The sequence below is a fragment of the Monodelphis domestica genome, chromosome 6 (genome assembly GCF_027887165.1).
Source record: "Monodelphis domestica isolate mMonDom1 chromosome 6, mMonDom1.pri, whole genome shotgun sequence".
Taxonomy (NCBI): Eukaryota; Metazoa; Chordata; class Mammalia; order Didelphimorphia; family Didelphidae; genus Monodelphis; species Monodelphis domestica.
The window spans coordinates 233,020,622-233,263,189 of NC_077232.1; the positions used below are offsets into that span (position 1 = coordinate 233,020,622).

Below are 242,568 nucleotides of genomic sequence, written 5' to 3' on the forward strand. Positions count from 1 at the left end.
GTGCCTCACTTTACCTTATTTTCAATTATGATGCAGATAAAGTGGAGTTTGAATAGATGGCCTCTAAAGTCTGTTCTGTTTCTTCATCTCTGATTCTATGAAGAGAGAATATTTTAAGATATTTGAAAACTACAATCATGTATCACCTAAAATCTTTTTGACCCTAGGCTATATATTCTTAGTTCCTTTAAGGATTCCTCCTATGGCATGATCTCCATTGTCCTTTCCATCCTAATTATCTTTCTCTGTAGGCTCTCTAATTTATCAATCCCCTCACAAAATATGGGGCCCACAATAGGAAACAATAGTCTAAATTTGGGTTTGGCAAGACATTTCAACTAAGTTATCTTAATCACTATTGTGCTTCTATTATTGCTGTTTAAGCTGGAATGAGATTGAGTTTTTTTGTTTGTTTGTTTTTAGGTTACAAACTCATACTTTTTATTTCATTTGGGATTTAGTAATGATCTGATTAGGAAGTAGCAGTAAATTTTTACTTTGATTTTATAAACCCTTAATTTCCTCAACTGTCAAATGGAGTATTAATAATAGAACTAAATCCTAGAGGGTTTTTTGAGGATCAAAAGAGGTAATATTTGTAAAGTGCTTAGACTACCTTAAAGTACTATGTAGTTGCTGGTTATTATTGCTATTAATGCTCTCATTCTTTATCATATAAACTACTGTCCAGTTTCTTCCTCCTACACTTGTGCAATTGGCTTTATTATTCTGTTTTCATTTCTATTATTAGTAATAGTTCATTTGTATAGAGTTATTTAAGATTTATAAAACACTTAAAGATTACTTCCTTTACAACAACTCTGCAAGGTATGCAGTGTGGGATTTGTCATCTTCATTTTTTTTAAGTTGAGGAAATGCTAAGCCTAAGTGACTGGCTCATGAAAGCTAGAAAAGGTCAGAGTTAGGCTTCAAATTCCAAGTTTTTGGTCCCCAAATCTAGGACTTTTTTCACTGCCTTTCAATTCAAAGGGGTAAGGAAAGTATTTATTACTAGCACATACTATAGGCTAAGTGATTTACAGATATTATCTTATTTGATCCTCACAGCAAACTTGGGGGGTAAGGGCTATTTTCCCCATTTTATATTTGAGGAAATGCAGGCAGACTGAGGTTCAATGATTTACTCAAAGTCCATATCTAGTAATCTTTAAAGAAAAAAACAAACAGTTCTTGCCCCAAAGGAACTTATATTTTAAAGGGGTGGGGCATGACATAAAATATACTGTATACATGCAAGTGGAGAGTACATTTGAGGTAGAGGCTGCTAGGTGATGCTGTGGATAGAGCACTGAGCCTGGAATTAGAAAAACCTGAGTTCCTCAGACGCTAGCTATGATAAAATTAATCAGGATGAGTTAATCTCAATTTCTTAGGTAAAAATTAGGATAATAACAACACCTTCCTCACAGATTTGGGGCAACTAGGTGGTGAAGTGAGCCTTGGAGTCAAGAAGACTCACTTTTGTGAGTTCAAATCTGGTCTCCCATTCATCCTAGTCCGGTGATCCTGGACAAGTCATTTCACCTTGTTTGCCTGAGTTTCCTCATCTGTAAAACGAGCTGGAGAAGAAAATGGCAAACCACTTCAGTGTCTTTGCCACGAAAACTCCTAATGGGGCCATGAAGAGTCAAATGCAACTTAAGAACACCACTTTACAGGGTTCAATATTAGTATATGCTTATTCCACATCCACTGAAAGTCATTTTTAAGACAAGTGTCAAGGCCAATATGTACACCTTTATGCAGATTCTGTTGCATGGCTGTGTCCCATTTCTGTGCTAAGGCTTCGTTAAGAGATGAGAAAAATGCGTACTTAAAATTTCTTTGTCCTAATGCCTCTTTGCTTTGGTAAAAAAGCATTTGCGCTGGATAGCTGCCACAGAAAACAGAAACATTAGTGAGGACAGGAAACGGAAGCCAAAGTGGTAATCGCAGCTGTGGCCACCCTCTGGCACCAATCTTGCTTCCTTGGACTATTCTAAACTGGTACATTCTGCCCATTTGCTCTCTAAGGAAAGAAGGGAGAGGGCAGGAAGGGTAATGTTTAAAAACACAAAGTGCCTCAAAAGTGGAGCTTGGAAATGAGGACATTTACTGTGTTTTTTATAAAGAATTACCTAATTACATCAACCTATGAGAAGATGGCAAATACCGAAAAGTGTAAATTCTGTGCATTTGGAGGAAGAAAAGGACGAAGAAACAAGGATCCTGAGTTGGGATTTTAGCTGTCTGCGTCGACCCTCTAAATAGGAGCCAACGCCGCTGCTTGAGAAATGCGTAAACGCATCCAGGGAGTCACAGACTAAGGCACTGAGTGACCGGCTAAGTGGCATGGAGGGGAAATTACGAATACCTTAGTCAAAATTTTCCATTGGGCATTGGGGAGAAGGATCGCTCAAGTTCTCTTGGGGGTGGCAGGGGTGTGAAAAAGTCAATTTGTGCCTCGGCTTGCCTCACACCTTTAAGATACGTAGGCAAGACCTCCCCGCCCCCCCTCCCGCCCCCGTGATCCTCCTCCCATCCTCCCGCCTCCGGGCCAAGTCCGAGGGAAGAAGAAAAACAAGTCTTTAACCGTAACCGAACCAGAAGCCAGAGTCATCTTGGAAGGCTCGGAGGTGGGAGCCTGGCCTTTGAGCCGGCTCTCTCCCGGGCTACCCCGCAAATCACGGACTTGGCGGCAAAGGCAACTCGCTCTTCGTAGCTGTCACTCACCCACCGGCCACTGCCTGCACTCCACCCCCTCGGCTTGGCACGCACGTCGGGGCCGCCTCCTCCTCTTCCTCCTCCTCCTACGTCTCCACCTCCTTCTTCGCTGGTGTGCTCTGCTCCACCCGGTGCATTGACATATTAATAATCTCCCCGCCACCCGGGCATCTGTGCTTCCATCCTTGAGGGCTACCTGAGTGGGCTCGGGCATAGCGCGGGCTCTGGGGGCCAGGCGTGGCGAGGGAGGCGCGGTCCAGCCCCGCCTGGAGACTCTGCGCTTGGGCCGGTGTCTCCCGAAGGCTGCCGGGGAGCGGGGTATGAACTGGGACTGCCAGTGGTTCTCGTGCAGCGGCGGCTGGAGCCGCGGGAGCAGCCCGAGGAGGAACTGGGGAGCGGCCGCCTTCCGACCGAGCTCTGGGGGACAGCAGGGCGGGAGATGTGCCTGTCCCCAGCGGCACAAGGAGCAGCATGCACCCTGATGCCACTGACCGCGGCACGCCCGGCCTCAGCCCCAGCCGGCAGCCTGAGCCCGCGGCTGCCGCAGTCGCTGAGCGGAGCGTGCCCTCTGCCCCGCGCCGAGGCGCAGCTGGAGCCCGCGAGCTGCAGCCGGCCGCCCCGGCCGTCGCCGCGCTCGGGTTCGTGGCGCTGGCTCTGGCGCTGTTCTGGCTGGGGCCCGGAGGAGGCGGGGGCTGGGAGCCCGGCGAGAGCGGGCTTTGCTTGGTCCTGCTCCGGCTCTGCCTCTACCTGGGCTGCGCGGCGGCCGCCTTCCTCCTTGGCACCTTACTCGCACTCCTGGGCCACAGCCGCAGCGCCCAGAAGCCCCACTTCCCTGGTCTCTGGAACCGACTGACTGGCGGCGGCACCTGGCCTGGTGCTGCGGCTTCGGCCGCCCGACTGCTCCCCGGGGTGAGTAAGGAGTCTCCTCTCTCCTTACTATGTGTGTATGTATGTATGTGTGGGTGAATGGGGGGGGGGGGGTCATTCCTTCTCTTTCTCCACTTTCTGGGGCCGCAGGCTGTCTCCTTGGAATAGTCCAGGTGATATCTGTGCCCTCTAGTACCCTGAGAATGACCACCCACATTATTCTGCCCCCCCCCCCCCCCATTCCAGCTAAGAACGCCGGGCCGGTGTCTTGGAAATTGGGAGGTGTTCTGTCTCCCTCACCTCCAACTCCTACCTGATCGGCCGGCACTAGGGTATAAGCCCTGTGGTTCGGCTTTGGGATTCTGTCCAAATACAAATGGTCAGGAAGGGTGGGCTTCAGCAAATGGGGAGACAAACGGCCCCAGTCAGAACCTTCCCTGTGAGGCATGGAACTGCAGCATTGTCCCAAGACTTAAGGATTTCTTGGTTTCTCTCCTATTAGTAACATTACAGTCTACTCTGTGGTTACCAAGACCTGCCAGTTTCTGATACTTTTAAAGGACGTGCCAGAAATTCACGTTTTGTAATAAAAGGAAAGCTATTTCCATCGAGGACAGGCACTCCTAAACTGGAGGCTGAGGATTTAGGAAAGTCCTCTCTTTTCACACCTTCCTCCTTCGGCTCTCAATCCACTCCTCTGTCCCCTCTCCTAGTCTGTATTTTTTTGGAAATGGTTACAAAGGATTTACATTTATATATAGGATGTCCCCAAAGCCTCAGTAAAGCTTTGAGCTTTCCTGGAGTTTGATGATCATCTCCTTAGTTATTTCTTATGGCATAGTAGTATTTTATACATTTCAATCAATTGTTCAACCAGTCCCCAACTGATGTATATCCCTTCAGTTTCCAGTTCTTTGCTGCCACAAAAAGCTGCTATAAATATTTTCTTACAGATACATGCTTTTGTCCTATCTTTAATATCTTTGGGATACAGACTTGGTAATGTTATTGCTGGGTCAAAGGGTATGTACAGTTTTGTGGCCCTTTGGGCATGGTTCCAGATTGCTCTCCAGAATGGTTATATCATAGAGTTTAAATACCTTTAAAGCTATTAAAGCCATGCTAAGACTTTTGGGACCTCCTGCATACACTCTGATGTATGAGTTTCATGATTTAAATGTATTCTGGAGTCCCAAAAGACTATCATTTTAAGGTGAAGTAGCAAAATTGGAAATACCTGCTGTAAAAAGGGTTATTAGGGCTATGTGAAGTGGCAACCACTGAGCATTATGAAAAATCCTTGGTAATTTGTTCATTTCCTTGATGTTCCTTTCTTTGTAGTCAGTATCATACCACCTCAGAATCTCAATGATGGAAGGGCCATCTAGTCACCCATTCTGAAGCACTAATCCCTTCTTTGATATCCTAGACAAGAGGTGGCCCAGCCTTTACTTGAAGACTGATGAGAAGAATAATAGGAATCTCAGGACCTCCTAAGGCATCCTACTCTAGGCTGGGACAGTGCTGTTGGGAAAATGTCCCTTCTATTGCCCTGAGGTCTGCACTCCTGTAACTTGCACCCAGTCTGCTTTCTGGGGCCTTGCAGTATAAGCCTCATTCCTCTTCTCTTATGTTGACCCTGGCTTAAGACATGCCATGCCTAAGTCTGCTCTTCTTCAGGCTAACTATTTCCAGTTGCTTCATGTGTTCCTTGGATGATGTGGTCCAAGTCCCCTCCCTCTTCTGATTTCCCTCCCCTTTCTGAATTCCAGCTTGTCTATTTCTTTCCTAAAATGTGCAGTTTATAATTAAGCAGAGTCCTCCAGATGTGTTCTGACTAGAACTAAGCAGAGAGGGACTCTCATCTGCCTTATTCAGGATACTTTGATTTGAAAGAACCCAGAATGGCATAATTCCACTAAAGAGAGCTTTTTGAGAGTGGGAGCTGTCTTTAGTCTTTCTTTGTATACTCAGTGCTAAGCCTATTCCCTAGCACATAGTAGGTGCTTAACAAATGCTGACTAAAGTCTTGTTCTGAAGTCTCTTTTATAACTTGGAACAGATACTTGGATTCTGGCAAGCTTCAGCAGTGGAGAGCAAACTTGACTATTCTGGTCAGATCAAAACAGAAGGCCTCAGGTACAAACCAAATAATAGACTATATATCACCCGAGGACTATTCTGGTTAAATTTAGAGTAACTCACCAGGTTGTCTGCAGGATGATAGCTATTTTGTCGCAGGCAACTCTCAAAGATCATCTGAGTTATGTCAGAGGGTTGTAATCTGTGACCACAGAGAGAGTACTGACAGAATTGTAGCTTCCTGAAGTAAGTCTAGTGTCATTTGACCCTCTTGACTCATATTGAGCCAACATACAGCTTGGTATAGTCTAAAGAGGATCAGACTAGGAATTTGGGGAGGCCTGAGTTTGAAATTGGGATCTCTCACACTTGATCTTGGGAAATCTTTTAACTTTCTTGAGCTTGTTTCTTTACTTATAAAATGATGATGATCATTTTTGTACTGCTTGTTTCTCAGGGTTATTGTGTGGCATCTGCCTTAAATTATGATTGTGAGCCTTTGTGGTAAAATTTTAAGATGCTTTTCTTAAGAAATGTGGGGTTTAGCCATGTTTCCCCCCTCTCAGACCTTTCCTGTGCCTCCATAAAATTTCTCCTGATTAAATATCATATATCATTTTGCATCTGTTCTTCCAGACTGTCAGGATATTTTAGGATACCACTTTTGATATCCAATAAATTAATTATCCCTCCCAACTTTGTGTCAGTTACAAATCTGATAAGATTCCTATCTATGCCTTCATCTAAGTCATTGACAAAAATGTTAACTGGAGCCCTGAAGCTCCCTTCTTAAAACCACCTTTCTTCCAAAGTGACTTTTGGGTTTGTTGAATCTAACTATGTATCCTGCTGGCACCATCCCATTTTCCCCACAATAATATAATTAAGGTGGTGGTGATGATGATGATGTGATGATAACTAGTACACATGGCACTTTAAGATTGGCAAAATACTTTACAAATATTCTTATTTAATTGGTGTAATTCTTGTAGGTAGGTGCTGTTATTGCCCCTATTTTAACAGATGAGACTATCTGGTGCCTCACTAAAGACCCCAATACTCTGTATCATTCCTTGGCTATCAGTCTACTAAGTCTATCTAAAAAGGAACAAACTCATGCTGGCTGGTAGTGGTACTTTTATCCCTTTCCAAACTTTCATAAAACCTTCTTGTAATAATACATTCCAGAAGCAAGAAGGTGGCTAAGTAGATAGAGAATCAGGCCTATAGACAGGAGGTACTGGATTCAAATTTGGCCTCAGAATTTGGTCCTGGCTGTTTGATCCTGGGCAAGTCACTTAATCCCAATTGCCTTGGAACCAATACTTAATATGGTCAAGTCCCTTAATCCCAATCGCCTTGGAACCAATACTTAATATCAATTCTGATACAGAAGGTAAGGGTTTTAAAATTTCATTCTCTAAATTTATTAAGATTCCTAGCATGTAGTTTGAAGATTCTATTTTTTACTTTTGGAAAATTGGCCATTGCTCTTCCGTCCTCTGGTGCCTTTCCTGTTCTCTGTGATTTTTCAAAGATCACCAACATCAGTTCTATAATTATGATTCCTAGTTCTTTCAGCACTCTGTAATATACTTTATCTGACCATTTTTATTATTCACTAATTTTACTCATGTCTGACTCTTCATGACCCAATTTGTAGTTGTCTTGGCAGAGGTAACTGGTGTGGTTTGCCATTCCCTTCTCCAGCTCCTTTTACAGATGAGGCACACAGGTTTAAATGACTTTTCCAGGGTCATCCAGCTAATAAGTATCTGAGATTTGATTCAAACTCAGGAAGATGAGTATTCCTGGCTGCAGGGCATATGGCTGGCCATACCTTCCAATTTTCCTGCCAATTTGGCACAAGTTACTACTCTGAGAAAGCTAAAATGTTATCTGTGTCCCCAAAGTATCCCTTTCTCAGCCTATCATGATTCCAAGTGAGTGGTCCATCACAAAAATGTCTCACATAATGGATTGAAAAGTGGTATATAAGGCATGGATCCAGGTCAGTACAAATGCCTCTAGAATTTAGTGTGCAGTGCTGTACTACCATATTCTTTTCGATGCCTTGCTTGTGGGAATGAATAAAAAAAAAACCCTGAACAGATAGAATTTTCATAACTAATTCAGTGTCTACTTCAGCTTTATATATGAATCTGAGAGTAGAAAGTGTGATGTAGCTTGTTTGCTAGTATCTCCTTTCCCTTTTTTGGAATTATCAGCTAATCATCAATATTACCATAGAAGAAAATGGTACCTCTAAGGCAGACACTGCTTCTTTAGAGTGGTGGAAGAAATTATAACCAGTGCATTCCAGTCTGCTAAACAGATCAACCCATTTTCTGGCTGTGTGCCCAGAAACTTTATGTTATGGGTAATTACTCTGTTGCCTGGAAAGTCAGATTCCAAAAAAAAAAGTCCCCAAATAAACAATAACAAAAAACTTAGGGCAAGCTCACTCATGCCTTTGGGGCAGATGGAACTGGACAGCTGTCCAGAAATAGAATTTTTAAGGAATTGAAAGAAAACATATTTCTAGGTGAAGATTAAATGGAAAGAACTCTGAACTTGGAGCCAAAAAATCCAAGTTCCAGGCTTAGCTCTTCCCTTTACCAGTTAGTTATGTGATGGGTATGACCTGCTGGGAGATCTTGGAGCCTCAGTTTTCTTTTTGGTACTGTGTACATCAAGAATGTTGTAAAAGTCTCAAATCACAAAGCTGTAGAGAAATACACCCATTTCTCCTATCAAGAAGAGGGAAAATAAGGCAGAATATGTGCATTTTCAAAGTAGTCTAGAAAAATTTGAGATGTGAGGAAATGCTTTCAGCAAGGAGAGAGATGCTTCAAAAAAGGGAAAGGGAGCAGGCATTTATTTGGCACCTACTTTGTGCCAGGCAAAGTGCTAAGCACTTTACATATAATCTCTTTAAATTCTCACAACAGCTCTGAGAAGACAGTGCTATTATGATCCCCATTTTATAGTTGAGGAAACTGAAGCAGATGAGATTAGGCGAAGTGCCCAGGGTAACATAGCTAACTTGCTTGATTTAAATATTTTTGAGTGTAATCATTGAATCTGCCCTCAGACACTTCCTAGGTATGTGGCTGTGGGTAAGTCACTTAACCCCCATTGCCTAGCCCTTGCCATTCTTTTACTTTAGAACTGATGCTAAGAAGGTTAGGTTTCTTCCCCCCTCCCCCCCCCTTTTTTTTAAGATTATCATTTAAAGGTGAAGTAGCAAAATTGGAAATACTTGCTGTAAAAAGGGTCATAGGGATCGTGTAAATCAAGTGCCAACTGCCTGGCTTTTGTGAGTTATATTATGTTAGTAATGCTTACCGCAGAAATTTGTACATTGCTTCTGTGTTATTTTCTCTCTAAGCAAGATCTCAGCATCCCAGAATCCCAAAGGTGAGAGGACCATCTGTTTCAATCCCTTCTGAAACTAGAATTCCCTCTAGAGTGTCCTGGACAAGTAGTCACCCAGTTTACTTAAAGACTTCCATGATGGGAATCTCATTACCTCCTATGGCAGCAAGTGTCCAAAGTCACATTTGAATTCAAATCTTCCTGACTATGGCTAGTGCTTTATCCATTGTACCCATTATAAGAAAGTTTCTTAATTTCTCCTCTGTACAATGGGAATAATGATTAATAAAAATAATAGCATCTTCCTTATAAGGTTGTGATGAGTATCAAGTGATTTAACATATTAAACCCCTTAAAGTCTATTATTTTATTTTTTATTTATTTTTATTATTTTCATTATTTTTCATCCCCCCAAATTAATTTATTTTTATTTTATTTCTTATTTATAGTAATTTATTATTAATATTACCATATTAATAAATTCTATTACTATTATTGTTATTATTATTTTCTTTATTATTGTTATTTTTTAAAACTCTTACCTTCCATCTTAGAATCAATACTGTGTATTGGTTCCAAGGCAGAAGAGTGGTAAGGGCTAGGCAATGGGGGTCAAATGACTTATTTGAACCTAGGACCTCCCATCTCTAGGCCTGGCTCTCAATCCACTGAGCTACCCAGCTGCACCTCTTATTTTCTTTTTGAGATCATTGGTTGGCATTTTTTTGGCTTTGTATTCCCAACATCTAATATGGTATCCTCTACACCAAAAAACAAAACAAAACAAAACTACTTAGCATGTAGTTATTGTTCAGTCATTCAGTTGTGTCTGACTCTTCTTGACCCCATAGGACACCAGTTGTATTCATGGTTTTTTTTTTTTTCTGGAAAAGATACTAGAGTAGTTTGCCATACTTCTTCAGTGGATTAAGAAAAACAGAGGTTAAGTGACTTGTTCAAGATCATACAGCTAGTAAATATCTGAGGCCATACTTGAACCTTGGTCTTCCTGATTCTAGACCCAGTGCTCTATCCACTGAGCCACTTAGCTGTCTCTTTCCATAAATGTTTGCTGAGTAGTTTTTCATAAAGCAATTGGAAGCTACTCAAGGAAGAAAGCTCCTAGTCAGGTGAGGAGGTATGGAGCTCAAAAGTGGGGAATGGTGCAATTAGACTGATCTGGTAGCTCAAAGGAGAGACCTTATCTGAATACAAGTTAACTGCCAAACTTTAGATCTATGACCCTTGGCAGGTTATTTTTCTCATTGGTAAACTGAGAATATTGGATTAGAACAGGATTTCTGGACCCTTTTTAAGGCATGGACCACTTTGGCAGTCTGATAAAACCCATTCCCTCTGTCTTGGGAATTTTTTTTTTTCAAATTTCAGAATAAAGTAATAAATAGGATCCCAAAGGAAATCAATGTTTAGTGAAAATCAAGATGTATTTTGTTTTCCCATCCAAGTTCATAGACTCCTTGAGATCTCACCAAGCAAAGGGTTAATGTCCCCGAGATTAATAACCCCTGGATTAGTGATCTTTCAGGTTCCTTCTCTGATTCTGTGAATGCTTACTGAGTGGAATTGCATATTGGATTTAGTAGACAATGGGGAGCTATTGAAATGTGTTGAGCAGAGTGATAGCATGCTTATAATTATTAATATTATTGGCATTTTGATCATTCTCTGTGTATAAGGAAGATTAATTTGGCAGCCATGAAGAATGGTGTTAGAGGGGGAAGAAATGGGAAGAGAGGATTTTAAGGAGAGGACTCTTGGACTCAGGAGCCCCAGACTTCTGCCAAAATTCTGTAGTCTTTGAGAGAAGAGGGAAGGGCTTGGAAGGGATCATCAATGATGCAGCTGTTGGACGACTTGCAAGACAGATTCAACAGTGTCCTATGCTTGATAACCCAAATCAAATTGCTTACAATCTCCAGTAAGGGGGAGGTAAAGGAGGCAGGGAGATCATTTGGATCTTATAATTTCAGAAAACTGAAATGGAAAATTGTTATTACGTGTAATTGGCAAAATAAGATCTCTTTCCAAAAAATAATAAAATGACTACTGCAAATATAAGAGAGAAAAAAAAAACAAAAAACAAAAGCAGTGCCCTCTGCTCTTTGTGCCCAAGACCTCAGGAAGTCAGTCTTGCTCATGATTTTCCCTGGGACATACATGATACAGGAGATCCCAGACACATACGTTGTTATCCATCCCAATCCCCAAACCGTACTGTACCACCACAAAGAGATCTCATCACACTCACGATGTCTCCATTATTCTAAGAGAGTCCACTGAGAGAAGTCATTCAGGCCAGACATATAAATACCAGCCCAGAGATCTGCTTTATCTGCTTACTTGCAGGAAATATTGGAGTATTAGGGGAAGGGAATGAAGTCTTAAGTGCTCTTATCCAGAGCTGCTGCTAGCTCAGCTGCCCTGCTTCTTTAATGTGGCTTTGATCGAGTCATTCTGGCAATTGACAGTGAAGACTTCTATTTTGACAAGTTCTGGGCAGTGGAACTACATGGAGAGCCTAGATGCAAGATGTATCACAAAAGGAGTCAACAAGACATAATAACTTATCCAAGGAGAAAGAGAACATCAGGAATTGAACAACAAAAATAAATCCCGCAAATATTTGTTTTCGAAGTGCTTCTAATCTGTTTAAAGTATCATAATGGGGGGGGGCAGCTGGGTGGCTCAGTGGATTGAAAGTCAGACCTAGAGACAGGAGGTCCTGGGTTCAAATCTGACCTCAGACACTTCCCAGCTGTGTGACCCTGGGCAAGTCACTTAACCCCCTTTGCCTAGCCCTTACCACTCTTCTGCCTTGGATCCAATACACAGTATTGACTCCAAGACAGAAGGTAAGGGTTTTAAAAAAAAAAACAATAAAGTACTATAATGGGCAGTGGTAGAATTATGAAGATTAAAAACAACATGTAATCTCTGCCTGTGGTATAGTGCATAGAATGTTGGAATTGGAGTCAGGAATACCTGAGTTCAAATGCCACCTCAAACTTTTACTAGCTTTGTGACTTTCATCAGGAAGCTAGGTGGTACAGTGGATAGAGCCCTGGGCTCTATCAGGAAAACCTTAGATACTTACTGGCTTTGTGATCTTAGGCAAATCCCTTAAATACCTGGCCTCAATTTACTCAACTGTAAAATGGGGGTAATAATAGCACTTACCTCCTGGGGTGGTTGTGAGGATTAAATGAGATAATATTTGTAATATTTGCTTAGCACAATGATTGGCACAAAGAAAGTGCTTAGTAAATGTTACTATTATTGTTGTTATTATTGACTCAAGAGCAATCTATGTGTGCCTCAGTTTACTTATCTATAGATTGAGGATAATAATAGCACCCCTCCCCCTTCAAGTTTTGTGAGACTCAAAGAAGATAATATTTGTAAAGTCTTAGTACAGTGTCTGGCACATAGATGTTTAATAGATGCTAGTTAATATTATTATTATTTGGCATCTGTCTCCCAGGGTTGCTGTGAGGCTCAAAGAAGATAACAGTAAAGCATTTAGCAAATATTTAAGTGCTATATAAATGCTAGTTGATTAGCTTAAAGCCTTTTAGAGAGAGATGACACATATACAAATAAGATCAATAGGTCAGAATTCGCTCTGCCTTCTAACCCCGGGAGCCAGGATTTAACAGGGGTTCAGCCGGTGTTTTGGGACTTGAAGGACCTCCACCTACCACTCTAGACCTGGGCCAACACTGGAGCTGGAGGCAAGGAGGCAGGGAAGCAAGAGGTAAACTTTATCTAGTACAGCCTAACCTGTGCTGTTGAGTGGTGGTCTAGCCTCTGATTGGTTGGTGCTTTCTGAATCTGGAGATGGAGACAGTTGCAGGTTGACCCATGTCTTGAGGTACCATTGCCAGAGACAAATGGTGGTTGTTCAGCAAGCCAAGAGATGAGGGAGGGGTTTGGATGGAGGAAGCTTCCTACTAGGACCAGGAGATGAGAGACATGCCTAAATCATCTCAGGCAAGACTCTTATCCACAAACTTTTATTAAGGCATCCTATATGCCAGTCGTGATGCCGGGTGCTGAGGATACAAAGAAAGCAGTCTGGTTTCAAGGAGCTCACATTTTAACTGGGGAGACACCATGAAAAAATTGTATATGGAATATACATAGAGTGTAAATTGAAGGTAATCTTGGAGGGAAGGCACTCGCAAGAGGGATAATGCTGGGCAGTGGTGGGGGCATCCTATAGGAGGTGGCCACATAGTCATCTGCTGGAACTTAAGGGTAAAATGAAATGATCCCTAAGGGGTCTTCCTGCTATGACTTTCAGTACCTTTATGATACAGGGTGTAACCCTTAGAGTTAGATAACCTCCTTGATTATTTTTTTCTTTGTATAATTAGCTCAATGACTTAGTTTTATCTCTAGAATTCTGGCCCAATGGGACACTCAGGATGCTAATAATAGTTAGCATTTAGATAGTGCTTTCAAGTGTGCAAAGTTCTTTACAGATATTATCTCACTTGATCTTTATAGCATTTCTGGAAGGTGAGTGTTAATAGTATTCCCAAAATTTTACAGATGAGTAAACTGAGAAATTAAGTGGCTTGAATCAATAATTAATAATAATAGTGTAACAGTTAAAATTTAGGAGAGACTGAGGCATCTGAAATTAGTTTCTCTCTGCAAGGAGTGTTATATTTTTTAGAGGTTTATTGAAGATTAAGGATTAAAGAAAAGACAGGATAAGAAACACGTGCCTAGGCCAGAGTGGCCTAGACAAGATAATCTCACATCATGGAAGAGATGCCTCTGCTCCAAAACGGAAGTCCAAAAGCCACTCAAAAGCCTTTGCAATCAGCTTAAATCCTTCCTCGATCTTGGCCCACCTCAGAATTGCGTGAGATTACAAAGCATTTTGGGGAAGTGGAGCAAGGGCTTGTGGGGATTGTAGTCCTGTATTCGAGTCTATTTTTTTACATTCCTCTGTTTGATCGTTGTTGGGGAGCAAAGTTTCCCCAAAAAGGATCATGAGAACATAATCAACTTAAACATTACAATAATTTGAGGATAAGAGAAAGAGAAAAAAAAAAGAATAAAACCAATAATTGCTGAACGCATTGACAAAAAGCCAGTTAGGGGGCAGTCCCCTTTGGCATAAAAGTATACATACAAATAAATGTTCATTCAACTACACCCAAAGTTCATTTTTGTGCAGCTTGTGGTCTGGAGGCTTCTTCAGGGTGGCTTCTCCAACAGCTCAGTTCTGGATTCAGAGAGGTAGCTTCTTTTTTACCTAAAATTCTTCTCAAAAGGAATTTAATGTTGTTGTTGTTGTTGTTTTAATGGAATCTATGGTTAAAAATGGAATCTTTCTGCCATTGTTCTTCCAGGACTATCTTTCTTCTGGCTTAGACTTAGACCTGAAGTTGTACAACTGTGCAATATGATATAGTTTCAATTGTTCAAGGATTTAATGGGTCAATGACTTTCCTGTGATTTAAACAAATTTTAATAAACAGAGTTAGTCTTGTATATTTCATAAAAAAAAGAAGTTTGATCACTTAAAAAAAAAGGAATTTAAACTTTGAAATTTAAATAATGATATATATTTTTTTACATTCCCCCAGTTAAGAGGGTGATTGACAAATATAGAATCACTTAGGGATGCATGGCTGAGGTATGAGGTATATGAATCAATTGGCAAGAGATATTAAAAAGACATCAGAAAAATCAAAAAGAAAAGAAAAATTTCTGGATGAAAATACAGACTATCAAAGTCTTATGTGTAAAATTCCAAGTAAAAAGAAAAATAAATCTATAACAGATCCTTGAATCAGGGCCCAATCAAAATGTTCTAAGCAATGATGCATTTACCCAGTCAGTAGCCAGGACTACAGAAAGGTACCACACTATGAGAGGCAGAAAAGGGGACCAGATTATAGGAGCCAAGGTTTTGAGTATTTTCAGAGTGAGTGTGGACACAAAGAAAGCCTATGTCTTAACACATGTTAAACATAGTAACCTCGAGTCTTCACACTAAGTTCAAGACCTTTGAATTGGTCTAGACGTGCATCAATCCATCCTGGATTGGCTTTTCTTTGGCTCTGTGCAATGGCTCTTGTGTGTATATCTTGTCTTGGAATCAGACAGAATCATTAAGCAAAGTCCCATAATTTTTTAAATAATTAGTGGCATCGTTTTTATAGTCACAAGCTTTTAGCAAATGTATTTCAAACTTGTAGTACTACAAAATCAAAAAGTTAAAGAAAATCTTAGTGCTGGTGACATGTGCTTGAAATATAAAAAAGGAGAGAAAAATTAAAAAAACACTGAAATAGTATATTGCACATGCAAGAAAATATAATAAAAGTCTTTTAAAAAATTCAAAAATGTAGCTTATAATCATTGACACTCTGTGTCAGCTAAGAAAATATAAAATGCAAGGCTTTCTCACCAAAAATGAGATCCATTTCCTCTTAATATCTGGCCATGATCACTGTGAGAAGAAGGCAAATGAATTGAACAGTAGTACCAATATGTAGGTATCAAAATCCCCAAAATTCTCAATAGCCCAATTAATTACAATAACAAGCAAACACACTTTCATATTTCACAAATGTTGTATGACATTTTAAAAAGCCTATGAATTGATGGATATTTGTCACAAGTTTTTATAATCATAGCAAATCTTTCAACCTTGGTATTTAAACACATTTTTTTTAAACAAAGTAAAACTCATCTTGGGTTAAGAACATAATCAAGAAATCTAGATATCATTCTGGTGCAAGTAAAATAGTGAGCTGAAGAGTATAAATAAAGGGATGCTCCTTTTTCTTGGAGGCTTATAGGGATACAAATGCCCTGAGATTAATTGCCCCAACTTCCATTCACATATTTAGAAATGCAGGAAGGTTGGGGGTTATAAAATGTATTTCACTTCAGCTACTAGAATGAGCCTTACCTCGTGGTAGGGGCAGGCAAAATAACCAGAGATTTTTAAAAAAAAATTTCAAAAATCATATTTAAAAAAACCCTTAAAATCATTTGAGATATTTAGCACATTAATTTTTCCAAAGGTTTTATACAATTGTAACCAATTCTGCAGTCCATCCATCCTCTATGTGACAAAGGCAAAAATAGAAAAGCTGTTTTTTCATATGTGGGCTTAATCACTAATATTTTTTCAGCACAGTTATAGGGGAAAAACAACAGAATTTTAAAACTCAGTACATTAAAAATAAATTCAATCAACCTTCAGTGTTAAGAGAATAATATTGAATCCAGTAATATGTGAATTTAAAATCACAAAGTTATATCTTAAACCAATCAGGAAAAATGCAATAGAGATACAGAGATTTTTTATAAACCATTGGAGTCTGAAATGCCTTAGAATATAGCCTTTAGTCTCTTCAAAGTTCCTTGGGTGGGTTTTTTTTTTTAATTATTAATTATCCATTTAAATGCCTATTGTCCGAAGGCAGAGTGGTAAGGGCTAAGCAATTGGGTCTGAGCGATCTGCTCGGGGCCACACAGCTGGGCAGTATCTGAGGCCAGATTTTAACCCTGGACCGCATGTCTGTAGGCCTGGCTATCAGTTCCCTGAGCCACCCATTTGCCCCTCCAAAGTTGAATCTTTGGGCTGAATCTGCTCCCTGACAGACAGGTGAAGTCAATGCTATTACCAGAACAGTCAAAAGGTATCCTTTTAAACAGCCCATTGCTATGAAGTTTCTGTTTGAAAAGTCTGTTTCTTCTCTTTCTCCTGCTATGAACCCCCTGTGGTCAATACCCCCATCCACTCGGAGGCTTAGCCTAAGGGAAAATTACCTGTTCTCCTTTCCCTCTTGTCTCTCCCCTCTGCCCACGTGGCCAATACTGTTACCAGCTGGTCGCAATGAGTCCTGAGCGATCTGCTCCAAGGATCTGGGTGATGAGCCGGCTGGGGTCACACTGTGGGTCTGGGGCTGGGGTGATGAGCCGTCTGCGTCGGAGGCCAGATGGGTGAGAGACAAACCACTGGGGTGGGTAGGGCTGGGAGCCGGAGCACAGACAAGCAGGGCCGGGAGCTCGGGCACCAGGTGAGAGGCCAGGAGAAGAAGCAGGAGCCAGAGAGGGCCGCAGGCAGGAGCTGATCAAGATGGTTTTCTAAAGAGCATCTTGGAGAAACATGGCTTTAAAAAAATCATTATCTAGGCTAAAAAATTTGAGAAGTTCTCATCCAATCTAGTGGTCACCAAAAACTGTAACAGTTAAAATTTAGGAGAGACTGAGGCATCTGAAATTAGTTTCTCTCTGCAAGGAGTGTTACATTTTTTAGAGGTTTATTGAAGATTAAGGATTAAAGAAAAGACAGGATAAGAAACACATGCCTAGGCCAGAGTGGCCTAAACAAGATAATCTCACATCATGGAAGAGATGCCTCTGCTCCAAAACGGAAGTCCAAAAAAAGAGACCCAAAAGCCTTTGCAATCAGCTTAAATCCTTCCTCGATCTAGGCCCACCTCAGAATTGCGTGAGATTACAAAGCATTTTGGGGAAGTGGAGCAAGGGCTTGTGGGGATTGTAGTCCTATATTCGAGTCTATTTTTTTACAATAGCTAGTCTTTTGTATAGGGCTTTAAGGTTTGCAAAGCTTTGTAACTATTATTTCATTTGATCCTCACAACAGCCCAGGGAAGTAGGTGCAATTATTATTTCAATTTTACAGATGAAGAAATTGAGGCTGACTGAGGGTAAGTGACTTGCCCAGGGTCACATAGCAAAGTAAACATCTGAGGCAGATTTGAACTCAGATTTTCCTGGCTCCAGTGAAGGTGCAAAGATAACAGCCTTACACAGGAGCCTGCCTTTTTGCTCAGTCCTACTACATAGCCCATAGCAAGGGCTCTTAGTCTGGAGCCCATAATCTCCCCAAGGGTCTGTAGACAGATTTTAGGGGGTCTGATAACTTGGATGGGGAAAAAAGATGCATCTTTCATTTCACTAACCTACCTCCAAGTGAGATTTAACATTTCCTTCAGTTATAAATGTAGGCAACATAATCTTATAGACCCGTCTTCCTAAGACTAGTGAAAGGCCTATGGTACAAAAAAGTGTAGGGACCTTGCCCTACAAGCTTCTCCGATCACTAGAAAACATATTGGTATGTTTAAGATGTAAAAATTGCAGGCTCTGCCCACACATTGATTTTGTTCCCCAAATTACTGTAGTGACATTTGGTACTGAGCAGGTAGGGACAGACTGTACTTTGCAGAGTATCTGGATGGCTGTTCAGTTGACCCTCCAGCCTAGATTTCATCATGGTTGATAAGATGAATTGCTGAATTTGCTTATAGAAAGTGACACTGTGAAAAGAAAACTTAATTTTGTAGTGTTAAAAGAAAGTTGGCTGTCTGTTATATAAGAAGTTCACCAAGGACTCAAGTAAAATGATGGATAAAATCAGAAGAGGAAAAGATCAGTTCCAGCTGGGAGAATCAGAAAAGGCTGCCTGGAGGAGTTAGCATGGGAATTGGCTTCTAAAGGATGGGTGGCCAGATGGATGCTGGTGCCACTGACAAAATTGGGGAAACCAGGAGTAGGGGATAGTTTGCTAGAGTTGGAGTTCGGAAGATCTGAATTAAAATCCTACCTTGGACACTTATCAACTGGAAAAATCATTTAACCTCTGTCTCCCTCATTTTTCTCATCTGTAAAATGGGGTTAGTAATATCATCTGGGCCACTAGGTGACACAATAGAAAGAGTACTGTGTCAGAAGTTGGGAAGACTCATCTTCCTGAGTTCAAATCTGGCCTCAGATACTTCTTAACTGTGTGACCCTGGGCAAACCACTTAACCCTGTTTGCCTCAATTTCCTCATCCATAAAATGAGAAGGAAATGGCAAACTACTCTATTATCTCTGACAATAAAACCCCAAATAGAGTCATAAAGAGACAGACACAACTCAAAAATGACTTAATAAGATCTAGACATATAAGAGACCTCACTGATTATCCACCCCAGCCCCTCAATATACATATGAGGAATGTGAGACCCATAAAGGTTAAGTGACTTTTCCCAAGATGGAAGTGGTGCATTGGCTCCTTCACAGATTCTAATGGTTGAAGATTTTTATTTAGCTCTGCCCTGGTGTAAACTGGACAATTAGATGCTGGTTATTATTTTTATAAATTTTCTTCTTATTTCTTTCCTCAGAATTTATTTGTAATTAAGGTTGAGCTCCCAGAAGCACATTTGATTTCTCTTGCTTGTGTCTTGTTTTGAAAATTTGTAGGTTACCCCTACAGCTGGTGGTTGGATAAGACATCTAACCACACTTGGATTCTTTCCCTACTGTTCACTTTACAGAGAGGTACATAGATCTTATCTTGATAAGAGCAATAGATCACCCCATCAGTGACTGTCAAATTAAGACTTGACCTTTTTTGTGGGTCTTTGAAAAACAAGTCATGGGCAATCCAATTCTAATGCCTAACCCAACAGAAAATCTACCCCCAAACCCCTCAGAAAATCTAACCCCCAAAGCACCCTCAAATCTAACAGAAAAATGCACATGGTGGCTTAGATAAAATTCTTTATTGCTCTTGAGAAAAACAATTTAGTGTGTGTCTTTTTTAGTTGTAGAAAAACTATACTTTTCTGCAAAGGACACCACGTATACTATTGCTATATTTTGACAAGTCTGATGAAAAGATAAGAAAGACTGTGTTCTTTTGGTCTTAAACTATTAGCCTTCTGGGACCATTCTAAGACCTGCTTTACTTACCACTCTATAATAACTTGTACATATCAGTGTCATGAGTACAAAAGTCAAATGAGTAAAAAATATAGGAGATTTGGGAGAAGAACCCTAAGAAGGTTATAGCCTTGGCTTCGGGAAAACTGAAGGTGAGCCTCATTGCAGTAGGACATTTAGGAATGTGGAAGGTTTAGGTTCAGCCAAAGTTCAGCTCAGGCAGTTCCTTGGGTCATTTAATGAAATAAGTATTTCTTGAACCCCAACTCTTTGCCCAAGAATTGTGATCTTGATAGATAATTGCATTCTCTTCATTTCTCAAAATAGTGTTGTGGTAGCAGATGAGTGCCCCTTGAGAAGGAAACAAATCCAAGTCTCCAGTTGATTTCCTCAGGCCTTCAGTTTCAAGTATAGTCCATAAGATAAAGACGGGTCAGATCTTTCCATTCCTGTAATGAATTAGCAGCCAGCATGAGAAACAGATGACCCAGATAATGTGCTAATCTCCTTTTAGAATGACAATCTGGATAAGATGGTTGATATTTACAGACAGAAAAAAATGAATGAATAAAGAGAATAAGAATCAAATATCATACTTGAATTAAATCAGACTTCAGAGACTCAGGAGTTTTTTTTTTTTTAATGCAGAACTTAACAGGGTAAAATAGACTGGGTCTAGTAACATGGAGACTAGAGGAAAGAAAGAGGAAAGAGAGATGGCATGTAAAAATTACATGAAATGATTATAAATGATTTGCTTTTATCTATGCCCTTCTCCTGGTTTTTGCTAGCACCACAAGCTAATCTCTGATAATCTGAGCATAAATATGGTATAATTAGAAATAAATATGAGCTATTGTTTGTCCTTTGATTTTGAAGAGGACCAGTGACATCACAATGTGATATCTTGACTTGGATTTAAGTGAGATAAAGGTATATGAAGTCATTGGCCTCACATTCTTTCCCAGTTATCCAAGTCTATTTGGAGGACAAAAGGCAAGATGACTGGCAGTGGTCTGGGATGCTGCTTCAGTTTTTAGCCAGGTTCTAAGTATTCCACAGCACTTTCATTTTCTGCCTTCATGGTAGTTGGAACAGGTTATTTTCAAGTTCTCGTTCCTCCTGGGGAAGTCTTTATTTGCTTGGGGAAAACCCTCTCTAACTCACTGGCAGGTTGAAGCTTGTTGCTTACCTGTAACGTGGTTTAGCCTGCCTGCCAAGATGGTTTACCTGGGTATGGCCACTGTGTATTATACAGCTTCTTGGAACCACAGGTGAGAGAGGTGGATGGCAAGTGGACCCCCAAAAAGGAAAGCAGCCCTAAAAAGGGCTTCATAGGCTCTTTTGTTGGAGATACTAGTCTTTCCTAAATACCTTCTATGCCCCATATGAGCTATTATTAATTATTAACAACATAATTAATAGTCTATAGGTTATTTGCCTTTTAACAAGGGCTTTCTCAGGGGGTAGCTAGGTAGGTCAGCGAGTCAGGAGTTCAAATGTGGCCTCCCACAATTACTAGCTGTGTGACTCTGGGCAAGTCACTTAACCTCACTTGCCTAGCTCTTAACCACTTTTATGCCTTGGAACCAATACTTATTATCAATTCTAAGACAGAAAGGATGGGGTTTAAAAAACAAAAGCCAAAACATAAGGGCTTTCTTCTAGAACAGCAAATGGGAAAAATGGTTTTGGTCTGCATGGACTTTTGAGATTGCACTAATTTCACCACCATCGACTTAGCCTTGGATTTCTCCATTGCTCTTCATGGGTATTTGGGGGTTGGTTTAGCTTAAATATTCTTACTTACCTGACTTAGTTTTTGAACATCTCAGATAGAGTGAAATTTCTTGAAATCCCTTATATCTTGATAGAATTGTGTCTAGTAGTGTCGTTTAAAGGATGGTCATTCATCCTCTCTCTCCTTCCACCAAAGAACCATACCATATAGCAAAAAAAAAAAAATTACAGAAAAAAGTAAGAGGAAAAAGCATTAGCAAAATTGTTCAGAGCATAGAAAAAAAATCTGATAGCATATGAAATAGCACATCTTATGTTTACTAAAGTCTTGAATATTTTTAATGATAGCAACCAAATCAAAATAGCAAGGAACAACTTACTATAAATGCATAAAGAACTTATAAATAAAACAATTATGGTAAACACAGGAAATGTAGCACAATTTATGAGGGAGAACTTGGGGCTGGCTTTGGCAGTACATTTTTTTCCCAGCGGAAGGCACACATGTATACAAATCTGTCTCTGAAGCTTTGTTTCTGCTCTCTCAGATTTCCCCTTCCCTCTTAGTTTTTGGGGCATTATTTTTATCTTGAGAAGACAATAAGTACTGCTGAATTTTGACTTTTATTTTGTTTAGCAGCCACATTGTTTAAAAGGGGCCCACATTCTCCCCGTGTTCTAGCCAAACCCAAATTAAGTTGTTCCTAGAACCAAACAGGCTTTAGACCTGAAGGCAATAACTTTCACACTAATGAAACCTTTGCATTAGCAAGGGCTTGGCTGCATCGTACAGAAATGATGCCTATTCTGGGCTGCAGGGGACATTCTATTGCTGGGCTGATAAGAAGGGAATCTTCTGTATTTCTAACACCACACAGGCCTGGATACCAGGAAGGAGAGGAAATGAGCAAAGAAGGAACAAGTTAGATACGCAATATTGTGTATCCTTCCAACTTCCAATTCAAAATTCACTTTCTACAAGAATGAGGTTTTGGTTTTTTTTTTAAACCCTTACCTTCCATCTTTGAGTCAATACTGTGTATTGGTTCCAAGACAGAAGAGTGGTAAAGCCTAGGCAATGGGGGTCAAGTGACTTGCCCAGGGTCACACAGCTGGGAAGTATCTGAGGTCAGATTTGAATCCAGGACCTCCTATCTAGATCTGGCTCTCAATCCACTGAGCTAACCAGCTGCCCCCCAAAATGATATTTTTAAGTGTTGGCTAGCCATCTAGGCTGGCCCCCAAGCACATATTTAATGTATATTGTATCAGAAATGGTTCCCAGCCCTCAGTAGCTGACAGAGTAGGATTGACTGAAGGTCAATTTTGCCTGTCTGCCAACTATTCCATCAATTTGGGAAACTGGAAGTGCAAGCTTTTCCTAACCATGGTCCATAGCACTCAATTCCCTAAGGCTAGGCAGAAGCTAATCTCCGACCTTTGAAGCTATAACCTGTTCATGATGATGATGTTAACTTGTTTGTATCTGATTCTGCTCCCAGCCTGGTCTGTCTTCTTCCACTTGGTCTAGAACACTTCACTTGTCCATGACTTTGAACTTTGATTCAGAATCTTATAAGAACATTTAGATCTGGAAAGAATAATAAGAGGTCCTCTCAGTTAACCAACACCTTCATTTTTCAGATGAGGAAACAAAGTCTCAGAAATTAAGCAACTCTTACTTTCGGATTTGAATTTAGATCTTTCAACTTGTTACTTTTTAAAATTGTGCTATGATAGTTATTTTTTTTAAAGAATTTAAGTTTATTTCTTTAATTAATTTGGAATATTTTTCCATGGTTACACAATTCATGTTCTTTCCCTCCCCTCTCCCCCCCCAGACAAAGAGCAGTTCCACTGAGTTTTACCTGTGTCAATGATTAAGACCTATTTCCATATTATTGATATTTGCACTAGGGTGATTGTTTAGAGTCTACATCCTCAATCATATCCCCTTGACCCATGTATTCAAGCAGTTGTTTTTGTTCTGTGTTTCTACTCCCACAGTTTTTCCTCTGAATGTGGATAGTGTTCTTTCTCATAAGTCCTTCAGAATTGTCCTGGATCATTGCATTGCTACTAGTAGAGAAATCTATTATATTTGACTGTGCCACAGTGTATCAGTCTCTGTGTACAGTGTTCTCCTTGTTCTGCTCCTTTTGCTCTGCATCAGTTCCTGGAGGTTGTTCCAGTTCCCATGGAATTCCTCCAGTTCATCATTCCTTTCAGCACAATAATATTCCATCAGCATCAAACACTACAACTTGTTCAGCCATTTCCCAATCTAAGGGCATCCCCTCACTTTGCAATTTTTCACCACCACAAAGAGCATGACTAAAAATGTTTTTGTACACATATTTTCCCTTATTATCTCTTTGGGGTACAGACCCAGCAGTGCTATGGCTGGATCAAAGGGCAGACAGTCTTTTATCACCCTTTGGGCATAGTTCCAAATTGCCCTCCAGAATGGTTGGATCAATTCACAACTCCACCAGCAATGCATTAATGTCCCTACTTTGCCACATCCCCTCCAGCATTCATTACTTTCCTTTGCTGTTATGTTAGCCAATCTTCTAGGTGTGAGGTGATACCTCAGAGTTGTTTTGATTGTGCTATGGTAATTATTATGGTAGCCAACTGAAAGTTATTGTGGACTGATAGTTTCAAGGAAATCACCAGTCTTTCCAGGTATTAGATATCAAAGAAATATTGGATATCAAATAAATCAACCACAATATGTTAACATCATTAATAAGAAAAGTAGTTTTCTGGTAGAGTGGATACAGCATTAGACCTGAAGTTAGGAAGATCCAAGTTCAAATCTAGACTCAATTACTTTAGAGGTGTAATATTGGGCAAATTTTATAATGTAGGCTTGCCTCTGTTTCTTCATCTGTAAAATGTAGATAAAAACATGCTTTATCAATATTAGAGTACTACATAAATGTTAGATACTGTGATTAATAAGGCATTCTAATATCACTCTACCTGAGAGTTAAACACAAAGACAAATACTTCCAAACTTAAATGTGTCCTGTAAGAAGCAGCCCTAATTCTGATCCCAAACATTCATTTCTTCCTCTTTCTCTCACTCTGTGTCCCTTCCTTCCTTCCTTCCTTCCTTCCTTCCTTCCTTCCTTCCTTCCTTCCTTCCTTCCTTCCTTCCTTCCTTCCTTCCTTCCTTCCTTCCTTCCTTCCTTCCTTCCTTCCTTCCTTCCTTCCTTCCTTCCTTCCTTCCTTCCCCCTCCCTCCTTCCTTTGATGTCTATTATCTAAATGTATGGAAATAAAAAGATGAATCAGCTAGTTTCAATGAACAGTATCAAAGATGTGTATTTTCAAGAAATGGATTCAATGAAATTATTAACACTTTTTTTTTTGCCAATGTCCTGAGCTTTATTCTCTCATTCCTTCATCTCCCCAGATTTATTTTGTTTCAAAATCTCTTAAAGTATGTGAAGAATTGTCACTTAATTTTTTTTAACCATCACGAGTCCAAACTCTTAATTGGCCTGGTTAGAGGTAGGAGTTTAGCATTTGTTAACCACCAGTAAGTACCATGCTAAGTGCTGGATCAATGTAGGTGAGGACCAACTCAGTCCTTGTTCTTTGTCATAGCCTGCTATGAAATCATATTATTCTATTCCCTCAACCTATTCAAATTTCTTCCAGAATAGAAACTCAGGATCTCAGAAGCTTGAGTTTAAAACAGTCTGTACAAGAAAGAACCCGATCCTAGGGTGATTTTTGGGTCCCAGCTTGCTCTATTATACCTTAGCCTGCTCAGAATGAGCCATCAGCTCCCATTCCTATATTCTACAGTCTTTCTCACACCCACATCCAATGCAGAGCAAGGAGTTCCAAGGTTCATTTTTTTTCTAAAAGGATAACACCTCTCATATGTAGCCTTTGAAACCATCCTCCCTCTGAACTCTGTTCAGTCTTACTCATCAAATTCAGTGCCTCTCAAGATTAGATCATGCTTTCATTAAAACTGTTTACTTTTCCCTCTTTCCTCAATCACCATTCCCAGGTCTCCAAACTGATGAATACTAGGCTGGTTTTTTAATGCCTTTAAATAATGCTGTGTAACCTTAGGCACCTTTTTATATGGCCAGGACTTACCTGTTTCTCTTTTCCTTCTCAGTCCCACAATACCCCAACATTTCTCAAAGGATGGTTCAATCTAATAGACATAATTTGATATATGTGTCCAGATAAGTATAATACAAGGTAGTACAAAACTGAAAGTTGATTTTATTTTATTTCATTTTTAGAACAAGAAGCCACTTTATTATTTTAATTTTTTGTTTTTTTTTTAAAACAAATTGATTGATTGATTAGAATATTTTTCCGTGGTTACATGATTCATGTTCTCTCCTTCCCCTCTTCCCTCCCCCCTCCTGGAGCTGACAAGCAATTCCACTGGGTTGTACATGTATAATTGCTCAAAACTTTTGAAAATTCATTTTAATGCTATTTTTAAGACTTACTCAAGATGGCTTCGGTTTATATTCTCCCAGGAAGTATGACTAACCTCCTTACCCTTGTGAATTCACCCTTCACCTGTGTTCTGGAGGAACTTGCCTAAAGGCCAAGCATTTGTCTTGTAATTATTTCCTTTCAGGACTCATTTCTATTGTGAATTGAATTTCTACCCCTGTATTGTCTACCTTTGTACATTTGTGGTGTATGGAGTTTGCAGGGATGGCCAGCACTTCTGCTGTGAGTGCTTGCCAAGCCCTTTTCAGAGCTAGTCATCTCCTTTTGGTGTCTATCTGTCACCTAGCTCTCACCTGTGGCTTTGGGACATTGAAGCATGTGAAGCGGCCATATCCCAGTAAATCTGGCTTGGTAGATGATCTGAACCAAGTTGAGGATAACCAATGGGCCATAAATATCTACCCAAGCATGTGAAGATTTCCTCTGAGGAAATGAGTAGATGAGAACAATTTGTTCTAACAGCTATGAAGGCAGCTGAAGCAGGTGCAGTGGAGCACTTAGGGCTTGGTAAGACGTCAAAGACCCCAAGATTATCCACTGCATCCCAGACCATCACCAGTTGCCCTGACTTTTGTCTTGCCACTGGACTTGGATGGCTCCAAAAGAAAGAGAGAGACTGACAGCTTCATGCAATGCTTCTGCCCTTTAAATCCAATTCATGTCCAAGTCAAGACATCACCCCGTGATGTCTTTGATTCTCTTTGAAGGGCAACAGCACCATTGTAACTTCACCCCTATCCACTTACCATGAAAACTTCATGCTTGTCTGGCAAATTAATCTTATCACCCGAGGATTACTCCCATCTCCCAAAGATGAAGTAATGAGGAGCAGAGATGACTTTTAATGTATTTCCTGTTTAAAATGTCTACCAATCATTATTGTCTTCCCTTTGCCATGGGAGGTCCAAATGATGCACTGTCAAGCCAATCAGAAGGAAGACACACTTGGGTTTAAAAGATTATATCTGCCCTCACTCAGGTTCTTTGGTCATTGAGAAAAGTCTTTAAACCAATTCTTTGGTTTCTGCTAGCCTAACTAATAACTGATCATGCTCAGAATCTTGCCTCTCAATTTACCTTAATTTTCTAAAGCAGTAGGAAATTGTAGTGACCAAGAGGGTTAAAGAAGTATCTTAGATATATAATACCTTAGGAAAATTCAAGGAAGGAGGCCAGTATTAGGCAGTTGAAGCAGGGAAGGATTTATATGAAGGAGATAGCACCCAAGATGAACCTAGAAAGATAAGAAAAAGGATTTCAAGTGGAGATGTGGAGGAAGGGAGGTGCAGAGTGGACAGACATTCTGAGAAAATGCATGGATAAACAGGGGAGTTCAGAATAAGATGAGAAGAGAAGCTTGCAGTCTGTTAGCCAGGAGCAGAGTAATGAAGAATAGGACTAATCAGGACATTTTTCATCTGAGGCTTCAAGAGGACAAAGGTACCTTCAGTTAGGGTGAGGATGGGGAGACAAATACCACTGGATCATGGAGGAAAGGGACCATATGGTAATTTCTTATTTTTATTTTAAATTATTAATTTTTGCTAATTAGGTGCTAATCAGGCCTTGAATCGATGCCCCAGGGGATAGAGGGCATAGTGGTGGGGAAAGTCAACATTTTTCTCTATCTCCCTCATTCCACCAACACTCTCCTAGTTTGCAACCTAACTTGGATACCCCTTTCTCTTCTTTTTAGTGGATGAACCTTGGCTGTAAGCAAGGGGGTAGACAGGACATGTTGTTGTATGTGTTTATATGTCCATGGATCCTTTTAATTCTGCTTCCCTACCCTTCCCATGTGTGTAGTGATGTCATGAGCTGAAAGGATGCTTGAAAAGTTGACTGTCATTCATACTTTTAAGGAATCAAGGTCCTGGTGAAAATATAAACGTGATTAGAGAAGAGGTGGCAGATTAATTTTTTACCACTTATTGTCACATTGCTAAGGAGAGAAAGAGAGGGAGAAAATAAGAGACGATGGGAGTGTTGTTTTGTACAGGGCTAGCCCTGACCAAAGTCACTGAGACTTTCATCTCCCAGAATTTATTTTATGAAACCAGTATGGTATGTACCATGAACAATTCTGCTGATACATGGAGTGGGAGGAGGCAAAAACTTAAGTTAAAAACTCTTTTATTGTTGTTTTCTGCAATAAAGTATATTTTCTTCACCATATGAAATACTTCAAGAATCAATCAGCATGTAGCTACACATAGCAGGGACCTTAAAATTATACACACCTTGAAAAAATTTAGCACTATGTTCAAAATTGTGTGACTCCTTGATTTAGAAGAAATCTGTCATTTTTAAAAGACATCTATGATTTGTTAATAACACTGTGGAATAGAAATCCTACAGAGGAAGCCTGATGATGTATATTAATACAACATACTTTTATTTGAGAAAAAGGCACAAATAAAATATAATTATGCTATTTTTTAAAGCATCTCACTGTCTCCAGGATGATTGTTGAACCATTTGGCTCTCCTCATTGCCTGTCCTCTCTTTCTCTTTTATATTCATGGTGGGGGAAGGAAATGGAAAAGAATATGAACATAAAATTATTATGTGTGGTTCTGCTTTTCCTCCCCCAAAATCATCCATTGTTTTTGCCTGTAATTCTGGAATCATGTTTTTTTCTCCTTGGAGAACTTGGTGGATTCTGACCACTGATGATGTGGACAGTACTCTTTATTCAAGGAAGTACTTTTAGAATCCCCTATACACAGCCCAGTGGAAGGATGGGCAGTATGGAACAGTGGGAAAGAGCCTTGGATTTGAATTCTCCTGAGTTTGAGGCTTGGCTTTGTTACTTACTATATGTGAGTGTTTGAATATTTTGGCTATCTTGGGCAGAGATGGTCTTAACTTTGCCTTGGGTGGGTGGGTGGGAAGAGAAAGAGTCAGAAGCAGACAATACAGACAGACAGGCAGACTCATTCTGTCTCTCCCTTTCCCGTCTGGACTGGCAGGTAGCAACCAGTCAAGATATAGGTTTTTGGGGAAAGATGTTGCCAACTCTCCTAGAAGAGATATCCTGGGATATATATATATATTATATTATACACTCATATATATCCCTCTGATACATACATATACACAGTATTGGGACTAATTCAAGGGTTTTTTCCTTTCTTTAAATTTATTTTATTTTTTAAAAGTAAGCTGTAGAATATTACTATCAATGACTTTTATACAAAAAAATAGTGTAAAAGATACCCAAGAAATGTGATTGGAAAAGGGGATAGTCAGGTAATATGGCAGGAGAAAGGAATGACCAATGGCTAGCTAGAGGTCTTTGTTGGTATCAATGGGATGTTAAAAGACCTAGGAAGAAGGTCTTGTTCATATTGTGTAAATTCTCTATGGAGGATGTTGTCTGGGAGGACCCTAGATTTAGAACTAAAAGGGGACTTTGGAACTAACCCCTTTATATTACAGATAAGGAAACTTAGATTCAAAGAGGTTAAATAACTTGCCCAAGGTCACCAGGGAGCAGAGCCAGTATTTGAACCTGTCTTCTGGCTACACATAGAACTGTTTTCCTTACACTGCATAGCCTTCCAAGAATTGAATGGGTGAGGAAGCAAAAGTGGATCCAGATCTGTACCCCTGAAAGTAGGAATCACATTAATGGTATCCTGGATACAATGAAGTTTTGAAGTACACGGTGTCTCCAAAGTGTTATGGCAATGCTTAAACTTTAGTATAGTTAGGTTCTGAAGAGTGTAGATAATGAATTCCCCTGATGTGATCCTATGTATTCAAATTCCTTTTTCTGCACTGACCCAGACCTAGGGGTATTTAAAATGGCATCAAGAGTTTTGGGACACCTAGAATACACATAGTCTTAGGAGTGACACAATTACAAGAAAATAGAGAAGATTAGAAATGATTTTTTTTTATCTACACTAAGGACAGAAAAGGAAATATGTTTAAATTTCAATCTACAGGAGTCAAAGCTTTAAATTCTCCTTCTCTTAACATCTTTGCAAAAAAAATCGCATAAATACGATTTTTCCTGGTATGGAAAGAAGGGTATATAATAGGCTCTTATTTTTTCCATCAGTTCTCTGTTTATATGCCTTAAATTTGATCAAGGGAATAAATCACTGTTCATTGAAGTTCCTAGGATTATAATTTTAGATATAGAAGAGACTTTAGTATTCATCCCTCTAACTCACTCATCTTTTTTTCTTTAAATCTACCTTCTGTCTTAGAATCAATAGTGAGTATTGGTACCAAGGCAGAAGTAGGATAATGGTTGGTAGCTGGGGTTAAATGAACTTGCCCAGGGTCACACAACTAGTGAGGCTAGATTAGAAACCAGAACCTCCCATCTTCTGGTCTGACTCTATCCATTGAGTCATCTAGCTGCCTCTCCTTCATCTCCCCCATAAGGAAACAGAGGTTCAGGAAGGTTCAATGACTTCCTGTCATCTGTGACATGGGCACCCAGATTTGTCAATCTCAATCAATCTCAATTTCCAACTTGGGTCCTCTGATTTCACATCCATAATGTTCTCCCTCCACCATGATTCATCTCCCCTCCAAATTGTCTTTAAAAGAAAATATTATGTTCTATGGGAATAGCTTTCCCCCTTATCCTTATTTTCTCATTTCTGCTAACATTATTGTCATAAACTTTTATTTATTAGCAGTGAAGAATAATAGTGTATAGAGTGCAAGGTCTGAAGTCCGGGAGATCTGAGTTCAAACTTGGCCCCAGATACTTACTAGTTATGTGACCCTGAGCAAATCATGTACCCCTATTTGTATCATTAGTTCCTCACCTGAAAAATGTGCTGGAGAAGGATCTTTGCCAAGAAAATCCAAATAGGGTCACAAAGATTCTAACATGACTTAACAACAGCTCAAATAACCCGAGTTGAAGCATCTCAGCTATTATTATTTTAGTTGTTATTGTCACTATGTTTATGCTTCTTTCTTCTCATTCTCTGCTTCCTTCTTCCTTTTTTCACAGGCAAGCATAATAATGTCATGGTTCTCCCTCTCATAGCTACTGTGCAGTCAAGTCAGCTGGAAATTGCTAGGGAGTAAGCAGTTGTGATGGTGCCTTTCCATCTCCTAGGTCTTCCCCCCACCATAACCACAGTTCCTCTCTTGCTGCAATTTGGCCTTTATCAATATCCTAGGAGCTTAGATTTTGAAAGCTAATCACACTGGAATTCTACATAGAGCTTGGGAACAAGATTTCCCTTTTATAGGTTCTGGAATTTTGCCAAGAATTCAAGTCCATCTCAGGGACCTACAGTCTGAAAACTGCACCTCCTTTTTTGCATTTGAAAACTGGAGCATTTGTCCATTTATAATTCTATTGCCCATTTCCCAATTCTTCATAATTTTTCTTTTTCAGAAAAAGTGATTTAATAATTATATTCTAAGATCTTTCAGTATCTTGGTATGAAATTTGTATGATTTGAAATTATTCAGCGTAGTTATATACTCCTTTATTAGCTGAGGAATTAGATATTAAAATCATGCCATTGCACTTGAAAGCTCACCATTTGTCCAGATTAGCAGCTATTTAGGTGAGACTTCAAATTCCTATTAATTGGCTTTTAAAAATTTTTTCTTATTCTGAAGATCCTTCCTATTGTGGGGGATGAGGAGAAAAATAGAAATTTGAATAGTTTTATCTTTTCTTTCTGTTCTCTGTTCATTCTATAGCTCCAGGCACCCTAAGAATCGATCTTATTCTTTCTTTGAAATTTCTTTTGTTCTTTCAATATTCAGGATTCTCTTTCCATATCCTCCCTCTCATTCATCTAAGTCCTACCGAGACATGGTCTTTATCTTCTACAAGTTGGATATTCTACTGGTGCTCTCTATGATCCTTCCTTCTATTGTTAACATATGTGTCTCCATCCTCCATCTCTTCCTCTTTCCATTATTCCTATCCCCAACAGTCCCCCCTTTAGGAGAATTTGTTGACTTGTTTTTCAGTTCTGACTCTTTGTGACCTCATTTAGGGTTTTCTTGGCAGAGATGCTGGAATGGTCTACCATTTCCTTCTCCAACTCGTATAACTGAGGAAACTGAGGCAAACAGGGTTAAGTGACTTGCCCAAGATCAAATGGTTAATAAGTGTTTGAGGCCAGATTTGAACTCATGGACTAGGCCTGAAGCTTTATCCACTGTGCCATCCAACAATCCTTCAAGAGAATAGCTAGCTTTTATGTAGTGCTTTAAAGTCCACTAAGAGCTTTACAAATATTATCTCCTTTGATCCTCATGACAACCCAGGGAGGAAGATGCTGCAATTATACCCATTTTACAGATGGATTACCCAGACATGGAGAGTTTAAATAACTTCCTGAGGGTCACACAGCCAGTAGGTCTCTGAGGCAAGATTTGATCTCATGTCTCCCTGCCTAGATCCAGCCCTCTATTCACTGTGCCATCTAACTGCCTCTCAGAGAGGACCTTATCTCCTTTCTTAAGGAGAACATTCCTTCTGATCCCTTTCAAGTCATCCCTTGATAATGCCCTTATTTCCCTCCCTACAACTTCAAAATCCCTTTATTATCTCATCCTTCTTCTGATCTCAGAGGATGAGACATGGCATTCTTTACTGACAAGGCTTGTTACCAAACCTTCCTTGTGCTTGATTCCATTCCCTTCCATCTCTCAGCCTTCATTCGTTGATCTTTCCTTTTCTCTCATACATAATCTCTTTCCTAGAGCCTCTCCTTCTGCCTTACATATACCTGCCCAAGTCACTGAGCCATCAAAAATCAAACAAGATAAAATAACTTAATAAAAATAACCTTCCTTTGACCTTGTTACTTCCTCAAGTTATCAACTTCTCCTTTTTTTTCCCATTTGTTATTCAGTTTCTTGAAAGAGTCTTCTCACTCCAGGAGTGGGGAGGGAAGAAAGAAGGGAGATAATATAGATCATATAATTTTGGAAAACTTTTGTGAAAATTTGTTATTAAAATAAAAAAATCCAAATTAAAAAAAAAGAGTCTTCTCTCTTCTTCCCTGGATTCCTTCACCTATCCAATCTTCACTTCTTCATAACCTAGCTTCCATCCACACATTCTCCACTGCTGAACATTGTGACTTAGACCTAAGCCATAAAAATAGCATCTACTTACTATTAGAGAGGCTGTACAGGCAATTCTCTCTTTGGGCATCATTTTTTTACATTAATGAATTTCTGGCACTTAAAATTGATGGCAGTGAATCTGCCTATCTGTCTGGATGTTTCAAGGATGTGCATGATCAAGGCAAGGACTTTGGCTTCAAAGTAACTACAAAAACATTTTCAAAGTCGGCCAAGTTAATCAACATTTCAAATATTTCCCTAGACAGGCAATATGTACTCAATTACCTCTCTGTTGGCAATCAGTGTGAACAGAAATTTAATGAGGAAAACTGATAGATGGGGATTGGTGGGACAATCAAAGTTTTAAGAACAAGGATTCTTTTCCTTGTCCAAGGTCCCTCTAAAAAAAAATCTTTGAGTGGTTTCTCAAGATCATGAATTAGTGGGGCAGCTAGGTGACTGAGGGGATTGAAAACCAAGCCTAGAGATGGGAGGTCCTGGGTTCAAATGTGGCCCCAGACCCTTCCTAGCTGTGTGACCCTGGGCAAGTCACTTAACCCCCATTGCCTTGCCTTTACCATTCTTTTGCCTTAGAACCAATACACAGTATTAGTATTGGTTCTAAAATGAAAGGTAGCAGTTAAAAAAAAAGAATAATTTGTTTTTAAAACATACAAACAAAACACTAGCATCTTTTTTCTTGCATAACATCCTTTCTCCTCCCAAATGCTCTCTTTCTACATTCATTATATGCAGCAGTTCTTATAGTACAGAGATATTCTGTTACCTTCAAAATAAAATCTATTACTGATTTAACCTTCCCCAAACAAGGGGCAACTTCTTTTTTCCTAGTTCTTTGCTACTACCAATAATGCTACTATAAATCTTTTGGCATATATAAGACTTTTTTTTTTTTTGTGGCCTAATTGGGACCAATGGGATCTCTGCATTCCCAAATTGATTTCCAGAATAGTTGAACATTTTCATATTTCCACCAATGGCTCATTAGTGTGTTTGACTTTCCACAACCTCTACAACATTAAATATTTCCATCTTTTGTGACCTTTGCCAATTAGTTGAGTTTAAGGTGAAACCTGAGCTGAATTGATTTGCATTTCTCTTATTAGTAGTGATTTGGGACACAGTGAGTTCTCCTGAATATCGAAAGCAGTAACAGAGTCTGGTTCCTTAGATCCAAGGAGAACTCTGAATGAAATGAGACTCTACAGTTATGCCTAGGGTACTGGAATTAGACCTGTCATCACTTTAAGTTAGATCAGTAGTTTTCAGACTTTTTGGTCTTAGCATCCCTTTACATTTTTAACAATTATTGAGGATTTCAATAGGCTTTTGTTTATGTGGGTTATATCTATTTATATTTACCATTTTAGAAAATAAATCTGATAAATTTAAATTTTTTCATTTCTTAATGCATTAAAATAATAAGCCCATTACAAACTAACATAACATTTTAGGGAAAATGTTATTTTTCAAAACAAAAATAGATCCGTGATATTGTTTTACTTATTTTTGCAAATCTCTTTACCTCCAGCTTAATAGAAAATGTGGGTAGATGAGAATAATTTGTTCCACTGGCCATTAAGGTGGCTGAAGCAGGTTCTATGGAGCAGTTAGAGGTTGGTTGGACATTGAAGAAGCCAGAGTTATCTATTGCATCCCAGGCCATCATCAATCATCCTGATTTTTGTCTCTCCACTGGACTTGATTCTTGAAGAGAGGGAGGATGATGACTTTGTGTAACTCTGCCTCACACAAATCAAATTCATGCCCAAGTCAAGATATCACCCCATGATGTTATTAGTCCTCCTTAAAAATGGACAAATGATAACAATTGAAAACATCTCATATTCTCTTCAGAATTCAATATCTTGTTTGAAATGCTGGAAGAAAATCTAGTCTTACACAAATATGTAGTTGGAAAAAGGAGGAGTATTTTAATAATGTTTTAGTATTTTTAGGATAATAGTTTGTGATCTTGAGGAACCCCAGAGTTAAGTGAACCATAGTTTGAGAACCACCTGTGTAAGAAGATTTCTAGGTAATGAAATTACCCCTGGAAATGCAGGACAGCACCTACAAAATTATAACAGGGGACAAAATGTTAGCTCAAGAGGTAGTGTATATAGTGAATATAAAGACTTGGTGTGTATTGACAGGAGGCAAAAGATCCAAGTTTAACATTGACTAGCTATTTGTCCCTAGGCAACATGTTGTGTTCTAATGATTCCATCTTCAAAATAGAGATGATCATCATCCTTAGGTCAAGTTCCCACCTCTCAAGGTCGCTTTGGGGTAGATATTTTGAAAAGCTTGAAGTACTTTAGGAAAGTCAGTTGTTATGGTGAAAACTGGCTGCAGACTTGCCTTTTCAAGGGTAAATACAAGGCATTAAGCTAATGATGTGCTATCTGATTACTCCTCTTGTGTCCATTTGCCTTCTCTGCATCCCTTTATCCCATTTGTACTTTCTGCTGCACTTACAAAATATATGCTTTCAAGTGCTATGATTTTAGTGTCCCAATTCCCTTCTGATTTGAAATCTGGTCACATTAGATAATTACACTTAGGAAATTGAAGTTCTTTTCCTAACAAACAGTTTCTAGACTTGAAATTTCTCAAACTGAATTAAAATATTCCCTTATTTTTTAAGACCAAAAAAAAAAGAAACTTAAAATTTTAAACCCTTGGAACATCATATTATTGTTTACCTTAAAAAGTTACAGATTTAGAACAGTATTGAAATGTAGCTTTCATTCCATCTAAGCTATTTATTTTCCAAATGTTAAAACAGAGGCCCACAGAGTTAGAACTGAGACTGGAATACAATTGTTTACAATTTTCTGCTATACTCTATTTCCTCATCTATTTCTGATAGGAAAATCTGGAAGCTTGTAAGGCCCCATAAGGAATTCCCTGTAATGCAATAAACATCATTCTTGTAGAAAGTTTTAACTGATTTCAAATTTAGAAGGTGATTTATAACATCATCATAGGGGAATGTTTTCTCTCAAACGGAATAAACAACTAAATTTATTAAGTTTACTGTTACTAATTTGATTATAAAACTTAACATTAAGTACTTCCCAGACATCTCCAATCATGCTGTCTCCTTGTCCTAGATGTCTCTAGTCATGCCATCTCCACATGGGCTATCATCTCTATTCCCTCCCCCACAGAAAACTGGACTTTCTCTGATCCAACTACCCTGGGCTTTGATAGACGAGCTTTGGTCTCATCATGCTCAGTTCATGCCTCCACAGCACTTTCTGGACTCCTTTCTGAACTCATCCAACCAAGCTTCCATGTGTGAACCTTTATGTGTTTTCTTCTCATTAGAATGTCAGCTCTTTGAAGGCAGGGACTATCTAGCATACTTTTGTTTCTATTTTAGGGCACATGCTCTCTCTCTCTTTCTCTATGCCTCTCTGTGACTCTGTCTCTCTCTAAATTGTTTAAAAAAAAAAAAGAGGATTATTTAATTGGAGGAAAGTACCACAAACTGTTATTGGAGGAAGTCAGGGAAGAAGTTTCTCCAAAACCTACCATTTCGTAACTTCCTATTTTTAACCAATTATTCTTGCTAACTAGGTACCAACTTATTGGGTTGTTTTTTTTTCCTGTGCTTCTACTATTCATTCTTTTAAAATTCAGCACCCTGAGAAAAAGTCCCTAGTTTCAGTTCTATTTGTTTTCATTAAAACTGCTATTATCTGGGAGTAAACTTCGAAAGTCGAAATGACTTTTTTCCTTTTAGAAGAGACTCAGTGGATCACTAAATATACACAGTGACATCTAGCAAGGGGGTTCTATACCATGAGGTCTAACATGATTATTTTGCATAGTTTCCCTAACTGCAGAATCTGGTAATGATTCTTTCTTGCTGTAGCTACTATTGGACTGTTGGGCATTATCCCTAACATAGCACAACATTTATTAACAGATTAATAGATTAGATGATATACTGATGCTCTTACCTACTGATCATCCCTTTCCATGAATATAGATGTTTAAATAAATTGACATATTTAAAAAGTTTTATCAATGGCAGTTGCTTTTATATCATTTCCCCATATGCTATGCTATTCTACTTTATCCCTTAATCATTTCTTGTAAATAAAGAAAAGCAGTCAAATAAAACCAACTAATACAATAATTATGCTGTTATACCTGTTCAATATTTAGCATCTGCAGTCTCTTTATTCTTTTACAAAAAGTGAGCAGATATGTTTAATCATCTATTTCCTATGGCCATTACTAATGAGTATAATTTAATGAGTTTTCTTAGAGTTATTTTCATTCACATTATTGAGGTCTCTCTATTATTCTCCTGGTTCTGATTTCTTCACTTTGCATCAGTTCATGCAAGTCTTCCCATGTTTCTCAGAACTGCTCATGTTAATAATTGCTTATGGTGTAATAATATTCCATTATATTGATAAATCACAGTTTGTACAGCCATTTCTAAAATGATAAATGCCAATTTTGTCTCTGGATCTTTGTTATCATAAAAAAATGCTGCTATGAATACTATAGTATATATGAGCCTTTTTGCCTTTGCCCTCCTTGAGGTATATATGTAAAAGTAGTATCACAGGGTCAAAAAGGGTATAAGCAGTTTAGTAACTTTTCTAGAATAATTTCACATGAATTTCCAGATGGTTTGGCACATTTCATAACCTCATCAACAGTGTATTAGTGTGACTAACTTCCCACAGTCCTTCTGTTAGGTATATTATTTTGAGATGGTATTTATACTTCTTGCCAAACAGTTGGATTTATTGCTGTCTGGGTGTATCTTAAGATAAGAAAGGATAGGAAAGTCTCAATTCACTTGCTTTGTATGTCTACTATTTCCACTCTATCTTTCTCACCTCACTGATCCCTCCCAAGCACATCAATACATTCCCACAGAGCCATTTGATGATTTATTATCTCACCTTGGAAAGTTGATTGTTCCTCTGACATAATTCAAGGAGATAGATTTCAATTTTGTCTTGAAATTTGATTTCTTGCTGCTAGATTTATGTCATGCCTAGGAAGTTGTTAACAATGGGGACAGTGATTTAATGTTTTTATATAGAAGAACAAATTCCATATTTGCAACCAAAGGATTTGGGTTCAGATTCTGGTTCTGTTATTTGTTATTTGTGTGATGTTGGGGAATTCACTTAGCCTTTCATGTGACTGAGTTATGAAACTGTAAAATAGAAAAGGGGTGGGAAGAGATGTATGAGTTGAGAGAAAATGATCTCTCTCAAGACCCTTTCTGCTATAAGTATTAGGATAAGAGACCTTATGTTTTAAGGCATATAACTTCTGTATGTATAAATCCAAAACTCAGCAGCTTCTTTCAAAATAACTTACAGTTAAGCCTCAAAGTATATGGTATTAGTCTCCATTGAATGCAATTGTACACTTGAATTCCAAGAAAATAACTCCTTCAGAGAAATTGTTGGTTTAAATTACAAAGGGCAGCTTTTCTCATTTTCTGATCTAAAAATAGGTAAGTTAAAAAAATAACAACATGGCTTCTTCTTAATAGTATCTCTCTGCATGAAGAAATTTCAGCCTATGGATACTTGTCATTTACAGTTAAAAACAAAAAAACACAAACCAAGTATCTGGTTTTTCCAAATCTTGATTTAGTCATGGGGCTTGGAGTCATTGTTGTAGAAGGAAGTCTCCATTGTGGAAAAGAATAAAAGAGATCAGGACAGTAGAACATATCTAGGAGATCTAGGCCAACTTTTCTTTAAGGCAAGAATAATCTCAAGAAATATATTTGTCCTGTGTGTTTATTCCTTCACTAGTTGCTTTGCCCTTCATTTTCTTCATTGTATTTTTATATCTCTAGTACCTAGAGATATCTGCTGTAAGTATTTGTGGAGGGAGGCTGGTCTAGACTTTTGTGATTTTATCAATAGAGAAAATTTTCAATATAGAAATTCCTTTTGCTAGGGAAATTAGCAATTTGGCTTTCATGTCTAGTTTTAGAGAGCTGCCTGGAGCAACAATTGAGAGATTAGGGGATTTGATTATGCTCCCATAGCTAGTATGTGTCAGAGAAGGTCATAAACCCAGGTTTTCCTGGCTCCAAGTTCATGTATCTTTACTTAAACGTTCTACCCATAATTAAGGATTTATCATTGTGTATTGGTTGGAATTGAAATATATTCCCACCCTACTCCCCAAATGATTTCATTTATAAAAATGTAGGAAAGAGGCATGTCATTTTTTTATGGATTAGAGCACATGACATATTTGAAAAATAATTTTTTTCAGTTATCAAGCATTAAAATTATTTCATTTTAATTCTAAATTTAATAAATACTTAAAATGAGCATTTCCATATACAAAGTAGAACTAAAAATCTCTATTACATGGGTAGTTAGGTGGCACAGTGGATAGGGTGCTAGGCCTGGATTCAGGAAGACTCATTGTCCTAAGTTCAAATCTGACCCCAAACAAGTCATTTTGCCCTATTGGCCTCAGTTTCCTCATCTGTCAAATGAGCTGGAGAAGGAAATGGCAAACTACTTTAGTATCTGTGCAAAGAAATCCTAGAGTCAAACATGACTGAAAATGCCAAAAAACAAACAAACAAACAAACCCATCAAACACTAAAAAAAAGTAAAAGATAAAACTTTTTTATTATTTTTATTCTGAATTTCATAAACACCTCAAAATGAGCATCTCCATATACAAATTTAACTACAAATTTCTATTACCTACTGCTTGCTTTTCTCTCAAGTATATAATAAATTCAGCATGTAATTTTCAAAGCTGTCTTGCTTATCTGTATGAAATAGTAATTTTTTAAGACTTACTCTCAATGTGGAAAAAACTCAAGTTTGTCATCTTGTCCTTTATGACAGCTTATGACCCTGGTGGTTATATTATTAATCTTTTGGGGTTTTTTCCTGCTATCAAAATTCAAGTTCTTTATGTCTGAAGAGAATTAGTTGAGAGAAATGAGAGTGTTTATTTTGGAGAATAGAAAATACAGAGGGATATGATAGCTGTCTATGTCTGAAGAATGCTCTGTGGAAGACATTGTTTCAGAAATAGGACTAATGGTTGGTTGCTGTAGAGAGGAATGTTTCAGCTTATTATATAGTTGAACCTTCCATTATTTGTGTGCAATTGTTTTCAGTTGTGTCTGACTCTTCATGACCCTGGTTGGGGTTTTCTTGGCAAAGATACTGGACTAGTTTGCCATTTCCTTCTCCAGCTCATTTTATGGATCAGGAAACTGAGGCAAACAGAGTTAAGTGATTTGCCCATAGCTAGTGTCTGAAGCCAGATTTGAACTCATGAAGATGAGTCTTCCTAACTCCAGGCACTGCATTCTATGCATTATGTTGCCAATAACAGCTTCTGTTATTTTGAACAATCCCAAAGAGGAGTGAATTGCTCTGTGCCATGGTGAGATCTTAGATACTAGAAATATTCAAGCCAAGACTGTTTAACTGGCCAAAGACATTGTTGAGAAGGTTCAGTGATTCAGGAGGAGATTGGAATAGATCCTTTGTGATGCCATGATTTTATAAGTCTATCAAAACCCCCTTTTAAGTTTTCTTAGTGATGTTTTAATTTTCCAGAGAAGGGAAAGAAAAAAATGGTTTGTAACAGTTTCAGAAAAAGTTCTTCTCTTCTTATTGGTTATTAAGTTGCTTAGTTCATTTGCAAGGTACCATAGATAAAAAAAAAATTAAGAGACATTTAAAGAATCCTGAGAGGAGAATAAAAAAGGGATCTAGGTCATCTAATCCATATGCCTTATTTCACAGATAAGGAAACTAAGGCATAGGGTCTTGCATAAAAGACTTGCCTAACGTCACATGTGGAGTAAGTTGATGGCAGGTTCCTTGAAGGCAGGAATTATTTTTGCCTTTCTTTGTAATCCGAATGATTAGTACAATGTCTTATGCATCGTAGGAGCTTTATAACTATTTAGTCGATTGACTCTCAAAACCAGGATTTGACCCCAAAGTTTCGGGCTCCAAGTCCAAGATTCTTTGCACTTACACTAAGTTGCTTCCTTGTGTTTATTATATGCCCCAGTGGATGTTTAGATATTGATAGTGTTTTGAAATACAAAGTCAGGTGACAAAGACTTGCATCATTATTCATTTGTTAAAAGAAAAATATTTTGTGGCCTATTTTATTTTTTTAAATCAGAGAAAGGATTTTTTGTTAATGAATTGTGATATCAGGATAGAGCATGTAATTACCATGAAAAAGATGGCAGGCCCTGCCTCAAATTGATTGGCTGGTACTCAGAAAAAGTAGCACTGTCAGCAATTTCAGACTTAAACACAATGAACAGTGTTCTGCATGTGTATGTGGCTGGCTTCCAGGTAGTTCCTGGTTGCCCAGTTGCTAATGGCCCCAGAGTACTCAGGCTGTATGCATGCAATTTCTTTGGCTATTACCTCCCCAAGAGAGGATTTCTTCAGCTTGCTATTAGGCAAACAAAGTGGATCTTAATTTGACATGGCAGTAGATTCCAAGCTGACATTATTCACGAGGAGAACAGAAAGCTTCTAAGCACAAACCTTTTTCTTAATAAGTGATATATATTGCAGTAGAAGGGGACGCTTCTAAGTCTTGTCCTATATTTGGAAAGCCATGATTCCAAGGGGAACTCTCGTTTCCCCTCCCCACAAGTTCCCATTTAGCTTATATGTTAAATCCTTTATAGAATTTTTCTTCAGAGTTTCATAGGTTTTTGTAACAAAATGTTGATGACAGAATCAAGATGCAAAATTATCTGAATAGGTAAGAATTTGGGGCTGAAAGCAACAAGATGGATTTTATAGGAACGAATGGAAAATCTTTCATTTACTTTCAAGGCATCTGCTGAGCTAGGTACAGGATGAGGGGGGCTTGGAGTGGCTCCACCCAACAATGGGACTGTTCTCTGAAATAATGTGCAACCCTCTTCCCCCAAGTCTGTTCAATTTATAAACAAAGAGAGACATTTGGGTGAGGGCTTTGCCCTCCCCTAAAAATTTAGTGATATTTCTTCAAAATAAGGATTCTTTAGTGAGAAGATCCCTGGAAGATGGGGAGAGATAGGAGAAGGAAGAGGATTTAAGTTCAGGAGCCCAGATCCTCTCTGAAGATTCAGGGGCCAGAGGGAATAAAGAGATGGGGGACCCATAAAGAGATTATGGGAATGAGAACAGAGGCTAGGGGCCCCTTGTGGAGGGAGATGGGGCAGTATAGGGCTTCTGAAATCATTGTATATATCTATGGAAAGAGAAAGAGGTATAGCTTTGGTGAGGACAGAAGGCATCATTGGTCAGATGGAAAAAGGAGAGAGCTAGCTGATCCAAGTTCCCAAAGTGAGATTTTTTTTTTTGAGGGGAGTGGGTAATAGTGGAAGAAATTGGTAGGTGAGGTTTGGGGATGTTCAGGTTCCAGGATCCTAGGAGCCAAGCTTAGGTGCCATAGAGCAGGAACATGAAGACTATGTAGAAGAAGGTAAAATCCCCCAGCTGGGAGATGATCCAAAGGGCAGGAGGCCCTCCTGACCACCACACCATTACCTACCTTACTGAACTATCCCTAGGCTGCTGGGCCATTCCCTCTCTCCTCCAAATGAATTGATCACAGGCATAGAGCTGTAGTTGGTATGGTACAGAAAAAGAAAATGGATTTGGAGTCAAGACCTGGTATCAAGCCCTACTTATGCCACTTACTGTCTGTGATTAGGGTGGGTGGGGGTCACTTCAACCTTCCTGGCCTCAGTTTTCTTTGTAAGATGAGGGAGATGGATTAAACTACCTCTAAGGTTTCATCCAGCTCTCCATAAATGACTTTGTGATAGTAAAAGGAAGTGTGTTGAGGAGATAGCAGAGAGAGAAGAGAGAGACAGAGACAGAGACAGAAGAACAGAGAATGACTAAGCCTGGGAGACTGGAAGGATGGTAATGCTTCCAATAGAAATAGAGAAGTTCAGTTCAGCAAGTACTTATTAATTCCTAATTCCTTTAGGAATAACAAGCTGACTGCCATGCACAGGTACTGGCCTAATAACTGCATTACAGAGATTACAACCAAAATATTTCCTACCTTCAAGGAGTTTTAATTTATGGGTAGGAAACATCATGTACACAAATAATTGGATATAAAATTTTTACAAAGTAATCAGTCATCAAACATTTATTAATTATCTACTAGGGGCCAGGCACAGTTCTAGGTTTGGGATACAAATCGGGTAAATTAAATGAAACCTAATCACAGGGAGGCTAAATTCTAAAGGAGGAGATAACAAGAATGTGTAATTTCAGTGAAGGGGATGTGTGGAAGGGACCATGAAAACCTGAGAGAACCTAGTTCTCTAGAAGTAGAAATTAGATACAGCCTTTGCAAAGACACAGAGGTAGAAGATGGAATGTTATGCATAGGAAATATGTCAAAGGCTTTTTCTGCATCTTTTGAGATAGTCAGTCATGTGATTTCTGTTGGTTTGGTTCCTGATATGGTCAGTTATGTGGATGATTTTCCTAATACTGAGCCAGCATTGCATTCCTGGTATAAATTCTACCTAGTCATAATGAATAATCCTTGTAATAACTTGCTGTAGTCATTTTGCTAGTATTTTATTTAAGATTTTTGCATCTATGTTCATTAAGGAGATTATAGTTTTCATTCTCTGTATTTGGTCTTCCTGGCTTGGGAATCAGTCCTATATTTATGTCATAAAAAGAATTTGGTAAGACTCCTTCTTTGCTTATTTTGTCAAATAGTTTATATAGTATTGGAATTAGTTGTTCTTTAAATGTTTGATAGAATTCACTTGTGAATCCATCTGGCCCTGGAGATTTTTTCTTAGGGAGTTCCTTGATGGCTTGTTCAATTTCTTTTTCTGAGATGGGATTATTTAAATATTCTATTTCCTCTTTTGTTAATCTAGGCAATTTATATTTTTGTAAATATTCATCTTTTTCACTTAGATTATCATATTTATTGTCATATAATTGGGCAAAATAGCTCTTAATAAGTGCCTTAATTTCTTCATTAGAGGTGAGATCACCTTTTTCATTCATGATACTATTAACTTGGTTCTCTTCTTTCTTTTTCTTAATTAGATTAACCAATATTTTATTTTATTTGTTGTTTTTTTTCAAAATGCCAGCTCTTAGTTTTATTTATTAGTTCAATAGTTCTTTTACTTTCAATTTTATTAATTTCTCCTTTGATTTTTAGGATTTCCAGTTTGGCTTTTATCTGAAGATTTTTAGTTTGTTCTTTTTTCTAGTTGTTTTTTAGTTGCATGCTCAATTTGTTGATATCCACTTTCTTTTTTTGTTGATATAGGCACTCAGGGATATAAATTTCCCCTGAGTACTGCTTTACCTATATCCCATAAATTTTGATTTGTTGTCTCCTCATTGTCATTCTCTTCAATGAAATAAGAAATTGTTTCTATGATTTGTTCTTTAATCTACCAGTTTTGAAGAGTTAGATTATTTAATTTCCAATTAATTTTTGATTTGCCTTTCCATGAACTGTTACTAATTATAATTTTTTTTGCATTATGATCTGAAAAATTGCATTTCTTATTTCTGCTTCACTGCATTCCTTAATTAGTTTAAAAATTAATATAAGAGACTATATCCTTTGAGAAAGGAAGGATGGAGGTTATTTGGTAAGGATATTGGATTCTTGAGGAGAGAAGAAAAGTTGTGGAAAAGTCACTAAAGAGGTGAGAGAATGAGTCAATCAAGGAAGAATAAAAGGATTAATATGACCCAAACCAGATTAGAGAATATGAAGTTAGAGTGGAACTAGTCATCACAGTTATATGACTTTAACTGGGGGCTTATAGCATCATTGAAGTAGAAGAAGAGAAGGTAGATGTAAGGAGTGATCCAGCATGGAAGACTTGAACAGACATGGAAAGCAGCAGTTTTGTAAAGGGACAAGGGATTTAAGGGTAGAAGATGGTGTGTAGTTTACCCTTTCAACTATTGGGTTGAGACTGTTAAGAGAGGACAGAGATGGGGTAGTGGATTGGGAAAATGAGGAAAGATAGAGAAATTAGTGGCAATAGTGAGGATGAAATATAGATTTTGGAAGAATAAGGTAAATAGGTTGAAAAAGACAAATTATGACTGGAGAAGGGAGTTTCAGCGTTCAAGATGGTAGAGTTCACACAGTTATTCTTCAAGATAAGATTTAAGATATGATTACCCATTGAGTGGCTAAGGTAGAGTGAAGCTATCTTTTTAACTATCACTTAGTTGTCATGATCATCTTTGTGACTGGGAGTGAGTGAAGATATCTGCCATGGATGTTGAGGTTGGTGAACTGGGAGGTCAGGATGTTTTAGGAGATATACATATGACTATTGGAGTCCCCAAGCATGAGAGTGAGGATTGTAGAGAAGATAACAAATTATGGCATATTAATATAATAGGATACTATTATACTGTAAAAAATGGATGAAGGGAATATTTCTGGAGAATTTTGAGAAGACTTATACAAATTGATATAGAATAGAGTGCATATGAGAACATTTTATATAGTAACTTATTTAAAATGACAAACTTTGAAAGACCTTAGAAGTCTGATGCATAAAATGATCAACTATTATTCTTAAGGACTGATAATAAAAGATTTTACCCACTTCCTGAAAGAGGTAGTGGACTAAACATGAAGAATGAGACACATTTTTGTATATGGCCAGTGTAAGGATTAAAATTAGAATTTTTGACTGAATAAGAGAGTTATAAAGTAATATTGTTTGCCAATTTTAAAGTATTATAGCTTAAGTCAAAATGATTTTTAGCAGCAACTTGATAAAGAGACAGATTCTTACCAAGTCTACTAACTCTAAGAGCTTCTCCATTGAAGTGAAGTCTAGTTCAGCACTGGAGGAGGCTTCCTCTGGTCCCAATCCTGAGTGGAGTATTTAGCCAGAAGTCCACCAGCGCAGCCTCCTCTACAGCCTGAGCCACTCACCCAGCAAGCCAATGCAGGATCCAGGGAAAAAGTCTCCTCCAAAGTAAAGACAGGAATCTCCAGAACCAATCACTCCAAACTCCAGGAAAGGAATGGAAAAAGACCATTGCTGGTTTCTTCTCTTATGTTGCTTTTCCATGTCATTTCCTATCTCTCTCCCTTCTTCATAGAAACCAATTGCAGTCTTTCAGTTTGCTTAGTTCTACCCAGGGCTGGGCAGTCCCCTTTCCAGGTGAGAGTTTTTGACTTGTGAACTCTCTTACTTAAGTGTTAAGTAGGGATGCTTTGAGTTCTTGATTGATCGAGTTAAAGGTGGCTGATTGATTTCATTAAAATAGACAAAGAGAGATAATTCTATCTTCACACCAACATGGTAATTTCTTTTATTTTACTATGAATATTTGTTACAAGGGTCTTGTTTTTGCTTTTGTGTTTTTTTCAATGAGGGGAGAAGGTAGGAAGAGAAAATAAATTATTGTTAATTGGAAAGAAACTTTTTAAAAATAGAAATTATGAGCTACGTCTTCCTTGAAGAAGAGAAGTGCACAACCTCTATGTGGTTCAGAAGTAGGACCAGTAGGCAGAAGATGATTTGAATAGAGATGTGGACAGATTGATACAGAAGATGGAGTGAGGCTCCAAGGAAAATAAATTAACTGATGTATGGTAGGTAAGCATGGAAGACAAAGAATAGGAAGATTCTTCATCCTGAGTGTATTTCAGTATATCTAAGGAATGGAGCGGGTACATAAGTGAGCTACCTACACTGAAGAGAATAACTAGGGATGCCATCTCTTATGGAGTTATCCAGGTTGCTGTGAGTACCAGAAGGTAGAAGACAAGATGATTGGATCTAAAAAGGACATATGTTAACAATAGAGCAGTAGCTTTATAGAGTCAGCAGCATGGAGTAAGGATGATTTGAGAGTGATTTGGGGACTAACAAAAAATTTTTGTTGTTTTGTTTTCAGTCTTGACTGATAGCTACACTAAATAAGAAGACCTGGGTTTGAATTCCTGCTGTTTACTACTTGTTTGATCTTAGGCAAGTCATGTTAAAAATGAGTAAAATGAAAGATTTGTACTCATTTCTAAGGTCCTTCCTTTTTAGCTTCCCTTACTAGTCCTACAGAGTGACTGGGGAGACCTCACACTGATGTTGAGTTATCCATGGAATATTAATGGAAAATAGGGACAAAGCTCGAGTCATGTTCCACAGAAGCTCTTTCTCCATTTCCCCTAATGCTAGTAATCTTCCAGCCCAATTTTGCCTTGTATGTCCTTTGTATACATCTTATATATACCGATATATGTACATGCTGTCTTGGAATATAAACTCCTTGCATTCAGGGACTGTTTCACTTTCTTTTTACATCATTTGATCTCTCCAGTTTCAGTATAGGGTTAATAATGACTATAGTAATTAGTGTTAGAAGCTTAACTCAGCACTTGACCTATAGTAGGTGCTTGATAGATGGTTATCAACTGATTGAATATGGTTCTGTGTTGAGCTGGGTTCTCCTAGATTGCTGTCTGGAACTTGGAGGAGGAATTGTCTTTTATTCTCATATTCTAAATTTGTTCAAGTAGTTCCTGGGTATGGGCACAGGGATAGAAAGTTCAGACAGAACTGAGGCGTTCTTCATACCTTACTGATTTGGCAAGGAGGACAATTTCCAGGGTTCTGTTGCCACAACTGTAACTGTTTTCAATACAGGAAATGCTATATGCAGTGGGGAGCTGTCCAAAGCTGAAGTTTCTCTGGGAATGGGTGGGTGATTATTCAGGTATTGTAAAAACAGTGGAGGCACAACTTTGAGCAAGCTACTGTGCTCTAGTCTAGGCAATACTTGAAGACTATATTTTGCAGAAAGTGCATTTTGAGGGATAGTGTTTCCTCATCTGGAAGGTCCTTGTATCAATGAAAACTTAAGACTGGTACTTAATTTCATACCTCTCTAGTTCATTAGTCAGTCAACTAGCACTTACAGGCTCTTATTATGAGCCAGATCATATTCTCTTGTTTAACCTGATGGATTCTGGTGCTCCTTGGTTATCAACCCACCTTTCTGTACTTTGGACCTGCCTTTTCTCTCTGATCCCTACCTGTTTGCTTCTGTCTGCTTTAACTTCATATAACTTTCATCTTGTCTCTGGCCCTAATTTACATAACCCTGCCTAGTCCATGCTGCCTAGCTAGAGTCACAGTAAGTTCCATGTATGGTTTCCTGTTGTTGTCTCACTACTGAGAATTGTTCCATGGGGGAAAAATAAGCCTGGCACCCTAAAAGAGGAGGAGGATCTTCTTTAAAATGGGATGATAGGTGATCCACTGACTGCTTTTAGTTCTATGGGTTCTTCCTTTTTGCCCAAGGCTGGTCCAGCCTGCTACAATTAAATTTTACCTAAATCCTAGAAATTTCTTTTTCTTTTTTTAATATGGTATAAAAATGGCATATTCTGTCCACTTCTTAATAGAGAAGTGAATCACAACAAATATTTTTTCGACATGACCAGTATAGAAATTTTGTTTTGCTTAACTAGACATGTTTATAATAGAGGTTTTGTTTTTCTTTCATTCTCAGTTGTATGGGGATTAGGGTAGGAGGGAGAGAAGGCAAGATTCTTGCTGGTTGGAAACAAATATAATTGAAAAAAATAATTAGCCTGAAATGCTTATCTCATTGGGTCACTGGGAGATTCAAATTAAATAATATATGTAAAGCATTGTGCAGATGATCCAACAGCATATAAACTTCAGTTGTTGTTATTCTAATGATTTACCTCCTTTTTGTCTGCAAGCTGCTTTGCAAAGTATACCAAAGAGCAGCATTTCCCTTCATTGTTAAATGGACTCTCAAGAGATTAATCAGCTCTGTGAGAGCATCTTAAAGTATAAAAACATCTGGGCCTCAGAATCCCTTTTTAGCTGCCTCATGTCTGATTGGCCCTTACAAATTCTTTCTACTACCAAGTACTTTGTGCTTTCCTTTGCCTGACAGATTAAAAAAATCAGTTCTTTCTGTTGCTTAAAATAAACTTCATTAGTTAAAGGTTAGTTTGATATTATATGAACTTCTGATGAGAATTACTCCATGAATTAGCCAGGAAAGGAAGACTCCGGAACAGTCTGAAAATCCTAGACATAGGTTGGACAGGTTTCATCTTTGTATTCTCAGAACCTGGCTCAGTGACTGACATAAAGAATGTGTGTAAGTAATAAATGCTCATTGATTTGAATTGAATTGAGTAGGCTGCTGCCTGGAATATACAATTTCAGTCATATCTGATCTTTAAAAATATATATGTTCCCTCTTCCCTTTATTAAGAGATAGAACCTTTCATTCATTTTCCTTAATTGGACCTTAGTTTCCTCCTGTACATACAACCCAAAGATACATTGTGCTCAAGTACAATGGGCATTGAGTTAAAGAAAGTCAAAGTTCAAGTAACATTGTTTACATGAAGCCTTTCTTGATCACTCCTCCTGTTGCTAGTTCTCTCTCTTTCTCTCTCTCTCTCTCTCCCCCTTCCCTCCCTCCCTCCCTCCCTCCCTCCCCCTCTTTCTGCCTCCATTCTTCAATTGAGGATCTCTGCTGACCTTCAACATCATTTGTTGCAACTGCCTCTTGGATATCTCCCATCCAAAGGTACTATCTCTGTTGTACTTCTCTCATGGGTTATCCTTCTTCCCAGTTCTGGCATAGAAAATGCATAGGCAATTCCCCCCTCCCAGAGCAATCCCACCTGTGGGTTGCAATAGCCTCTAAGGCACCAATCTCCATCTCTTTTAGACACTGTTAAAGACATTCCTAATTCTGGTTCTTTCTAACATGTTGTATGAATGATCTCATTTCTTGGAATCAAACCCCCATGAAATACAGGTATTATTGTCCTCATTTTATAGATAAAGAAATGGAAGCTCTATAAAATTATGTGACTTGTCTCTGGACCCCTAGCTAATAATTATCATAATGAAGATTCAAATCTGGTTCTTCCTGTTTCCAAGTCCAGCACTGATTCCCAGCATACTGTGCTGTCTCTAAAAGTCATCCGTTTGGATCTGAAACCAGGTGTTGTTTTGCATACTGTACTTTCTTTTCCCATTAACATGTACCCTATTTCTATTTCAGAGTCCTTTATCTGGAAATTCACATGAGTCTATCCAGTCTAGAAGGGTAGTAATTTCTCATAACATGGATAAAGCTCTGAAAGAAGGTAAGGATTTCATATGTATTTATAGATATGTATTTATGGCTATAGGTAGGTAACTATACATAGTTACCCTTCTCTCTGTTCCCATACATGTTTTTGTATAAATCAGGCCATTGTGTTCTGGAATTCAGATAAGATTAAGGGTTTTGATGAAGGCTTCGAGCAGTGAGCACTTGTTCCTTATGGGCATATTGTTTTTAGACCACTTACAAATCACGGAGGTGTGAACTGAATCTCCAGGAGTTCTGTTGAGTTCCTGTTTATTTAACGAGAGAAATGGAAAAACAAAGACTGAAGTGTTATCAGTGTCTTCCTAGACTCCTGAACCAGATTGGTTTCAGTCTGTCAGAAGAAGCATTACATTTCAACTGTAATTCCCATGCCACGCTGAATTCTTAAATTAATAATGGCAAAATCAGGTTTAGAGATGGCAGCTGGGTATTGTGGTAAATGAGAAAATAATCCAGAGGTCTCCCCACCCCCATAACTGGCATATTTTACCATTCATCTGTTTTTAGGGTGGTTGTTTTACAGGTATTTTAAAATGTAACTTTCCTGGTGATTTTATAGTATACAGTATTAAAGTCTCTCCCTTTGGGAGAACTTAATTAAACTGCATATATGTGTGCATGTGTATTGTGATATACATGTATATACAGAAATCCAAGTATATCTATCTATCTAAAGTTACAAGTATATGTAGGTAATGTGTATGCATACATACATATATGTATATGTGTATGTATACATACATATATAAACATCAATGCAACTTATAGTTGCGTAGTACACATCAATCACATTTTATTCCATGGTTAATTTTTACTGGCTTAGACTCTTGAGAAGAGGTTGCCATAGAAGTTCTGACAATTGCATTTCATATCTATTTCTTGTCTTCCAATTTTAGTATAAATGCTCTGCTGTGATGGCTTTGTTGGGTATTATCATGCCAAGCTTTCTGGAGGTCTTTGTTTCTTCTTGACCCCTTTTTCTTGTTTTATGAGGTTATCCTGCTCCTGGTCATCCTTCTGATGCTTTGAGGACTCATTTTTTGAACATATTCTGATTTATTTTGAACATGCATTGACATATTGTTTTAACCTGTCAAGGAAATAGCATTGTGCTATGGAAAAAATTCTGGCTCTGGGATGAGAGAAGCTATGTTCAGATTCCTCCTCTGACACTGTGCTTGTGTGACTTTGGGAAAGTCATTGGAACCTTCTTAGGTGTTACTTTCCTAGTCTATGAGATGAAAGGTTCGTAGAAGATGTCTTCTGAGGTTCTTCCAGCTCTAGATCTGTGATTCTATCATCTCAATCCCTCTCTCTCTTTCTGCTGTCCCCAGTGAGCTTTGAATCTTACTGAAACAAGAGACTACATTCAAAATATCATGGTTTCTAATACCTTGAAAATTAGTTGAACTAAAAATATTTAATCTGTGTCTTAAATGAGCCTTTTGCATCATTTTCATGCTTAAAAAACCACACAGAGCTTCTGTCTTCACTTGGGCACATACCAAATGAAGATGCACACACACACACACACACACACACACACACACACACACACACACACAACTCTTTGAACACTGACAAGCCAAATTTTGGGCTTTGGGGATAAAAGTTAGTCAACTCTGTTTTTTTTTTAACTTAATTCTCAAAATATTTTTTCTTTGCTTATTTTTATTATAAAGAAAACTATAGAATCGATGATTAAAGCATTTGAATGAGAAAGAACCCTCCTTTGTTCCACTCTGTACAGCTTTGAGCACTGGATCATAAAGTGTTTACTTTAGATGTTAGTGGTATTGATGTACTCTTGGGAAATATTTCAGTTATATAGTGTTATTAAGGGGAACTTTTATGCCATTTAGTGTTAGAGTCAATAAAGTTGGGGTTTTTGAGAGGGAAAATATGTTTGGTGTATATAGCTATTAAAAAAGTCATATCCATTTAGCCTGATGGGTATTATCTTTTGTCCATATATTTGTTTTGAAAGTGTTTTTAAGTATTTAGAAATTTAAAATAGTGACTAAGTTTTATGTGAATATTTTATATACCCTACTTTTCTAAATCTCGACAACCAGGACATTCTATCGAATTAGACATTCAGAATACTATTACCTAACTCCATAAACTTCTGTTTATTTCTCCTAAAACTGGCATTTTATTTTTAGGTCAGTGATATGCAGACAAAAAAGGTAACACTGTAAAGGCTGCTGTGATTGAATTATATTGAATAGAAATGATCAGGCACGGCCTTATTTTTTGTACTCCAAAGGACCAAACAAGTCTAATACAGCTGAAATAAGTTGATTTTTATGATTTCCCTTATTGTCTCCCCTCCCATTTACAGCAAAAAAAAAATTTTAAGGGAACTTTCCCATTTCCGTTTCTTTGCCTTTCCCTCTAAATACTGATCATCAGGAAAGGTTCAGTCTGCTCCTTTTTCTTCTCCTTAGGCTGTCTATTGGGCCTCTGCCCCCAGTGACTCACCATCTTGGTGCCAGATTTAGCAGGCTCACCTGATTAGCTTCATTCCTGCTCCATCTCAGAACTCCAGAGCTCAAACCATTTGCAGCAGAACATGCAGGCATTTACCACTATTCCAAGCTAGATTTCAAAAAAAATTGGAATTTCAAGTTGTCTGTCGATAGGGTTTATTTTCTCAAATCTTAGCTGATTGAATCATAGAACATCAAAATGTTATTGAGTCAGAAATACCAAAAGAAATAATATATCTATGAATTCTATGGAAGTAATTAGAATACAAAGACTCCAGATTCTTCAAGGAAACACGTCTGTACGGAATGAGAAAAGATTATTGTTCAGTCATTTCTGCCATGTCTGATTCATCATGATCCCATTTGGGGTTATTACAGTTAAGTGTGGAGTGGCTTGTTATTTCCTTCTCTAGCTCATTTTATAGTTGCGAAAACTGACGAAAACATGATTAAGTGATTTGCCCAGGGGCCCAAGCTAGTAAGTGTCTGAAGCCAGATTTGAACTCAGAAAGTTAAGTCTTCTTGACTCTAGACCCAGCACTCTATCCACTGGGCATTTACCTAGTTGACCTAAGTAAAGACTGTACTTTTCTGTTATAGACCTTATTAGGGCTAATAATGTATTATAATTTTTAAATGTGGAGAACTGGGTATTATATACTCCAAATCATGAGATGTTTGTATGTGTATTCTTATTTCTCTCAGAGAAAAGTCAATAACCTCTCCCACCCACAACAATGGTGAAGGAAATGACAAATCATTCCAGCATCTTAGTAAAGATGGCAAACTACTCCAATGTCTTTGCCAAGAAAACCCCAAATAGAGTAACCAGGAATTGGACATGACTGAATCAACTGAACAATGATACAACCCTTAACAAACATTCTAAGTTTCTGTCCAGAATAGAATCCCAAGAACCTATCACACCTCCATTTCCATAGAAGAGATGTTAAATAATAAAAAGGAGCAGATGTTACAATTATATTAAATCTTCTACCAGATTTTCACCAGATCTGATCCCTAATTTTCATTTGGCTATTTGTTTATTTAGGTGTAGATCTATTATTTCATCTCTGTTATCTCACCAGTTTGGAAATTTCTCTCCACTGTAGGTAGAGAGCCATCTGGGGCTGCTGAGAAGTTTAAGTAACTCATCCAGGGTTGTGCAATTAGTCTGCATGTCCAAGACCAAGCCAAGGTTGTCCTCACTAGAAAGCTGGTTAGGATCTAGCAATTCATTTTTTTTTACTCAAACATTCGAAAGTAATCATAAGAATGAATTTTTAAATGTCAACCCTTCATAAGTTTTATCCTTTTGGAGTCATTTTGAATATTAACCAGTACTCAGCCAGTCAAAAATGTTCTCAGTGTCTAACAATCTATATCTTCTAGATAACTATCTAGAAACCTATCTGGTTGGCTTTTGGTTTCCTTGTTTTCTTTACTCTCAATGTTGACATTCATTTGGTTTGAAATGGCTTTTTTTTTGTTTTTTGTTTGTTTGTTTTTTGCCTTGGAGCATTTATAAAGGGTATCCCAAAGATCTTAGTGCAATTTAAAAATACTTGGCCTAAAATTAAAACCAAAAAAACCCCCTAAAATGTTAAAATATATTTTATATTGTAAAGTTTTCTGTAAGCCATCATGACAATGATCCTGATAATATCTTTTGATAGATTTTGTTGCTCTATAAGGAAATCTAATGATCGAAAACCCAGGGCTGAGGCTTCTACTGGGTACCCCCAAAATCTTAGTATAGTTATTAGTCTGATGAGATGATGAAAGGGAGCACAAGCTCTTGTTGATTATTCAAGAAAGTATTTGTTGATGTGGAATTCTGGACTATTTATGCCTATGAAGTTGAATCATGTGTCAGGCGACGATTTTTTCAGATGATGGATATAATAACTCAGACTATGGGAAGGTTTGGTTAGAATTTGCAGAGTCTGCTTTTGTTTGTATTTCTAGATTGCTTAAGGGTGAGCCTAGGAATACAATTCTGGGGGGGGGAATTTTATCTTTTTGGGTGGATCTAAGGAAAGTAGAATGAGCTGATTAGAATGGAGAAAAGTGAGCTAGATAAAATAGTGAAGTTAATTTGGAAACTTATTTTTTTTGGTGTTGGGAGGATCTTTTTAGATGATGACCTTTTGATTACTTGAAACCTACTATTTATATTTATGTAAGTTCTTCTTCCTTCTGGAAATAATTAGACTAGAAAAAGCATTTAGACAACACCAGTCATACACAGAGGAGATATGTATTGGGGGAAATACAATTTTGAGGATGTTGAATGGTATGTTCTCAAGATAGCTGAAAGAGGGAAAGATATAAGAAAGTGGAATAATCTCACAATTGAAAATGCATGAATGGGAAAATATAAATAATTCCTAAGGTATATGTCTATTTTTAAAATTTGTACTCATTTTATTATCCATGAATGATCTATGCACATATTAAGATATCCTTGATGAAAATATGAGAAAGGAAGAGACAGGTTTTTAAGATTGATTATACATTCATTTTAAAGTTTTCATTAGAAATGAAACCAGAACATAGGAAACAATGGCAATTAAATGAAAAATTGACAAATAAGGGAATTGGCAGATTAGTTTCAGTTTGTGTCTCAAAGCATCAAATACCATTTATTGGACCATCTGGCCATCATACCTCCGTACTCATGGAGCTTATAAAAAAAAAAAAATTAGTGCCTCTCTGGGTTTCTATACCCAATTCACATTGATGCCAACAGGGTGAGTCTCAAGAGGAGTAGATATTACTGCTTTCAAGCTTCAGTGGGTAATCCTGTGGATAACTATGCTACCAACCTTAGCTTTCTAGCCCCCACCTACTGTGTTTCCTCTTAGCTATCAGCCAATAGACTCAGTTCCTTAGTAAAGACATTTATTCAAATATCATAGCAAGAACAATAGTTACAAAATATTTCTCCCAATACTAATGGTATGCTTTCCTAAAAATGCCCTGAGAGTGGGTATAGGGGTAGAAGGAGAGTGGATAAGAACTCAAAAGCACAGTATTAATTAGACATATATGTAGAAAATACATATGGCTAGTCATCCTTATGTTTCTTTTTGGATGTAAGGATGATGGTTATGAATCATTCTGCTGTTCAGTAGGACTGGCTTTAAAAAAAATTTTTTTTAGAGTATTTTTCATGGTTACATGATTCATGATCCTTCCCCTTTCTGAATCCAACAAGCAGTTCCACTGGATTATATATGTATCATTGTTCAAAACCTATTTCATGTTATTTGTATCTGCAGTAGCACAATCCTTTAACATCAAAACCCCAGTCATATCCCTATCACATTACATGATGGATCATATATTTTTCTAATGCATTTCCATTTCCACAGTTCTTTCTCTGGATGTGGATCATGTTCTTTCTCACAAGTTCCTCTGAATTGTCTGGGGTCATTGCATTGCCACTAATGGAGAAGTCCATTACGTTCGATTATACCACAGTGTATCAGTCTCTGTGTACAATGTTTTCCTGGTTCTGCTCCTTTCGCTCTGCATCACTTCCTGGAGGTCGTTCCAGTCTCCATGGAATTCCTCCACTTTATTATTCCTTTTAGCACAATAGTATTCCATCCCCAACAGATACCACAATTTGTTCAGCCATTCCCCAATTGAAGGGCATCCCTTCATTTTCCGATCTTTTGCCACTATAAAGAACTCAGCTATAAATATTTTTATACAAGTATTTTTCCTTAATATCTCTTTGGGGTAAAAACCCAGCAGTATAATGGCTGGGCAGGCATTCTTTTAAAGCCCTTTGCTCACAATTGCAAATTGCCCTCCAGAATGGTTGGACCAATTCATAACCCCGCCAGCAGTGTATTAGTGTCCCTGTTTTGCCACATCCCCTCCAACATTTATCACTTTCTTTTGCTGCCATCCATATTGGCCAAGGACTGGCTTTTTTTCAGGCTGTTTCTGCTGCTGGGCAGTGGTTGCTTGGCTTTTGCAGGCAGCTTTCTTGGTCACTGGGCATTTTCAACGTGTGGCATTTCTGTTGGATAGGCCCTTTTAAGAGAAGTGCAAAAGAACTCTTTCAGCCATGGCAATAACACTTGATTTAGAGATCCCTCTTCCCTTTGACTCACTTGGAGCCTCAGTACTGTGACTGTCAACTCCAGAAAGGATACAGGAAAAAACCTTACCTACTCTACTTAATATCTTTTTGAGCTCAAAACCTTCTTCCTTCAGAAAGCCATGCCATGTTGCCTTAGGGTCTATTTCAGTTCTGTCATTTCTACTTCCCATATTCTTTTGGGAATTTTATATAGATAAGTGGCTAGAGACAAAAGTATGGATTGTAGTCTGTGTCTGGGAGGTAAATTTACCATCTTATTTATCTCTCCATAGTCTATTGAGATATTCAAACCTTTGAACCCTTTGTAGAGTAGATCTCTGTTTCACATCTGGAAGTTTTTCCTTTTACATTTTGTTATCTCTGTCTTTAGCATTTTCTAATGTTTCACTGGGGGAACCCCTCCTACAGATATAAGTGTATGAGAAATATAGTAGTAAAAGATCTATATTTGGAGTCAGGGGCAAATCCTGATTCTCCTATTTCATACCTTCATGATTTGGGGCAAATTGTTTAACCTCTCTGTTTCTTAATCTCTTTATCTATAAAATAAGAGGCTTGGGTTAGATAATTTTTAATATCTATTCAACTCTAAATGCTATCATCAATGAATTAATAGACCTACTTATTTTTTTGAAGTTTTTCTATTCTATAGAGGATAAAATAGAAAAATTCTGCAAAAGATTTTTGAAAATATCCTAAGCCATATCTATATATAACTTCATATGTGAGGACTTAAGTGTAACTGAAAGACATGGAGGAATGATATAGAAAAAATGGTTCAGGATTAAGAATGAAAGAAACTAAAGATTTTTACTTAATCCTGAACCATTTGTTCAAGCAAGTAGTGGCAACATAGAGGATTATTCAGAAGACTCATGTTTCTGTGTTACAAATGCTTTAATCAAGCAAAGAGTAAGAAGGCATTAGACATGAAGAATACCAAATACCATAATAAAAAAATATTTGCTTTTTCTTAAAAGAAAGAAATCATTAAAATAGTGCTCTAAGTTATTTCAGGTTATTTTCTCTTTCAAAACCCCATATTTTTCCCTGCAATGTTCTGAAATTATGATATACTTATGAGTCATGGATTTAGGGTTTCAGAAGAGCCAACATCATAAGCCCGCCAAAGGACAATGGAAAGATGCAATGATGAATGTTGGGAGTTGTTGTTCATAGTGTCTGAGCCTTCATGATCCTATTTGGGATTTTCTTGGCAAAGATATTGGAGTGGCTTGCCATTTCCTTCTCCAGCTTGTTTTATAGATGAGAAAACTGAGGCAAACAGGATTAAGGGACTTGCCCAGGGTCACACATATAACTAGTAAGTGTCTGAATCCAGATTTGAACTCATGAAGATGAATCTTTCTGATACAAGGCCTGACACTCTCTCCATTTCACCTAATAAATTACCAATGAAAATGTAGGTGCAAGAACTGGCATCAAATCATTAGACTTGTAGATTCAGAAACAGAGGAGAAGGTAGTCATGTACCAAGAACAATGGGTAATAAATGAACAAATGCATTGAAGTCCAAGAAATATTAAAAAGAAATACTAGAAAATACATAAAATACTGGAAAATAATATGCAAAACATATTTTTATAAGATAAAAATAGTCTACATGGTATTTGTAAATCAGAGTATTAAAATCCCTCTGGAGAACCTTACAGAGCTTCTTGGATGTAATAGATATTCAGAAACTATTTGTTGACTTGTTCATTTAGCTGGGTCCTGATTAGTACAAATTATGATTCCTCCTTGACTGAAGTGATCTGGTTATTTGAATTCATACTGCATATTCCTATTGATCTGGAATCGATTGCCATATTTTACATAATTATAATTTCAAATAGTTTGAATTCAAATACAGGTGAATAATTAATGGTTTTCATTATTTGGGCTAATCAGGATCTGGCTGCTCATAAGTGTTGAATAAGTTACTGCTAATCTTCCCCCCTCTGATTTATTTTCTGTCTACATATTTCAATAATTTTGTTGCAAGATTTTACTCTTTATGGTTGTAGCCAGTGCATTTGTTCTAATTTTGCTTCATCAACATTGGATCACTTCTCATGAATCATTCTGTACCTCTTTGTAATCTTCATAGTTATCATTTTAAATCTCACATAACATTATTGCAAGCACAATCTATTCAGCCATTATTTTGTTATTGGATGTCAAGATTGCACCTAGATTTTTTCTATTACTCCAAAGCAGGCAAAGTATTTTTATAAATAGGTCTCACTGTCCAATTAGTAACCCCTTTAGGTTAGAGTCCATATGAAAGAAATCGATCATGTTTGTGAACCTTAAGGTACATTAAAAGAGTGTCCTGGAGGAATTACATAGATCCCCAAACATGTCTTTTTTGACAAACTTACATTTTAAAGCTTTTGCTAGCGAATGGGTATAAGGCATTGTTTCAAAAATCATTTGACTTTGCACTTAATTATTAGAGTTTGAATACTATTTCCTGTAATTATTTATAATTGATGTTCCTTGTGAGAAAATTATTAGTTCTTTTCATTATTCATTTTGGGGGGAATGGGCCTTACTCTCTTAGATTTGTATCATTTCTTTATAGATTTTTGTATGTCAGACTTTTGTTAATTTTGTTAATCATGTCATTTTCCTCAACCTGCTTCTTTTCTTTTTCTTTTGCATATTCTATTTTTAGTTGTACAGAATCCTTTTATTTTTTTTAATAACCCTTACCTTCTGTCTTGGAGTCAATGCTGTGTATTGGCTCCAAGGCAGAAGAGTGGTAAGGGCTAGGCAATCCTTTTATTTTTATAACCTTCAGATCCTTCATTTTGTTGCCAACAATTTCTCATTTTCTGAATAAAAATTTTGCCTTTCTGCTATCAAGATAACTATATTGTCATAGAGATCCTAATTTTTTAAATTAATTAATTAACTTAGAATATTTTTCCATGGTTATGATTCATGTTCTTTCTGTCCCCTCTTCCCTGCCCCCTCCCTGAGCTGATGAGCAATTCCATTGTACATATATCATCGTTCAAAACCTATTTTTATATTATTAATATTTGCATTAGAGTGATCTTTTAAAGTCAACACCCCCCATCATATACCCATTGAACCATGTGATTGTTCATATGTTTTTCTTCTGTGTTTCTGCTCCCACAATTTTTTCTCTGGATGTGGATAGTGTTCTTTCTCATAAGTCCTTCAGAGTTGTCCTGGGTCATTGCATTGCTGCTAGTAGAGAAGTCCATTACATTTGATTGTACCACAGTGCATCAGTATCTGTGTACAATGTTCAACTGGTTCTGCTCCTCTCACTCTGCATCAGTTCCTGGAGGTCATTCCAGTTCACATGGAATTCCTCCAGTTCAATATTCCTTTGAGCACAATAGTATTCTATCACCCTCAGATACCCCAATTGGTTTAACCATTCCCCAATTGAAGGGCATCCCCTCATTTTCCAATTTTTGGCCACCACAAAGAGCGCAGCTATAAATATTTTTGTACAAGTATTTTTCCTTATTATCTCTTTGTGGTATAAAGCCAGCAGTACTATGGCTGGATCAGAGGACAGGCAGTCTTTTAAAACACTTTGGGCATAATTCCAAGTTGCCTTCCAGAATGTTTGGATCAATTCACAAGTCTACCAGCAGTGTATTGGTGTCCCAATTTTGCCATAACCCCCCAACATTTATTATTTTCCTTTACTGTTACATTGGCCAGTCTGCTAGGTATAAGATGGTACCTCAGAATTGTTTTGATTTTCATTTCTCTAATTATGAGAGATTTAGAGTACTTTTTCATGTATTTATTGATAGTTTTGATTTCTTTAGCTAAAAACTGCCTATTCATGTCCCTTGCCCATTTCTTAATTGGGGAATGGCTTGATTTTTTTGTACAATTGACTTAGCTCCTTATAAATTTGAGAAATTAGATCTTAGATGTTTTTGTTATAAAGATTTTTTCCCAGCGATTCTTATTTTTGTATGATTTAATTTTTTTTAGCACTTCTATCCAACTGGAATTTATTTTCAAATATGGTATGAACTGTGAAGTAAGTTCATTTCTATTAATACATTCTCCCTTATTTTAACTGAATAATGGTTTCTCTCCTAATCTGAGGTTTATCCAACATGATTTTGTACACATTCTGATTTTGAATTCTGTATTTTATGCCATTGATTTATTTTTCTACTTTAAATCCAGAATAAAATAATTTTGATAATTACCTCTTTGAACTATATTTTGAAAGCTGAAAGGTAACTTCTGCATCATATGTTTTTGGGAAAGTTCTCATTGATATTTTTGCCAATTTATTTTTCTTTATTTTATTAAATTTTATTTTATTTATTTATTTTAAATTTTTAAAATTTAAAATTTTATTTTAAAATTTATTTTATTTTATTTCATTTTCAAATAAAATTATCCTTTTCTTCATCACATACACCCCTCCCTACTATTAAGAAAGTAAGAAAAACAAAATCCCTATTATAAACATGTATAGTCAAACAAAAAATGTCCTGCATTAGCCATGCCCCCCAAATATGTTTCAATCTCTATACCTCTCTCATGTTTCATTGGGAGTTCTCCGGAAATGTATTTGGTCATTATGTTAATCAGAATTCTTAAGTTTTTGAAAATTGTCTGTACAATATTATTATCATTGTATACATTACTCTGCTAATTCTGCTTAACTCACTTTATATCAGTTCATACAAATTTTCTTAGATTTCTTTGAAACTGTCTTCATCATCGTTTCTTATAGTGCAACATTATTCCATCATATTTAAATGCCATGTTTTGTTTAATTATTCTCTGGTTAATGGATACCAACTCAATTTCTAGTTCTTTGTCACTACAAAAAGAGCTGCTATGAATATTTTTTGTATTTTTGGATCCTTTCCCCCTTCCCTTGATCTGATTGGAGTATTGACCTAATAGTAATGTCACTGGATCAATCTTATGCACAAATTAATAATTTTTTGATAATAGTTTCAAATTGCTTTCTAGAATGGCCAGATCAATTCAAAGCATGATCAATAGTGCAATAATGCACTTATTTTTCATAGCCCCTCTAGAATTTGTTATTTTCTCCTTTTGTCAACTTTACCAATCAGATGAATGTGAGATAAAACCTCAGAGTCATTTTAATTTGCATTTCATTAATTATTAGTGATTTAGAACATTAAAATGATTATAGATAACTTGAATTTCTCAGAAACCTGCTTGTTCATAACTTTTGATCATTGACCAATTGGAGAATGGCTCATATTCTTGTAAATTTGACTCAGTTTTCTCCATATATAATAAAAATGAGACCTTTATCAGAGACATTGTTGCAAAGATTGTTTTCTTCCATTTACCTGCTTCCCTTTTAATTTTAGTTGTGTTGGTTTTGTTTGTGAAGAAACTTTTTGATGTCATAAAACTGAAATTGTCCATTTCGCCCCTTGTGACCTCTCTATCAATTGTTTGTTTACAAACTTTTCCTTTATCCATAGATCTGACAAGTTTTTTTTTCCTTGCTCTTTTTATTTGTTTTTGATGGTACTCTTCATGTGTGTTAACTACCCTTTTGGAATTTATTTTGGTATATGGTGTAATATGTTGCTCTCTACCCAGTTTCCACTAGACTGCTTCCCAGTTTTCCCAAAATCTTTTGTCAATGAATCCTTGCTCCAAGATTGGGGATCTTTGAGTTTATTAAATAGTAAGTTACTGTGCTTCCTTATGCACTTTCTCATTCTAATTTTATAAAGCATTTTAGTTGAAATATGTCAACAAATCAATTTGGGAATTATTGACACTTTTACTATATTAAATTCTTATAATGACATATAGGCTGTATCCCTCTGGTCTTTACTTCTGTTAAAACCACTTAAAAGTTGTGTTTATAGAGGTCTCAGATGTTTAAATAGGTGAATGCCAAATATTTTGATACTTATTTTCATCACAACAGATGGCATTTCCCTTTATATAAAATTTCTTGTCTTTTTTTAGGTATATAAAAATGAAAATATTTTGTATTTCATTTTCAATATTTATTTTTAAATTTTTTTTCTTTCATGCTATTATAACATTAATCTGCCTTGAATAGAAGTCACCCAAAGTGGGCTATTGCTCATTTTGAACCACTTTTAATGTAATTTTTTGCTATTTTATATAGTTTCAGACCTTTACTTTCAAATATGTGCTTTTGTTATACTCAATAAAATTCTTGTTTTACTTTTACTTTTCATATTTGTGTATTTACTAACAAATAAGTGTTGCATTAATTTTTTTCTCTTTATCTTTTGTTATAATTGCAGCCCAGTGTAGTAGGAAGCCCTAGCCTTCAAAATAAGAAAATCTGGGTTCAAATTCCAGCTCTCACACTTTAAGCTTTATGAGCATGGACAGACTCTAAATAAAGGGTTTAAAAGATTTTAGTATGAATGTAGACCCTGCTTTAAGCAAGCTATTTAACATTCTGGGTCTCTATCAGTAAAAAAGAAAAGGGGGGGGGGGTGGAGATGATAGCTAATGCTTCTTCCAACTCTTAATCCAGTACCATTACTTTTACTACCTTCCTTACAGCTTATTTTCATCACAACAGATGGTATTTCCCCTTTACATAAATTTACATGAAAAACATGGCTCTAGGGAGAGAATGTTGCCAACTTTAAATCATATAAATATAATTTTTTATTTTTAAAAATGTGATTTATTATGTTGATTTTTTTTATAAAAATGTAAAACCATCTTTATGTTATACTTCTCTGGTATTAATGTAATGTGGTCAAGTTTGTGATATTTTCCTTTAGTGTTAGGATCATAGGCTTACAGAGTGAGAGAGGCCTCAGGGACTATTTACATAATATTTGTACCCCTCATTTATAGATGAGAAAACTGAGGGCCAAAGTCAAATTGTCTGTGGTCATACAGATTATAAGAAGCAGAGTCAGAATTTGAACCCAAATCCTCTAATTGTTGAACCAGTTGCCTCTTACCTATAACTAGTCCATTTGCAAACATTTTTTAAAATTTTTTTAGTTCTTCATTAATGACATTGACTTGTCATTTCCATTTTTTTGTTTTATCTTATACCTGAACTTGGCATAAAAGCCATATAGAAAATTAAATGTGGAGCACATCATCTTAGAAATTGTTTCAATAATAAAGGGGTTATTTGTCCTTTAAAGTATGGGGAAATTTACATTTTAGTATGGTCCTGGTCTATTATTATGGAGTAGCTAATTTTGCCTCTGAGATGAGTCTATTTAGCTTCTAATTTTTCATTTTTTATTCAGTTTATATGTTTTGCATTTTTTAATTCTATATTTACATTCTCAGATTTGTTAACTTATAGCTAAGTAATCTCTAATCATTTAAAAATTTTTCCATTCATTTCAAAACTCTTCAGAGAGTTCAGATCTTTCCTTTCACATTTATAAGCTTAATATTCTCAGTCTCCATTCTTTTTATTAGACTTTTAAATTTCTTATTAGTTTTATTAATAATTTAAAATGAATGATGATCTTATTGATCATTTTAATAATTTTTTCATATTATTCTGCCTTATTCACTTCCTTTTTTATGCTTTCTCTTGATATATTGCTTTATTTCCTTTACACCTTCAACTTGTTTAAATTTCCTGTTTCTATTACTAATATGACATTCAAAGGCTGTTTTTGCCTCTGAGTAGTACAGTGAATTCAACCTGTCAATTTTTATTTATTTATTTATTTGTTATTACAGATCCTTGTGAACCCTCCTTTGGTAAGCTCCCTTATTACATTATAAAAAAAACCTTACCTTCTGTCTTGGAACCAATCAAGGCAGAAGTGTGGTAAGGGCTAGGCAATGGGGGTTAAGTGACTTGCCCAGGGTTACATAGCTAATAAGTGTCTGAGGTCAGATTTGAACCCAGGACCTCTCATCTCTGGACCTGACTCTCAACCCACCGAGTTACCCAGCTGCCCCCAAAATGTAGACTTTTAGATGTATTTCTGTTGTCCATTGTTGAAGATAATTTTTTATTCTTTTGTTTAATTCTTCTATAACTCAGATGCCACTTTATAATGTAGAAAATATTGAAAGGTATAAAGCTGAACACTGCTGCTGCATAGTAGGCTGCTCAACTTTCCTTACCTTTATCTCTTCTCCATAGGAGGAGTTGGGAGGGTAATGAAAAAGTTGAGTTTTATTGCTTGTTGCCACAAGTTGGTAGGGGTGAGGGTCACGTAGAATTTCTGTCAGAGAGTCTATAGCAGTACCAAAAAGAATTTATTCCAGAATATAGGAAAATACAAAATATAAGAAAAAATTCATATTGTGTTGTCCTACTATGTCATGGAGGCTGGGGGAAGGGACTATCTAACAAGTGAGTTGGGGTTTAGGGATCTGCCTTTTCTGGTGTTAATTAACAGGTTTCTTAGTCCCTTGGTCTATAGTGACATGGAGTTACTTTATACCCCTTTGTATATAATTTTTATTTGGTAGAATTTTGAGAGTTTGGAAGGATTGGAGTCCTTACTTATTGTTCATGGGATCCAGACAATTACTTAAACGCTAAAGCAAATGCTGATAGCAAAATATTAGCCTCATCATCCTCAGGTGTATTCTTCCACAACTACCTGTAGAAAGAGACTTCTCTCTCTAAATTAACGTCTGGGCCATGGCTGTCAATCACTTGTTTGGTTTAGTTTTCTCTCATACACTCCTCACCTGGACCCACAGATGGATATTGTTCAAACTGAGACATGCTATCAATGGCAGATGGCTTGGGGTTCTCCATGTCATATTTTCCTGATCTATGGAGACTTTTCTTGACTTTGGATCATTTCACTCTTGACTCACCATTTTCTGCCTAGCCCCCAAAATGAATTTTCTTTGGAAACACCTGGCTTTTTGTTTACCTGCTTGGATCTCCTTCATACCTCCCACTGTCTTCCCCTTTCCACTTGAGTCCCCTCTCCTTCCTTGTCTCATGATTGCCACTGATCCCTGGCATTTATGGGTAGACCTTCATTCCCTTTTCAGATTGCATTTCTTCTTGTGGATTTCCTTCTGCATCTGAAAGTCACTCAGCATCCCAAGAGCAGATGAAAAGGGAATAGGATCTCAGGGCTGTAAAAATCCCTATCAACAAGGACAGAAATTCATTGAGATCTGCATATGAATAGCAATGTTTGGCTGGCATTTGCTTTTTCTGAGAGCAGATGTGAGATGTGAGTGTTTTCCAAAGGAGAAAGTGATTCAGCATTTCATACTGGGCTTCTTGTGGTTATGCCCTGGATGACCTCTCAGTATCTCTGGGAGCAGGACAGGAGAACAAGACTTGTTTGAGTGGAATCAGCACTTGGGTGTCCATTGACAGCCGGTTATTATGTCTTTAGAAGAAAGGTTCTTTGCTTCATTTGGATAAGCGCTCTTTTAATTTTAAGTCAAACTTTGGTGTTTGTGTGTGTGTGTGTGGTTATATGTTTTTCATTTAACAAGAATTCATTTGGGATTTTGAATTTTTATTGTAGTCTCTATTTGTTGACCCACAGGAGTTAGATTTTTGTTATTAGTTTCATATTCACTGACATATTTGTGTTTCTGGAATTATTTACATAATGCATCTTCAGAACTAAGACTTCATTCATTTTCCTTTTATTTTGATGCTATCAGAATGTGGCTTTCTTTGGAAGGGGAGGAGTGAGGAGAGGATGCTGAAGAGAGAATGATTGTCATTGAATTCAATCCATTTTGTTAGGGGGCTACTCTACGATATGAAGATAGAATGAAAAGCAGTCCCCATACAATATATAAGCAGATATACACATAGGTGTGTCTATCTTTCAAATTGAGAGGAACTTAAGGCAGACTCCATTAGTACCTGAACTCAGCCTTGAAGGAAACTAGGGTTTGTTGGCTTTTTTTTTTAATCTTAGAATCACTCTAAGGCAGAAGAGCAGTAACAGCTAGGCAATCTTGAGTTGACTGCCTGTCGCTTACTTAATTAACCAATACTCATAACAGTAATGGGGGTTAAGTGACTTGCCCAGGGTTACACAGCTAGCAAGTGTCTGAGGTCAGATTTGAACCTAGGACCTCCCATCTCTAGGTCTGGCACTCAATCCACTGAGCCACCCAGCTGCCCTGGAAACTAGGGGTATTTAAGAGGCAGAGTTGAGAAGGGAGTGAATTCCAGGTAAAGGGGCAGCCTGGGCAGAGATAGAGGTAAAAGATGGAGTGTAAGGCTTGGGAAGCAATTAAAGAAGTTATTCAAGGGAGAATGGAGAATGAAGGGGAGTAATATGCAGTGCAAGCAATTCCACTAAGTTTTACATGTGTCATTGATCAAGACCTATTTCCGTATTATTAATATTTGCACTAGAGTGATCATTTAAAGTTAAAATATCCAATAATATACCCCTCAAACTATGTGATCAATCATATTTTTCTTCTGGGTTTCTACTCCCACAGTTCTTTCTCTGGATGTGGATAGCTTCTTTCTCATAAACCCCTCAGAATTGTCCTGGATCATTGCATTGCCACTAATGGAGAAGTCCATTACATTCAATTGTACCACAGTGTATCAGTCTCTGTGTACAATGTTCTCCTAGTTCTGCTCCTCTCACTTTGCATCAATTCCTGAAGGTTGTTCCAGGTCACATAGAATTCCTCCAGCTCATTATTCCTTTGGGCACAATTGTATTCCATCACCAACATATACCACAATTTGTTCAGCCATTCCCCAATTGAAGGGCATCCCCTTATTTTCCAATTTTTGGCCACCACAAAGAGTGCAGCTATGAATATTCTTGTACAAGTCTTTTTCCTTATTATCTCTTTGGGGTACAAACCCAGCAGTGCTATGGCTGGATGAAGGACAGACAGTCTTTTATCGCCCTTTGGGCATAGTTCCAAGTTGACTTCCAGAATGTTTGGATCAATTCACAACTCCACCAGCAATGCATTAATGTCCCAACTTTGCTACATCCCCTCCAGCATTCATTACTCTCCTTTGCTGTCATGTTAGCCAAACTGCTAGGTATGAGGTGATACCTCAGAGTTGTTTTGATTTGCATCTCTCTGATTATAAGAGATTTAGAACACTTTTTCATGTGCTTATTAATAGTTTTGATTTCTTTAACTGAAAATTGCCTATTCATGACCCTTGACCTTTTATCAATTGGAGAATGGCTTGATTTTTTTATACAATTGAGTTAGCTCTTTATAAATTTGAGTAATTAGATCTTTGTCAGAGGTTTGTTATGAAGATTGTTTCCCAATTGGTTGCTTCCCTTCTAATTTGGTTGCATTGGTTTTGTTTGTACAAAATATTTTTAATTTGATGTAATCAAAATTATTGATTTTACATTTTGTGATTTTTTTCTAGCTCTTGCTTGATTTTAAAGTCTTTCCTTTCTCAGAGATCTGACATGTATACTATTCTGTGTTCACCTAATTTACTTATAGTTTCCTTCTTTATATTCAAGTCATTCACCCATTCTGAGTTTATCTTGGTGTAGGGTGTGAGATGTTGATCCACACTGTCTTCCAGTTTTCCCAGCAGTTTCTATCAAATAGTGGATTTTGGTCCAAAAATCTGGGATCTTTGGGATTCTTATAGACTGTCTTCCTGAGGACACTTATCCCAAGTTTATCCCACTGGTCCTCCTCTCTGTCTCTTAGTCATTACCAAATTGTTTTGATGACCACTGCTTTATAGTATGGTTTGAGATCTGGGACTGCAAGGCCTCCATCCTTTGCAATTTTTTTCCTGATTTCCCTGGATATCCTTGATCTTTTGTTCTTCCAAATGAACTTTGTTATGCTTTTTTCTAATTCAGTAAAAAGGTTTTTTGGTAGTTCAATGGGTATGGCACTAAATAAGTAAATTAATTTGGGTAGGATTGTCATTTTTATTATGTTAGCTCATCCCCCTCATGAGCAATCAATGTTTTTCCAATTATTTAGATCTAGTTTTAATTGTGTGGAGAGTGTTTTGTAGTTGTGTTCATATAGTTCCTGTGTTTGTCTTGGCAGATAGATTCCTAAGTATTTTATGTTGTCTAGGGTGATTTTAAATGGAATTTCTCTAATTCTTTCTGCTGAGATGTGTTGGAAATATATAGAAATGCTGATGGCTTATGTGGGTTTATTTTGTATCCTGCAACTTTTCTAAAGATGTTGATTATTATTCAAGCAGACCATCACATCATCTGCAAAGAGTGATAGCTTGATCTCCTCATTGGCTATTTTAATACCTTCAATTTCTTTTTCTTCTCTAATTGCTACAGCTAGTGTTTCTAGTATAATGTTAAATATAGAGGTGATAATGGGCATCCTTGTTTCACTCCTGATTTTATTGGGAAGGCTTCTAGTTTATCCCCATTGCAGATGATGTTTGCAGATGGTTTTAGATATATACTGTTCATTATTTTTAGGAAAGGCCCTTCTGTGTTTTCAATAGGACTGAGTGTTGTATTTTGTCAAAGGCTTTTTCTGCCTCTATTGAGATAATCATGTGATTTTTGTTGGTTTGATTGTTAATATGGTCAATTATGTGGATGGCTTTCCCAATATTGAACCATCCTTGCATTTCTGGTATGAATCCTATCTGGTCATAATGGATAACCCTCGTGATTACTTGCTGGAGTCTTTTTGCTAGTATCTTATTTAAGATTTTTGCATCTATATTCATTAAGGAGATTGGTCTGTAGTTTTCTTTCTCTGTTTTTGACCTGCCTGGCTTTGGAATCAGTACCACATTTGTGTCATAAAAGGAATTTGGTAGAACTCCTTCTTTGCTTATTCTGTCAAATAGTTTATATAATATTGGGATTAGTTGTTCTTTGAATGTTTGATAGAATTCATTTGTGAATCCATCTGGATGTGGGGATTTTTTCTTAGGGAGTTCTTTGATGGCTTGTTCAATTTCTTTTTTCTGATATGGGGTTGTTTAGGTATTTATCCATACTCTTTTAACAGAGTCCATGGTGCCCTGGATGCCAAAGTGACCATTTTTATTAATATATTGGCAAATTTGTTGCTAAAAACTTCTGGGGAGCAGGAGTTTTCCTTCAGATGACACTTACACTCCATTATTCTATTTTACTTTAAATTTTTGCTTCCATTTTCCCATTTCCTTGTCCTTATAGGAAAGGGGTAGATCAAAATATTCAGTAATTGTTATTGGCATCATTAATTCAGGTCCTTCTAAGGCTGCTAGTTTGGCTGTGATATCTGCTTGGTTATTTCCCCTGGAGATAGGGTCATTGCCACCTGTAAGTGCAGAGCAGTGAATGACAACTATGGCTTTGGGGAACTGGATGGCAGAAAGAAGTTCAGTAATAAGGTTTGCATTGGCAATACATTTTCCAGCTAATGCTAAGAATCCCCTTTGGAGCCATAGCATGCCAACAGCATGACATATGCCAAAGGTATAGCGGGAGTCTGTAAATTGTGACTCTTTTATCCTTTGCAATGATATAGCCATGTTTCAACACTATGAGTTCTGTACCTTGTGCTCTTACATGTGAAGGTAGGGAAGCTGACCAGAGAGTATCAAATTCAGTAACTACTACAGCTCCTGTATAGCACACTCCATTTCTCATAAATGAAGAACCATCTGTAAATAATAATAAATCCAAATTATCCAATGGGGTGTCCAGTAAATCATTACAAGGTTTATCATCAATGGACACTAAAGATGTACAATTGTGTTCTCCAGAAGTTTGCAAATCGGGGAGCAAGGTTGCAGGATTAAGTACTCCACAGCATTTTTGTGTGATATGTTCGTTGTTTAATAGGGTTATCTCATACCTAGTAATCCTTTGATCGGTGAATGCCTATGTCCTATGTTTTAATAATAATGCTTGGACCTCATGTGGGCACATTGGTCAGAGGGCATCCCAATACCAGATCAGCCACTTTGGTTACTAATAAAGCCATGGCAGCTACTCTTCTAAGGCATGGTGGTGCTTCAGCAGCTCCTGGGTCCAGCTTGGCCTAATAATAGGCTACAGGGCATTGAGCATGATTTATCATAATTTGGGATATCTAGATCAGGGGCAGAGAGGATAGCCTGTTTTAAGTTTGAAAGAACTGTTAGGTGTTCCATTTCTAATTTAAGTGGTTCAGAGACCAAGTTTTTTTGTAAGTTGTAGAAGGGGCTCCATAACAAGGGATCCACTGCCAACAAAATCCTGGTGCTCCAAGAATCGCCCTCAATTGCTTTTTTTGTGGCAGGAGAGCTTAATTTTTGGATATTTTCAATGTCTCCTTGTCCCAATAGGTATTTCAACTGAGCATGAATGAGGTATGGGATTCTTATTTCTGTACAGGCAGTACTTGATGCCACTGACATGTCTTCCAAGTTTGAGATGCTAGGATTTTAAGAAAGGACTTGTGATCTGCTGCCTGATCTTATAGCGTTTTATACACATGATAATATTTCACTATTGCTAATATAGGCATTATATGTGTCTATTTTCCAAGGGAACCCGATGTATCTTGGAGTACTTAACATATAGTCTGTTTCTCAATTACCCACAGAATATATTTGGCTAATTTAGAGAGCTTTTGCTGCCCATTGACATCTAAGTGCCCAGATTCAGTTCCCCAGTCATGAAGTTTTATCAGACAGAGGTAGTACTGGCATGTTTTTTGTCTTCAAGCATTTATTTGTACATATCGACAGTATTTGGACCTGCCACCAAAGATTTGGTGTGGGATGGGGATAGATTTTGAACTTGTTATTTCATTGTTTTAGGGAACTCTTTTGGATGAAGAAACTCCTACTAATGCAGATTAGCTCCTCCAATGCACTGTGTAATCTAAACTACCTGAGGGCATGGCGTGGTTCAGAGCCTTGCCCAGGTTTTTATAACCAGTATATGTAAAATGTGGAATTTGAACCTAGGTCTTCCTGGATCTTCTTTCAGTGTGTTTAGTTGTTTTAGTCCTGTTCAACTCTTTATGACCTTATTTTGGGGTTTTCTTGGCAAAGATACTGGGGTTATTTGCCATTTCCTTCTCTAGCTCATTTTCCTAAGGAGAAAACTGAGGCAAAGAGGGTTAAGTGACTTGCCCAGGGTCACATAGCTCTTGTTTGAGGCAACATTTGAACTTGGGTCTTCCTGATTCGAGCCCTGATCCTTTATCTACTATGCCACTTAGCTTCCCCCTATCGAGTATAACACATAGATTAATTAAGCAACATATATCTTTGTGTCAGAATATGGGATCAATGTGAGACCCATCTATATTTCATGAATTATTTTAAAGAGCATATTAGATGTATGTGTAAGGTATTTTAAAAAATATGCTGCTGCATCATTGCTGAATTTATATTATAATGATCAGTTCCTAAGTTGAAATAGATTTTTAAAAAGTAAACCTTTAGAAAGATAAAAATAAATGTACTGGCTAGGAACATAGGCCCCTAGATTTAGGGTCCTTAGAGATAATTTTATATGCTATGTATCAGACTTTCAGAATGCTCTTGTTTACTTTGTTAACCCTTTTTGTAGAATAAATAAATTCCTTGAGGCTGAGAACTGGTTCATTTTATTAGTGTTTCCAGCACCCAGTTCTATGACTTGGACTTGTAAGAAGAAATTTAATGAAATCATTTTTAGTCACTTATAAGAATTCCTCTATAATAGTTTGATAAGCTACAACTATATGGTTTAAATAAGATATACTAGGAACTGAAATAGTATTATTAGAAGCCTCTGCAATGAAGAAAGTGCCTATAAACTTCTCCTTTCTTTGCCACACACTTTGGAGGTTGTGACACGAGAAAACTGAGTCCCTAGCTTAGTCCTGCAGTGATAACCAAGTGACTCTAGAAGGGAAAGGAAAGGTGACGCATTTATAACCCTTCTTACTGGAATTTATTAACCACTGCAGCAAAATGTTCACAAATTTACTTTAAGAACATGTTCTGAATATTTTCTCTGTTCATTACCTCTGTTAAACAATCACCCAAAGCCTATAAAACCCATTGTCATTTCAAAGAAAACATCTTATGTCACAATAGACTAAGCATGTCTTATAGACCTCTGACTCCGTATTTTGTGCCCACAAAATAAAATCAGGCTCAGGATTATTGGCCCAATTCTTTTTATTTTTTAGGAACATAGTAGGTACTTTGAAAAATGCTTGAACCAAATTGAATTCTCCATCTCCTTCATTTTGTAGATGAGGAAACTGATGAGTTTCAGGAGCCTGAGAATTTCTAAGGTCACATTTGATATCCTAGCATTCTGAAAGAGTTATGGATTCTTTTTGTGTGTTTAACTTGCTGGTTATCAGAAGGAGGCTCAGATATTGGGATAAAAGATATATTTCAAAATATAATGTAATTCAGTTTTATTAAAGCCATTTGAAAAATAGTTTAAGGTGTCATAAATCCTAGAGCAGCCTAGTCCATCCAGATCTGAATTCTACATATCAAAGAATATCTTGTTTATTATTTATATTTGAAGCAATTTTCCTTACTGTGCTTATCTCAACAGAATACAGGAAGAGAAAATTCCTATTGCTCCCTATCATTCTTACAATCTATAACTTTTAACTTCTATCCAGATATCACATTCAGGGTTTGGCAAATGCTATACAAAACTTTGAAAATATAGATGTGCCATCCACATTGGGGTCTATATACAAACCATAATAAATCTATTGAATTAAATTCAAGGAACATTTATTAAGTCTCTATACTGAGCTAAGTATCTTTAAATTTATTCTTTTTATTTGTCACAGACAGTACTAAATCCACATATGTGGGGAAATTAAAGTTCCTTTAGAAATGCTCTGAACAAACTTCTTCATTAGAATAATTATCACTTTGGTATAGACATCCCAATGTCAGTCTTGATCATATGTAAAGGATAATTAGTGAGCTGTGAACATAGCCCAGAGAGCAGTGCCATTGGCAGAGGGGTATTTTGTCCCATTGGATATTAAGGCTGCTTCTAAATTAAATCTGCTTTATTTATTCTTAGAGGGTTGACAAAGTAGGAGTTATGGGAGCAGGGGGAAGACACATCATTCAAAAGATCATAGTTTTAGAGTTGGAAAAGACTTTGGGGATTGTTGGATATAGGCCCTTCTATGAATGAGGAAGCTCTGGCATTGATGGGCTTGGAATTAGGAAGTTTGAATTCAGTCTCAGACCCTTACGAGCTGTAGGACCCTTGGCAGGTATTTGAACTTTTAGCCTCAGTTTCCTTATAATAAATAATAAATCACAAGACTCTTGTGACATTCAAATGACATAACATATAAAGCATTTCACAAATGTTGAAATGCTACCTAAGGGCTAGCTGATGGTATTGTTGCTTCTGAGACTGGTGCTGTCATAGTATTGTTGTTGGTGCTGTTACGTTTGTGGTTACTGTTATAGTGGTTGTTGCTACTGCTATTGTAGTTGTTGCTGCCTTTGATGTTATCATGGTTATGTAAAATCTAAAATTAAATCTTAATAATGAAAATATTATATTTTAGGAGATTTATTAATGATAATTAGAAATCAAGGAATAAAGAGGATACAAAATAAAGACCATGTGCCCATGGCTGATTAGCCATTTTCAAAATCCCCTCACTGCCATCACTATGCTGACTAAAGGCCAAAAAAGCTGAGCAGGACTGCCCACTGAATATTTATTCCCTGACTACAGGAAGTATGTAATGACAGGAAGTCAGTGGGCTCCCGGGAAATGTAGTTCTTTTTTTAGGGTCACAGATTTTCAATTATACAGTTATTGCTTTTGTTGTAGTTATTACTATTGCTGTTGCAATTGTTGCTGCTTTGTTGTTGTAGCTGCTGTTGCAGTTGTTACTTTTGCTCTTGTTTTTGTTGTTGTTAAAGGAAGCTGGAGTTCCACAACACAAGAAATGTCTTGACAGAACACTCTACTCATGGCTTGATCTTAATTCTGTATTACTCCCCTTCTCTCAGGTGGGCATTTTTGCAAGACCCATATGGTGATACTGTCTTATAGAAAACTTCTCTTCTGACAATTTTAGAACTTATTTGAAAGTAGTTAGTCATAACAAGCCAAAAAATAGGTACTCACTATTCAGGAAAATAATAAAATAAACAGAATCCATGAAGGAAGTTCTATTAAAAAAGCATCTTTGGATAAAAGCTATGACAATAAAGAAAAGATTCTTGGTCAAGAGAATCAGTTTTGCATTTCAGAAATCATTGTAATAACTAAACAAAAGTTTGATCCTTCAACACTGGAAAAAATCGAATCAAGTACTAGCACACAATCAGCCTTGAATTTAGTAGACATAACTTATAATGTGGAAATGCTTGATAGGAGAGCAAAGTGTGAAATTGATGAAAAACTTGATTTTATTATTTTTAAATGTTCAGCTCTGTGTATGGTCAGTATTAAAATTTCTGAAATCACTGACAACATTAGTTATCCTCCCAAAGAAGAAACTGTTAAATTTAAAAACATACAAAGCATTGGCATAGGTCTGACAGAAGAAAATGTTTTGGATGATTTAAATTTAAAATTTAAATCTGCAGATTTAAAATGATAGTAGTAATGATTTATATCTTACAGTAATATGAATAAAGAAAAATATAGTTGAAATATCAGCTGTGTTCAGTTATCTTTGAATGTCTGGCTATTTAGCATCTTTGGTAGAAGATACTCTGAGCTAGCAAGGTCTGTTATTTTTCTTTATGTTTTTCCTGACAGTAAAGGTATTAATCCTTCCAGAATTCTGTATGTATATGATTATAAATTTGACAGTGGATATTTGTTTTAATCACCATGAGACGTTAATCTGTGAATGGATATTGAGAATGTATGTCACTTTGGAAATTCTAGGAAATTATATACTCCCTAGATTTACTTTGACGGTTAACTTGGGTGAGAGGAAAAAAACAACCAGGCAATATTAAGAATGATGCTTCTTTTGTTCTAGCGACATGTGAATTTTTCTTAGGTTTAAATTAAATCCTGAGAATTGGCTTCAAGCTTCTGATTCAGTGACTCAAAGACCAGTTTGGGGGAAAAACCCTTACATTGTTACATGTAATTGGTAAAATAAAATATCTTTTAAAAAAAGGAAAAAATTTAACTTTGTAGGTAGATATTTGCTTGTCTGTTAAATAAGGTTGTTGGATTAGATTGTCCCTCAGACTTTCTTGCTCCAAAATCCTTTGGTTCATTATCAACGAGTGGTTTTGAACCCATAGTTCAGTTGTGTTTTATCACTTAAAAATGCTATGTGTGTGTGGTAAAGATAGGCCTCTTTTTTTTTTTCAGTATTTTTAGAGACTAAAAAACTGCCTAGAAATAAAACCCAACTTGTAAATGCCAATTAGTTTTACTAGTAGGCAGTATTCAGTAATATTTCAGCCAAGTAGAAGTAAAGACAAGCATTTTTAGTAACAAATAAAGAGTCTTTAGGCATCAAGCATTGGGGGGAAAACACAAACTGAAATAACCTCAGTGAATAAACCTGATGCATTGTGTTTGGCTGGCTTTCTTCATTGATTTGGTAAAGGAAATAGAAGAAGCTAAAATGAGAAATGGGGCAATTGTACAAAGGAAGAAGTGATAGTGGCTCATAGAAACAGTGATTAGACAAGATAAGATCAGGAGTAGATCACACCAAAATATCACATAAAAACTTAACTAGAAACTAAGAGGATGTCCGGCAATGGAAGAATGACTAAATAATTTGTGGTCTATGAATGTGATAGACAGTAGTATTGTGCTGTAAGAATGAAGAAATATATATCAAAAGGACTGATTTGTATGAATTGATGTAGATTGAAGGCAACAGAAGAATAATTTATACCATATAAATTATATAGTATAAAGCTTACATATAGCATAACTATTAACTATATGGTATAAAGTTCACACATCACCCAACTATATATAAACTACATAGTATATATATTTCATAGCAATATTGTAGAAATGAACATATTTAAGGACTTCTATAAATCAATAGCAAATGAAATGAATGGAAGCAGGTGAAAATAATAAAAACAGTGTAAAAAGAAATAACTTTGAAAAATGTAAGAACAATAAAATGATCATTCATAATCCCAGAGAACCAATAATGAAATATGCCATCCATTAGAGAGATGTGATGGATTTTTAGGGTACAGAATGAGACGTGTATATGCATATACACATATGTAGACACATATACATATATAAACACTTACATTTATACAGCCATTAAAGTAAATTGTTTTGCTTGACCATGTAAATTTGTTTTCCTGTTTTTTCCAGGGGAGTGGGAAAGGTGAGGGAAAGAAATAGATTTCTGCTAATTTGTTTTTTAAATAGAGAGTTGAAGGGTGCTTTCAGATGTGAACTATTGGATGCACTTTCAAGATGAGGTCACTATTATTAGTTTTACATAAACATTTCACTTTGTTATGAGACCTCTTATATAAAGTGAGAGTACTCTGTAAATACTTGTAATAGAAATATAAAAATCATCAATAAAACTTAAAAACAAGTAGATAGGAGAAGAGAAACAGCTATGAAGAAATAGAACAGTAAATATATGGGAGCAAGAATAACCCTCTACAACTTTGTAGCCTTCATGTCAGCACTATCTTCCAAGGTTACACAACCACCTCTGAAGACACTGTTGAAGACATCTGGGAAAATACTAGACAAAGAATAGTCACCAAGTGATGGTGAAAGGGAAATAATGGGGGAAAGGAGGAGAAATTGTAATGATGGGGACAGATTCCTGTTTAACAATATCTAGTTTGGGGGTAATCATCACAAGTAGTTAGTAGGGATCTACTATATTGTTGGGGCAGCTAGGTGGCACAGTGTATATAGAGTGCCAGGTCTAGAGTCAGGAAGACGCATCTTTTTGAGTTCAAATTTGGTCTCAGATTTTTAGTAGCTGTGTGACCCTGGGCAAGTTACTTAACTCTGTTTGCCTCAGTTTCCTCATCTATAAATGACCTGGAGAATTAAATGGCAAACTACTTAAGTATCTTGGCTAAGAAAATACCCAAAAAGTGTCATGAAGAGTCAGACATGACTGAAAAATGACTGAACAACTATATTTCAGCCACTTCTCTAAATGCTAGGGATAAAGCTAAAGAATGAAATAATTTCTACTTCAAGGTGTTTACATTTTAAGTATGTATAAAAATATATACAGCATGAAATAAATAAAATATTTAAATTCACAATTATTTAGGAGAGAGGGCACTATTAGAGGAAATGAGGAAGACTTCATGTAGAAGATGGTATTTGAGATACTTCTTAAGAGAGAGGGATTTAAAAGGATCAGAGGAAAGGAAAAAGTACATTCTATTAATAAGTAAATATAATATCAAGGAATGTAGGTGAGGTAGATGTTGACACTTAAGTCTGAACTCAAGTTGCTTCCTGTGAGCTCTGGTGTTTTTGTTTCTGATCCTTATGCCTTGTCCCTGGTGGCCATACTGTCTTTTGCACTTTTAGGCTTCCACACTGAGTTCAGTGCTTATATAGTTTCCCTTTACTCTTTATTTTAAAACAAATAAACAGCTCCTCAGTTGGGAAATGGCTGAATAAATTGTGGTATATGTTGGTGATGGAATACTATTGTGCTCAAAGGAATAATAAAGTGGAGGAATTCCATGGGAACTGGAATGACCTCCAGGAATTGATGCAGAGAGAAGCAGGACCAGGAAAACATTGTAAACAGAGACTGATACACTGTGGTACAATTAAATGTAATGGACTTCTCCATTAGTGGCAATGCAGTGACCCTGAACAACTCGGAGGAACCTACGAGAAAAACCACTATCCATATCCAGAGGAAAAACTGTGGGAGTAAAAACACTGAAGAAAAACAACTGCTTGAATACAGGGGTCAAAGGGATATGGTTGGGGATGTAGACTCTAAATGAACATCCTAGTGTAAACAACAACATGGAAATAGGTTCTGATCAAGGCCAGAAGTAATACTCAATGAAATTGCACGTTGGCTGCGGGAAGAATGGGTGGAGGGAGGGAGGGAAACAATGTGATTATTGTACCAAGGAATAACGTTCTAAATTAACTAAATAAATTCATTCAAATGGAAAAAAAAATAAAGACAGGTCATCTGACTTAAAAAAAATAAAACAAACCAACCAACCCAACTTACAGGCAATAGTCTGAGGCTAGATTTGAACCCATGATGTCCAGTCTTTTGGCCCGGTTTTCAACCCATTGAGCCACCTAGATTCCCCCATCTTTGCTGTTTAGAAATTTTGCTGTGGGCATTGAGGTTGTGACCTGATATGATGATATTGGTGGAAGACCTCTATCAAATCTGAAGCATTTGTTGATTTCCGTGATCTTTCCTTGGGTCTATAACATTCCCAACCAATCCCAAAACAAATCGGAAAACCCAACTATCAGGTATTAGAAATAGCTGTAGTGCGTCTGAGAGTCAAGGATTCCTTAGACATGCCATTCTTCCTGTTTATTAACAGTGGTAGGTGTGGAGGTTAGTCTGAAGTGAGCCCATCTTAGCCAACAGCAGTGGACCATGGAGTAGACAGAGCAGTTTCATTGGGCACACCTTGGCACTGAGTGATGTGAAGGCAATCCGTTACTTTTAGATCTTAGTATTCAGGAAAGGCTCCTACTGCAAAAGTTTTTCCTAGGAAAGCTAGATCTGGTTTCTATATTCAAGAGTTCTGGTTGTGCCCTCCCTCCCACTCACCAATCCCACTCATATAACCTTTTGCCTGTTGATAAGGTTTGCTTCAATTCAGTCTGAGAGGTCTCCAACTCTTCAGGTTGATCACTGTCTATATATCAATAGTTCTTAACATGGGGTCCATGGGTCTGTGGACAGATTTCTGGGAAATTGTGAGGTTGGGGAGAGGGATTTCATCTTCATTTTCCCTGACCTTTCCCTGAAATTTGACATTCAACCACTATGGATATGATAATCACTCTTTTGATAAGGAGTCCAGAGGTTTCTCCAGACTTCCTTAGAGCTCCACAAAGACAAAAAACCTTAAGAAGTCATGAACCACTGGGATTTTAAAGTGTAGGAAAAGTGAGAGAAGAGGCACAAATGGAGACTATTGGGGTTTTTTTTAATAAGGTTATATTCTGATTGGAAAACAATTAGAGTAAAAGATTTTTTTTTACTGGGCAGTAAGGAAAGCCCAGGCATGCTGACAGTAGAAGGCTCAGCCATTGCAATAGATATTGTTTCAGGATTGGTTTGTGTGTTATCTCCTTAGAAATTGGGGGAGAGAGTGAGGAGTGATAAACCATGACATTGTAAATTAGTACTGGAAGCATTATGAGTAGAGCAGTCAATAAATGTGATATAAACTAAGGTTTCTGATTGGAGTTAGAGGAGATCAGAGACTATGGAGCTTGAAAATATCTTTCAGATATTATGGACTTCTGGTCCCAACTATTTGGGGAGGCCCAGTTCACAGGAATGGGAGAGTCATCTTGATTGAGTTTTATCCCTAGCAAAGGAAACAAACTGGTGAAGGAGCCTTATAGAACCATTTTTTGAAGGATGGGGTGGATTTGGCAAGAGTTTTCTAGCAAACCTTGGGTACTTGATCTAGGAACATCTTTTGTATCACTGGACATTCCAACATTCAATGTTTCAGAAGGATGGATGTTGGTCAAGTCTATGACCTGCTGCTGGTTTGCCATGGCAGGGGGGTATCAGTCATCTGAGCCTCATCAAGAGAAATGAATAGGTGAGAACAGAAGTACAGGAACTTGTCTAAGATTTCAAGAGTAGGCATTTGCTACAAAGAGTTGGACCTGAATTGAGGTATCCATCTCCTGCAGGTGAGCTTCATTTTAAGGTTTAATGGCTGTGATGTTTATAATCTATAGAAGGAACTGCTGGGGTGAGTGATTCCCCATGTGGCCAAACTGAAATCTATACAATAGTATATATGATTTCAAAGTCCAAGAATGTAGGGGGGGGGAATTGATGAAGTAACTACTCAAATATAAAGTTACGGGATCATAGGTGAGAGCATCAAAATAGTAGTGTTAAAAATTGCATGGAAATAATATGGCTGTTTTCCGTGGGAATAACTAGAATTGTTAGGACTTGATATTTCAAGGAAACATGTCTGAATGGGATTAGTACAGATTTTACTTTTATGTTATACAAAATATTAGGGTTACCTTAGAAACCATATACTTTGCCCCAATTTTAGAGATATGAAAATTGAGGTCCGAAGAGTTTCAATTATTTGTTCAAACACATGCAGGCGTAAGGCACAATGTACCACCTGCCTCACTTATCCACAGGAAAACCTTGGGATGCTTCAACCAACCAGTGAGGAACAGTGTCAAGGCAAAGAATCCTAGGATTGTGGAATAGGTAGCATATTTAAAATTGTGGAAAGCAGGTTTGGAGGAGTGGGAGGTTTCCAAGACTCAGGGAAATGATGAGGTCATGGGTCTGAATTGTGATATGATCTGAGTCTTTCCAAGTTGATTTCATCTTGCAGAATGATGAGTTTCTGGGGATGATCAAATCCAGGAAAGTGGCCAGTGGGGAAATGATGCAGAATGATTTCCTGGAAACCTGGAACACTGCTTTCAAATTCTGTGGAGGCAGAGATCTTTAGGAACTTTCTGTTTTGAACCTTGACAGACAAAAGGATTGCCATCAGTTATTTTAACTGGGATAGCATAGAAGCTTTTGGATACTCATTTGTCATCAGTACTAAGTTCATAAAATTTTCTGAGGCTCCTGAGTCAACTGCATCTAGGACATACCTCCTCATTTTTGTTGAATAAATAGATTTGATGCTTTCCTGAGGCAGCTGGAGTTCAGTGGTTAAGTATATTGATCCTGGAGTCAGGGAAGTCTGAGGTCAAATTCAGCCTCAGATACTTCATAGCCTTGTGACCATGGGAAAGTCCTCTTAATCTCTATATGCCTAGGAGGTAGCTAGTGGCTCAGGGATAGATTGCTGAGTTTGGAGTTCAAATGTGGCCTCAGATACTTCCTAGCTGTATGATCCTGGGCAAGTCATTTGACCTTTGATTATCTAGCAAAATGATCCACTGGAAGGAAGAAATGGCAAATCTTTACCAAGACAACCCCAAGGATAGTTATGGCCCCTGGGATCACAAAGAGTTGGACCCAATGGAACAACAAAGGGCAAGAAATCTGCTTTCTGAGAAGTAAATTAAGCCTTATAGTTGGCTTTACTTGAATTTCCTTCTATTTATGTCTCTGAGCTTTTGTGTGTTGTTTCCTTGGTTTGTTTTGTTTTGTCCAGCATCAACAGTTCATCAAGTATTCTTATACTCAGATACTCAAAAAGATTTGTGATCTCATTGATTTGAGCATTCTCTTCATAGAGGGAGAGGTAGCAAACATTTAAAAGTACCTACTGTTTGCTGGGCACTGTGCTCAGTGCTTTAAAATATTGTCTTATTTGATCCTCAAAACAACCCTGGGAAGCAGGTATTATCGTTAGTCTCATTTTACAGTTGAGGAAACTGAGACAACAGAGACTTAAGTGACTTGTGCAGGATCACAAGCTAGTGTTTGAAACTGGATTTGAAATCAGATCTTTCTGACTCTAGACCCAGCTCTCTATTCACTGTTTTTCACAACCCATCCTTGCCTTCCTTCATGAGCCTCTTACCCATATAAGTTCATCACAGAAAGTCTACTAAGCCTGGACCCATAAATATTCCTACATTTCCCCAAATTCCTTCTATATGGTGTGGTAAAGGCATGGGGAGAAACTGAGAGAACTTATAAACCAAGATGCAAGAAAATGGAGACCTGTCAATCAAAAGAAGGAGTTTCCAAAATGGAATGTTCCCAGGAGTTGGTAGTTTGAGCTGACAGGGGGAGGGGACTAAGAGTCACTCTCTCTCCTTGGAGGTTGGAAAACCTGGCTGAAAGACCCTGGTGGGGCTGACTTGGTTTTTGGGGTTTTCTCTGGCTTTGGTCAGTTGAAATTGACAAGAAGGAAAAACTTGGCTTTTGAGTTGGTGGTCTATATGAGAGTTGAGCTGGCCAGGAGAAACTGAGAGACTTTGAACTTTGTTTCTCTCTGGGGTTGAAGCTGAGAAAGAAGACAAGCCAGGCTGATTTTGTGAAGATGAAGAATGATGATTTTGAACTGCTGTTGTCCTCCATCTCCCTAACTGTCTTATAGTCACAGTTTGTGACTGGAATACTTCCTCAAACCCTCCTAAAATTATCCTTGTAGTTTAGGGAAATCCTCATCTCTCTCGCCTCAGTTTCCCATCCTGTTATCATAATAAACCCCTTACCTGAGAAAGAAACCTAGAGTATTTTATAGTTCACTCAGGGAGGAGGGAAGAATTGGGAGAAGGGTGGCAGGAGAAAGAGGGTTGGAGAAGGGAGAGCGTGAAAGGGAGGAGGAGGTTATAAAGATATACTAATTCATCAGCCATCAACAGGGATCAGTAGGCAGACCTCAGAGTACTCTCCAGAGCAGTCCCCTGTGTACCAGCATCTCTGTGTGGCAGCATCCCCCAGCATTTCTCATTTCTATCTCCATTACAAATAAGCAGCCTCAGGTCCCCTGTAGCAGCTTTCTCTAGTCAAAAGCCAGAGAACAGCAGTCATTGCAGAAGAAACAGTCTCTCCTCAGTTTACTTTCTCTATTTCAACAAGTAGTAGTTTCCAGTCAGCTTACCACTAATATTTCAATGGTTTAGTTTACAGCCCAATAATATTTCATGATGTAAATCACAATTTGATTGTCTATTCCCGAGTCAATATGCACATACGTATCTTCCTTACAATTCTATTTTGGGAATATGAAGTAGGCAGGCCATGGGACAGACAATGAGATAACACTAATCCAGGGGAGAATGAGGGACCTTGCAGTGCCCTTATCTGTGGTTGCAAATAGACTAGCTGTAAGAATAGACTTTAAAAGGTAAATTATTACAAACTCCTCACTTTAATAACTGTGGATAAGTCATTAAGCTTTCTGTGCCTCAGTTTATTCATTTGTAAAAGTGAAGAGGAAATTGAAGTAATACAGGGAGGAAATGGAAGCATGGAGAAGTTTAATGGCTTACTCCAAGTCACACAGCCATTAAGTAGCAGATCTGAAATTTGAACCTGCATTTCCTGGTGGGTTGGGAAAGTGCTGGAAAGGTCCATTAGGCTGGCTATGATCTGAGATGGGAGTTGAGGTGCTTCTCTTCTCAGTGTGAGAAGATTAGTATCATTGGACTGATTCATTCCAAATAGGTATGTGTAAACAACTCTTCCAAAAATGAATCTACCAGAACAAGTAGATTTCATGCCAGAAACAGAAGGAAGTGATTTGTTGTTGACACTTTCCCAAGCTGAAGCCCACTGATCTACTGGCTAATCATCTGGGTTCTGGGGAGGAGGCTGATAAAAGTCTTCTCAAGGTCTCAATAGGGACTGGGATCCATGAGGCATTGGCTTAATCTCTGGGGAATCCTGGTGGACAAAAAGCCATAAACAACTTATTGTGCCAAGAACCCTACGAAGGTTCCATTTGCCTGGAGAAAAAATCTGAGGCCCTCAGATGCCACCTGGGTTCTTATGCCACCCTTCCAAGGACTGTCTCATCCAGAAATTTGTGTCTTTCCATATTTTCCATGCTTCCTGTAGGATGGTTAGTTGTTTGAATGTATAAGCTAATGATTGCCACACCTCTGATCTCTGGAGCGTCCTGCTAGAGGGCAGGTAGAGCTGCTATGGCCATAGTAAGCCTTCTGTCTAGAGTTGGAACAATAAATGTGATGTGATAATGTAGAGCAGTAATGCAAAGCCAGTAATTAGGGAAACTCCTGGACAGGTGAATAGTGAGGCAAGCCTGGAGACAGATGAGAAAACAGCATCTAAAAGTCAGACCAGTCCATTATTAAATAGTCTGAAGTCTACCAATATCCAGCCAATGGCCACGAGGCTATGGCTAAGGTGAGAAGATTGGCCAGTTGCCAAGGAAATCTATTCAAGATTAGTGAATGAACTCTCTGGCTGAACTCCATCTGCTTTCCTGAGTATGTGAGGCAGGGGAAATGATCTCTAAAAACCAACTTGATAGTTTTGAACAAGGATCCTCCCTTCTTCTTTCCCCCACCTCCTTCCAGTAACCTCTCCCCCTACCTGTGTTGGACCCTATCCAGGCTCTGTTCATTGACAAGGTGAGCAGGGAACCTGACAGTTGTCCCAGTGGTACCTCTTCTTCACCCCATGGGATCCTCAGAGCACAGGAGGCTCAGTGACAGACATTGCTGACCTTGTTCAAATTAGTGTTGGGTTTAGGAAAATCTCAGTTCCCTTTTATGGTATGAGCTCTGAGAAGGTACATTTGGGACAGGCAGACAGCAACATTCACAGAATTCTGAATTACAAAGTTTTATTCATCATAGTTTCCTTTTCAGTGACTTCAATCAGTCCCTGGTGTCCCATAACTCCTTGGGCTAGAATACTAACCCAGATGGTTTATCATGTGCTTCATGCAGAAGTATGCCTAGATGTATTCTTGAGCCTTGACAGAATTACATACTTGAATCTTCAATCTTTTCACTCTTCCATTCCCTCCTGGTTTGCTCACCCACAGCTTCTTGGGTCAGCTACCAATAAAGCTGGTAGCCTTCAGAAGACAGCTTTTGGCATTGCCTTCAAATCCGATTTAAAATCCTACTCCCCACAGGAAACCTTTCCTCATCTCCCTGAATCTGAATGCCTTCCCTCTGCTGATCCTATCCAATTTAGCCTGCATATGTCTTATTTATACAGTTATTTGCCTGTTGTTTCCCCCATTCTATTGTGAATTCCTTGAGAATGAGGATTGCTATTTACTTTTCTTTGTATCTCCAGCACTTAGCACAATGCCTGGCACATAGAAGGTGCTTAATAAATGTTTGTTAATTGACTGACTGACTGATACTCTAGCAGAAAAGTTGACCAGAAACAGTGAGAAAGATATGAGGAAGTGGGGATCTGTTACCAGATTCAGTGTTATCCAAAGTCTGTGGTCTCTCCCAACTGCATCCCTCCTTAGGCAAGTCATACAGTATTGTAGCTAGAAGGGATTCATACCTGCATATGGCGCATTGTGTTAAGTTATTGTTTAAAAGGGCTAATCATACTGCTGTGTGACCCCACTGGGCTCAAGTAGCCCTGCCATGGCCACTGTAAGCCTTTTGCTGGAGCTGAAATAATAAATGTGATGAGGTAATTCCTAATTATTTTTGCCTTATAGCCTTTTTTCATTCTGTTTCCTCATCTATAAAATGAGGATATTAATAATACCTAGCTCCTTGGATTGTTGTGAGGATCGAATGAGATAATATCTTTAAAGCACTTAGCCCAGTGTCAAACACATAGTAGGCACCATATAATTACCAGCAATTTATTATTATCATTATCATGATGATTATAATGCAGTTGAAAAGGTGTAGAACTTAGAATCACTCACCTAGATTCATATCTCATCAATTCTTCTGCTTGCTAACTATGTAGCCTTGGGCGAGTGGCTTAGCCTCTCTGGGCTCCATTTCTCTCATTTGTAAAATAAGAAAATTACACAAGATGCCCTCCAAGGTTCCTTTCAGCTCTAAATCTATGAGCCCATGATCCTACAATCCAAATCCTTCATTTCCGAGACAGAGAAACCAAGGCTTAAAGTGAAGGGACTTCCCTAAAGCCATAGATGTGCTTCTGAGAGACCTTAGATCTCTTGACTTCCATTGCACCACAGATTTTCCCAATTCCTTTTATTTTCAAAGACTTGCTAGGGAACAACTTGGGTTCTTCCTCAGTATAGCTTTAGACCAGGGATTCTTAACCTGGGATTTTATATAAATATAAATATCAAAATACAAAATATAAAACAATATATATTATAAATATATAATGTAATATATAAATAAATATGAATACAATATAAAAATAAATATAAAATGTAAAAAAATAAAAAATATGTCTCATTATAATTGGCTTCTCTTGTATGGATTTTATTCGGCACATTTTTTTAAAAAAGTACTCTGAGGTCTGTTGAAAATTGTTATTATGTGCAATTGGGAAAATACTTTTAAAAATATTCTGAGAAGGGGTCCATGGCTTCACCAGGTTGCCTATGCACATTGGAGAAAAAGGTGAAGGATCATTGCTTTAGACTATCTCTGTGTTGTAAGCAGTGGATGTTCCATAGGAGATGACGGGACTCTTCTAGAAATGGTCATTATGATTCTACTGTGTCTGTATTGCCTTTGTCATCTATGTTTCATTTGTGACTCTTTATTTTTCCTTTGGTAGTGTTTGACTACAGTTATAGAGATTACATTCTGTCCTGGTATGGGAACCTCAGCAGAGATGAGGGGCAACTTTACCACCTGCTCTCAGAAGATTTCTGGGAAGTCGCCAAACAGCTGCGCCACAGATTGAGTCATGTGGATGTGGTGAAAGTTGTATGTAGTGATGTTGTCAAGACTTTGCTCACCCATTTCTGTGACCTCAAAGCTGCCCATGCCAGGTAATACCTTTGGGCTGGGGGAAAATATAATAACAGGGTTTTTGTTTTTTGTTTGTTCTTGTTGGGTTGGGAGCCAAAAGTTCCAATAGGTCATATGGCCTCTCATCTTTAGGAATTACATAGCTGAATTCCTTGGCGACCTTAAATTAATATATATCAGTCTTTTAAAGCGATTTCCTTGTCACAGTTCAGAATAAGAATGCATGTTGGGCTGGGGGTGGGAGAACCATTTTATGATGGTTCTCACAGTTAATTTTTAAAAATGGGTTGTGTTCAATAGCAGATGCCTTTCACATGAAAATATTCTCAGTACTATAGTTACTTATCAAGGAAAAAATCCATTTTTACAACTATCGAGCATTGTTGGACGCTTTGCAATTTTTAGTCAAATATAGTTCGTGTTTCTTCTTATAGACTACTGTATTAAGAACTGCTCAGCATTATAGCACCATGAAAACTAATTTAGAGAAACAGTGTTATATTTAGAAATGGTATTGGAATGTGAGAATGTAAAAAAAATAGCAAGAACCACTGTTTGGGCACATTGTAAAAAATTAGTTCTTTGCTAGTGTAACATCGAGAGCTTCTTTGGGTAGCTTTATGTCTCCATGTATGAATGTGCATTTTGAAGAAGGGAGCTTAATCTATCCCACTTACTATGGAGTTCATTCCTTCTTGGGTCTACTGCCAGTGTTTTCTACATATCAGAGTTTCTTGGACTTTTGCTTGTTGAGAAGATTTTGCTCCCTTATATGCAGGAGCACTGTAGAGACAATGGAAGGTCTCAGGAGGTGCTGTCCAGGAACAATGTAGTTTGTAACCTAGAGAGAAGACTGCATCTAGGGGACACATGAATCCTGGCATATAGGGTTAGCCACCCAAGAAATGTGGTTGTTCAACTATGAAGTAGCCTCACCCGGATCTCCCTTACTTTCCCTTCTTTGTGAAAAACCAGCTTCCAAAGGAGTGATGTAGTTCAGTCATTCAAGAACAGCAGGCTAAGATGTCTAGTTCTACCTGTCTACTTTTATGAACTTTACCGGCAGTTAGCCAGCTTTGGAATGGCACAGAGGTTAGTGCAGGCTCCAGGGCTAATAATACTATTGCTTGCTTCCCCCACAGTTGGGCTCTCCTGGCTTCAATTTAATCTAAGAAACATTCACTAAACTCCCATCACTAGCAGAACAGTGTCCTAGATACTGGCTGGGGATGATGCCAAGTTGTGATAGGCAGTATAATTAATGATGGGATTAGTAGGGGCTCATCCCACGGGGACAGATAACTGTTTTACAAAGCAATATAAAAATGTCCCAAGAATGTGGAAAACAGTGTTCTGAAGTATGATGCTAAGAGGAAAAGGTTGTTCCTAAGTTCAAGGTCTCAGGAAGGCTTCACAGAGAAAAGAAATTAGCATTTGAGTTGTTTTAAAGGATGAATAAAAATGTAATAGGCAAAGGATAACAGTTTGTAATTTGGTGAAATTGAACATTATGGATTTGTAGTCAGAGAACTATTCGAGGTCTATTTCTGTAATTATTCCACTCATGTAACTTGGACAAGTCATTAAAATTTTCAGGACCATAATTTCTTCATTTGTAAAATAAAGTTTGGGGATACAAAGTGGTACAGTGGAAAGGGCAATGAGTCATGGGTCTTGAGTTCAAATTCTGTCTTTGTTACTTATCACCTGTGTGACCATGGGGAAGTCACTTAATCTCTCTGGGCCTCAGTTTCTTAATCTATAAAATGAGAAGTATTGGACTAAGATGACCTCTAAGGTCTCTTCTAGTTGTAGACCTATGATCCTATAATCTTTATGGCACTGTGACTAGATGATTTCTAATATTCTTTCTCGTTCTAAATCTTTGCTACAATATAGAGCTCTGTGCATGGATTACAGTCACAGTTGGCCTTAGAATCATGAAGGCTCATCTTTATGAGTTCAAATCTGGTCTCAGACACTCACTAGCTGTGTGACTCTGGGCAAGTCACTTTACTCTGTTGGTCCCAGTTTTTTTCATCTGTAAAATGAGCTGCAGAAGGAAATGGCAACCAATCTAGTATCTGGACCCAAATGGAGTCATCAAGAGTTGGACATGATTAAAAATTATTGAAAAACAACAATTGCTCACATGTTTTAAGTTCTTTGATGTCATTAATCTCCCTGTAAGGGTAGGAAGTGTATTACTTTTCTTATTTTACAAATGAGGAAGCCAGGGTTCAGAGAAATTAAATCACGTAGTTAGGAAAGAGTTAGGATTTGAACCCAGCTTTCCTGACTCCAATTCATTGTTCTTTTTCAACTACACTATGCTGCTTATGAGAGGTCAGAATTTAAAAAATTTCTAAAATTTTAATGTGAACCAATCACAAATTTATAGACTTTTCCAGTATGTGTGTAATTAACTGACAATTTTATGATAATTAGAGAATGAACTTTGTTAAGTATATCTGAAGCAATTTGGTAAATGTTTTGCTTTGGCTCTTGATACATAACTACTTTTTTATTGATGAATCTGGCAAAATAATTCAGTGTAATTTTTTTTCTTTTCTTTTGGTTTCCATGGATTTTCAATTTGTAAAATGACTTTCAATTCGTTGTATTGCCAAGAAGTTTCATAAGCTTCTAAAGGGCATGGCACCTAGCATAGTGCATAGTGTGACTTAATAAACATTGCCTGCCAGTTGAATTGGCTTCCCGCAGGGCTGTTTTTCAGGTGTTCCAGGTACAGAGTGGGCCATGGAAATCCTTTTGGTGGTGTTTGCTCACTCACTCCCACTCAGAGGCATCCTACACAGACATGTGGTCCAACCCACTCATTTCAGATATGAAAAAGCTTTACTATTTGATATATTTTCAGGAAAAAAAACTTTATGGTTCTGTTGCCTTTGGAGCAGTGAAGTAAAGAGAAATGGAAGTTGAACAAATTAACCATTTTCTCCCTCATTCATTGAACTCCTGAGTCTTTTCCTCTAGAAATGAGAAGACTTTTTTTTTCTTTTTGAAAATCAAGACCATCCTGTACTGATTACTTGTCTGGTTATATGCATTCCAGCTGCATCATCTGGAGCAAATACTATTTGTCCAATTATTGTTAGAAGTCATCAATGCAAAGGGACGATATCTTGTGGGATTTTGAGATACTCAATTAATTTCCATTTTTGAAATGATTTTTCAACTTCCATTAGTAACATTTTCCAGTGCCCCATGGAGGTGTGGAGGTGACTGTGAGTAGTGGAGTGCAACCTTTCACATATTCTCCAAAACTCAAAATGCTTCTATTATCTGAGGACTGGCTTAGCTGAGGTTGGCTGAGTCTCATCACCAGAAGGTTAACCACCAGGTTTGGTCACAATAACTCAGGAAACCATCTGTTAAGACACAGCCGCATTATGACCTGCCTTAGTGGGAATAATACTCAACTTGATAAGATTATGTCTTTGGAAGGAAAAAGTACTCCTATCAACCTATAGCTTCAAATCTAAAATATAATTAATTGATTTTTAGCATTTAAGAATGCTCAAAATATATGGAGAAAAAGGAGATAAAATCTTTATAGGCTAAGAAGATGTTAAAATGTCTGTTAGAATATCAAAGAAGCACATAAAGAAATCAATATAATGTAGTAAGATCAAAGTATAAGATAAATCCACAAAAAACCCTTGGCATTTCTGTGAGAAAAAAACCCCAAGAAATGGATAAAGAGAAATCTAGTTTGACAAAAATGACAAAATGTACCAAACAACAATAATATCTAGTATTTGTATGGTGCTTCCTATGTGCCAGGCACTATGCTAAGTACTTTACAATTATTATCTCATTTGATCCTCACGCACAACAACCCTGGGAGGTAGATTCCATTAGTATTATCCTCATTTTATAATTGAGGAAACTGAGACAAACAGAGGTAAAATGACTTATCCAGAATCACCCAGCCAGTAAGTATCTGAGACTGTATTTAAATTCAGGTCTTTTTGACTCCACTACTAGCACTTAATCTACAAAGCCAATGAGCTGCTTCATCTAAATGTTTAGATGAATCCATTAAAATAACTTAGAGTACAAAATAACTTTACTAGAAATAAAAGAAAAACTGAATAATGGAGAAATATCAATGCACAAGAATATTTTAGCCAATATACAATGTCTTCTGAGACCAATTATTCTATTGATTTAATGCAATATCAATCAGAAAGTTACAGGGCAGATAGCAAGTTGTTTGCCCAGGATCTAGTTTCCCTGTGAGTGATTGTATGAGATTTCAAGTAGGATCTAGGGCAGTTCATAGATATAGTGGGTTGGATGAATTTACATTCACTCACTCACACCAATCAGGAGAGGTCAGCCCCAGGACAGAGGTCTGACTTCCAAAGTTGAGTGGAATGTGGAAACAAAGGGAGCTCTCTGGATGGTCAGTAGGGAGGTTTAGCGTTCCAGGTAGGGAAAAGAGGGCAGATGGAAAGATGCTCAGGTTAAGCCCTCATGTCCTGGCACTTAAGGATGAGCTATGAATGTGCTGTTCTCAAAAAGAAGAGACACAATTATCATTAGCCACCTGAAAAATGTTTACGCTAATTAATAATCAGAGGAATCCAAATAAAAACAACTTGAAGATTCTACTTTGTGCCCATTAAATTGTCAAAGATGGTTAATAATAGCATCCCATGTTTGGTAGGTCTATGAAGAAACAGGCGCTGTTGAGAGAAGGGGCTATAAATTGAGGCATTTTTTTGGATAGCAGCATAGCAAGGTGCAGGAGCTTCTAACTTAGAAGCTTAGAATCTAAGCTGTTTTACAAACTTTGACCTAGTTGTTCTCCTACTATACTCTAAGTATGTTATTGAAAGAAAAAGACCTAGCTTGATAAATATTCATACCAATAGTGTTGATGTTAACAAGCAATTTGAGACACATTCATGTGTCCACCAATTAGAGGAATAGCTGAATAAATTATGACATGTAAACATTACAGACTATCATTGTTCTATACAAAAATTAAAAGTAGGAAGACTTCAAAGAAATATGGAAAATATATTTGAAATGAAGCAAAATTAAGGAAGCAGAATTAAAGCAATACATACTCTCACCCCAACAATGTAAAAAATTATTGAACTAGTAGCAACAAAATCTGGGGAAAACATATACAATCAGGAGATATGGAAATAAGTATAAAGTTAATCATGTCAATATATGCCTTTTAAAAACAACTTACCAATAATAAAGTTTATGGAGTTCATGTTCCATTTTTTTATCTTTATGCTTTTCAATATTGGTTTTTGTTGAAAGTTACCAAATTTAAAACCAAAGGATATAAAAGGGAGGGAAAACACGAGGTAATAGTAGTGATGCTAACAGAAATAGGAACACAAAGAGGTGGAATGGTTTAGGAAGGAAAGTGAAGAGTTAAGTTTTTCGAATGTCATTTATTGCCCAATGTTTCAGTTATTCAAGGCTTTCTTGGTAAAAACAGTAGAATAGTTTGCCATTTCCTTCTCCAGCTTATTTTTCAGTTGAGGAAATGGAGATGTCCAGGGTCACCCAGTTAGTATGTGTCTGAGGCCAGATTTGAACTCATGAAGAAGAGTTTTCCTGTCTTCAGATCTATGCATATGGTGCTACCCAGCTCAAGTATTGTGTATCTTGAGTTTGAATTGCTGGCAGAAGGGCCAGATCTCTAGAGGTCTTTTGACAATGATCAGAAATGTGAGTGGGGAGCTAAGGAAGCAGATTAGGATTGGAGAGAGATCTCTGGGAATCATACATAGAGAGAGAAGAACTGAAGATATGGGAGTGATGGCATTACTAAAGGAAAAAAATGTAGAATTAAGAGAAAGAAATCCAGAGCCCAGCCTTGGCGACTGCCCAAATATTTGTGGGAAAAGAGGACAGAGAAGTAGGTGTCATGTCCCCAAAACTAAGGTAGCAGAGAATATCAAGAAGTCTTCCTTCTATAAGGACTGACTGAGAAAAGTCTTTGAATTTAGTAATTAAGCAAAGTCATTAGTAGTCTTTGAGATAATATTTCAATATAGTGTTGGGAAGGGATGTCAGATTGCAGAGGGTTTAAAGAGTGAGTGGTTGGTTAGAGATGATCTTCTATATTCTTCTTGGTGCTTTTAATGTTTCTTGTGAAAAAATGAGGCCAAACATCAGTGTTAAGAAAGAAGCAAGAATACTTAAAAGGAAAAAAAAGGAAAATCTAATCAAAGTAAAGCCTTTCTCCCTCACCCAGGATTTTCCTGCAGTTATCAAGGTGATTTTGAGTAGCAGAAAGTTAATCTATATTCCTACAATCTTTCTCCTGATCATTGTAGATCTAGGATTGGTCTTAGGATTGTAGGATTTCAGGCTGGGAAGAGGGGAGACTTTAAAGAATATCTTATTTAACACCCTATTTTAAAGGTGAAAACACTGAGGTCCCAATTAGGGGTATAATTTGCCCAAGGTTAGGCAGAGATAGTAAGTAGTGGAACAAGGATTTGGATCCAGAAAATCTGAAAATCCAGAATCCCATGCTTATATGCCACATTGTCTCAAAGATTGAGATATTTGAGGCTAATTCTGGAAAGCAATTTGGAACTATGCTTCAGAAGCTATTAAATTGGGCATATCCTTTGATTCATGGATATTGCTACTAGGACTATACCTCAAAGAGACCAAAGAAAGAAGGAAGGTGCCTACATGTACAAAAATATTTATAGGAGCTCTTTTTGTAGTAGAAAGAATTGGAAATTGAGAGAATGTCCATCAATCAGGAATTGACAGAACAAGTTATGGTATATAAATGGGCTGTTAGAAATGATGAAGGGGATGGTTTCAGAAAAACCCGGGAAGACTATATAAACTGATGCAAAATAAAATGTGAAGAACCAGAAGAACCAGAAGGACAATTTTTCACTTGTGTGTCTGTTTTGTTCATTTGGGCAACTTCTCTTTAATTATGTATAAATAACAAATTGTCCTTTTAGATGACTCACTTCTATCATTTATCCCACCCCACTCCCCCTTTCCTTCTAATTTTAGACAAGAAGAGCAGCCGAGGCCCTTTTTATTACATGCATGCTTGAGGAACTCGGATGAAGAAGTAAGGTTCCTACAAACATGTTCTCGGGTTCTGGTGTTTTGTCTCCTCCCCTCAAAGGATGTCCAATCTCTCAGCTTGCGCATAGTCCTTGCAGAAATTCTCACAACAAAAGGTAGACTTACAAAGTTGAGATTGCTTTTAGATGCCTAGATTTCTGTGCATACTAATGTGTTGATAACACTTTTTATGGCACATACACTCACCCTGTGCTCTGTTTTGAAAGTGTGAAAATCAAATTTCAAGAATATTTCATGTGGAAGTAGAGCAACAAAGAGAGCATCCTTTGGACATCCATGAGAAACATAAAAATAGATGGTGACAGATGGCCAATGAACAATTTATACTCGTTATTTTGAAATGAAAGAGCTGTTCCTTCTGCCCTCTACAAGGAAGCAGATGTTCATGATAGCCTTTGTGTCAGCTAGGGCATTGATTAGCACAGAATCATGGACTTAAGACTGGAAAGAACCTCAGAGGGCATCTAGTCTAACTCCTCCATTTTATAGAAGTGGAAACTGAGACCTAGAGAGGCATAAATATATAAATATCAGGGTAAGGAAATCTACTTGAGTCCAATCCTGATAGAGGATCTAAGTAGTGTAAGATTTAGAATTTCTCTGACTGTGGTATGGTCAAACTTCTTGATTTGTTTTTCATCATTCATACAAATCCAGGGTCATTTAAAAAGCATTATAGCCCTGTGAGTGTGTTCTAAAAGAAATGGAATGAATAGTTATGCCTAGCGAAATCCTTAGCCTGAAAGGGAAAAAAAACCAAACCGAACCTTGAAGAAACTGACTCAAGAAAAATAGATCCTGATCCAGAATTTTAGTACACAGCTAAATTATTTGCTTAAATATACTTTTAGGTGAGAAGTTTGTACTAAAAGGCTGAAGGCTTTGAGAAAAGAGATTCCAATCTATGGCCTTTTAGTATAACTACAAAAGGATCCAGTTATGGAATGATAGAAATTTAGAGGCAGAAAAGAGCATGTAGTCCTCTAATTTTACAAATAAGGAAACAGGCTCAGAGAGGAGAAATTATTGTGCTCAAGGTCTCACAACTAAAAGCAAAATCCTTTTTCTCTTTTTAAAAAATCCATGTTCTTTCTCTTTCAAATACATAAACATTATCAACCTTTCTCTACCCCCCAGAAGTACATCTAAGTAAAAGGAACCACTTCAGCAATCAGGTCTTTCATATATATCTATAGTTCTTCTGTGCCCTGAGAGAGGGAGTCATCCTTTGCCATCAGGCTTATGAAGTGTCATTTGGACAAGCCATTATTTTTTCATCCAGGGCTTTTCCCACCATATACACTGGTCTCTGCTAGTTTTGGTGACTCAGAGACAGGTGGTCATAAAAGCAGTTGGTGACCAACATGGAACTCTGCAGATGAAAGAAATGTTTAACGATGCATTTGCAGACTGTTTGGTTTGATGTGCATCATTATCTCTAGAGTGGCTGGCTTCTAGTAATTAACCAACAGCACCTGTAAAAAATTAGGGGACATTTTCAAATCTGAGATCAGTACAGAGAGCTTCTGCTGTCCCCAAGAATATTTTTTCTATTGTTCTATTGTTATAAAAATAAAACTAGCCTGGAGTCTCTGCTGGTCTATTGCAAGAGTGTTGGTTCCTCATATTTTGGCACACTAGAGTGGTTGAAACATCTGGAACTTCATTTAAGGTACAATCAAAGATTTCAGTGAGCAGATTTGAGATGATTTTGTTAGCAGAGGGGTGTGGGATCCTGGTGACTTATTTTCCTCAACCCCCCACCCTTATCTTTCTTTTTTAATGGAGAAAATGACATGTCAGTATTTGGCAACACATATAGAGATGGTGGGATCACCTTGGACCACTTCTTTGGATGCGTGAGAGCCCAAGTATGAGAATTTATTTATTTAAAACAGCATCAGTGGAACAAAGCGATTGCTTTGGCTATCTATGTTAGGTGAGGCAGCCTAGTGTAGGGGCTAGACTTCCTTATGAAGACGTGGGCTTGGGTTCTTCCTCTGACACATTTATATTGGCTGTGGGACCTTGGACAGATCATTTAAATTCTCAATGATCCACATAATGAAAAAAAATAGCCCAACTTGCACAGGTAAGGGGAGTTTCCTCTAAACCAGTGAAATCACAGGTCTGGTCCCTGCTAAAAAAATTATTGTTAGGTTATGCATGTGTCCAAAATGCAGCCTGAAATATGCATGTTGGTTTATATGTATATATAAAAAAGAAAGAAACCAAAAAAAAGGAATGGCTGCTCAGCAGCTTCTTCTGTCTCCTTCAGTCTTACAGCCTGTGGTGGAGTTGCTGAGTGACCCTGATTATATCAACCAGATGCTACTGGCCCAGCTGGAGTACAGAGAGCAGGTGAATGAACATCACAAGAAAGCCTACACATACGCTCCTTCTTACGAGGAGTTCATCAAACTCATTAACAGCAACTCTGACGTTGAATTCCTGAAGCAGCTAAGGTATCTGACGTTCACTCCTAGCGCGTCTGACGCTCAGCTTGCTCTTGACTGGGGCCCATTACCAACTTGGTTCCAGCTATGTGATGTGAGGGAAGCAGCGAGAAAGGAAGCCCATAAATCTTGTCATTTAATGAAGTCTAAATTAAATCAGCTCTTCCTTGAGGCAGCTGGAATGGTTAATTTTCCCATTGTATCTGATTAGTGAAGATTGAAAGCGACTTGGTTGTTCAGGGCACCCACTTATTTTCTCTGGTACCCAGAGGTTAGGGGGCTGTTGGAAGGGGGTCCTTTTCTTTCTCCATAAAATAAATTATTCAGCATGGCATAGTAGAAAGAGTGCAAGATTAGATGCTGGATCTGGCTTCAGATTTTAACTCTGCTCTTTTCTAATACCAGATGGATTTGGGGTAAGTCTCTGTCCTATTTTAGAGTTCCTTTTCTTCACTTATAAAATTAAGGTTATGGGCTCTCTGCCTTCTGAAGCTCCTTCTAGCTCTAAATAGTCAATACCTATGGTCTCATTTGAGAAGTAGTGCATTATAAGAATTATAGCTCTAACTCAAATATATAGTGCTTGGTTCAGCACTGGAAGTGATCAACTTAACTCCAAGTAGAGAAGAGGAAACAAATGCCAATTCCCTCATTCACACAATGGGGCCAGAGTGTGAGGAATGGATTCTAATACTTCTCCAAGAAAATTCCATTTCCCTTATCCATTATCCAGAAAATGTTTTTAGTTGGGCGGTAGCAGTGGTGGTTTGAGGTTGTCGTCTGAATATTGTGTTTACTTTCTGTTTTCAGAATGGATCCTTAGACCTCTTGCTTCTTTTCTCACCATCCAGTGCTTATTCTGATGGTTACCTCATTTCTTGTCATCACCTCTTTCAGAAGCATACATGGTAAAAATCATTTCACCCATTTAGAAGGCAGGTTTCCTTATTGTCAGCAACTTTGGTAAAGCAACTACCTTAAAAAAAACATTATGCATATATCAAATTGGGATTTCATTCAAGTAGAGAGAAAACTGGAGCTCCTGCCAGTGTAGACCTCATATATTTCTCTCTCCTTGTCTTATTCATGTCCAACCCTTCTTATCTCAAATGGACCACCAAGGTTGTGTTGTCTACTCACAAATCACCTATCTTTCCAGTGCTAAGTATAGTGCCTAGCACATAGTAGGTATTTAATAAATGTTTAATGACTGATGAACTCATATTTTCACCATGCTTTTTCTTCTCTCATGCCTGATTGTTATGAAAGATAAGGCTTCACAACTTCTCCCTTTCTTCTCCTTCACCTAAGCAAACATCCAGACCTCTCTGACATATTCCAAGGGTTTGCCACTACTAGAAATGGTAAATAAATGAACCTTGTCTCTTTCATATTTCTTCCATCCTCTTGTACTCCAAGAAGCCTGACTCTTCCTGGAAGACACTGCACCCAAGGTCTTTCATCTCCAATGGCAGATGCTTATTTCCTCAGATACCTTCAGGACTCCCTGGGATAGAAGGAGAAAGCAGGCTCTGTGATTCCATATCCAGACCTGTTCTCTGCTGCCATCACTCAGCAACCTCTCCTCCTGTGGGGTTTGTTTCAACTGTCTGTAAGATCACCTTTAATATAGTTTACTGACTATCGAGAAACTTCCCTTTCTTACTATGTTTATCTCATAGTCTTTCCTTGTACTCCCAGCCCTTATCCTCTTATTCAATAACTTCAGTGTATCTATTGATGTCTCTTTTATCACTCTTGGGTCCCATGGGGTTCAATGATCTCCTCTACTCCCATGACTAACATTTTTATCATACCTTAGCTAAGTGTTCCTACTGTAGATCTCACCACCATCCATAGCATTGATACTTTCCAGATTTTTAATTCTGTCTTTTCTCTCTTATCTTTCCCTCTCTATTAATTTTCCTAAACCTTTTCTTCATCCTCATTATAGACTCTAGTTTTCCCATTCTTCCTTGTTCTTTTAATTCATTATACTTCTTCTGACTTCCTTTCCATCTTTTTGACCCTATAGTTAATGAGTTCAGTTATACATTGTCCTCTGTCCTTGAATCCCTTGCTTCTCTATGCTCTTATCTTGCTAAATTGCAGTCCTCAAAGATTTTTCTTTTTCTATTCACTTCCCCTTTCACTCAGGATAACCTCCATTACTGTATTCCTTAAAAATTCTCCCAGTTCATTTCCATCCATCTAGCTTTCACTTGCCTTTATGCCCAGACTCAATTCCATCATCTGAAATTTGAATGATTCACTAACCAGCACCCTAGAATTCCTACCTACATCTAACTTCTCCCCACCCTACACACAGTTTTCTATTCCAGATTAGATAATTCTTAAATCAGTCCTCCATAATCTACCCTCGCCTATCTTTTCAGTATTTTTATTCCTTATTCTTTACCAGGTACCCTTCAATCTAATGACACGAATTTCTTGGCTGTTCCACAGACAAGACATTCCATCTCTCTCTGATGGGGACATTTCTCTATTCTTGGAATGTTCTTTTCTCCTCTCTGCCTACTGATCTTAGTCTTCTTCATACTAAAATCCCATCTTCTACAACAAACCTTTCCCAACTTCTCTTAATTCTAGTGTCTCCCCTCTCTTATTTATTTCTTGTTTATCATATAAATAGCTTGTCTGTACATACTTGTCTAGTTTTTGTCTCCCTCATTAGATTGTCAACTCCTTGAGTGCAGAAACTGTCTTTTGCCTCTCTTTGTATCCTCCCTTGACTATGCTTAATAAATATTTGCAGACTCATGGATGAAAATTTGAATAAGAATTATTCATGAAGAGGGTATTGTACTCTTCATTGGTAGACAAAATATCCATATCAGCCAGTAGAAGAATTGGCCATAGCAAGGAATCAGGATACCTCTTTTTCTAAGACTGAGAGGAAAGAGAAGAGAATGGATGATGATGCTTAACGATACAGGATGCTTTATGAAATACAGTCAAATGCCTTCAATTGACATAGTGAAGCAAACAGCCAAGAAATCAACTCTATGTGTTGGGGACTGGAAAGCAAGAGGCAGATGGAGCTGATGACTTGAGAGGAGTCTCTAAAAGTTGATTTTGTTTTTTGTTTTTTGATTACTGTGGGGAAGCAACAGGAATACAGTAGAAGAATTAATTGTTAAGTGAAACTGAGGGCCATTTGAGGTTACATGCTATGTAGGGGGTTTCTTGGGGTTAAATATTATCTTAGAAAACTACAATTTAACATTAATAACTTTTTATATTGTATTAGATTTTAATTTATTTTGTCTAGTAATTCCTAATTACAATTTAATCTATTTTGGTAGAAGCCTGTGGTCTAAGGACCATGGATTTGACATCTCTGAAGTCACCTTGATTTTTAAATTTGAAGAAATTGAAGTTCAGGGAAATTAAGTAACTTCCTTGCTTAGGGTCATATATGCAGTATATATCTGATGTGGGATTTAAATCTAGATTCTGAAGCTTCAGATGTTTCCCCTGTTTCATACTCCTACAAAGGGTATGTATATACAATATTAGGTACAGATTAATTTGAAGGGCACTAGTAATTTTGTGAAAGTGTCAGGGAGATCCTCCATGTAGGTAGTGATACATGAGCCAAACCTTAAAGGGGTCTAGAGATCCTTTGTGGGCTGCTGGATGGCTCAGCAGATAGAGTGCTAGGCTTGGAGTCAGAAAGACTCATTTTTCTGAGTTCAAATCTGACCTCTGACACTTATTAGCTGTACAGTCCTGGGTAAACCACTTAACCTATTTGCCTCAGTTTCCTAATCTGTAAAAATGAGCTAGTGAAGTCAATGGCAAACCACTCTAGTATCTCTACCAAGAAAATCCCAAAAGGGGTCAGAGAATCAGACACAACCAAAAAACAACTAAATAACAACAAGAGAGCTATTGGATTGTAAAGTTCTTGATATCAAGGACTGTCTTTTGCCTCTTATTTTTCCCCAGAGGTTAGCAACATGGCTAGCATATGATAGATGCTTTAAAATGTATTTATTTCTTTACTTATTTGCTATTCTTTGATCAGTTAATCAATCTATCCATAGATCTATATCTATCTGTCTGTCTGTCTGTCTATCTATCTATCTACCTACCTATCTATCTATCTATCAGCTATCTCTGTGTCTCTGTCTCTGTCTCTCTTGGAAGAGGCAGCCTGTACCAAAGCCTGCAGACAGGACTTGGAATGTTGTTTACAAGAAATAGCAATATTTTGGCTGGACCTTAGACTTGTGAAAGAGACAGATATGTAATGAAGCCAGAAAACGATGCAATAATCAGATTGCTGAGGGCTTTAAATGCCAGGGCTATAAAACTGATTATGTGCTCTTGCAGAAGTATCTTGAACACATGCTGTCTAATGGCTTTCTTTCTCTGCTCTGTTGGAGGCAGGATACTGAATCTGGGTGCTCCTGCTGCTGCTCTTTCTTAGCCTGCTGCCATTGAGATTCTGGGTCTCCACACTGTGGGAGCCATTCTGGCTTTGTGCTGAGGGTTTACATTGGATTCAGGAACCACAGAGCTCCTTATCTCTGGGTCACAGGGTCAAACATTGGGATTCATATTCGTGTCTGTTCCCTTCTTGAGGACTGCCCCCCTAATATTTCACAGAATCAACAAAGGAGCAGAACGGAAACTTAGAGATCAAATAGCTGTGGGGTTCTTCACCTTGTTTATGTCCTTGACCCATTGGATATTCTGGTAAAGCCTTTGGAAACTTTCTCAAGAGAATGTGTTTAAAAGCACAAAATACACAAGCTTACAAAACAAATTTGTATTGAAATGTAGTTAACAAAATATGTTTTTTTCAATCCATTTATATAAATCACAGTAAAATAGAAATCAGATAAAGTATACCAAGGAGAATATGTAGTAAACAATATATAGTGCACGAATGCTCCCAGTGTGAGAGAGAACTTAACTGAGAGAGTCTTAGATCCCACCCAAAATATGTTTTTAAAAAGAAATTTATGGACCCCAAGTTAGTTTTGATAATACAAACTCTTCATTTTATAGACAAGCAAATGAAGGCCAAGCAGGTAAAGTGAATTGACTAGAGAACAAAAAGTTATAGGTGAGGGCATGACGTAGGGCTCAAATCTGGATGATCTTATTTCAAGTCCAGTGTTCTTGCCATAATGCAGAATTATTTGTTAAGTGGTGGTTAAACTTTGCTGATTTTCTTAGGCTTAATCCAATAAATGCTAGGAAGCACTGTAGTAAGGGATTTTAGCAGGAGCAAGCTGACAGCAAGAGATCCTGCAAACCAACATTCCATACAAAACTCTCAGGAGCTGGGGAACTGAACACACAGGCAGTTTTTGGAGCAGAAACCATGGAAGAGAGAGGCTGTTGCTTTTCTCTAGCAGTCAGGAGAGCCAAGAGGGTTTCTGTTTAGTATTTCTGGGGTGGACCCAGAGAGCCAGTGGTTCCCTCTTCTTTGACTTTCTTGATATTCTTCCTGTCCTTGGTGCTGTTGGTGCTGCTGCTGCTGCTGTCAAGTGGATTTCAACAGAGCTATTACTGGGACTACTGTTTGACTCAAAGAGGACTCCTTCTTGTGAGATTCTTTGGCCCTTATTCTTGTTCCTACCAAAACCTCCTAACCTTAATTACTACTTTAAGAATTTAGTTTAGAATAATTATAGAAGGTATAAGGGTTTTAATCTCTGTTTTGGGTTAGAAGTTAGGTATTCCCTAATTCTCTTTTCCCCTCCTCCCTTTAGGTAAATAAACCTGTGAATTTATATATATATATATATGTAGTTTTGAACCTTTCTTTTAACCCACCTATTACATTTGGTGAGTCAGTAGAGCAAACTTACAGAAATTGACTTAGACCAGAGTAAAACAGAGAGATCAGTAGGTTGTCAGTTGAACCATCTTGCAACATTCCATTGTCCTTTCCAGCACTTGATTGCTCTCCAAGGTCCTGATTGACATGGAACTCTGACTCATGATTGACTCAGAAGGGGGTTTAAATTTTAAATAGCTCAAAGGTCAATAGCACATGTGGTAGGAAGACATTTTTGTTGGTTTTTTATTTTTGGTTCTGTTATTTGGTGTTTGTTCACAGTGGATAATAACAACACATATCCTGTATTTTATAGCAACTTCCTGTACACATTGAACATCATGTCAGGAGACATGGCAAATGTTATTTTGTATTTTTTCTGGGATTGTTTCCTACATATCCCTTATGGGGATTTCACCCACTTACAGAGCACTGTGTTAGGAATTGTGTAAGTTCCTAGCCAAGATGTGGTTTTTGATCCCTGCTTTCTTGTAGCCTTTAGTTGAGTAGAGGCATCTCTGTCTCCCTGTCCTTCTCTCCCTTTCTCCCTCTCTCTCTCTCTCTCTCTCTCTCTCTCTCTCTCTCTCTCTCTCTCTCTCTCTCTCTCTCTCTCTCTCTCTCTCTGTCTTTGTCTCTGTCTCTTTGCCTTTGTCTCTCTCTTCCTCTTCTCCTTCTCTCTGTCTTCTCTGTCTCTGTGTCTTTCTCTCTCTCTCTCTCTCTCTCTCTCTCTCTCTCTCTCTCTCTCTCTCTCTCTCTCTCTCTCTCTCTCACACACACACACACACACACACACACACATACAAATCTGCAGTATGACAAGTATCTTAATGTTGCCCAAGAGTTCTGTATCTATTTGATGGCCAAAGAACAAAAAGGTTTTTACTAACTGGGGAGATCAGGGAAAGGACCAAAGACAAACATTTATAAACATCTGTCGTGTGCCAGGTACTGTACTGAGCACTTTACAAAGATTATCTCATTTAATTAACCCTGGAAAGTAGGTGCCATTATTATCTCTATTTTACTATTGAGGCAATTGAGGCAGCCAGAGGTTATGACTCACCCACAGGTAGGAAATGTTGGAGGCTGGATTTGAAATTAGGTGGCCCTAATACCAGGTCCAGTACTATATTTACTGAATCACTTATGTTCTCAGAGGAAGTCTTTTCAATTGGGTTTTAATGTCAGGAGAAGAATCCTATAGGTGACAAAGGAGAGGCAAGGCATTTCAGGTGTAGGGAATGGGACAAGCAAAGTTCAAGGGGTGAGGGGAAGTATAGTGAATGAGACAGTAGACTTGTTAACTGTTAGAACTAGAAGGGAATTTAGAAATCGCAACCAGGTGGCTCATTTTAAAAGAAGGGGAAACTAAGTCCTGGAGGGCAGTAACTTGATGAAGGTTTCTTTCCAAACAGATGAGCTAGTGCTTGTCATCCTCTGACTTTGAAGCCCAAAGTATGATGCTTTTGGTCAAGACTGCTAGGACTTTCTCCAGGCTTCCGGCCCCTTGCCACCCTCCTCCTCTCCTTACCACCCCACACACTCCCATCCATTGTGACAGGTACCCTCCAAGGAGTGATACTACCCGCTCTCAGTGGTCTTTCTTCTTTCCTTTTGCCACTGCACAATTGTAAAGCCTTCTATTGGCCTTGAAACTGGGCTGACTTTCTCCAGGCACTGTTTCAATTCATCATCTCCTAGGGGACACTGGGGTCTTCTCTTGGGTTCCTCCTTGTTTCCAAAGAGGGTGTAGAAAGAAATCCAATGACCCACTTGGGCAATCACACAGATAGCTATCATGCTCGAAAAAGAAATAGATGATGGCGTATACAATTATTCTGTTGCCTGGCTACTTATTGTTCACCTGAAATTAGAAAAAAAAACCAACTCTTCTCAAGGGCCAGGGCTGATCAGTGCTATGAACAGACAAAATTACTTTTTATTAGATTCCTGTCTAAAGCCCAAATTGATATGAGGTTAAGCAGCCTCCTAGCACTAATGACACAGCTTGCTTCAGATACAATTGAATATGGCCTGGCTGGGCTTTTTTTCTTCTGTAATTGTTAGTGTACACCGTTGCCTGGCATTATTGATTCTCCGGATCTCTTTAAATTGCTGCCTATAAAATTAAGAGCACAGGCTGACTAGGCATGAGAAGGTGTGTTTCTTTTTAATTAAATTCATATGGTCATTTGGAGATGCTGAAACCATCCACTCTGTAGGCATACTGCCTCAGGAAATAAACGTGTCGTGAGCTAAAGCAAGGTCATTCAAGTTGGGGCTCGCCAGGGACCTCTGCAAAGAAGATCAAGGATCTAATACTTGTACTGTCAGATGGCATTCTCCTATCCTGAGTCATCATTAAGTGGTATGCTCTAAGGTGATGCTGCTTTTCCTGAGCAAGTTATTTTACCTCTGCTTTACTCAGTTTCTTCATTCGTGAAATGAGGATAATAATAGCACCTACCTCTCAAGGTTGTGTGAGGATCAAATGAAATAATTAAGACTTAGAGTAAAATCTCCCATGGGCAGGTAGGGGGCACAATAGATAGAATGCAGGGTCCAGAGTCAGGAAGACTCATCTTCCTGAGTTCAAATATAGCCTCAGACACTAGCTGTGAGACCCTGGGCAAAACATTTTCCAGTCTCTTTCCTTTTGCCACTGCACAATTGCAAAGCCTTCTATTGACCTCAAAACCGGGATGGCTCCCTAAGCACTGTCTCCATTCATCATATCCTATGGGATAATAGGGCCACCTCTTGGGTTTCTCTTTGTTTCCAAAGAAGGTATAGTAAGAAATCCAATGATCCACTCAAGCAATTACACAGATAGATATTGTTCTCTAAAAATAAATAAAACTTCCTGCCTCGGTTTCCTCGTCTGTAAAATGAGCAGGAAAAGGGAATGGCATACTGAGGCTGACAGTCTAATGAGGTGGGGGGGGTGGATGACAGACAAATAATTGTGTACAAATAAGATATATGCCAAATAAATTAGAGATAATTGACAGAGGGAAGACTCTAGTGTTAAAGGGAGTCAAGAAAGGCTTGTGGGATGTTAGCTGGGATACAATGTCTGTAACATTGCTTCTACAGTACTGCAAGATGCTGAAATGCCTCTTACTCATAAAGGGCCAGGGAGAGGGACTGTACCTGGGACTTCTTTCATATAGGAAACTCCCAGATGAAGAAACTTACTCTGCCAGTACAAGCTGGCATCTTCTCTGTGACATAGTCAAGAGCTGTCTGGGAACTGAGAGGGAAAGTGAATTGTCCAGACAGCAGGTAGCAGAATTCGGATCTTCTTGACTTCCAAGCCAGGTCTCCATTTACTATGTTGCACTGCCTCTTACTTACTCATGAAAGAAAACAATGGATTATATTCAATATAATTTTTGAGAAGCAGCATGATATAGTTGGAGTCACAGACTTAGGGTCAGATGTGGCCTCTGAAACATATCAGACCTCTGACACTTAACAGTGAGGAGGGGAGGGAATTTCCTTGCTGGGAGTTGGCCCACACAGATAGAATTACCAATGATTTAGACAAAAAATAAAGTTTTAATGTTGAATGTACTTTATTGTGTTCACCTTGAAAGACCAGGGATTTTATCAGTATGGATACTCTCCGCCAAAGCAAATTATAATTCCCCCTTCCTCATGTCATTTAATTAGATTCAACGCCACTTTGGCTTTGCGCCAACACCACTTTGGCTTCTGGGCACTGGGAGAGTTTAGATAAGATATGGCTCTGGACTTTGTGGTGTTACCTCCAGGGTTATATTCTCGGCTTTCCCACTTGGGAAAGTCCTACTAGACTTTGCCCTCTACTGATGTAGCCTTTGAGAGATCTCCAGGCTTCATTGAGGCACAGGATGCCATATCTGATGCCAGGGAATTCTGAGACAATGAGATTGTACAGTGGAGAGAGCACTGAGACTGGAGTCAGGAAGACTTGAGTTCAAATATGACCTCAAACACTTAGTAACTGTGTGACCCTGGGTATGTCACTTAACTCTATTTGCCTCAGTTTCCTCAATTGTAAAGTCAATATCAGAATATCATCAAACTGGTAAGGATTGTTTGTAAGGTCCCATGAGGTATTATTTACAATGTGGCTAGTAGAGTGACTACCAAATAGTTAGTGCCAATCTAAATGCTTTGTCCTTTCCTCTTCTCTTCTGGATGATTGGAAATTGTTAACCCATATCTGGTAGAAGAGATAGCTTTTCCATAAACCAGAATATTTGATGATTAGAACATCCCATTATTAGTATGGCAGATGAAAGATGAAATGACTGAAGAAGCAAAGATAGATAGTCTTAGCACATTGATTTATTAAGTGGCATGCCAGTTGTCCAACAAATCAGGACCAAGCCATTTTGTCAGCATAGGACTGGGCCCTGAATACAGGAGGAGGCAGACTTTTACATATTGAAAACAATTAAGTAAATTAAGCCATTTAATTAAAAGGAAACAATATAGCATTAAGCAATCTGATTTCTCATTAGATAAAAAATTAGGGACTTTCCAAGTTGGGAGGGAGAGAGCAAAACTATGTAAGTAATTGCCTGAAATCAGAAAAAGAGTGTCCAGCTCCTCCCAAGCATCTACAAAGAGTTAAAGGAACATAGAAACAATAATTGGTTGATCAACATAGGGCCAGTTTTCAGATAAGACATATGGATTGTTTGCGGTGTACAATTGTGAGAAAATATATTGCATTCATCTTAGGATCTGACTGTATTTCTGGTCATTGCAACCTGGATCTTTGATAAAGAGTCTCTACACAGCAGGTACAGCTAGTCCAGTTTCCCATCCACTCAAGGTGAGGTTCAAACAATGCAATAAGATTTTCTTCCCAATTCCCACAACTGATTCCCTAATCTTATTAATGTAGCTGTTCTCTCCATTGGTTTCAATTGAAACTCATTGAACCCAGGCCAGGCTTGGCATATAATAGACATTTAATAAATAAATACTTGTGGAATTGAATTCTCCTTTTTCCCTGTGATTTCTTTCCAGGTTCTCTCATAGAACCTTCCTGAAGAATTCACTCCGTATTCTAGAAGCCTTATTTTTTTAAGTCCACATTCAAGCTGCTTTCATAAATAGCACGGCTATTGCTGTAGCCTTTGTGTTTGCATATGCCTAGCTGACATACGTTTCTAGTTGCAGTTTTCAGCCCAGACGCCATCTTTCAGAAGTAACCTCTTCACCAGAAATCCCAAGTTGGCAGCCTAATATTTGAAGGTCAAGAAATAGAGGGAAGTGTCAGCTGGCCAGCTAGAGTGATGCTTGGCTTTTTGCTTTGGGTTTGGTGTACCCAAGCCCTGCTCTTGGATGGCCAGAGCATTGTTTTTTCCTCATCTCCTTCCTTTTCTTTCATTTTGTTATAGTCCCACCTCTTCTCTGGAAATGGCTCAGTGAAAATGATATCTAAAAGTTTTTCTTGGTGCATCCAGCCATCCCTTTCCATAGTTCATCTAATTGCCCATGCCTAACAAAGACAGGTAGGCTTTTAAAATTCCCACCCTTGCCTTCAAATGGTAAGATAATAGGGGAGAATGCCATTCGGGGAGACCCATGATTCAGCCAGCAAAAGAAGGGGACAATCAGGGTTCAAAAAGAGTATTCACCCTAATTGGAAGCCCAGACTAGGGAGTGGCATCTAAGAGGTTGGGAAACTATGTGCTGTGATGTGATCAAATTATATGTATTTTTTAAAAAACCCTTGGAATCAATACTATGTATTGGTTCCAAGGCAGAAGAGCAGTAAGGGCTAGGCAGTGGTGGTTAAGTGACTTGTCCAAGGGCACATAGCTAGGAAGTGTCTGAGGTCAGATTTGAATCTAGGACCTCCGGTCTCTAGGCCTGGCTCTCAATTCACTGAGCCACCCAGTTTCCCCCTTATGTATTTTTATTTATTTTGAAGGTTTTATACACATTATTTTTCCTCCTCACTATCTCCACAGTTAGACAAAAAAAATTTTAATGAATATGTATAATCTAAAGTATACCCCATATGCATTTTTAAGCAGACCTTAGGGAAAAGGTGGCTAAATTGGGTCTTTTTGCTTCCCTGTAGAAATTATTCTATTATGGAATTTTTCCCTGAGATAACTTATCTTTATATTAATGCTTTCAAAAGCTTACAAAGGGTAAGGTTTTTAAGAGACAAAGTAACTTATGATCATAAATGAAGAGAGAGAAAGTATCTCAGAGGCCATGTCTAACCCTCTTTATTATATAGATGAAGAAACCAAAAAAATGAACAAAGTCAGTTGCCCAAGGTCACACAAGTAGCAAATCAAACAAGCTGGATTTGAATTCAGGTTGTCTGGATTCCAAGTTAAGCACCTTGGACATGCTGCAGACATCTAAAAATCAGCATGTCCAAAACTCTATGTGTGTATATGTTTATTTTTTTAACCCTTACCTTCAGTCTTAGAACCAATACTAAATATTGGTTACAAGGCAGAAGAGCAGTAAGGGCTAGGCAATTGGTGTTAAGTGACTTGCCCAGGGTCACACAGTTAGAAAGTATTTGCATCCAAACTTGAACCCAGGACCCTCTTGTCTCCAACTCTGGCCACTGAGCCACCTAGATGCCCCTCAAATTATATTTGTTATCTCTGTACTCCCTACTCCTTGCTGAACTTAATTTCCCAATTACTATTAAGGGTATCGCTGTCCTCCCAGTCATCCAACTGGGTGATATCCTCTACATGTTATTCTCTTTCTCCTCCTATTCTCAATCTGTTTCCAAGTCCTTCTGATTATGTTGTCACATCTTGCCAAAGCCCTTCCTTCTGTCCTCTGACAATGCTGGTGCAGCTCTCCCATCACCTTATACTGGGACTAATACAATAAATAGCCTGATGGTTAGTCCAGCAACCACAGATCTCACCCTTTTCCAGTTTACCCTCCACTTAGCTGCCAAAATTACCTTAAAATACAGCCCGGAACATGTTACCACCCTAACTGGTAAACTCCAGTGGTTCCCCATCACCTCCAGGGTCTTATGTAAAGTCTTCTCCTACCTTCCCAGTTTTCTTACAGTTGTAACGTAAGGACAAAAGGAAACAAGGAGGATGGAGGGAGAGAGAAATGGAGAGAGAGGGTGAAGAGATTGTTCTTCCCTTCTCTTCCTTTTGGGAAGAGGTAGCCAAGTCCTGTCTCCTTGAGAGAGGGAGTATGTCTCCTCAGAGAATGGTTCTGGGAGATGGAGGACAAGCACTAGAGGGGAAAGCCTTAGTAAAATGACTCAATGTCCCCCGTGAGGTCCAAGCTATTCTTGAGACACAAGATGAATTCTTCTGCCTCTGGTTTCCTCAGGGACACCAACTGCCAATTCCCTTCAGGACCTTGGGGCTACTCCACAGTCAAGGAGAGATGTTTATTCCGTGGGTCTGGTAGTTTTGGATCACTGGGATCCCAAGGCTAACCCTCCTTTTTGGGGAGAGGTATGATCCTCCCCAAATCTTTAGTCCCCTTTACTATTGTTAGAAACTGACCCAGACCTAAATCTAAAGTAACAGATATTTATTTGGGTTCAAACAAGGAAGGAGTGGTAAAGATATCAAGTAGGGAAAATTGGGTGAAAAGGAAACCCTACAGCTTGCCCCCCTACAGCTTGCCCCCTCTGGCAAATTGGCCCTCCAAAGTCTTGGGGTTCAAGGCTTCTCAGCCTTGATCCCTCTTCTTGCCAGCTGCCAGTTGGTCCCTATACCTAAGCTAATTAACTTGGGAATAGGAGTCCAGGGACAGGTAAGGGAGGGAGAATGAAATCTTTGAAAGGGATCTCTGTGGATGGCTCTCTTCAAAGTCCTAGTTCACCATATCTACTGACGGCTTTTAATTGTAGCTATTTAGAGTTGAGTGAGAAGTATCTGGTGGTTCAGGAATGGACACAGTTGATCTTCAGAGAGAGACAAGCTTCAGATTCTCTCCTGGAACTTTCAGTTGTTTTTTTCTTGCTCCTCCCTCACTCTCTCTGCAGCTGATCTCTGTCAGAGACTGCTCTCTTACGCAACGTGGATTATCTCTCCTCCTATCTTACACAGTGCCTTGCTCCCCCTCTCCCACATATCCTGTGGTCCAGTGACTTTAGTCCTTTGGTTGATCTTTGCACAAGACAATCAATCTTCTGACTTGTTGAGCTTTCCCTGCCTCCCCCCATACCTAGAATCCTCTCCCTCCTCATCGCTGCCTCTTGGCTTTTTGCATTCCTTCAAGCCCTACGTAAAGCCCACCTTTCACAAGAAACCTCCCCCTCTTAATGCCTTACCTCTGAGGGCTGTTTTCTTGAATGAATTTTGTCTATAGTTTGTTTGTTGTATATAGTCATACTGTCTCTCCCTTTAGACTGGAGCTTCTTGTGAGCAGGGACTGAGTTTTATAGTACTAGCATTATTAGTTAATGTGATCTGAAGACTGGCCCAAAAAACCCCTAAAATATTCAAATGTAAGGTTTAATCAATCTAGGTGTCAGAATACTATGAGGAGAGCCTTTTCTAGGTCCATTAGTCTCATAGTGCTTAGCACAGGGATTAACACATAGTAGGTGCTTAGTAATTATGTGACTGACTATCCATTGCCTCATTAAAGATTATAACTTGATAAATGACCTGCAAAGATCTCAAAATTATGAATAGCTTAGAGGAGATGTTAGAAATGATGATGCCAGGGAGGTGAAAAATATCAGAAAAGAAAGACTCTTTAGGGTGGCCCTAATGGAGACAAAGTAAAATCAGTAAAGTCATCAGCTTTTTTTTTTTTTATAAATAGACATTGGTCCTTATTCCATGTATCTCGGGCTGGTTAAACTTTGTGTCTTTGGCATTCAGATTTTACTATAATATGAAGAAGATTCTCTTGGTGCTGAGGTATCAAACACATACCTGTATGTGGGCCACAGCACCCCTAATGCTGCTGAGCTAAATTAAAATGTAATTGGGTTGGAGAGGCAGCTGGGTGGCTCTGGATAGAAAGCCAGACATAGAGGTTGGAGGTCTTAGGTTCAATTCTGACCATAGATACTTCCTAGCTGTATGACCCTGGGTAAGCCACTTAACCCCCATTGCCTAACCATTTTGTTCTTCTGCCTTGGAACCAATGTACAGTATTGATTCTGATGAAAGATAAGAGTTTTTAAAAATGCAATTGGGAAAATTTCATAACAAAGTAAAAATTCAATAAAACATGGATAACATTGCATTTTAAAATTAAGCCACTATGTAGCCTACAGGAATCCTTATGTAGAATTAGAAATGTCCCTTTCTATTTGGGTTTAACCTTCCTGCACTGGTGGATCTAAATGTCTTGTTAATAATTTCCAATTCTCTCATCATTTTCAATTTCCGAGTTGACTGTCTATGGCAAAGTTGCTGTAAGTTAATTTGAAGCAGTTAATTGGTGTGATGGAGAGTATAGTCCTAGGAAGTTTGGGCCAGGAAGACCTGAATTCAAATCCAACCTCTGCTACTTACTAGCTGTGTGGCCTTGGGCAAATCACTTAGCTTCTGTCTGCATCTTTTTCATCTTCTATAAAATAGGAGTAATGAGAGCATCTACCCCTCAGGGTTGTTATTGTCAATTAGATATTTGTAAAATGGATGCTTTTTTCATTTCATTCTTCCTTCCTACTTTGCAAAGAAAGATCTAGCCTTTACCTCACAAACTTCTCATTTATTTCAATTCTGATAAATAGCAAAAAAAAAATCACCATTTGAGATGATATAGAATTGATCATATTGGGGTGATTTGGAGAATAGAAGCCTAGTCTCTTGATTCTTGGAGAGGTGTCATGTTTTTCTTACTAGGAGCTGACTTATTGAAAAGTAAAGTTCCCAGATTTCCTAACAGCTATATCACATAAGTATTGTGCCAGCTGCCGAATTGTCTGTCTTAGGCTGGTTCAAGACTACAACTTCCCTCAGATTCCATCTGGCTTTGTTTTCTTCCTTCCCCAAATCAGGAAACAAATGAACTGTGCCAAAGTATGCTATTTATCAATTTCATTGAAGTTATGTTGACACAACCATCTTTTATTATGTGGTAGGAGTCTTATGTGAGCCTAATGGATCTAGAAGAGGCTTTCATCAGAGTATCCTGACAGCTAGATTAAGCCTTACTTTGGAAGATTTTCGTTTTGGGGACTGACCTTCTGATGAGATTAATTGAATTAATGCTAGTACTGGAGAATATTTCTAGCCTTTTATCCTCCCTTTTTCCTCCATTTAGGCGAGCTGATTTTAAGATGTCTGCTTTCTTAGATGACCTATTCCTTTATATATCTCTATCTAGTCTGTCTGTATTTATCTATCTGTTTGCCTCTAGTCTGTCTATTTATCTGTCTATCTATATCTGTATCTATCCATCCATGCATCTGTCTGACTGACTATATATATATATATGTATGTTTATATATGTATCTACACTTGCATACACATGTAGATACATACATTATATTTATATATCTTTTGTTTTTACATTTCCTTCATATTAAGAAGTCTGCTTTCCTCAGATAACATATTCCTTTGTATCCATCCATCCATCCATCCATCTGTCTGTGTCTATCTGTCTGTCTGTCTATCTATCTATCTATCTATCTATCTATCTTTCTGTCTGTCTATCTATCTGTCTGTCTGTCTATCTGTCTATCTGTCTGTCTGTCTATCTATCTATCTATCCATCTATCCATCTATATATCCATCTATCTATCTATCTATCTATCTATCTATCTATCTATCTATCTATCTATCTATCTATCTATCTTTCTGTCTGTGTCTCTCTGTCTGTCTCTCCCTCTTTCTATCTATCTCTCCATCTCTATAATTTGTGTATATATGTATGTATATGTATATTTATATATGTATCTATACCTGCATGCATATATATATTATATTTATACATTTTTTCATTTTTATATTTCCTTTATTTTAAGAAGTCTGCTTTCCTGTTCCAACACACATACAGGTCTCTTTTTACTTCTCTTTATTTCCCAAAGGATATATTATTATACCTTCCATACCTACAAAGAATACAAAAGTAAGAAAAGAAGCAAAACGAATCAGCGTATCAATCCTATCTGATAGTACGTGCAATATTTTCTCTTTATAATCCCTCACCTTTACAAAGGAGAGAGGGAAGTTCATCTCTTCCTTAGGGCCATGCTTTGTCATGGTAATTATAGATCATTCATTTTCAGTTCTTTATTCTCTCCATTTATGTCCTTGTAGTGGTTGCCTATGGTATTTTCCCGATTCTGCTTTACTTTATATCAGTTCATTTAAGCCTTCCCTTAATGTTTCATATTTTTGTTATGGCACAGTAATATCCCATTCCATTCATGGACTCTAATTTTTTTAGCTATTCCTTGCTTGATGAGAACATTCTACCAAGCTTCATTCTGGCCCCAAGGTTCTTTTCTCATCCAATCAGATAACCAGATTTGTTCTGGTTGAGAGGTCAGAGTATTTTATCAAATGCTTGAGAGATGTGGGTAATAGTATCAGTGAGAACAGCATGAACCGGGACGTCTAAAAACTTGTCTTCAGGATTGCTAGATTCATGTATTGCTCAACTGCAAATAATCTTTAGTTGTTATGAGTCTGCCCATAATCCCAATCATTATAATTCCATTCAACTATAGATTTGACTGCAGAAATCCATTAAGAGTTTTGTTTATGTCTTAGTCTATTGGTCTGTTCTGGAGATGGTTTATTGATGGGATTTTTGTTTGTTTGTTTGTTTTTTTGGGGAGCTAGAATCTCAAGGGAACATTGCATTGTTCTCTGTCTAAAGTTATTACCTACTCTACAAACTAATAAATGGGCATTGCAAAGGACCTAAGGGGCTCTTCCTAAAGGAAAACGGACATTGTAAAGCTAGGCCAAGACTTTCTTTCTCTCTCTTGTGCTTTGCCATATTTGCCTGAAGAGATATACCCTAAATAACTAGAGATTTTTTAAAAATAATTTTTATTAATGTCTTCTGTTTCTTACATCACCATAGCACCTTCTTCTCCCTGCAAACCATCCCATATGACAGATGGGAGGGATTTTTAAAAAGAGAAGAGCAGCAAAACTGATCAATAAATTGAAAGTTTGAAAACATGTAACACCTGTCACAGAGTTGGAGGGACTTGTCCAAGTTTATGCAAACAATAAAGGTCTGTACTCACTTGAGTATAGGGTCTCTGTCTCCAAATCCAGGGACTGAGGCCACTGGACTTGGTAATTAGGAAGTCATTTCTTTCAAGAAATTGTTTCAGGTGGGTGGTTGGGAGGAAAGCCAAATTCCAAGGGGTTGAAAAAACTTGAAGTGTTTGGTATTGGCAACTTTTTCAAATGACTTAGCATTAAAGCAAAGAAGAGACAGTATCTGGATGGAGTCGATACATTATGGAAAAATCTTTTATGTAGAAAGACTTGTTTTTGACAGTAGATGGAAAGGAGTCAGTGGAGAGGGAATGATTGATGGGAGGGAATAATTTCTGAAACAAAGACCTAGTAGAGGGAATAGGATTAAGAACATAGGTAAAGAGAGAGTACTTTTAGCAAGAGCCAAGAAGTACCCCCTTTTCTCCAGGGAAAGGCAGAGAGAGTGGTTAATAATACAAAGCAGTTTTAAGGTTTAGCAGAGAGGAGTTGATAGAGCTCCCAACAGAAGGCTTCAGTTTACTTAGTGAGATAAGAAGCCTGTCTCTTGCTATAAATGTAAAAGTTGGAGTTCTGCTTGGAAGCTTCAGGCAAGAATAAAAGATACCATAGAGAATGGCATAAGGAGTCAAAAAGAACAGAAATTTTTCCTTGTAGCAGTGAGGACCCTCTTGAGGTTATAGATCATAAATTTATACTGGAATAAATGGTTAAGGTAATACCTCATGGTAAAAATAATTATCTTCCTTCTGCTTAGCAGAATTCCTGCCTTTAGCCGGGTCTGGCTAGCTACCAGGTTTACATTCTCTCATTGGCTTTTTCTAGGGATGCTTAGCAGCTTGGGAGGAGTAGAGGAAATGAATGTTATCCACAGGTGATAATTAGCAAATGTGGAATGGCATTTTCTCGACTATCCTTTATGCCTCCAACACTCTTTCCTCTTCTCTAACTATTGACTTCCCTGACTTCCTTTCAGTGTCTTCTATTAATTATTTCCTATATATCTTATATATGTAATTAATTTGCTTTGTAGATATCTGTTTGCATGTTGGCTCCCCCATTTGATTATAAACTTGAGGGCAGGATCTGTCTTCTTTTTGTATCCCTAGTACTTAACACAATGCCTGGCTCAAAGTATTTGCTTAATAGATGTTGATTGATTGAATAAGAGAAGTAGAGGAGAGGAAGGGGAAGGCAATCAATTCTATAGTATCATCTAGTGAATGATCACTGTGGAAGACCAGTTAATAGTCAACAAGAATTTCTCTCCCTCCCTGCCTCCCCCCCCTCCCCTTCTCCCTCTCTCTCTTTCTCTCTCTCTCTCCCCCCGCTCTTGCCCCCTCTCTCTCCATGTATAGCTGGGTCAGGACTGTTTATGGAAGCAAGTAAAGCCAGATTGGACTGTGAAATTTGACTGAGATATTAGAGGTCAAAAGAAAGCTTGTTATGAGTGAGAGAGCAAAAGAGAAAAATTTAGGAAACTGTGTGGAGATTGGACTTTTAAAGTTCAGAATCTTGGAAGTGGTTTGTGAGGCACTGAGGTGAAAACTCTGACCACCAAGAGATGAAGACAGTGCTGGGGAAGAGAGGATCAGAAGGAGATTTTGGGAGAAGAGGATATTGAAGAAATATTTGGTCAGTGGGAGAAGAGGAATATCAGTGTGAGTAATGAAGTCCTTGAAGTTCTGGGAAAGCGGAGATAAGATGGAGAATATGCCAGGTGCAAAAGTTGGGATGATTTAATTTGTAGATTAGAGTGAAGGTGATGTATTGCCAAGGGGATTTGTGGAGTCTTCTTCATATAAGATTAAAAAGATCATAGACTTTTATATGCAAAGGTTCAGGTGTAGTTCTGCCTGTAATTAGGGGGGATAAAATAGATAACATCTTAAGGTTTCTTAAAATCCTGTCAATTTTTTAAAAAAGAAAAGTGATCAGAAATGCCATTGTTATCAAGAGTGTTTCAGAAAAATCCACTGAACTGCCCCATGAGATGCACCAGAATTAAGAAGGAGGAGGAAACAACCAGTTCCAAGACAAGCTAGCACTCAATTTAGGATACCAGAAAGTACATGGAATCTTCTAAAGAGAAAGTTAGTGTGGGTGGACAAGGAGATGGGAAATCATGCAGCGTCAAACAAAGAGGAACCTGGCAAGGTTTTTATGAAAGAAATAAATGAATGTGCTCCAATGACTCAAAAGATTGATCATTTAGCCAGTGTGTGCATTCCATCCACACAAGGCAATCACAAGCACTTTGTGGCTTAGTAAACTCAGGTACAGATTTTTGTGTCCAAGAAATTCATTGAGGGAGCTGCCATTTTATTCCAAGCTAGCATAGCCTTGGAGAACTTAGTCATCTCCATGTAGAGATAATGTATTCAAGGAGGATTTTATGGAAGCAAAGAAATATTTGTGCCTGAAAAAGGCATCAAATGAGAAACCACCTCAAAGGTTAAAGCACATAAAAATGAAATCTCTGTTTTATGAGAAATGATACCATCTGATATTTTTGTCCAAGAATCAGCAGAGGAAATGAATAGATGAGTTGGAGATTACAGGGCAAACAAATTATTTTTGTTTGGTAGGAAAGATAATGGACTAATGGAAGAAACATAAGATGCATTTCCCAGAAGAGGAAAGATGTTAAAGAAATTTAAGAGCTCTCTGAAATACCATATGATTGTTTATTCTATCACAGAGGCCCCAAGACTAATAGTAATCCATGGCTCATTTAGAAATGACATAATCCAGGTGTGGGAAGACATTTGTAGAGCTATTCAACTCCTCCTCCCACCTCTTTCTCCATTTCCCCCACAAAAATATGTCAAAACCAGCAACTTGAAGTCATGATGAACCAATTCACTTGAATAAATTTGTGATCTCTGATTTGGTAATTGTCATCAACAATTCAGAGTTAAGTCATCCATGCTGCCCATGCCATGCAACTCTTGTTTATATTCTCCTCTTAGTTCACCTTAGGTGTTCCTACCAAATAAGCTTCCTTTTTTCTCCTAAAATAAGAGGAAACCTACTGGTAGGGCATCTGGCTACCCTTTAGTGATCCAGTTTTCTTGCCCCAAACCAGCAGTTCCACATGACTAGCCCATTTTCTGCCCTTATCATAATTTCTTGTTGATAATAAATGAAAAAACCTAAAAACAGACAGACAAACATGGCTTACTAGGAAACATGTCGCCAGTGTTTAAATGGAGATTGGTCCATGGAAAGAACACTGTGCTGAATCAGAAGGATTGAGTTCTTATCCTGATTTTGACACCAATTACTTGTGTATTTTTTTGAAAAGTCTCTTAACTTTCATGGGTCTCAGTCTTATCCATGAAATGAGAGATTGGACTGGGTGGCTTCTAAGATCTTTTCTAGCTCTGTATTCGATGTTTCTGTTGTAAAGATAAGCTAAAGGGTCAGCTAGCTGGTGCAGTCATTAGAATGTTGGAATCAGGAAGACCTGAATTCAAATCTAGCCTCAAATGTTGATAACCCTGGGCAAGTCACTTTACCTCTGTCTTACTATTTCCCCAGCTATAAGATAAGGATAACAGTAACACTTGTCTCCCAGGGTTATTTTGAGGAGCAAATGAGATGTTTGTAACACAGCTTAGCACAGTACCCAGCATTTAGCAGGCACTTTGTAAATGATGGTTCCTTCCTTCCTTCCTTCCTTCCTTCCTTCCTTCCTTCCTTCCTTCCTTCCTTCCTTCCTTCCTTCCTTCCTTCCTTCCTTCCTCCCTTCCTCCCTCCCTCCCTCCCTCCCTCCCTCCCTCCCTTCCTCCCTCCCTTCCTCCCTTCCTCCCTTCCTCCCTTCCTCCCTTCCTCCCTTCCTCCCTTCCTCCTTCCCTCCCTGGCATACAGATGTACCTGATGAACACATAGAAACCAGGCTGGAACTTGCTCAGTAGTAACTCACATTTTTGTAGCAGGAAAATATATTGAATGAGCACAGCCCAGTGAAGAGAGGGCTGGCCTTGGAGCCAGGAGAACTTTCTACATCAGTCAGTTAGCCAATGAACATTTATTAAGCACCTACCCAGTCTGGGCACTGTGTGGTCTTAAAATACTAAATAGTAAATTAACTTAAAACACTAAATAAATGCTAGCTACTCTCATTCTCGTGTCATTTTCCAATCTTTTTTTTTAAACCTTTATTTTCTGTCGTGGAGTCCAAACTAAGTATCCATTCCAAGACAGAAGAACATTAAACAGTAGGTAAGTGAGGTTAAAATGACTTGCCCAGGATCACACAGCTAGGAAGTATATGCAGCCAGACCTGAGGATCTTCTGTCTCCAAGCCTGGCTCTTTATCCACTGAACTGCCAACCTATTCCTCTTAACAAGCCTTATAAAACTGCTCATGTTCTGATGCTTCCACTGTTGCTCAGAACATTTTGGGAAGTCTCCTCTTTGAATTGAAGCCAACTTTGCCCACCTTCCTGGAAAGCCAGCTACTTCTGAGAGAGAATCTGAAATCTCTGCTTCTTTTTTAGTGCATAGAGTTGAAAGCTCCCATTGTACTATATACAATACAGTGTGCCAGGCCACTTGGCAACCTGGATGTGTCCACATGGTGCTCCTCTCTCTTCAAAGGGCCGCTGTCATGACTAACCCCACTCCATGAGACTTTGGGGACTTGCTCTCTATAGCTGATGTGTTTGATTTGTTTTTCTAGTTCTGTGATGAGGATTTTTATTATTCCTACCACCCACATTCTCTCCATCATCCTTCAGTCCTAATGGATGAAGAAAGGTATTTACTAAATGTTTATTCTCTGTGCATCCCTGTGCTAAGCTCTGAGATTGTTAAGACAGAAGCCCTTACCCTCCAGGAGCTTATCTTCTAATGAGGGAGACAACACAAAATAGGAAGTATCAACTAGAATGGAGCATCTAGGTAGCACAGTGGCTAGAGCACTAAGCCTGGAGTCAGGAGGACCAAATATGGCCTTTCTAGCTGTGTGACCCTGGCAAGTCACTTCATCCCAATTGCGTAGCCTGTGCGACTCTTCTATCTTAGAATTGATTCTAAGACAGAAAGTAAGGATTTTTTTAAAGTTAAAAAACAAATACAAAGTATCAGCTAGGGAAATCCAAGTTCCAAAGGAGGATAGTCCCAGAGACAGTCAGTGGAAGAGTTAAATGTCTATTAATATATAATTTCCAGAAGCAATGGGAACAGTGATTTGAATAAATGTTATCAAAGAAAATGGTGGAAAGCAGGGGAAGGCATAGGTGGTGGCAGGGCTGAAATGGCCAAAGTGGCTAGTGTGAAGATGAGGGCATGGGGCTAGAGGAAATGCCAAGCCAAATGTCCCATTGTGTCAGTCCTTCATTCAGAGGTGGCAAACTCTAAGGAGATCTGTGAAACTCTTCCATGTGCTAGGAACCAGAATGACTTGGCTTTGGGAAATGTTTACCCCAAAAAAGCAAAAATACAATATAACACAGATACTGTTAATTAGTGGTATTCTAAGTAAGTATGTAGCCAGCAGAGATTCCTTTTTATTTGAGTTTGACACTGCTCTATATGTCATCTTCCTCACCATAGCTAGCATTTATATAAAATTTAAAATTGGTTTTCATTAAATTTCATTTTTTAATTATATTAAACAATTTTTGACAGTCATTTTCTGGTATTTTGCAATTCAGATTCTCTCTCTTTTCCACCCCCTTTCTGAGGCAGTAAAGAGATATAGCTTACACCAATGCTTTCATACAATACAGATTTCCATATTCCTCGTGTTGTGACAGAAGACACAAATCATATATACAAGAAAAAAACTCACAAAGGAAATAAAGTGAACAATGAGATGCTTTGATTTACAATCAGATTCCTTCTTAGACACTGGATTTTTTTTTGTTTGTTTAGTTTCTTTTTTTTGTTTGTTTATCATGAATCCCTTGGGGTTATCTTGGAACCCTATTTTGCTGATAATAGTTTAGTCTTTAACAGTTGTATATCATACAATATTTCTACTCCTGCATACACTGTTTTCCTGGTTCTGATCACTTCACCTAGCTCCAGTTCATATAAATCTTTTCTAAACTCATCTTGTTCATAATTTCTTATGACACAAAAGTTTTCCATTCAACTATATATCACAGCTTGTTTGCCACAATCTCTTGGTTTCCAATTCTTTGCCCCTCCAAAAAGATTTAAACAAGTAGGCCTTTTCTCCCTATCTCAGATCTCTTTGTGATTATAGACCCAGTAGTGGTGATATTCCTGGATTAAAGGGTATGAACAATGTTATAGCCTTTGGCTATGGTTCCAAATTCTCTCCAGAATGGTGGCATCAGTTCAGAGTTCCATCCATGGTGTGCATTCATGTCCCAATTTTCTCATATTCTCTCCAACATTATTATCATTTTACTTTTTAATCAAATTAACTACTCTGACAGGTTTGAGATGGTGTCTCAGAGTTGTTTTAATTAATGTTTCTCTAATCAATAGTGATTTGGAGCATTTCTTCATATGACTAAAGATAGTTTTAGTTTCTTCATCTTAGAACTGCCTGTTCGTATCCTTTGACCATTTGCCAATTGGAGAATGTTTTGTATTCTTATACATTTGCCTCAGTTCTCTCTATATTTGAGAAATGAGACCTTTGTCAGAGACATTTGCTATAAATTTTACCACCAATTTGTTGTTTTTCTTCTAATGTGTGTTACATTGGTTTTGTTTGGACAGAAACTTTAATATAATCAAAATTATCTATTTCATTTTTCACAATGTTCTCTATGACTTTTATCACAAATTCTTCCCTTAGCAATAAATCTTACTGGCAAATGTTTCTCTGTTTCCTTAATTTGTTTATGGTATCCTCCTTTATTTCTAGATCAAGTTTCCATTTTGACTTTGTCTTGGTGTGTGGTGTGAGATGTTTGTCTATATCTAGTTTCTGCCCTATTGTTCTCTAGTTTTTTGCAGAAGTTTTTGCCAACTACTGTTCTTTCCCCCAAAATTTGGATCTTTGGGTTTATCAAACACTAGCTTACTATTGTCATTAACTACTGTATATTAATTTCCTAACATGTTCCATTGATCCACTACTCTATTTTGTAGCCAATACCATATTGTTTTGATAATCACCATAGTTTGAGATCTGGTGTGGTTAGGCCTCCTTCCTTCAATTTGTTTTTTATTAATTCCCTTGATATTCTTGACCTTTTGTTCTTCCAGTTGAACTTTTATTATTTTTTCCAGTTCTCTAAAATAATTTTTGGGTAATTTGATTGGTATGGCACTCAATAGTTAATTATTTTAGGTAAAATCATAATTTTTTATATTGACTCTGCCTATTGTAAAAATAAAATTGGCGAGTTATAAAAATAAAATATTTAGATGGAAAAACTGTTTAATATAGGTTCAAAACTTTTCGAAACTAATTCGCCAATCAGGTTCAAACTGTGGATACTTTCGGATACTTTTGATAGAGGTAATCAAAAGTGTCCTCAGTGATGAAGTAAAGCTTAAATGTGAACTTCCCTTCAGGGCCATGCACAAGGATGCTAAAGAGACTCTTATTATAAACATAAAATATTTATTGAAATATTTAAGGATAAATAAAGGATTTCTAATTCTAAGGGATTCTAAATCCACCCAAATAAATTCCCAGGTTCCGCAAGGAACCACTTCTCCTGTATTTCACAGGCTACACTACTCCTCCCTGATCTGACTAACCCACATTTATACTATCTAAATAAAAACTACCACTGTTATCCTTAGAAATCTTAACTTTACCTTCAAATTATAAAATAGCAAAGGCTAGCTGTTTGAGTCTCAACAAAAATCCAGACTCAGAGTCCAAACAAAAGACGAAATTTTTCTTTGGTCTTCTCAGAGATAAACAATTTATAAAAACCATAATAGATATTCAATAGTGTTTCCCAAGTTGGGAAAGGAAAACACTGAGCTCCTTCAGATCTTTCCCTCAGACACAGAGAGAGGCAAAGATGTTACCTCTTCCAGCTCTGAGAGTCTCTGAGAGTGTGTCTCTGCCAACTGCCAGAGAGACTAATTGACACAGAAAAATGGTTATAACCGTCAGCAGTTGAAATTAACATGCTCTCTCAGCTCTGCTTCAAAGTCCAGTTCTTTTCTCAAGCAGCCACTTTACTTCTTATCCCTAAACTAATAAAACAATACTTATTTTCTAACATCATCCTTACACTATCCATAAACAATATTTTTCCAATTTTTTAGGTCTGACTATTTGTGTGAAAAGTGTTTTGTAATCAGGTATACAAGGCTTTAAGGTTTACAGGGAGCTTTACCAGTATTATCTACTTTGATCCTCACAGTAATCATGGAGGGTAGGTACCATTTTATCATCATTTTGCAGTTGAAGAAACAGAGCTAGAGTTTAACCAGTGTCCCTCAGCTAATAAATGTCCAAGGGAAGATTTGAATGCAGATTTTCCTAACTCCAGGTCTATATACCTACACAATTACTCTAATTATTATTTATTCTTTAATAGTTGCTGAAAATCTTTGGTGATTCCTCATTGCCAGTTGAATGAGCTATAAAACTCTGATGTTTAAGGAAACACATTTTTTTAAAAACTGTTGCTATCTTTTGCTTTGTTATTTTTATTTCTAAAAATATGTCCCTGTCTCCTACCCAGAGATCCATTCCTGATAATAAAACAGAAAGAGAAAAATAAAGTAGTTTGATAAAATTAAATCAGCATATATCAGTGTGATTTTATAATCAGTGTTTTATATCCATAACTCCTTACTTTTGTAAATGAATTTAGGAAAGTGAGGTGAAATTCCTCGTTTCTTTTTCACAGACAGCCAGCTTTCCATTTTTGTTGTTGTTGTTGTTTTTTGCCATTTACAAGATAGTAGGAACCAGCTTATTCCTTTACTTAATATACAGGATTTTTTCCCCCGTTAGCCAAATTGGGCAATAATCATTACAAAACAAGATAATACACTGCCCCCATACTGTGATTTTCATGACTGCTACTTAAATAAAATTAAACCAATATGCACTATATGTTCTTTTTTAATTATTACTTCCTAAGTATTAGCAATTTTAGAGCAATGCATTGATATTTCTTCCCCTCAAAAAACTTGGCAATACTACAAACATTAAACCACATGTAAAACTTATGTTTCAAGCCTTCTCTCATGACTCCCCATTCACATGACCCAGTTTGTAACCCAGCACAATCTTGTGACAAATAGCGAGCTAGACTTGGATGCAGGATAATCTGAATTTAAAATCCTGCCATAAACATTTGTTAGCTGTGTGACCCTGGGTAAGTCACTTAATGGTTGTTTTTCCTCAGTTTTTATCATCACTAAAATAGGGAAGGATGTTAATAATGTCCACCTTCATTTGGGAAAAGATGGAATAATTAGAGGGCAGCTACAAGGAAAGTGCTTTAAAAACCTGCTATATTAGGAAAGATCAAAGGCAAAAGGAGAAAGAGAATAATTTCTTGGAAGCTTGGACAGACTTTGGGAAGAGAGTAGCATATAGAAGGACCCTGGTGTGCTGCAATCCATGGAGTCACAAAGAGTCAGATTCAACTGAATAACCGAAATGACAACAAAATAATAGTACCTACTTCCCAGGGCTATGGTGAGGAGAAAACAAGTTCAGATTTGTAAAGTGCTTTGTAAACTTTAAAGTGTTATCTATTGGGGACAATGAGGTGGCACAGACCTGGAAATGGGAAGTCCCTGGGTTCAAATTTGGCATCAAATACTTTCTAGCTGGCTAATTCTGGGCAAGTCACTTAACCTTCATGGCTGAGCCCTTGCCCTTCTATCTTAGAATGGATACATAAGACGGAAGGTGAGTGAAATAAAAAAACAAATAAAGCACTCAATATATGCCAGCTATTATTACCTTCATAATCTAAGTAGCAGACCCACGCTTTGAGCCCAGGACCCATGCATGACTCTTGGTCCAGCATTCTTTGTATTCATTTGTCCTGCCTTCAGAATGAGATTTGTTGTGTGGGTCTTCATAAGCCCTAGCACTTAGCCAAGGGCTTAGCTTTGGACTGGGGGCAAATCTTGGTGTATTTGTGACTTGCCAAAGTCTTCGCTGTTGCTGTATGAAAAAAGGAGGTAAACCTGTCCATATTTACCCAGCTGGTAAGTGTCAAGTGACATGAATTCCACCTTGGTTGGTTTAGGAGGGAGAATGCTATTTCTAGTTGATTGCATTACTCTTTCTCATTAAAAAAAAAAGAGCAAAAAAGGTCAGTAGGCTTGCCTGCAAGCTTTCCCATGGGCTGTCTACTCAACTCCGCTAAACAGATTAAAATATAAAATTAAAAATAAAAAACAGTTCATTCAACATCTATTCGTGTTTTTAGTAGGTTTTAATGTATGGTTTCATGGAGCCTCCTTTCTACTTCTCCCTGTTTGAAGAAGGTGCCATGATCCCCTATATCTTCTACCTAAAAATATCATCCTTTGTGGGATATAATTTTTTTCAGAGCACTCCGAGTGACATTCTGACACTGCTTCATTAATTTCCCCCATCTCTGGAGATGGCAAGGGGCAGGCATTTATATTCCCATGATACAAATGGGGGAAATGGAGAGAACAAAGCTGAGCGAAAGTTAGCTATGAATAGGCATCACTGTGATTAATTCTGCCCGTTGTTCCTCCTAAATACTGTACTCTCTTCTCATCATCTCTGGGTCTATTGTATAAGCTGAAAGACAAAAGGTTTCTGTGCCATGTCAGGCTCTCAAAATCCCCCGAAGCAGCTAACCAAGCCCATAATGAAGTTGTTTAAAAAAAAAAAAAAGAATTCAATCAGCAGATTGAGAGCAGTGGGAGAAAGGCCTAAAATCAAAGGTTCAGAATTTGAGCCCCAAAATTAATGTTAAAACATATTCCATTAAGGTGTCCTAAGCAAGTGATTAAATGGAGAAAAAAAACAGTCGTATGTTGTGTTGATCAAGGCAATATTGGTGTTCCCCCTTAGAAAATCATTGGTCATACTTTATGAATGTAACATTTACAAAGCCCTACCAAACACATTTATAAAAGCTTGTATTTCTATACAGCATTGAGGTTTTTAAAGCACTTTCCTTGTAGCTACCCTTTAAGTATAATTATTCTTCCTTCCTTCCTTCCCTCCTCTCTCTCTCTCTCTCTCTCTCTCTCTCTCTCTCTCTCTCTCTCTCATCCTCTCTCTCTCTCTCTCTCTCTCTCTTCTCTCCCTCTCCCTCTCCCTCTCTCCCTCTCCCTCCGTCCCTCTCCCTCATCCCTCTCTCCCTCTTCTCCCTCTCCCTCTCCTCCTCTCCCTCTCTCCTCTCCCTCTCCCCTCTCTCCCCTCTTCCCTCCTCCCTCTCCCTCTCCCTCTCCCTCTCTCCTCTCTCCCTCTCACCTCTCCCTCTCTCTCTCTCTCTCTCGTCTCTCTCTCTCTCTCTCTCTCTCTCTCTCTCTCATCTCTTCTCTCTCTCTCTCTCTCTCATCTCTCTCTCTCTGTCTCTCTGTCTCTGTCTCTCTCTCTCGCTCTGTCTCTCTCTCTCTCTCTGACGTTCTCTCTCTTTCTCTCTCTCATAAAGTGTGTCTATAGAGTTAATTCCAGCATTTGATAATCCTTACTGTTGAGAAGCCAATACTCGTATATAAACATGGGTTTTGTTGTTGTTTCTTTTCTGTGATTCAGTCTGTTGACTCTTGATTTCTCCTCAGAACTGAGATAATCATTTTGGTACAGTTTCCAGACCTAAGTTCCCTTTACTGCCCCAGGTTGCTCCACATTCACAGATGTAGGCAGTGATCTGAACTTTTATTTTCGAGACTGAAATGAAACTCCATTCTGAAAAGGCCCATGTGTGTTTGTCTAAGCCGTTTGGTTGGTATTTTGAACACATAAGAGTCTGTTTCTCAGAGGGAAGACTTATAAGGGAGATTTGAGCTTGTGGAATAAAAGTTTCATTTCACAAAGATCCATCTACTGTACTTAGGCTGAATATAGTATCCTCTCTCTTTAAACCCTCATGTGAGCCTCCTCTTGGAATCAGATCTGGTTTCAAATCATTGCACCAACTCTTTCTAAATGACGGGCCAGATCCCTTCACCTCCCTGAAGCTCTGTTTCCTTCTCTGTAAAATGGGCAGCCTGGACTGCTTCAGAGCCAGGACAATACAGGTTTTGGTCATTCATTGACACATGCTATGTGCAGAAGAACAGTTTCTGATTTTCCTTGGTGAAAGGAGTTTGCTCACCTGGAGCTCCTTATATTAATGAAAAGCAACCATTTTCCTTTACCTGGTTACTCAATTGAGCCAAGGAAAGTACTTTGGAAAATCTGAAGTGCCCCATAAATCTGAGTTACTATTAAGAATGTCCAGAACTCTATCCAGGATGATAACAATAATTACTCATATTAATATAGTCCCTTAAGATTTTCTAAGTCATTTGTATACATTCTCATTTAATTTAGCCTCATGGTTCTGCCTAGGCAAGATCCCTTTTAAGGTCCCATGCATCAGGATTCATGAACTGGAAAGGACCTTACAGTCATCAACTTCTCCTTTAACTCATGAGCACACTAGACATTAGGGCACAAAAAAAGTTTGTAGAATTTTCCTGACTTCAAACAGGTTGATAGCTATTGAACTAGAAAAAGAGCTCAAACATCTCCTGATTCCTTTCCTGGTACTATGCTTGTTTCATTGTTCTGCCTTGGCAAATTGTGTGTGTGTGTGTGTGTGTGTGTGTGTGTGTGTGTGTGTGTGTGTGTGTGTTGGGGATTAAAATCTGAAACCAACAACAACAACCTTTTCCCTGAAAGTTTGGAATTTGACCTGATAAATCCCAAGGCTAGGAAGGGAATGTGTCATTGATAAAAGGCTAGCTTTTTGATCATTGTTAACCAAGCAGTATCTTTTGACAGAGATGTGGGGTTTGGGATTTTTTTCCTTTGGCAATAACTATTACAATATAAGGTCATACACAGCCCACACAGAGTGCTAGTTCATGAGTGCCAGTTAAAGAAAGTTAAATCAGACATCCAAAATTATATATTTTATTCCACTGTGCCTTCCTAACAACTCTTTAGTACCTTTAGAGCAATGTAGTAATACTTTCCTTCTCTCCTCAAAAATATCAATATAATCGACAGCTGCAAATATTACACAAGATGAAAGTATTTTCTGCATATGTATGATTGAAAATCTGTTACCCTAAAAAAGAACTACATATCCCAAGAGCCCACTGACTTCCTGTCATTACGTACTTCCTGTAGACAGAGGATAAAGGGCGTGGGCTTTGGAGTCTCTGGCTCTCTGATGTAGAATCAGCATTGATGATGGTGAGTGGGGTTGACTAAAAAATGGCTAACCAGCCATAGGCACTTGGTCTTTATTTTGTATCTTCTTTATTCCTTGATTTCTAATGATCATTAATAAATCTCTTAAAATGTAATATAATTATTGAGATTTAATTTTAACTTTTATACATGGTAGTACTGGTTTTACCTTGGAACCAAATTATTTTTATTAAATGATGTATCTATACAAAGGATATTTGTCATCATGTACCATATTCATCCAATCATTCATTAACTCATTCATTAGATTTTTACTTGGTGCCTACTATGTGCAAGGCATCTTGGTAACTGCTATAAGAATTGTTTATGTGAATTGAGGAACTTTAAATTTATAAAGAGGAGTATGGCACAATGGAGAGGACACTAGATTGGAGTCAAGAAGACCTAGGTTCAAATCTTGCCTCAGACACTTAACTTGCTTTGTGATCTTGAGTATGTGATTGAATTGCTGTCACAATTATCTTTCAATAAAAGAGTTGAACTCAGTTGCCTCCAAGGACTCTCCTATGAGTCTACATAGTGAAGTTAGATGTGATAGAGAGAGGAAATTGTTCTGAAATGGGTATTGTGACAAGAAAACCCCAGATAGGGTCATGAAGAGTCAGACAGGACTGAAATGATATAATGGCAACAGTAATATCTAGCTAAAACCGAGTAACCAATATTGCTCTTATTGTAGCAGTTCTTATAGAATTCTTGGGTAAAATAAGACTTGATGTTTCTACATGTGTTATCTTTTTATAACACTGGACAATCAAAAGTTGAACCTAATGATATGGTATTATTGCCTTGTTTCCTCTCACTTCATTCAACTACATGGTTGAGGAATTGGGATCTACTTTAAGGAAATTAGAACAGAGAAAAGCGAAACCCCCCACTGTCACACTAGAGAAGAGATTTAGTAGTAGTTCCTTTCTTGCACTTTGTCTCTAGGCAGGGATAGAGGATTGGAGAGCCAGGTAGAGATGACATTGTTAGTGACATTTACACTGAGAGACAAGGTGGTCAATAAAAGAAAGGTCAAGAAGGGGAACAGATAGAGTTGCTATTAAAAGAGAAGAGCAGGAGTGACAAGTCTCTCTATTTCTGAGAAACCCTGGTAGGCTTGAAGTGCCCTCACTCTCAGATCAGAGCTTAATCTTCAAAAGCCCGAGAGAACTTACTTGGGAACTCTCCTATTAGAGAAATATTGCTTTGATAGCTTTGATATTAAACCTGAGAGGCTGGAGTATGAAACACTTAGGAGAGATTTGAGTACGTTTTTCTCAGGTTAATTTTTATTCTAATCAGAGCCCAGATATACAAAATACTAGAAAATCTGTTGCAGAATTGCTGATTAGTAAATGATGATAAATTTCTCTCTTCTCTCATCACACCATTTCCTTAGAAATTTCAATCTATTCTCAAGGTTTCAGCTATGTTACCTCTGTGTTGCTGATCTTTATCTCCTGTGCTGACTTCTGCTTGCAATTTATAGTTCCTTGGTGATATAGAGGGAATATAAAACTCAGTTTCAGGTCAGAGGATTTGGGTTCAAATTTTAGCTCTGTTACTTACTACTTGTACGTGTCCTTGGGCAAATCATATGACTTCCTGGCTTCAGTTTCCTTATTTGTGAAATGAGAAGCCATGAATAATTTTTCCTTTTGGAATTAAATCTAGGGTCCCATGACTTTCAGCTGCCTGCTGAACATTTCTGTTTGAATGTGCCCTCTTCTATTATGTCAAATGTAACATTCCTAAAAACCAAACTTACGTTACTCTTCACTAGTAATCCCCCTTCCCAGTCATTTCAATCATTTTTGACTCCTGATTCCTATTGGGATTTTTTTGGCAAAGATACTGGTTTGGTTTGCCATTTCCTTCTTCAGCTCATTTTCTGAACAAGGAAACTGAGGCAAAAAGTGTTAAGTGACTTCTCTAGAGTCACATAGCTACTGTCTGAGATTGGATTTAAATTCAGGTTTTCCTGAATTGAGACCTTCCCCTGCACCTCCCCCCTAAACAGCTTCTCTTCCTGACTTCTATATCTTTTATTTTTGCTACTTACCCAGACTCAAAATTTTCAAGTCATTGTTAATTCTTCCTTTCATTTATTCACCTTTTCCCTATCTCTTACCAAATCCTATTGATTTTTTCCTTCAAAATATTTTTCTTATCTATTTTTTCACTTTCCTTCCTTCCTTGACTTGTCTTATCTGCTTCTAACATTCTGTATATATTCTGCATATTCTCACGTACACTTCATTAGCATTCCTAAAACACAAGTTTCAAAGCTGTCTCTCCTTTACTACACCAGCTCTCTAATTCCTAGAGAATCACTAATTTTTTCAAAAACAATTTTTATTATTATCTTTTGCTTTTTACTAGCACCAGTGTTTTGCAAAACTGTTTTGGAAAAAAATCAGTAAAACTGAAAAATATTTTTAAAAAGACTGAATATTTATGCAATGATTCACATAGATGGACTTCTGTCCTTTGCTACAAAACAGGGTAACTGGAATATCACAGAACATTGAGCAAGAAAAAAACTTTGGAGATGATTTAATTTACTCCCATTTTACACATGAGGAAACTGAGGCCCAATGAAATTACAGAACTTGTTTTAATTTCACAAAGCTAGTAAGTGACTGCTCCAGCATCCTGTAACTCTATGACTTAAACCTAGGCTTTTGACTCCAAATTAATATTGTGTTAACCATACTACTAGGTTTTATCTGAACTATTCTTTCTGGCTCTCAAGACCCTCTATAATCATGTGCCCATTCTACCCAGACAACTTTATCCTAAATCAGGAATTTTTAACCTAGGGTCTGTAACTTGCTTTTTAAATATTTTGATTATATTTCAATATAGTTGGTTTCCTTAGTAATTCTGTGCAGTTTGCATATTTAGAAACATTCTTTTGAGAAGGGGTCTCTAGGTTCCCTCCCCCAGACTGCCAAAGAGATCCGTGATACCAGAAAACTCCACTCCCTAATATATATCCTCCATTCTAGTCAGGCTGCTTTCCCCAGATACCAGTGTTTTTACCATGCTAGCTTTCATGTCAGCCCCCCTCCTCACCCAAAATGCTCTGTTTTCTCCCCATTACCTCACCAAATCCAATCCAATTCCAGTTATATAGCTTTGAGGAAGTTTCTTTTTTGTCCCTCTCTCATAGTTCTGAATTCCAATAGCAATTATACCCATGCAATGGGGAAATTGAGATTGTAGAATTGAGCAAGTAATTGTATTTTGTCTCACATTGTATCCTGTTGTTTCCAGGATATTAGTTTTGATCCCTGATCTCATTATAAATGTTATGATGGCAGGATTCTTGCTTTTATCCTTTAGTATTTCCCATAATGTCAAGCACATAATACATGTCTGATCATTACTTCCAAATCTCTCTTATCCACCATTGGCTGATCAATATCTTCCTTTGGTTTCTATTGGGATATGTAAGAGATCAATGCTGCAGGAAACCTGGAAAAACCCAATACAGATACATATGCTGGTAAATGTTTAATAACCCACCAGTGGGAAGGAGTGAGGGGAGAAGGGAAGGGTGTTGTCACACTTTTAAGTTTAATTTGCATTATTTACATTTTCTCCATCACTTTCTTAAGGTTAGACAATCCACAAAACAATAAATCAAATTCTTATTTTTAGCACTTGCTGATTTTCAAAGTGAAAATGCTTATTAACAGTTTAACAAATTTTAGACTGGAGAAACACCAGGTAGGCAGCACACCTTGGGTGTTGCAAGGTGGTGAGAGGAGGGAGAGCTAAGGGCTAAGAAACCCATCATTTGTACGTGATAGGTGAAGAAACTACAGGTGAGAGCAGTGTGACCATTTAGAAATATACATCCTCTTTCCTAGGAATTTGCACTTGATGGCCAGAGTTTTATCATTCAGAGGCTGGCTACTTTCTACGTCCCTTTTTCCTCTGTCTGTTTGCCTTCTGACTCAAGTAACTCTGAGGTGTCTATCCAAGGTAATTCAAGTCAGATAACTTTGTCATTTATTACCTCCAGCTTCATCATGGAAGAGCTAGTCAATCTAAAAGTCTTAACCTAAATGGACCCACAGGGAATTGCAGGAATTACAAAGAGTTCTAAGCAATGGGTCCAGAATCATTGAATTGGGGGGGTGTCTGCCCCAAGCATATAAAATCTTCCCCTGGTGGAAGGGGAAAAGGAGAACATTTTGTCCCAACAGCCATGAAGATGGCTGAAGTGAGCACTGAGGAGTGCTTAGAGCTTGGTAAGACATTAAAGAAGCCAAGGTCATCCATTGTACCTCAGGTCATTGTCATTTTGATTTTTGACTTACCACTGGACTTTGATGAATGGAAGAGAGAGTGAGACTTATGATTTGTGCAACTCTGCCTCACTTAAATCCAGTTTATGCATGCATCAAAAGGCATCCCAAAGATATCATTCCAGTGAGATCAAAGACCAACTAACCAACCAAGCCCAGAGGGACATGCAAGTGAAGGGCAACAATCATTAACAAAACAATGATCATATGTAATGTCTCTACCCACGAGAGTGGTCTTTTGGAGCAACTGTGATACTTAAATTTTTTGTTGTTGTTGTTCTGGATTTGACAGATCCCAAATAGAATAAGCATGTTCACATACAAAGCAGAACAGAAAAAAGAGATTATACTTGCAATTGTGAATCTGCTTTTTTTCTCTCTTTAAATTGATAACAAATTTAGTATATCATTTTCATAACTGCCCTATTTGTCGACATTTTCTATTGAGCTTCTTTCCATTCTCTTTTGTGCATTTGAAAAAAAATACCCCAGTGCCCCTCTTTTCTTTTTTTTATTTCAATAACTATCATTAGTCATCTTCTTCCTCCCCAAGTCCTATCCCCTTACAATTTGAAAGGCAAAAAACATCCTTGCATGTAGTATACTAGTCAAGGAAAACAAATTCCCCATGTCTTACATGAGAAGTCCATTGGAGCTTAGAGAAGTTCAGTGACTTGACCAGGGCCACAAAGGGGGGAAGCACCAGGAGACAATTTCTCTGTGAGATACTTTTCTACCTTTTAAAAATTTTCCATTACTTTGTCTTGTTTTCAAAGTAGTACTCCAGTAAATCCTTTAAGTTGTTTTTTTTTTGTCCTTCTAATTGTATTTGGCCATTACTGCAGATTGTGACAGCTTGTTATGCAAGCAATTGTTGTAGAATTCATGGATAAAATGAAATTGGGTGCTTGGGAAGATTGTTCTTGTTTTTGTTTATCTGTTCTACTGTTCTCCCATAGGTTACTGGAGAATCAAGTGGTGGCTATAAACATTCATGATATTGTTGCCTATGTTTGTTTTATTTAATTTCACTATATAGTCAAGGACTTGAAAATCCAGTCATATAAGATCAGTCACCTCCATGGTATTAATTGGTGCCCAAAGATGTGTAATATAATAGAATGCTGGACTTGGATCCTGGGAAACTCGAATTCTAATTTCACCTCAGACTAGTGGTATAACTGGAAAAATCACCCAACTTCTCCGGGCCTTTCCTTGTCTATAAAATGAGGGAATTGGACCACCATGACTGCTAAGGTCTCCCTTCTACTTCAAAATTATGATCACATGATGGTCCCACAATGCAAAGATGTCAATCACTAAGTGTAAGAGATAGTATTGGGAAAAGTTTCATTTTTAGATTGATTTCTTTTTTGGCATTGTTGACATATAGAAATGAAAACCCCTTGAGAGTAGGGACTGTGCCATATCTAAATGTGTATCTTTTGGGGGGTTGCTGTGGGTACCGAGGCACTGAATTCTTTTCAATAAATGTATGCCCTGTGCTGGGGAACTAAAGGCAAAAAAAAAAATGAAAATAGTCCCTGCCCTCAAGGATTTTACCTTCTACTGGGGAGATAGAAGAACAAAAGTAAGGATAGTCAAAGTAATTTCAAGAGGGAGAAAGAGTGTTACTATATCAAGAAAGGCCATGTGCAAGAGATAATATTTGAGCTATGCTTTGAAGGAAGCTAGAGACATTAATGAATGCCTGTTGATATGATATGATTTTGTCTTTAGTTCCCATAACTATTCAGTTTATTGGAAGTGAGTACCTCTCTAAGAAAATGGAATTAGAGATCAGTATTTAGTTTTTGGATGATAGTTTAAGAATACAGAAAGAATGGTGGCTTTTGTTCAAGGACAGAGCACATCTAATGAAAGCTGTAAAGAATGCATTTTCCTGGAGTCTGGCTTATCTGATTAAAAGGACTTTTAACTAAAAGGATAGGAGGGAGAAAAATGTCCAGATCCCAGCTGGCAAACCAGATACCATAGAAGGCAACAGGTATGAAACAGGAAAGAAGAATAGAAGATATTCTCAGTCATTTCTGGGCAATAATAATGGAGAATCTGGGCAGAGTAGACAATAAAGGGTTTTAGACATTTATGTACCAATTCAGGGACTATTGGTGATAAAGTGGACTCATAAGAATGGCTGAGTCTTAGATGCATTAGATTTATAAAACATGGCAATGGGAGGAGATATGTTTTTCCTGAGAAATGAATTAGCTAAATGTATAGGCAGATACCAACATAATCAACCCCAAAAGCTAAATGGATCTAAGGTTGTTTTGATATGCTTTGTGTCCAAGATAAGGGTACTCCCAAGTCTTTCTATTCATCAGTCCCAATCAGTCAACAAGTATTTCTATTAAGTGTGTTTCAGTGTATGAGAAAATAGGTCAAGTTCTGGAAATGCAAATTCAAGCAGAAAGAATGACAAGGAGTTTCCATTCAACTGATGGAAGACACTCTTATTTCTTCTCCATTTGGAAGAGAAGCTATGAATTCATGGGTGATGCCTTGACTCCTATGTGAATTGGATTTAAGTGAGACAGAGTTGCATGAAGTTGTAAGTCTTGCACTCTCTTCCAGAGTCATACAAGTCCAGTGGCAAGACAAAAGTAAGGAAGACAGGTGATGGTCTAGGGTGCAGTAGATGACGTTGGCATCTCTGGTGTCTGACCAAGCTCTAAGCACTCCACAGCTTCCCTTATGGCCATTGGACATATTGTTCTCATCTACCCATTTTGCTGAAGGAAGTCTTCACATTTCGTGGGGTAGACACCCCCTAACTCACCAACAGGTTTTAGGTCTGTCAGTTACCCCCAATTTGGTTTATCTGTCTGTTGAGATAGTTTTATAGGGTTAGGTTATGGCAGGTTGGTCCACCCTCAAAAGGAAGATCTGGGAGGAACCATCGGACCAAGAGGAGAGGCTATGGGAGTAGAAAAGCTGGGGGGTTGTGCTGGACTCAGTTTCTATGAGCCCAGGAGAACGTTTACACTTAATACTACTTAGTATTGATTCTAAGACAGAAGGTAAGGGTTTAAAAAAATTAACTGCATTACACATAGGGATATTACCCACACATGTAAAGAATCATTTGAAAAGAAATAGTTTTATAATCTTATTCTTTACCTTTACTTCTAAAACAAGTAAGCAAATTATGTCTCGTTTAAAGGGGAATTAAAAACTTCTTTGTAAGAGAAACAACTTTTAACAGGAATATAAAATACTTGGATTGAGCAGAGAATAGATATAAACAGAAAGAAGAGGAATTGGAAGTCTTCAAGGGAAAGAGAAAAGCAGAGACAGAAGGAGATTAAGACCTAGAATGAATTATGCTTACTTTGGGCAGTCTCTGTGAAAGCAAAGCTCTCTCCCCCTGCTCACAAATCAAGAAATCCTTTCTTTACTTTTCATTTGCTATTTCTATTGATAGTTTCGATTTCTTTATCTGAAAATTGCCTACATTTGCTATTTCTAAAACTACCCAAAGTTTAGATGCAAAATGGGTTTGAGATAAGGCACCATCTTCCTTTATTTGTAGTTTTTGACATACCTTACTCTCCAAGAAACATTAGCAATGCTATTTATTCTTCTTGTTGTGCCTTTTATATGTTCATAGTGATCCAGGAAGCATTTTTTCTTTCCTGTGTAAGCAAGTTAGGTGGCTTTCAAAAGATAATGATCAAGTAATGACTTGATTATTTCCTTGTCTTCTTCAATGACTCGAAAAACTATCAGTGAAAAAGCTCAAGGAACATTGTGTGGGAGACATCATTTGGAGTTTGTTCTGCCAAGTCCTAGTCTGGGAATTACAGACTGACCAGACTTGGGTTGTTGTTGAGGAAACATAGATAGGTATATGTGCTGGGGATGATGGAAGGAGCTGGATGAGATGCTATAGGAGGGAGAACACATTCACCTGGGAAGGGGCGGGCAATGGGAGAAGAATGAGACCAGTTATCAAGGAGTTGATGGTATCTGAAGGGAGAGAAGTGTGACAATAGTCAGTCAATCAATAATGAAGTCTTACTGTATCCCAGCCACAGTGCTAAGTGCTGGGGATACAAAAAGAGACAAAAAACAGCCCCATGCCTTCAAGGAGCTTAAAGCCTAATGGGGAAAACAAGAAACAAAGAAATACGTACAAAGAAGCTATGTACAAGCTAAATCAGAATATAATTAAAAAAGGAAGATGCTAGAATGAAGAAGAATTGGAAAAGGATTCTTGTAGAAGATAGACCTTGATTTTGGGACTTAATGAAGGCCTGGAAGACAGGAGGGAGAAATGCCAAGAGAGTCTGTGAATGTTGAGTGTGTTGGAGATGGGCATCACTCTTAACTGAGATAGGTCAGAGCAGAATGAGATTGGGCACAACTAATCTGGTTTGTCTGTGACTTAGTCTACAGAAAGAGGAATAATGTGAAATCAAGCTGAAAAGGGAGGAGGGGCACAGGTAGGAAGGGTTTTATTTAATCTGACCTCACACTTAAATATTGCTTTAATATTTGCAAAATGCTTTCCCTATATTAATTCTGTGGTGACAAATATCAGATTAAAGAACTTGTATTGTGACCTATAGGTCACTGGGATACACAAAGATTTTTGAGTAGGGAAGTGACATGATCAATTCTGTGCCACAGGAAAATGAATCCAGAGTTCATTTAGCTACGTGTTTGAGGCTTTGTAAGCCACTTAACATCTCTATGCCTCGGTTTCCCCATATGAAAAACAAGGAGGCTAGACTTGATGGCTACTAAGGTCTTGAGAATCAGTTAGCTAAGTAACAAGTATCAATTCAGTGTTTACTACATGCCACCTATGTGTTAGATTGGCATACAAAGAAGAGCAAAAGTCATCCCTATTCTCAAGAAGCATGCATTCTGATAAACTAGGCAACATGAATGCAGCTAGGTAGATACAATGTCCATACAGAATAGATGGCATCCACCTTTTGTGGTATCTCTCATTATTATGAGCCCTGTTCCAGGAAAAGAATAGAAAGGATAGAATATTCAGTGAGTCAGCCAGTCAACAAACATTGACAAAGAAGAACACCAGAAAGAATGTTACCCATCTGCTGGAATTGGAACTCAAGTATATTAAGGTAGATTATACAGCCAAAGAATTTTTTGGCTGAATGACACTTTAGAGTTCATCATAGTCCAGTCCCCTCATTACCCCATTTTATTGATGGTATCACCCAAGCCTAGAAAAGTTAAGGAATTTGCTAGAGGCATTGCACAATTCATTATTGGCAGACCCCATCCCAACACTGGTCTGATTCCCAACCCTCTTTTTATTTTTCTGTAACACTGCCTCCAAAAACTTGCATCCTTGAAATTCTTACCTATGATCTGCAGGAAAGAGACAATGTGTTAGCTGATGACGATATTTGACTTGGGTTTTACTGTTCTTATTTCTCTTTATTTGAATCTCTTTGGTCTCTTATTCTGGTTTTATGAATAGTGGTGATTCCAAGGATCCTGTGGTGGTTTTGACAAGAATTTTGACAAGAATCTAGAGATGACATTTATACACTATCCAAATACCCAATGCCCATAATTCATGATTTGTGTAAATATCAATTAAAAGTGTTGCTGAAGAAGAGCCCTTTCCTTCCTACTCATTCTTTCTCTTTTTTCTCCCCTTAAATCAGGTATCAGATTGTAGTAGAAATAATTCAAGCCACGACAATTAGCAGCTTTCCCCAGCTGAAGAGGCACAAAGGTAAGAAGTTTCATTTTAATACAGATATCTTAATAAATGAACAGACTATTTTAGTACATTCTGTGTTTCAGGGCTCTGGTTTGAGCCATCAGTTTCCAGCCTCAAGCCCTGGTGGTGTGACAGTTCTGAGCTGCTGACAGTCCTGAAGGTCAGGTTCACACCCATCCAAAGCCCATTTCCAAGTCGAGCTTGCTTGATCTTAGGACCCGATCAATTAGAGGGCATCCACAACTAACTCCTGTGATCTCCCTTAACCTCGTGCTGTTTTCATTCTCTTCACTCATGATTCTGTTGGCTGAAAAGTCAGGGTGTTTATTAGGATGAATTATCACTTGAAAAGATCCATTTTATTATCAGTGCTTCCTTCCCCTCTCCAAATCAGGAAAGCTGTATGGGTGCTCAAGTGAACACACAGCTTGGCATGAATTGGCTTTCAACTGATGGAAACGTAGAGATTAGTTCTCACCTTGCTACCTGCACCTCACATACTCCTGCCCCAGTTTAGATCCTGCTGTTTCTTCGACCTATTATTTTCTGGAGTCTTTGGCCTTCTTCTATGACTAATTTGACTTATTTTTTGAATGCTGATTGACTTGATTCTTTCAGTTACTGTTGACTGAAATAAGGAAACTTCTGAAACATTTTTGATAGTTGGTGAGAAGGCTGGAACAGAATAATTTTCCCTTTCCTGGAATTTTCAATTATTCTGTTCCAGCCTTCTCACCAACTATCAAAAATGCTGTGGATTGTGAGCCAGAAGGTCCTGAGTTCAAATGTGGCCTCAGACCCTTCCAAGCTGGGTGACTCTGGGCAAATCACTTAACCCCCATTGCCTAGCCCTTACCACTCTTCTGCCTTGTAACCAATGCACAGTATTTATTACAAGATGGAAGTTAAGGGTTTTAATATTCAATATCTATATCTCTATATATAACTTGCCCAGGATCACCCAGCTAGGAAGTATCTGCTCCTCTGCTTTGGAACCAAATCACAGTATTGATTCAAAAATGGAAGATATGAGAGAGAGAGAGAGAGAGAGAGAGAGAGAGAGAGAGAGAGAGAGAGAGAGAGAGAGAGAGAGAGAGAGATCTAGGATGTGTGGTCACTGTTCATGTCCTACCAATGACACTTATGGTATGTAAAGGAAAGTTACCTAACCTCTCAGTGTTTAGGGTAACTCTAAGAGGGAACGTTGCAGAATAGGTGCTGACCTGAATTGACAGGAATTTTCCTCCTGAAGAGTTTCCTATATTAAATAAAGTATAAGTCTGGGAGGGGGGGGGAGGCCCCAAGAGGAATGGGATGAACTTAACTATAGTTATACAGATCATTAATTAAACAGGTGTCATCCTTTTTTAAGAAAAAAAATTCTCTCCTTCTGTAAAGGAATTAAGACTTGGGATCAGGAAGACCCAAGATCAAGTCCAGCCTTAGATATTTATTTGATGTGGAACTCTAGGGACATCACCTTTCTTGGACTTAGGTTTTTTTATATCTTTAAAATGGGAATAATAATAGCACCATTTCACAGAATTGTTGTGAGGATAAAATGACTATATCTAAATATGTGTGTATGCATAATTGTACATATATGAATACATGCAAACAGATACATGTAGATATATAGATACAAATGACAGTATTTTACAAACATTAAAGGACTATAAATTTATGTCTGTGATTCTATTTTTCTTATTTCTTCTCTTTTTGTCTCCTATCATTTTTTATTTTACTTATGGGCTATTATTCTTGTCATTCTTTTATACAGCTTTGGTGGGGGGAAAACTTACCTGTGACTATCTTTGGACCTTGATTATGGATGTACCTCTAAAATGAGCAAAGATGTAATCATGTTAGATTACCCTGGAGAGCTTTGGTAACCTGATTACCAGTATTAACTCACAGGAAATTTAGCCATACTTCAATTTCTCTGGTTTGCAAAAAAAAAGGAAAATTTTTCCCAGCCTGTGATTTTCAGAGTACAAATTGTACAAACTTAACTACTTTTAACAGTAAGGTTTTCGATTTTTCTAATGCCAGGCACAAGAGGTATTTGAATTGAATTGAGTTCTGGGGACTAGCTGGTCTTACTTTCAAGACATAATTTCTGCTTTCTTCTCTATATCCCCAGCTGGCATGGCTGGTCAAGGGACAAAAGGGGTGTTAACTGATGGGTAGTCCATATGCTCCCTTGGTATCTATATGATATCAAGAGAAAGGCCCCCATCCCTATAGTAGATTTACAGGAGGACTTGGATAGGACAGGAGGATGGATAGGCATGGCTGGATTGGATTTTCCTTCACTGGAAGAAGCTCACAGATCTATCAAAGCAGCCTACTTTTCTCCCAGCTGTAAGATGTCCTCAGAAATGTTCTTTGAAACTGGCCCCCTACTCTTTCAACCAACCCTTAATAAGGAAATTGCTAGGGAATAATTTTCCTGGCCTGGGATAGTGATTTTGAGCTAGAGAAGTGATGAGGGATGGTGTAAGGAGCCTCTACACTGCTAATTTTGTACAGTTGGCCTCTCCTATCTTCTTATCCCATTACTTTAAGTAGCCAATGTATTTTAAGTAAAATTTCTAATGTGAAGGGTGACAATGCATCTAAAATTAACCCTTGAAAGGTTGCTAGGTCTTCCTGAAGCTAGATTCAGTCCTGTTGATTATGTCAAGCTGTCTTGGACAGATCCTGACAAAATTCATTGAGGTTAATTTTATTTTAATTTACATACTTGAATAGTCCCTCTAGTTTAACATGGAAATTTATCTAAATAGTATGTGCTTTAGACATCCTCAGATTAGCTAAAAATAATGTATTTGCCTTACTAACACATTCTGCTTTTAAGTGTAGTTCAAGACTGTGCTCCAAAATACTACCTAGGTTTACAGTATTGCTTCGCCATTTTTAAAAGTAAAGGTCCTCCAAATTTCCACTCATGGTAGGTCATGTAAGTGCACTAAAAGTGACTGCATGACTTTTCCCAAAGCCAGTCTAATTTTGATACTGTTAGACTTTTCTTAAATTAATGCAGAGTAGAATTTAGAATGAGAGATAAAATTCCATCAAAATGGATGAGAAGCTGAAGCCATGTAATTAATTATAATTGAAGTGGTAGCCAAGAAACTGCCATGTACCAAGAGATGAATGATATTCATTCAACAAACCCTTACCAGGCTATAGATATTTATAATGCATTGTTCTAGGCATTGGAAAAATATCTCAATATTCTAATACTTTTCACTAAAAGGAACTAAAATTTCATCAGTGTGGACACTCATTCCGCCCATGCAAATGACTGTGTCTGCACTCACAGTGCTTACGTGTTACTGGAGGAGATACAGAGATGCATATGGCAGTGGGAATGTGTGGTTGGATGTGGTTAATCTATTAGGAAAACAAGCTGCTCCCTCATAGCTGGATCCCAAATTCCTACATGCTTTCTCAATTACTTTTTTGGGAGAGGGGTGACTTTTCCCAAGTCATCACCTGACTCAAGGTCTGAATGGAGCTGGTTACTTTCTTATGAGAGCACACTGAGGAGAGAAAACTTGGCTGAAGTACCTGTATCTTAGGGAATCTCCCTTTCTTTACACACCCTCTTCTTTTACCACTTAAATTTATTTACTCATGGCTCAGATTCTTGACAAGGCCAAAACCCAGGTTCAACTTTTGCCCAGTTTAGAGAGTTTATAAAATGCAATAATCCATGGAATCCTCTCTCAGGTAACTCAGGTACTCCCAGGCAGGATAGAATCCTGAAGATTCTAAACAGAGTTGGATCTCTGTTCCTTTGTCATCTCTAGCCACCATGCCTAGCTGTTGTTGCAACTCTCTACTCCCAAATGAAGTACCTAAACTCAGTGAAGTTATAATGAATCATGTCCTTATCTCAATTAGCTTCTACACTTATTAAAACAGGAAGCATATTCAAACAGGGAAGCTTGTGGGAATGATTTGCCCTCTAAGGGGTGGAGAAAGGAATTGGGGCTGGGGGGTGGAGAGAAATCACGGCACTATCCTTTATCAGGCTTAAGCCCATTCTAGCCTTGTTCTCTCTCAGGGTTTCAACAGGTAAAGGTGAAACTACTTCCTAATTGTGGGTATCCCTCAAGACTCTCTCAGACCCTCTTCTATCCCAGTACTCTCTCCTTTGGTGAAGTCTTCTGATCTCATTTTAATTTTTAGATTTTAATTAAATTAAAGTTAAGTTTAACTTTTTACCTAGATGGCAATGAACTTCAAATCTAACATCTGTTTGTCCATGTCCGTCTAACTTCAGTCTTTCCCTTATCTCCAGACCTACATCTTCAACTGCTTGCTATATCTCTCAAACTAGATTCTCCTGTAACTTCAAATTCAAAATGAACTAATGGTCCTCTCCTTTTTCAGCTCCCTTCTGGCCTCCTGATTTCTGTTCATTGTACTACTATCTTCCTAGGAAGACTGGAAGAAGGGAGACCCATTAGAAGGGTCCTATAAAAGTCCAGAAAAGATGGCAAGGGCTTGAAATAGACTGTCATAGTGGAACTCTCAAAGCAATCTTAGGCATAACCTTATCCCTGGACCCCTACATTTCCATCATTTTTAAGTCTTATATATTTTAACTCTAACATTCCATCATTTTCTCTGCTCACAATCTATTTCAGACCCTTGTCATTTTTCCTGGACGTTTATTAGATCTAATGGTTCTCCCTTCTCTAAGCCACCCTTCACACAGCTGCCAAAATGGTCTTCCTGATAAATACATTTGATTTCATACCCTCCCTCTCCCCCATTCCCTCTCTTTCCTTTCAAAAATCTTAGTTTAATTTTAAGAGCTGTGACTCTTAATTATTTTTTAGGTAACTAGATAGTCCAGTGAATAGAATACAGAACCTGGAGTCAGGAAGATCTGAGCTCAAATCCAACCTTAGACAATAGCTATGTGACCTGGGGCTAGTCTCTTACCTCTGCCTCAGTTTTCTTATCTGTAAAATAGGGAGATTAGTACCTATCTCATAGATTTGTGAGAACCAAATGAGATAATAATTTTATAGCCCTTAGCAAGTGCCTGCTTCATAAATTCTCTTCTCCTTTCTTACTCTTATCTCTCCTACCTAAAAATGTTTCCTCAGATCTCAGATGTTTTCTGGACTACTTCATCTGACTCTGTCCTCCTTCCCAATCCTGCTTCATCTTGTGTTTATCTGCATATAAGTCCTATCCCTTCCAGGAGGCTTTAGGCCCCTTGAGAGCAGAGACTCCCTAATTTTTCATTATTATATCACTAATGCAGTACCTTGAATGTGGAAGGAACTTAATAACTATTTGTTGAATTGGATGGAAATGAATTGCTGAAGTTTCATTAAAAGTGACAGGCCAATAATCAAATTTAATATTACTGTGTAGAATTTTTAATAAATACTCTGGATATGGTATTTCTGAAAATTATAAATTGGGCTTTTTAGACCCAAGGAACCACCCTTAGCATGACAAAAATTTTAAGCCATAAAATCCCATACAAACTAGGTTGAATCATAATTACATGCAGACCTAAGTAGAAATAGGAATAACTTTAAAAACAAAAGCATGAAACTATAAGTTAACTTGGCACAATTAGGGAAGACCTCTGGGAATGGGCAAGTGAGACAAAGGCCATTGGGGATTTTCTACCCAGTGCTAATTTTCCTGTGATGTTCAGATGCCTCTGACAGTCCAGCATATTCAGTGAGTGGATGCTTGGGGACGTACTTTTGGAGAGATGTGGATTGAGCATTTCTTCAAATCAGTACCCAGCCACATTGGTGCTTATTCATGGGTTTTAATGAATAGGGAAGAAGGAGTGTGATGGAGGGAAACTTAAAGATCCCTGATTCATTGGTCTAAGGCCTTTCATTCTTTGTTTCCTAAATCAAGAGGTTGATAGGAGGTTTCTACAAACCTGAAATTTTCACATGGACCTATAGATAGTGATTTCTTTTTTAGTTCCTTGAGTTGTTGATATTCTGGTCCACATTTTAATCAAAAATTGGATAAAGGCATAGATATTTGTATGTAATTTGTGTATCCCTTGAGGCCAAGAGAGAAAGCCAATATGTTAGGCAATATATTCCTGTACCAAAAGATTATCTGATATTTTTTAAACTTACCAGCTTTGGCTGATTGGAAGACAGAATATCTGTTTCAAAGGGTAGGATAGTATTGCTGATAGTAGTGGTCCAGTCCAGGATTATGAAGCTGACCTGGAACTGTTGAATTTCCCTGAATCTCATTTTTTTCTGGCTCTTTGATAACTTTAAGAAGTCTGTTGAAATAGAATTGTGCCATTAGATAACAGCCCCACTCAGTAGAGAGCTACAGTAGCAAAGGATGTGTTGGAAATGTTTCCTTTGTTGCCCCACATGGATGATATTGCTTGTCTCCAGAGCTAAATCTCCTAGTCTCATTAAATGAGTTGCAGTCTTGTTTGGTTCTGTGAATAAACTTGTATTCTGTAATTGGGTAAAAGATCCTTCCCTCATAAAAATTTTGAGACCATAGCCATTAAGGTAATAATACTGTATATACTTTACCCTGGGTAAAATGATTTATTGGATTTGCTGATTAGCTACTGCTTCAAGTAATATCTCACCAAATATTTTAGATTCCTCTCCACTCCTCTTAGGTCGAAGAGATTATCTGTCCAAACACTATAATTTACTCTCAACAACACTGAGAGGGCACTATTATTATCCCCATTTTACAGTTGAGGAAACTGAGGCAAAAAGTGGTAAAGTGATTTTACCCCAGCTTCCTTAGCTATTCTGTGCCTAAAACTATGGAATTGAATTCAGATGTTTTATTCACTGGGCCAACTAACTGCCTGGGTTAGATGACTTGCCCCAGGTCATACAGATAGGAAGAAGTAGTACCAGAATTTGAATCCAAGTCCAGTGCTTAGATCACACCCTCTCTCCACTGCCCAAACTAATGTTAGTTGAAAGAAAGACAGCAGATCGTTATACTACTGTAAGGTGTACTCCACTTATCATCAGACAATCCTAAATAAAAGATGCCTGAATGTGTTTATTCTGTCTCTGAAATAGTGCCTCATTCTCAATTTCTCATCTGTGAAACGGCATAATAAACCTTTAACAGGGCTGTTGGAAGGAAAACTCTTTATAAACTCAGTGCAAATTTTATGGCATTTGTGGAATTTTAGGTATGAGTTGTTAGTGTCATTTGGAATAGAGTGAAGATGGAGTGGTATATTTAGATACTTTTATAAATGATTTAGACTTGATTTTTGACATTTGTTTCTGTGTCCTTATTGTAATTTTAGAAATGAAAACATTTAAGGAAAAGCAAAAATGTTGGCCTTTTACAAAGAATATTCAACGTTCAATCGAAAGTTTGCTCCTATATGTTTATCTTTTCCCAGTGTTTTAATCTTGTAGTCAGCTGCAAGAAACCCTTCAGATCTTTTGAAATAAAAAAATCTACTGTGACAGTTTTTTTTTAATTATGAAAATATATCAGGGTCTTTGTTTTAAAAGATGCAGTTTAGCACACTAGATGTTACCTGAATAAATGGTCTCTGAAGCTAAGGGTTTGAATAAATAAGTATTCTCTCTTTCTATCAGGACAATTCCATGGAAGCTGATAAAGACTGGGCCTTGGTGCTGTTTCCTTGTTCTGCATATTTGTTCCAGAAATTGTTACAAATTCTAAAGCAATACTATTACCTCAAACCTGAGCAAAATCAAACAAATGTCTTCAGAGAGTTTCATTTTAGTTTAAAGCATCCAGGTTTATAGCCAAGCCCTTTCTCTTCAAGAGAACAAAATGTCTGTTTGTGCTATAAGCTGATTACTTTTTAAAGTGCTATAACAATTTAATATTCCTTTTCTTCCCTCTTGAAGAGATTTTTGCCTTTTGAAGAAATGAAGTATCATGAGGGAGCATGCAAATACCCTTAGCTCAGGTACCAGGTAATTTGATTATTATGATTCCAAGAAAATACAGGTCACAATAGAGCTGACTTTCTGTAGTTGGGGAGAGAAAAGCAAAAAAAAAGTATAATTGAGTCTGCCTGTGACTTTAAATTGATCTATACCAATTCGGATTTAGAGGCCCAGTGATGAAGCTTGCCTCTTGCCTCATAGTAGAAAGATGATGGACTGGAGCTGCAGAATAGGACACATTTTCAAACATAGTCAATATATTGATTTATTTTGCTTTAGTGAACAAGGAGATCCTCTTTTGTAGAAGTAGGAGATATATATGGAAGAGGGGCTCAGTGGATAGAGCACAAAACCTAGTGATGGGAGGCCCTAGGTTCAAATTTGGTCTACAATTTTCACTTCCTAGCTATGTGTCCCTAGGTATGATATTTAACTACAATTGATTAGCCCTTTACTGCTCTTCTGCCTTGGAACCGATACTTAGTATAGATTCCAAGGCAGAAGTATGGGTTTAAAATCTATATATCTTTCTCTAAGGAAAAATAAAAAACATTAAGAAGGGATATAAGCCAACTGGGCAATTTTGTGTTATGAGAATGAAATAAAATAACAAAAAAGTGCAAAGTCTAAAATGCTATAAATTCCACAAAGTACTATTATAACCACATACAACTATATCTGGTTGGATGGATTTAATATATGGCTTTAGAAAATGAAGTGCATCTTTCAGAAGTTCAGTAAGTGTCTTTTCACTTTTATCAATGTGTTTTCATAAATCAACAATTACACACTTTGTTTTGACATTATATACATTTCCATTTTAATCCCACAAATGGAGAGTTCTCCCATAACAAGGTAAAAAGTTAGGTGGAATAGGAATTTCTTTTTTTTTTTTCATTTTTCATTTTCTTTTTATTTGGCTGCTATAGCCCATAGAATTTAATCATCACATACTGACCTACCTGAAAGTGTTGAATCCTTTTATTTTTATCTGGGTTTGCTCTCATACTCAAAGCCCTTCCAGAATTATGGAATCTGGAAAGGTTTATATGGTACTTGCATAGATTTTTTTTTAATTTTATAGTATTTTATTTGATCATTTCCATGCATTATTCATTAAAGACAAAGATCATTGTCTTTTCCTCCCCTCCACCCCCCGTAGCCGACGCGTGATTCCACTGGGTATCACATGTGTTCTTGATTCGAACCCATTGCCATGTTGTTAGTATTTGCATTAGAGTGTTCGTTTAGAGTCTCTCCTCTGTCATGCCCCCTCAACCGCTGTAGTCAGGCAATTGCTTTTCCTCGGTGTTTCTACACCCACAGTTTGTCCTCTGCTTATGGATAGTGTTTTTTTCTCCTAGATCCCTGCAGATTGTTCAGGGACATTACACCGCCACTAATGGAGAAGTCTATTACGTTCAATTATACCACAGTGTGTTTGTCTCTGTATACAATGTTCTCCTGGTTCTGCTCCTTTCGCTCTGCATCACTTCCTGGAGGTTGTTCCAGTCTCCATGGAATTCCTCCACTTTATTATTCCTTTTAGCACAATAATATTCCATCACCAACATATACCATAATTTGTTCAGCCATTCCCCAATTGATGGGCATCCCCTTGTTTTCCAGTTTTTGGCCACCACAAAGAGCGCAGCAATGAATATTCTTGTACAAGTCTTTTTCTCCATTATCTCTTTGGGGTACAGACCCAGCAGTGCTATGGCTGGATCAAAGGGTAGACATTCTTTTATCGCCCTTTGGGCATAGTTCCAAATTGCCCTCCAGAATGGTTGGATCAGTTCACAACTCCACCAGCAATGAATTAATGTCCCTACTTTGCCACATCCCCTCCAGCATTCATTACTTTGCATAGCTGTCATGTTAGCCAATCTGCTTGGTGTGAGGTGATACCTCAGAGTTGTTTTGATTTGCATCTCTCTGATTATAAGAGATTTAGAACACTTCTTCATGTGCTAAATTAATTCTTTATCTGAAAACTGCCTATCCATGTCCCTTGCCCATTTATCAATTGGGGAATTGGAATAGGAATTTCATTTGAAAGTGCATGAAATATTTCATATCTGCATCATTCCTATCTTTTTTCAAGTGAACAGAAATCTATCCTCTCTCCCTCTTTTGTGAAGAAAAAGAAAAGAAAATTTTTTATTCTTTTAACAAATATGCAAAGCCAAGCAAAATCAATTTGACTGTATATAAAAATCCACACGTCTCACTCTGCAACCTAAATCCATCACCTCTCTGTCATGGATCATCAGTCCTATGGAATCATGAATGACCATCACATTGATTATAGTTCTTACAGATTTCCAAGTTGTTTGTTTTTAACAGTGTCATCATGTAAATTGTTCTCCTAGTTCCACTAATTTCATCCTTCATCAGTTTATAAAAGTTCTCAAAATTCATTCTTTTTTCTCATATAAATTGTTCTGATGCATCAACTCAGTTTACCTTGCATCAGTTCACATAAATCTTTACATGTCTTTTTGAAATTGTTTATTTTCTCATTTCTTACAATAGTGATCATTCTTCATATGCCACATCACATTCAACTGCTTGTCCATTGTAAAACATCTCTTAGTTTCCAGATTTTTTGCTACCACAAAAAGAGCTGCTTTAAATATTTTTACAAAAAGAATGTTGGTCTCTTTTCAGGTTATAGGGCTAGCAGAATATGGGCAGTTAGTTAGGTGACACAGTGGATAGGGTGCCAATCCTGAAGTGAAGACTCATCTTCTGGAGTTCAGATCTGACTTCAGATACTTACTAATTGTGTGCCCCTAAACAATTCACTCAATCCTGTTTACCTCAGTTTTCCTATCTGTAAAATGAGCTGGAGAAGGAAATGGCAAACTGCTCCAGTATCTTTGATAAGAAAATCCTAAATAAACTCATGAAAAGTCAGACACAACTAAAACAACTGAACAGCAATAACTAACAGTGTATAATTGTTTTAAAAAAATTTTTAAGCAAAAAAACAAGTTACACTTGCAAGTCTCAGTCTTATCAACATTGTGAGTTCACAATTCTAACCTTATAGAATGGGCAAAAGAGTTTAGGAATGGCCTGTCAAAATAAGTTGGTATTTTATAGGAACTATAACAGTAATATTTCTTTCAATGTCATTGAATACTGGTGAAAGCCTTATATGCTAAATCTGGCCTGAACCAAGACATTAAGAATCCCAAAGGGTTGGGAGGAGCAGAGAAGGCAACTAGGTAACACAGTGAATAGAGCCAGTCCTGGAGTTGGGAGGACCTGGGTTCAAATCTGGCCTCAGATGCTTCCTAGCTGTGTGTGATTCTGGACCAAGTCACTTAGCCCCTATTTGCTCTTATGTCCTAGCTTAACACTAGGTTAGAAGGTAAGAGTAAAAAAAGGAATCCCAAGATCTCAGCATTTTTACAAAATATGTTCTCAGGCTATTCTGAATTGTAGAGTTTTTTTCAGGAATCTGTTAAGGTAATCACATAGTAAAGCTTCATTAACCTGAACACAGTAGAGAATATAAAGTCCATCTGAATCAGTGGATACAAAAAAAAAAAAACCAACACACACACACACACACACACACAAATGGCAATGTGACCATCATGTTTCCTCTTTTTATTTCATAAAACTTTGTGTGGCTGAATTTCATAGCACTTGCCAAACAAGAGAGCTGTAGAATACACTCAGAATAAGACGATCGATGGACATTTATTAAGTACCTAGATCCCTAATAAATATGTTGACCTTTGAGTACTTGCCATTATGAGCCATCATAGTATTTCTTAAAAATTTTAAATTCGTAGTTTGTAGGTTTTGAGGATTAAGGGACCTTGTGATATCTCCATATTAGAGGGCTTAAAACAATCCATCTCCTCTATCATAGACTCACAAGATTTAGAACTGGGAGGGACTTTAGAGGTACTTTATTCCAAACATACTAGCTTAAAAATGATAAACCGAGACCCAGTGAGAGGAAGCAATTTACCCAAGTTCACTCAGGTAGTAAGTAGTTGAAATAAAATTTAACCCCAGATTCCTGATTTTTAAATCTATATGCTAGGCGCTGGGATGTGTGTGTGTGTGTGTGTGTGTGTGTGTGTGTGTGCATGCACGTGTGTGTGTATTCAAATATAAAGAAATAACAATCCCCCCTCTCAAGGAGAGTAAGCATTAAGCTCCTACTATTGTGATAATAATTTATTTTGCCAACTAAATCCAGAGTCTTCCAGGCTTTTTTCTTCCATATGACACTACCTAAATATGATGCTTTCCAGAGAAGGTATAAATGATCTCTGAAAAGCCCTTTCAGACCTATGATTTACACTAGCCTTTAACATTTCAGGAGGGCTCAAAGAAAGCATTTAAGTTATGAAAAATACATCCATGTAAAAGGCTCCCCTTTGACACCATCTCCATCTTCCTCGACTCTGAGCTTCGTGAAAGAAAGAGCCTCACATTCTCTAAACTTTACATCAGATCCTTGAATTCCCATGGGACCTGTTTGTGCCAAAGTTGTTTGGTCCCTGCTTTTAGCACCAGACCAGCTACCTCCAGAGCTTCCCACCCTTTAGTGAGTAGACTATGCTGGTAACAGCTCTGAGGATTCCACTCATCCTCCTGAGATTAAGCACTGAGAGCAATTCAGGGAGCAGGAAGACTGCGGACTGCCACTGGCATGATTTCAGCCATGTCAGTTATAAAATCATTCTGTGAAATAAATCATTTTATAATATTGTTTCTTTAGGTAATGAGTTCCAACTGCTGAATGTACAACTTAAAGATGAATATTGCTATGAAAGCCACTTATTTGTACCTGGAATTCCACTCTATTGGCTAGAATCTTTTAATTCTGCATTAAGGGGATAGCACCTAACACAGATGTTTGAAAACATTGTCTTAGGTGAGAATCTTAGAGAGGGAAGTAAATATAGGTAATGGGCTTAGCCCCCTCATTTTATAGATGAGAAACTATTGTCTTCTTGTGGAATGGTGGCAACTCTGGACGGTTGAAAGCTATTCTGGGGAATGTAAACACTGGCAGGTTCTGCCTTGCTGGAAAGGCTTCAAATATGACTAGTCCAGGCAACAGATTGTGACTACTTCTGAGGATCAGTCTACTTAAGGGCAGAGAAGCTCATCACTAGGGGGCTGACCATGAGTCCTTTGGCCATAAACTATATTACTAGCTGTATGACCCTTGGCAAGTCACTCAAGCTTACGTGACTCAATTCCTCATCTGTAAAATGAACTGGAGAAGGAAATGGTAAACCACAAAACAAAGGAAACCCCAAATGACCCTCAGTCCCATATAGAGTTCTGCTGGTAAAATGATTGAAGCAGAGCAATAGAAAAGCAGAGGAGGCCATCCTTTGACTATTTTAGACCTTCTGTAAACACTGGCATAGCTGCTGGTAACTCTAAATATGTGATTCTCATCCAGGAATTGTGGACTGGGTTATATCAGTGGAACTGAATTATATCAATCTTTGCAAGAAATCAGAAGGAAAAAGGAAATTATAGATAAATGGAAGGATGGCATAACTCACAAGTTCTGAGAGAGGTGAATAAAGAAGTTGACAACATTTTTGGCTTCATCAGTATAGCAAGATCCTCTCTATATCTTCCTAACAGATTCGCTATCCCAGTCGAATTTTTTTGTCTCTTCTCAGACTTCCAATGACTCCTCTTCCTCCCATCTTCAGATGAGAATCTGGCCTCTTATTTCGCTGGGGTGGGGAGAGCAGGGAAAGGGCTCATTCACAAAGAATTCCTTCTCTCTTTATCTCACTTCACTCATGCCTTCTGCCACTATCTCTTCTTTCATAGTCTTACATGAAGAAGTGGACATAGACAGACAGGAATCCCATGCATCTGGTATTCTCCCACATATTGTCCCCTCCATCATCCCCACTAATCTTTTATTACTCCTGGTTTGCCTGACAGTTTCCCTACTGCCCACAAATATGTCCATGTCATCCCTTGTTGGAAAAAAAATCCTTACTAGATCCATTCATCCTTGCCAGTTATTGTTCCATGTCTCTCCTCTCTTTAGTGGCTAAACTCTTTGAAAAGACCATTGACAAAGTGCTTTCACTTCTTTTCCTCTTACTCTCTTCTTGAATCATTGCTATCCAAATCTTGACCTCATCATTCAACTGAAATTACTCTCTCCAAAGTTGCCAGTGATCTCTGATTGCCAAGTCAGTTGGTGTTTTCTCAATCTTTATTCTCCCTGACTTCTGCAGCCCTCATCAATCACTTTTCTCCTTCATATTCTCTTCTCTCCAAGTTTCCATGACATTTCTCTTGTCAGTTCTCCTCATGCCTGCCTGATCATTCTCCTCCTGGATCTTTATCCAGGCCACATTCATTAATGGTGGATGTTCCTCGGGGTTCTGTCCTGGGCTTCTTCTCTTCTTCCATATTGTTTTGCTTCATTTGTTTCATCAGCTTCCATGGGTTCAGTTGCCCTTTCTTCGCTGGTACTTTCACTGCTTATCCAGATCTGCTTATCCAGCCCTAATCTCTATCCTCACACCTACAAATGCCTCTTGGATATCTTGAACTGGATGTCCTATGTTGGTTGTCTCTCGAACTGAGGATGACGATTGTCTTTGTGTGTTTTTGTGCACAAAGACACTTGTGCATGAAGATTTAAGTGGAAAAGTCGATTCACAGAGACAGTCCCACTCTCTCGGCGTTGGAAGCCTGGATCCATTGGCACAAAAAGTCGTTACCCTAGAGGCTTCCGGATGTCCTATAGATATCTTCAAATGAGCATATTTAAGATATGAAAATTTGAACTTATTACCCTTTTCCCCTGAAGCCCTCCCTTAATTTTCCTATTTCTGTTAAAGATACCACCATTCTCTTAGTCAACCAGGTTCAAAATATTTGTGTTATCCTCAACTCCGCATTCTCCTTCTTCCCTCCTTCCATCCTGCCCTGATCTGAACAGTTGCTAAACCTTGTCATTTCTGTCTTCATAATATCTCTTGGATATGTACCCTCTTCTCCTCTGATACTGCTACTATGCTTGTCCAGGCCATCTGGATTATTGCAAAATCCTTATGTTTGGACTCACTACCTCAGGATTCTTCCTGCTCTCACCTGATCTCCACTTGACTATCAAACTGCTCTTCTGAAAATTCAGATCTGACCATGTTAACACCACTGGCTCCCTATTACCTCCAGGATCAAATATAAAATCCTCTATTTTCATAGCATAGACCCGTCCTACCTTTCCAATCTTCTAATCTCAAATACACTTGTATATACAAATACACACACACACACACACACACACACACACACACACACACACACACACACGGAGTGATCCAGTGACAATGGCCTTCTTGTTGTTACTTGCACATCACACTTTTTTTTTTAAACCCTTACCTTCCGACTTGGAGTCAATACTGTGTATTGGCTCCAAGGCAGAAGAGTGGTAAGGGCTAGGCATGGGGGTCAAGTGACTTGCCCAGGGTCACACAGCTGGGAAGTGTCTGAGGCCAGATTTGAACCTAGGACCTCCCTTCTTTAGGCCTGGCTCTCAATCCACTGAGCTACCCAGCTGCCCCCTACATCACACCCTTATCTCCTGACTTGGGGTATTTTTACTTGCTGTTTCCATACCTAGAATTCTCTTCCCCTTCAATTATACCTACTGACTTCCATCAAGACTCAGCTAAAGTCCTACTTTCCACAAGATGTTTGAAATCCATCTTAATTTGAGTGCCTTTTCTCTAGTGGTTATTTTCAGTTTATACTGACAATGTACAGTTTGTATATAGTTGTAATGTTGTCTCTCACATCAGACTGAGTTCCTTGAGAGTAGGAACTGTCTTTTGCCTCTCTTTGTAAACTCAATACTTATCACAGAGCCTGGCACATATTAGCTGTTGAATAAATCCTTGATTGACTATCTACTATGCCATATGAAGACCATATTGCTATTAAGTATTGGAGCCAGAATTTGAACTCCAACCCCCTGACTCTAAGCCCAGTGTTTTTCCTAACGTCTTTTGCTTTCCTTTGTACTTCCAGCACTTAGTACAGTGCTTGGAACATGCTAGTCCCTTGACAAATGCTTGACTTGGATAAAGAATGCCTAGTATCTGAGGTAGAACTAGGGCATCATTATATTTTTCTTTGGACAGATGCTGTAAATTTTGAATTCTTAAGCCATTTTGTGTCATGGATTGTTCTTTGGCAGTCTGGTAAACCCTATAGACCAGTGATGGTGAACCTTTTAGAGATGAGTGCCCAAACTGCAACCCTCATGATGCATGGGCACTGCCTTACCCCAGATAGGGGAAGGAGGAAGTGCTTCTGTTGGACTGCTGGGCAGAGGAGTAGATGATGTGAAACACGTCTTCAGATATGCATGGAGAAGGGGAGGGGTTGCAGTCTCCTCTGGCACATGTGCCATAGGTTCCCCAACATGGCTATATCCTCTTTCTTAGGATAATATTTCTAAGTCAATACATTAAAATTCACAGGTTTACAAAGGAAATCAATTTCATTGAAATGCAATAATAAAAATATCTTAAAATGCAAGCCATGGAACATAAGTTAAATCCTGATATAAATAGACAGTGAGCTTAACCTAGAATTAGGTAGGTAGAAGAGATTTGACTACTCGAGAGAAAGGTCTTAGAATCTGAAAAAAACAATTGCCTTAGATTTTTTTATATACTTGTCTACACATCTTGTCTCATGATAGAATGTAATCTCCCTGAAAACTGTGACCATTTCATTTTTGTCTTTCTGTTCTTGGCACATTTACTGCTATTCCTTTGTTCATTTGTGTCTGGCTTTATGTGATCCCATAGAATGTCCATGAGAGCTTGCCATTTTCCTTATCCAGTATGGTCCCATTTTACAGATAAGGACCTGAGACAAAGAGAGGTTAAGTGGCTTGCCCAGAGGCACATAGTAAGCATCTAAGGCTGTGTTTAAACTCAGATCTTCCTAACTGCAGTCTCTGTGCTATATCCACTGCACCTGCTTATTCATTGATTTTTCTCAATTTACATTCTATTAAGCCATTTCAGATCCTTTCAGAGTACAGCTTTGGGGGGGGGCGGGGGGGGGGAATGGAATTTTTTTTACATAATTTAATGAACAAACTAAAATTATATATTGCCGTTCCTTTTTAACATGTGCATAAGAAAACTTTTTGAAGTCCCTTTGATAGATGTTATAGAAACTGTTACTTGTGATATTTCAAATAAAGCAACAAAGCACCCATTGTAAGCATTAGTCCTACATGTCATCTGTCTCATTCTAAATTATGTGATTGATTCCTAAACTCCTTTCATGCTCCCCTTACTTATACATATCTATTTAGTTCCTGATAAAACATGGAATGCCTTTGACTGTATTACTTGGGTTTCTGCTTGTATGAAATAGAAAAGATTAATTTTTAACTTGTACCTTTTAAGTATTTATCTTGATAAAAGAATTCCATTTCCTCTCTTTCAAAAGAACACACTGGACTTAAATCAAAAAGTAATATTAAAGTGCTAGGCAGCTTTCAGAGATGGTTTTCGATAGCTTTGAAGAGCTTCGTGATTTTCGGTAAATTCTGAGGATTGCTCCTGGCCATCATCTTAAGAATTCAAGGACTCTTTCTGAGAACACATTTTCAAGTTGTCCCAAAGTAAACACGTACCTATTTGCTGAACTCTAATAATGAGGGAGTTTAGTGTGAAATTTCTGACATTATGTTGAGGGACAGCACTTAAGGTCTATCACTGTTGATTCTGGTATAAAGGTAAGATTTCCTAATAGGCCACTCTGCTTCCCACCCAAACAGCTGAAATCCATTTTGAGGGCCTTCAGGACAGAAATTAGAGATTTGCCAATCAGCTTCAATCTCACTCTGCTCCAAGACCCTCCTTTGTACTTCAAATTGGGCTCCCAAAAGCTCCCAGGTTACTGGAAGTTGGGGAGGGAAATGTGACAAAAGACTGAGGAATCCCTGATAAGCCATAAACAGAGGCTGAGAAAGGTTTGGTGATTTGCCAAAGGTCAGGGAGAGCTAGCAAGTCCAGGAGCTCTACTCAAACTCAAGTCTTTATGATCCCAAGCCCAGCACTTTTTCCTCTATGTCTCCCAGCTATCTTACATCACTCATTTCATTTCCCCATTTGTCCTATTGGAGACTCATGTTTTAGAGTTATCCTTAGAATTCTATGGAATAAATGTGGCAGGAGAAAAATAGTCTAGTATTAATTTCTTTCTAAGTCTATGTAGTACAGTGATTGTTCACATCTATTTCTGTTTCAAAATACCTCATTTTATTGGGCTTTTTACAAATTGAAGATCTGTGGCAACCCTGTGTTGAGCAAGTCTGTTGGCACCATCTTTCAACAATGGGCTCACACTGTGTCCCTGTGTCACATTTTGGTGATTCTTGAGATATTTCAGACTTTTTCTTTATTATTATTTGTATTATAGTGATCTGTGATCAGTGATCTTTGATGTTGCTTTTTGTTTTGGGACACCATGAACTGTGCCCATATAAGGGCACCACAAACGATAACTGCATATGATTGCAAACTGAAGAGAGAAATGCCGTGTGTGTTCCAACTGCTCCACTGACTAGCTGTTCCCCTGTCTCTCTCCCATTCCTCAAGCCTCCCTATAGCTATATGACCCTGGGCAAGTCACATATGCCAATTGCTAGCCCTTACCACTCTTCTGCCTTAGAACTAATACTTAATTTTGATTCTAAGATGGAAGGTAAGGGTTTAAAATAAATAAACACAAAATTTAAACATCTCCTCATATGGTCACTTAGTCTTCTTCCCCGTGCCTCAAAGAAGGTCCTCTGCTGTCTGGATGTTAATTCCACACTTAAAAATCTCTGATGCTCATCTCCTTCATAAACCTACTACTGCTCCCCACATTTTTATAGTCAAAAAGCTTTTCTGGATGTCTTACCTAAATATAGATTCTCCTCCATTTTCCTTTTCTGACAGAATCACAGAATTTCAGATGTCTAAGGGACCTCAGAGACCTTCTAGTCCCCACTCCCCACACTTGATGAGTAATCCCCTCTGGAACATGAGAGGCAGTGTGGTATAGTGGATTGGGTGTCTCACAAGACATCATTAAGATGTGGTTCAGATCCCACTTCAGAGAGTTAATAGCTTTAGGATCTGGATTTCTCTGTGTTTCAGTTTCCTCATTTGTAAAATGGGGGAGCAGGCTGGGGTGTTGGACTTAGTGGATTCTAAGCCACCTTCTAGCTCTAAATCTATGACCCCATTATCCCTGACAAAATACTTGTCGAACCTACCCTTAATGTCCTCCAATTTAGAGGTAATCACTACCTGCCAAAACAACGCATTCCTTTTTTGGATAGCTGTAATTATTCTAAAATTGTTTCTTAAAAGCCACACAGTGTCCCTCATTCTGTTTAGGGACAGAACAAGTCCTATCCCTGAAAATGGCATTTCACATCCTTGAAAACAATTGTCAAAAACTAGAAGACACTTACCATTACCTCCCCTTATTCTTATTTTCTTCAGCTAAACTATCTCCATTTCATTCAATCAATCAGTGTTTGTGGAGTGGATGATCTCTGGTTCTCTGAATGGCCTGGCTTCCATCTTTCCTCTAGGCTGCTCTTGTTTTTTGACATCTGTCCTTGGTAGAATCAAGATTGTATCAAATGGGGGGGGGGATGTCCAGATAGTTGTCATTTCTCTGGATTATTTCACCCTCCTTGTTTTTATCCTCCCACGAGCTTTAGGAAGTCATTCCCTTGGCTCACTGTCCACCAGACCTGCCTTCCTAAGCCGGATTAGGCATTCTGCATTCAACAGAGTTTTGACAATGCCCATTACTGTGAGTCCCATTTACCTTAAATCCTTAAGACCCTATAGAACAAGTGCCGAGTGAATTGGGTTTGAGCTCAGTGATAATGTCATGGAAAGTGTAGTTGTGCACACGTTCTCGGACACTCTTCTCGACATGTGGATATTTCTTGGCTGAATGGGTTTCAAGGTCACAAAGCAGCGTATTCACTGGGATCACTGGATTTGCCAGGATTTTCGCTAGTCAGAAATATGGGCGGGCAGGGCACCATGGTAGGCATTCATTGCCGAACGTGGGATTAATTTTCCAAGGCAAAAATACATGGAATTGTCTGAGCAACAAGCTGTTCTTTGGGGAGAGCAGGAAGCTTTGTCATACGACAATAGCCTTGTATTGCTCATTAACAAACAGAGCAGATTCACGTGAGCCTTTACATTCAAGCCCTCCAACATGAGAACATTCTCCTCAGCTCTGCAGCTGGGTTGTGGGATCTTTTCTTTTCCTTTATTTTGTACCCCCCTCCTCCTTTTATGAAGCTGCTTCTGGTCTTTGTTCTTATAGAAGGGATCTTAAGCCTTCCTTGGGAAAAGAGGGATATGGGTGATGAAAATAGGTGCCCTTTCCCACTGCCCCCCCCCCCCCCATACTCTCTGTTCATCTGAATTGAAACCTTGTCAGCGTCCTCACCACATGGAATGTTTGGCACTGAGGTTGATATTGAAGTCCAGGGTATTTGAGTTTTGTGAAATTTAACTTGGCCTAAGTGGCATCCAGGAAGTCAAATTTGAGATTATTTTAGGAGAGGAAACTTTTCAGCGATCTCTCATAGCAGATGCTTATGTAGGGACAAAGAGATGCTCAGGTAACATTTAGGTTGGGTGTAGGTTCATGTCTTTGGCAAGCTGCATTGACCTTTTGCCCAAGTTACACAAGGCTAGGTTTTTGCTTTGCTTTGTTTTTCTAAAGGCAGAGGCTGAGGATAATGATTCCTTTATCAGCAACTGTCAGCCAAATATTCTAAAAGTTGAGAAATTAATGTTGAGGTGAGAGAAAGTGCTTCACAGAACTCTCAGACATGGCAAATCATCCAATAACCGCCTATGAACCGGAATTGTAAAAGCTGTTTCTGATGCAGGGTGTCCCAGAGTCTTGGTGCAACTCTAAGAGTTGCTTAAAGCCACCAAGATTTTTGAGATGGCCTGCATATTGGTACAGGAAAGTGTAAGGCTGAAAAACCAAAAAAGATCTATAAGAACATCTAGTTCAACCTTTTCATTTCATGGATGAGGAAAGTGAAGCCCAGAGAGATTAAGGATTTTGCTCAGGGTCAAAGAGTTAGTGACAGTCAAGATCCGAATCCATATCCTCTGACCCCAGTCATCTACAGTCTGATGAAGGCATCTGATGCCACTTACATAACACCTCTCACCTTTGTCCCCTTGTTCCAATTTCCTTTAAGACTTAAATAGGATGATTACACCAGCCTGCTAGCCTGATGCCCAACTAGTCTCCTTATGGATCCATCAAGCCCAGTCCATCCTTCACTCAGAAATCTTCAGTGACTCCTTTCATGGATAAACCCACTTTCCTTTCTAAGATTCTCTCACACTGCCCTTCTCCTACATGCTCTAAACTGTAGCCACTCTAAAGTACTCACCACTTCCCACACACTCCAGCCACTTCCCCTTGCCTTTTTCCAAACTTGTTCTCCATTTTCATTCAACTGTGGAATTCTTACCCAGCTTTCAAATCACCATGCTCATGACACCATCTCTAAGAAGTCTTTCCTGATTCCTCCTATTAATTATGATTTTGTCCTCCCCACATCAGGGTCTGAGAGTAATATATTTTTACTCTAATGCATTTATACAGTAGCATTGTATCTTGGAAGGCAGTGTGGTACCAGTGAATAGAGAATTAGCTTCAGGTCCTTAAGCTGTTTTTCAGTCTTAGGTGACTTGGCATGTTCCTATTTGAAGTTATCTTGGCAAAGATACTAGAGCAGTTTGCTATTTCCTTCTCCAACTCATTTTACAGATAAAGAAACTGAGGCAAACAGGTTTAAGTGACTTGTCCAGGGTCACATAGCTAGTAAGTGTCTGAGGCCAGATCTGAATTCAGAAAGATGAGTCTTCCGGACTCCAGGTCTAGTACTCTATCCACTCAGTCACCTCACTATCCCAGGTCATTAAAACTTGCATTTTAAACCCTTATCTTTTGTATATTCCTGGGACAAACACTTCATCTCTCTCAGCCTCAGTTTCTTCAACTGTAAAATGGTAATAATAACACCTGCCTCATAGAGTTGTAGTAAGGATCAAATAAGATATTATATGTAAAGTCCTTTGCAAACCTTTAAGGACTCTATGAAATGTTAGTTATTATTTATTGTTTTATTATTTTATAGTATCTGCATCTTCTTCTCCTTTTAGACTTTTAAGTACATAGAAACAGAGACATTGCCTCATGTAAAACACCTTGCCCCATCCCCAGCACCACACACAGTGCTCTGTGCCCAAGAAGTACTTAATATATGTTGGTCAGAGTTGAATTTAAAAACTGTTCCGTTTTCCTGGGCTTGATTCCCCAAAGAGTCTGAACGATGTGCTCAAAATATAGGAACAAACCTTTCTTAGTGTAACAGTGAAAATAAAGAGGACTGGGGCACAAATTTCTGAGCATGATCAGTTTATTAGTAAAGCATAACTTTGCCACTAAAGCATGTCTGACCTTCCTCAGTGAAGCTAAGGTCCCAAAGGAAAGGGACAGTTCCCTTTATAGCTTTGGGGAGTCCAAAACCAAGAGCATAATTTTGTAGGCAGGGAACAAGTTATGACTGATTAAAAGAGTTCAACATCATGAGTGGTGAAATCAGTTATTATTGGTTACATGGCTGAGGCATGAGGCACAACATGATTGGTTGGGAATTTGGGAAAAGGAGCTAGCAACAACCCCCCTTCTTCCCTCCGGTGACGCAGAAGTGTTTGTTGTTTGAGTCCACCTGCAAGATTTGAGATAGTGGATCAGACTTCTTTAGATAACACACCAGACATCCTTGAAGGATAGCTTGGTATATAAAGATACTAGACCAGACTCCCCGGTGTCCTCCCACATCTCTCAAGGATAACAGACTTCTGTGAGGCCAGGCTAGAACAGTGATTAACAGGACTGGATTTCTGAACTTAACTCTTTACAGACTAAAGAACCATGACTTGGGCAGAAATAGGACAAGATCAATTAATCATAAATAGAATTATTTTTTTAAAACCATAAATAGAATTATTTTTTTAAAAACCACATAGAATCAATCTGATCATTTCATCAGAAAGAATTAAACTAGTAGCTTAGGGGAAGTCAGAGCTATCTAAGCTCGTTGTTTCAGCAACCAAGGAAAAAAATTTCAAAGTTGACGCATCAGCAAGACTTTTGCTTGCTTTGAATTCCTTGCAGTGGATTCTTGGTCTGATGTCAGAGGACTAGTCTATCTAAATTCAGATAGGCTGACAATTGAAAAAAAATTTAATTGGCCACTAAGAGATAAATGTTTTGTTCAGAGTAATTACTGAAGACTTCCCATAAAGGCATGAGGAAGGGAGGGTGTTCTGATATACAATGAACATCCATGTCAGTAAATGGTAGATCCTTGGGGTATTGAATTACTTTGTTGGATGAATTCATAGTAGTTGAGGATATAAGATGTGAATCTGATTCTGAAATGCTGAGTCAGTCTGTCTATGGTTCTGAGCTGGTGTGCCATGTTTTCGTTAATTGGATACTGTCTGTTATTCCACCAACAGGCAAAGAGACAGCTGCAATGAAAGCTGACCTCCTGAGAGCCAGGAATATGAAAAGGTATATTAACCAGCTGACTGTGGCCAAGAAACAATGTGAGAAGAGAATTCGACTTCTGGGAGGTCCTAATTATGATCAGCAAGAAGATGGAGCCTCAGATGAGGGAGATGGGCCTCAGAGCCAGAAGGTAAAACTTTTATTGGTCCCAATTTTCATGTGTGTCCCCTTTCAATTTCAGGTAGAGCTATACAGAACATAATATCCTTTAGATGTGTAATCATTGGCATAGAACACACACCAGAAGTTCCAGGGCCCCACATTTCCACACTTCTTTGATCCAACTGGTGACATTGACTGGCTTCTCTCATTTCTGTTGAAGTAGCTGGTATGTAGAAGTTTTCCCTTCCATATCCTTCTTTGTGGACCACCTATGTCCTCAAGCAACTCTTATATTGCAGAGGAGGCCTCCAGTGGAAATAGATTGACTCTAATAGATAAGAGCCAATTTCTTTTCTTTTTTTATTTTATTTTATTTTATTTTATTAGTTAATTTAGAATATTTTTTCCTTGGTTACAAGAATCATGTGCTTTCCTTCCCTCTTCTCCCATCCCCTCCCCTAGCCATCATGCAATTCTACTGGGTTTTATATGTGTCATTGATCAAGACCTATTTCCATATTATTGATATTTGCATTAGGTTGCTCGTTTAGAATCTACATCCCCAATCAGATCCCCATCGACCCATGTGATCGAGCAGTTGTTTTCCTTCTGTGTTTCTGCTCCCACAGTTCTTCCTCTGGATGTGGACAGTGTTCTTTCTCATAAGTCCCTCAGAATTGTCCTGGATCATTGCATTACTGCTAGTAGAGAAGTCCATTACAATTGATTGTACCACAGTGTATCAAACTCTGTGTACAATGTTCTCCTGGTTCTGCAAAAGCCAATTTCTTGAGAGCCAAGAATATTAAAAGGCATAATAACTACCCTTTTGTGAAAACCAGTAGGAAAAGAAGAAGGGGGTTCATTTCAAATGTCTAGATTTGAGGCTGAAAATGACAATTTTAGACCACTGGGGCCATGCAACCTAATTCTATATAGGTAACCTCAGAGACAGGATGTCCACCTTCTTATCTAGCTGTTATTTGTCCAAAGTCAAGTTATATGATCCATGGGCAGAAGAGTCCACTAAAAGATGCTTGAGTATGTTTCTGTCATTCTTCTTTTGGAGGGATGGGGCAAGGTCATCCTTAATTTTGTTGTGTCTTAGACTGCTTTAGTTATCAATTGAAGTCTATGGGCTACTTCTCAGAGTAATGTTTTTAAATAAATAGAATGCAGTATGTAAAATTACAAAGGAAACAAATCATATTAAAATAGTTATCAAAATATTTAAAAATATTCCTCTAAGGTAAATGGAAAAAACAAAGAAGCTATTTGGGGTTTATTTGTTTTCTTGAGGACAATAGAGAATTTCAGCATTTTTAGGTCAGGGACTATCTTTGTTTTTGTCTTTATATTCCTAACACCACCTATTACAATGTGTTCCACTTTGTAGATACTTAATTAATGTTTGCTGAATGACTCATTGTTGTTGATGTGGCATTGTTTATGGAGCATAGTAGATAGAGAACTGGACCTGGAGACTGGAAGACCTCAGTAAATCCAGCTTAAGACACTTATTAGCTTGTGACCATGGTGTAAGGGGTAAAAATTATGGTTGGACTGAATATTTAAGAGTATGGTCTGCAGGAATTTAATTTCTAAATTCCAATGAATTACTCAAGTCAGAATGACTTTTATGGAAGTTTAGTTTATTTACAATTAGAGAGAAAGAAAAGTAAGGAAAACGAGAGAGAGAGAGAGAGAGAGAGAGAGAGAGAGAGAGACAGAGAGAGAGAGAGAGAGAGACAGAGAGAGAGAGAGAGATACACACACTATGACTGGTCTTTGAACCTGGCAGGACTTCAGAGGCCCCAGCAAGGGGGGGGCCCAGAGGATTAATTAAACAAGGCTTCCAGCCACAAGGCCTCCTCCAAGACGAGGGGCTTCTCTAGAGGCTGGTGCCTCCAGAAAAGCCAAGGAAAGGGAGTCAACCCTTTTCACTCACCATGTGTCAGTCCAAAGGGAAACAGTCTGAGATCTCAAACCCCAGCTCCTCCAAGTTCAAAGGCGAAGACCCTCCTTCACAGGAAGTTACCGCCAAATTTAAAGACCATTCTTTGCATCACTTTCTGTGCCCTTGGCCCACCTTTGCATGTTCCAATGGCAGCTTTAACTTTGCTTTGGATTTCCCAGGGAGAAGTCAGTTGTTTCCGATTGTCACTTGCTAGCACACATGGGTCATAGACCTTCCCCCCACCACTTAATCCTTAAGTGGGGGTATATATATTCCTGATGGCTAAAATTTAAAGAATAAGTAGGGTGGAGTTAATCCCATCTTCACATTGGACAAGTAACTTAACTACTGTTTGCCCAAGTTTCTTCAAGGATACAAAAAGGATGATAATAGCATCCACCTCTCAGGGTTGTTGGGACAACCAAATGAGATAATAATATTTTTAAAATGCTTATTAGTGTCTGACACATAGTAGTTCCTATAGAAATTTTTCCCATCCTTTTCCTCTTCATCTCTTGTCCCTTGGTTTTTCTTTCCCAAGAAGACTAACAAAGCTAGTGTTGCAGGTTCCATTTTGGGGTAATTTACTATTGAAAAGGTCAAGATATAAATCAATTGCTTTAGGGGCAGAAATGAAAAGGGTTTGGAGCCTGCGATGGTAGACAGAACATCTAGGCAGAGCTCTTAATCTGCTTACACTTGACCTATTTGGCCCATGTGGTTCTTCATTTGAGAACTCAGAGTCATGTGATGCAAGTTCACAGAGTCACCCTGAAAATATTTTTGTGTGTTGAGAAACAGAAGTAGTTTAGTTAAAAAGAAAATAAAAAAGTATGTTCCTAAAGTCCTGGTTTTAAGAAGCTTCTTCATTACCTGGTGCCATATTGAATTGAGGAGAAGTAGAGGAGACAGATGAGGATGCTCTCAAAGTCACCTTGATGATGAGAGCAGACAGTGGGCAGTTAGGGATTGTAATAGGAACATGACCCACATGCTCTGAAATCTTGTGTTTCTCACCAATGAGCACTAGTTAAACATCGACTGAAAATTTGTAGTTTCAACATTAGTCAATCTTGAATTGCAGATTGATCAGTTCCTCATTCTGTAACATCCATCACCTGTACTGGATTTGTAAAGTTCTACACTGGGCATCAGCTTTCTGACTAATGTTTTATTAATTACTCCTGTTATTCCTTATTTACTTTAGTTTTGAACTAGTTGACATAACTAATTACAGAGTGGTCCTCCTCCAATGTACTGCATCCCCCTCCCTGCTCCCATCATTGAAGAGAACATTCCAGAAGGGTAGCAACTCCTCTCCCATTTTGACAGATGATGACAAAGTGAACAATGGGAGAACATGGGACCTGCACACTAAGGGCTCTGTTTTCCAGAAGAATCCCCCAACCCTATGACATAGGTGTCAAACCCCAAATCACCTGAATTTGTCCGTGCCCATTTCCAGGGTTTGGGGGAAAGGTAAAGATTTCTCTGTAAGCTTCCAGACCTTGGAGAAATATGCAAACCCTGATCCCCACCTTGGGCTGCTACTCCACTACCTATTGAGCTATTCCATCAGGGCTACTCTATCACCCCCAGAGTTGCTACTCCATCAGTCCAGGGCTAATGGAGCCACTACTCTGCATGCACCTGGAGAGCTGCTATTCCATTAGCTCCAGAGAGGCTACTATACTAATCCGTCAGCCCAAAGGCTGCCTGATTAGCCCTCAGACTATTTCACCAGCTATTAGGCTGCCATACTACTTTAAACTTCTTCTTCAAATAAAATTCTTTTCTTAGGTCTGGATTGAATGAAGTTTGAGCTTCCCATTCTTAGGGCCAGACCCTGCTACAAACTTCGGTGTGTTTCTCTCACAACACTGACAGTTATTTTTTTTTTCATATGCTGTCACTAATTGAACCTGGAGGTCAATACAATCCTTGTTTTCACTTTTCCTATATTTGGAGTTTTTCCTTAATTATTTTAAATTGTATTTATTAAGTTCTTCAATAAACATACCACAAATATTTCCCTATTTAAATTTAACTAGAAGAAAGCCCTTTCAGAATTGTAAACTCATTTTGGCTAGACAGGATATCTTGACTTGAGGTAGAAAATCACATACCAACATTATCTAGAGACCACTATGGTTCACTGGTTAAAAGCACTGAGGCTGGAGTCAGGAAGACCTGAGTTCAAATCTGGCCTCAGATACTTAGTAGCTAGCTAGCTTTTTGATCTTGAGCAAGTCACTTAACTTCTGTATGCCCAGGAGACAGCTGGGCAGGTTAATAGATTAGAATGCTGGGCTTGGAATCAGAAGGACCTGAGTTCAAATGTGATCTCAGACACTTCCCAGCTATTTGACCCTGGGTAAGTCACCTAACTTCTGATTGCCTGACAAAGGAATCCACTGGTGAAGGAAATAGCAAACCACTCCAGTATCTTTGCTAAGAAAACCTTATGGAAAGCTATGATCCAACATAGAGTTGAGCACAATTGAACAACAATAACATTTTAAAAATTAATTTTGTTAAATATTTTCCAGTTAAATTTTAATCTGGTTTAGGCTACACCTAGTAGTGTTGTGGGAAGCACACAGCCCATTGGTTACATATGTGACCTTCTAGACTAAATAATGGAATCATGGATTTAGAGTTGGAAGGCACTTGAGGTCATTTGTGATCTTTAAAGTTTATTCTAGTTTGAAATCAATGATCCTTTGGTCTAGTCTATCGCCTCCTCTGAAAGATGAAGAAACTGAGGTCTAGGAAAGGGGCATAGTTTGCCTGGAGTCACTCAGATAATTGTAACCCAAGGTCTCTGGCTCTATATCCTGGACTCTCTTTCCACTATAACCCATTGCCATTGTTTTACATTTCATCCATAGAAAGCCATTTTTTAAAAATAAAGGACAATAGCCTGGACTCCTTTTCTCAGGCCAGTTATGTACCTAGCTCTTTGAGAGAGACTCCATGATCAAAAGCCAAGAAGAATTGGGATTTCGTCCCACCTCTGAGTCATTCTGTGTTGCCCTGAGCCAGTTACTTGATCTCATAATGTCTAAGGCTCCTCTCTGAGTTGCAGAGAAGGTGCTGGTCTGCATTTGTAGAAGCAATTTCCTCACATGGATATCCCCCAAGCCAATGAAATCACAGGTCCAGTCACTATGTCTTAGCTCTTCTTTGCTGAACACAAGAAGCCTTAGGCAAACAGTGTAGATGAATCAGTCACTCATTGTAGACTCAGTGCTACAACTAAAATAATAATTCAGGCACTTGATTTTGCCTGAAGGGGTTCATCAGTTGACTATAACAGACAACACATTCCAAGGCATGGTATAGTAGAAATTCACTGGCCTAGCAAACAGAAATGCTGGGTTCTAGTTCTCTTTCCCCCCTAAATAGTGATATGAACTTAGGCAAGTCATTTCCCCTTATTTGTTCAGGGAGGATTTGGGCAAAGTTCCTTCTTGAGTTCCCTTCTAGCTCTAAAAGTTCTCTGATTCTTTTCTGCTCTTCCAGAGTGGGAGTTTTACTGTGTAAGTTAAAAAAATGTCATTAGCAAATGTTTGGCATCTAATAGGATGACTCACACCTTTACTGAGAGCCATAAAAATACAGTGTGTGCTCTCTGGGAGTTTTTAAGTTCATAGAGTTTAAAAAAGGGATGACATTCTGTACAAACACAAACCCTCTTAATACAACTGAGGCTTGTTGGGAGTTAATTATCTTTAATAAATATACAAATAAAATAATAAAAATAAACCTTAGAAAGTCTTACCTGCTTTTAACCTAGCCTCCTCAATCCTTTGGTCCCTAATAACATGAATTGAACGCTTCTTTTTTTAGAATAATATTTTAGCTAAGTAGAAATCCAGAAAAGAGATCCAAAAGTCCAGGTCCTATCCAAAAATAACTCCCTCTTCTGAAGAAAAAAAGTGAGATGTGTACAATGAAATGCCATTTCTGGGTGATGTAGGTGAGTCCTACAAGACATGAAAACAGACCTGTTTTAGTGTTAAATGGGAAGAGCAGCTCAAACTCCGAGTCTCCTGGTGTAGCCTGGGATGATTTCCTTGAAGTTTTTAATCTGACTGCTGGCCATTGCATTCTTTTCAGCTTTTCTCTTTGTCACTTAATGAACATTTTCCAGTTAAGATGTTTGATAAAGACAGAGAGTTAGGCTTGATGATGGAAGGGTTCAAATGTCTAGAGCATATTCAGATTTCCAAAGCAAAGACAAAACATTAGTATCGATATGAATGATGGCAATTGAATGTGTTGCATGGCCAAGTTTGTGAACTTCATGATTGCTAGGCTCCAGTTTAAAGGGAAATTCCATAATATCTGTGAAATTCCATGACCCATGCTTTTAGTTGCATGACTGTCACTTGGATAGACTCATGCCTAGTTGACTAAGTTCCCAACAACCTTATTTCTTCCAGGAGAGAATGTAAGATCCTTAAAGGAATAGGGTTTCATTTTTGCCTTCCATCTCTAGCACCCAGGACAGTGCCTAGTGCTTCAGAGAAAATAAATGTTTGTTGATTGATTGCAGTTCAGCTTAAACATTAATTAAAAATCTATCATGTACAGAGCACTGAGCTGCTGCTTATTTAGTGAGATAGAAAATTTAAGTGAAACATTGTCCATGGCTTTGTGGAGTTTTCATTATAGGAAGGGGATAAGGTACATACAGTTAACCATACTTCAAGAGTTCAATGATTCCATGTTGATTGAGTGCATCAAGTGGTGCAATTCAAAAGCTATTGATATTTCTTCATCCTATCAGACTCTTTTTCTCTCATAAATCCTCCATGGAAAATCCGATCCATTCTATTTGATAGAGGCTTTCCTGAGATCTTTTCCATTTCATAGATGTCAATAGAGCACCCAAATTGTCCATTTGTCATCTCTGTATATTGTTGATAATTATTGTTCTATAAATGCAGTAGAGAGGTACTATGCAAAGCATTGTACTATGTTAGGCCTCAAGGGGGAAAAGTCTGACCAGAGAGGGCTTCCTGGAAGATATTACTTTAAATTATAAGTATGAATTCAGTAGGAGAGGAAAGCATAACTAGATGAGTAGCAAAATGTATGTTTAATGAGTAGTCTAATTTGACTGGCGCATAGATTGAGTAAAGAGAGTAGCATGAAATAAGACATATACAGGTACCATATTGTAGAAGAACTTGAATGCAAGGTAAAGGAAAAATGACTCAATAAAAAACATTGATTAAATGTTAATTCTATGTCAATCACTGTGCTGGGGATACAAATAGAAAAGTGAAACAGTATTTGCCCTCAAGCTCATTCCATTAGAGGAAAGGGAATATTGTTCTTCAGTGGAAAGTGGAGCCAGGCCATGGAGGAGTCAATTGACATTCCCTTTCCATTAACAATGATTTGATTGTGGTTCCTAGAAGTTGATATGGTAAGTAGTGGGGGGAAGTGGAGATGGTCTATGTAAGGTAGCAGTGAGAAGGGCAAGAAGACAGCTGGAGTGGTTGGCTAGAATGGGACAGTATGGTCTAGAGCAATGACAGAGAAACTCTTAGAGATCAAGTGCCCAAACTGCTGCATGTGAGGCCCCCCTTCCACCCCCAGATAGGGGAGGAAGGAAGTGCTCCATTGGGCTGTTGGGCAGAGAGGCAAGTGATGTGAGAAATGTCCTTAGGTATGAGTGGAGAGGGAGAAGGGAGCAGCTCTCTCCAGCATACTCAGGCACACATGCCTTAGGTTCACCAACACAGGTCTAGAATTACTGAGATGTTCAGTTTATTCAGAAGCAAAAACAACCATCCTCGTCTTGTGTCTCTAATGCTTTGTCCTATCTACCTAGACTTGTAGCATCACATTTGATTCCTCCAGATTTATCTGTCCCAGAATTTGAGCTCTTATTTGCCTAGTATCTATTAGATTCCCATCGTACCAAACCAAACCTCTAGTCCTGACTAGCCTTATTCCATTTCTACTTATATTCTACCATGAACCTCCCATGTATATTATATTATTATTTCAAGGGGGCCCATTGCTGGCACTTAGTAGTTGGATGATCCAGAGCAGTACCTTTCTAAGCCTCAATTTCCACTCCTACAAATGGGGGCAAATACTTACCTAGTTTAACTTCCCAGATTGTTGTGAAGATAACTTCTTGAAAATCTTAAAACGTGCATGCACACACACACACACACACACACATGCTAATGTTGTTATTGGAGATAAATAAAATCTGCAAAAAAAATTGTTAACATATTTATAAGAAGATTTGGATTAAAAAAAAAAAGGAAAAGATCCCATCCTTGGCCAACAATGATAGCAGCCCCTGCTTTTGTCTCTGGGAGCTCTGCACGCAAACTATTGATCTCATTAGTGCTTTCCAGGAAGTATGACTTAACATGGACCTGAGAGCTCAGTTCTGTAACTGAGCCTGAAAAAGGGCCCTGGTGCTTCCAATTTATCCTGGCTCCTTGCCTCCTCCACTATTCTGTAGTTCTTATTTTCTGCTTTGATCTTGTGTGGAGCCCAGTTCCCTAGAACCTCCCAGCCATCTCTGAGGCTCTTACTCTTTCCAGGGAATGTAATAAAGGTACAGAATATTCTTTTTTATTTGTGTTTTGAATTTTATGAAGTCAAGGCAGAAGCTCCCATTGGAATTTTGAGCAGTCTTTTTTTCTAGACAGGTGGTATTGTTTAGGTTTTTCCTTGAACATAAGCTATATTAAGTCATCCGCAGGGTGCTGCTTTTTTACATCAGAATTGTTCTGTACCAATTTCCTGGCTACTGTAAGAGAGAAGTTTACCCTGCACTCATGTGGAATGTCTCTACTATAAGGCAGAGTACCCATTCCCAGGGGATTTTTTTCTTCTTAGCTTCAGGTTCAACTTAACCAAGTTTAGTTTGGATGCTCACTTCTCACAGAGTGCTGTGCTCAAGGCACTCCCTGGTAATAAAAGGCATTGAAGAGGAACTTGAGCTGTGCCTTAATCTCTGAAATTTATTGCCCCATTTCCTGGAGAAATGGCACCCAGTGGAATGGAGATGTAGAAGTGAGAAAAGAAACAGTAACTAACTCCGAATGGGCAGAAAGAAAGATCTTCCCGCCTCAGATGGATACAGGCTGGGTGATTCTGGGGGCAAGCAAGTAACAACCTTTGTGCTCCAGGAAACTCTCCAAGGTATTGCAATCCAATCACCTGTAGGGATTTCCCTATCCCAATGAAATCACAGGAAAGAAAGGAAGGAGAGAGTGAAGAAGAAAGAGAAAGGGGAAGGAGAGCAGGAAAGAAGGGGGGGGAGGAAGCAAGGGAAGGAGGAAAGAAGGAAGGATGTCCATAGGGAGCTTGAATTCTAGCATGGAATACTCCATGGCTTGTGGGACACAGAACATCTACAAAGAGCAAAACAAAACTGTTTCTGAAGAATTCACATGTGGCATTATTGGGGATTCTATGACTAGATTTTTCTGTGATTGGCTTTCCATTCAGAAATAGCACAATGAATCTATTACAAACTGAAAGACAAAAAGAATTTTTTTCTGAAAGACACTTATAGAATAATTGGTTTATTGCTTACAACTCAAGCAAGTAAGATTAATTATATTTTTCCAAATGTGTAAAAAGAAATTAAAAGAGAATATGAGAAGACTAAATAGAGTATATTGATTACAAAATAGAGAATCCATTTTAAAAACCTAGTGCTTGCACTAATGGCATGTTGGAAGCTTCTCTCTTAACTGGAGTGTCAGGATGGTAACAATGTCAGTTTAGGTTCTTTAAATTGGATTATTCCACATTTTTTTAAACTTAAAAATATTTTTTCGATGTACATCTATACCTCTGCCTTGTAATAGATGAGTGAATCAAGAAATTTTAGTTTAGCCCCTCATCTTCTCTTTTTAAGTTATTGTAATAGAATCTGATTGGTCTCCCTGCCTCCAGTATCTTCCCCATTCCTGTTCATACTTGACACTGTAGCCAAAATAATTCTCCTTACGTATAAATCTGTCCATAGGACTGCCCCACTCAGTCTAAACCAGGGGCTCCCTAGTGTCTCTAAGATCCAATATAAACTCATCTGTTTAGTTTAAATGTAGCCTCAACCTCTCTTGAGCCTTATTGACATTGCTCCCTCTCCCACACTCTTCAGTCTCTGTAAAGTGGCCTTCTTTCTGTTCTTCACATATCATGCTATTCATGCTATACTTTTTTTTACTGGTAATCTCACGTGCCTAGTATTCATTCATTCCTTTCCTGTGTCAAAGAATCCCTTTCTTCTTTGAAGATACAGCTTTGGCATCATTCTTAATTTTAAAGCTCTACAAATAAATTCTTATTATTTATGATCAAAGGAGATAGGAATAATGTCCATAATTGAATTGCCAAACAATCAAAATTACATCATTCAGAGCTTTGTTATAGCCGTCAACTTCAACCTGAGAGTTGAGCACCTCCCCCTCAATTTGTTTTGGAGATTAATGTTCATCTCCTCCTCTGTCCATCACTGACATATTCTTAGTTCAGGTGCTAATATAATTGCCAAAATAATCAGGGAAAACAGAAGGAGGAAAAAGAAGCAAGGATTTGAATAATTCATTGACTAAGTCAACCAGAAGTTTACTTTTCTTGAGAAAGTAAGATGGCAAGTTGTATAGCTAAAAAATGATGAGGATGGAGAAGCTTGGCTGCGTATTAATTTGTGTTCCCAAGGTACTCCTCTCTGTCCCAGGGGAAGATGCACCAACATCTATGAGATCGTATTCTTTAGCCTTCATTTCAAAGAAGACCAATTGACATCATGGGTGATGTCTTGACTTGCTTATTAACTGTATTTAAGTGAGGCAGAGTTTGTACAAAGTCTTCAACATATTCAGTCATCAAAGTCCAGTCACAAAAGTCAGGGTGACTGGCACTGCCCTGGGACACAGTGTATGACATTGGCATCTTTGATATCTTACCAAGCCTTAAGTGCCCACAGCACCTGCTTCAGCCACCTTCATGGCCACTGGAACAAATTGTTCTCATCTGTCCATTCCACTGGGGGTAGTCTTCATATGCTTGGAGTAGACATCCCCATAACTCATTATCTCATTTGGGGCCTCTTGGTTACTCTCAATTGGATTTAGCCCATCTGCTGAGATAGTTTTACTGGAGTGTGGCCACTATGCATGGTGCAGCTTCTTGGAGCCACGAGTATAAGAGTTGGGTGAAAAGTAGACACCAAAGGTGGATGAGCAGCTCAGTTAGGTCTCAGCAAACCTTTACATTAGAAGGCTAGTCCTTCCTGAACACCCCGTGTACCTCTCCATGAAATCACATATTTATCAAAGCATGTGCTCCCCAATAGGAAGCCTGAGTTCTCTCCATGAGATCACAAATATATCAAAGAACCCCAAAATCTGTTCATGATTATTACAGTGATATAGAAGATGAGAGGTATAAGCAATTTAAAAATGTAAACCTTAAAATTACTTAGACTTATAAATGTTGGAAATTTCACCATTGGGAAATTTCATACTTGAAAAATTTCCTACTGATAGTGGGAACTCTATTGGAATGTGAACCCCATTGGCATGGGAGGTTCCTCCTCCTCCCTTCTTTTTTTTTTTGACTTTTAATGACTTTTATTTACAAGAGGTGTAAAGAGTGAAAAGAGAAATACAAAAAGGAATAGATGTCTAGCCTATCACACTAAATATTGCTCTGCTACTTGACTCAGCCAGGTACAACTTGTTAATCCTCTCAACCAAAGTTAAACTCTCTCTGGAAGTCAGGAAAGGAAAGCCATCTATTCACTCACCCAAGTTCCCTCCAAGAAGCAGGTCAAGATGAGTCATGCTGAAGATTACTCCTAAAGCCAACTCTCTTCTTGAAGCTGACTTCCCAGCCCCAGAAATTCAGGGCCATTTATAGTGGCTTCTTGTCCCTTCCCCTCTTCACAAGAGCCAATCACAGCTTCCAAATTTCCCACCACTGCCCAGAGGGGCAGTGTCTTGTGAGATCCACTTCTCACTTCCCTCCTCCTCCCTTCTTAAGATTACTTTAGGACAGAAACCTTTTGCTAAACAATGGAAAGGGCTTTGACCTATGCTTAAGCATAGAACAGGAAGTTCTTTGAGTCATGATTGATTTTAGAATTGATACAATCTCCACCCTACTCAGTCCTAACAGGATTTAGGAAGGGCTGCAGCATAGATCAAGATTTAATTATTTGAGAATATGACCTTCAACAGACATGTGCAAGGCCACAGACCTCTGGGCGGTCCTGGGTTAAGCTAGAGCCACCATTGGCACAGGGAAGACATGGACAGTGATTGGTAGATGTGAGAACTGAGGGGAGGGAACTTTCATGGTTTCCTTAAAGATAGCAGGGTCTGAGGACTAAGAAGTGGTTGGAGAGGTTTTGCTCTGAGAGGTTGTGCTCTGAGAAGCTTGCTCTGAAGGAAGCTGGAGGTGGAGGCCCCTGAGACTGTTTCTCCATTTTGGTCACGTGAGTGATAGGGACTGATCTCTTTTCTTTGCCTCAGCTATCTAAGGACTTGGGCCTTTTGGCCCAGCCTAAACAGAAGGGGTATTTAAGCCCTATTCCCTTCTCTCCCCTTTCTCTCTCTCTCTCTCTCTCTCTCTCTCTCTCTCTCTCTCTCTCTCTCTCTCTCTCTCTCTCTCTCTCTCTCTGTCTCTCTCACTTTTCTTCCTCCTGTTTGTAATTAAACTCTATAAAAGGCTGATGGCTGACTTGAGTTTTCATTAAGGAATTACATAGCTGAATTCCTTGGCGACCTTAAATTAATTTATATCAGTCTTTAAGTGATTTCCTTGTCACAAAAAAAAACACCTTTGGGGGCATCTGGGTGGCTCAGTGGATTAAGAGTCTTGTCCAGAGATGGGAGGTCCCAGGTTCAAATGTGACCTCAGACACTTCCCAGCTGTGTGACCCTGGGCAAGTCACTTAACTGCCATTGCCTAGCCCTTAATACTCTTCTGCCTTGGAGCCAATACACAGTATTGACTCCAAGACAGAAGGTAAGGGGTTTAAAAAAATAATAATAATAATAAAATAAATTTCTAAAAAAACATATTCTAACATTTGTCACTAAAAGGTTGGTAGAAGTTAAGACAAAAAAATTAATGCAGTTTATCAAATTGAACAAATATTTATTAAACACCAACTATACACACTTAACACAATTGTGTGTATTGTACTAGATATTGGGGGTTCTGGAGTACAGAGACCAAAATATAATGAGTAACACCCTCAAGGAGCTTATATTCTATCTGGGAAGATTTGATATAAAGTGAAAAACTCCTAACAAATGGAAGTAGGAGGCTTCTTATAAAAAGTTTTATATGGTGGAGTTGAACCTTGAAGGAAAATAAGATGAGAGAGAGCATTCCAGGCCTGGGGCACAATGTGGACAAAGTCATTAAGATAAGAAATGACTTCCTGAGTTGGAATATCAGCTAGTGGGCCTCTTTTACTGTAATGTAAAGTCATTAAAGAAGAAAAATGTGAAATAAGGATGGAAAGGGAGGGAAGGAGACAGATATTTTAGATTATCAGGCTATGAAGTTTATATTTTTGTCTAGAAGTAGTAGAGAACCACTGAAGATTTTTGAGTAGGGGACTGACTGACATGGTCAAGCCTATGTTTTAGGAGTAATAATTTGGGTGCTTTGTGGAGGGTTAGAGATGTCCACAAAGTGAATCACATTAGGTGAGGGCTAACTTAATTGATGGTGGTTTAAAAGAGTTGATTATATTCACTGTCATTTCGTGTTATATTTTAAGATGATTTGTTAAACAGTTGCAGTATTGACAAAACAATTGTGTCAAATATAGATTCTTTTGACTAGCTTATTTTTTTACCTCTTTAGACAAAATAAACATTTTTCCTTGTTATTAATCAAAGATGGGCATATGAGATGGGAGGATTTATTTGACAAATTTCCTCTAATGAATAGTAAACTGCCTTTGATTTCTCATAATTTACTCCTTTTACCTGGTGTTTCTTTGTGGAATATCCTCAGTGAAATAGTTGACTTTTTATTTCTCTCTGGGCACCAAAAAGAAAAACATATATCACTTGAGGAGTAGTATGATACAGAGGAAAGAATCCAGATGTTGTGTCAGAAGCCCTGAACTCAGATCCTGCCTAGGATGCTTATTTAATCCTGTGTGATCTTGAGTCAATCACTTGATCTACATACAGCCTTCTTTGTATATGAAAATGCTTATTTTATTTGGTTTTGTAAAATTTGGAAGAAAAAATAAAAAACAATCAAAAGACAAAAAAGGAAGAACAGATAGATGCCATTGAATAATTAAATTGTCTATAAAATAAAAATAACAACAATTATATTTGTTAAGCAAATGTTTAGAGCTATAAAGTGAGATTTAGCATAGATCCTGCACTTATTGGCCTTTGCTCTCATGCTAGGGAAACATGTGTCCAAAGGAAGGTGGAAATATGAACAGCTGTTCAGATGAAGTGCTATGGCAATTTTGAACCATATTTTCTAGATTTTATTCATGAAAAATTAGATGTCCTACTTGAATATTCACTGATTTTTCACCTAACTTAGAGAACTGGACATTTTGATTTGTTACATAGGTGATCATATATGGTTGCTCACTTGCATATTTCATTTGGCCAATGATATACTGTGGATGGATGATGGAAGTAGAAAGAAATAGATTTTGCCAATGTTCACATGACTGTTCATTCCTGGCTCTGCTCTTGACTTTCCTTACAGATTCTCCAGTTTGAGGATATTCTGGCAAACCCATCCTATCGAGAGCACTTTCGAATATATATGGAGAGGATGGACAAGAGAGCGCTGATTAGCTTTTGGGAGTCTGTGGAATATTTGAAGAATGCAAACAAGGTAACTGGGGAGATGGTAACTTCTTTGGTAGCAGTTTGAATGTTATTAATATGTCTATATTAACAATACATATTAGTATACCCATGTTTCCTAGTCAAGATTTATTTCAAACTGAAACATCATATAGAGCATCAAAAAGACCTAGAGTTAAAGGGACCCTAATTTAATTCTTATGTGAAACATAAACTACTGCCATAAAATCTCTCCTACTTTTGGTTGGAGACTTTCAGGGACAGGGAACTCATTATTTTCTAAGTCAAATCAGTCCATCTTAGAACAACTGTGATTATTAGGAAGCTCTTTCTTATGCACAGTTTTCTACCTCCTTCTATTTTCTAACTGTTTCCATTTGATTCTATTCTTTAAAGACAAACAGAATTATTCTAATCTCTCTTCTAAATGGAAATCCTTCAGGAGTATGGAAATAGGTATTAAGTGATAATACATGTATAACCCAGTGGGATTGCTTTTTGACTCTGGGAAGGGGGAGGGAAAAGGGGAGGGAAAGAACATGAATTATGTAACCATGGAAAAATACTTTAAAACAAATAAATGAATAATTTTTTTAAAGATGAAAATCCTTCAAAAACACAAAGAGCTATTCTCCCTCCTCTAAGCCTTTTCTCTAATTGAAACCTTTTCCTATACTTCAACCAATTTGGCAGCTAGATGATGCCATAGATAGAACTCCAGACCTGGAATCAAGAAGACTTGAATTCAAATATGACCTTATTTCCTGTGTGAGTCTGGACAAGTTATTTAACCCTGTTTGCCTCAGTTTTCTCATCTGTCAAATGGCAATAATAATTGCACCCACCTCCTAGTGTTGTATGAATAAAATAAAATAAGATTTGTAAAGTATTTTGTAAACCTTAAAATGCTATGCTATATACATAATATAAATATTAATAAAGTTATTATATTAGATAATAGAGTTCAAAATCCTTTCATTATCTAGACACTTGCCAGCTTGCCCTTTTCAAAGTGTGATCCACAGGATGAATAAAATAGAGGAAATTAGGTAAGACAATGCTGAATCTGGAGTCAGGAAGACCCAAATTCAAATCCTGATTCAGATAACTACTTGTATCACCTTGAGCAAGTCACAAACCTCTGACATTCTTAGTTTTCTCATCCAAGAAATGAGGAGGGATAAAAATAGCATCTACTTCCTAGGAGAATTGTAATAATAAAACGAAGTATTATACATAAAATGCTTTACAAACCTTAATTGCATTGTTCAGTTGTTTCAGTCATATGTGAAGTCTTTGTGACTCCGTTTGAGAATTTCTTAGCAAAGTTACTGCCATTTCCTTCTCTAGTTCAGCTTGCATATCAGGAAACTGAGGGGGAAAGGGTTAAGTGACTTGCCCAGGGTCACACAGCTAGTTAACATCTGAGGGCAAATTTGAACTCGGGGAGATGTGTCTTCCTGACTCCAGGCTTGGCACTCTATTGATTGTCCCATTTAGCTTCCTCTACAGACCTTAAAGTGCTATATAACGAACCATCATTATCATTAATATTATGACTCCAGATATGATGTGATTGAGGCAGCTAAAGCAGAGTACAGGGGCACCATGATCTCCCGCTATACTTCTCTTATTGCCACCTATTATTGAATTGGTCATATTGACCTGATGACTCATTAAGTTTGTTATCTATTAAGCAGATGATTTTATGTGAAATTTTAATCCAATTAAAATTTTCCATCAAAAAGTTAATTCTAACCTGGTTATAATATTTCTACCTTATATGAGATGAGTCTCTTCCTTCCCAAATAACTTCTGACCAGCCCCCAAATCAAATGGGAACCAGGAGGGTTAAGGGGTTTGGAGGCTGTGGAACTTGAATCTCAGTTGAAGAAATAGAGAATTTGAACCTGAAGAAGGAGAGGACTTTTCAAAAGTCCACCAGCTCTGTCTTTAAGCTTCTTGAAGGCTTCCAGGTGAAAGAGGGATGCAAATTCTTAAACTTGTTTCTGAATTAAGTAGGGGTTACAAAGAGGCAGATTTCAGCAGCCATGGGGGAAACTTCTAACAATGAAATCATGTTGCCTTAAGGAAATTCTGGGCTGCCTTAAGAGGTAGTGAGCTCCCCTCAAAAAAAAGTAAAAAAAAAAAAAGATATAGTGAGTTGCCCATCAGGAATGTGGATAATCTTCTTTAAAGAAGATTTCTGTTTAGTTATAGATAGATCTGTTCTGGGGGTCCTGGATCTTTGCCAAGAAAACCCCAATGGGGTCAAAAAGAGTCAGCTACTACTAAAATGATTGAACAGCAACAACAGCAATAGAGTCCTTGGGATCATTAACCTAGATTCTATAAACTTGTTTTTAAAATACTTTGACAACTCTATTTTAATATAATTGGCTTTCTTTGTAATATTACATATTTTATTTTATGCATTTAAAGCATTATTCTGGGAAGGAGTTCATTGGCTTGACCAGGCTCCCAAAGAGGGGTCCATGATACAAAATAGCTTAAGAACTCCAGGGCTTTCAACCCTGAGGTCTAAAACCTCAGAGAATTTTCAAAAAGAATCGACTGCGATCTCTGAGCTGTTCAGCTATAGCTTGATGTTTTCATTAGCATTATCCAAGGTCATGTCAGACAACACATTTGGATGTAAGAATGATGGAATATTTGTAAAAATAGCTTCTTGCTTTCTAGCTACACATGTATCTTTGTCACACTTGGGTGAACATTCAGAGAATGTTGTCTCCTTTTCTACTATGCTACATTGCTTCTAGCCTTAATTGAATATCTCTTAAATATATATATGTATGTATGTATACATATATAATATATAAATATTTAAAAATCTCTTTAAAATAAGGTTATGTTCACATACATGCACACAGTTCTAGTTTTTAAAGTAGAGACTATGGAGATCCCAAATTTAATGTGAAATAATCATTTGCAGTCTTCCTGTATTCTTGTTTTTGTCTTATTGTATTATTTAATAAAAGAAAATTTTCTTCTCTTAAGCTGTTTGGCAAAATTTTTCTTTCGGAGGTGAGAAATCATATTTCGAATTCCTTAGACCAAAGTGAATTGAATTTTCAGGGCCTTAAATATAATCCTGTAGGATTGAGATATATGAAAGGACAAGGTATCTCTCCTCATTTTTATTCTTCCATTATTTAATATATTGCCAGTGTAAATTTGTCAATATAAGTAGCTAATTTTAAGAGACAAATGTATTCTTCATGGAATATATTGGAGAAGGAATGACAAACCATACCAGTAACTTTGTCGAGAAAACCCCCAAATCGGGTCACTAAGCATCAGATATGATTGAAACAACTGAATAACAACACATTCCTCAAAATTCAGTTGTTCATCACTTGGTGCCTGGCCTGTTGTTTGTTGATGCCCATGTTTGGCCAGACATTAGGCTCATGTCACTGAAGAATAGTAGACAGATGTGGAGTCAGAAGACTTAAATTCATAGCCATCCTTTTTATTTTACAAGTGAGAAAAGTGAGGCATGAAAAGGTTAAATATATATATATATATATATATATATATATATATATATATATATATATGCCAAGAGTCCCCAGGATCAATCATCTAATCCCAGATCCATTATTCTTTCTTTGTAACAAATAGAATGGACTTTAGATATCACCTAGTTTCTCTCTCTCTCTCTCTCTCTCTCTCTCTCTCTCTCTCTCTCTCTCTCTCTCTCTCTCTCTCTCTCTCTCTTCTCTCTCTTCTCTCTTTCTCTCTCTCTGTCTCTGTCTCTCTCTTTCTCTCTCTCTGTCTCTTTGTCTCTCTCTTTCTCTCTCTCTCTGTCTCTTTGTCTTTCTCTCTTTCTCTCTCTCTCTCTGTCTCTTTGTCTCTCTCTCTCTCTCTCTCTCTCTCTCTCTCTCTCTCTCTCTCTCTCTCTCTCTCTCTCTCTCTCTCTCTCTCTCTCTCTCTCTCTCTCTCTCTCTCGCTCATTTGTTTGTCTGGTCCAGACCTGCAATATCAATAAGTGTGGGAAATGTTATCTATTCTGCTTGAATACTCTTCTCTAATATTTATTGGCTGTTGAAGCTTGGGCAAATCATTTTATTTTTTCATTCCCAAAACAGAGCTAGTGATATCTGTGTGGCTGACCTGAGGATTTTCATAAGAAAGCTCCTTATTCTTGAACATGCCATAGAAATGAGTTACCATTGTTTATTATTATTGCCATCATTATTATTTGTGTTAGAGTCATGATGTCATTGGCAGAAGGAATTCCTGATTAAGAAATTCCCTCTACTAATGCAGAGTGGCAGCTGTTCTCTAATTTATCATCTCAGAAAATTGCCTGGGACACTGAGATGAAGTGAGTTGTCAGAGGTCCCACAAGCAGCATGCCACAGGCAAGATTTAAACCTCAGTTGTGCTAACTGAAGTCAGCTCTGTAGTCACTCTGTCAAAGATGATTATTGTTATTTTTTTTACTGAGCATCTAACTTTTTCCCTTTCTTTTTCCTTTTTTTAGAAATTCTCACTAAAAGTTAATTGGTAAAAAATAGAATTGGCTTTTTAAGGAGTTAATGTGTTTCCCCTTCCCAAGAGATCCTTAGGAGAAGGCTGGATATTGTTAAAGGGATTCCTTCTTTAAGATTTAAAGAAAATGGGGGCAGCTAGGTGGCTCAATGGATTGAGAGCAAAGCCCAGAGACAGGAGGTCCTAGATTCAAATCTGACCTCAGACATTCCCAGTTGTGTGACCCTAGGCAAGTCACTTAACCCCCATTGCCTAGCCCTTGTCACTCTTCTGCCTTGGAACCAATATACTGTATTGGTTCTAAGACAGAAGGTAAAGGTTTAAAAAAAAAGATTTAAAGGAAATAATTTGGCTTTAATGATTTTTATTTCTTTTTTTTCCTTCATCACATCTTTTTCCTTGTTTGCAGAATGAAATACCACAGTTAGTCGGTGAAATTTATCAGAATTTCTTTGTGGAAAGTAGAGAGATTTCTGTGGAAAAGTCACTTTACAAAGAAATCCAGCAAAGCCTCGTAGGAAATAAAGGCATTGAAGTTTTCTACAGAATTCAAGGAGATGTTTATGAGACCTTGAAGGACAGGTATTACCCCTCATTTATTGTCAGTGACCTGTATGATAGACTCATCAAGAAAGAAGAAGAAAAGAGTGCCTCACAACTGATTTCTGACAAGGATGAAGCAGTGAGTATCACATTTTCTTCTTTTGCTGTTCTTTTGAATCATGACTACAAATCCTATGCAAGTCAAATGACGTCAGTAAACATGTATTAAGTACCTACTCTGTGACTGGCTTTGTATTTAGGGCTGTGGACACAAAGAAAGTCCAAAGACAGTTCCTACTCAAAAGGAGTTCACTGCAACATTAAATTAAAGGGATATTTTGTAAACCTCTTGAAAGAGAAATATAGTCATCACTAAGACCCAGCATGATTTCATCACAAAATATACTCTATCAAAGTAATTAGTTGTAGTGAACTAAGTCTTTCATACTACCTTTTGTGGGAAACGTAAAGAATTATGAGCTAAACAATAGCATATTACTATGTTGGGAAGTTGAGAAGGGAGGAAAGAGAAATTGGAACTTAGCATTTTTAAAAAAGAATGTTAATAACTGTTTTTATATATAATTGGGAAAATATATATTTTTTTAAATGGCAGCATAGTTAAGATGGATGCACAACTTGGTGGATCACCAGATTTAAGAAAGCATTAATGTCTTTATGTCAGCTTGGAGAGGGATCCCTAGTGGAGTACCAGAAGGATCCATGCTTGGTATCATTTTATTCAGCATTTTTATGAGTAACTTGGGTGAAAGATGGGCAGTATGCTCATCAGATTTGCAGAAAACACAAAACATAAAGGAAGAATTCATTTTTGGATGGATCCATCAGTATCTAAAATAACCTCATCAATAGACTAGAATGATAGATTGACTCTCAAGATGAAATTAAGTAGAGATAACTATATAATCTTAGACTTGTGTTCCAGAAATCAGTATCATGAGTTCATGATGGAAAAGACATGACTAGGCAAATCTGGGCATAAATCAGTGGAGAGCAAACTGAATAGGAGTCAGCTCCTATTGTTGTCACACAAAGTGTGACATGACAACAGCTAATGGTAATCCTAGGTTCCATTAAGTGTCCAGTGATCAGAAGGGGAAGGGCAATTTTTCCAGTCCTCTTCCCTAGTTAGACCACATTCATAGTAGTGTATTCACTTCTGGGTGCCACATTTTGGGAAGGATCATTGATAAATGGGACAGCATTCCTAGGAGGACAAAAAAATGGTGAAGCTCCTTGACCCAATGCCATATGAAGATTGAGAGCAATTATGCTAGAGAGGATGTACAGGGAGGAGGAAGTGTAGTTGTCTCCAAGGATTTGAAGGGCCATCTTGTACTTGGTTGGCTTCAGAGGGCAGAGCCAGGAGAATTGGTCAGAAGTTACAGAGAGATCAATTTAGGCTCCATTTACCAAATCTTGCTAAAAATTAGAGTTGGTCAGAAATAAAACTGGCTTTTTAAGGATTTAATGAGTTCTTCTTCTCTAGAGATCTTCAGGAATGTAAGAGGTAAATTTAGGGGTTTTTGACTAATATATTATCATTATGGTTGCCATTGCCATCAATGTAAAAGTTAAAATTAAATCTCTTAAAATATACTATTTTTATTGAGATTTAATTTTAAATTTTACAGGAAGAGGCTGTAAGGTAGAAAGTAGACTGGAGAGCCTCTCAAATCTGAGATTTTAGGATTCTCCTGGGGGGAAAAAACCCCCAAAACCTTAACATAGAACTTTAAGCTTACAAAGCCCTTTTCTCACAACAGCCTTATGAGGTTGGTAATCACTGACCTCATATGGTAAATGGAGAAGCAGAGGCTCAAAGAGTTGATTTGACTTGCCCATCATCACATAGGATTTGAACCCAGCTCTTTTTGGCTCCAAATCCAGCACTTTCTGCACTGTATCAAGTGCAACAATGGAGCCATAGCTAGTATCAGACAACCACAGAAGGCAATCTAGGCAGCTTTGCCTTGGGCTCTACCTTGTGTCATTAGTCATAAGTCAGATTTATGGGAAGTTTCAAAATCTACCAGATGGGTCGTCATTACTTAGAGAAACAGAATTAGACCCCTTTGAGCACAGGGCATATTCCAAATGTCCATCTGCTATTTTGGCTGCAAAATGCCCCCCTGGTCAAAATTGCAAACTATATCTTATTGAGACATAATTTCTCAAATTCATTCAGGAAGGGCCCTTACTGCAGGATAAATTTTATTTAAAATTATAATAGTTCCCACAATGCTTCTCTCAGGAAAATGCTAATTCTTTGGATTTTCATATCAAACGTGAGTCATTGAATATTTCTCTTTAGTGGCTAAGAGTGCCCATCCCAGGAGCCTTCCAGCCCTCTGATTCCATGTCGAGGGAGGCTCCCTTGCCTCAACCCTTGGAGAAGTCAATGATTCCATGGCAAGCCCTGCCATCCCTTCAGACTATGAAACAAGATTGACATCCTTTATGAGGCTGTGAATGCTAGTCATTGAGCTCTGAAGCATTTCTCATTTCCAGTTAGAGAAGAAAAATGTTTTCCTGGTGCTGCCTTGTATTGTCGTGCCTTGGTACTAGTGTCTGAGCATTCAGAATATTGTTTGTAAGAAATCTCGGAGAGGATCTGCCATGTTAATTAAACAGCACGGCCGTCTGAAATCAAAAATGCTCCTGACTTCTTTCCTAGAGCCAAGGAAGTGAAGCTGGGGAGGAAACCATGGAGGAAGGCAATGGTCGGATCAACGAGCAAGCCAGTTATGCTGTGAACAAACTACGGGAATTAAATGAAAAACTTGATTATAAAAAGCAGGCTCTGCATTCTATTCAAAATGCACCCAAACCTGATAAGAAGGTAATAATTTAGTTTTCGATTTCCTCTTTGGAGAATCCCATCTCTTTTGGGGGCTCAGCAAAAGCTGGCAACTCATGGCGACAGGAAGCTTTTCTAGGATCTGGACTTCTTATCATGCAGGGGTGTTTTGATGCTTAAATTTGAAAATATGGGCAAGAGGGTTGGCAAACCTAAAGTTCTATGTCAACATGAGCTATTATTATTATTGTCAGCTATCACTATCAATTGGTTAACATTTATTAAGCCTCAATTGTGTGTTGGGCACTATAAGCAAAGGCAAAAATGCCTTCAAGGAGTTTAAAGTCTAGCAAAGGAGATGGGGGTATATTTTGTAGATATCAATATGGAGGTATCCCCAAAGTCTTTTTTTTTAATTAATTAATTAATTTAGTCAATTTAGAACATTATTCCTTGGTTACAAGAATCACATTATTTCCCTCCCTCCCCTCTCCCCACCTTCCCGTAGCCCACACGCAATTCCAATGGGTATTACTTGTGTCCTTGATCAAAATCTATGTCCATGGTTGTTGGTGTTTGTACTAGGATGTTTGTTTAGAGTCTACATTCTCCAGCCATATCCCATCAACCCAAGTCATCAAGCAGTTGTTTTTCTTCTGTTTCTACTCCCACAGTTTTTCCTCTGGATGTGGATAGTGTCAAAAGTCTTAATGTAGTTTTTTTTTTTAACTTTTATCTTCTGTCTTAGAATGAGTGCTTTATATTGGTTCCAAGGTAGTAAGGGGTAGGCACTGGGGATTGAGAGATTTTCTAGGGGTCATAGCTAGGAAGTGTCTGAGATCAGATTTGAACCCAGGACTCTCTGTCTCTGGGACTGGTTCTGAAGCTACTATCTAGCTGACCCCATTAGTGTAATTTTAATCTATCAATAGCATAAAGCCTTTAAAATTTAAAGTATAAAGCATTATACTTTATAGTATAAAGCATTATATTAAAGTATAAAGCATTTAAGCTTATTAGCGTAAAGGTTAGTACTTTTAAAGCTTTATGCTAATAAAGTTTAAACTGCACTACATCTTTTGGGACACCCTCTGTTTACATGTTGGCTACCCTGTTAACTATAAACTTCTTGGGGGCAGAGATGGACGAATTTTTGTCTTTATGTCCCCAGCGCTTAGTAGGCATTTAACAAATGCCTGTCTATTGGTTGATAGCGATAGTCAGCAATAATAATAAAAGCTTTTCTTTACATCACATTTTAATGTTTGCAAACCACTTTGGTTTTATTCTCTTACCTGAGCCTCACAATAGTCGGACAGAGTTGGTATTCCAGGCATTATTATCTTATTTTAGATGAGGAAACTGAGGCTCAGGGGGATTTAAATCATTTGCTTATGTGCATCTACCTAATAAGCATCAGAAGTGGAATTCAAACTCCGGTCTCTGTTGGGTTATAACATTGCCTCCTCCTCTCAAAAAAAAAATTGTTTTTAACGGTCCTCAGTTTCTCACATCTTTTTTTGGTCGAGACTTCTGAAGATTTCATTAGGATGCCACGATATCTTCTGCCATTTTCATTTCTCAGCTAATATTAGCCCCTTACTCTTGTGTGTGTGTTGTAGAAATGAGATAATATTTTGTAGAGCGCTTTGTCAACGTGAAAGCACTATAGAAATGCTAGTGAAGAAATTACTTTGCTGGAAATGTATAAAGTTTCAAAGATTAAGAATTTATCAGGGAGGAGCTAGGTGGCTCAATGAATTGAGAGTCAGACCTAGAGATGGGAGGTCCTACGTTCAAATCTGGCCTCAGACACTTCCTAGCTGTGTGACCCTGGGAAAGTCACTTAACCTCCATTGTCCAGCCCTTTTTGCTCTTCTGCCTTGGAATCAATACCCAGTATTGATTCTAAGATGGAAGATAAAAATGAATTAAAAATAGATAGAATTAATCAGTACTCAAACTCCTCCCTCACTAGAGCATAAGCCATGTTATCCAGGGGTGACCCTTTACCTGTGCCCCATTGAAAACAAAGAATTCTCACTAGAAAAAGTCTTCCATTGACTCTCCTTCCACACTGGCCGTCTGCCTTTGGAATCAATTGAGAGTTCTGTCTATTCAAGGGAAATGTTCAGTCATTTTGGTCCTGTTGGCCTCTTCATGACCCCACTTGGGGTTTACTTGGTGAAGATATTGGAATGGTTTTCCATTTCCTTCTCCAGCTCATTTGAAAGATGAGGGAATTGAGATAAACAGGGTTAAGTGACTTTCTCAGGGTCACACAGCTGGTAAGCATCTATCTTCATCCACATTTGAACTCAGATCTTCAGTGCTCCAGGCCTGATGCTCTATCCACTGAGCCATTTAGCTGCCCCATTCTAGGGAAATAGGGAAAAGCAATTTTGAATGTAAAACTATTACCCAGCAATCACCAGGCATTTATTAAGTGCCTACTGTGAGCCTAGCCCCGAGTTGAGGAAAATATTAAATGGTTCATGTCCTCCAGGAGGTTATATTTTTATCACATATTTTTATGAGTCACTTTGGGCTTTCTGTGAATGCATTCCTGAATCTCCATGCTTTTGAACAGGAGGCATTCGTGCTCCTTAAATATCTATCTTGTTTTTATTTTTTTCTTTTGGCTTAGACCCATACTTTCATTGGTAAGTGGAATTCAGAGAATAGAAATTCCTTTTACCATTGCAAATCAATAATTCATTTTTAATTGAGTCTTTGAAAATTTGCTGGGACCTTAAGAAAGCTTTTCCACAGTTATTATGTGGGGATTTGAATCCAGGAGTTCGGTGATTCATTCTTGGTCCTCTGCCTCTGAGGCCATGCTTCCTCTCCTTCACACACATAGGAATGGATGCTTTGGCAAGGGCCAGGCTTGCCTAAAAATAGATGTAACACAATCAGAAGATCTCAAATGTGTCTCATATTAAAAACCTTTATCAACAATTTACAGCCAATAACTTGAGTCTTTTTTCATAGATAATTTAATGGTCCAGGAACAGTCTGTGGACCTAACTCTGTTTTGTAGCCTTCACCCAGGACCAGAAAAGAGAGGCAAATTAAATATAAAGTGGCTGACAGTGATGGCAGTGATTCTCCAAGCTAACAGGTTTCCTGTGTCACCAACACTAAGCTTCATATTCTTTCCCATGTGTGAGTCACTGCCTGCTAATAAGTCTGGCACTTGGGGGAGGCATGTTCACTCCATCTTTCAGGTCACCAGAGGACCATTTTGATTACAAAAACAAAGAGATTGGATTCTCTGTCTCTATTCTGTAATCAGAATTGGCAATGGAATACATCTTTAGAAATAATGTAGCCCAGAAGCATTTACTAAATACCTGCTATGTGTCGGGTACTGTAGCAAACCCTATGGGTACAAAGAAAAGCAAAAAGACAGTCCCTGTCCTTGAGGTGCTCACAGTCCAATGAGCAAGACAAAGTGTAGACAGCTATGTACCAACAAGACATCGACAGGATCCATCAGGGATCATCGAGAGGAAAAGCGCCAGAATTAAGGGGAATAGCAAAGGCTTCTTGTAGAAGGTGGACTTTTGTCTGGAACTTGAAGGGAGCCAGGAAAAATACAGGTGAGGAGGGGGAAATTTTCAAGTTTAAGGGACACCCAATAAAAACGTCCAGAGTAGGAAAATGTGATATCTTGTATAAGGAAGAACAAGGTAACTCACTGGAAAGCAGAGCATGTGGAGGGGAGTAAGATAGAAGAAGACTGGAAGGGTATAAGAGATTAGCTCACGAAGGGCTTAAATGCCAGAGAACTTTATCATGTTCTTAGAAGGAGCCACTAGAATTCATTATATAAGGTGGGGAAGACATGAACTTTAGGAAAATCACTTGGATAGCAGAATAGAGGATGAACTGGTATGGGGAGAGATTTGAGATAAAGAGACTAAACAGAAGGTCATTGTGGTAGTCCATGTGTGGCATGACGAGGGCGTGCCCCAAGATGGTAGCAGGACCAGAAGAGAGGAGGGAAGGGAATGGGAAGGGAAAGGGAAAAGGGAAGGAGAAGGGAAAGGAAAGGAAAGGAAAGGAAAGGAAAGGAAAGGAAAGGAAAGGAAAGGAAAGGAAAGGAAAGGAAAGGAAAGATGAAGATCCAATTGGTAGGAATTAGCAACTGATGTAGTGGGCAACTAGGTGGCATAGCAGATAGAGTGCCAGATCAGGAGTCAGCAAAACTAGAATTCAAATCAGCCCTCAGACACTTACTAGCTGTGTGACCCTGGGCAAGTCATTTAATAGCATTTGCCTCAATCTGAGCTAATCAAGGAAATAACAAACCATTTGACTCTCTTTGCCAAGAAAATCCTAAATGGGATCATGAAGAGTCAGAAATAGTGGAAACAATTGAATCACAACAAAATGGTGGGGATGGGGACATAAGGAATAAAGAATGACCCTTATGTTGCAAGCAGGATGATTAGAAGGTGGTATCTTCCATAGTAATGGGAACATTTAGAAGAGAGGAGAACTTGGAGAATAGCTGTTTGTTCTGACTGAACACTAATCAGATTATAAAGAAAGATACTTCTCTTGTTATCTGGAAACTCTAAGCAAAACAATTCGTTGGTTTTTGTGTTCTTTTAAATACATGATATGTTGGTGGATTCTCCCTAGGTCTAGCTCACATTTATAATTAAGAGCTTCATTTCTACTCTTTCCCTCTTCCAAATCATCATTTGCTTTAAGGTTATAAATCTGCTTTTTCTCCAAATTAATTTTACTATTATTTTATCTAATTCTAATGTATCTTTTGGTAGTTTGATTGGCATAGTGCTAAACCAGCAAATTCATTTAAGTAGTATCACCATTTTATAATCCTGGAGTGGCTCAAGCCTGAGTGCCAGATGTCCCTCTAATTATTTACATTATTATTTAATTCCTTGAAGATTGTACCTTAATTATATTTCTGCTTATCTTGAGTACCCCCTCTCAGACTAACTCCCAGATCCATTCTATATTTTGTCAGGATTTTAAATGGGTTCTCCTTTTCTATTATGCCCTCTTTGATTTTTTTGTGCCCTCTAGAAATGCCAACAATAGTGGTGTTTATTTTGTTTTCTGCTGTTTTACTGGAGTTATTGTCTCAATTAATTCCTTTGCTGATTATCTGAAGCTTTCTAAATAAACCATCAAGTCATCTGCAGATGGGGATAATCTCTTTGCTGGTGTTTATGTCTTTAATTTTTTCCTTTGTCTTAACTGCTATCATTACCAGTTTATATGTCTTATAACTGGGAGAGGGGGGGAAGTCCTTGCTTTGTTCCTCTGTTTATAGCAAAAATTTCTACTGACTCCTTCTTTTGGAGAGGCTTTCTTAAAAGAACTTAAAGCTAAAACATAGGGTCATATTTCATTTTGAAGTACAAAAATGGAAAGTTCTTCACATTATTTACTAAGGCTTCTTTTTTCTTTTCTTTTTTTTTCTTTTTAGGGTTAACCAATAGTTAGGTATATCTAAAGATGTTTGTAGGGCAGAGAGGTGGTACAGTGGATAGGGTCAGGACTGGAATCAGGAAGATTCTTCTTCATGAGTTCAAATCCAGCCTCAGACCCTTCCCCTGTAACTCTAGGAAAGCCACTTTTTTTTTTTTGCCACAATTTCTTCATCTGTAGAATGAGCTGGAGAAGGAAATGGCAAACCACTCCAGTATCCTTGCCCCCAAAACCCAAAATGGGGTCATGAAGAGTTGGACATGAATGGAGGGGGAAAAGAAATTTAGATATTTAAGCTACAGAATGTACGAAGTAGCAGAAGGGAAAGTAGTCTTGGAGTCCAAAGACTGTGGGTTCCAATGTTACGATGATATTTACTCGTTGGGTGATTGTTGTCAGGTTGTAAGACTCTAGGATCATTCATTTAAAGCTAGAAGGGAATTTCAAGACTCTTGAGACCAACCCCCTCATTTTAATGATGAGGAAACTAGGAATAGTGAAGTTACCTGGCTTGCCAAGGACCATTACACTGGTAACTAAGGGGAAAGTTTTAATCCAAATCTTTTCATTCCAAACCCAGTGCTCTCTAATCCTCAGTTTCCTCATCTGAAAAATGGGGAAAGCAATACTTGTACTATCTATCTTATAGGATTATTGTGAAGACGATGCCTAGGGGCAGATAGATGTTTCCATAGTGAATAGAGTGCTGGGTCTGGAGTCATCTTCCCAAATTCAGATCTGATCCCAGACATGTATTAGCTGTGTGACCCTGGGTGAGTCACTTACTTTCTATTTACCTCAGTTTTCTCAACTGTAAAATGGAGATAATAGCACCTACATCATTGTGTTGTTGTGAGGATCAATGTTATTACACGTATTAAAATACATCATACATATAAATGTAATTAAATATATTGAAAACATAACACAGTGCCTTGTACGTAGTAGGTACTATGCAAATGCTTATTCCCTTCCCTTTTATAATAATAATTAAAAAAAAATAATAATAGCTATCATTATATAGCATATTAAGATTTTCTATTTGCTCCACATTTTTTATTTCATTTAACCTTCACAATAGCCCTCTGAGGTAGGTTCCCTTATTATTATTTTACAGTTGAGGAAACTGATCCTGAGAGGCATCAAAGTGGCCCAGTGAATAGAACCCTGGTGATGGGTTAGGAAGAAGGGTTCAAGTCTAGCCTCAGGTACTCCTAGGCTGTGTGACCCTGGGAACATCACACTTTGCCTCAGTTTCCTTATCTGGAAAATGAGATTAATAATAGTGCCTACCCGCCAGGGTTGTGGTGAAGATTAAATGAGGTAATATTTGTAAAGCTCTTAGCATAGATACTGGCATATAGTAGGAAGGTAATAAGTGCATTTTCCTTCCTTCCTTCAGTGTCTTGCCTAAAGCTAAATAATTAATAAATGTCTGGGGCAGGCTTTGATCTTCTATCTTTGTGACTCCAAGTCTAATACTTTGTTGTTCTAAAGAGTCAAGGATGAGAGGTAGGATTTGAACTCAGATCTTCTCACTTCTTAGACCATTTTCCATTGTGCCATGTTGCCTCCTTGTTTGGGAAGTATAAAGAAGGGATGTCTTGCTATTGGTTAGGAATGGCAGATGGAGGAGCCACCACCATGATGCTTTGGAGCATGATGACCCTGCCCATATTATCTTCAAGTTGATTGAGGTCATCCAAAGGAAGGGCCACCAAAAATATATGCTAAACACTAGGCTGTCTCCCCTGTGCAGATTGTTTCCAAATTGAAGGAGGAAATTATTACCATGGAAAAAGAATGCAGTGACCTTCAACTACACATAGCAAGGACGGATTGGTGGTGCGAGAATCTTGGCATGTGGAAGGCCTCCATCAACAGTGGAGAGGTAGGTGGGGTTGGGACTGTGGGGCTACTTTTGCTGTCCCCTGGGCTTAAAATGTTTATTTTAAAAAAGGCTTTTATTTTTTTTAACCATCTTTGTTATTCTGGAGGATTATTAGGGATTGAGAAACATATAAACTCAAATTCACTATTCTTCCATTTTCTATCTATTCTTTTTATTCCTCTTCTCATATAACCCCAAAGTTGGGAAGTGGAGCAGCTATCAGTCACTGATCTGGCCCTCACTCCACAAGAGAGGGCATCTCGTTGGAATCAATCTCCAGTATTGCCAGCAGCCTACCCATTAATGCCCTTGAAACTGTCGATTTGTTTTTCTGTTCTCATTAAAGACTGCAATGTGACGGAATGAGTCACTCAGAGCCGTGGGGGGAAAGAGAAGGAGCCGTAGAATAAGAGAGATAGAAGGAGGCAGGCCTCTTGGCTACATGTAATCTGTTAGCATTTCAGGAGAAGGAACATAAAATTAAAAAATAAAAAGCCCCACCATCCTACCTTGTGGTGAAATGAGACAAATTCTTTAGATCTCTAGTCACTAATAGAAGACCTGAAATTTGATTTGTTTGAGGGAGGAGGAGAAGGACAGGGAGAGGGAGAGACAGACATACAGACAGACAGACAGACAGACAGACAGAGACAGAGAGACAGACAGAGACAGAGAGAGAGAAACAGAGAGAGACAGAGACAGACAGAGACAGAGAGAGAGAGAAACAGAGAGAGAGAGATGAGAGACAGGAAGAGAGGGAGAGAGAGACAGACAGAGACAGAGAGAGAGAGAAGGAGGAGAGGGAGAGAGAGAGACAAGGAGAGGGGGAGAGAGGGAGAGAGAGGAGACACAGGGAGAGGAGAGATAGGGAGAGGGAGAGAGAGAGGAGAGAGACAAGGACAGGAGGAGAGACAGAGACAGAGACAGAGAGAGAGGAGAGAGACAAGGAGAGGGGGAGAAAGACAGGGAGAGAGGGAGAGAGAGAGATGAGAGAGAGAGAGAGAGAGAGAGAGAGAGAGAGAGAGAGAGAGAGGAGAGAGACAAGGAGAGAGGGAGAAAGACAGGGAGAGAGAAAGAGAGAGAGACAGAGAGAGAGAAGGAGGAGAGGGAGAGAGAGAGACAAGGAGAGGGGGAGAGAGGGAGAGAGAGGAGACACAGGGAGAGGAGAGATAGGGAGAGGGAGAGAGAGAGGAGAGAGACAAGGACAGGAGGAGAGACAGAGACAGAGACAGAGACAGAGGAGAGAGACAAGGAGAGGGGGAGAAAGACAGGGAGAGAGGGAGAGAGAGAGATGAGAGAGAGAGAGAGAGAGAGAGAGAGAGAGAGAGAGAGAGAGAGAGAGAGAGAGAGAGAGGAGAGAGACAAGGAGAGAGGGAGAAAGACAGGGAGAGAGAAAGAGAGAGAGACAGAGAGAGAGAAGGAGGAGAGGGAGAGAGAGAGACAAGGAGAGGGGGAGAGAGGGAGAGAGAGGAGACACAGGGAGAGGAGAGATAGGGAGAGGGAGAGAGAGGAGAGAGACAAGGACAGGAGGAGAGAGAGAGAAAGACAGAGACAGAGACAGAGAGAGGAGAGAGACAAGGAGAGGGGGAGAAAGACAGGGAGAGAGGGAGGGAGAGAGAGAGAGAGAGAGAGAGAGAGAGAGAGAGAGAGAGAGAGAGAGAGAGAGAGAGAGAGAGAGAGAGAGAGAGAGAGAGAGAGAGAGAGAGAGAGAGAGAGAGAGAGAGAGAGAGAGAGAGAGAGAGAGAACACATGTTTTAAATCTATTATTTTTCTCTGGGAAACAGTGAAAACAGACTGGGGAATGCATGGTACCTTTTTTTTTCCCCTTCCAATAACACTCTGTTCAGTTTAGAGGGAAAAACATTTATAGGTCCCTGTGCAATTACTGCTGACAGAACCGCCTTCCCATCTGTTCAGTTATTAGTCAGTACACAGAGAGACAGCTTTGTTCCAGGGATGCTGAGAGTGGCTGTGCTCCACCATACTTATCCCAGGGCTGGACATTCTAGTGACTGCAATAACAGGTGATGTGAAGAGGGCTTTCCGTTCCTGCCTGCCCCAGATAATGGTCTGTCCCCCAGTGGTTTGTCCCCCTCCTTTACCTGACCTGGAAAGCTTATCAGTAGAGCTTCACATCTGGGTTAAATAACAAAGAAAACCCTGGTCTCCAGTAGTCTACCCTAGAAATGCACGTGTGTTACTTGGGAGCTGGACTCCTCTCCCTGCTTCTACTGTCTGCTTATATTATTTTATTATAGAATATATATATAATATGGAATATAAATAATATAACTATACTATAAGCCATTATAGTTATATTATTTATATTCTTTATATAATATATGATCTATAATATCAATAATAACATATAATATGACATGATAAGTACTTTGTTTACCTCTTTGACCTTCTAAAAAGCCAAGGTAAAGCCTATAGATGGTTCTCATAGTTTGATACATCTATGTTTGGAAGGAACCACAGAAGCCATCTATTCCAAACCCTTGGGGAAACTGAGGTCCAGGGAAGTTAGCTAACTTCCCCTTCCACTACCATAAGAGGGACGGTAGAGTTTCGGGAGAACTGTGGGGTCCCAAAGGCCTTTTGCATTTTGCAGTAGAAAGATCTTGAATATACCAGGTCAGGATTCATATTGGAATTGTGGGATGCTAAGACATGGGTTCACCATGAGTGGGATTTGGGCAGGTAATAACTAGGAATTAGACGAGCCTTATAGCAATGTTCTAAAATGATAGGATAAATTTTCCCCCATTTTTAGAAATGGGGAAATAATAATAGAAATACTACCTGACATTCTGATAGTGTTTTAAGATTTACGTTATCTTCTTAGATTCTTAAATATATAAAAATGTTTATTATTAATAGAAATTTTTTCTCTCCATTTTGTGATGAAGAAACTGAGGCTCAGAGAGGTTAAGAGTAAGACCTGGGGGCTAGCGCTGTGGGATGAGAGCCAGACCTAGAGATGGGAAGACATGGGTTCAAATCTGGCCTCAGCATTTACTTTCTAGCTGTGTTATCCTGGGCAAGTCACTAAACCCCCATTGCCTAGCCCTTCATACTCTTCTGCTTTGGAACCAATATATAGTATTGATTCTAAGATGGAAGGAAGGGGTTAAAAAGAAAAGAATACTGTCTGGCTGTATGCTAGGCTAAATTTTCTGTATTCCAATCTAGGTCTCTTTACATGATACCCCAAACATTTCTCCCTAAGCCCTCTCCTTTGGCACATTATATTTAATTAAAATATATTTCATATGTGTAATACAATGAATAGAGAGATGGCCTTTGGGCAAGGAAGATCTGAGTTCAAGTCCCACCTTTGACACATACTGGCTATGTGACCCTTAACCAGAAGGGCTTCACTATAGGTAACTGTCTAAGACATAGGTTCTTTACCTTTTGTGTCATGGACCCCTTTGGCAGCCTGGTAAAGCCTGTAGAACTTTCCACAGGATATTAATTCTATATTTATAAAATATAATGCACAGAATTAGAAAATAAACCACCCAGATTGAAATATAGTTATCAAAATGTTAAAAAAAACACAATTTCATGGAATCCAGATTAAGAACCCCAGTTTTAATAGTATTAATTACAGAGAAGGTGCTAGATGTCCCCATAGATAGAGCATTGAGCGTGGAATCAAGAAGACTTATCTTCTTGAATCAAAACTGACCTCAGACACTTACTTCGTGTGTGACCCAGTCCAAGTCTCTTAACCTTGTTTACCTTAGTTTCTCAATATGTAAAATGACTTGAAATAAGAAATGGCAAACTACTCTCACATCTTTGCCAAGAAAACTTTAAATAGCATTGCAAAGAGTTGGACACGATGGAAACAACTGAACAACCATCGCAGAGAAGGGGCCAACCTACAGTGGTAGAAGACATGTCCTCATCTGGGAAATTTCCTCCTATATCAATGAATTCACAGCTCTAATCTTCTCCCTCTCCCTCTGTTCACACTGGGTAGCTGGTCATAAAATGCTTTATTTTCCCCTTACAACGTGGCAAGGAGCATGGTCTCACTGAACAGATCTGAAGAAACTAAGAATAAAGTTTTCTTTGCTATGAGTCCACATGTGACAGTTCATCAGGGATGGAATTAGAGCAAAGATTTTGATTCATCATTTCAGACATTATTTCTAAAATTGCTTCAGGCTTCCTTTTTCCTTTCCTTATCATATTATCATATGTGTAACACAGAGCATATTGGTCCATCATGCAAATGGAACACTTGAAGAGATAAGCTCTAAATTTGGGGCTGGGAAGCATTTCATTAGTCTAGGGAAAAAAAAGAGGAAGGAAGGAAGGAAGGAAGGAAGGAAGGAAGGAAGGAAGGAAGGAAGGAAGGAAGGAAGGAAGGAAGGAAGGAAGGAAGGAAGGAAGGAAAGAAGGGAGGGAGGGAAGGGAGGGAGGGAGGGAGGGAGGGAGGAGGGAGGGAGCGAGGAGGGAAGGTAGGGAGGGAGGGGGGAAGGAAGGGAAGGAAGGAAGGAAGGAAGGAAGGAAGGAAGGAAGGAAGGAAGGAAGGAAGGAAGGAAGGAAGGAAGGAAGGAAGGAAGGAAAGAAAAAGAGCGGGATTCATGAGGCTGGACGTCATGTGTTTTGACTCCTGAAGTCTAGTATCACATGCATGCACTTAATGTCAGTGATTTTACTATTTCTTTTTTTTTTTGAGCAGATATCCAAAGGGATATGATTTTACATTTTTTTCTTCAAGGTCATAGAAGAAAATGGGGAGCAAATGCCCTGCTACTTCGTCATGGTCAGCTTGCAAGAAGTCGGAGGAGTCGAAACAAAGAACTGGACGGTTCCCAGGAGGCTTAGTGAGTTTCAGAATTTGCACCGGAAACTTAGTGAGGTATGTATTCTTGGGGTACCTCGAATCGTGGAAGTTCAGAGCTAGTAAAAAGACCCCCTTGACACCATTCAGTCCAACCCCCTCACATTATGGATGAGGAAATTAAGACTGAGAGAAATGAACCTTTCTTCTTACAATAAATCTCCTGGAAATGTGGTGTGGTCACCATGATTCATAGGAAATGTGGGATTGAAGGAAGGAATCATGCAATTCAAGGACTTGGAGATCATTTGGGTGAGCTCCATTTTCAAAGCTAAATTAAACAGGACCTCTTTTTTCCTTCAAGTTCTACAAGTCCTTTCATTTCCCTTAGAAGAATATAATAACAATAATAATAGTAGTTATTACTAATTACTGCTGTTTATATAGTGCTTTAAGATTTGCAGAGCACTTTGTAATCATTATCTCATTTGATCTTCACAACAACCCAGGGAGGTAGATGTTCTTCTGTCTATTTTATAGATGGGGAAACTGAGGGGAAAAAGGTGAGAGAGAGGGGGGAGGGGGGAGAGGGAGAGAGAAGGAGAGAGCGGGGAGAGGGGGGCAGAAGGGGGGAGAGGGAGAGAGAAGGAGAGGGAGAGGGAGAGGGAGTTAGAGAGAGAGTTAGAATTCTCCCATTCCCAGCTCAAGTTGCCTCTCGCTTCTTAAAGCCTTCCTTACTTCCTATCAGGTAAAAATGATCTCTCTACTCAGACCTACAAGGAGCACCTGAGTTCTCTCCTTTTCTCCTGTCTCACCCAACTTATACCTCCTTGGGGGGGGGGGTTGTATGTTACTTTTTTTAAACCTTTACCTTCTGTCTTTGTGCCAATTGTAAGTGGCAAGGGAGGGAGTGGCAAAGGAGGAAGAGAAAATAGTCAGAAAAGGAGGAGCATCGATTGATTTTATTTTTTAAACCCTCATCTTCTCTCTCAGAGTTAACACTAAGTATTGGTTCCAAGGGAGGAGAGTAGTAAGGGCTAGGCAATGGGGGTCCAGTGACTTGTCCAGCTAGACAGTCATGCAGCAAGAAAGTGTCTGAGGCTGCATTTGAACCCAGGATCTTCAGTCTCCCAGCCTGGCTCTCTATCCATTGTGCTACCTAGAAGCCCCCATGATTCTATCACTTTTCATCTTTCTGCCCTCACAAAAGAGGTGCACACAATGCTAGAAGCACAATGTTTACTACATATTTGTTCAATTGAGTTTAATTGAATTGAAAAGAAATTACATCTGCTCATTGTCTTTTACAGTCTGTTGTTCTGCCATAGAAGGAAATGGAACTGGTCTGGCAGAAGTCCCTATTTATAAATCCAAACTGATTACTATGGAAGTCTTCTTTTCTCTGGCCTGACTGTAATAGATTGATTTTTTTTCTCATGCCATTTTTCCAGTTTGCTGTTTCCCTGACCATCCTGAGCTACAGAGTTTCTTTCCTACTCCATCCTTTTCAAAGATAAGCATATTTTAAGTAAAAAAAGTATTTAAATGGCAACTATGTTCCAGGCACTGAGACATGTACTGGGGATGCAAAGACACTAATGAAACAGTTCCTGCTCTCAGAACTCATAGCCTACCTAGGGTAGACAGGAGGGGCAGGGTGAGGAAGCACCTCAAAGACAAATAGAAAATCTAAGAGCTAAAGTGGAGAGGAGAGTCTTTTCCCAAATCTAGCCTCAGACATTTGCTAGCTATGTGACCCTGGACAAGCCACTTAACCTTGTTTGCCTCAGTTTCCTCATTTGTAAAATGGTCTGGAGAAGGAAAAGGCCAACCACCCCCAAGAATTTTGCCAAGAAAAACCCAAATGGGGTCACAAAGAGCCAGAAAAAAAACTGAACAACACCACCAATTTATAGGTCCAATCTCTGTTCCAAATGATAGTCCCCAATACAGATCACACCTTCTCTTTCCTTTATTGGATTGTCTTGAGTCACCATGGCTAGAAAGATCGATAAACCAGTGGCCAGCTCCCAGGCGATGTGCCTCTTTGAGTGCTGGCACTTTCCAATAGAGTAGAATCTGCTAAAGCGTGCATTGAATTGGCATAACTTTCAGCAGCTCAGGAGTCCCCCCCATGCCACAGTGAGGCATGGCAGCAGCACTTAATCGATTTTTAAAATGTACCCAGTTTTTTAGCTGTCCTACTTGGGGATCTTCACACCTTAAGGCTGGCATATTTGGCTTGTGGCTAGCTAGTGTTTTTCTTCTGTTTTTATGCTTTCAGTCTTTTCCTCTCTTTGTATTTGTTGGGTTCATGTAACATTACACAAGTATCAAGTTCAGTTTTTTACTTCAGCTTTAAATGTCAAGCAAGATTCTTTGGGTCACGAAATCTAGAGCAGGGGGTGACCTCACCAGCCACTGCGTCCAACCCCCTCATTCCATAAATGAAGAAATTGAATCCTAAGACCTTTAAGAGACTTAACCAAGGTCATATAGGTAGTACATTTCAGAGGTTGGGCTTAAATCCAGGTTCTCTGACTCAAAAGTTAGAATACTTAGAGATAATAATGCAAAACCAAAAAGATCTCTTTGATACCTTGAACACTAAAGCAACCATCCTGTTTTTGCAGCTTCTCCCTAATAATCATTGCTTTGCCTTTTGACTTTTTTATAAGTTGAAAATTGTGTGAAAAAAGTGAATAATATTAGCTGGTATTTTTAGAGGTTTAAAGTTTTGCATTTGTTCCTCACAAATAATGCTATTATTATTCATATTTTATAGATAAAGAAGCTGAGTGCAAGAGAGGTTGTTACTTAGGATTATACAGCTAGTATATGTCTGAGGCAGGATTTGAACTCAGGGCTTCTTGACTATAGGATCAGCACTCTAACCACTGTACCACCTAGCTGTTTTACTGTTTAATTACTGGAATGTTTTTCGTTTTGCTTTATAAAATGAATATTCAGACAGGCTTCTTCCATAGCTGGCCAAAACATCAAAGTTCTTTTTTGATACCTCATAGTGGCAGATGGCGTTTGTTGTTGTTTAGTCATTTTTTTAGTCATATCCAACGCTTGACAGAGATCTTAGAGTGGTTTGCCATTTTCTTCTCCATCTCATTTTACTGATGAGGAAACTGAGGCAAACAGAGTCAGGAGACTTACTCAGGGTCACAGAGATAGTAAGTGTCTGAGACTGGATTTGAACTCAGGAAGATGAATCTTCCTGATTCCAGGTCCAATGCTCTATCCACTGTTCCCATAGCAGCATTTATTTAGGTGAAGATTCTTCTAGCAGAGTATAAATCCTGACAGATTGTACCAAGTTCTAAATGTCTTGAGTTTGGATCCAATATATTATCCAAAGTCCATCCTCACTTAGTGTGGGAGTCTCAGTGCCATAAAGTTGACTACCAGCTGTAGAATGTTTTAGCCAAAACCAAGTCCTCTACTAAAGGATGAAAGGGTTACAGGCTATGTCAATCAATCACCCAACAGTCGTTAAGCTACTACTTTGTGCCAAGCACTGTTTTATTGGAAGCTTTCCCCCCAGAAAAACTATTGAAGCTGGAAGGACTCATGGTCACGAACTCTGACTTCTCAACTTCGAAGGGTTCAGCTTTCTTCAGTTTTCACTTGGCTGCTTTACAGAAATGCCTTGAGAGCTTTGTTCATAATTGATATTGATTGGCCAGAGTCATTGGCCTTGGAGTCAGGAAGCTGCCACTTTGGCTCTCATCCAGTCTTTCCCCAAGTACTCAAGTCATGAATAAGCAGAAATGGAAGAATTGTTCTAAAATGAGAACAGTAGATGTGAATTACAGGCACGGAATAGTAGAAAACAAAGCTATTCAGATGTTTGTTAGGAAGCTCTTGGAGCCATGGCCAAGATTTGGGGAAACTGAAGCCAAACAACAATTCAGCATCATTGTCTCTAGCCTAACACTTCTCTAATTCTTCTCTCCTACCATCACTTAGGTGCTCTGAATCAAGAACAGGTCACCAAAAAACCTTTTAATACCTCCTACTTTGTTACCTACTGAATAAAATATGATCTCCTAAGCTGGGCAATCAGGACTCTTCATCATATGGCTCCAGACAGTCTTTGCAGCCTTTATCACATACCTCTTCCTTTAAAATCCTTTGTGTTCCCGTGCAAAGAGAAAACTCTCCATCCTTGGTTGGAGGCTCTTGCCTCCATGTCTCTGCTTAGGAATGGCATCCCTGATGCCCAGAATGGACACCTTACCTTCCCAATTACTTCACAATAACAATATTAGTTAACATTCATATAGTGTTGGACTAAACTGCTTTGTTTTGTTTTGTTTTTTTGTTTTGTTTTGTTTTGGTCCTCAGCACCTGAACTAGTGCTTTACACATATTAGATGATATATAATAATCTTGTGTCAAATTGAACTATTTGCAAAGGATAAAAAAAGAGATGCCAATATTATCTCTTTGATTCTTTCAATAACTGTAGGGGAAAGTGCTATTATTATCCCCATTTTGCATATGAGGAACCTGGGGTTAACAGAGCTTATATAACTTGCCCAAGTGTCTGGGGCTGCATTGGAACTAAGGTCTTCTTGACTCCAATCCCAGGGAGCTGTGCACTCACTCCACCAAGTTCCTTAGAGTTTGACCCATCCTTCAAGGTCCAGACCAAGTGTTACTATATTCCTGAAGTTTTCTTGGATATTTTCCTTTCCATTTCTCTTCATTCCTCATGCAGTAGGTACAAGAGAGTCCTCCTTCCTCTAATTGCTCTCAGAAGTTTGCTCATCCTCTCTTTTTAGGTGCCTGTTCCCTCTTCTGTCATGGTTCTTTATGCACATAAAGGGCTGTCTCCCCTATTAGATAATCATCCTCTTGAGGGCAGGAACTACTTTGGGGTTTTTTGTTGTTGTTGTTGTTGTTTTGATCTCCAGCACCTAAAGTAGTACTTTATAAATATTAGATTATATAATAGTCTTGTGTCAAATCGAACCATTTGAACTGGATAAAAAAAGAGATGCCAAGTAAAAGAATTGATGACTACTTTAGAAATGCAAATATGGGCAAGGAAATGTGATGGTCTTGGGGAAAGAATGGGAAACTGTCAGAAAAAAATGGATCAATTGAGGAAAACCTACTTTTGTTTTATTTGAGTTCCAAATCTTCAATCAGGTGTGCTTCTAGTCCTTCCTGCTAGTCACAGTTCTTGAAGTCTCCTTTCCCACAAGCAGCAGACAAGAAGCATCTTTTAGCATCCTTCCTGGCATCTCCCTTTGTTCTGGATCCCACTGTTCATTTCATTTCTCTAAATTTCCAGCATGATGCTGAGCCCCAACTCCTCCTGAACTCTCCAGGTTTGGGGTGATTCAATTGTTTCCTACCAATCCAGAATCCTCCTTTCTCTATCTCTGGGGCCAGCATCGATTTCATTTTATACTGAACTAAGGCGTCTGCATCCTCCTTGTTTGCATGATTTCTTGCTGTTTCCAATCCAGCTCTGTTGTGCCAAGAAGGTGGTCCTTCCGACTGTCCATGTGGAAGGATCAAAACAGAGAAAAGGGCTGGAGCCATCTAAAAGGAATGCTTTTCATGATAGGTAAACAGATATATAATTAAGTTACATGGTCTATATTATATAGGAGGCTCTAATACGTTATATGTGGCATATAGCATTATGATCATATATAATATAGAGTCATATAGTTATAAAATCATACACATGATCTAGATTTTGGTAGAGAGATAGATAATGAACAGCTATAAAAATAATGTATTATATCTGTATTTTATGTCACTTATAATCAAATCTATAATTCCACTTGGTTATATATATTATCTTGGAGATAGGTAGATGGATAGATCATGAAGGCATTACATGTGTTTCATATCACATAATAGATTGATGTGATCATAAGCAATGATTTTTATCTAGATCCAATTGTGTATATATAGGCTATATGAAAACATCAAATATATATATATCACATATATTTAATTGAATTGTAAGATAGATACAACCCTTGCATGAAGGAGGTGTTTAGGTTTAATGGTGCTTTTTGGAGGGTGACCGAATGCAAACAGGGTAGGCTAAAATAGGGGCAGCCCTTTCTGTGATCAAGAAACCTGCAGGCACAGCCTTTTTCCATTTCGGAACAATGAAAGAGCTGAATTCTGAGTAGGTCTTTGTTTTCCATCCACTCTCTTAACAGATTTTGACAACTCACTGCTGAGGAGTTGTAAATAGACTCCTTTTTTAATAAAGCAAATTCAGAACCACATAAAGCTGACCCAGTTTTCTAAAGTAAGCATGTTGTGCAGCTGTGAAGAATAGATGAATCTTTTTGGCCAGCCTAGTGTCTTTGTCCCCAAGCTTTCACACAGTGCCAAAGAAGAGCCTTTTTTCTTAGTCATTGAGTGTAGTTCCTACAGAAACCCAAGCAAAGTTGACTTTGTTGGACCCCTGAGTCTCTATTCTTTTTTTATTCTTTTTTATTTTTAATTTTTAAATCTCAATTCTGAACAAAACCTATGTAGGGGAAATATTTAGTTCATTCTATGATCATAAATCTGTTAAAATGCATTTTATTTTTTTATGTATTAATATATTTTGCTTTTCCATCATCTTTATTTCCTAATATCACTGTTATCTCCTCTCATCCAGAAATACATTCCTATCCTTTTTTATATTATTTAATTTAATATTAAAATATTAATAATACCATTAGTATATATTTTATATTATGTGGACACATCAGATATAATAATATTTTTATTTAATATTACATTCTATAATAATATTGTTCATATGAATCATATTGGTGAAACTGTCCATTTCTGATGTTGGACTATTTGGCAGTACTGAGGATTTTGGTGTCAAGAAATTTTTTTTTTTGGGGGGGGGGTTCAGTAATTATAGCTGCTAAGGAATCAGGGGCTGTAGCACCTACAAAAAGGAAAGGGGAAAAAAGCAGTTGAAAAAATGTAAAAAAAACACATTACTGATATATTCCATATTCCTTTTTCATAGTCTCTCAACTCTGTCGAGGAAGGGAAGTATATCCTCTTATCTCTCCTTCAGGGTTTAGCAGAGCAGGCTTATTAAATGTTAAACAACTAGCTTTCCAAATAGGACACATTTTTAAGTTTAATCAGCATTGTTAGCATTTTATCCATCACCTTCTTAAATCTAAGATAATCAATAGAACACTAAATCAAGCCCATATTGGTAGTGATTGTCAATTCCCAAGATGTAAACACTCACACTGAAAACCGACCAATCAGCTAGCTAGTTGGATCTGGCTTCTGCCCATGCTTAGGGCCAAACTTAATTGATTATTATAGTTTCACAAAAAGCTGCTTGGATCTTGGTGGTTCTTTCCATTTACATTGTTGTAGTTCTTGTCTACTCTGACTGGCTTATCTTACCTTACATCAATCCATATAAGGCTTTAATGATCTTGTATTGAAGTTTATCATTTCTTTTAGCCCAGTAATATTCCATTAAGTTCATGTGCCATACCCAGTTTAGTCATTAACTAATTGGTAGGCATCTGTTTTGTTTCAAGTTTTTTTAATAGTTGAATGAATGAAAATGTGTGTATTGTGTACTTATCATCCTGCAAAGGACTGTGTTAAGCATCAGGCTTGCAAATAGAAAAGTTAAGAAAGTTCCTCCTTTCAAGAACTCATTTTCTAATGGGTGAGGGAATACAAAAACAAGGAATTTCAGCTGCAAATCAGATGAGAAAGACCCATGGTCCTAAGATGCAGGAGAAAAGCAGATACTAAGACATCTTTCATATTAGTTAATTTAATATTAATAACATTATTATCAATTATATTATAGGGTCATATAGGATATACTCATCTTTTATGTTATTTTTAATATTATGTTCTATAATATTCACACTGATAAAATGATCCATTTATGATGTTGAACCATTTGGCAGTACTGAGGATTTCGATGTCAAGAATTTTTTGGGGTGGAGGGAATGAAGTTTCAGTGATTATGGTTGCTAAGGAAGCAAGGGCTGTAGCACCTGCAAAGACGAGTTGCTGTGTCACATCTCTATAATGGTTGCTTCCCTAGAGGAAAATTAAAGGCGGAAGCAGGACTGGTGATCTGGGAAATGCTGTTGCTCCCAAGACTCTTGGGTTTAGGATCCTGGGGTTTCTCCTTCTTAGTCTGAAGGGAGGAAGTGATTTGATTTGCTTGGCACATGCTTTCATTGGTCTTGCCTCAAGGAATCTTGCTGCTTCAGTTAGACTGACTTGCCTACCTTGTACAAAAAAAGGATGGCTGTGAATATTTTGGTGTATATTGGACCTTTCTATCTTTGACCTCCTTGGATATACGCCTAGCTGTGGGATTCCTAGGTCAAAAGGTATGGACATCAAATGTCTTTTCAAATATTAAAAAGTGTTCATTTTTTTTCTCTCCTGCAGTGTTTTCCTTCACTAAAAAAAGTCCAGTTGCCTTCTCTTAGCAAGCTGCCCTTCAAATCTGTAGATCATAAATTCATGGAAAAGTCCAAGAATCAGTTAAACATCTTTTTACAGGTAAGAAAGCCAAATTCCTATTAGCAAAAGAAGCTTGCATTCTTTTAGTTTCCAGCTTTCTTGATTCTGGAACCCCATAATTTGTTTCCTGTTCTCTGCTGTTCTGCTAAGAAACTAAAAATACCTTTGGTTTATACATTTATTAAACATCTCATTTAAAAAAAAAAACTTAGCCCAAATCCTACCCCATCTGTGTACTCCCAGCAGCCCCTGTTGGTATTTTCCTTATCTGGATCAACTCCTTTTAGAGGACTGTGTACCTCGGTATGCTCAACTGTCCAAGCCATGGGAACGACTCACTGTGACCATTCACCCAGGGGTGAAATTTCACCTTGGGAAGTACAATTGCCTTTATCTTCATGCATCAGCACAATGAAATCTTGGGATGGATGCCTGTATTAAATAATATGCTTTAATGGCTCTTTGGCAATTACCATGTTGAAAAGTTTGCATTGGCTTAGAAATATGGAAGCAAAGAAAAAATGTATGTATTAAAGTGCTTCAGGAAATGATAATGAAGATACTTTTCTAGACCCGTAGAAATGTACTTCTATATGTAAGAGAGAGTCTACTCATTTTATGGTAGAAACTAGACAACCTAAAGTTGTCATAGAGTGTAAGTACACATAGAATAGGACATTGTTTTATGCACACAATATGTTCTAAGACCCTTTGCATGAGTTGAAAATTGCATATAAATAAGTATTTCTTATACAAACATACCTGACCACTTTTATGACTTTTCTTAGGCTTATCAGAGCCACCAGCATCACTACATTTGTACTTTGGGGCCATTATTAATAGCTAAATTAGCATTAATGAAACAAAGAGAAACGCTGCTCTGATGCAGACTTGCTGCAAGTGAGGATTCTGGACAAAGAATGATGCAGGCAGCTCATGTTCAGTACAAAACTGTTAGGAGACTTTATTGTCCTTGGCAAGATCATGTGGATGTAGCATGTAATTCAAATCATTTACATTTTTTCTGCCTTTTTTGTGATTGTCAATATCATATACTGGAATCTGAATGTGTTGAGATCATATCAAATTAATTGCTACTGTAATTTACTTAAGGGATAAAATAATTGGGACCATATTGTAGGAAAAAGAACCCTGGATTTGTAGTCTGTTGATCTGGAACCAAATTCTAGTTCAGCTACTTAATTCTCTGTGAAAATAGGCAGCTGAGATTATTTCACTGAGATCTCAGTATCTTCCTCTGTGAAACTAGAGGAATTCTAGGATTCTTTCCAGCTGTAAATCATAACTTCATAGATCTGGAGTTGAAACAAGCCGTAGACCTCAAGAAATCCAGTTATGAGGAAAGGAAACTGAGGCAAACAGAGGTTAAGTGACTTGCTTAGAGTGACCCAGACATAAAGGGTATGAGATAGGATTCAAATTCAGGTCTTCTTGACTGAGTTCAGCACTTGATACAATGGCTCTGGGGTCAGAAGACCAGGGTTCAAATCTTACTTCTCTTTTTCACTACCTATGTGACTTTGACCAACTTAAAATTTCTTCATATTTAAAACGAAGAGGTCTAACCAGATTGCCTCTGAGGTCCCTTCCAACTCCAGTTCTACCAGTTCGTAATATTCTGTATCCATCATATCTTTCTACAGGCCAAATCCACAAATTGATGAGACCTAGAATGTTTTTGAAGTTAGAGAATGGCTAAAGTGGTAGTTGTTGATTCTCTATTTCAGGGATGAAAAAAAGAATGGAGAAGAAAGGGCACTAGATTTGTGGGGACACATTGGTAAAGATAAGATTCAAGCTCCTTTTTGCCTATGTAACTTTGGAAAGAGTCATTTTACTTCTCTGGGGCATAGTTTCTTCTTTAAAATGAGGAGTTTGGACCAAGCAATCTCTTTGCTTTTGTTGTCCAGTCATTTTAGTCATCTCCAATTCTTCAGGACCCCATTTGAGGTTTTCTTGGCAAAGATACTGCAATGATTTGCCATATTTTTCACCTGCTCATTTGAAAGATGAGAAAACTGTGGCAAACAGAGTTAAGTGATTTGTCCAGGATTACATAGCTAGTTAGGGGTCTGAAGTTGGATTTGAAGTCCATGTCAAAATAAGATAGATCATAGAACTATAAAATATCAGAACTGGAAGAGCCCTTAGAGATCCCCCTCATTTTATACATGAAGAAAGAGGCCCATAGTAAGTAGTTTTCTTGCATTCATACAACTATATATGGTGTTTAGAACCCACGTCTCTTAATTTCTGATCAGAAGCTCTTTTTGTCTATGCCAGACAAGATTTTTAAACCTTAAAGTTTAAATATTACCATTTTGTTGTCTTAAAACACTATAGGAATATTATATATATATATATATATATATATATATATTTGAAAAGATTATCTGGCCAAATTACATAAATTTAAGGTCTCAAGGTTCAAGTCTATGCCATTGAGAAACATGAATTGTTTTATTTAATTAGCTTTTGTCTTCTCGGTCCTGCTAGTGAGGGTGTCCCTTATTTGAATCCTTTCCATTGTTTTATTCACTTGTCTATTGGTTTTATATCTTACTGAAAAATACAAATGCCTGTTATCCTAGTATTGAGGACCATTTGAAATATGCAAGCCCTTAATGATGACAGTAGCTATCTTATCAAATGAAATGATGTGTATAAAGTATTTAGCACAGTGCCTGGTACATAGTAGGTGTTTAATAAAGGCTTATTCCTTTTCCTGTCTTATAATGATTACAGAGCTCATTTCACATATGATATCATTCAAGCAAAGTAGTTGTTATTAGCCTCATTTTGTTGATGAGTAAATTGGGTCTGAGGGAAGTTATTTGCCCAGATTAATGTAATTAGTTAATATCTGAGGTGAACCTTGAACCCCGGTCATAGCTTCATAGATACTACATAATCCAAACTCATTATTTTACAAGTGAGGAAACTGAAGCCCCTGGAGATTCGGTGATTCACTTGAAGTCACACAGATAGTAAGTATCAGAAGTAGACTAATAACCTGGCTGCCGATTCAAGAGCCAGAACTGGACAAATTGCCTTCTGCCTCCTAGACTTGGCACCATGTTCTCCATCTAAGCCAGCACTGGTGAGGAAAAGAATAAACTGCGAACCTCAAAGCAGCCATTTTTGAGCCTTTTGAGAGTTTTGATTAGGTTTTTAAGCCAAAGATAATTGATATTTAAATTCTTCAATGATATATTTTTCTAATGAGCCAATTTGAAAATTCAATAAAACCTCATTCATAATGCCCATCAGTATCTTGTAGATCTGTATACACCACAGAGTGAACAATAGTTTCCCAAACAGTCCAACCATACAGTAAAAGACTGAAATTAAATCAATCAGTAAGGCACATGTTAGTTCTATTCCTAGCACCAATAATCTAAATGAGTTCCTGTGTGTGTTTGTGTGTGGAAGATTTGTTTTTTAAGAGGGATTTTGAAAAATTATTGTGGTAAAACTTATTGAAATATTAACATTATTGAGCCAGTTTTTCAATTAGTTATATTCTTCGTGGAAAGCAGCTTTACAACTGTCATATTTTTTTTCTGGGTTATACATGTGTTATGCAAAAAGAAAGCAGCTTTAAAGTAGCTGGCCACCACTTTGCCTTTTGTCAGAGGACTAGCCTCGCTAAGTTCAGAGAAGCCCCAAACAGAAAGTTGATGGGGAATTATTTTCAGTAATACAAACCCAAGAAAACTGTCTACTAAGGTGTGTGGGAGGCATAGTTGGTTTCAGGGCTGAGACCATTCATACCATTGAAACCACCAATCCATTGAAGACCAGTCAGTGACTGAAAAGGCTCTGAAATAGTTACACCTCTAAATGGAAGATTTTTATATTTGTATTTGGAGGGAGAGAGAGGGGATGAGGTGGGGATGAGGAGGAGAGAGAGGGAAGGAGGGAGGAGGAATGCTTCAATAAGTATAGAATAGACATTCTGAGAATTCACTTTTTTTAAAACCCCTACCTTCCATCTTAGAATCAATACTGTATATTGGCTCTGAGGCAGAAGAGCAGTAAGGGCTAGGTAAGGGGGATTTAAGTGACTTACACAGGGTCACACAGCTAGGAAGTGTCTGAGTCTAGATTTGAACCCAAGACTTCCTAGCTCTAGACCTGGTTTTCAATCCACTGAGCTACCCAGCTGCCCCCTAGAGAATTCACTTTTAACAAAACAGCTCTCCTTACTGGGAAGACTTGATTCCCAGAAGGGTCTGAAGATCTGCCCCATTTTTCTCCACCTGATCCTATCCCATTTCCTCCCTTAATCTGAAAGGAACATAAAGTTCATCTCCAAGATAAAATCAGCAAGCCAAGCAGGATTATCCTGGAACTCCTCTGCTGAAACAGGGCATGGTATTTGAATCTCAAGACTGTATCCCCTCTGGAATGTTGGCTATGTGCAAAAATAGGAGAAAGATTTTTGCATTGCCAGCAGAATAGTTGGAGTTGTGATTCAGCAGTGAGGATTCTAATTGTCCATATGGGGATGAGGCAGGGGCGCTGTACAGTCTATGAAAAATGAAGGCTTCATTTACTGATAACCCAGTTTCAAATAACTGAGACTTATCTGAGCATTTTTCATCAGAGAAGAAAATGAGGCTTTAGGTTCAGAATTGAGGAGGGGAAAAAAAGCATGTACAGAACCAGGAATTCAGAGTTGACCACCTGGTCAGATTGCCTCATCCACGATGAGAAAATAGGTCAAGAGACATTGAGTTGTACAGCCACATATAAGTAACAAATAAGACTAGAATTCAAACCTAGGTCCTCTGATTCTAAACCCAACATTCCTTCCTCTTCTCTTCCCTATCTCAGTTCTATCTGTTTGTTTTCTCTCACAAATACTTTCATGCCATTACAAATATGATCATATCAGACATCTATATAAAATATATACATTTCACAGAAGTGACTCTTTTTCTCTGCAGAAATTGCTCTCAGATGAAAGACTATGTCAGAGTGAAGCACTTTATGCCTTCTTGAGCCCTTCTCCCGACTACCTCAAGGTTATTGATGTCCAGGGGAAGAAATCCACATTTTCACTGTCCTCGTTCTTGGAAAGGCTTCCTCGTGACTTTTTTTCCCACCAAGAGGTGAGTGCTGGGAGCTGTCAAACTTCCCTATCATGTATGAATACTCCTTTACACAGAACCCCGGTTGACTTTTAGAATAGCAAAGCTAAATTGTCTCTTTCCCTCTGCTTGTGGCTTTCCATTATATTACACAAACATTGCCAGCTTTCAGAGAACTCATATTTTAAGTAAATTAGATGGAGCAGGTCCTGCCTCCCCAGATGGGATAGTACTGAGTCTGAAGTCGGGAAGATTCACTTACTAGCTCTGTATCCCTGGACAAGTCACTTAACCTTGTTTGCTTCAGTTTCCTCATCTGGAAAATAAGCTGGGGAAGGAAATGGCAAACCACTCTGATATCTTTGCCAAGAAAATCTCAAATTTGGTCCCTCCAAAAAGCTAGACATGACTGAAACAACTGAAAACAAACAGACCAAGTTTATCTGTAGAGATCCATCTAAAGTAGTAGAGTTTTATCAGATACATCCCTATTAATGAGAAATGTTGCTGCTGCTTGTTGGGAGGAGTTTTAACACCCGAGTGAATTTCCTGGTTTTGTGACATAAACACATACAACCATCATGCTCAGTCCTTTTACTACATAACCAAGTGGCAGCAAGAATAAATGCTTGTTCAGCACCTACTTATGGACAGCGCCAATACTTGGTATTGGGGAAAGACCAATAGAGTAAGAAAAAGACTTAAGGCTTAACTTCACCTTGTGCCTGACTATATGACCTTGGGTCAGTCTTGTGATTAATCACTCCAGGATTTAGTTTCCTAATTTTAAAAATGGGTATAATCATGTTTGTACTACCTAGTTCATGAAGTGATTGTGAACAAAGTGCTGTGTAGATGGCAAAAAGTTATGGAAATGTGAGCTATTATTCCATGATGAGAGATCCAGTGCTGTGCTTCAGTCAGAGAGCTGACCTTAGAGTCAGGAAGACCTGTATTCAAGTCCCATCTCTGACACATGTTGGCTGTATGATTCTGTGCAGTAATTATTCCCTCAGTGGTAAATCTAAGACTTTAAAGTCAGAAAGTTGGGATCTATCTACATTGATAGATGGAGTTTCTCACTGGAATTCCCTACGCCAATAAGATAATAAATCCACTATAAAAATTACAGATAAGTAGTATTTAAAATATATACTTTAGGAATATAGGAGACAGAGTTATTATTGAGGATCCAGAATTGTCAGAGAAGTCTTTCAGGGAGTGGGGAGAATGTAAGTTGGTTTTTTGAAGTATAGTAAAATTTAGACTAAGTGGATAAGAAAGTAGAACCTACTTGAGGTGGGCAAAGATGGGGAGGTAAATATACATATGAAATATTCAGGGAATGATAAGTTGCTTAGATTAGAGTTCATATAGGGAAGTAGTAGGGGAAAAGTTAAAGCAGAGGGTCTTGAGTCCAACCCAATCTAATCCAGTCAACATTTATTAAGTACCTACTTTGTGCCAGGCACTGTGCTAAGTACAAGGGATATAATTAATACACAGAAAGACAATCCCTGCTCTGTCTCATTTCAGTTCCATGGAAAAAAGTGTATAGAGGGCTAGACCTGACATTAGGAAGACTACTGAGTCCAGATCTGACTTCAGATCTAAATAGTTGTATGGCCTAGGGCAAATCACTCAGCTCTTTTTGCCTCAGTTTCTTCATCTGTAAAATGAGCTCAAGAAGGAAATAGCAAGCCACTCCAGTATCTTTTCTGAGAAAACCCTAAAGGAAGTCATGAAGAGTCAGAAATGACTGAACAACTAAATTAGAGGTGCCAATCTTACCCTGGGAAGATGTTCTTGTTCCATGGAACTGAAATGATGAGGTAGAGCAGTAGATACAGAGGGAAGTGGAAAACACCAGACTATGGCATATGAATTTTATGTAATAGGGAGGCATCGAAAGTTTGTGAGGAGAAAGGAGAGAAAGAATGACTTGTGTACAATGGTGTCTTGTCAGGATTGATCTGACATTATTGGGTGGTACAGAGGAGAGAGGGATGGATCTGGTGTCAAAAAGACCTGAATTCATATCTATCCTCACCACTTATTTGGTATGTATTTCTAAGCAAGATATATAGCAGTTGTCTGCCTTAGTTTTCTCATCTGTGGATAATAATAGCAGCAACCTCTCAGGACTGTAAAGATCAAATGATATAATTTTTGGTAAATGCTTTACAAATCTCAAAAATTACTTTACAAATGCTAGACATTCTTGTTGTTGATCTTATTATTATGGGAAAAGACTAGAGTCGCAGACCCCAGGTACTATGAAACAGTCTGCTTCCTGGGCTTGATCCTTCAGTAAATCATTGCCTTGTGCTTAAACAAATGAAGTACTTCTCCTCCACTCACACCCAGCTCTTACTAGAGTAGATGAAAAATGTGGCATCTCATCTACAGTTGCCTCCCCCGCCCCCCACCACCCTGCTTCCCTTTCTGGATTGGATCTGTTAGATAGAAAGATCTGGGAGTGGGAAGCAATTCTCCCACAGTGATTTTTATGAGCCAAGAGAAAAATTCTCAGTGTGGCATTGGAAAATGTACACACATGTGTTGAGACCCATATGTGGGAACCAGCCCTTCTGCCTATGGATGAGCACAGCCTATGGTGCTGGGAAAGCTCGAGTCATGGCTTCAAAAACAAAGCAGTTAATTTGAAAACACTTTATATTGAGTTGAAAAACAGTGAATTCCAAACCAGTCAAGTTTACAAAAATCTTATGGTGCACTTGACCATGTAAGTAAGTTTTATTTCATTGTTGTAAACCCACTGACTTAATAACTCCACAGAACTTTGAAAATTACTTTAATTATTTTGATCCTTGAATCAAACTTTTTTTTAAATCCCAATAAAAACTAGCATTTATATGATCCTTTTCTAATTTCGTCTCATTTATGCTTACAGCAACCCTGGGAGGTAGATGCTATAATTATTCCCATTGTATAGGTGAAGATACTGTAGAAAACAGAGGTTAAGTGGTTTGCCCTGGGTCACACAGAGGGGGCAGTGAGGTAGCATCATAGTACATAGAATAGCAGACCTGGAATTAGGAAGACTCGTCTTCCTGAGTTCAAATCCAACTTCAGATACTTACTAACTGTGTGACCCTAGGCAGATCACTTCACCTGTTTTCTTCAGTTTCCTCACCTGTAAAATAAGCCAGAGAAGGAAATGGTATCTCTGCCAAGAAAATCCCAAAAGGGGTCACATAGATTTAGATTCTGTTGAACAGCAAATTCAACAGAATAAAATATAAGCAAGCAGTAAGGCATTCAAAATGAAGGAAACTACATAAACATGTCTATTTCCATCTGTGAGTAATTGTTCACTCATGATTTTACTGTATCCCCAGGAGGAAGCAGAAGAAGATAGCGACTTGTCAGACTATGGAGATGATGTAGATGGGAAGAAGGATGCTTTGGCTGAGCCATGTTTCATGCTCATTGGGGAGATATTTGAGCTCCGAGGAAGTAAGCCTCTTGCCTTTTTTTGGATAGTTGAGATAATTTTAAAATAATTTTTTTAAATCCATTGATTCTTGGATAAAACTAGTCACTTTTTGATGTCAAGAAGCTCTGAATTTTTTTAGAACTTTATTCTGAATTGCAACAACAAGACTGCTTGAATTTTCAGAGCTATAAGTAGAGGAGATATTTTCTGAGTTACACGAAGATACACAACAAGGGATACAAATACATAACCACTAAAATTTATTTTTAGAGTAATTTAAAGGTTTCCAGGACTGTTGTGTCTGAAGGTGCTAGGTTATTGAACACTGAGATTTTTTATTCTTAACTACATGAAATGACCAAAGATACCAAAGTCTTCCTCTGATACCTTACTGTGTGTGACATGAAGATGACCTTGAGTCCCCGTGTGCTATAATGATGGAATCTAAGCTCTGGGAAGTCCTACCAAAGCTAAAAAGACTTTGTTTGGGGGCTCCACGATAGACTGAGTCTCTCATCCAAGGATCTAGCTAGCTAAAAGTGGAAAAGCTCAGCTCCGGAAGATGGCCAAAGAGTGATGGATTTCTTTGGCCCCAGAAATTTATGAAAACCACCCACTGAAGTGTGGATGAGCTGGAACATGGTGGCAGGACCGATGAAAACAAAATTGCCAATCTCTAAGCAAAAGAGAACATCTTACCAGTAAAACAGCAAGTAGAAGACTGAGCAGATGTGCACGTAGCTGCACCAGATAATTGTGGGTATAATGAGGATATGATGAAATATGAGCTTGATAGTCCCTGCTTTGCAGGAACTGACTATTCCAATCCAGCTGATTGCTTTTAATTCCACAACTTTTTTTATTAAATGCCTCTCCTGTGCACAGCACTTGACTAGGCCAGAAGTTATTTACAATAAGAAATTAGCCTCATTTCCTGAGGATGTAGAGGTTGCAATCTAGAAAACAGAAGGTTATAAGATAAAAATAATCACGTCAAATAGTAAATAGTAAGAGTAGGGCATAAGTCCCAAGTCCAAGCTGAAGAGATAAAACCAATATATATGAAATTCTGAGAGAACAAAGAAATGTTAAACATTGTCACACAAGCATTATGATGGCAGCATCAGTGATTCAGACAAAGAAAAGGTCACGGTAGGCTAGAAGAGATGGAACAGCTTGATGGGCTTCTCTCAAGGTTTAAACAAGGCTTTAGGCCACTTGGGTGACCCAGTGGATACAGTGCCAGACCTCAAGTCAGGAAGACCTGAGTCCAAATTACGTTTACAAGCTGTGTGACCCTAGACAAGGCATTTAACCCTGTCTGCTTAAGGTTCCTCATCTGTAAAATCAGTTGGAGATGGAGAAGGAAATGGCAAATCTACCAAGAAAAATCCAAATGAGGTCAAGAGGGTTGAACACAAATGAACAACAAAACAGGGTTTCAAAAGGTCAATTGGTTAGTCAGTCAATAAGAACATGTTAAATGCCTACCATATTTTATAGAACAAGAATTGTGTTAGGTGTTGGGGATACAGAGACAAGAAGAAGGAGTTCCTGCCCCCAAGGAGCTTACATTTCATTCACTATTGGGATGAAGAGCCTTTGGATAGAAAGAGAGAAGAAAGATAGGGGTAATATTTGACTGATGTAACTGGGAGTTAGTCCAATTAAATTGTAGTAAGGACAAAAACATTGAAAAACAGAACAATAATCATTCTTATGCCTCTGAAGAGAGTAATTATGAACAAAGTAGTCCAATTGGATTAGATCTATATAGAGAAGGATTGTGCTAAATATAATTCAATTAATGCCACTTCGAAGGACCAATATACAAGTATCAGAAGAAGATCTCAAAGAGATAAAAAAGGCAAACATTACTTATATTCCAAAAAAGTAACTGAGACTATAACAACTAAAGACCTAAAATGCCTACTATCCCATCTTTACAAAAACTAATGTTATTTGTACATAAACTGAGGACATCCTGGATGAGGGCATCAGTAGGAAAGAATCAGGCTTATAGGGACTATATTCAATAATGGAATGCCTTACAAGAAACTGAAAGATGCAAAGAATAGTGAATCCCATTGTTCGTTCATTTTCAAGAAGCATTCAGTTGACTTGGTTGGACAAAACTAAGTTACAGAATTTTTGACACCAGGATGTCTCCAAACTCTATTTCAAGATCAATCAGGATTATTTGGGAAAGAATAACAGAAGTAACTTTCTTTATATTCTCAGGGCTTATGGGCAGTTCCTGGCACATGATAGGTGTTTTTTAACTGACTGACTGTTTGATGACCTGGTGATAATAGATATCAAGTGAGACATAAAATAGGGAAATATATCTTCACTAAAAGTGATGGAGGAGAACCTGCACAGAATCCAGGTCAAAGAGAGCTTCTCTATGGATGATCAGATATAGATGACATTATATTAAAGCATTAAGCCCAAAGAAGTTGCAGAATGTTCTGGAAGAGATCCATAATCACTCAAAGAGGGTTGGCCCAACCATCTACACAGGAAGGACCAAATGGATGAAAATCAGATTTCAACCTTCTTGAGACTGTCCAATTATATGTGGAGATAATTTAAGAATCATTAGACTACCTGAAATATAGGAACAACTAAAGAGTTTAGACATCATGATTTTTAAAATTATAAATGAAAACTGCCCAGATATCTTAAAACCAGAGGGAAAAGTAGAAATGAAAGTACCCCTTCCTGAAAGAAATATTTGAGAAAGACGATAGGTGTCAGGGCCAGAGTTGAAAAGGAGATAGAGAAAGAATTCTTTTTAGGAAATTGCAAATTATTTCCTAACCTCTAGCTTCCATAAAAGCAAAGCTCATTTTTTTTCAATACAGACATTTTAGTGGTATTACTGTGTAGCCATGAGACCCAGAATACCAATGCCTCTCAAAGCGTCACCCAAAGGGCACAAGAAAGGCAGTTGGACGTGGTAAACATATCTTAACATAGAGCCAAAGAGGAACTTTGGAGAACAAAAGGAATACATTTTTTAAAAAGGAATCATAAAGGGATTGTATGACAGAAAGAAGATGGGCTGCTTATGTGTGAAGAATGCCAAGGGACAGGCAGATGGCCAAAGGGCACCACTGGTCACTTCCCAGGGTAGGGAGAAAATAAAAAACAACATGTTGCAGGCTTTTGGGAGGTGTGAATGACTTCAGATAATATGCATCATTGAAGGGCACTCTGGAGAATCAGTGAGAGCACAGATCCCATTTTAGTGATTAACATTCACATTTCTACAGTGCTATAAATTTCACAATGTTATTTTTTCACAATATCCCTCAGACATAAGTAGGACAATTATTAATGTTCACATATTACAGATGAGGAAATGGAGCATCAGAGAAGTGAAATAATAATGATGATGATGATGATGATGATGATGATGATGATGATGATGATGGCTAGTATTTATATAGCACTTTAAGATTGGCAAATCATTTTATAAATATTATTCCATTTAACAACACTGGAAGATGGGTTCAATTTTTATCACCATTTTACAGATGAGGAAACTGAGGCAGACACAGGTTACATGTTTTGCCCAGGGTTTCACAGCTAGCAAGTATCTGAGGCAAAATTTGAACTCAAGTCTCCTTGGCTCCAGATCCATCTTTCTATTAGGTTCACCACCTAGAAATAGCTTATCCAAAATCACTTACATTTATCCAAGGGTATTGGTGGGGCCAGAGCATTCCACATAAACCACCATTTGTTTCATGTACTTCAGTTTTCTGGTCACTGAAGTTGTAAGTTGTTAAATACAATCAGAACTGTGTGAAGCTGTTAATGTTCCCCCATCTCCTTCCCAAATGGCACACATTATACTCAATCAAAGACCAATCCAAGGAAATCTGGCCCATCACTTCATAAATCCTCTTGACCCAAACTATGAGGTGTTTGGGGTTTTTTTGTTTATTTGTTTTTAAGTCAGGAAAAAGTGTGGATCTTTTCCTGAGATAGAAAAGATTAAGTGACTTTGCCTCAGACAAACCAAAGAAAGAGCTCAGAATAGAATCTCATTTTCCACTTGCATATTTGGATATCTATTTCCTGCATTTCAGGAGAAAATAAGTAGAAGTTTTTAGTCCAAAGAACTTTGCCATCAATAGTGTTTTGTTTTAGCTATAACAACAACAACCCTCTTAAGGCAGCTAAGGCCTGGGGCCATTGGGGAAGGGTGATAAAAGGGAGAGGGGAAACATTTTTCATGCTCTGTATTGGGGAAAGGGTAGCAAGAAGCAGGTCAGATAGGGGTAGGGGGTGACTGAAAAGTACTGTAGCAAAGTCATTTAAAGTCAGACTCTCATTTTTGTCTTTTCTTCCCTAGTCTCTAGTTGGTCCTCAATAGAATCCTGTTGATGGATTAATTTTTTAGGTCAGAGAGACAGAAAGGGATCACTATATATAACTTCTTCACAGCTAATCAAGCTTGTTAGACACTATCTGTTGAGTACAAATGTCCTTAGACCCTCGAAGGATCCTCTCTCCCTCCCTCCCCTTCTTGCTCTAGAAAGGCACAGGGAGGAGAGGGTTAATTATTCCTAACAGACATTCTCCTCACATGGCCCTATGCCATCCCCCAAATGAGCAGATCTCCATGATGCCAGCCTGTTTCTGATTTCTAGCCAGTTTTCTGGTATTTTTAAAGAACACAGCTATCTGGGAGACTAGCCCTTTATAGAAGGGACCGTTTTTATTGTGGTTTGTTGGGGTTTTTTATGTGATATAGCTAACTCATTACTTCCCACCTTGCACTCCACCCTCCTATCTTAAAATCCTACTGCAAAATCTTCATGAATCCATTTAATGTCAGAATTGAAAATGGGCTCAGAAGCCTGAAGATCCTAAGATTCAGAGCTGGAAGAAATATTTATTTATTTATCATCTAATCCAGCTTTCTTATTTTAGAGATGGGGAGGGGAAAGACCCAAAGAGGTCACCTGCCCTCAGTCAGTCACATAGGTAGTAAGCAATAGAGTCAGGATTTCAAATTCAGATCATTGGATCAGAAAATTTGGATGTGGAAAGGTCTGAAAGCCAACTTAGAAGCCATTTAGTCCACCACTTGCCTTTATATTAGGAAACTGAAGCTCAAGAAAGCTAAGTAACTAGCCCTGTCACATAGGTATCATGCAACAGCAAGGCTCCTCTGATTCCATATCTTCCACTCTTCCAGTATTTAAATGAGAAGATCAAATTAATCTTACCTTGAGTTTCTACTTGATTGATTCTACAATGTAATCAATGTTTCCTACAAAAGACCAGGCATTTAGTGGTTTATTTACTGATTCATACACACACACACACACACACACACACACACACACACACACACACACACACACACAAACTGTGCCAAATAAATTAGGATAGGCAAAAAGGGAGACCAAGAAAGTGATTAAGAAAATATTTTTTCTGTGGTGATATTCAACAAACATTGAGCGTCTGTATAGATATTTTACTAGGCATAAAATTTCAATTAGACACAGGCTCTGTCCTCATGGAACTTATAGTCTAGTTGGAGAATAAGACTCAGACACAAATAAGCATGTAATCTGCCGCACTGTTGTAAGGGAAAGAGTAGGAGGCACTGCAAGAATTGGAGCATTTATTGTTGGCCAGTTTTGCCTCATTTGATGCTGGAATGGCTAGGCTATCTCAAACTAAGAGGGAGGGAAGTAAACAGATCTGGGATGTATCTACCTAGGGAGTGGTACAAAATACACAGGTGTGATTTGGTCTTGTGGTGATGCTTTTAATCTGGTTTTTCTTCTAGTGTTTAAGTGGGTGAGGAGGACACTAATTGCACTAGTCCAAGTCACTTTTGGAAGAACAATCAACAAGTGAGTAGCAACTCTTTTAATATGGATGTGAAGTTGATGAGATCAGCATGGGACACACTGACTCTGGCATTAGAGGGTCTGTGTTCAAAGTCTGTACACTCCCTGTGTGACTCTAGGCAAATCACTTAAACTTTTTTCCTGATTACTCACTGATTTCTTAGCATTCTTTGATGATAGGTTCACCTTTGCAATTTAATTTGCATATTTAATGAACTATTGTATATGAAGTTATTCACATTCCTGTTCAACAAACATTCATTTATTCCTATTTTATGTACTGGGGAGATAGAAATTTTGTCCAATTCTTCAAGTCTCTGTCATAATGGAGTTGCTGTCTTATAAAATTAAGAAATGCATATTTCATGCAATTTTATTTTGTGGTAAAGAGACGGAGGGGCTTCAGTCAAAGTTCATCTCCATTTTGGCCCCCTCAAATGTTAGTCAAAGATATGGCTTTTGGTGGCTTCTTTCTTCCTATTCTTCAGTGCCCCAAAATACCTGTCATTAATCGATCTTCATTTCTTTTTTTAAATTTTTCTTTTATTTGATTATATTGAGTTCCAAGTGGCTTCCTTACCTCCCTCCTAGCCTTGCACCAGGGCCAACATTTGATAAAGAATTAATCTTTAACTCTAGAATATAACTGGTATTCAGCAAAGCTTTGATATTATGAAAAAAAGAAAGGATGGTTTGAACAAAATACATTCCTTTAGATGACATTTATTTAAGATGCTTTAGTAAAGGTCTTTTTTTCAAGTGCCTCTATATTCAAAATTTAGATCTTTCGCAAGACTTGAATATGTGACCTTCTCAAGAATAGAAATGTGATTCAGTTGCCAAAAATGTATCCTATGAGTCTGAAGGAGAAAAATACTTCTTAAAAGTCTTAAAATATAATGGTATTTTGTAACAAAATTAATTATTTCCAGTTAAATGTCAATTCATAGTTGCTATTTAAGTATATACATGTATAGATAAGAAACATGGCAGATTTTTATATATTGAAACTTATGAGCTGAAAAGAACATTTTCTATTCATTATCTTCCTTTAAATATACTTGATTGATTCATTCATGCATAAATTTAATGTGTCTAGTTGGTACCGGGCAATGTGCTGGGTTTTAAGAATACAGTAACAAAAAAAAAAAACAGTACCTGATCTTAAAGAGTTAGCATTCTAGTTCATCCTGTAATGCTTTAAAAAATGTCATAATTTCATCTGTGTAGTTTCTTCCTCCAATGGTGTAGCCCCTTTTTGTTGTAGTAGAAAGTTTCAGAGTTTAACCCATGCCCCCACTCTCAATAATCATCACTTGGTGACCAGTTCTCTAATGATGAGTATCCCTACTTCTAGGGATACTTAGATTGGTCCATGGGTGACAGACAAGTCATGGTGTAAAGCTTGGAGTGTGTGGACTAAGTATCTCTTAAGGTGTAAGGTGGAAACAATACCTAAGATATATGAATCAAGGCATAGGCTTGAAGCCTTTCCACCTTAGTAGTACACTCCAAAACTTAGATCCCATTGGCATTGCCTTCAAAGACCTAGGACTCTGTGAAAAGAGGAGTGGGAATAACCTTTATAGTTTAGTTATATTTGAGAGTTTCCATATTTTTACAACGGAAAAATCTTGATTTTAGGATTATGTCACATAAAAGATTTGCCTACCTCTTGGGAAGCACTCTTCCTCAGTCTCTTGAGGTAACCATTTTACTTTAACTGTTGACATTTAGGCCTTGGGAAAAGATATTTCTTTATCTGAGCCCTGGTAAGCTGCCCATTTTGCTCCCCATTTTTGCTTTAGAAAATGACAAGTCCACATTTTGTTCAAGCACCAAATAATAGCACACACATTCTCAGGACACTTTCAGGTTTACTAAGTGCTTTTCTTCCAATGAGTGTCCTTGTAAAGTGGGTAGTGGAGATCATTCTCTCCTTTTTTTAACAGACTAAAAAACTGAATTTAAAGGTTAAATGTTTAGTCTGAGTTCACATAGCCAATTAATATTACAACCAGGCCTTTGATTCAGGTCTTCTGTCTCTAAAACCAGTATTTTTCCCCTATTTAGACCATGAATCCAGTTAGAATTTATTGCAGTACCTTGTATAGAATAGATTCAACCTCACTTTTCAATAGCTAATCATTCATTACTATAGTTTTAATTGAATAATGACTCCATACTCCAATTCTTGTTGGTCTTACTACCATTATCTCTCATAACATGGGGTCTATTTCTGAGTTCTCTCTTCTATTCCAATGATCTTTTTATCTGTAGTTTTTCCCAAAATGGATAGGTTTTATAATTATTTTTTTCTGTAATACATTGTAGAAGTCTGGGGAGGGCTTTACTTTTGTTAAATTTCTCTCCAATTATTTCAGTTGATATTTTCAGGCTTCCTACTTTATTGTTTGTATTGGTCATCCCCCACCTCCCACCCCTAATTATTTCTTCCTGATCATTCTGAGCCACTTTTCATTTAAGCTTCAATTCCTCTTGTGATATTTTAACAGCTATAAATACTACTTGCATTCTCCTATCATAAATTTCTAGGAATCTAAGCACATAAAAAGGCACAAATAAATAATGCTATTAATAACTAATGTATTATATGCACACACACACACATATATATTTCTATATATATATATACATATGTGTATATATATATATATAGCTTTAATGTTCACAGATTGGTTCACATACCTTATCTCATTGAAGTCTCCCCAGAATCCTCTGAGATTGTTACTGAGATTAGTCCCATTTTACATATGAGTAAACTTTTGCATTGAGTTTAACTAAGTTCTTATCATCCCATAGCTAGTAAGTATCAGAGATGAGATTCAAATTCAGATCTCTCCTTCCACTATGCCGTAATTTCTTAAGTGGACAGATGCCACTGTGGTTTATGAGCAGATCAGGCATTGAAAGCAATCTGATTTGAAGTTAGAGAAGACATGCCAAGCAGAGGCTTTTGATTTCAACAGTCTGAGGAATATTTCGGTCTCTGGGCTATCTCTACTGCTTATAGAGAAACAGATGAGGAGGCAGCAGGTTCAGCCAGCACCTCCTGCCATACAAGCCACTCTAATTTCCCTTGCCAGGATTACACTAATAGCCTCCTACAAGTCTTGTCTGAATGGGACATGAGATCAAAAGGAATAGAGAACACTTTGATGATGGCATTTGATGATGACCTTTTAGCAAAATTAAGGTTGTTTAACAGTATGTGTGAGAGAGCCAGGTTGAGAGATCCAGGTTGTTTGTGTTGGGGGTGGGGGAGGAGGTGGGGAAGATATAGATTTTAACAGTACTTTGGGGTTGTTTATACAGGATATTTTAAAAACCTTAAACACACCTTTCTTTTAAAATAAATATTTGAAAGAAGGAGCTTTGGACTTTGGCATGGTGGAGAAGACAGGGGATGTGAGTTCTCATCCTGACTGTCTCTAACTCTTACCTGGGTTCCCAACCCCTGTCTTTTGCAGGGATTTGTAATCATTAGCTCTTCAGAGATGTCACACTCTCCCTAAGCATTATACCCAGGAGTCAAATGAGCAACCAGTAACACGATCCCCAGATCAGAGCCAGGCAGAGCCAGAGGAGATTTGAAGGGGGAGAGGAATGAAAAAGTTTGGAAAAATCACTGATGAGAGGAAAAGTGAATCAATTAGGGAGATGTTAAGGGATTGCCAGTTGAGCCTATGGAACATAAATCTGGAATGGGATAAGTAACAATTTTTCTCCTCTGGCTTTGTTAGGCCAAACATGAGTGGGAATCAAGGCAAGGGAGAATGGAAGTAATCCAACACTGAAGTAAGGTGGATCTGGATTGGCAGTCAGATAAAGAGGTGAGGGAAGGGCATTGAAAGAAGAAGACAGAGTGGAGTTTACCAAGGGGTCAAGAAGGGAAAGAGAAGAGAGTTTTTAGCCAGTGCAAGGGTGGTAGCCCAGTAAGGAATTGAGGGACTGAAGAGATTAGAGGTCTCACTGAGGATGAAAAATAAGATTTAGGATTAAAGAAACTGAGTCAGAGAAAAAAGCTAAGCAACTTGCCCAGACAGAGTAAATGCTGGATGCAGAATTAGAACTTGGGTTTTTGTGTCCCAAAATCGAGCATGACATCCACTATAGCACCTATCTGTCTCCTGTTGATCACTGCTTGGCTTTTCATTAACCTATCAGAGAGCAAGCCAGTTTAGAGCTGGAAGAAGCCTTAGAGGTCATCAAGTCTAACCCTCTCATTTTACATAGAGTGTAACAGGTCCAAAGACATGAAGTGAATGTCCTTAGGTCATAGAGGCAGTTAGAAGGCAACTTGCCATGGGATTTTTCATTTAATTTTTATTTGGGTTTTATACGATCATTCACTTAAAAAAATGAACAATACGGAAAGATATTTTGCACAATAATATGTGTGTAACCCAAATCAAACTGCTTGCCAGCTCCAGGAGGGGGAGGGAAGGGAGAAAAGGGAGATAATTTGGATTATATGACTTTGGAAAACTCATATGGAAATTTGTTATTACATGTAATTGGTCAAAATAAAATATTTTTTATAATTACAAAAAGAAGACAGCTTGCTCCAATCGTGAGAGGGTGGCTCAGAGCTAACGAGACACAGATTTGAATCAGACCACTAATACTTAATCATTATGTGACTTTGCACAAGTCCCTACCTCTCTGAACCTCAGTTTCTTCATATGGAAAATGAGGTGGCTTAAAATTGAGCAAGGGTTCTTAATTTCAGGTCCTATGAACTTGTTTATTTTTTTAATGTTAATCATCATATTGTAATGGAATCAGTTTCCTTGCAATACTATATATTATGTGCGGGGAGCCAACAGACCTCTACTGGCTGACAAGGTCACAGTTTGGGAGATGGGAACTGGAAGGCACCCCTCCAGAACAAGGCCCCCCCATTGATCACCTTCTCTCTCTCCAACTTTCCTAACTAATGGACTTGTTATGATTATTACTCTCTCCCCAATACAAGAGAAATAATATGAGAGCAAATACTTATAGGATCAATACATATACATCCCACTTTAATCCCCCTAGGTTATTATCCCCAAAAGAATGCACTTACAGAATTAAAGCCCAAAGATTATTGCCTATTCCCTCTCCTTTCTCTCACTCAAACACAGATACACTTCAAGGCCCCACAATAAACCCTGGCCAAATGCTTGAGCACCATAATAAATCTTTCCTTACAGTTATCACACTCCAATGAATTTGTTGATGTACAGAAACCAGCTAACATTGTCAGGTGTTTTAAAGTGACACAAGAAAAATAGAACTTGTAAATTGAGGAAAACCCCAAATCTGGTCTGTCATTAAAATGCCCTCTAATCTTGCACCTAGCTACAAAATGTTTTGTTCCCCATCTCCTAAGTAATTGTGATTGATTGTGAAAGCTGACCAAAAGTAACAATGATTCTCCTAGGTCAGGGAGAACTCACCTCTAGATCACCTTGTTTATGTCATTCATCTATAGCAACAATGTTTCATTGGCTATCTCCTTAGGCTATGCATCTGTTGTTAAGTACTATGGAAATATGGAAATGCATATGTAGAAAATTGATTGTGTGCCAAAGATGTATGTAATCAACCAGCCTACATAATAAACAAACCTCCATGCTATGGCAGAACACTGTGTGATGCCTATGCATGTGGGCCTGAGCACACAGTGTCTCTCACCTCATAATTCAACTGGATTGTCACATCTAGACGAAGTAACCTCAGACGCTCAGAGAGATCACTGGACAGCTCTCCTTAATTATGTGCATTGAAAAAACCCTTGCAAGAAGGGCTCTACTTGAGTCCATGACACCAAATTCATTAAGAAACCCCAAACTAGAGGGTCTCTGAGATCCCTTCAGTATTGAAGTTTTTAGCTATGATGCTAAGTGGCAGAGCTGGATGGAGCCATTTGATTCTTTTTCTGACTCAGAGTACTGGGAAAGAGAAATTGTCTCTAAGAGACAGTTCAGTCATTTTCAGTTGTGTCCAACTCTTCATGATTCCATGTGGGGTTTCCTTGGCAAAATACTGGAATGGTTTTCCATTTCCTTCTCCAGCATATTTTACAGATAAAGAAACTGAAGTTGATTTAAGTAACTTGTTCAGGGTCACACATCTAATAAGTGTATGAGATCAGATTTGAAATTGGGAAGAGACATCTTCCTGACCCTAAGCCTGACACTTTAGTTATCTCACTAATAAATCTTGTCTGATGATCATAGTACCCACTGGTCACAGTTTTTCTCAGGCCAGTATCAACTTCATTGCTGCTTCTCAGAGGTTTTAGAGATAAAGCCAGAGGAGTGTAGATTAGTGGCCACAAATGTGTTCAATTTGGTGTCAAGATGATATCTAAAGCCCAAATTCCCTACCTTTTGACTCCAGGCTTCTTCTCTCTTCCAGGATTCTTCACACACAATCCCAAGTGCCCCAGTCCCGTGTTGTCTGTGGATTTTCAGAAAACAGCTTCATTTCCATAGAAGTTCTGAGATTTTATTTATGATGGGTAACATGGCATTAGGTAAAAGCAAGCTAGCCTTGGAGTTAGGAAGCGCTGGGGTCAAGCCCATCTTCTGACCAATACTGGCTGTGTAAAAACTTCTCATTAATTTCTCAATGGTCCTCATATCTCTCCAATACCCTTTAAGTTGCAGAGCAGGTATTGACCTGAATGGGTAATGGGAATTCCCTGTTCCAATAAAATCATGAGTCAATCTAAAAAAAAAATTGTATATGTTGATTCTTCTGATAAAATACTAGTTTCTTGTTATAAGAAACTAGTTTTTGTCTATAGTCCCAGCACCTAACATGGTGTGTGGCCCATAGTAAGAACCTAATAACTTGTTGTGGATTGATATTCTTTCTTGTTAGTGGCTATGATACAAGATTTTGAGGGGAAGAATTAGAAATTATTCCAGGCCAGTTGGATTCTAGTTCTGAAATTGTCAGCCCAAATGGTGGCTTAACTGTGAATGTTATTTACCTACTCTGTCCTTATACATCATCATGCATCACTGAAAATTGGCATCATATTTTCTCAGTTCTCCGTTTTGTAGCCCAGAAGAGTATTATTTTCCTCCTCTTTGAGGAGGTAGCTTGGTATAATCAAAAGAGCTCTCTCAGTTCTGGGCTTGGGTGTGAACTAGAGAAAATAATTTAATTGCTATGATTCCATTTTCTTGCCTGTAAAATGGAAGAAATGATATTTACATTATGTTACCCTCCCAGATCTTTTGAGAAAGTAGAACCCTAAGAGTGTTAAAGAAAGTTGAGCTATTCATATTATAAAGGGAACATATTCTGTGCTGAATAAGAACAATGATTCACACATCTTAATACTGTATCTTGGATAGAAGCACCAAGAAACTAGAGAAGAGGTGCCTGTTTTTTTTTTTCAATTTAATTGCAAAAAGTGAGAAATGTGGACTCCCAACCCCCTCCCCTTCATGATTCAGTATGGATCTCTCATTTATGGACATATCTAAAGTCTTCTTAGGCAACCAGGTAGCACAGTGGATATCTAAAGTCTCTATTAATTGACATTTCCAGATTTTGTCTCTATAAGTGATAATGAATGTCAGTCAGCAAACACTTACTTGTTAAACAACCAGTTAGGGCCAGAAGAGAAGACCTGGGTATAAATCTGGCCTGTGATGTTTACTAGCTGTGTGACCGTGGACAAGTCACTTAGCCCCGTTTGCCTCCATTTCCTCACCTATAAAATAAGCAGGAGAATGAAATGGCAAACCTCCAGTATCTTTGCCAAGAAAGCTCCAAGTGAGATCACAAAAAGCGGGACATGACTAAAATGACAGAGCAACTAAAGCTTTCTTAATCCCATTTATATTTTCAATCTATAACATTTCTTGGCCTAATGAGTTCTTTAAAATGTCTAAATCAAAATACCACCCCACACTACAAAATACTCTTTATAAACTTGTAGTCATTCTCATTTTCATAGACTAAAGAGGTACACGAGGCAAACATTTAGAGCAAAGATTCTTAGCTCAGGATCCATGAGCCTAGTTTGGGGGTATCTATGGACTTAGAAGAAAAAATGAAAGTCACATCTTTATTTTCACTTACCTCTAATTGAAACTTAATATTTCCTTCAGTTATTAAGAACCACCATTCTTTTTAACCCTTACCCTCTATCTTACAATCAATACTGTTTACTGGCTTCAAAGCAAAAGTGACTTGCCCAGGGTTACACAGCAAGGAAGTATCTGAAGCCAGATGTGAAACTGGGACTTCCCATCTCTAGATCTGGCTCTTGATCTGTTGAGCCTTCTAAGTGCCCCCAAATACCATTCTTCTGAAGAGAAATCCAGAGTCTCTATCAACCTTTGCAGTCCATGATGCAAAAAAGGTTAAGGATTTAGAGGACCCTATAGCAATGTAACTGTTACAAATTGTTAACCCCGGTGAGGAATCATGAACCTTTATCACATTAATAATCATAGTATTGAAAAAATGAGCTCATCTTAGAGTAGGAAGATTTGGCATCAAATTCATTTTCTGTCCCACTTTGTGAGAAAGTCACTTAACTCCTCAGTGCCTTCCTTTAGACAATCGTAATGCACAACAGCCATGGATATCCACTGATAGAGGGAGTTCTCTTAACAGTAGTTCCCCATGCCAATGAAATCACAATTCTGAACCAAGAAAAAAAAACAAATAAATCACGAGTTGATTCTGAAGCCAATGACAGGCCAGAGTCCAATTCCCATTTTGGCCATTTAGCTTAGGCAAGCTTGCCAGTTGACTGCTTCCAACATCATTCTGAAAGGACATGCAGGGAAAGATGTATTTTATAAAAACCTGAATAACTGATTGATGGTATTCTCTTTTTTTCTCTTATAAGACAAATACGAGACACAGTGAATTGGATCTTCAGTGAGCCAATGTTGGTTTATTATATCAATGTTTTTCGGGATGCATTTTGGCCAAACGGCAAGCTGGCCCCACCAACACCCCCCAGGAGTGAGGAGCAAAGTCAAGAGACTAAACAGAGAGCACAGCAAAAACTACTTGAAAACATTCCAGGTGAGCCTTTTATGTATTGTGTGTATTCAGTTGTTCTAGTCTTCAGTGCATTTGGGGTTTTCTTGGAAAAGAGGAGTATTTTGCTATTTCCTTCTCCAGATCATTTTATAGATGAGAAAACAAAGGCAAATGGAATAAGGCGATTGCCATGGGTCACACAGCTAGTAAGTGTCTGAGGGTAGATTTGAACTCACAAAGTTGAGTCTCACTGACTCCAGACCCAGCATTGTATCTACTGGGCCATCTACCTTCTCTCTTTTATTTTATATAATATATAAATGTATAAGTAAAAGGCCTTTTCTAGTATCCCTCCTCCATGCCCATCCTCTTCCCCATTTCTTGGGCTTTCCCTCTGATATTCTCTCACATTTCCATTATATGTGTCTTGTCTGCATATAGTTGTTTACTTCTTTTCTTCCATATTAAAATGTGAGTCTTGAGGCCAGTGTTGGCTTCTCTCTGTATCCTCAGTGCTTATCCCAGGGTCTCACACACACAAAATGTCTAATAAATGCTTGTTGAAGAGGGAAAGAATATGAGTCATGTAACCATGGAAAAATTCTCTTAATTAAATAAAATTTTAAAAATAAATAAAAATAAATGCTTGTTGACTGACTGACTGATTAGTTTTCATTGAACGTTGACCATGTTTCTTGTGGTGAATCAATCAGTTAGGCAGACTGGGCTTTGGAAGGTTCTATACCCATGTTGTTGCCAGGACTATGCATAAATAATGCCTGACCGACTTGATAGAATCTGGTGCCTCTGCCTAGGACATAGTAGGCACTAAGGTGATCATTGAACTTAATCAGATTGACTTACTAGAGTTTGGCAGAGCCTTAAAGAGCCCAGCATCACCTTTATTTTGTGTTGACATTTCTGAGGAGCTCATTAGTAAAGGATTCATTCTATATTTAGAAATTTTATGATATAAACTACATATTGGAAACTGAACTAAATTTGTTCTTAAAATATTTTCATAGCTTTCCTATATGTTTTAAAGCAATTCTTAACTTTGGGTTGATGAACTTGGTTGTTTTTTAAAATATTTTGTCAAATATATTAATATAAATTCCTTTGTAATTTTATGTGGTTAAAAGCATTATTCTGAGATGAAACCCATAGTATTCACAAGCTTACCAAAGGTGTCTGTGTCACAAAAAAAGACTAATAACTTCCTGTTAAAAATGTAATTCAGGGGTACTTCCAGGTAAACATGGTGGCAGTCTAGACCCAGGACTCTTCCCTCCCCTCACCACCTACCGATACAGACTACCTCAAAAAGCTAAAAAAATCCAAATTCATATGAACGAAGGGACTCTACAGTAGGGTGCAGCATTGAAGGTACGTGGGATTTGGGCATTTCCACACCATAAGGGGGTGAAAAATCTTCCACCAAAATGCAAGCTGATCCGTCCCCCACCCCACCTATGGAGCCAGAGTCAGAGCCAGCACAGGCTAGAATCAGTGAGTGAGCTAGGGGAACCTCTGGAACGAGTGAGGGGCACCTCTGGGTCCTTGGCAACTGACTGAGACCACTGAGGCCCTACCCCTGAGAGCAGCTAGGCTTGAGGCCCCAGCAGGATGAGGAGCTTAGACTGTGGGCACCAGCAGGGAGATAGCACAGAAGGGCAGCAAACAGTGGAAGCTGCAGAGATACGAGAGCTGGCCTCAGCCAAAATCCTTGCTCCTTAGCTCCATACACAGAGAGCCTGCCCATCACACTCAGATTTCTAATTGGAAAGGGAAGGAAAAACCACCACAGTAATGGCAAACAGTGCCCAGAAACAACAACTTCCCAACACAAAGAAAATCAAGAAGAAGGGGTTGACCATGGATAATTTTTATGGAGGAAAAACCCAGGCTACAGAGGAAATAGAAGAGGAAATACAAATAAATGCACCAAAACCTTCCCAAAAAAATGGAAATTGCCCACAAGCTCTTGAAGAATTAAATTGGAGCTTATAAAAAAAAGATGGAAGCCTTCTGGCAAGAAAAGTGGTAAATGGTTCAAAAAGAAAATAACAGTTTAAAGGACAAGAACTCCCAATTGAAGAAACAGCTGGAAGCCACAAAAAGCAGGATAGACCAAACCGAAAAGGAAAACCAGTCCGTAAAGACAAGAATTAGACAATTGGAAGCCAATGATCTTGCAAAACAGAAAACAGCATGAATTAATAAAGCAAAATCAAAAGATTGACAAAAATAGAAGAAAACATAAAATATATCACTGAAAAGATGATGGATCAGGAAAACAGAGTACAAAGAGACAATTTGAGAATCATTGGTCTACTTGAAAACCTAGAAATGAACAGAAATCTTGACATACTACAAGAAATTATCCAAGAAAATTTCCCTGATGTTCTTGAACAAGGGGACAAAATAGGCATTGAAAGAATTCATAGAACATCCTCTACACAAATCCTCAAAAGACAACTCCAAGGAATGTATTTGCCAAATTCAAGAGCTTCCAAACTAAGGAGAAAATTTTACAAGAAACCAAAAAGAGAAAATTCAGATATCAAGGAGTGCCAATCAGGATTACACAAGATCTGGCAGCTTCCACACTAAAGGACCACAAGGCTTGGAATATGATATTCAGAAAGGCAAGAGAATTGGGTCTTCAACCAAGGACCACCTATCCATCAAAACTGACTATATACTTCCAGGGAAAAGCATGGGCATGCATCAAAATAGAAGATTTCCAAGTATTTGTAAAGAAAAGAACAGAACTAAGTGGAAAGTTTGATATCCAAACACAAAGATCAAGAGAAACATGAAAAGATTAATAAGAAAGAGAAGGAAAAGGGGGAAAATGTTTTTTTTTTAATTCAAACTTTCTTCTTTAAGGGCTTCAATAAGATCAAATTATTTATATTAGCATATGGGGGAAATGTTATTTGTAACTCTCAAAAATTATATTCACTATTAGTGTAATTAGAGTAATCATTCACAGGAAAAGATTGGTGTAATAAGTTTTACAAGATGATATGCAGACAAAGAAAAAGGGAGGGGGGAATTAAAGATGGCACCAGGAGATTCTTGAAGTGAAATAAATAGGATAATCTTTATCACACAAAGATACACATGGGAAGGGGAGGGGAAGAATACTCTTATAAGAAGGAGAGGAAGAGAGTACTAAGAGGTAATAATTAAACTTTACTCTCAGTGAAATCAGTTCTGAGAGGGAAGCGCATCTAGATCCATTGGGGTATTGAATTCTATCTTACCCTATAGGGAAAGTGAGAAGGGAAAACTAAGGGGGTATGGAGGCAGGGAGTATAAAATGGAGGGAAAGAGAGGGAGGAGGGAACTTAACAGACCCTGGAAAAATAAGAAGGGAACAAAAAGGGAGGGGGCAGAAAAGGGAAGCTTATTAAGGATGGGGATTAGGGGGACTGATTAAAAGCAAACCACTGGTTTAAAAGGATATAGCAAAAGAAGAAATGACAGAACTAGGAGAGGATATCACAATGCTGGGGAATACACAAGTGACAGTCATAACTTTGAATATTAATGGGATGAACTCACCCATAAAATGAAAACAAATAGGAGAGTGGATTAGAAATCAAAATCCTACCATATGTTGTCTGCAAGAAACACACTTGAGGCAGGGAGAGACTCACAAGGTTAGAATTAAAGGTTGGAGCAAAACCTATTGGGCCTCAACTGATAGAAAGAAGTCAGGAGTTACAATCTTGATATCTGACAAATCCAAAGAAAAAATAGATCTGATATAAGGGATAGGGAATGTAACTACATCCTAATAAAAGGCAGTATACACAAAGAGGAAATGTCAGTAATCAACATGTATGCACCAAATGGTATAGCACCCAGATTTCTAAAGGAGAAACTAGTGGAGTTGAAGAAGGAAATAGATAGTAAAACTATACTAGTGGGAGACTGGAACTTACCGCTATCAAATTGAGAAAAATCGAATCAGAAAATAAATAAGAAAGAGGTAAGAGATGTGAATGAAATCTTGGAAAAATTAGAGTTAATAGATATATGGAGAAAAATAAATAGGTACAGAAAGGAATACACCTTCTTTTCAGCAGCAAAAAGTACATTTACAAAGATTGACCATGTACTAGGTCATAAAAACATGGTAAACAAAAGCAGAAAAACAGAAAAAATAAATGCAATCTTTTCAGATCATAACGCAATAAAAATAATGATCAGTAAGGGTACACGGAGAGGCAAATCAAAATGAATTGGAAATTAAATAATATGATTCTCCAAAATTGGTTAGAGAACAAATCTTAGAAATAATTAATAATTTCATTGAAGAAAATGACAATGATGAAACATCCTTTCAAAATCGATGGGATGCAGCCAAAGCAGTACTCAGGGGGAAATTTATATCTTTGAGTTCATATATTAACAAATTAGGAAGGGCAGAGGTCAATGAATTGGACATGCAAATCAAAAAACTTGAAAGTGAACAAATCAAAAATCCCCAGATGAAAACAAAATTAGAGATCCTAAAAATTAAGGGAGAAATTAATAAAATCAAAAGTGAAAGAACTATTAAACTAATAAATAAGAGTAGAAGCTGGTATTTTGAAAAAACAAACAAAATAGACAAAGTACTAGTCAATCTAATAAAAAAAGAAAAGAAGAAAACCAAATTAACAGTATCATAGATGAAAAGGGAGACTTTACCTCCAATGAAGAGGAAATTAAGACAATCATTAAAAACTATTTTGCCCAATTATATGGCAACAAATATGGCAATCTAGGTGTGTATTAAAATATAATCTAGGAGATATTTCTGGGTTGTAATGACTGAAATACTCTGGCTGACTAGAGAGCTACTAGGAGAAACTTCAGGGTGCCTAGTTGTAATGGAGATAGAGATACTTCTGAGAGATAGAGAGATACTACTAGAGAGGTACTCTGGGGTTGCCTATTCCACAGGTGATATGGATGAATATTTACAAAAATATAAATTGCCTAGATTAACAGAAGAAGAAATAGAATTCTTAAATAATCCCATATCAGAAAAAGAAATTGAACATGCCATCAAAGAACTCCCTAAGAAAAAATCACCAGGGCAATGGATTCACAAGTGAATTCTATCAAACATTCAAAGAACAACTAATCCCAATATTATACAAACTACTTGACATAATAAGCAAAAACTGAGTCCTACCAAATTCCTTTTATTATACAAATATGGTACTGATTCCAAAGCCAGGCAGGTCAAAAACAGAGAAACAAAACTATAGACCAATTTCCTTAATGAACATACATGCAAAAATCTTAAATAGAATGCTATTCAAAGAGACTCCAGCAAGTCATCACAAGGGTTATTCATTATGATCAGGTGGGATTTATACCAGGAATGCAAGGATGGTTCAATATTAGGAAAACCATCCACATAATTGACCATATCAACAAGGAAACCAACAAAAATCACATAATTATCTCAATAGATGCAGAAAAGGCCTTTGACAAAATACAATACTCATTCCTATTGAAAACACTAGAACGTATAGGAATAGAAGGGTCTTTCCTAAAAATAATAAACAGTATATATCCAAAACCATCAGCAAACATCATCTGCAATGGGGATAAACTAGATTCATTCCCAGTAAGATCAGGAGTGAAACAAGGATGCCCATTATCACTTCTATTATTTAACATTGTACTAGAAACACTAGCAGTAGCAATTAGAGAAGAAAAAGAAATTGGAGGTATTAAAATTGGCAGTGGGGAGACCAAGCTATCACTCTTTGCAGATGATATGGTGGTCTTCTTAAAGAATCCTAGAGAATCAACTAAAAAGCTAGTGGAAATAATCAACAACTTTAGCAAAGTTGCAGGATACAAAGTAAACCCGCATAAGTCATCAGCATTTCTATATATCTCCAACACATCTCAACATCAAGAATTAGAGAAATTCCACTTAAAATCACCCTAGACAATATAAAATACTTGGGAATCTATCTGCCGAGACAAACACAGGAATTATATGAACACAACTACAAAACACTCTCCACACAATTAAAACTAGATCTAAACAATTGGAAAAATATTAACTGCTCATGGGTAGGACAAGCTAACATAATAAAAATGACCATCCTACCCAAACTTATTTACTTATTTAGTGCCATTCCCATTGAACAACCAAAAAACTTTTTTACTGAATTAGAAAAAAAATAAAGTTCATTTGGAAGAACAAAAGATCAAGGATATCCAGGGAAATTATGGGAAAAAAATGCGAAGGAAGATAGCCTAGCAGTCCCAGATCTCAAACTATACTATAAAACAGTGGTCATCAAAACAATATGGTACTGGCTAAGAAACAGAAAGGAGGATAAGTGGAACAGACTTGGGGGAAGTGACCTCAGCAAGACAGTCTATGATAAGCTCAAAGATCCCAGTTTTTGGAACCAAAATTCACTATTTGATAAAAACTGCTGGGAAAATTGGAAGACAGTATGGGAGAGATTAGATTTAGATCAACATCTCACACCCTACACCTACATCAGAATGGGTGAATGACTTGAACATAAAGAAGGAAACTATAAGAAAATTAGGCGAACACAGAATAGTATACTTGTCAGATCTTTGGGAAAGGAAAGACTTTAAAACCAAGCAAGAGTTAGAAAAAAAATCACAAAATGTAAAATCAATAATTTTGATTACATCAAATTAAAAAGTTTTTGTTCAAACAAAACCAATGCAACCCAAATTAGAAGGGTGGTAACAAATTGGGAAATAATCTTCATTACAAAAACCTCTGACAAAGGTCTAATTACTCAAATTTATAGAGTTAAACCAATTGTACAAAAAATCAAGCCATTCTCCAATTGTTAAATGGGCAAGGGACATGAATAGGAAATCTCCAGTTAATGAAATCAGAACTATTAATAAGCACATGAAAAAGTGTTCTAAATCTCTTATAATCAGAGAGATGCAAATCAAAACAACTCTGAGGTATCACCTCACACCTAGCAGATTGGCTAACATGACAGCTATGGAAAGTAATGAATGCTGGAGGGGATGTGGCAAAGTCGGGACGTTACTGCATTTCTGGTGGAGTTGTGAATTGATCCAACCATTCTGGAGGGCAATTTGAAACTATGCCCAAAGGGCACTAAAAGACTGTCTGCCTTTGGTCCAGCCAAAGCACTGCTGGGTTTGTACCCCAAAGAGATAATAAGAAAAAAGATATGTACAAGAATATTCATAGATGTGCTCTTTGTGGTGGCAAAATATTGGAAAATGAGGGGATGCCTTTCAATTGGGGAATGGCTGAACAAATTGTGGTATATGTTGGTGATGGAATACTATTGTGCTAAAAGGATTAATAAAGTGGAGGAATTCCATGGAGACTGGAACAACCTCCAGGAAGTGATGCAGAGGGAGAGGAGCAGAACCAGGAGAATATTATACACAGAGACTGATACACTGTGGTACAATCAAATATAATGGACTTCTCCATTAGTGGCAATGCAGTGATCCTGAACAACTTGGAGGAATCTATGAGAAAGAACATCATCTACATTCAGAGGCAAAACTGTGGGAGTAGAAACACAGAAGAAAAACAACTGCTTGATTACATGGGTCGAGGGGATATGGTTGGGGATGTCGACTCTAAATGAACATCCTAATGCAAACATCAACAACATGGAAATAGATTCTGTTCAAGGACACATGTAATACCCAATGGAATTGTGTGTGGGCTACGGAAAAGTTGGGGATAGAGGAGGAAGGGATAGAATATGATTCTCGTAACCAAGGGATAGTGTTCTAAATTGATGAAATTTAAAAAAAAATAATTTGGGGAAACAATTTAATACTGAAAGTGTTGAGTTTAATTTTTAAACATTTTCAGATAAACTGGCCATCATAGGTAATCATCATTTATCAATATTTATGTATATAATACATACAATTTTAACATCTTATTACATATTTGCCACTTACTAACCATTATGTGTTTTGTTATTAGTAGTGGTCTAAAATTGAAATTTACTTTTTTTTTTAGATATGCTCCAGAGCCTAGTTGGACAGCAAAATGCTCGCCATGGTATAATAAAAATATTCAATGCACTGCAAGAAACAAGAGCCAATAAGCATCTACTATATGTGAGTCAATTAAAGTAAAATTAAGTCAGAGATTCCATAGTTCTAATTTTAATGCCTCAGATTTGCTCATTTTAATTACACTGTTACTTGTTCCTCCCATCTTCCTTAGCTTCTCATGTTGGCACCCAGTAGAATGCCTTGCATATAATGGGCGTTTAGTCAACATTTATTGAACTGAATTCAATAAACTTTTTTTTATGGTTCAGTTTCAAACTCCCAAATTTTGCTCATTGTACCCAATCTCCAGCCTCTCTTTCACCAGTCATTTTGAGAATTATGATCATGCTGGAATCAGAGTACAGGAGATATATGTATATATATGTATATATATATATTTTTGGACATAACCAATGAGAGAATTTTGTTATGCTTGACTATCCATAATTGTTATAAGCATTTTGTTTTTTGTTTTCCTTTTCCAACCAATGGGATGAGAGAGATAAAAGATTTGTTCATTTCAAAATGAATGAAATTTAATTTTAAAAAATATATGGTTATATTTTATGATAATTTGGTTATCCTTAGTAGCTCTGTGAGTTCTAAAATTAATAATCAATAACTAAATATTATATTTTATAAAATTCTATTAGTAATAACTAAAGCAAAGTACTACCTGACTTCAGTCTGGTCTCAGGTGCAAAAAAGGAAGAGGGAGGAATTACAGCCACTTAAATACAATCACGCAAAAACATGGGGATGCAGGAAAAGGAAAAAGGATTCTAGCAATACAGAAAAGAACTTTGGGTAATGTAGTTTTGTTTAAGGGTTCAAGAATTTCTGACTATAAAGCTCAATTAAATAACTTGTTCCAGTATTGAATTCTGACCATTTTCTGATGTCTCTGGCTCTACTCTTTTCTTGAGAAATAGGAATTTATTTTCTTTGGTATAGAAATCCATTGAGTCTTTGGAAAACCCCAGTGACTTACTTTTCCTTCTTCTCTGACCCAGGTACTGATGGAACTATTGCTGATCGAGTTGTGTCCTGAGCTGAGAATTCATTTAGATCAACTTAAAGCCGGTCAAGTTTAAGACTCTCACCAAGAAACCGCTAGAGAAATGTCTGTGTAATAATAGACATGACAATTATTTTCCTCTTTTCCATAGAGGGCTGATTGAGAACTTTACTGGGTTTTATTTTCAGGGTTTTTTTTCCCCTTTAGTTTTGTGTGAAGTCAGCAAACTTGAAAAGATTTGATGTTGTAGTTGAACAGAAAATACTGTGTAATTATTGGTTTTTATTTAAATAAACAACTATATAAATAACCTTAAAGTTCAAACCATGGATTGAACTGATTGTTGATGTCAGTGATAAGATCTTGGGAAATATTTTCAACGTTTTTGAAAATCGCTTTGTTTCAAAGCAGTAAAAGCCAATGAATGTTCATGTCATCTCCTCACTAAGGATTCCAAGCGTTCCTCAAGCCTTTCCTGTGTATCAGAGAGCATTGTTGTACAATATTTTATGTAAAAACTATCGTGATATTTTTATCATTTTCATTTTTACCAAAGATTTCCCATAGTTTGAAGCATTTGTAAGCAATAAATAAGCAAAAGGAACCCACAGAGCTTGGCCATGATTAGGTGAGTCCCAGCACTTTCAGCAAGTATTCCTTAAGTGTGTACTTTAGGTGCTGTAGCTACTACAAAAAACACCTAGTTTCTGCCATCAGTGAGTTTGCAGGCTAGTTAGTAATGGGCATTTCAAAAAACATTTGACCCTGCCTTCACCTCCCAAAAAGATGGTCTCTGAGTCTGCAGTTGGAAAATTCATCACCTTGTGGCCAAACTCACGTCAAGCCTCTCCAAAATTAACTAAGCTGGTTCTATAATAACAACGCATAATTTTATATTGCAATATCACATTGGAAATCACAATTACCAGATGAAGACTTGAGGTGAGCCATTCTGTGGAAACCAGAGGGAGCGGTCATTGATGTGATCAGGGAAGCCTAACTGAGGGAAGTGGGATGTGAATTATACCTTTTAAAAATGGGTAGGATTGGAATACTTGTAGAGGACGTATTGGATCATACTTCAAATTTTGTAGACTTGAGTATAAGCAAAGGCAAAGAACAATAAGTAATGCTTCAAAATAGGTTCCAATGATCTGAGTTTAAATCTTGCTTCTGATTTGTACTGTATAATCCAAGGCTAGTCACCTGCCCTATAAAGGGTCTGGGCAATTCTTTGTTACTATCAGTTGCAAAGAAGGTGCCACCCTACATTGGCAGAGGGAGCTTCCTCATTTGCAACTTTATCCTATCAATGAGTCATAGGTCCAATTCCTGTCTTAATTTCTATCCTGCATTTTCAACTATGACTATTAAGTTGAATGCTACAGATTAGATTTCATCAAAAATATCTTGTTTTTTAACTCCAAAAGACCTAGATTCAAATTTTACCTTTAATGCTAACTAGGATGAGTCATTTGATCTCCCCAAACTTCATTTTACTCATCTATAAATTGGGAATAATATTTGCCTTTGCAATAGAGAATTGTCCTAGAGGGATGTGAGAAGATACAATGCACTTAGGAACTCCCCAAGGCCAGTAGAGCACAAACCCCTTGGCTTGTAAAAAACTATTTTATAGAGGGAGTAAGGGAAACTGGTAAGTAAGACCCTAACACTCTTAAAAACTAAGTTCCAGCCCAACTTCTATGTCTCCTGCAAAAGGAGAGCTCTTCTTTCTCTGGGCCCTGCCTACAGCTCCCTGATCTTACCTAGAAAATCCTAAAACTATCTGACTCTAATCTATTTACTCTGGATTCACAAAAGAAGGAAAAAGGAATGCCTGGGGTTGGCTGTAATATATAACCCAAAGTCCCAGATGAAAATCTTTGGATTACCTTAGCCCAAGAGGATTTCTGGTAGATGAATTTGTACTCAAGGGAACAACAGTTCATGCCAAAGCAGACTCAACCAAGGAGTCCCAAATCTCTCCATGAGATGTAAGACTTCCAAGGGAAACTCTGTCAGAGCAAAAACACCTCCTTCCAGCTTGATGGAGATCAGGGCAGAGAGTGCAAATGACAGTTAATTGCCAGTAAAACTCCCACAGTCCTTCTCTCCTCAGAATCCCCTCCAAGGGCTTGCATCCAAACTCCTTTTTTCTCCCCAAAATTACTCTATCCCTAACTTATATTCCTACACCCTGCCCACCTGAAAGGCTAGTTGCATAAATCAGAACCTCATATTCTGATTTCCAATGGATCTCTGATCACATTCATAGTTATTCCTTCCCAGAACTACATGGCTCTCCAAATCCATACCTACTCATCAGGTATAACTCTCATCTTTATCCTCCCATAAGTCCATCATTGCGTGTCCACACAATGTCACAATAGATGGGTCTCTTTCAAGAAGAAACTTATGGTCTTTTTTAAAAAATAACTTGAGGTGGGGGGCAGCCGGGTGACTCCGTGGATTGAGAGCTAGATCTAGAAATAGAATGTCTTAGATTCAAATCTAGCCTCAGACACTTCCTAGCTGGGTGACCCTGGGCACTTGACCCCCATTACCTAGCCCTTACCACTCTTCTGCTTTGGAGCCAATAACAAATAAAATAACTTGGTGGCTTCCCAAGAGCAAGCCAGCTTGGTTTTATTTCCCTCTTATTCAGTTCTACAACCAGCTCATTACCTATTTCCAGTGTCTATCCAAGATATATGTACTGATGAACCAATTCTGTGTGTTTTATGTCTGGCACAAATCATCCTCTGGACCAAAGGTATTACTCATCCACCTTGTTGCATGAGTATATAGTGAGGCCAAATCTCTCTAAATGAGTAAAGATCTCAGGATGCGTTGAATGTTCTAGGAGAGGGATCTCCACCTAGGGTCTGGGAACTTTGTACAAAATGTTTTGGTAACTGAATTTCAATATAATTTGTTTCCTTTGTAAACACTGTTTCATAGTTATACATTTGTATAGAGTTAAATTTAAATACTAGAATTAAACTAAATTAAATCCAAATACTAGAATTGAATTAGTTCTAGGTATTTAAAAACAATATTCTGAGGAATAATCCATAGATCTCCCCAGGTCCAGAACACCAAAGAAAGCTTTAGAACCAACCCCCTTTCTAAGAATTTGATATAGTGTGTAGCTCCTCATTCACAGCCACGTCTTCCCTGATTTAGACTCTGTGTGGGAGGGATCTTCTTTATGGCAATGCTGAACACTTTTGTTGAGTGCAATTCACTTTGCCTGGTATTTAATAAGGAGGGTTATTGAGAATAAATTATTCCCTCTTTCAGATAATCTCACATGATTGTGACATACATGGGAGACACTTGGTTGAACAGCCTTTAGAGCAGAATTTTCCTCTTGAACATTTTTATAGTTGGTAAACATAGCAAGATGCTCTTTCCTCTATATCCTAGAGTCATTTGTGTGACTGTAAAGATATGGAACAGAAATTCCTCCTTCAAGGACGCCCTCAATCTATGCATAGATTATTCTCATAGAAATTTTCATAGCCCCGGGATTAAAGGTATTGGCCAGAAGTTTGTTTTCTCAGTCCCTTCTTTTTTGGCAAGAAGGTGGTACTTTCTTTTCTCCTTTCAGACACCATGCAAATTAAAATGTCATCACCTCCAGCGTAGACTTCTCTGCAATCTGGTCTGGCTGTTTTTCTATCTTTGTCTTTTTAGACCATTTCTCCATTATCAGACAACACACTGGGGAATGTGATTTTAGTGGCTATATGCTTTACAGTAACTAGTCATGTTACTGTTTCTTTCCACTAAAAAACTGCAAATATTCTTGAAGAAGCTTTTGAAATCTGGGGGGGGGGTGGCAGTTGAGTGGTTCAGTGGATTAAGAGCCAGGCCTAGAGACGGGAGGACCTGGGTTCAAATTTGGCCTCAAACACTTCCTAGCTATGTGATCCTGGAGAAGCCACTTAACCCCTATTGCCTAGCCTTTGCCATTTTTCTACCTTGGAATTGGTTTAGGCTTTTAAACTACTTAAAATTTAGGCTTTTAAACTACTTAAGTCATTATTTGAAAACAAGTATAAAGGAAATGCATTTAATCAAGAAAAAATCTTTGGGGGCAGCTGGATGGCTCAGTGGATTGAGAGCCAGGCCCAGAGATGGGAGGTCCTGGGTTCAAATGTGACCTCAGACACTTCCTTGCTATATGACCCTGGACAAGTCACTTAACCCCCATTGCCTAGCCCTTACCACTCTTCTACCTTGGAATCCATTGATTCCAAGATGGAAGGTAAGGGTTTGTTTGTTTTTTTTTAAAAAGAAAAAATATCTTTGAATAATTATGTTGGTTTTTAAGGGCCCAGCATGTGGAAGACTCTAGATAGAGGCTGTGAAATATTAAAGGAGATTTTTAAGGAAGGGAAAGGACTGATTTTCAGGAATAGTTTAAATATAATTTTGTCACCAAATTGTGAAATAGCCCTTTGAAAGCACCTATTATGTCTCAATCTTAAAAATCCTTTTCATTTCTTCAGTAAAAAAAAATTAATATTAAAGTATTGA

General features: G+C 38.0%; 1 protein-coding gene across 2 annotated transcripts; it reads left to right on the forward strand.

Annotated features, from left to right (window-relative positions):
• The first annotated feature begins 1,950 nt into the window (after window positions 1-1,950).
• Window positions 1,951-238,344, forward strand: SNX25 (sorting nexin 25). Of its 2 annotated transcripts, XM_056802960.1 has the most exons (19): window positions 1,951-3,633; window positions 50,232-50,316; window positions 87,195-87,411; window positions 94,436-94,608; window positions 96,792-96,978; window positions 138,264-138,334; window positions 161,898-162,079; window positions 176,768-176,899; window positions 181,799-182,071; window positions 184,631-184,795; window positions 191,985-192,116; window positions 196,858-196,998; window positions 205,363-205,476; window positions 210,411-210,575; window positions 213,917-214,034; window positions 219,830-219,896; window positions 228,784-228,965; window positions 236,965-237,065; window positions 238,016-238,344. In XM_056802960.1, the coding sequence occupies exons 1-19, from the start codon at window positions 3,196-3,198 to the stop codon at window positions 238,094-238,096; spliced, it is 3,024 nt and encodes a 1,007-aa protein (XP_056658938.1). In that variant the 5' UTR covers window positions 1,951-3,195; the 3' UTR covers window positions 238,097-238,344. The 2 variants fall into 2 exon arrangements, with proteins under 2 accessions (XP_056658938.1, XP_056658939.1); XM_056802961.1 differs by lacking the exons at window positions 87,195-87,411; window positions 94,436-94,608 and having other exon boundaries at window positions 2,030-3,633.
• The last annotated feature ends 4,224 nt before the right edge of the window (window positions 238,345-242,568 follow it).

Coding starts and splice junctions, on each gene's coding strand:
- SNX25 (XM_056802960.1), top strand. CDS start 3,196: ATGCACCCTGATGCCACTGACCGCGGCACGCCCGGCCTCAGCCCCAGC. Junction 94,609..96,791: donor AGAAATTCTCACAACAAAAG/GTAGACTTACAA, acceptor TGTCTCCTTCAG/TCTTACAGCCTGTGGTGGAG. Junction 237,066..238,015: donor CCAATAAGCATCTACTATAT/GTGAGTCAATTA, acceptor TCTCTGACCCAG/GTACTGATGGAACTATTGCT.